The sequence below is a fragment of the Delphinapterus leucas genome, chromosome 13, assembly GCF_059928025.1.
Source record: "Delphinapterus leucas isolate spDelLeu-1000000601 "Yukka" chromosome 13, BTC_Dleu_Yukka2, whole genome shotgun sequence".
Taxonomy (NCBI): Eukaryota; Metazoa; Chordata; class Mammalia; order Artiodactyla; family Monodontidae; genus Delphinapterus; species Delphinapterus leucas.
The window spans coordinates 78,723,116-79,011,473 of record NC_143141.1 but is presented as its reverse complement, the minus strand read 5'-3'; the positions used below and the strand labels follow the sequence as shown (position 1 = coordinate 79,011,473).

At 44.9% G+C, this 288,358-nt stretch overlaps 3 protein-coding genes and 3 pseudogenes across 9 annotated transcripts; 2 read left to right on the top strand and 4 right to left on the bottom strand.

Annotated features, from left to right (window-relative positions):
* Positions 1-19,711: 19,711 nt before the first annotated feature.
* HS1BP3 (HCLS1 binding protein 3) lies at positions 19,712-53,966 on the bottom strand. 5 transcript variants are annotated; one of them, XM_089923397.1, is made up of 8 exons: positions 52,491-53,316; positions 51,817-51,939; positions 48,983-49,148; positions 41,700-41,907; positions 39,309-39,525; positions 27,530-27,693; positions 25,970-26,105; positions 19,712-21,965 (listed from the first exon to the last, which is right to left on the bottom strand). In XM_089923397.1, the coding sequence occupies exons 2-8, from the start codon at positions 51,837-51,839 to the stop codon at positions 21,701-21,703; spliced, it is 1,179 nt and encodes a 392-aa protein (XP_089779523.1). In that variant the 5' UTR covers positions 51,840-51,939; positions 52,491-53,316; the 3' UTR covers positions 19,712-21,700. The 5 variants fall into 5 exon arrangements, 4 of the variants coding, with proteins under 4 accessions (XP_089779523.1, XP_022430070.2, XP_089779524.1 ...); XR_002644614.3 differs by lacking the exons at positions 51,817-51,939; positions 52,491-53,316 and adding exons at positions 24,790-25,055; positions 53,858-53,966 and having other exon boundaries at positions 21,855-21,965; XM_022574362.3 differs by lacking the exons at positions 51,817-51,939; positions 52,491-53,316 and adding an exon at positions 53,858-53,966.
* A 17,339-nt stretch (positions 53,967-71,305) lies between these two features.
* On the top strand, positions 71,306-76,072 carry GDF7 (growth differentiation factor 7). Its single transcript, XM_022574361.3, has 2 exons — positions 71,306-71,696; positions 74,439-76,072. Exons 1-2 carry the CDS (start codon positions 71,306-71,308, stop codon positions 75,395-75,397), a joined length of 1,350 nt encoding a protein of 449 aa, XP_022430069.1. The 3' UTR covers positions 75,398-76,072.
* A 12,681-nt stretch (positions 76,073-88,753) lies between these two features.
* On the bottom strand, positions 88,754-183,046 carry LDAH (lipid droplet associated hydrolase). Of its 2 annotated transcripts, XM_022574359.2 has the most exons (7): positions 182,957-183,046; positions 171,418-171,573; positions 161,654-161,797; positions 149,664-149,833; positions 117,965-118,199; positions 105,280-105,362; positions 88,754-92,113 (listed from the first exon to the last, which is right to left on the bottom strand). In XM_022574359.2, the coding sequence occupies exons 2-7, from the start codon at positions 171,569-171,571 to the stop codon at positions 91,922-91,924; spliced, it is 978 nt and encodes a 325-aa protein (XP_022430067.1). In that variant the 5' UTR covers positions 171,572-171,573; positions 182,957-183,046; the 3' UTR covers positions 88,754-91,921. The 2 variants fall into 2 exon arrangements, with proteins under 2 accessions (XP_022430067.1, XP_089779521.1); XM_089923395.1 differs by lacking the exon at positions 161,654-161,797.
* On the bottom strand, positions 120,803-122,246 carry LOC149747801 (nuclear pore complex protein Nup88 pseudogene; annotated as a pseudogene).
* Positions 120,926-123,866, bottom strand: LOC149747800 (nuclear pore complex protein Nup88 pseudogene; annotated as a pseudogene).
* LOC149747799 (N-acetylneuraminylgalactosylglucosyl-glucoside beta-1,4-N- acetylgalactosaminyltransferase 2 pseudogene) lies at positions 177,516-284,347 on the top strand (annotated as a pseudogene). Its single transcript, XR_016395510.1, has 3 exons — positions 177,516-183,549; positions 194,894-194,983; positions 255,632-284,347. The product of XR_016395510.1 is annotated as an N-acetylneuraminylgalactosylglucosyl-glucoside beta-1,4-N- acetylgalactosaminyltransferase 2 pseudogene (transcript).
* Positions 284,348-288,358: the final 4,011 nt, after the last annotated feature.

Genomic DNA, 288,358 nt, shown 5'->3' with positions numbered 1-288,358 from the left:
AAAAGATAGCCCACCAAATGAAAGAAACTATTTGCAACTCATTAGCAAGGGACTTGTATCTAGAATATATAAAGAACTCTTAGGACTCAATAATAAAAAATATAAAACCCAATAAAAATGGGCAAAAGGTCTGAATAGACATTTATTGAAAGAAGATATAAAATGGCCAATAAGCACATGAAAAGATGCTTGGTATCACTAGTTATCAGGGAAATACAAGCCAAAACTATAATGAGATATCACTTCATATTCATGAGGATGGCTGTAGTCAAAAAGACAGATATTAACAAGTTTTGGGGAGGCTGTGGAGAAAGCAGAAACTTCATACACTGCTGGCAAGATTGTGAAATGGTGCATCTACTTTGGAAAACAGACTGGCAGTTTCTCAAGAAGTTAAACATAGAATTACCTTATGATCCAGCAATTCTACTCCTAGGTATACACCCAAGAAAAATAAAAGCATGTCTGTACAAAAACTTGTGCATGAATCTTCATAGAAACATTATTCAGAATAGCCAAAAGGTAGAAACAGCCCAAAAGTCCATTAACTGATGAAGAGATGAACTGTGATATAACCATACAATGGAATATTATTTGGCCATTAAAAGGAATGAAGTAGCATGATACATGCTACAACACAGATGAGTTCTGAAAACATTATGCTAGTGGGAAGAAGCAAGTAACAAAAAGCCATATATTTGTATTCCAATGATATTAAATGCCCAGAATGGGCAAATATAGACAGAAAATAGCTTAATGATTGCTTAGGGCTGGAGGGGCTGTGGGGATTGGACTGTGATAGCTAAGGGCTATGGGGTTTCTTAGGTGCTGACAATGTTATGAAACAGATTGTGGGGGTGGATGAGCCACTCTGTGAATGTAATGAAAAGCACTCAACTGTACACCTTAAATGGGTGAATTAGGCAGCGTGTGAATTATTTCTCAATAAAGCTGTTTAAAAAAAACTGCGGAGTCGCCGTGCTTGGTCCACTCAGTAGACTGAGTATTAACAGGAACCAGGTCTACGTGGCAGCACAGAGATGGGTTCAAACTCCAGCTCAGCCACTTCCCAGCCATGCGACCTCCTCAGACAGATAGCCTCGTCTCCCTAAAATGGAGACAGTGGTTATGTGATGTACGGTGGGCTTGTGCTGGGTGGAAGGGTGCTGGCAACTCAGTAGTAACTGAATATATTGCTCCCCAGAGGGCCCTCCAAGGCCCCCGGCCTCAGAAGGTGCTAAACTTCCTAAATGAGTGGGACTTGCAGTCTCTTAATGACAATTGACTGCCATTGGCTTTGCTGATGTTTAGATGTTTAAATAATTCACCAGACTTTACAGTTCCGAGAAACTCAGGGAGCATGCTGGAAGGCAGGAGTGTAGCTGGGGCTGGCCCAGAGTGGGACTGGGTCTTGTTGTCTCGGGGATGGCCTGAGAGGAGCTGTCACTGGTACCCCCAGTGGTCATGTAACGGCTTGACTCTCAGCTGAGGAATCAATAGCTTTTCAGTCTATACCCTGCACCCTGCTTCTCTCAGCTTGTGTACAAGCCACGCTACTTTTAAACAATCCCCAGAGTCAGCCCTGGATCTGCAGTTCTTAGTCATAAAATCACAGAAAGTCAGTTCCAGGCCCCCTCACGTTCAAGACATGGAGACTGAGGCACAGAGACGTGCAGGCCAGGCTGCAGGGCCTCGCCATCTCAATTCTCTGGAGGATTCAGAAGCATTTACTGAGCCCCTCCAGTGTGCTACACTCTGCGCCACGGTTCACGTGCATCCCCTCACTTAATCCCAGCAACACACTTATGAGGTAGATATTATTTCTCCCTTTTACACAGGGAGTAAGGTCAAGGTCACGCAGAGAGTAAGCAAGCTGGATTCAAACCCAGTTTGTCTGATGCCAAAGCCCATGCTCGTTCTCCTGGAATGAGTCCCCCAATTTCTCCACTTCAGAAGTGGAGCAGGTCACAGAGAACAGGGGTCTCCTCCACCCCCATCCCCTAAGAGGGACTCTGCTCCCAGACTCCGGATTGTCAGGACATTCTTGGGCGCCGCCTGGTTGTGCTGCCTGCTCTCCTGCCCCCCTCACTTTTGCTCATTTCCCTCTCCAAACGCTGGATTCTCTGCAGCTCAGCCACCTCCGGTTTGACCCTCTCTAAACATGAGCTTGGGAGCTTCTACTTAAACTCCTGTGGGAGAAAAGGAGAAAGAATTATGGATGCTCCCAGTTGTAAGCCTTGAGTCTATCTCTCAGGATGCATTTTGTTGCCAAAGAAAATGAAACAGATGTCTTGGCAATAGTTTCAAATGTTTCCTGCCAAACCAGGGGAGAGCTTGTCTTCAGTTTAGATGCAGCCATGAAAGAGAAGTCGCAGCCCTTATCATTCCCAGGAAACATGCAAACACACACGGGCTTCTTCAACCTGGGAGGCCTGCACTCCCAGCAGCCTCTCTCAACCCGATTCAGCATCAGCTGTGGAAGCATCCTGCCTTGCATCCTCCACCGCCCCCCAGGTTTCACATCACCCCCTGTTCCCAATCATCCGGTGACTCCTGGGCCTCTTGGCCTGACAGGGCAAGGCCACCTTCCTCGCTGGGCTTGTTCCCCATCATGTCCTAGATACACTTGTGCGTGTGTGTGTGTATGTGTGTGTGTGTGTGTGTGTGTGTGTTGTAAAATACACACGATGTAAAATTTACCATTTTAAAGTGTACAATTCTGTGGCATTTCATACATTCACAACGTTGTGTAATCATTACCAGCATCTACTTTCAGAAGGTTTCATCACCCCGAAAGGAAAGCCCATACTCATTAAGTAGTGATTCTCTATTCCCCCTGTCCCCAGCCCCTGGCAGCCTCAAATCTGCTTTCTGTCTCTTTGAATTTGCCTGTTCTGGGTATAGAACATACATGGTACCATATAACATGTGGTCTTTTGTGTCCGGTTTCTTCTGCTCAGCTTAATGTTTTCAAGGGTCTTCCATCCTGGAGCATGTATCAGTATTTCATGTGCTGAGACTTTATGGCTGAATAATATTCAATTGTGTGGATATACACACAGTGTATATTTTGGTTTTCATTCAACAGTTGATGGACACTTGGGTTGTTTTCTATCTTTTAGCTATTGTGAATGGTGCCACTCTGAACATGCTTGTACAAGTTTTGTTTGAAAATCTGTTTTCAATATGGGGGGCATAAAACTAGGAGTAGAATTGCTGGATCTTAGGCTAATTCTACGTTTTAACTTCTTAGAACAACCAAACTTTTTTTGACAGCAGGGCACCATTTTACATTCCCACCAACGGTTTATGATGGTTCAAATTTCTCCATATCTTCATCAACACTTGTTATATTCCAATTTTTAAAAAAATTATAGCCATACTAGTGAGTATGAAATGGTATGTCATTGTGGCTCTGCTTTGCATTTTCCGGCTGGCTAATGACATGGAGCATATTTTCATGCACTTGGCCATTTGTACATCTTTTTTGGAGAAATGCTTATTGAAGTCCTTTGTGAGTTTTAAAATTGAGTTATTTTATTTTTGAGTTGTAAAATTTCTATATATAACCTGGATACTAGACCATTATCAGATAGATAGTTGGCAAATACTTTCTACCATTCTCTGAGTTGACTTTTTACTCTCTCTCTTTTTTTTTTTTTGCGGTACGCGGGCCTCTCACTGTTGTGGCCTCTCCTGTTGGGGACGCACAGGCTCAGCGGCCATGGCTCACGGGCCCAGCTGCTCCACAGCATGTGGGATCTTCCCGGACCGGGGCACGAACCCGTGACCCCTGCATCGGCAGGCGGACTCTCAACCACTGCGCCACCAGGGAAGCCCAACTTTTTACTCTCTTGATGGTATCCTTTGAAGCACAAATGTTTTAAATTTTGATGAAGTTCAATTTATTTTTTCTTTTGCTGCTTGTGCTTTTGGTGGCATATCTAAGAATCCATGACCAAATCCAAGGTCATGAAGATCAATCCCTACATCTTTTTCCAAGAGTTTTACAGATTTAGCTCGTATATTTAGGATTTTGATCCATTTTGAGTTAATTTTTGTACATGGTGTGAGGTAGGGTCCAACATCATGCATTTGCATGTGGATAGCCTCTCTGGCACCATTTGTTGAAAGGACTGTTCTTTCTAAATTGAATGGTCTTGGCACCCTTATCAAAAACCAAATGACCATAGATATATGGGTTTATTTCTTGTCTCTCGGTCCATTCCATTGATCTATATGTCTATTTTTGTCCCAGTACCATACTATTTTGATTATTGTAGCTTTGCAGTAAGTTTTGAAATCAGGGAGTGTGAGTCCTCCAACGTTGTTCTTATTTTTCAAAATTGCATTAGCTATTCAGGGTCCCTTGGAATTCCATATGAATTTTAGGGTTAGTGTTTCCATTTTTATAAAAACAATCATTGAATCTGTAAACCAATTTGGTGAGTATTACCATCTTAACAATATTGTCTAATCCATGGACATGGGACATTTTTCCATTTATTATTTCCATCTTCTCTTATTTTTTTCAGCAATGTCTTATAGTTTTTGTGTATAAGTCTTGCACTTCCTTGGTTAAATTTATTTCAAAGCATTTTATTGTTTTCGATGTTATCATCTACGGAATTATTTTCTTAATTTCCTTTTCAGATTGTATATAGAAATACAACTGATTTTTGTATGTTAATCTTTTATCTTTCAACTTTGCTGAATTCATTTTTTAGCTATGATAGTTTTTTTTGGTGGATTCTTTAGGCTATTTTATATATAAGATCATGTCATCTGCAAATATAGTTTTACTGCTTCTTTTCCAATTTGGATTTGCTTTATTTCTTTTTCTTGCCTAATTGTTCTGGCTAGAACTTCCAGGACAAGGCTGAAAAGAAGTAGTGCAAGTGAGCATCCTGTCTTGTTCCTGACTTAGCGGGAAGCTTTCAGTCTTTCACCAAGTGCTCTCTTGACTCTCATTGGCTCATCTGCCCACTCTGTTCAGGGTGTCTGACTCCTTGCCCTCACCCACTCTGCTGCCCCAAGGGAAACCACTCTTCAGCCTTTGTCACATCCTCCAATTCCCACCTCTGCCCTCTGCAAAACAGTGAATTTCCCCATCCTTCAAATCAAGAGTTTTTTGAGGAGTTCTCTGAATCTCACCCATGTGGCCCCAAATAGTCAATGTCTCTCCTCCTTGGCCTTCTCCCTCAGTCTTGACCATGAAGGAGACAGGAATAAACCTCATAAATGCTGGGGTCTTGAAAAGCACCTGTTTTCCAAGAGCCTGAGAGGTCGGGCTTGAAAAGAGCTATGTCTGGGCCTGCCTTGTCACAGGAAAAATAGATCACCAATTCCTGCTGGCCCAATTGGCAGGAGCCCAGAGAGAACCGATTGCCATCCAAGAGGCACAGGTGTTCCAGGGCACCTGTTCCATAGCAGGTAGAGCCTGCCAACTTGGCATGGAAACCCTTGTTTGTGGGTTGGACCCTTTGCTCTCTTAGCTGAAGGGGAAACCTGTCAGTGCCCACCCTGATGCCCATGCCCATGAGGCCAAGCACCTCTGTAAAGACAATAGCTTGAGCCACAAAAAAACATGCTTGGAACATAAATCCAGAGACAGAAGCCAGGCAAGCCCAGGATCATGAGCTCCTTTGGCTAAGGTGAGGTCATATCCTCATGGGAGCTCTCAGCCTCTCTGAGACCAGGCTAGAGGCGGCTGGGGACCCTCAACCACAACTGACATTGAACAATTCCCAGGAGAACTGCACAAAACCATCGTGACAGTGGGAGTTTTACAATCCCCCCTCAGGGTCAAGTGCATCCAGAGTAAATAGGGATACAGAATCCTGAAAAACATAATTTATACTTTCAAAATTATATATATATATATACATATATACATATATATATATGTTCCACAAATAGAATAAATATTTTAAAATATCTGTTGAACATTTAAAATTTGGTTATATCCTAGATGCCAAGGAAGATTTTTAAATTACAGAAATAGCAGTCATTTAGATTCCCATTCTCAGATCATAATGAAATAAGACTAGAAATGAATCACAAAGAGATTGGAAACTTGGAAACAAGTTTCTAAAACTTGGAAACAAAAGCACAAACATACCAACACTACTAGTATGTAGAATAGTTTTTCAGTTTTAAACAGGAAATAAAACTACAAATTTAACTTCTTGAAAATTAACTAAAATGAGAACATTATGTGATAAAATCTATGGGAGGGGGCCAAAACTCTTCTAGAGGAAATTCTGTAGCTTAAGTGTTTTTAAAATTAACAACTAAAAGGAAAATAAATTAAAAATGTGATTTAAAAAAACTAAAAGGAGAAATGGATAAAGTTAAAATAGAAATGAATGAATTAGATGGAAAAAATAGTAAAATAGATCTTTAAAACCCAAAACTGGTTCTTTGAAAAGATGAAGAGGATAAATTTCTGATGAATATAGCCAATTAAAAAAAGAGAGAGAAAAACCCTAGAAATGAAAATTAGACTATAACCACAAACATGATGATAACTTTTAAAGTTATAAGAGAGTATGTTATGTATTTGAAATCTGGATGGGGTAGACAATTTTCTAGAAAAATATAAAGGATCAAAACTAATTTGAGGGGGCGGAGTCAATATGGCAGTGTGGGAAGACATGGAATTAGCGTCTCCCCACAACTAGGGCACCTGCTGGACACTGATGGGGAACCCCAACGCCCAAGTAGACGGGAAGAACCCCCAAGCAAACTGGTAAGACGTGGGGGGACTAAGTGGGGAGGAGAAGTGGAGGCTGGACAAGACCAGCGCCCTTGAGGGGTGGCTGAGAGGGGGAGGGGTTCCCACACCTGGAGGGACCCTCGTGGTCTTGGATCAGGGGTGAGCTGGCCCAGCAATTCCCCTGTCCATTCAGCCAAGGAAGTCTGCCCGGCTCTCCAGCCTAGGCCCTCAGAGGTCCCCTCTGGGCTGGGTTGGTCCTGGGGGCATAGGAGGGAGGCCAGGAGAGACCAGCGGGAGGGGTCCTCCAGGATGGGAGGAGCAGGAGAGGAGTGGAGGGGGCTTGCCACACCCACTAAGGCCTAGGGAGCCTGCTGGGCACCCAGATGGGGTCCCCCACCCTCTGATACCAGAGGCTGGAGGAACGCTTGGGCCCCTGCTGTTCTGTTGAGCCTAAGCCCCACCCTGCAACACCCCCCATCCAGGGCCTTTTCCAGCCCTGTGGGTTCTAAGTACAGGCCCCGCTCAGCTCACCACCCAAACCTCGCCCCTGCTTAGGCCCCGCCCTCCACAGCCAAGGCTTTTTCCACTTTTTTTTTCCCTCTTCCTCTTCTTTACTATTGTGGTTCTGTTTTACCTTCTGGTTGTTATTTCATCAATATTTTTATCTTTATATATTTTTAACATATCTGTTAGTTTCCTAGTCTAATTTTATTTTCTTACTTTGTTATTTTTCTCCTTTTTTTTTTATTGGCCCCCCAACATGGCTTGTGGGATCTTGGTTCATGAGCCGGTGGTGGGGCCAAAGCTCTTGCGGTGGGAGCTCCAAGTCGGAACCACTGGACTAACAGAGATCCTCAGACCCCAGGGAATATTCATCGGAGTGAGGTCTCCTGGAGGTCTTCATCTCAGCACCAACCAAAAGATACAGACTGTCTGAATGGATACAAAAACAAGACCCATATATATGCTATCTACAAGAGACCCACTTAAGACCTAGGGACACATACAGACTGAAAGTGAAGGGATGGAAAAAGATATTCCACGTAAATGGAAATCAGAAGAAAGCTGGAGCAATACTCATATCAGATAAAATAGAGTTTAAAATAAATACTGCTACAAGAGATAAGGAAGGGCACTACATAATGATCAAGGGATCAATCCAAGGAGATATAACAATTATAAATGTTTATACACCCAACATAGGAGCACCTCAATACATAAAATCATAAAGATCAGAGCAGAAATAAATGAAATAGAAACAAAGAAAACAATAGCAAAGACCAATAAAGCTAAAAGCTGGTTCTTTGAGAAGATAAACAAAACTGATAAACCCTTAGCCAGACTCATCAAGAAAAAAAGGGAGAGGACACAAATCAATAAAATTAGAAATGAAAAAAGAGAAATCACAACTGACGCAGCAGAAATACAAAGGATCATCAGAGACTACTACAAACAACTATATGCTGATAAAATGGACAACCACAAAGAAATGGACAAATTCTTGGAAAGGTACAATTTTCCAAGACTGAACCAGGAAGAATTAGAAAATATAAACAGACCTATCACAAGTAATGAAATTGAAACTGTAATTAAAAATTTACCAATAAACAAAAGTCCAGGACCAGATGGCGAATTCTATGAAACATTTAGAGAAGAGCTAACGCCGATCCTCCGCAAACTCTTCCAAAAAATTGCAGAGGGAGGAACACTCCCAAATTCATTCTACAAAGCCACTATCACCCTGATACCAAAGCCAGAAAAAGATATCACAAAAAAAGAAAATTATAGACCAGTATCACTGATAAACATAGATGCAAAAATCCTGAACAAAATACTAGCAAACAGAATTCAACAGCATATTAAAAGGATTATACACCATGATCAAGTGGGATTTACCCCAGGGATGCTAGGATTCTTGAATGCACAAATCAATCAATGTGATACACCATATTAACAAATTAATGAATAAAAACCATATGATCATCTCAATAGATGCAGAAAAAGCTTTTGACAAAATTCAACACCCATTTATAATAAAAACTCTCCAGAAAATGGGCATAGAGGGAACTATTTCAACATAATAAAGGTCTTATATGACAAACCCACAGCAAACATCATACTCGATCATGAAAAACTGAAAGCATTTCCACTAAGATCAGGAATATGACAAGGATGTCCACTCTTGCCACTCTTATTCAACATAGTTTTGGAAGTCCACAGCAATCAGAGAAGAAAAAGAAATAAAAGGAATTCAAATTGGAAAAGAAGAAGTGAAACTGTCACTGTTTGCAGATGACATGATACTATACATAGAAAATCCTAAGGAAACCACCAGAAAACTACTAGAACTAATCAGTGAATTTGGTAAGGTTGCAGGATACAAAATTAATGCACGGAGATCTCTGGTATTCCTATACACTAGCAATGAAAAATCAGAAAGAGAAATTAAGGAAACAATCCCATTTACCATCGCAACATAAAGAATAAAATACCTAGGAATAAACCTACCTAAGGAGGCAAAAGACTTGTACTCAGAAAACTATAAAACACTGATGAAAGAAATCAAAGATGACATAAACAGATGGAGAAATATACCACGTTCTTGGATTGGAAGAATCAATATTGTGAAAATGAATATACTACCCAAAGCAATCTACAGATTCAGTGCAATCCCTATCAAACTACCAGTGACATTCTTCACAGAATTAGAACAAAAAATTTTGTAATTCATATGGAAACACAAAAGAGCCTGAATAGCCAAAGCAATCTTGAGAAAGAAAAATGGAGCTGGAGCAATCAGGCTCCCTGACTTCAAATTATACTACAAAGCTACAGCAATCAAGACAGTATGGTACTGGCACAAAAACAGAAATATAGATCAATGGTAAAGGATAGAAAGCCCAGAGATAATCCACGCACATATGATCATCTAATTTACAACAAAGGAGGCAAGAACATACAGTGGAGAAAAGACGGCCTCTTCAGTAAGTGGTGCTGGGAAAACTGGACAGCTACATGTAAAAGAATGAAGTTAGAACAATCCCTAACACCATGCACAAAAATAAAGTCAAAATGGATTAGAGACCTAAATGTAAGACTAGACACTATAAAACTCTTAGAGGAAAACATAGGAAAAACACTCTTTGACATAAACCACAGCAAGATCTTTTTTGACCCACCTCCTAGAGAAATGGAAATAAAAACAAAAATAAACAAATGGAACATAATGAAACTTCAAAGTTTTTGCACAGCAAAGGAAACCATAAACAAGACGAAAAGACAACCCTCAGAATGGGTGAAAATATTTGCAAATGAAACAATGGACTAAGGATTAATCTCCAAAATATACAAACAGCTCATGGAGCTTAATATCAAAAAAACAAACAATTCAATTAAAAAATGGGCAGAAGACCTAAATAGACAATTCACCAACGAAGACATATGGATGGCCAAGAGGCACAGGAAAAGATGCTCAACATCACTAATTATTAGAGAAATGCAAATCAAAATTACAATGAGGCCTTTCTTACCTCACACCGGTCAGAATGGCCATTATCAAAAAAATCTAGAAACATTAAATGCTGGAAAGGGTGTGCTGAAAAGGGAATCCTCCTGCACTGTTGGTGGGAATGTAAGTTGATACAGCCACTATGGAGAACAGTATGGAGGTTCCTTAAAAAACTAAAAATAGAATTACCATATTACCCAGCAATCCCACTACTGGGCATATACCCTGAGAAAATCATAATTCAAAAACAGTCCTGTACCACAATGTTCACTGCAGCACTATTTACAATAGCCAGGACATGGAAGCAACCTAAGTGTCCATCCACAGATGCATGGATAAAGAAGATGTGGCACATATACACAATGGAATATTACTCAGTCATAAAAAGAAAGGAAGTTGAGTTATTTGTAGTGAGGTGGATGGACCTAGAGTCTGTCATACAGAGTGAAGTAAGTCAGAAAGAGAAAAACAAATACCGTATGCTAACACCTATATATGGAATCTAAAAACAAAAAAAAAAGGTACTGATGAACCTAGTGGCAGGGCAGGAATAAAGACGCAGACATAGAGAATGGACTTGAGGACACGGGGAGGGGGAAGGGTAAGCTGGGACTAAGTGAGAAAGTGGCATGGACATATATACACTACCAAATGTAAAACCGATAGCTGCACAGGGAGATCAGCTTGGGGCTTTGCGATGACCTAGAGGGGTGGGATAGGGAGGGTGGGAGGGAGGCTCAAGAGGGAGGGGATATGGGGATATATGTATGCATATGGCTGATTCACTTTGTTCTACAACAGAAACTAACAAAGTATTGTGAAGCAATTATACTCCAATAAAGATCTATTAAAACATAATTAACTTAAAAAAATTACAAAAACCTGTGCAGATGAATATTCATAGAAGAAACAGAAATAATTATCAATGAGCTAAGTCCCTCCAAAGACCAGGCCCAGGAAGGATTACCTTTGAGTGGCAGGTGAAGATGAAGCCCCCGAGGGGGGGGAGGAGGGGGAGGGGCAGGCTGGGGGAGCTGGCTGGAGAGCTTGTCTCCCAGCTCTGTCTTTATTATGGCTGGTCTGCTGTCCTGTTCTCCACATGAGCCTGGAGCCCCAGTTCTTGGATTCAGGCTCTGGGATCCCTCCTCTTCCCTCCCTAAACTTGGAACCCTTGAACCTCAGGTTGAAGGGGGTCCGCCTCAAGCCCAGCCCAAAGGCACCAATGTCAAGAAAAAAGTTACTTCAAGAATAGGGAGGTGAATCAGCAGGACTGCTTCTCATTTATTAGCACTAATAACGCTTTAGGCTTAGATTAAGAAGAAATGAGGTGCCGTGTGTAAAGCTCCTAGCAGGTAACCATGCAGGGTGTCTACTCTTATGTCACCATGGGACAACACAGAACAACTCCCCCATCTCTGATCAAAGCCTGCAGCCGGATGAGCCCCTGCCCCACACCAGGACCCCGATCTGCTGCTCTAACAGGGTTGCGTGAGCAGTCTTCCGCTCTCTAGCCCCTGAGAACCCTGCAACAGCACTTCCTTATTCCCAGTAAGCAAGGATCTGTGCACTTTCCAACCCAAAGGGAGAGCTGGTGGACAGCTTTGGCAGCACTGAGACTTCAAAGCTGCTCCAGGGGTCCAGGTGGACCATTGGGTCTCCTCCCAGGAAGGCTCGTTCTCTTCAGAGCCCTTGTATCCCAAGCCCCTGGAGCTTGATGAGGCCTTTGGGAGCACCCTGGGTGTGTTTTCCTGATCCTGAGGCCCTCAGCCTTGTTCCACGAGGGAAGGGAAGAGGGAATCCATGGATCTGTGGAGGCCATCTCACCTACCCCCAAAAGGTACCACCTTGCAATAAGTCCTCTGCATCTGCCTGCCCAGGACAACACAAGGCAACTACAGGAAAGAAAAAGGAAAGTTGGAAATCATGCAGTGGAGGAGAGAGAAGTTTTCGATGAACCAAGGCCAGTCAATGCCTGGGGTTTCCAGGACTTGAGGATTTGGACCTTTCATTTCCCCAGAGGACTCGGGGGCAGGTCCTCCTTTTCATCAGATGCCCCCTGCTCCTTCCCTCCATTTTGCCCATCTGCTGGACCAGAAACTCCTTCCACCACCAAATGTTTGCTGAGCCCCAGCTGGAGCCCAGGGCACCTGACGGCTATGCGGGGAGCTCACTGAAAATAGGGCATGGTCTGGTGAGGCAGGGCTGGCCTTCTGGTGTGCTGAGTATCTTCTGGGCTAAGGAACTTCCTCACTGTGGCTCCTTTTTAAAAAATAGATTTTATGTTTATCTGTTATAAAAGCAGCAAAGAGTAAAATTGAACAGAAAATGCAGAGTCCCATGTACCTGCTGTCCGCGAACACTCCCAGCTTCCCCCACGATCAACATCCTCCACCAGAAAGCGCATTTGTTATAACTGATGAACATACACTGATACATCATTGTTATCCAAAGTCCATAGTTTACATCAGGGTTCACTCTTGGTGTTGCACATTCCATGGGTTTGGACAAATGTATGATGACATGTATCCACATTATAGAATCATACACAGTATTTTTACTGCCCTAAAAATCTTCTCTGCTCCACTTACTCATTCCCTACCTCCCAGCCCCTGGCAACCAGTGATCCTTTTACTGTCTCTGTAGTTTTACCTTTTCCAGAATTTCATAAAGTTAGTATCATAGAATAAGCCATCTTTTCAGGCTGGCTTCCTTTACTTAGCAACATGCATTTAAGGGCATGTTATGTTTTTTTTCGTGGCTTGATAGCTCATATATTTTTAGTGCTGAATAATATTCCATTGTCTGGATGTACCATTGTTTATTCATCCATTCATATACTGAGGGACATCTTGGTTGCTTCCCAGTTTTGGAAATTATGAATAAAGCTGCTATAAACACCTCTGTGCAGGTTTTTGTGTGGACGTAAGTTTTCAACTCATTTTGGTAAATACTAAGGAGCATGATTGCTGAATTGAATGGTAGAAGTATATTTACTTTTGTACTGTGGTTCCTTTTTCAACAGCTTTATTTACGTAGAATTTACAATAAAATCTCCCCATTTTAAGGGTACAGTTCAATGAGTGTTTTTTATAGTCATACTCAAATTTTAGAATATTTCTGTCACCTCAGAAAGTCTCCTCATGTCTCCTTGGCGTCACTCTTCCCTCTCCCCTACCCAGCCCCAGCCCCTGGCAACCGTTGATCTGCTATAGTTTTGCCTTTGCTAGAATTTCATATAAATGGACTCATACAGTATGTAGTAACCATGTTTTGAGATCCATCTGTGTCATTATATCTACGAGTAGTCTCCTCCCCATTTGCTGAGTACTGTTGCACCGTATGGATGTAACTGCTGGTCTATCCGTTGCCTAGTTGATGGATATTTGGGTTGTTTCCTTTGGCTGGGAGTGAGGGCTGTTTTGAATAACGCTGCTATGAACATTTGTGTATAAGCCTTTGTGGGCGTGGCTTCTTTTCAAAGCGGGTGCTGGACACCCTCTGCCCCACTGCGGCCCGGAGTGAACAGGGGATGATGAGAAGTTGGAGTAGGCCCAAGGCGGAAAGAGGAAGGGGCATGAGTGCTGAGGCACCTCAGTCAGTCCAGTCAGGCCACAAGGCTGCCAGAAAACTCTCCTTGACCTTCCCTTCCCAGCTCCGCCCCACCAGTTGCTCTGAACAAAAGGTCAGGGGGCAGGAGAGGGAAGCCAGTGGTGTTTATTTCCTTGTCTCCATGGTGCTGGGAGAGCTGCACCAGGTCTGGAGTGTGGGGGGCTGCTGGGATGAGCTCCCTGGGGCCACAGCCCCACTGGTGTTATTAGGAATATTCATCAGAATGACATCTTTTTCAGCAGCTCGTTTCCGGCCATTTCCATCTTCCTTAACCTTCCATGGCCCATCCAGATCTAGGACCCTGGTCACCTCCCTGGGGCCCCAGACACCAGGCCCCTCAGCGCCAGGGCCCTTTAGTGGGTCTCCGATGGTTTTGCATGTGTCATCTCTCGTGATCCCCACCCCGTGAGGCAGCAGGAGCAGGCTGTGCTCGCTCTCTCTGCACACCTCCGCTCAGAGAGGCCGAGAGGTTGACATAGAGTGACCCACCCTCACACGTGAGCCCCCCGGCGGCTTCCCTTTCTACCCAAAGGTCTGGTTCTCAGTCTTAGATCAAGAGAGGAATCCTAGAATTCCTTACAGCACAATAAACAACTAACAACTCAATGGAATTTTGATTATTCACATATAATGTGTACCAGGTACTGATCAAAGAACTTTACAAATATTAATTAATTTTCTCCCTATAACTACCCTAATGAAGCAGGTACAATTATTACCCTCATTTTATAGGTGAGGAAACTGAGGCACAGAGAGAGTAAGTAACTGGCCTGGAGCCACACAGCGAGGAGGCTGGAGAGCCAGGGGTTGGCCCACCCTTCCAGCTGCTGCCCAAGGATTTTTTATTTGTTTGTTTCATTTTCCAGTCATTAATTTTCTTAACAGTTTTATTGGGGTAGAATTTAATGGTATAATTTAAAATTCACCCACGTAAAGTGTACAATTAAGTGATTTCAGTAAATTTACAGAATTGTGCAACTATTACAACAAACCAATTTTAGAACAGTTCCCCATCCCCTCCCCAGCCCCAAAAAAGATCCTTTGTGTCCATTGGCCACTGTGTCAACCTCCAACCAAAGGCAACTGCTAATCTACTTTCTGTCTCTGTAGATTTGTCTTCTGGAAATTTCATATGAATAGAATTATGCAATATGTGGTCTTCTGAGTCTGGCTTCTTTCACTCAGTGTAATGTTTTTGAGGTTGACCCGTGTTGTAGCATGTGTCAGCACGTCGTCCCTTTTTGTTGCTGTATAATATTCCATTGTGTGCCTATTCCACATTTTATTTATCCAGTCACTAGCTGATGGACTTTGTGGGTGTTTCCACTTTTGGGCCATGGCGAATAAAGCTGCTGTATTTGTGTACAAGTCTTTGTGTGGACATGTTTCCCTTTCTCTTTGGGTACATTCCTAGGGGGGGAGATGCTGGGTTGTATTGTAAATCTATGTTCAGCTTTTTAAAAAACTGCCAAGCCTTTTACGCAAGGTGCTGCAGCATTTTCCATTCCCATGCCTGTGGCTTATATTATACAGAGAGTGAGGCCAGGGTTCCAATCCTAGGGCCACCCATACAACCAGACCGAGCCTAACTACAGCCCTCAACTGTCTGGTCAGTGGAAGGAAGCCCTCAGACCAGCACTGGGTTGAGCTGAGCCTCTGCTGCTCGGGATGGTCCGAGAGACAGGTAGACAAGAAGTTAGCTGTGCTACTTTCTACTCTAAAAATTGCCCTCTGGGACCGAGAGCACTTCTTAGCGGGAAATGAGCCGAGTGGCTATTAAACCAAAAGAAAAAACAGAAACACACGAACGGAGAAGCCAAGAGCAATCTTGCCAAGGGAAGAAAACCAACTTGAGAAGGCCGAGGCCTTGGGACACCCCCTCGGGCGCCTGGGAGTTGGCCCACAGGTCTCCCTCTCTGGAAGCCTCTTCCATCTTCCTCAGGGGCTCAGAGAAAGGATGGTGGGTGTCAGGGGGAGGGCAGGCACCTGGGAAAGCCATCAGGCCACTCCTGAGCCAGGGCTCCGAGCAGGAGGCAATGTGGGCCCCCAGAAAGACCTCTAGAGCCCTGCAACCCTCCAGGGAGGGAGTCACAGCCCCCTGTCAGCCAGGACGGCTCTGAGCCCTGCTGAATCTCCATCTTGTGCTACGTGTTGCTCTAAAGAGTCATTCTTACTAAGATTTGAAGTGAAGCGGTTTGGGCATTTCTGGGGGCAGCTGCAAATGACAGGAATCTAACCCTGGCACCGGGTAAGTGTCCAACAAAGGTACCTCCCTCCCAGCTCCCTCCCCGACCTGTCCCCTCCTCAGACAGGGTGTGGGGATGACAGGGTATTGCTGAAATACAAGCCCAAGGGGACACCACAGAGGCCATGGCGTGGACAGGACAGAATGGGACGCTGCCTGCCTCAGCTTACTCGTGAATCTCATCCACTCAGAACACGGGTAATCAGACCTATTTGGAGCCTACCATTGCCCTGGGGAAGGGTGTATAATGGCCCAGAGGTGTCAGGCCCTGGGGCTCCACCAGTCACATACTCGGTGTGTCCTGCTCCCGCCACTGGACACAAGCAATGTACAAAGTCCCGGGAGTGTTGTTAGCGGTGGGGTGATTTTCCCAAATTTTGTATGATAACAAGGCCCCAAGACCACGTGGTACCAGATGGCACCCAATAAGCCCGGAAGCTGATACAGGAGATATGAAAGTCATCACTTCTGCACTCAAGTAGCTCAGCCTCAGACCCTGAGGCACTGAACTGGGTGGAACAGTGTCCCCCCAAAATTCTTATCCACATGGAACCTGTGAATGGGACCTTATTTGGAAATAGGGTCTTTGCAGATGTAATTAAGGGAAAATGAGGTAATACTGGATTTGGGTGGTCCTAATCTAAGGACTGGTTTACTTCCAAGAACAGGGAAATTTGGACACAGAGGAGATGACTGTGTGAAGACAGAGGCAGAGGCTGCAGTGAAGCAGCTACAAGCCAAGGAACTCTCAGGATTGCCAGCAAGCACCAGAAGCTGGAAGGAGCAAGGGAGGATTCGCCCCAGAGCCTTCAGAGCGAACGCGGCCCTGCCAACATCTTGATTTTAGACTTCTGGCCTCCGGAAATGGGAATAAATTCCTGCTGTTCAAAGCCACCCAGTTTGTGGTACTTGCTACAGCTGCCTTAGGAAATTAACACAGTGACTAAGAGCTGGGGTGACCTTGCATGTAACACTGCATTGCTGGGGGGGGGGCAGAGGGGGAGGGGGAGAGAGGGCTGCGTGGGAGGAGGTGCTTTTCCTAGTTGTGTCTGCTGCTTGGGCAGGAGGCCCAAAGAACAGAACAGAACCTACAGTTCAGCGTGGCTCACGGTAGACCCGGCTTTGATGACTCATGTGTTATCATCTTTGTGTCCTCCATCGTGCCTAGAACAGGTACTGCACCCAGAGGTGCTCAGGAAACATTCATCGGCCAGGCTGGCCTGGTCTCTCTTGCTCTGTTTCTCTTGAGCACCAGAGCTGTGCCGCCTACGCAGTCCTTGCCACCCGCTGCTCTGCCCTGTATTGTTCATGCACTTTTCTTGTTCCTTGTATGCACTTATTCATCAAACTGATTGATGCCCAAGCACGATGGGGAGCTTCTAGACCAGAAGGGCTGACCTGCATTTTTCACTACGCCTCACCCACCTGATTCCCCATGTTCCACATGTCATGGTGCCTGCACACAGTAGGTGCCATTAAATGCTTAGTGTTTTCAGATGCGTTCGGCATGTGAGGAAACAGACAGGATTGGCTGGCTGGGCTGGAGAAAGCTACCCCAGCTTTACTCAAAAAGGAATTTAGAGGCTGCTGCTACTTGCCAAATTAGCAGAGAAGCATCGGCACCTCTGAAAGTTGTCAACAGGGATTCCTGCTTACTGAGGCCATGCGCTGAGCCCATGATCCCCGCTCCAGGAGTGCGGCTTTATCCTGAGTGTGACCTGAGAAATGAAATCCCTCAGCTCTCACCGGCGGCCAGCGCCGTGTTAAACCAGAACCAGAGGTTCAGCCATGAGAGGGATGAGCATCTGTGCTACAGGTTGTACGCACCATGCTGCACACCTGGGTCCCCTTCATCATGTCGTACGTAGCACAATACCTGGAAGTCAATGTCAGTGCCCGGGGCTGTGGGCGAGGCTGGGCGGAAGCTGGCAGTGCCTTCTGACCAGCCATCCTCAGCCTGCCCCATCTCACTAGTGTGCAGCTTGTCCTGGGCAGGGGTCCCTCTGGGATGAACTGTAGTGACCAGCCCAAGGAAAGTCCTTCAGGCACGAATAGGACATTACAGCCTACCTGGCCCTTCACATGAACCCAGGGAAGTCTCTTCACTCGGCACTGCAGGGTGAGGGGACATCGGATAGCCCAGCTGGACCGGAACCTAGATCCCTCCAGGCCCACGGAGCCTGGTCCTTTGGTCGGCTACCCCCAACCGTGAGGCCTCAAGGGAATTGTTTAAGTGATGAGGGTTTGCACTGAATGGCACCATCCACAACTTGACACTGAAAGATCATCCACTCAAAAGGGCTCTGAGTGTCGACCACGCCTGCTCTGGGTGGCCTTCAACCCACACAAAGACCCGGCAGCACTGGGGGGTGCCTGCTGCCCAGCCAGGGCCACCATCCAAGTGCCGTGTTGGTGGCTCTTCTCCCTTCTCCCGTCCGCAGGATATGCTCACCTGGGCAGCTGGTGAGCCGAACGTGACCTTCCACGCCGGGTCTCCCCAGAGACAAAGGAAAGCCTACCACCACACGGACTGTATCGGCACCAAGCTGGCAGCTGGGCATGACGGCCGTAGGGCCCCCAAATCACCTGGACCCCTGCTGCCTCATCCGCGTCTGCTGTGAGGGCTCAAGCCTCGGGGCAGCCCCAGAGCGCACAGAGGCAGGCTGGGCTCCAGACTTGTGGCACTGATACGGTCACGGGACACCAGAGTGTGGAAGGGTGGGTTCCCCCAGCGGAGCTCGCCTCCCGGCCTGGCTGGGACAGACACTAGGATGGGGACTTTCCAGGAGAAGTGGCTGGAGTTCCCGGCTTCCTGAGAGGAAAAATGGGGGATGGGAGCGGGGCCCCCAGAGCAGCCGGCACATCCTGTCCACGGGGCTCACACAGCTGCAAAACAAACAAACGCTGCCCCCAGTGAAGCTCACTTTCCTCCCACAGCAAACTCTCCGCTGCAGGCCTGTGGGCTGCGTGGTCCTTCTCAGAACGATCCGACTGCTTGTCCTTGGGAGCCAAGACCCCCATCTGAGCTTAGCTGCGAGCTCCAAAGCCGAGTGGTGAGGGAGGCCGGCGTGGGCTTGCAGACTGCCCTGCACGGGGCTCCCGGGGACCCATTTCTAGTGCTCTGGGGGATGTCGGCTTGCAGAGTTGTCTGCTAAGAACCTCTGGGTCCCGGGCAGGAAGCAGCATCTCAGAATCTGACCCTGGCAGGAGAGTGGAGGCTAGGACAGGTTTGGAAGCAGATGGACGGGTTTATTCGGCGGGGCTGTCTTGTGTCAAAGCTGAAAGGACTTCAAGGCCAGTTCAAGCCTAGACCAGTCCCTACCCTGAGGAGACAGAGGTGAGGTCTGGAGAAGGGAAAAGTCCTCTTTCCAAACAGGTCCTGGCTGAGCAGTTATTAACGGATGACCCCACCAGGCCGGGGCCTCTGGCCCCTCTGCCTCAGTTCACACAGTGGAATCCTCCCTCTGCCCTCGCCCTGCCCCATCCAGCAGCAGCCTGCGACGCCTGGCATACCCCAGGTCCTTCGAGGGAAGCGTCCCTTGTTGAGCCCCATCAGCCCGGGGCTGTAAAGACAGTGCCCCACACCCATCAGCCCGGGGTCAGAAAAGGTCGCCACTAACAAATGCGGGAATGAGCCACCGACACGGACTTTATTGGATGACTGGAGGTCACAGATTGGCTGGTGTGTCACAGACCTGCGGCGCCGGGGAGCATCAGTATCTCTGCTGAGGTGTCCGAGCGCCAGGCCGCCAGGGAGGAGGCCGGGCTAGCAGTGGGCGAAGCCACACCGCAGTGGCAGCTTCCGCCTGTGGCCCCCCCACGGGCACCTGCCAGCTGCACCCTCTCCCCTATGTCGCATGCTGGGGGCGGGAGGGAGCGGCCCAGAGGAGAGAACAGGGAGGAGAGAGAGGCCACGGCAGCCCATCGCCTCACCACCTGCTCCTTCCTTCGGAGGCCTTCCTGCAGTCGGCAAGAGCGCGGACCCCAGAGTGGCGTGCGGGTGTGAAGGCCTGGCGGCGAAAGAGAAGCGGGGCGGCTTGTGCTGGGGGCTGAGGCTGTCCCGGAGCCAGCTCCGGGCCCCAGGGAGGCTGCCCTCGGGGCCCAGATAAGGCAGAGGGGGAGGAGGAACTAGGCTCTCAGTCCCCGGAGCCACCTACTTCCTCTCACACTGGCACCAGTGGAGGGGAAGGGGGACGTGAGAAGCGGGACAAACCGGACTGAGCGCTCCCACCTGCCCTGCAGGTCCTGGCACGGGGCAGCGGGTGCTAGAGACTCTGAGGGCAGCCAACACCGGCCTGGCTCCGGCAGAATCCCTGAGGGATCAGGGTGGCTCCTGGCCCCGATGGGGAACGGCCTGGGGTCCTCATCCCAAATCCTCCTTCCAATCCTCTCTGTCCAGCAGCACAACCCAAGGGACAACAGCGGTTGCATTTTCTTAAAAACCTGTGTTTCCTTAAAAACTAATTCTGAACATGAAGACTGTATCAAAAACAACAACAACGAAAGAGGCATTCTTTGCTGCATTAAACATGCACCACGCTCAGACCCTGTGCCGGGGCAAGGCGTCGGGGAGAAGCCTAAGGCACTGGCCCTGCCCGGCACAGGGCTCCTTCTCCCGGGAAGGAGGCTCCCACTGGGGGAAGGCCAGTGAGCAAATCCAGACCCTGAGGACAGGGAAGGCCTGGCAGCACCCACCGCTGGACAGACGGGGCCCTTCAAGTAGCGGCCGAAGAGCATCCAGCCCAGGCCTGCCGTGAGAAGGATGGGCACCTCAGCCACAGGCGTCCCTGAAGGATGCAGGGACACCTGTGCTCAAAGCTGTAACGGTGGACATTGGCCCTATGGCCAGAGGCCCAAGGAGGCCGTGGTCTGGCCAGGCCTTCCCTAGGAAAGGAAGAGAGAGGAAGACATGGGGATTGTCAGGCCATCTACACACCAGTCACATACTCGGTGTGTCCGCTGGACAGGGCTGGGCCTGACGTCTCCCTTGAGCTCCGACACTTGGGAAGGCACCGTGCTTAGCACCTGGTAACCGGAGGTGGCTGGGCCACCCCACCTAGCCAGGCTCTCCTGGGCACCCACTCAGCATCCCTCTACTGGGGACCCTGCCAGGGCCTGCAAGCCTCCAGGAGTCATGGTGACTAGAGATTCCCACCCAAACCCCAGGTTGGCCAAGCCCTCCCTCCCGTGCTGGGGCTGGCAGAGCCGGTGGGCACGTGCTGGGGCTGGCAGAGCCAGTGGGCACAAGTGGGCACAAAGTTTCCCGCCCCGAGTGGAGCCTCCCTGGCCCCCCGCGCTCCCAGTCTCATGACATCCTGGGGACTGGGCTCCTGGTTGGCAAGGCATCCCCACAGGCTCTCCCCTCCACATCCACGTGGCTGAGACAACTTAGGCTCCACTTCCTATAGTGACCTTGCTCTCTGCATCTTGCAGGATTCCATGAACCCACAGGGCTGAGGAAAAGGAAAAAGGCAGTACAGGGGTCCTATGACCCGGCTTCCACCCTCCCTCTCTTGGGAATAGAGGTTCTGGCCCTACAGGTCCAAGTCTGCACCTCACTACGTGCCCCTCCACAGGAGAGAGGCTGCTGGCTCAGGAAGAGCACAGGGCTTGGGGGCGGTCAGAAGAGGCTGGGGGCAGCCTGGCCAGGCGCGTCGTGGTCCCGGATGTACTGTAAGATGTCCGTCTCGTCCATGGCTTGGATCTGCTGCTGCTGCTTCTGCTGCCTGGCCACAGCCTCAGATGAACCCGCCCTGGGGGGAACAGCTGGTTTTCTGAGTAGCGCTGGCTTAGCTGCCACTGGAGGCTTGGGCTTGGGCTGGGGCTGAAGCTGGGGTTTGGACTCAGCCCCCAGGTTCAGAATCTGGTCCAAGTCCTCTTCGACTCTAGAGAACCAGAGGGAGAAGCCCTGAGCACAATCTCCTGCAAAAGGGACAAGGTGCCCCCTGCCAAGGCAGGCACCCCTGCAGGGCACTGGGCTCGGTCCCCCCGCCTCCCAGACTCGCCCTTCCACCCATCCGCCCCCGGGGAGGAACTGAGGGGCAGGACTCTCCTTCCCTGCAACCCCGCAGCCCAGCGCGAGCAGAGCCGGCCCCTTGGCAGCCTCTGCAGGACTGCTTTTCGGGTGACCCCACTCCAGACAAGCTGGCTCCTTTAGGTGACTTTTCCTTCAACCCTTCAAGAAATAACAGTAACAGCTGTCACATACGGAGCTCCTGCTCTGGGCCACGCACTTTAGACCCATTCTCTTTTGCTATCCTCAACAACCCTTGGGGAGGTACAGCGCAATCTTCACCCTGCAGATGCGGACGCTCAAGTCCTAGGAGGCCGAGCCACCTGCCTGAGGTGAAAGCATGTGGCCGGCCTGAGTTGGAACCAGTAAGTCTGACTTGGGATGCTGGGCTCTCATCCAGGCCAAGTTCAGCCAGAGAAAGAATGAATGAGGGGCTCTAAGCCATCGTGGGGTGGGGTCTGCCGGCCCACAGTGTCCCCTGGTGGGCCACCCGGGTGTCCGTTAGACACGGCCCACCGAGGGCTGAAGCCAGCCTCGGCCATCAGCCACCAAGACTCCGCCACGCCCCGGACCTGACAGCCTGTTGGTGCAACTGAAGGCCGCAGCAGTGCGACGGTCACTCAGGACCAGCCCAAGTCCTGAACAGCAGGAAAGAAAGGCAGCCCCGCTCTGCCCTCTGCCCGAGGGAGCTCTTGCTGCCAGCTCCTTGTGCAAGGACTCAACTCCTGCAGACCAGATGCACAGCGAAAAGACCCGTTCAACCCATCCCCCAACCCGCCCACCCAATTAACGTTGGGCTGGGTACCTACCACGGCCGGCCTTCTCCGCATCCATTAATTCATTGAGTAATCACAAGACACTGTGTGGTAGCAGATGTTAGCTCCATTTTACAGATGTGAAAACTGGGGCACAGAAAGATGAAGGGCCTGGCCTGGGGCCCACAGCTAGCTGGGGACAGGGGAAGGAGGGCAGAGGCACTGCAGGCAGAAGACCGGGGGGCCTCGCGCAGGCCACTTGGCCTCTCCAAGCTTTGGTTTCCCATCTGCCAAATGGGAAGAGCGGCATCACCCCACAGGGTTACAACCCCGTGTACAGAGACTCGCAGTGCGGCAGGCGGAGTGCGGTTCCCTCCCTCATCCTGCTACTCCTTCGGTGGCCTCAGCCCACCCCACCTGCCTGGTCCTCCGTCTCCCTATCTGGGAACGGGCTCCAGCTCAGACAGCAGCACGGCTGAGTAAAGGCAGGAGCAGAGGGGAGGCACCTCTGGCCAGAACAACTCCCGGCACCACAAGGCCTGGCAGAGGTCTACATGAGGGTGGAGGTGCCCTTCCCGGGAAGGGCTGCCTGCCACGTAGCAGCTACTGAAGGGGCAGTGGGTCACCCTGCCTGCTTCCTGGGTCAGCCTCCTGTGATGCGGCATAGGCCCCAAGGGGAGAATTCAGAGCCTCCCACAGATGGCAGAGAAGTGAGCAAAAGATGTCCCTCCAAACCCGGAGGGACTGGCCCAAGCCAGGCCTTGAAAGAGTGAGTTCCAGGCAATCCCAGGAGGCATCACCCTGGGACAGGCTCCTCCTGGCAAGTTCAGCTCAGCTGTGTCCCCGCTCCCTCCAAGTGCTGCCCTTCCTCGAGCCCCCTTGGGGCAGGTGCTGGCTTGTCCTGCATCCTCCACTGGAGGCTGGGTACCCAGGAAAAGCTCTGGGGGACTGAATTATCCTCAAACAGGGGCCCTTAGGGAAATAAAGCAGCAGCTAAAAGCTTGTGTCGGAGTTCAGGATTTATACTGCTTGGCAAAGCAATGACTCTTTGGAGCGAATCAGGAGCTGGATTTGCTCTGAGGCAGAAGGTGGGGCAGTCACACCCGGGATACAGGTGGCCACAGAGCATCTCTTGCCAAGCACCCTATTTCCAACTGGGCTCCCTGAGTCACGGGTAAAAACAGGTCGCACTGACACAAGGTCCAGCTCCCCTCCCTTCCAGGCCCTGCAGGTGTGAGGTCAACCACTGAGGCCACTCCTCTTCCCCAGGTCTCTGCAGAACTTGACTAAAGACCAAAACTGGGGCCCCAGAGCAAGAGGGAACGGGGGTTTCTCAGCCTCCAAACCCAGCTCAAGTGCCCCTCCATGCTGCCTCAGGATGGGATTGCAGATGCCAGTGGTGGAATGAAGGGGTGATGAAAGCACTGATGGATGGATGAATATTAGAAAGTTTATCATAAGGAAGCCCGGTTACCACCTGCATAGTCCCAGGACACACACAAAGAAAAATAAAATATGGTTCCTGCTCTCAAGAGGGTAATTCTTTCTTTACCAGATGTCTGGCAGAGCAAAGGCAGGGTCACAGGACTCACATTCTCTAAGGCAGTGACTCCCAGAGAGCCCTGTGGGACGTAGGAGGCCTTACAAAGGAAAGGGTCCCAGGGACCAACCGGAACGTGAAATGCTGCGTTGGCATCGCCCTTGAGCCACGCGTGCCCACACACTAAAGGCTTGGAAAGTCCTGCTTAACCCGGCCATCTGGCCACAGAAAGCGTTTGAAGGTAACACCTTTCAGACCCCCCAAACCGGCGTTCCGCAGAACATGGGCTGGAAAGTGCCAGTGTAATGGATTTAATATAAACGATGCCCAAAGGTCCCACTGGGTCTGCCCCGCTAGGACATGCTGAGTCCTGGCAACGACAGAGGCTCCCCGGGGCTGACCTGCTTCCCTGGGCCTCAGTGTCACCCCGAAGCACATAACAACAGTCCCAGCTTCTCCCAGGGAGTACTGCTGCCTGGGTGTCAGCGGTGAGGACACAGGATGAGCGTGAACAGCTGCCAGGGGCCACGGGGAGATGTAATGACAAGGAGCCGTCGCTGTGACTCAGGCTCGGCGGGCACTCGGAAGGCTAACAGCCCGCGGTTGCTAACGAGGGGGGGTGGTGACAGCCTCCCGGGATCGCATGTCCAGCGCCACGTAACTCTTCCTGGAAAGAGAGAGCTCAGAGTCCCGTAGACGGCCAGGCTCGGCCGGCCTCCTGGGGACATAGATGATGCAATGCAGAGACGCACAGTGCCCAGCGTGCTGAGGAAGCAGTGGCATGAGCAGAAGCCCAGGGAGAGCCTGCCGACCCTGGGGTGGGAGGCGGAGCTGCCAGCCTCTCCTCCTCCAAGCGCTCAGAGTCCTGGAAGGGTGGGACGACGGGACACAGGCAGGCTGACCTGGGTTCCAATCCCCGCCTGTCACCTGGGAGCTGGGGGCCTTGGGCCAGTTACCTCTCCCACCCTCCATTTTCTGTAAAAAGGAGAAAATAGCACCTACGTGGAGGGTGAGGGTGGGAGGCGGTGCTGCTGTGAGGATTAAATAAGATAACATGTAAAGAGCCCAGCATACTGCTTGACACACGGCACACACCTCGTGGCGGTCAGGTGTGCACATGTTCTGTCAATCGACCTCCACATAACAGGCTAAGCCTCGCTCTCCCCTCCATAAGGCCTGCCGATGGGTGCCTGCCACTGCCCAGAACATCTGCACTTTGCCCCCCCAACGTGCGCCGTGTGCTACCAAGTCAGTTTTATATATCTGTTCCCAAACCTGTTGATGCCAGTTATACTTGCTCGTGCAATTACATAATTTATTCTTTATATACACTATTTGTATACATGAAGTCCTGTCTTTCTAGAATCTGATGAGCTGCTGACAGCCCCCCACCCAACCCTTGCATCGCACCCCATATGCTGCCTCCTGGTCAGCTCCCACCCACAGGCTCCTGTCTCTGATGGGTCGGGATTCCCTCCCTCGGAGCCCAAGGATGGTGAAGTGCCCCCACACTGGATGGGTCCCTGGCTCTGTCCAGGCCACTCTCAGACCTGGTAAAGCAGCACTGGGGACAGATGGTACCTGAACAGCTCCTCGGAGGCCTCCCTGCAGCCTGGGCGGGACGTGGGTCCTCCACCCCCGTGGGCAGCTGGCAGCAGTAAGGGGTCACCCAGGGGGACGGCTCCGCCAAGGTCAGGATCGTCAAACAGCTTCAGGGCTGCGGAGGAGGCAGCAGCAGAGGGGTCAGAAGAAGTCCTAGCCTGTGCTCGGCTGCCTGCGGGGTGCAGGGTGGAGAGAGTCTGGCCCAACCTCCTGGCACAGCCAGGAGAGAGGAAGCAATATTGTCACTTCAGTCTGCAAGGCAGATTGCGGAAGTACCAGAGGAATGGGGCCACGTGGGGCAAGAGACATGTGCTCACGGGGGCCTGCAGCCCTGGCCCCCGCCTCCATCCACGCTGGGCCAGAGCCACCTGATGGCACCCCTCCCGGTTTCAAGTCCTTGCGGCCTCCCCACTGCTTTTAGGAGGAAACAGCCTCTTCAGCTCACACCCCGGGCTCCCCATGGACCCGGCCAGTGGGATCTCTTAGCTCAGCCCCCAGGGCTGCACCCCAGTCTTCCTACAAGCGCTCACTGAGCGCCAACCACCGGCCCGGGGCTGCCAGCTCTGGGATGCAGTGGTGAGCAGACACGGCTCTGACCACAGCCTCTGCCTTCGAGGAGCCGGGGTCTACTCCCCACCCTCTCCCCCATCTCCGCTGCTCAACGCTGCCCTTCGTGAAAGGTAACTGCAGCTTCTTCGCCTGGAATGTGCTTTGTCAGCAGCCCCGGCAAACTCCGCTGACCTTTCAGGATCCAGCTCAGGTACAGTTCCTCCACCTGACCCTCACCCAGGAAGCCTTCCCTGGGGTCCCCACAGGCACGGACGTCCTGCTAAGACCTGTTACAGGCCCAGGCTAGCCTCTAATGGTCAGGAGATGTCCTGTCTCCCTCAGGGAGGCCCTGAGGCCAGAACTGTGATTCACTCACCCAGGTGTTCTCGGCCCCAGCACAGTGCCGGGCCGTCAGTGGGCGCCTGGAGCAGGCTGAATTAATGGGTGACATCAGTTCCCTATCCTGGATGCAAACGCGGGCGGGGATAGGAAGGGTCAGAACAGGCACGAGTGTGGAAGTCCCAAGGCTGCTCAGCTTCCCTGTTCCAGCTCTGCACTGGACCCTCCCTCGGGGTCTCTGCAGGGGACACAGAGCCTCTTGTTAGACTCCAAGTCATGCAGAGCCCCAGCAGGCCGGAGGCAGGCCAGCGTCCACTCTCCACCTGGTGCCCACATCTGGCTGCAGAGGTAACAAAGGTACTTCTACACCAGTCACAACCCACACTTTTCAAAGCAGCAAAGAAAACTACTCTTTGCTTCTGAGGGATGATTAGAATAAACATACAGCCCTGGAACGTTCCAGGCTATGGGGACACAAGGTGTGAGACTAGATTTCTCCAGCAGAAAATCTCTCCACTGACTGCATCTGCATCGTGTTAACACATGAGCCGTCCTGCTCGTGTGTGGTGGGCCCAAAGCCACTCGCAGAGCTTGGCTGGGTCACCCGGGAGACACCGAGAGTGAAAGGAACACCCCCGGGGCTCTACTTACAGTCCCTGGGGGGCGCGTCCTCTGTGGGGCTCCGGGGAGAGGGCTTCCCGCCCGGGCCAAAGAGCCCCTCGTCGGGGTCCGCCTCCTCATCAAAGATGGAGAGACAGGGCGAGGGTTTGGGCTTCACGGCCACTTCCTCCGGGCGTTTCTTGGGCTTCTTGGAGCTGGGGAATCACAGACAGAATTCGAGGTTAGCACCTCTCACAAGAGCCCTGCCGGCCAGCCACACAGGCACTGGGCAGGCTTGAGCTTGTGTCTCATAGGAGCTTTCCAAGGAGCGACAGTGAGCTGGGGACACGCTGCTACATAAGCAGCCCAGCCTTGAGCCCAGGGAATGGCTGCTGTGGGGTATGTGGCAGGCAGGAGGCTGTCTGGACTACACAACTGATTGCAGATGACTCCAGCCCTGAAGGGCCAGCAGGACAGGCCACAGGCCGTGCCCTCCTTCCGGAGCTGCGAGGCCACACCACCTCAGCACCCCGGGGGCCAGGCTCATCACAGAGCCACTGACAGCCACTCGGACACAGGGATGGATGCACGTGAGGCTGCACACCTCAGGGCCTGGACCCAGGGGAGAACAGAAGGCAGCCTTGGTCAATGCTCCCTTGTTTCCACCCACACATCCCCCCTTCCCTTGAGCGGTCTAACCTCTGTCGTTCCAGAAAACACTTCAGTCCCACTGAGCCAACATCACCTCCTTCGGGAAACCCCTCTGGCTACTCAGAGCCCCAGTCGCCTCTGCACCCCTCGGGTCCCTTTGCGTCTCATTCATCGACTGGCCAAGGTCCTGCTTTGGGCCAGACACTGCTGTGGGAAACCAGGAGGGGACTCGAGGAAGCTTCGGGCCCCAGGAGGGCTTTATTTCCCAATCCGGGTGGTGGTTACACAGCGGACATGTCAGCCTTCAGGGAGCTGAAGACTGCAGATCGACACACGTCACTGGAAGGTATGGCGCCAGGAAATAAACAAACTTGGTTTTATTTTAACAAGGTGATCTGAGCCCTGCTGGTGGTGCCTAAATTAGCCATTTTAAGCTTCCTACAAACAACAGAAATAAGCTTCTAACTGGAAGTGGGGTTTCCGTGCGCCTGTCTGCCTGGAGGGCCGTTCCACTGGACCGAGGTCACCAGCTGAGCCCATGCGGGCGATACTATGAAGTCAAACTGCGCTGATACCACCGTAAACAACGCACAGATTACCAGCAGCAGATAAACATAGCAGCAGGGCGGCCCTGGGTGTAGGAGGCCAGGGCGCTCAGAGGTGGCTGTTCCCACGGTCTGGATTCAGATGTCTGCTAGAATTTCAGTCTCCCGGTGGAGGTGGGGAGAAGCTAGGAAAGGTGAGGCTGCACCTGCTGGAAGGCCGCGGGACCAACACTTCTCGGCGCTCAGGGCCGAGGTCCCAGCGGGAAGATCTCTCTCAGCAGACGAGGAAACGGTGGTTCAAGAAGCTGGGTGTCTGCTCAAGGTCACACGGCAGGCAGGGCCAGGGACTCAGTGGCCACACCCCAGTCCCTGCACTTTTCTCCATCTCGGGCACAAGCCAGATGGGCTCAGGCCACAGGCCACCAGGGCCACACCTCCGCTGTGGTGCCATCCCCAGGCCCTGCCTGCGGTGCTGGACAAGGTGAAGGGAGCCTGGGCTTCTCCAGAAACTTCATCTGCGCTTCCTCACACGTCTTAAGGAGTCAGGGTGTCCTGCTCTTCCTGGGATGTCTTCCCCTTCTGCCTCACAGAGCAGGCAGAGCCAGCGCCGCTCTAATGACCCCTAGTAAGCGGGTACCGACGTGGCCCTGGCCTTCGGGGCAGGCCAGCTGGAGATGGCCATAGCCAGCCGAGACCCACTGAATGAGAACCCCAGCGGCAGGCCCCGGGAGCTGCTTGTGTCCCTGTGGACTCTGATGACCAGCCGTGTTTGGGAGCCACTGGACCAGCCAGGGGCCTGAGGGCTCTGTCCCACGGCTGTCCCTCAATTACCCGTCGCAGCCGCCCTTTGCTTGGCTGTGCTTCTGCACCCGGCAGGGGCTGCAGCAGTGAAGGGCGGGGAGCCCCCAGCCAATGTCCGCAGGTCTACCCTGCTTGGACTGGAACCGGCAGCTCTGAAACCACCCGTGGGGAAGGCACACACACATCCTCCCCAGCAGACTGGCCCCCTGGGGCAGGGGCTGGGGGCTTCCCACCGACCAGAAATCAGAGGGAGCACAGAGAGAAGGGAGGGTCTGAAGAACAAAGGAAGTGAACGGACAGACGTGATTAATTATCTCTGGAGGAGCCAGGCAGAGATTTCAATGATTTCCCTTCTTGCACCTACTTCTGGTTCCGAGAGCACAAATTAGGCCTGGCTTTCCTGCTATGTGAGTTTTCCTCTCAAATCCGATGAATGTTCCTGTTTTTCTCCCTGGAGACATTTTTTATCTTCTGTCTCGAACTGAAATAGAGCGACTCTACAGCCCATGGGGCTGCTCAGTCAGGCACCATCTGAACCCCACCCCGTTCCTCCCGGGCCATCCTCCGTCTCCCCGACTACCCCCGACCCGTCTCCAGGGGAGACAAAGAAGAAGAAGAAACATGGAGCTTTGATGGCTGAAAGCCCCAGGGCCCTGTCCTGGTTTAGCCCCAAATTCTGGGGACTCAGCAGTGTGCCTGGTCCAGAGCAGACACTCAATAAATATTAGACGAAAGAACAGATGGATGGAGGGGTGGCGCAAGGATGGACAGACAGACAGACGGATGGGGGGAAAGGGAGTGAAGAGAGAGGGGCGGCCAGCATCATCTCAGACAGAGGCCTTCCACCCCACGGCTCCTCCTCCAGGGATCTCGCAGGCACCCCAGCTGGTCTCTCCAGTAGCCCCTCGGCCCTCCCATAAGAAAAGCTCATCCTTTCACTCGGAGTGAATTCTATGTGCCAGCGCTTGGGAAGTACCTCCCATGGGCAAGAACCTGTGCTGGGTGATGAGGGCACAGAGGTGAGGAAAACCTGGCACTGTCCCCAGAAGCTCACAGCCGAGCAGGGTCACAGACATACACCCGTCATCACCACACAGGGCACTCATTCCGTGATAGCCGGAGCCCCAAGGAAGGAGCCAACCCAGCCCGAGGGCTTCCCAGGGGAGGTGGTGTAGAGGTGGGCAGTGACCTGTGGGGCTGAGGGCAGAAGACTGACACAGGCAGAGAGACCTTCAATCTGTGAGGGGCTGCGGGACTGGGCACCACCGGGAACCCAGTGCCCCGTGGAAGCTTTGCTCCTGGTCCCTGGAGGAACGACCAGGGCCCGGACTGGGGAAAATGAGAGCAGGGAGGCCGTCAGAAGGCAAAGTGCTGATAAATGTGGACTGCTGAAGTGACCCGTGGGCAGAAGGGACAAGTTTAGGATGGTGCCAGATTCTGACTCAGGGACAGGACAGGCATTTCAATGTCAGGTGAGTCACTCAGACTCCAAGCCCGTTCCCTCCCCTCCCTCACACATCGTGTGAACGTGGACTCAGACTGCACACACGGCTACGGTCCTGGCGCCCCCTCTGTCCCCCCTCAGCTCATTTCCACCCGCATCCACCCGGGTGCCCGCAGGACACACCACCCAGTTCTGCTGTGCCCGCCACCAGAACACCCTCTGCACGGAGCCATAAAGGATGCCCCCCCTTCTCCCTTCTCCAAAGGAAGGCTGGTACGATCAGACTCCTGTCACCAGGGATGGGGCAACTGAGCATCAAACAGTGGGGTCTGCAAGGGACGGAACCGCAGCTGCCGACCTTGTGCGGGTTCCCGCACAGCACGGGTTGCAGGAGGTCGGGGGTGGGGGGCGGTGGGGGGAGGTCCCTGGACGGGTACAGGCACATGGAACCGTGCTCCTGCAGTGCACACGCGTGTGCACACACAGACGTCAGCTTTCCTGCTGTGTGTGCCTGATAGAAGACAGATGTCCAGGCCAGGCCACATCCTGCAGGCGGGCAGGGAGCGCGCATGAGTGACAGGCGGCAGGTGCCACAGCTGACAGCTCTGATAGGCCAAGGAGCGGCCCTGCTCCACGGGGCTCAGGCGGCTCTGGTGACAGGGACTGACACGAGAACGTCCTCCCCTCCGGCCACCCAGGGGGCTTGTGTCAGTGTTCCCGGATGCACCTGCCCCTGTGACAGATCCCCGACGGGGACCAAGGGCCCAGGTCCTGAGTGCACTTGAGTTGCAGAGGCATCTCCTAGACTGACCAGAAGACGGTGGATCCTTCTGAAGCCAAGACTCACAGACAACATGACTGTTACCTTCAGAGCCAGGGTGATACTAAATCAGACACGGAAATCAACTCTTTTCCAAGCGTGTAATGTTCCTGCTTCAAAATACAGCACTTTTTAATCTTAAATTCACTTATTTTTTTTTTCCCATTAGCGAAAATTCTCGGAGTGCCAGTAAATGAACTTGTGACGTTCATTCCAGGACAATGTGATTTGCAGCAGCGCTAGGCAACGGGCTTCCGCCGCGACCCGGTCACAGGAGTCGCGCCAATCACGGAGGACAGGCATTCACCCTGTGGGCCCACACCAGCCTCGCTGGGCCAGGGGATTCAGGGAAGCACCGGAGGAAGGGTGAGCAGGGTTGGGAAAGCTGTGCTCCAGGCAGAGAGAAGACACCTGTGAAAACGCTGAGCTGGGAAGGGCTTGGTATGTTCAAGTGCCCAACAACTGGACGGCAGGTGCATGGAGGGAGGAGGGGGAGGGTCTGAGGGGAAGTCGGGCCACATCCCGCAGGGCCGGGCATGGGGGCATTATGACCGGTCTGAGGGAGGACCCCCTGGAGGGGGATGCAGGAGAACCTGTGTACGACCCCAGGCCAGTCATTTCACCCTCTGAGTGTCTCCTTATCTGTTCAGTGGGAATAAGGAATGATCTGGAAGGTGCAAAGTGGAGCCTGTAGGCTGCTGGGCAAAGCAGAGGCCTGTGATCACAGGCGCTGCTTGAGGATGTCTAGCTCACATTGTGTTTCGTCCCAACTGCCTCCATTCTGGGCTCTACAAAGTAAACCGGCCAGTCCAGGTAGCTGCCCTGGATGCCCATCATTTGCTCCTTTCCCACAAGTCACAGTCTCAGCGGCCCCAGCCTGACTCTCCAGGCCGCTGGGCACCCACCGCCCCACGAGGGACCAGGACCTCAGGGACCTCTCTCTCTTCTCAGCTTGTGGGGGATGACATTTCTCCTCCTCTGCACAGGGGCGGCCAAACGCTGCCCCTCACCTAACCACGGCAGCAGCACCAAGAAACCAGGGCGGCCCGGCTGAAGGGGCTCCGCCACCCCCGGCTTGAAAGCAAAACTCCCAACCCTGATCACACCCACAGCGGCCCCGACAGACCGTATGAACAAACAGGCAACCGCCAGGCCAGATATAAACAGAACCCACAACCTGCAGCCACCGGCCCAGGAAGCCACACCGCAGTCTCTGCAGCTATGGCCCCAGTGGCCGGGCCTTGATCGGTAACTGCCAGCCTCCCTCGTCTACACCCTGCTTCCCGCTTATTAGGCCCAGCGACAGAGGCAACTATGCTCCCCAAGCGAACACGCAGGCTGCAGGCCGCCCCACTTCTGGTTAGGACTCTGGCTTTCGCATGCCAATAGTCTGCAGTCAAGCAGACCCGAGCCTTCCCCTTCTGCCACCAGAAATCTTTCCCGCTCCCCGCCTGCCTTTGAGTCTCTGCCCAAACGCAGGTGATGGTGGCTGAGCCCCCTGCTATGGCCCGCTCTGAATAAGTGGCCTTTGCGTGTTCTCATCTGGGCGGTCCTCGTTTATTCCCATACCCACAACGGTACTCCGAACGCTGACGTGACCAGTGGACACTGGTGGTCCTTGAGGCGAAGAACGCCCATCCCCTACATCACCCGCCATGGAGAGCAAATGGACCGGGGCTGTGAAGTGGGCACCCGGCACAGGTGGGCGTCTCGGTCTGGGGGTGATGGGGTAAGTCCTGGACCAGTAGTCAAGAGGACGCAGCTCCTGCTTGGACCACGCCCCAGACCGTGTGATCTTGGAGAGGCTCCTCAATTATAACCACAAAGACGCTGGAGGTGAGGCAAAGGCCCTTGTGTGCACAACACACGAGGCTGATATCTGCATGACAACAGGAAATGGAAAAGCTGCCTTTTCCATTTCAATTGTGTACTTTAAACACCCAAGGGCTTTTTCAGAGCAAAGTAAACCTGAAATAGTGTTAACATCATACAAAGGAAATTTCCTGTACTTCATCCCGTTTTACCCTTACAATCACTGGGCCTGGACTTTAATTTACAAAGAGAGAAACTGTGGCTTTTGAGAAGTTCAGCAACCCACCCAGGGCCCACCGGCTGCTAAGTGGCAGAGCCGGGACTTGAACCTGGGACAGTCAGCCGCTAGCCCTGCTCTGGGGTGACCACACATCTTAGGCTTTCCTGCTTTTCCATCCAGTGGCCTCCAAACCACGCTCAGGGGCCCTGGCCTTCTGCAAAGCTGCCCAGGGCCGCCACCGAGATGGGCTGAGGCTGAGGGGCAGAGATCCAGTCCCCACTCCTGTCCCAACCCGGCCAACTTTACTTCTGTCTGTTTTATATATCAGGGTCCTGTATGAGATTTCTCTAGAGCCAAAGCGTCTTGCTACTCAGTTAGAAAAGTGGAAGGCACTGTTCCATGTGTTTGTCCCTGACACTTCTATTCACTCAGGACAGACTCTGTGCACTGCCGTGGACGGGGAAACCCATGCCTGTAGGGGGTGCTGTGGTCACCCCTAACGGTAGCTGATGCTGCAATCACCGTGACGGCTCTAGGGTGAGACGAGGGGGCCCAGCGTGCCCCCTGCACGCTCCTTGTTTGGACCCAGGACGGGCCGAGGCTAAGTGCTGTGCGTGGAGGTACAGCGCGAGGCCGCCAGCCCTGGCTCACAGCCCCGAGAGCGATCAGGAAGAACGGCCCTCCAGCAGGAGAGCAGAGAGGGAGACCCGAGAGACAGTGGTGGGCCGGGGGCTGAGAATAACAGGAAAGGCCTCCCTGAGCCCGCCTACTGGAACCCCTGTGAGTGGCAGAGCCTGGCGGCTGGTGGGCCTGCTCTCTGCATCACTGTCCTCCTGCTTCTCCAAGGCTTCTGCTCAGCTCGGTTTGGGGGCTCCTCAAACGTGAATTTGCCTGCGGAGCGCGCCAAAAGCTCGTTAAAACACAGGTTCTTGGGCCCCATCCAGGTTCGAGGGAGCCTGAGGTAGAATCTGCATTTCTAACCAGCTCCAGGTGGTGCAGAATTCCCAGCCGGGCTCTGCTATCCTAGGCGGGGGCTGGAACCTAAAGGGGCCGTAAGCCCAAAAGGGACAGCCGGGATACTTAGCAAGAGGCGTCCGAGGAGGAGCAGCTCCTGGGGCCCCTCGTGAGGTGGGGTGAGGCCAAGCTGTCCCTACAGAGCTCCTGTCCTTGGGGGTCGCCTCGCTTCTCCATCTTGGAGATGGTGGTGAGGCGATGGCTGGCCTCACTGTGGTCATCATTTCACACTACGCAGGTGTATCGCATCATCACGTCGCGCACCCTAACCTTACACACGCCACATGTCAATTTCACCTCAATAAAGCCGGGGGGAAAATAAGTAAATCTTGGGTTAGTAGATCTGGGGGCACCTGGCAGCGTGCCGGAAGTCTTCAGAACCACAGAATGATCCCAGAGTAGCAGTTCCATCCAAATAGAGGAAGCAAGATATTTTTATACTAAAACACATACGGTTATTTTATGAAAGATATAGCAAAACCTGTATAAATATTTATGACAAAACACATGATTCATGTTCCAAAGAAACGTCCAGCTTCACCACTTGAGGCCACGGCACAGGGCCCCGGGTGCTGGCTCCCCCTCCTTTGAGCAGACAGCAGGAAGCCCAGTCTTACAGGAAAGCATGATCCTGCAGGAGCCAGCCTGTCCCTTGGGAAGCTGAGGGTCCTCAGGGACCTGGGGCCTGGAGGCTGGGGAGCTCCCTGGACACTGGGGGAAGAGGAGGGGCAGCGGGCCTTGTGGATGGGCAGGGTTTGGAAAAGCAGGGAGGACTTCCCAACACAGGGGAATTAAGTCCTTAAAGACCCCTTCACTGGAGAGGCACAACCAAGACCCCCAGCAGAAGCTTTTAGGACCTTGCTCTGGGTCAGGTGACTGGGGGGAAAGCTCAACGGAATAAACACTCCATACATGAACAAGTTCTTTCATTGCCTGTAATAGCAAAAACCTATGGAAAACACCACAGTGTCCCCCAGCGGGGGCCTGGGAATGCCATTTACAGCACATCAGCCTGATGGGCTAGCACCAAGTTAAGAATGTACAAGTCTCTTTACTGATCCGGAAAGACCCAGTATGTAAGCTGAAAAAAAGCAAATTATGGAATGGCGCACATAACGCAGTTCCATTTTGGTAGTAAAACATGAATATCCAAAAGTGTATACCTTTCAGGATGAAAGGGCTTTTAATGGTGTTTTCAATATTTCTACACTAATCATACATTACTTGAGTTACAATTTAAAATGTTCCTTGCAGAGTATTTCCAGCAGAAGGCAAAACTATTATGGGAGAACTACACTTTTCTCAGGACTGTGAAGTCTCTAAAATAGAAAGTTAAACATGAAAACTGTGTTCCACATGGAAACCGATCGTGAGGACATTAAGTGCAAGAGCGGAGTGTAAAAAGGCATGTGTACTATGTCTGCAGTTACATGGCCTGGCCGGGACAGGGACACACAAAAATTCCGAAAAGAGGAGCGTGGCAGCGAGGGATTTGGAGGCGGTGAGGGCTTTGTCTATCCTGAGGCACTTTCTAAGCGTGCAGCAGTGCGTCCTTCCCTAATCAAAACCAGGTTTTACAGACAAAGGAAAGCCAGGCTTTGTGCCGTGGCCCCCACCCGTCCAGCAGCCCCACAGTGGAGAAACAGCGCCCCGGCGCGGCCAAGGCAGGAAGGGCCAGCGCCTGCCGCCTGGAAACGTGGCCGCTTGGGGAAGGCCGGCATCCGGTCCAGATGGGCGCTCAGGGAGGTGGGGGGCTGGGAGAGCAAGGATGCCGCAGCCGCAGCCGCAGCCGCAGAGGAACTGAGGGCACAGGATGGAGAAATATGCACGCCAAGCATAAGTCTCCTGCAAAGAACAGAGTGTTCCTCACCAGAGGGTCGGGTAGGCAGCCTTGTACAAAGAAGTCAACAGGCCCACCTGGGTGTCCCAGGAGAGGCCAAGGGGACACCCTCACTTCAAGGCAGGGCCCTGCCACACACAAGGCACTGGCCAAGTCCCCGCGCAACTCTGTCCTCAATTTTCCCATCTCTGAAGGGGGTATAATCCTAGGGCCCTGCCTGCCTCCCAGTCTGCTGGGAGACTGGAATCCGGGGACAGGGCAGGGAGGTGACACCAAGTCCTGACTCTGCCATCTGGGGCTGGATGAATTTGGATGAGCTACTTGACTCCAAATGTCAGCTTCCTCACACACAGAACGAGCCCGATGCCAGAACCCGCTCCCTAGGGCACCATTTCCCAAACCAGACCCACAGTGGATCTGGAAAGCAATTTGGTTGAGTCATGACCTTTAAAAAAAAAAAGAAATAGAATAGAAAATATCTATTCATGTAAATGCTAATCGGTTCCTGGCATTTAATAAACTCTCAAAAATGTTAGTTGTTATTATTCCCAGCGGAGACAACAGCACTGACTATTGTCACATCGGTATTAAAAGAAAGACTGGCAGAAGGTCAAAAGCCTCCGGGATCCCTTTTAGGTGCTCAGCTCTCCTCGGATTCAGAAAGGAGGTCCCCGAGTGCAGAGCTGGGGATGGTGCTGGGGCGCAGGGGGTCCCCAGACAGCCAGCACCTCACCTAACCATCTGCTACTGGAGTAAGCAGGGAATTAAAGGCGGCCCTTGCCAACCCCAAAGAGCGTTTTCCTACCCAAAAAAGGAGCTGCTTTGCTAAGCACGTCCTTTAGCCAGAGGCTGGCACAAACCACGCAAGCCCATAGCAGTCTGGCAGCAAGTAACATGTGGTTACTCAGAATAACAGAGAGGCTGAGTTCAAACAAATACAGCCCAACAAGGCCCTCGGGTCGCACAAGGCTGATAAGGAGCGGCTATTACGAACTTCTCCCGACATAACCTCGCAGTCACTCCCACAGGCCGCTGACCCCCTCCTAGGACAAGGCCAGTGGGGGTGGGAGGTGCTGTAAGGGCCTGACACCTGGCACCAAGGAGCTGCAGGACCTCCGGCTCCGGCCCCCGTCTCCCCGAGCGCCTGGGATCTTTCCCAAGTCTGACTCCTCGTCCCCTCCAGGCTGGTCTCACGGTGACCCTGCAGCCACATGTCCTCACGTGCCCACCCTCACACACCCCACTAGGAGAGGAAGGCCTGCGGGTGGTGGGCAGTGCTCTCTGGACTGTATTTTTCATGCTGTTTAAGTTGAACTTGTCCCTGCCTGATTTCTCTTTGGCTCTAATTTCTTTCTGGAACAGGACCTGCGAGACAGGCAGAGAGAATGTCACTCTGGGTCTGTGGTCTGTCCACCTCTGCAGAGGTGGTGGGGCAGAAAGATGGGGCCATGACGTCTAACTCACTTAATTTTCATGAGAGCCGCAAAAGATGGGTGCTATCATTATCCTGCTTTCCTTGCAGAAAACTGAAGGAAAGGGTTAAATTGCCGGGATTCTGGTCCAGGGAGTCTGGCTCTGCAGTCCAGGACAGGACCCTGAGCTCGGTTTGAACCCCAGTACCATTAGCCACCAAGCCGTGCCTCGGGCAAGGCACCTGGCCTCTGCAGACGTCAGTTTCTTTAATCTGTCAAATGGCATAGTAACAGCTGTTTGCGGGGCAGGATGCCAATGAGACACAGTAGACGAAGTGCAAAGTACAATGCCAGGCGCGTATTAGGTGCTCAAAATCAGCAGTTCCCACCTTGTTTCTTGCTCATTTGGGCCAAGAAGTGAGGGTTCTGGGAGGCGGGCTGAGTCTGTCGGGCTCCCCCTCATCTCCTTCTGGTCGGGAGGTCCTGCCCAACGCCTCAGCCTGTGCCCATCGGAGGGGCCTGGGGAGCCTGGGGTCTGGCTCTCCGGTCTCATCTAGCCTGCAGCCCCTCCCCCAGCTCAGGGTGCTCCCCCAATGGGGGCTCAGGAGCAGCTCACTGATTGGCTAAAGGCAGGCAGAGGGACAGGAAAGGAGAAGGAACAGGAAGGTGACAGAATCAGGACACCAAGGGGCCATCAAGACCACAGCTAGTTGCCTCTTCTTCTCCAGTGTACGTGTGTGTGTACGTGTGTGTGCAAGTGTGCGCGTGTAAAGGGGACACAGTCTACCCTGGGGCTCACTCTACCTCCTTCCATCACAGTCAGCAGCTTAGGGGTCACCAGTCCCCCCAAGCCTTACAACCACCTTGGGGAGGCAGGGCCAAGGTACACAGCAGCTGTCCCAGGGCAGCGGGACACGGCCCAGGGAGCTCCAGTCACGTATCACAAGTCACAGGCTGTCAGCGACGAGCTGGACTGAGAACCCAGGCCTCCTGGGCTGCTGAACTACCAGGGGTGGGGGCAGCCCTGCCTGGTCTCAGTGCAGAACTGGGGGGCGGGGGGCCACCCTGTGATCAGGGAGGGGCAGGAGATACCTGGGCTGAGCCCCAAAGACCCAGGTGATGTTGGGATGAGCAGAGAGCCAGTTCCCTGAGTACCAGGCCCTTAGGGGCAATAACCCGGGGATACCGGTTTTCTCAGACTCCCAGGAGGGAGGGAGGAGCCTGGAGAAAGCCAGACCAGACGGGGGGCCCAACCAGAAGAGGAGACGTACCGCATGATGCCCAGAGGGTCCAGGGCCTCCTCTGCCTCGTCCTCTGAGGACTTCCCTGCATCCTGGCCCTTCTGGTCCAGCGTGGGGAGACCCTCACCCTCCACTCGGTCCTGCTGGAAGAAGTCGAAAGCATCCCCGTCGTCCCCGCCTTGGCTGTCTGTGTCCAGGACAGAGAAATCTCTGCTGCTGAGATCCGCAGTCCCGGGGGATCTGGTACCTGTGGAGGGAGACAGAGAGGGCGCCTGACACCCACCGCCGGGGGGACGCGAGGAGGCACTTCCCGGCGCGCAAGCTCCAGTGCCAGCACCCGAGGCTGGGGGCTTCCTGCAGCATCCTGGGACCAAGATGGTGGGTCTGGATGGGGGTGGCAAAGCCTGGGGTGGAGCAGTTACAAGCGGGAGCCTCAGAAGACAGAGGGAGCAGTTCCTGAACCTCTGCAGCCCAGGGCCTGTTGGGACAACAGGCTACAGTCCACGGGCTGATGGCAGAAGCCAGCCAGTGTACGTGGGTTCCCACAGAACACTTCCAGAAACGTTTTGCAGTTGCGGAGCCCATCGGGGAGCTCTGCCAACCACGGTTGGAGACCTGCTCCGAGGGTCTGGGTGATAAGACTAGGAACTCAGTGACTGCTCAGCGAGCACATGGAAGATTCGAGAACGCACTGTGATGGCTTCACTACGAACTGGCTTACATAAGCGCTTCTCAAAGTGTAGTCCATAGGCGGGTGTCCACAACAAGGTAACTACAGAAAGGCGGAGCCAGCATCCAGAAACTTCCATAGTACCTTGGAATGCTGCTTGTGACAGACTGGGAATAAAAAAGTTAGTCCTTCCCCACAATGGTTTGAGAAGCGTGGGTTTAGACTACTTGTTTATCTCTATCTAAATAGTTCATTGAATAGTATATTTTTGAAAGCAGTTACTTACAAAGTATATGACCCTGTGGGTAAAGAAGTCACCTATATGCCCCAGAGTGCCTGGCACATAGAATGTGTATGTATACTGACACAGTATGTAGAACTAAGTGATAATGATTATGTTGCATTATATTATGCTGTGTTATTTTATTAGGACAAATGTAAAAATCCCATTCAAAATCTCATGAACTGTCAATTTCATGGAATAAGCATCATGTAATAAAAAGTTTTACAGGTACAGATTCATTTAAATATTGCAAAAATCCCACGTGAGAGATCCTATCTGTTCCTCCATTTTACAGATAAGGAAACTGAGGCACGGAGAGGCTAGGAAAGTCAGACCATCCTATCCTGCTTCCCTGTAACAGAGAGGGCCAGGAGATGGGGAGTTTCTTCCAGCTACGGATAGGCTGGGGCCCCCTTCCTACAGTCAACGCAGACCCAGAGAGATGCAAAGGGCGGAGGGCTGTGACCTCAGTAAACAGGAGGGCCGGAGAGACCCCAGCCCGAAGACCCTTGTGGGGGGCATGGGAAAGGAGAGAAGAAAACTGGTGCCGCAGTCTTACCAGGCTCGGCTTTCCGTGCATTCACCCATTCCACTTTTATTTCCCCACCTTGTTTTTTTTCAAAATTGGTTTATTTCCTGTTAATTTTCTTCTGAAAAATTCCCATCTGTCTTGGGAAATTAGGAGATTCACGGTACTCGGGAAAAGAGTTAAATGGGGTGAGTGCCCCGCACCCCCGGATGGGAGCCCTCCCCACGCTCCCCCTGCCCCGGGGTGTTGGTGCAGGACGGGGACGCGCCCGCAGCGTTCTGAGTCCAGTAGGTGTGAGTGGGGGTGAGACGTTAGCCATCGCTTCTACAGCGCCTCCTGTGTGGCGAGCTCTGCACATGTGACTCTCACCAGCACCTGTTAACCGGGCGACTCCCATCCGACAGACAGGACTAGCGGGAAGACAGGAGCCCGCGGGACCTGGACTGCAAGTGCTCGAGGTTCCCATCACTGGGTGGGAGGGGCTGCCTGGAGCCACGCTCCAAACCTCTCGGTGAGAGGTACCAGCTGAGTGAGGTGTCCCCAGGGACCAGGGCACCAGCCTGGCTGTGGAAGCACAGCCTTCTCCGGACTTTGCAGGCCCCCAGGCCTGGCTGGTGGGAGGCAGAGGCGTGTGTACGGGTGGGGGGAGCTCTGGAGGGGGCTGGCTAGGCGGGGAGTGGCTGGGCTCAGACTACGGAGAAGGGCCCTGGATGAGCCCCATCCAGCACCAGATGGTCAGTCCTCCAGGGCTGGGTCCCAGGCCTCTTCCACCCACCACCCTGGCCCAAGCACGGCAGTAAGGCCCATGGGCCTCAACAGCCTGGCTGAAGCTTCTGGGCTGCAGGGGGTATGTGGACGCCCCTCCCGCCAAGCCAGGGCAGGGAGGCCTAGTTCTGGGCCAGCAGAGACCTCAGGAATTTGAGACAGAGCCTCCCGTACCTAAGAATTCTAGCAGCTCAGGGCTGCCTGCCAACTCAGCATCCTTCGAGACGCAGCGCAGGATCTCATCGAACATGGCTCTCCTCTCCCGGATGTCACACTCCCCAACAAAGAGCACCTTCCTGGGGAGCGGGGGAAGGCTGGCCGCTGGGTAACGACTGCTGAGTTTCTGGTAAAACTCCTCGATGTCACTGTACTTTCTGGAGACCTGGAATGAGAGGAGCACATGGTTTCCTGAGTGAAGAGGGGAAGGAGAGAAGGCCGCTCCTCCGGCCCCAACAGAGGTCCCGAGGGCGCCGGGCTCTTGGGAGAGTTCTCCCCTAGGACCGGCCCCAGGAAGCTGTGCCTCCCTCCGGACCCTCCGCCCAGCTCCCTGCCTCAGGCTCCACTTCCTAAGCCTCCTGGTCAACGCTGGGTGCTAATCCTGAAAGTCCTAGCGGCCCAAAGGAAAGATGCAATCGTGGCAGGTTCCAGGCACCATCACAGGTCTGGGTAGAGACACTTGACACAGAGACCTGGCCTGCAGGTGACCGTGACTCATAGCTCCATTCTGGGCCTTCAGTGCATTAGCAGGGTGACCTCATGGTCTGGCCCCTGTTAGGTCATCTTCCTGCAACAATGGGTCAGCGTCTTGCAGGGTCATTATCCCGTGAACTAGCAGCTGCCCCTGACAAGGCCACACCTTACAGTGCTCAGGTGGTGGAGAACCAGACACTGCAAAGCTGGTTTCTGGCCCTGGTGCCAGCCAGGAGCCCACTGCACACCAGGACCTTGGGGAAGCTGGCCAGATGTTCCGCTGGAAGGTGGTCCTCGGCCGTCAGAGTCATCCTGGGGTACCTGGCTTCCTGCAGAGCTGAGGGCTGCCTGCTACAGCCTCTCCATCCTTCCCCAGAACCCCCGCCGCAGCTTAGGGCTCGTCCACTCACTGTCAAGCTCTTGCTGTGCGTTTACTCTGTATGAGCACTCAGTGTGGTCTCTGCCCCCGAGGCTCCAGGCCTCCAGTTAAGGGAGCAGCGGTAGCACAGCGGGTCGATGCCATCACTGTGGTCTGTATAAGCCAACACAGGCGCTCAGAGAAGAGTCACTCACTCCACGCCACGCCCCACCTACAGCCCAGCGTCCTCCCTTGTCTTAGACTCCTCTGTGCTCTCCCCACAGGTTTGGCCAGTCTCCCTAACTCCTCCGTGGGAGCATCGATTATGAAGACAGATATTCCCACTTCTCCCAAGCCAGGGCCATGCACACAGCACACCAATGAAGCACTGGTGTAGCTGATGGGCTGTGAGGCGTCTGCATGCGTTCAGACAAGGGACACCTGGCAGTCCCATCGCACAGCTCTGCTGGAGCATGCAGCAGCATCCTCAGAGCCCCCAGCCCGTGAGGGTTCCAGATGCTGGCAGGTGGCTGGGGCACTGGGGGACTTCAGGAACCCCCCCTGGGGAGTTATCTGGGACAGGGGACTGTGGCCTGCAGTTGTCAACACAGAGCCTTGCTCGGGAGCTTTCCTGAGAACAGCTCTCAAGGAAAGGTAAGAGCGTCCTTTTACAAAAGTGACGCAGGCTCCCAACTCCTAGTGGTCCCAAGAACCCGAGACTCCACCAGGTGGGGGCGGAGCGCCCTCTGCTGGCCTCACTGCTCCATGCAGGCCTGGCCACCAGACCCACCAGGATCCGGCTTCTGGGAGCTGTGGGTCTCCAGGGCACTGGCAGTATAGGCAGCCGGGGAGCTTTAAGTCTTGGGTGCCACCGCACGCAAGGCCCACATTCAGTGTTCCAAAGCACGGGCTTCTACTCCTTTTGAGGAGTAGAAAGCAAAATGCTCATTAGTTTTTTAAAGCTAAATCGTGAAACTTCAAAGAAAGTTCAGGTGTGGGGTTACACCCCTAGACCTCACAGGGAGTCAACGCGTTCTTTGCCTTCGCAGGTGGTTCAGAATGTTTGGGAAGAACCTCCACGCACAGGCACCTGTGCACCTTACCCGCAGGGCAAGGCAAGGGGGTCACTGGTCAGGAGAAAGCGGCACTGGTGTGACACATGGAGGTGTCAAAGAAGTTCCCACACACCCTCGCTCATAAGGCCAGCCAGCACCTTATCAAGGGCCCCTGAGTGCTGCCTCTCTGTCTCGCCCACAGACTTGGGTCTCAGATATTTTCCTCTTTGCTCCTGTCCCTGAAAAACATGGGTGCGTTGAGCTCCATCTGGGTCAAGTCAGATTACCAGGAGCTGCAAATCACCCAGTAGAACAAAGAAGACCCAGAACCATCACCTGCCATTACATTACACCTTGGTTCTCAACAAGAGTCCGTCCAAGAAGCAAACGAAAAACATCACACTCTGTTAGACACTTTCCAGGATGTGCTGAATGTCTCTTAACGAAAGAACTGTGCCATAAACTTTGATCACTTAGAAGCTGGTGTCTCCAAACTGGAAAAGGATATTTGTCATGCAATAAATATAAAGAATATATAAAGAATTCCTATACATAGTAAGAAAAAGACAGCCAATGGTTCAGAAGGAATTCCACAGAAGAAACAATGTTTCACAAACATTTGAGAAGATATTCAATCGCATTAGTAATCAAGGAAATGCGGGCTAACACCTACCAATCCAAGATTCACAAAATCAAAATGTCAGACAACACCAAGTATAAATGAGCATAGGAAACAGGGGCATTACACTGTCTGCGAGCTGGTAGTGACCTCTGGAAAACAGATGGCCTTGTTTGATGAAGTTAAAAGTATGCATGGCCATATGGATCTTTTGCCTAAAACATTATGCTTTTTCTTAATCTTACTAAAAATATCTTTTCTTTTCTTTCTGAATTCTCTCTTCCTTTAACTACAACATTGACTTGTTCATTTCAATTTTAAATCCATCCTTCTTATTCACTTCCGATAACGGGATTTGACTTTCTCTTTTTTAATGGGGATTTATTATCTCATCCAGCTGATCTTAAACACTTTAGTATCAAGATCCCATTAAAAATTTATTGAGGACCCCAAAGAACTTTTGTTTATGTGAGCTGTAGTTACTGCTACTTCCCATATTAGAAATTATAACAGAAATTTAAACACAAAGAAAAAAAGAATCTTGTGTCTCTTCTGGTAGGTCCCCAGGCCTGTGTAACTCGCTCCTTGCCTTTCTGTCTTGGCTGCCAGGAGACGCAGAACAAACCAGCCGGTTGCTCTGCTCTGACCCGCAGGACCCTCGCTCATTTTAACTTTCTCTCACAATCCCGTGGCCCGTCTCTCCTGGGCACGTCTCCAGACCTTTTCACAAGAAGCCAAAGGTAAATACTAAACGAGTGAGTTTGTGGTCTTGCCCCTTCCTGAAATTCTCAAGCCCCTGAGCCCCCTCTCTTCCCTCGGCCTCGGCTTCTTCTCCCTGACTGTCCCGAGGTGCTAGCGTCCCCAGGCCTTCCTCCTCAGCCAGAACCTCCACGCCCACATCCACTCTCTGGGCAACTTCATCTGCTCCCAGCCTTTCAGCATCACCTGCAAGCTGATGCCTCCCAAAGCAGCCCCTTGGGCCTGACCCCGCCCTGAGGCCCCGAGTTCCAGCCTCATGTATCCATCAGGCAAACACTTCACACTGGAAACGTCCTCCTTCCACCTGCCCCTCCCTCCACTGGAGCCCTTTATCTCAGAGGGTAGAAAAAATCAGCCAGTTAATTATGTGCATGTCACCTTGGAAATACTTTCAACTCTCTCCCTCCCTCCTGTACCACCCACGGCTGGGCTGGCCTGCCCCCAGCCCCAGGCGTTACTCTACCAGCCTCCTCACTGAGCTCCCTGTCCTCTGCCCTGTTCCTTCCAATCCAACTCCACTCTCCACCAGACAGGCAGTGAGAGACAACAGGACCATGTCATTCCACTGCTTAAAGCTCCTGCTTGACGGCCAGACAGGTCAGGCCCCCTGCACGCCCTCTATGACCTGGACGTTGCCCGCTATCACCCTCCTCTTCTCCCACTTCATCCAGGACGATACTCAGCTGCTCACAGCTCCCCACATGATACTCAGGTCAGGCCCCCTGCACGCCCTCTATGACCTGGACGTTGCCCGCTATCACCCTCCTCTTCTCCCACTTCATCCAGGACGATACTCAGCTGCTCACAGCTCCCCACATGATACTCTTGTTTCTAGCCTCTGTGCCTTTGCTCAGGCTGTGCCTTCTGCCTGGGGCACCCTTCTCCCCTTGCGCTGTTCTTAGCTCCCTCTGCTCGTTAAATTGTTGTGGTTTTTTTTTCTATTGCAGTGACACTGATTTATAACATTATACAAGTTGCACGTGTACAACATTACATTTCTACTTCTGTATATGCTATGGTGTGCTTACCTCCAAAGGTTTAGTTTCTATCCATCACCATACAGTTGATCCCCTCTACCCATTTCACCCTCCCCTCTGCCCCTTCCCCTCTGGCAACCGCTACTCTGTTCTCTGTATCTACGTGGTTTTGTTTGGTTTGTTCACGTTCTGTTTTTTATTTTTTATATTCCACACATGAGTGAATTCATACAGTATTTGTCTTTCTCTGTCTGACTTGATAGGATACCCTCGAGGTCCATCTGTGTTGCTGCAAATGGCAAGATTTCATCTTTTTATGGCTGAGTAGTATTCCATTGTATATAAGGACCACAACTTCTTTATCCGTTCATCCACTGATGGGCACTTAGGTTGTTTCCATGTCTTGGCTATTGTAAACAGTGCTGCCGTGAACATAGGAGTGCATGTATCTTTTCAAATTAGTGTTTTTGTATCTTTGGATAAATACCCAGAAGTGAAATTGCTGGATGATCTGGCAGCTCTATTTTTATTTATTTATTATTTTTTAGCCACGCCATGCGGCTTGTGGGACCTTAGTTCCCCAACCAGGGATTGAACCCGGGCCCTTGGCAGTGAAAGCGTGCAGTCCTAACCACTGGGCCGCCAGGGAATTCCCTATTTTTAATTTTTTAAGGACTCTCCATACTATTTTCCATAGTGGCTGCACCAATTTACATTCCCACTAACAGTGTTGGAGGGGGTTCCCTTTTCTCCACACCCTCATCAACATTTGTCATTTCTTACCTTTTTGATAATTGCTATCCTAACAGGAGTGAAGCAATAGCTAACTCTGGCATTTCCCTAATAATTAGTGATGTTGAGCATCTTTTCATGTGCCTATTGGCCATCTGTATGTCTTCTTTGTAAAAATGTCTATTCAGCTCCTCTGCCCATTTTTAACTTGGATTGTTTGGGTTTTTGTTGTTGAATTCTATGAGTCCTTTACATATTTTGGATACTATTAAAATGTGTAATATGGGATATATGAGTTTTATCTTCTCCTATTCGGAAGCTTGTTGTTTTGCTTTGTTGATGGCTCTCTTTGCTGTGAAGAAGCTTTTTAGTTTGCTGTAGTCCCATTTGATTATTTTTGCTTTTTGTTTTCCGTGCCTGAGGAGACATATACAGAAAGATATTGCTAAGACTGGTGCCAAAGCTAATGCTGCCTATGTTTTCTTCTGAGAGTTTATGGTTTGGGTCTTACATTCAAGTCTTTAACTCATTTTGAGTTGATTTTTATGTATGGTGTGAGATAGCGGTCTACTTTCATTTTTTGCATGTGGCTGTTCAGTTTACCCAAAACCATCTATTGAAGAGACTATCCTTTCTTCATTGTATGTTCTCTGCTCCTTTTGTCATAAATTAATTGTCCATTTGTATGGATTTATTTCTGGGCTCTCAATTCTGTTCCATTGATCTATGTATTTGTTTTTCTGTCAACACCATGATGTTTTGATTACTACAGCTTTGTAATACAGTTTGAAATCAGGGAGTGTGATACCTCCAGCTTTGTTCTTTTTTCCCAAGGAAAAACATTTCTTGGACTATTCAGGGTCTTTTGTGGTTCCATATAAATTTTAGATTTTTTGGTTCTATTTCTGTGAAAAATGTCCTTGGGATTTTGGTAGAGATTGCATTGAATCTGTTGATTGCTTTAGGTAATATGGACATTTTAACAATGTTAATTTTCCCAATCCATGAGCATGGAATATCTTTCCATTTGTTTGTGTCTTCTTCAATTTCTTTCAACAATGTCTTATAGTTTTCAGTGTACTTGGTTAAATTTATTCCTGGGCATTTGTTGTTGCTGTGGTGGCTGTAAATGGGATTGTTTTCTTAACTCTCTTTCTGCTCACTCATTGTCAGCACACAGAAACACAACTGACTTTTTTAAAAAATAAACTTATTTATCTATTTATTTTTGGCTGCGTTGGGTCTTCGTTGCTGCACGTGGGCTTTCTCTAGTTGCGGTGAGCGGGGGCTACTCTTCGTTGCAGTGCATGGGCTTCTCACTGTGGTGGCTTCTCTTGTTGCAGGGCATGGGCTCTAGGCGCGTGGGCTTCAGTAGTTGTGGCATGCGGGCTCAGTAGTTGTGGCACGTGGGCTCAGTAGTTGTGGCTCATGGACTCAGTAGTTGTGGCTCACAGGCTCAGTAGTTGTGGCTCACGGGCTCAGTAGTTGTGGCTCGCAGGCTCTAGAGCACAGGCTCAGTAGTTGTGGCTCACGGGATTAGTTGCTCCGCGGCATGTGGTATCTTCCCAGACCAGGGCTTGAACCCGTGTCCCCTGCATTGGCAGGCGGATTCTTAACCACTGCGCCACCAGGGAAGTCCACAACAGATTTTTGTGTGTTGATTTTGTGCCCTGCAACTTTACTGTATTCATTTATTATTTCCAATAGTTTTTGGTGGCATCTTTAGGGTTTTCTATATATAAAATCATGTCATTCACAAACAGTGAAAGCTTTACTTTTTTCTTTTCCAATTTGCATGCCTTTTATTTCTTTTTCTTCCCTAACTGCTGTGGCTAGGACTTCCAATACTATGTTGTTTCACTGGCTGTAGACTGAAGGGGAGTGAGAAAGGGAGGGTCTCATCCGCAGTAATGCTGATGTCTCCACCTGCTCTTCAAAACCCAGCTCAGCCCTGACCTCTTCCGAGACATCTTCCAGAACCCTTTCCCTAGGATGGGTTAGGTGCCCCTTCTCTACACTACCACAGTCCTCCCCTCCCCTTGGACTCCTGTCTCTTTACAGGTCTGTCTCCCCACAGACTGTAAGCATCTGGCTCACCGGTGTCCTTACCGCCAAAACGCTCTGGCACTGTCAGGCCGAGTGAGCGTTGGCTAGAGCACTGCTCGCACCCCGATGCTACTTGCACCCTGGTGGCAGGTGTGTCTGCCCAGCTGGAACCCCGGACCCTGGGCACCCTCGGGAGCATCCTGGCGGAGCCCCCAGCTCACCAAGAACTGGACGACATCCTCAGGCCTGTGCTTGGCCGACTTGAATGCAGCCAGCCGGGTTACCACCAGGATCTGGTACTCCACATGCCCTGACATCATCTTGCCCCGTACCTCCTGGTGCTGGGGCACGGTTAGGTCCAGGCCTGTGTGGACATTCTGAACTCGCCTGCCAAAGGGAAAGAAGGCAAAAGAAGCTCAGGTTCAAGTCAGCAGGCTTCTTGAGTGAAATGCAGGCCAGACCTCAGGTGGCCCAGCAGGCCTGGGTGCAAGGCTGCTCCACTGGCCGTTCTCTGTGGTCCCGGCTACCCACCCCACCACAGCCCAGCCCTTCATAAAGCCTGGCTTCCCAGGCCCCAAGCCTGGGCCCTGCCTTTGGGTCACTCAGGAACAATGGGCTCTCACCAGCAGGAAAACAGGTGACAGCGGAGAAGGTGGGACTCATGGAAAATCACAAACAGCTATAGTGTCTGACACAAACCCAGCACAAGAGCTCCTGCGGGGTTTGTGGGGATGGCATTCCAGGGCTTCTATTCAAACCAAGGGAAGTGCCTGGCTTTGGGCACACAATGCAGGAATGAAACCCCACCAGGAATCCGGAGAGAGAAACGCATCTCTTCAGCTAACCAGAGAGCAGCAGAGCCGCTACAGAACCTGCCCAGCCAGGGGAAGATGGAAAGGGCACTGGATACCAGGCCATCATTTGCCCTGGGGCCTCTGCAAGGCACTGATAAGGCCTGCTCTACGAGGCTTTGAGAGGATACTCGGCAAAACATTACAGCTCTTGGAGGATTTTTAAATGCTATACAAATGTAATGAATCACACGATGAGCAAAGAAGTTATGAAATGTTTCCTCCGAGGTGAGAAAAAAGGTTAAATGTATTCCTCATTCTATGTAAGGGTATAATGGAGACCCATGCACACAAACATACATCACACAAGCACCTATGACAGGACATGCCCAGCATACAGTTATCAGGGTCGAGACCTACTATGTGCCGGGGGGCGGGACTTTCAGAAGATAGGAAAGGGGAGGGCCCGAGGGGTGGGGCTACTGGTGCTAAGACTGTGTCTGGGGCAAGGCCCTTTCCCTCTCTGCAACTACATCCCAATCCATCAGATGACTCCCTGCCCCCAGCACTCCTTCCACACAGACTCCTCCCCTTTCCACACCAAGCATGTGCACTGTCACCATGATGCCATTTGTCACCAACTGGGAGGACAGCCCACCACGTAGCCACATACTACTAAGCATTCAAACCCTTACACACACAAACATATCCACAGGGTGTAAGGTATGCGAAAACGAGCATGAATCACTTAGAAAGGCCCGGGCGAACCTGCCTTCAGGCAGGTGTTGAATGAACCCAACATATGGGCGAGACGGAAAAACACCAATCAGCCCTCTTTCCCTTTTGCCGGTAACCAAATGAGCGTCCCTGGCCCTGCACCAGGTACAGACCTGCTGGCGCTGCGCGCCGTGTTACTGTTAGGAGCGCAGGAGAGCGGAGGGGACTGAGGTTGAAGTGGCCGCGCTACCACGGGCTCTGTTCTAAGCACCTGCCTGTCTGAGACACTCCCGCCTCCCTCAACCTTACCGAGGGTCACTACCGCTCAGACCCACTTAAAGTCAGAGAAACAGACACAAAAGGCGAGTCACCTGTGCTTGGGCTCAGCAGGTCAGAGGTGGAGCCAGGGTTCACTCCAGGCTGCCGCCCCCCTCCCCGCTGACTGGCACCTCCCATCAGTCCAGCTTGCTCCTCCAGGACCTGCCTCCGTGACCCCTCCCCCTTTCCACTGTCCCCTCCCCCACCGTCCTGTCGCGCCGCCCCACTGCTGGGATCACACCCTTGGCCTCAGCTCCCCTGGCCTCAGCTCCCCTGCCCTCGCCCCTAAACCCTCCAGTTCTCCGCGTCCCTTGCACCTGTGTCCGGCAGCTGCACGTCACTGGGATAAACGCACAGACGTGCTGACTGGTCCCACCTGAAATTCACGGCCACAACCTGCAAGCTCCAGCGTGGGGCCTGGCAACCCCACCTTGGTCTCGACCTGGGGTTCTCAAAGTGTGGCCCCTGCAGCATCAGCATCACCTGGGAACTTGTGAGAGTGGCAGATCCAAGGTGCTGAATCAATCTCCATGTTAACAAGTCACCTGAGCCTAACCCACGCTCTCTCCCACTCCCCTAGGCCCCCAAGGAAACTTTTCCTGTAAAGGGCCAGAGAGTAAATATTTTAGGCTTTGCAGGCCGTAGGGTCTCCATTACAACTACTCAACTCAGCCACTGTAGAGCGGAAGCAGCTGAACACAGTACATAAGCTTTATTACAAAAGTTAAGTGGTGGGCAGGACTGACACAAGTAAGTGGTGGGCGCATGGCTGTAGTTTGTCCACCTATGCCCCAGACCAAACTTCTCAAACTGTAAAGTGCATCCAAGTTGCCTGGAGAGCTTGTCAATGTGCACATTCTCATCCAGCAGGTTGGCGGCAGGGCCTGGGAATCTGCATTTCTAACAGCTGTCATGTGATGCTGATACTGGTCTAGGTGGTTAAACCCTAAGGTTAATTCTCCCTCTCCTCTTACTCCAGCGGCACCTGACAGTCCCTCTCTGCTCCTTGAAGCTCTGTCTTCATTGCTCCCGGGACCCCCACCCTCTCTCCGTTCTCCGCCCTCCCTGGCCACTCCTGCTCCGCTTCCCTGGATGGTCCTCCGTTCCTCTTTCTGCTCCAGACTCTCCCCTCAAGGCCACACTCCTTCTCCCAGCTGCCTGCCCGACATCTCCGCTTGGCTGTCAACAAGCTTCTTCATGAACGTGTCCAGACAAATGGTGATTCTCACCTTCCTAAACCTGCTCCATCCATAGTCTCCCGACTCGGTCCATTGCAACCTCCCTCTTTCAGGAACTCAGGGCAAGTCTTGCAGTCAATCTTGACTCCTCTTTCCTGTTCTCGCGACCCACATCTAATCATCAAGGTGTACCGTCAAAATACAGCCAGAACCCAAACATTTCGCAACCCCTCTGCCACCATCAGCTCTCACGTGGATCACTGCCAGAACGGTCTCCTTGCTGCACCCTGCTCACCTACGTTCTGCTCAACACAGCGGCCAAATGACCTTTGTGAAATCCAAGCCAGGTCCCACCTCGCCCAGAGCCTCACCTCAGCCTGGGAGGCCTGTCCTGACTGTCCCCTGCCTCCAAGCCCCCAGCTCCGCACCACATCACCTAATGCTCTCCTCGGCTCACGGCACTCCAGCCACCCTGGCCTCCTCGCTGGTGCCCAAGCACCTCTCTGCCCCAGGACATTGGCTCCTGCTGTCCCCTCTGCCTGGTACACTCTTTCTCAAGATTTCTCTTGCGTTTGTCAGGAGTCTGCCCAACTGCCACTCTCTGTCAGAAAGACGCTCCTGGGCTGCACCATATAAAACAGCACTCACTCCTCCTAGCACCCTATTTCCCTACCACTTTATTTTCCTTCATACCATTTATCATCCCTGACACACCATATATTTACCTATTGTCCGTCGGCCGCAGGAAAGCTCACGAGAGGGACTTTGTGTTGTTCACTACTGTATCCTAGAACCACTCTCCTGGCCTTCACCACCAGCACCTGCATCTGTTAAGGAGCCCTGCCCAGGTGTGGCAGTGAGGGAAGCCACCCACGCCCTTCCCAGGCTCCCAGCACCAAGGTCACACCCCCACTGGTCTGCTGCTGGCGGCCCTGCTCACACCTGCCAACCTCAAAGCTCCTTTTTGCAGGAAATGACACTGAGGCTCAGGGAGAGGAGGTGATTCGTGCGGCCCTGGGGAAACCTCTTCTGCCAGCGAGGACACGACCAGCAACCATGCAGAGGCCGAGCAGGCTCTGATATCAGGGTTCACTTAAAGAATCATACATACTTTTCTAGACCTGAAGCCACAGGGATGTTCAGATTACTGCTGGAAAAATAACATTCATTTATGTAAGAGATTGATGTCTTAGCCCAAGATTCTGGGTAGGGGGAACAAGGGCAGAGTGTATGAAAATACTTGAAGTGAGTCACTTGACAGATGTTAGAAAGGGGGAAAGAATAAAACCATGACCATCCCAGCCTTTCCAGGATCCGTCTTGCACTGGGTCCCCCAGGCCTGGGTCAGGGTGGGGTGGGTCACCCTGCATCCTCTGTCTCCAGGGACCCTCCACAGGCCTGGGCGGTAACTGCACTTTTCCTGAGCTACCTGTTTGAGCAGCTGCCCCTCTTCTCTCCCTTCACCTCATTAACCACTCCTCCTGCAGGAGGGGGGCCTCATGCACCCCCTCAGAAGCCGGGGTTACCTCCTGCCCTGTGTTCCCATGGCAACCTGAACCCACTACCCCCCATTCAGCATCTGTCTCCCGAGGGTCTGCGTTCATCCCCGTTTCCCCTGAAGGGCCGAGCCTTGACGGATTCACCCCGTCCCCAGTGCCGTGCCCGGGGCCTGGCGCACGGTGAGCGCGGACAGGATGCATAACTAGATCTTCGAAGAGAAAGGAAGACAGGTGGACAGGAAAGCGGGGAGGAGAGCCCTCCCTTTGCCTGCTGGCCGGGACCAGCCAGTCCAGGCCTTCCACTGGGTTTTGGGTGAGTTCGTTACCCTCTAGGGACCTCAGTTTCCCCATCTGTAAAACCGAGGGGGGGGAGCGGGGGGAGGGACTCGCCGCCGCCCGCCTCTTCCGCTGGGCGGTGGAGGGGCCGAGCCCAGGTCAACGGCCGGCGCGATGGGGACGCCGGGGGGCGGGCGAGATCGTCGGGACCGGCCGCCTCCGCCGGCTCCTCCGCCCCGGGCGCGTCGGGCCGCGGCTCCCGGGCACCCGACTCCACGTTGCCCGAGACGCAGCGCCGGGCGCGGGGTCTGGCTCACCTGGAGGTGACGAGCACTGCCGGGGACTGCATGACGGCGAAGCTCCGGGCGGGGCGCGCGGTCACGAGACCCGCGGGCGCCGGCGTCGCCGCGTTCCGGGCCCTGGCCCGCCGCCTAGTGGCCACCGCGCTCGGCCGGAAGCGGCCGCGCGTTTCCAGGCCTTTCTGGAACTCTGGGCGGAGACTCGGGGCTGAGAGTCCTGCGCGGGCTCGTCGCTGCTGGAGGCCCCGTCGGAGCTGAGCGCGTCCCCCGCGCCCGAGTGTCCTGAGCCATCCAGAGGTTTGGGTCTGATGTCCCAGCGTTATCAGTGACCGCGCCCGTTTCACTCTTAGGAGTGCCCAGAGTGTCCCGGTTCAGACACTCCTGAAATTATTTGGTTCTCCTTCCTTGGGGAGAATGCCGGGGAAACAACGCAGCGGTGCTCACGGCCCCCGGGATGCTCGGAGAGAGGTTAGGAGAGTCCAGAAAACAAGATAAATCAGACCCCTCTGTGGAACGAGGGGTGGTGATCCAAAGAAGCATCAGCCTGACCCCTGAGGCCTTCCAGTGGCTTTTCTGTAAAATGGCCTACAGGGCCTTCCCAACAAAAGCTTCTGAGAACTCTGTGTCTTTCTTCTCCCTCACTAAGGAAATGTTGTTCTGACACTTGTTAAAACAGTAAGGAGGACTTTATTCAAGACTGTGGCAACAGGGCTCAAGACTGATGCAACGGGGAGAGAGTTCAGGCTCAACCCTGAATACAGCAGACACCGGGGGCGATAGCCACGGAGTAGGGAGGGGCCGACAAGGGTAGGGGGATTCTTGCTGAAAGCAGGCCAAGGGCTTAGACATCAAAGGGCGGGGATGAGGAACTTGATCAGAGACCAAGGGTGATCAGATATCAAGGGTGGGAATCCTCTCTAAACTGACTTAGCAGGATTCTTGCTAAGACTGGGCAGGGACCAAGGTCAAAGGCCTAGCTGAGAAGAGGGCTCAGAGGAGCCTGAAGTTTGGTCAAGGAGAAGGTCTTTGTTGCCCAAAGTTTCCGTCTCAGAGAGCTGCAAAAACCCTCTCCCCCGCTGTGCGTGCAGACCCGAATCTCCAGGTACCCACTCCTCCTTTCCTCTGCCCCTAATGACACCCGCTGCCCATGCTGCTTCTGGCCCTCTGGCAAGAGGAGGTGGGGCTTATGCTTGACTGAATTTTCCCAAAAATCCAGCCCCTTGCCCCACCTGCACCGCCCTGGAAATCTGATCAACCAATGTCCCAGCTCTTTGCAACTACCTGTAAAACACTTAGCTCTGGGCTTCCCTGGTGGCGCAGTGGTTGAGAGTCCGCATGCCGATGCAGGGGACACGGGCTTGTGCCCCGGTCCGGGAAGATCCCACATACCGCGGAGCGGCTGGGCCCGTGAGCCATGGCCGCTGAGCGTTTGTGCCTGGAGCCTGTGCTCGCAACAGGAGAGGCCACAGCAGTGAGAGGCCCGCGTACCACAAAAAAAAAACCCCAAAAAACCCCACTTAGCTCCGCCTGGCCCATAGTGACATTTAATCAGTGCGAATGTTTGTGTTGCTCTAATGTTTAGCAACTAAAAAGACAGGTCTGTCTGCTCTGCTTCTGCTACTAGTCAGACTCCATCACAAAACTACTCTCCTGGCTCCCTCATGGACTTTCCATTCATTCATTCATTCAATTGTTCGTTCATTCATTCAACATTATCTACTGGGCTGGACCTGTGTTCTGGGCCCTGTGGAGGCTCTGGAGCCGCTTAGTGACTAGGACGCTGCAGCCCTGTGCTCCCACGGTGCGCCCAAGGACCTGCTCCCTCAGCTTCCCCTTTCCGAGCCTCTCTTCAGGGTCTTCGGGGAGCCACTGCCTCTGATGGCTGCCTTTGGGTCCACAGCTGGGGCCAGAGCAGTGAGGTCAAGTGGCCAGTTTCCCTCAGAGAAGCCTTGGGGTAGAGGTGCGCCGGACATAATAGACCCTCTCATCAGAGATTCAACTGTCCATGGGGTGAGAAATGGAGGTTGTATCACCTGCCACAGTGGCCCAGAAAGAGAAAAGCTCAGTCTGGAAACAGGGCCAGGAGAAAAGTGCAAATCGCCACAGGTATTCTGTGCTCTGTCCATGAGAGCCCCACTGACAGAGAATAGATGAAGCTGGGCTTAGCGGCATCAGATGCGCGATGGGGTAATGTGCACCGTGTTTCCTACAGGAGGGGCAGCACGGTGTCCCTGTGGGCCTCGGCTTCCCAACCACCGCCCCACCAGCATCGTTATTATCTGTATTTGACTCATTTTCATGAAGAAATCCTACAGTGAAAAGTTTTGAAAAATGAATCACTTTCCCCACTTTATCTCTGTTTTTTTTTTTTTTTTTTTGCGGTGTGCAGGCCTCTCACTGTTGTGGCCTCTCCCGTTGCAGAGCACAGGCTCCGGACGCCCAGGCTCAGCGGCCATGGCTCACGGGCCCAGCCGCTCTGTGGCATGTGGGATCCTCCCGGACCGGGGCACGAACCCGTGTCCCCTGCATCGGCAGGCGGACTCTCAACCACTGCGCCACCAGGAAGTCCTCCACTTTATCTCTTGAATAGATATATATGTTCATATGCTTGAATAGCTCGTTTCCAATTTGTTTGTAGACAAGATGAGCAATAATGAACAGAAGGATGAGTGAGTGAAAGGGCTGCGGGAACACCCAGTCTGCTGTCTGCTCTGCCTGCCCACCTGCCCGTCTGTCTGTCTGCAGGGCAGAGTTTGAGGTAGCAGACGGCCCCCGTGTCTAGTTTAAATTGACATGCCCCACTTCAAAGCAGGCAGAAAGGGTGTGAGCCTCGGCACCCCAGGAGTCTGGCGCAGCTCAGCCGTTGGGAAGGGCCAGCCGGTCAAGCGGTCACCACCGCACAGACACTTGTGGACCATACACCCTGTGCTGGGCGCTGAGAGTACAGTGAACGAGGCGCGGTCGCTGCCCTCAGCGAGCTTCTTTGCCCTTAGACTTGGGGTGGGATAGGGGTCAGAGAGGACACTCGAAAGGAGCCAGAGTCCAAGGTTAACCTGAAGAGATGAGAAGGAATAGGATGGGGTAGAAGGAACATCATCTATGAAGTCCTGGCGACAAGAAGAAACGGAATTCAGGGAACAAGTTGGGGAGGGAGCTCAAGGGGGAGGACAGGCGTAGAGACTCACGTGTGCCAGGCTGAGGGCTTCACGCTGACCCTGAGGCCAACTCGAGGCCACCGCCGGACTGCGAACATCGGAGCGGCCCGACCAGCTCTGCTGCCGACATCGGTTTGGAACACGTGATGCTGGAGGTGGGAAGGTGAGCAGAACTGCAGAGCAATCCAGACTGGGGACAGTGGTGGCATGAATTGGGGTGAGGGCCCCCCAGGCGGAGAACAGGGCACAGATGACACAGAGACTTAGGAAGTGGAACTGGACAAGACAGAATCGAGTGCACATGCGTGGGAGGAGTCGAGACGCTGCTTCAGTTCGGCTCCTGGGAGTAGCCGGACAATGGTCCATTCTCTGGGGCAGGGCACCTGGAGGAGGGACACGTTCTGGGTGGGATGATGAGTTCTGTGTTGGACAGCTGGTGTTTGAGGGTGTGGGGACATTGAGGTGACTGTGGCTCTGGCCCCCGGGAGGCAGGCCTGGCTGGAGACCCTGATGCGGGGGTCACAAAGCTATTGGAGCTGAGAGTAAGGCTGAGCCTGAGGAGAAGACAGCCCAGGAAGGTGCAGAGAAGCACACGTGTTCCAGGGCAAGCACAGGTCGGGGCTGCGAAGAAGGGGACTCTGCGTCACCGCTGGGGCTGGTGGCACGTTGGTCACCCATGACTTGCAGACAAACGAGCCTCACCCCTGGCACCAGGGTTCCCGAGTGCGTGCCACAGGGGGACTTGGCACACCTGGTGCCTGCCGAGAATCCCACTGGTTCCCCTTGAAAGAGTGACCCCGTCCCCTAGAGCAATCCCATTTTCTGCCTCATTCCTTCCGCCCATACGCACTCGATTCCGTCTCATCCAGTTCAAGCTCCTTAGTCTCTCCCTCACCTGTGCGCTCTTCTCCAGCTGGGGGGCCCCCACCCTGATTCGTGCCACCATTGTCCCCAGTCTGGATTGTCCTGCAGTTCTGCTCACCTTCCCACCTCCAGCATCACATGTTCCTCTACTGAGACAATCCCATTTTCTGTCCCACGTGCCCCTGTGTGGCTCCAGCGGATAATTGTATACAATGCATGGAATGTGGAATCTAAATCTGATATGTTCTGCTTCCTGCCTGACTCAAGGAGCCCCTTCCATGGCTGAAGCCACAGTAACGCAAACCACATTCCCCGCTGCCCTGGGAGGAACGCTCCGGGCCTCAGTCATCCCCCAGGGAAGTCGCTGGACCTCAGGTGTCAGAGACACCACAGCCCACAGGGAGACTGATCTGAGCCCTGGTCCTGCCACACACCAACGTTGTCCTGGTTTCTGGTGGGGTGGGTCTTCTGGGGACCTGCTGATTCGTCTCTGTCCTCTGTAGTGATGCTCTAGTGCTCCAGGGGGCTGAGCACCCCAAATCTAGCAAGACCACCACCTCATTTGTCACTCAACAAATGCTCCTGGGCACAGCTCTGGGCCTGTGACCTCTCCAGGCCCTGGGGATGCAGAAGGCCTCCCTGGCGGGGCTCACATACCACTCAGGACAGTTGGAGATGTCCAAACGAGTACAGGCCCAGGGTGCATGGAGAAGGGCATAATATAACCAACTCAGCCAGGGGTTGAGGCATACAGGGGTTCTTCCAGGAGGAGGTGGTGCCAGACTCAGGGCATGAAAAAGTGGGTGCTGTCTCTTTGAGCCTTGGTTTTCTCATTGGTGAAATGGGCGTGATGGAAATCTTTAATTCACAGCACTGCTGTGAGTTAAATGAGATAAAATGTGACTGAAATGAGAGGAAATTCAGACACTGTAGATGAGCTACCCAAAAGCCATTCACAGCCCCTTCCCCTTTGCCTTACTACCATAGAGGCGAGACAGTTAAAGCACTCATGCTCCCAGCCTCCCTTGCGGTTAGAAGGTGCCATGTGACATAATTCTGGCCATACACACAAAAGTTCCTGCAGAGGTTTCACCTTGCTAGGAGAAAGCTCTTTGTACCTTTCCTATCTTCTGCCTAGAAAGGAGATGCAATGCTGGAGAGACAGCAGCCATCTTGTGACAATGAGACACAAACGTGAAACTGGGGCCTACACGTGGAGGATGGAGAAGGCTGAGGACCTGATGGCACGTGAGCTACCGTAGCAGCCCTAGACCTTCTTGTGTGAGTACTCATACCACTCTAAGTAGGGTTTTCTGCAATGGATCCCTTATTGGTACAGAGTCATGAAGTACTTACATGGGGCCTGACCTAAAAACTGTTCAATATGGGGTAGGGATGATTGAGAAGGAGGAAAAGAAGAAGTAACGTATGTTCTAGGTGGCGGTGCAAAGCCAGGGTGTCTTCAGAGAACCACCGTGTGGTTGGGGAGCTGGGGAGAAGCGAGTAGGGAGGGGTTCCCTCCCGTGTGGGGAGGGAAGTGTGTGGGAGACGAGCCCACACAAAACTCTTTTGTGTACCGCTCAAAAGAGTTTACATTTATCCTGAAGCAGAGGGTGGACTCACAGAATAAACAAAAGGGCGAGAGTATTTCAGGGGGACTGGGCTGTGATGAGCCATGTCTGCCTAGGAAGATGACAGCAGAGTCAGGGAGGGCCCAGGAGCGGACTGGAGGTGAGTAGGTGAGGACAGTGAATGTGGCACCCTCTTCCAGAAGCTTTTTTTTTTTTTTTTAATATATTGTTTTATTTTCACAATCACTTAAAATATTTTATTAAAGCAACAAAGCAACTGAGCCAAAAATGTTTATTAAAGGGGACAACATATAGTAATATAGTTAAGGCAATTGACAAAGTTTTGGCATTAAATCTCGAGAAAAGAAATACAAATTATCCCAGTAGACTTCGGAATCTATTTCATTAGTCCAACTAGGTTTTTTTTTCTTTTTAAATCTTTATTTATTTAGTGGCTGCCCCACGTCTTTAGCTGTGGCATGCAGGCCGTTCAGATGCGGCACGTATGTGTGATCTAGTTCCCTGACTAGGGATGGAACCGGGGCCCACCTGCAATGAGTGCATAGTCTTAACCACTGGGCCACCAGGGAAGTCCCTCCAGATAGTTCTAATACAATGTTTCAATAGCACCGGATAACGCACCTCAGATAAGGCACAATCTTCACCATTCAGAAGCTCAATTCTGAAGCAGAGGAGGCAAGCCTAGGATTTTCTAGAACTATTATACAGAGATAATGCATGCTTGTTGCTGAAAAACTAGAAAATATGGATAGTAAAACATAAAATAGGGCTTCCCTGGTGGTGCAGTGGTTGAGAGTCTGCCTGCCAATGCAGGGGACACAGGTTCGTGCCCCGGTCCGGGAAGGTCCCACATGCCGCAGAGCGGCTGGGCCCGTGAGCCATGGCCGCTGAGCCTGCGCATCCGGAGCCTGTGCTCCGCAACGGGAGAGGCCACAACAGTGAGAGGCCCGCGTACCGCAAAAAAAAAAAAAAAAAAAAAACATAAAATAAAATAAAAAGCACCTCTCATTTGATACCAGACGTAACAATTATTAATGTTTTTGTTGTTCTTGCCTTCCTGACATTTTTTCTATTCCTATGTATAAGAAATTAGCTTTTTTTTTGGCTACATTGGGTCTTCGTTGCGGTGCGCGGGTTTCTCATTGCGGTGGCTTCTCTTGTTGCAGAGCACAGGCTCTAGGCACATGGGCTTCAGTAGTTGTGGCGTGAGGTCTCCGCAGTTGTGGCTCACGGCCTCTGGCGCGTAGGCTCAGTAGTTGTGGTGCATGGGTTTTGTTGCTTCGCGGCGTGTGGGATCTTCCCAGACCAGGGATCGAACCCGTGTCCCCTGCATTGGCAGGCGGATTCGTAACCACTCCACCACCAGGGAAGTCCCTAGCTTTTCTTTTAAATGATACATAATCTTACTGGCTATACTGTTTTGTAAATTGCTTTTTCATTTACTACCCTGTAAACATCTTTCCATGTTAAATTTCCTCCCAAACCATCATTTTAAATGATTACTTAGAATACTGTGTGCAAATGTACCATAACTTACTTGGCCAGTCCTTAAGCTACGATGGAAAGGTGATGTGTGGGTGGTGGGAGATGGCTGGGTGAGCTTTGAAATGCTGGCTGATGTTTGAGCCAAATACATGAGGGGGAAGTTTGGAGGGAAAGTGCTAGAGTGTCAGAAAACACTTTGGTGAGTCTCTGTGTACTTTGTTGAGGGAGGGAGGGTCTCGGGAGATTGGAAGAAAAGAAATGAGACCCAGAGTTTAATATCTGTGTTATGAAATAAAAGAAATTTGGGGGGAGTTATCTACCTGAGCTCTGGGAGAGATGAATGGGGGGCCCCCAGCCACGTGGAGAAGGCACGTTCTGCTCTGTAACCCAAACCCTCACAAGCCACCATGCACACCAGTCTTGGGGAAATGATCTTTGTAATAAGGGAAGGAAATGGCACCAGGTGTGGGATGCAGAGTTCACAGCACCACAGTTCCAAAAAGTGACAAGTCAGCAGCAATTAGGAAGAAGCATGGATTGAAAGGTGACTGTGGAAGCACAGGCTCCAGGGAATCCTCAGGAATTCCCACTGCCTGGTCACAGCAAATCCAGCCTTTTTGTTTGGATATTATGGGAAAGAGGACCGCAGAAGGCTGAGAACTTGGGCACACAGGGTTGCAAAATTTATTCCATGGCTTTGACATCTACCACCAAACTGTCCCAGAAAGGCTGGATGCAGTGTGCCTCCCAAACGCTTTCCAGCCCTGGATTCATTTTCTTAAATCCTCTCGACTTTGTTAAGTGAAAAATGATAGTTCTTGTTTTAGAAGTACATTTATTTGATTACTAGTGAGGTTAAATACATTTTCACCAGTTTATTGGTCTTAGAATGTTTCTAACTCTCCTGTTTATTTCCTTTGCACATTTAAAAAAGCTATTATTCTTGTTGATTTGTAAGGATGCTTTATATATTAAAGGTACTAACACTTTGTGATATTACCCCTTATTTATTTTTTAATATTTTCCCCCTAAGTGTTTATTTTGAAAAAGTTTCAGATTCACAGCAGAGTGGAAGCGTTCCTACTACATCCGCACACCCTTCACCTAACTTGGGCTCTATCTGAAATGGAACCAGCAGGAAGGTCACCTGGACGTAGTGGAGGTAGGGGGCTGGGTGGAGGGAGCTGAGTGTGATGCAAACACAGCAGAGGCCCCAGCCTATTGCAGGGGGAGCTGGGCTGAGACGAGGGGACGGACCGTTATACTCCGGACATCGGACATCGACCAGTCTCGGATGTGGGCCATCCCAGGAGGGGCCCGACCTTGGATAAGGCAGCTCTCTTCAGCCAAGATGAGCCCCAGGAAGGACTGAGCAGAGACCTGCCAGTACTCTCAGCAGCAGGGAGAGTGGGATGAGCACTTCAGTCGTGGAGAGGGGAGTGGGCTGCATGTCTCAGATGCACTGCAGACTTGTTAACATTGCCATGTTTGCTTCATCCTTTCTCTCTCTCTCTGTCTCTGTGTTTTTCCTGAAACATTTAAGAGTTGGCTGTAGACATCATGATGCTTCATTCTATTGATAAATACTTCAGCGTGTAATTTCTTAGAACCTGAACATTCTTCTTCATAACCACAATGCCGTAGGCAGGAAATTTGACATTGACACTATACTATTACCTAACATACAATCATATTCCAACTTGCTCAGTTGTCCCAATAGTGTCTTTTATTCACAACCGCTTTCCCCTCCCTCCGCTGCCCATCAAGAATTGGATGGAGGGCTGTGCATTGTATTTAATTGTCATGTTCCTTTAGTCTCTTTGATTCTAACAGTTCCTGGGCTTCTCCATCATCCATGACGCTGCCATCTTTGAGGGGCCCACACCAATGGTTAGGATGCTCCTGGGTTGGGATGTGTCTAATTAATTTCATGGTTTGATGCAGGTTACCATCTGGCAGGAGCACTATGCTGGTGACCCCATCAGGTGACACGTGATGTCAACGTCCCCATGATTGGTGATGTTGAGTTGGGTCAGTTGGTCAAGGTCCATTCTGTTTTTAGAGTTTTTTTACATGCAGGTTTTAAGATTTTTATGTAGTTCCAACCGTGGACATTTCTCTTGGTGGTTGTTTTTACAATGAAATTATACTTAGAAAAGTGTTCCTTACCCCAGACTGTATAAATATTCACATATTTCCTCCAAATATGTTTTCTCCAATCAATTCCTTGATTCACTAGGAATTAATTTTGGTTTATGTCAAGAGACAAGGGTCATTTTCTTTTTTCTCAAAATACTTAGTTAGTATCATTACCCAGTATCATTCATTAGTAAGTTTTATTGAATACATCATCCTTTCCTCCATTGGAATTGTCACCATTATTGTATTATAAATATTTACAAACATCGTCATTTGCTTCCGGACTCCCTATCCTGTTGTCCTGATCTGTCAATTCCACTTCAAGCGCTACATGGGAATTCGTTTATATTGAAATCTGATAATGAAGCTCTCCAAGGAGGATTAATTGTTTCATGATGTAAAAATGTGAATCTGTTTTTAGACAGAGCAGAAAGAAGTGAGAGAGATCCCTGAGATGGTAAGAGGGCTGGGATACAGAGCGTGGGTGGAAGGACAGTGACAGACACAGTGACACCTGGACAGACACACGTCCACCAGTGTGGCTGGACCATTTGCGTGGGTAGCTGAGAGTCTGCTCCTTGCTCTCTCTACTCTGCCCTCCTTGTATTACAGCATTCAATATTGCGGGCATCTTTCTGTTGCACAGAAAGATGCCCGCAATCTAGCTCATTCTTGTGATAGGGGAAAACCAATCCACGTGAGGGTGTATCATATTTTATTTTGTCATTACCCTATTCAATGCCATTTTGGTCATTTCCAGTTTTCACTATTACCTCAATTTTAAAAATCCTTGTATGTTTATCTTCACTTGTGTGAGTATACCTGTAACAAATTAAATTTCTACAACTGAAAGTGCTGAATCAAAGGATTTCCTTCTTTAAAATATTGCTGCTGTCACAGTGCTCTTGGAAAAATCTCTCTGAACTTATATTCCCACCAAGGGTATGTAGAATGCCCACTTGTTTCTCCTCTCACCGATAATGGATTTTACATTCTTCAGTTTTACTGACCCGAGAAGTAAAGGAAAATGGCACCCCACTATTCTTTTAATTTGCAGTGATTTGCTGGCGACTTTTGGGATTTTGATTTTGTCACCCTATGTTTTTCTAACTCTTTCAGATTTGTGCCCCCAGCAGTCAGGATAAGCACTTTGATCAGAGTTCTCCAACTCTTTATCCAAGCCAGGAAAAAACGTCTGGGAGGACAGAACCCAGCTGGGGCTCTGCCCTAAATTAAGGTATTACTTAGAGGTGGATCAGCTACCTAGGCATGTGGGAAGCACACGGGGGTTGCTGTGGCTTAAGGCCAAGTCCCCAGTTTTGTAGGTAGCCTCACCCTTTGCAGGGCAGCCTCAGAGACTAGCCCCCTGAAGAGCTTACAGATGCCTTTGCCATGTGGGCCAGAAGACCTGAGACAGGCCACCCAACTTGGTGACACCAGGTCCCTGGCTCAGCCCCGTCATGCTCCTGCCCGACACTCTGCTGTTGGAACCATGAGACATTTTGGTCCCAATGTCCTCATCCTCTGGGGCGTCTGCAAAGTCTCACATCCTGGACTGGGGGACACAACTTCTGGGTCCTCCAACTCTGCTCCTGACGTCTGTTAGCACCTATCTTCCCAGGCAAAGAGGACAGTTTGGTTCCCTACTCATTGTGTGTCTAGAACAGAAACCCTGGGCTCCTATCTGACCAAGATTGGAGGACTGGTCATTCCGAATCACTGCACATTCTAAGAATTGCCAGTTTTTATTCCAAAAGGAGTTTGTTTTGTTTTAATCTTATGTGTCCACAAAGGTCTCCAAGAAAAATCTAATGGAGACACAACTTCAGACTAGTGATACTCATAGAGGGGAAATGCCTCAAAGACAGTGGCCGTACAGAGGAGACTGGATGGACAGGTTAGATTAGCCTTCCACCTGGTTAAACCAGGGCTTACTTAATTAGAAAACTGTAAAAGCCACCATTTATTGAGCCAGGCACTATGGTAAGGACTTTACCTACTTTGTTTCCTTTATTCTTAGGCACACCTGACAGGTAGGAATCCCTGTCTCCATTTAAAGATGGAGGTTGACTGGTTAATTAACTTAATCAAGGTCACAAACCTGGTGCACTGCAAAGGTAGATTGGAAGCCAGGTCTTTATCATGACCCCATATTCTAGTTTCTTTCCTGACCTCAGCGGAGGTGTGTCATCCTTGTCCCCTCAACTCCCAGGATACCTTAGAGCTCCCGGTAAGCTGGTTCAACTGCAGGGTGCGGGTGCGGGGGTTCCTGAGTCTTCTCCCAGGCTGGCCTGGTCTGTAAATCCGAGCAGGAGGGAGTTCAGCCACACTGTGATGCTGTTATACCCAGTGACCAGCAGATGGCAGTATCCGCCAGCCTGCGGCCATTTGTCCCAAACCCAAGGAAGGGCTCTGAGAGGTCCCCCGTGAAACTTCTGGAAAAGAAGCTATCTCACTCCCTTCTTCTCGGTCCCTTCCCCTCCCCACTCAAAGGTAGGCCAAGCCAGTGGCCGGGGGCCAGGCTGCAGCCAACCCTGGTGTGGATGCCAGAGCTATTGCCCTGGGTAACCTGGGGGGAGGCAGCCCTCCACTGAGCATGGGAAATGCTTCTGAGCCTGAGGAAGCCCAGACCCAGACATCAGATGGGACTGAGCCAGAACCCTGATGGGATCTCCCCATACCCACAGCTGCATGCCTGGTCTTTCTGGGGGAGATGGCTGCAGCCCACGTCTGGCTGAATGGAGAACAACAGCACCAGATGTGCTGGTAGGTGGCTCCCTCTGAAGTCTGTTGTCACCATCTTCCCTCCCCCACCCTCCCAGGGACACCTTCTTGGGGCAGAGCCACAGGCTAACCCTGCCTCCTCACCTCTAACCCTCTCCAGCTCTGAATCACAACAGCCATGGTAGGTCCACACTGCGGGCAGGTTCCTGGTTAGGTCCGTGGCACTGGGTCCCATCCTCACATGCTCTCCACCTCTCACAGGTGGACCCTCGGTGGACATTTGATTGTCAACCTCACTGTGCCTTTAGGGATCGAAAGCCAGGAAGGGCCAAGGGACTTGCGGTCCAAGGATAGAGGCCAGATTTGAATTCTGGCCTCTTGACTCTCGGGAACCATCAACATCATAGCCAGGGGGCATCTGTTTTACCTTCCACAATAGTGCTGGGCTGCAGGGACCCAGACCCCTAACAATGGACAGGGTGGAGGCTGAGCCCTCATCCATCCTCTTCCTCACCTCCAGGGTACCCAGGGCAGAGCTGGGAAGAGACCTTCTGAGCTGCACAGAGAGCAAAGGCACAGGATCACAGAGGGGGCCCATCATCCCTGGTGGCTGTGATGCCAAATGACAGGGTACTGATCCCTTTCCCTCCTTGGGGGCTTGGATGCCCTATGTGGGCAATGCAAGGTGTAGAGCAGGGCATCTCTAAGGAAACTTCTGATGCTCTTGTCATCAGACGTGGGGCCTCGTGCCTGGTGTGGCAGGAGGCACTGGCTCTAGACTGAGCAGGCTGCAGCGGGGTTGGGGTTGGTTTCCAATTTCCACTGGTTCAAGCTGGGAGAATCCAAGACTAGCTTCCTAAGTGGCATCAAGCCAGTGTGCCAGCTCATGTTCCCAGGTGGCGTGTGACCTTACATCAGCAGAGGTGCCTTTGAGAGGTGTGGTGGCTCTCATGGGTCTCATGTGCAGACTTCCCCACCTTCAGAGCTATCAGAAGGCTGCCTGGGATTGGGCGGGAGTTCCCATCTCTTCAGGTATGCAAACACAGCCTGCGTAGCACTTTGTGATGAATCAGGCATAACATGAAAAGTAGGTCCAAATAATCCAAAATATTCCTTCAGATCCTTGGATTCTAGGACCTGAGTCAGAAACCTGGTGGTCAGAGAAACCAAACAGCTTCTGCAAAGGACGGATGAGCGGCAAAGTGCTCTCTGAGGGAAGGATCTGGGGATGAGAATGTGGGGACAGCTCCTGCCCACCCCAGTCAAGAAACACCCCGCCCCCAACCAGGCTGCTTTTCCCCTCCTCCCCCTGTTGGAGCCAGTCTCATCTCCCCTGTCTGAGGAGCTAACAGCTGAAGTCTGGCGCTCTTGGGAGACTGGGGGGTGGTGGTCTTCAGACTGATAAAGAACAGAAGTTGGAACTCCAGCCCCAGTTTTCTCCCAGCCTTCTCTAAACTTCCTGCACCGGCCCCTGAGCCTCATTCCCAGCTGCACAATGACTTCTGGGGCAACACAGAGCAATAGGAATCTACCTTCAAAGTGCACTTTGCAGCAGGTAGGATACAACTTCTGGGTCTTCAGGCTGGGAACACTAGCTCCCTCCTGCCTGGCCCACCTACCAAAGGCTCCCCGTGTCCCCCCAGGAGGAAGCCCCAAGCGAGCCTGGGCCAGCCTGACACTATGGCCCCAAAAGGCCACCTGCTCACCAGAAGGGCTCAGCTTCACAGAGTCAGGGATAGAGGGCTGGGAACTCCTGGTCTCAAGTTCCTCTGCACTCAGGGAGGGTGCTGCCTGCACTCCAGACTGATGCTCAGTCATGGGTCCCAGGGAAGCTCTGGACAGGGCATCCAGAGTCCTGGTCAAGTCAAGCCCTCACTGTGGGCCTGACTCGCTAGGCCATCGTGTCACATCATGTAAACTTAGCCATTGGACCATGTGCTCCTACTAGCGCATCCTACTCTGAGCTCCGTGGCTTTTCCAGTCACGGCAGGCCTTGGTGCTGGTGATGACAGAGTGTGTTCAGTGGCGGGTGTTGTGAGCTCCCAGCTGATGCCAGAGGCAGGAAGGAGTCCCTAAGACGATGCTTTCATAAACCTCACCTGGACCTGAGAGTTCTTTTTCTGCCAAGAATTTTCCAAAGAGCTTGCAAGGAAAGCCAGGACCCTCTGCCTCTCCACTGGAGTTGGGGAGAGTGTTGCAGGTCCAGCCCCCCACAATCTCACCTCCCCTCTGGGCAGCCAGAGGTAACCCTTTGCCCAGCCAAGTGTTGCTGACTGCAGGCTCTGCCACTCACTAGGTGACCTGGGAAAGGGGTTAAATTTCTTTGCGACTCAACTTTCTTTGTCAATAAAATGGGAATAATAATACCTACCTCACAGGACACAGCAGTGGTGAGAATGAAGTGACATGAGTTACGTTAAGCAGTTGGCAGGACCCCTGGCACTTGGAGAAGAACCATCATTATTTGGTTAACAGTGACCATTATTAATAGTTATCATCATTATTTGAGAGGAAGGAAAGGGGGCCAGACATGGCCCAAGCTTCCCTCCCTCCCTCCCCTTCAGTGTGGCTGGTCAAAAAGGCCCCCCATCCCCCTTTCCCATCACTTTACTTTGAACCACCTAACAGTGCACTGTACATTCACACGCATTTATGGATTTATGTGTTTCCTGTCTCTTCTGCCCTTACAAAAGCTCCATGCGTTTGTCCTGTGCGTTGCTGAATCCACAACACATGGAAGGCTGCTCACGGTATTTACTGGAAAGAAGGAACGAATAGAGGGATGGATAAACAATGAATGAATGTATTATTGCCTCACTTTACAGACCAAGAAACACAGGTGACAGCAGCTAAGGCCTGGCTCAAGCGCACGAAGCTGGTGGGTGTTGGCTCAAGCAGCAGCATCCCACACCCCTTCCCCCAGCAGTCTCCTCCAGAGCCTTCCAGTGCCTAGAAGCTACTTCTCTCTTTGGCCATCATCTCCCTGGGGACCCAGAACAGACTAACAGATGCAGGGCGACTGAGCCTCCTCTGTGCCAGCCTGTTATCCTGGACACACACCACCCTCCTGAAGTGAGAATCTCCCCATTTTATAGAAGAGGAAATTCAGTCTCAAAGAAGCTTAATGGCCTGCTCCCACAGGGACAGCAAGAGCACATGGCCCCCAACCCGTCCCTAATTCCTAAGTCCCAAGGTGACCTCAAGGTGGAGGTATCATGTAATTAACAAACGTTTATTTGGCACCTGCTCTACCAAGCCTGGGCCGGGACCCTTGCATTTTCTCCCTCACACAGCTGGAGAAGTCGAAGCCCAGATGATGCAAGGGACTGGTTGTTAAGAGCAAAGCCATGACCAGAACCAGGGCTACTTGACCCCAGCTCAGGGCTCCTAGGGTGTTTGTGCAAATCACAGACGAGATGACGTGCAAAACTTCCGAAGACTGTGCGTGGCTGAAGGAGGAAAGGAGGCCAAGAAAGACAGCAGGGACGCAGCACCGGCATAAGCGGAGAGACCGGTGGCTGGGCGGCCACTATTTTGACTGACCAGTGTCTCTAGGGGGCGGCTCTGCCAGACATCCTGCGTGGGTTCGTGCAGGGCCGCTCTGTACCGGGACCACGCAGAGAGGGAGACCCGTGACCACGACCTTGTCGGGGCTCTCTGCCCTCGGTCCCGAAGGCAAGGTGGGTTAATGCAGCTCCGGTCATCCCAGCCTCCCACCATTCTTCCTGCCCAGACATTCCCTCGCGAACCTCAGGCCTTTTTCCTCCACCCCCCTGATCCACCTGGGGTCCGAGAGTTACGACCTTTTGCCAGGCCTCTCCTGCTCCCATACGACCCCGAGAGGTGTGTGGCCCAAATTCCCCAGCTGAGCGGGCGCTGCATCTCCGCGGTGGTCGGCAGGGCGACGACTGAGGAGCTCGCTTGGGACGAAGCAGCGGGTGTTGGGGAGCTCAGAAGCCTGGGGCCGCAGTCGGCCCAGGAGCTCCCCGGGCCGGGCGTCTTCCGTGGGTCAGAGTGCGGGGCAGCCGGGCTAGAGAGGGACTCACGCGGCTTTGGGTCCGGTGGTGTCGGGCTGACGCTGATCGCCCACTCAAAGTAACCGTGACGCACTACCCCCGCCTAGATTTCCAGTTCGGTAGCAAATATAATTTTAAAATAAAAAGACGCGCCTGCCCTGCTACGGGGATACGTCCGGCTCCAGCCGTCAGGCTCCAGCCCTCCGTCCGGCTACAGCCCTCCATCCGCGCAACAGCGGATTGTCCATCCGCTGGGCTTTCCCGCATTCGAGGGATGTCCGGGCTGCTGGTGGAGCTAAGCCGACACCCGCCGACGACCACCCTCCCTGGCGCGTCTTCCTGAGATGTGGCCTCCCGGGGACCTACCCCTGCGGGCTGCGGACCCAAGTGCCAAGCTGCCCGCGCGACTGCGGTCCCGGACGCCCCCTCCATCCAACCCCCGCCCTGAGGGAGAACCGAGGCCCGGGAAGGAAGTACGGAGGTGCCACCCCGAGGCTCTTCACCGCCCGCCCTCCCGGCTCTGCCCGCGCCCCAACATACCCGGTAGCCCGTTTCTGTTAGCCGGGCCCCTGGGAGGCGGGCGGAAGGTCCTCACTTTCGATGCACAGACGAACTCGGGGAGCCGCTCCCGCTCGGGGGTCCCCTCATCACCCTGGGGCTGCCTTCGTAGTTCCTGAGCTCCTTTAAGATCCTGGCTCCCGTCTAAGCGCGTGTTCCGCGCCCAAACCTTTGATTTTCGACCGTCGGTCCTTGTCCCGCTGTCCTTCCGGCCTGCCCTTACAGCCGCTAGCCCTCTCTTCCCTACGGGTCTCCTCCCCGGCTCCGGCCTCCCGCTCCGATCTTTGGAAGCTGTGCCAGGGTGGGGAACCGCAGAACCGGTGATCAAAAACGCGCTTTTGTGTCAACCCTGCGCGCCCTGGTGGCCTCTCTGTGCGCGGTGGCCACGGGATCGTGGCACTGACAGGCGAGGCCGAGCCCCTCCGCGGCCGCACTTCTGGCGTCTCGGGCCCCTGCAGTACTGGAGCGGGCGGGGGGCGGGTGCTTCTCCGCAGGGGAGTAGGGAAGACGCTGGGCGGGTACGCACGATATGTCGGAGCCTCTGACTCCCGAGGGCGCATTTGGCCCGGGCGCAGCGAGGGCGGAGGGGGTCAGTTTGCCCTGGGAGAGCGAGGCGGGGCCCCGGTTTGTGGTGGGAGCCTCCGGCCGGTGACACTCGCCTAGCGAGAGTGGGGGCGAAGCGCTTCGGCTGGGGGAGGAGGCTCCGGCCCTGGGCTCAGCGTTAGGCCGGAGTAGGGGGCGCGGCGCTGCCGCTCGAGTGTTCAGCAGGGGGCGCTGCTCCGGGCGTTGGGTGGGGGTGGGGTGGGAGAGGAGGGGGGGCCGCAGCTTGCTGCGCACACTTCCCCCATTATTAAACACTATGTTCAAAAGGCGCCGGGGGACTTCCCGAAGCCACGGAGCCCGCGCCGCTCGCCCGCCTGGCCCTCGGAGCCCATGGACCTGAGCGCGGCCGCCGCGCTGTGCCTCTGGCTGCTGAGCGCTTGCCGCCCCCGCGACGGGCTCGAAGCGGCCGCCGTGCTGCGAGCGGCGGGGGCAGGGCCGACCGGGAGTCCGGGGGGCGGCGGCGGCGGCGGGAGGACCCTCGCCGCGACTGCGGGCGCCTCTGCTGCCCCGGCCGCCGCGGCTCCCGGGCCCCGCGCCGCGCGCCGCGCCGCGGGCTCCGGCTTCAGGAACGGCTCGGTGGTGCCGCACCAATTCATGATGTCGCTTTACCGGAGCCTGGCCGGGAGGGCTCCGGCCGGGGCAGCCGCCGCCTCCACCTCGGGTTCTGGCCACCACAGCCGCGCGGACACAATCACCGGCTTCGCAGACCAGGCGACCCAAGGTACTCACACCTCCACTGCGCTAGTCCATCCTGTCGGGTCCTAGGCTGAGGTCACCGCCGGAGCCTTGTCCCGGCACCATTCCATTCGGGGGGCCTTGGTCCCCACACATACCAGCCTCAGGTGTTAGAAAGTTCGCTGAGGCCCACGCACCCGAACCCGCAGCGCCTGGACTGTGGCTAGAGCCGCGGCAGCTTGCGGGGCCCGGCCCCGGAGGGCTGAGCCCGTCCCTCTGCCGGGCTGCCCGGGCCCTGCCGGCCGGCGGGTCCCCTCGAGGAGGCAGGCTGTTTTGGAGATCCGGAGAAGCAAGGAGGGGGTCCGGCCCAGAGGGACTGCACAGTGGTGGTGGCGGCGGCTGCTTCGTTGCTCTGCAGTTCCCAGTCTTGCGGGGGGCCGTACAAACTGGGGGAAATGAGGGGAATGCGGGACACAGCAGGCATCAGACTAAAGTAAATGGTTCTGGAGAGGCTGGTGGCATCACCAGGTATGGGGAGGGCCCTTCTAAGCAGGCTGCGTCTGGGTAGAGGTGTGTAGCTATGGGTGCCTGCCTTGTGCTGGGCCCCTGGGGGAGCCAGAGGTGAAGGACTCCGGTTGTGTAGAGAGGAGAGGAGGGCCAGCGACGCTGCAGGAATGCAGGCCTCTCTGGGACCAAGTACCCCACCTTACTCCGCCCTGAGCCCTCCAAAGGTAGCACTTAGGTGAGACTGTGGTGGTTGGTGAGTGTCATCTGGATTTTATTAATCTCTATTGAAGCCATTAAAACAGACAGATAGGGAAAATTTAACTAATTTCAGGAGGAAATGCAAGTAATTTTGGCCTTAATTCTATCCAGCCAGAGACCCAGAATGGAAGGCAGAAAGGAAAGAAAGGCAAATAGGGCCGGAAAGTTAAGTGCTGCTGCAATCCAGGTCCTGCCTGGGAGCCATTGGGGGTTGTATATGCCCGACCCTAGCCTGGGAAAGCAGGTAGAGGCGGGGCAGATATCAAATCTCTCGCCCCCTCCAACATACATATAACGTCTACACAGACTGCTTTATTTGGGATACAGGGGCATCCTGGGCCCAAGTGGCCTTATAGTCTGGTGGGAACTTTCAAGCATTCTCCGAGGGCCTGGCATGCATCCTGGATGGGATGCTAGGGTACTCATAGGGAGCCCAGGTCCTGGTGTACAGAGCCAGGGAAGGCCCCAGTCCTAATTCTGCAGAGTGGGCTCCCAGCTGTGGGAGAGGTGAGATGTGCAGCTTGTAGAGGCACCAGATGTTCTTTCTTAGGTCGAGTTAGGCCTTCAGTGGCCTCAGCCTGGGCTAAATCCTTTCCTGGGGAGCTCTGCTTGGCTGGCAAGGCTAGTAAGGCCGCCTCTCCTTCCTCTCTCTGGAGGGAGAGGATGCAGTGGCAGCATCTCAAAGCTGAGAGAGGCTGCAGGAGAAACTCAGAGGAAGTGTGGCAGCGAGCAAGCCCTTGGGAGAAAGCACGGGGGAGGGGTGGGGAGCACTTGCCCAGTGCCTCTCCTGCTTCCCTCTCCACCCTGAGCCTCAGCTCGGAGCAGGGCTGCCTGAGGTCACCGCAGCACCCAGACTTCAGACCCCAGGAGTCGATGGCATGGCATCTGTGGTTGGTGAGCAAATCTCCAATAGTGGGGGGAGTGTGCACAGTCTCTTCGCGTTTGGGGCAAAACGAAACCATATGACCTTCTTCAAAGAGAGCTCCTTATCTGCTGCTTGGTGGAATTTCAACTCTTTTTCCTTTCTGAGCCCCAAAAGAAAAAAGTGCCCACAACCAGAAGTAAAATCCCAAAGCCCGAGTTGAGTCATAACGGAGGGAAAGAATAAGTCTGCGAGGGGACCAGAGAGTACTGGCGGGGAGACCTCACTCGGTTCGCTGCCCTCACTGCAGCAAGGCAGTCGCGGATGCCTCAAACCCTTCCCAGAAGGTTGCTTGCGCTCCTTTGCCGCCTTTCCCCTTCGTCGGAGGTGGCGGAAACACTGGGAGAAGCTAAGCCTGGAGTTCCCCATCGCGACCAGGGGCTGAGCCGCCCCTAATCTGGGCCTCAGTTCCCCTTCAGCAAAGCGAGGAGGCTGGAGGCACTAAAGGGTCTCTGCAGCCCTGAGGGCGCGTTCCCCTTCTAGACGAGCCCCCGCCTGCATGGGAGATCGTGGCCGGCTGGAATGTCCAGGCTGGGCTGGGGAAGAGAGGTAGCAGAAGCAGTTTACAGGGGACAAGAATTTTCCGTTTTCGCACAACCGGGACTCCGAGGCTCTCTTGGCGGCTAAGCAGGGCCATAACCAGCAGTCCCCTTACCGCGGCCGGCCTGGCCTCCAGGTCTTGAAGAGGCGCACGACCTCTGATGCGCCCACCGGGCCTTCTTAATGCCAGCGGCTGAAAATCTGGCCTCCGACCTCGTCTTCGAAAACCCATGGCTCTGGGGCAGGCAGTGGACTGTAGTGGCCTTAAGTCTTGGTCTCGGGTGAGGGGTGCGTTCAGTTGATGTCCGTGGGTTGTCGGAAATCGTTTGGCTCGATGAACGAAAACCCAGATCCAGATAATCTGAACCTAAGGCTCCCTTTCTTCCGGACCAGGCTGGCGGCTTTCCGGCTGGAGCCGAGACGCCCGGGCAGGCGCCGGCTCCATCGAGCCTTGTTCTCACGTCCAGGGTAGTTGCTATTTGCAGTTAGGAGGCCCCGCGGCCAGGCGTGCCGGCTTCGCTCTCACACCGCTCTTTCTCTGTCTCTGCCCGTCCCCGGCAGACGAATCGGCAGTGGAGACCGGCCTGAACTTCCTGTTCGACGTGTCCAGCCTTCCCGACGCCGATGAGGTGGTGGGCGCGGAGCTGCGTGTGCTGCGTCGCGAGTCTCCGGAGCGGGGCCCCGGCAGCGCGACTCCCCCGTTGCTGCTGCTGTCCACGTGCCCCAGCGCCGCGCGCGCGCCGCGCTTGCTGCATTCCCGGGCCACCGAGCCCCTGGACACCGCGCGCTGGGAGGTGTTCGACGTGGCGGACGCCTTGCGGCGCCACCGCCGGGAGCCGCGCGCCACCCGCGCGTTCTGCCTCTTGCTGCGCGGAGTGGCGGGTCCCGCGCCGGTCTCGCTGGCACTGCGGCTGCTGGGCTTCGACTCGCGGGGCGGAGGCGGAGCGGCGGCGGAGGAGCGCGCGCTGCTGGTCGTTTCCTCCCGCACGCAGAGGAAGGAGAGCCTGTTCCGAGAGATCCGCGCCCAGGCCCGCGCGCTCGGGGCCGCACTGGCAGCGGAGCCGCCGCCGGATCAGGGACCTGGCATGGGCTTGCCGACGGTGGTCATCGGCGGCCGCAGGCGGCGGCGGACGGCGTTGGCCGGGACTCGGGCAGCGCAGGGCAGCGGCGGGGGCGAGGGCCGGAGCCACGGGCGCAGGGGCCGGAGCCGCTGTAGCCGCAAGCCCCTGCACGTGGACTTCAAGGAGCTGGGCTGGGACGACTGGATCATCGCGCCGCTGGACTACGAAGCGTACCACTGCGAGGGCGTTTGCGACTTCCCGCTGCGCTCGCACCTTGAGCCCACCAACCACGCCATCATTCAGACACTGCTCAACTCCATGGCGCCGGATGCAGCGCCGGCCTCCTGCTGCGTGCCCGCGCGCCTCAGCCCCATCAGTATCCTCTACATCGACGCCGCCAACAACGTGGTCTACAAGCAATACGAGGACATGGTGGTGGAGGCGTGCGGCTGCAGGTAGCATGCGGGCCAGGCCGGGCCAGGGAGGGGGCAGCCGCGCCACCAAGGACTCCCCGCTGAGAGCAGCTTCGGGCCGAGCCTGTCACCTAGCGTGGCTGCGTGTCGGAGTCTGGCCCGGCGGCCGCACGAAGGAGGAAGAGCGCACGTTCACACACCAACACTCACACCCACACACTTAGTCACTCATGCGCACGTTTACGGTGGAAGCATCCGAAAGCCCCGGGAAGAGATGACCTTGACGCTACCGAATGTCACAGTCATGTGTATTTTGCAAACAGATCACCATTGCGCCCACCGCCCCCTTTTGGGGAGAGGATGGCTTTGCATTGCTGTTACAGTAACCGGCACCAAATCGGGTAGAAACGGGTTAGGGAATTGGGGGCTTCAGCATGGGGGAGCTAAAGGGATACTTGAGTCTCATTTCACCCCTTTTTGTTTCCGGCTGAGTGTGGGGCACGGCCCGCTGGGGGGCAGAGTTCCCGGTGTTGCACCTGAGACCTACGGAAGGGCTGTAATGCCCTTTCCGAAGGCTTGCGTTGCATCGGGGCCATTTATTCTGGGGAGGAACCGCTGCAAAAGGCCTTATCTTTTTCCTCGAACTTTCAAAATCTAACATTCTCCCAGTTTTGAAAAGGAACATTTGTCGGAAAGACTGCATTGTGGAGCTTCCCAGATCTCTGCAACGGCCAGCACCACCTTTTTTAAAAAATACAAATTCCAATTGGGAATGATCTAGAAAGTGGAAAGAAAATTTTCGGAGGGGGGAGGTGAGATGGGGGAGAGGTTTTAAAGCGCCAGTCTGACCTGACATGTCATCGGGTCGGGGGTGCGCGGCATCTGTCAGTTTCTGCAGCTCCTAAGCTGGGTAGCCCGCGGTGTCCGCAGTGCCTTGGGGGCGCACAGGAGGAAGCTAGTGCAATGTCTGGGGATGGGGAAAGGGGGCGCTATGGCTTTCCCTAGAGACCTGCCAGGAGGTTTTCCTAAGGAGCTGGGAGGAGGCTTCTAGGGTTTGAAAGAGGCCCGGAAGTGTCCTAGGGCGAACTCCTGCAGAGGACTGGGCCTTGTCTGCCGGGTAGGCACAGCCACCTCCAAATGGTGCCCTCGAGTGGCCAACACGTGCTTGTGCTTAGCTATCAAGGCTGTGTCGGCTTTGACGAGCTTTCACTGTATTGTTGCTGTGGTTTTTGGCAGTGCGATGGTAACGGGAAGCGAAGCCACACAAAAGTGCTTTTGTGAGATTTCAACTCCCCACAACCCAGTGGTTCAGAGCAGGAGGCAGGTCGGCCCCTCCCCTACTTGCTCCGTGGACGGGCATCTGCAGCTCGGCTGCTGTGGCCCCTCTAGAAGGGTGGCGGTATGGGGGCCGGAGGTGGAAGCCTACCCCCCAGTCTCTGTATTTTGCTCCCAGGATTCTTGCTGATGGTGGGAGTGTCTGTCCATGTAAAAGGGAGGTCGAACATGCCAGACTTCGTGGTCCTGTTTGGTTCATTTCCGCCTGGGAGTCCTCTGTGGCCCGTGTAAATGGTTGGGAGAGGGAAGAGAAACAAGTTGGATTCCACCTGTCTGGGGCTCCGAGGGCTTCCTTGAGAAACCCTGCAGCCCTCCTGGGTCCTCCCGTTTACGGCTGTGCTGGGCTTTCTCCTTTAGGGTCCCCAAGAGGCATTCATCTTGCCCTTCTTGTCTTGGATGCTAAGGTCCAAGATAATTTATACAAATTTTAATTCTCAGTGATTACACTCTTAAGAGAGAAAGAGAAAGTTGAAAGATTTAGATACAGCTAATTTATTTAAGGGTCCCACCTGAGTCCTTTTTATCCTTTAAAGTTCCCCCAAAGGAGGAGAAATCACACTTACAATGTGAATTTATATGCTGTGGCTATGTGAGTAGCTATACATAACCTGAAAATGCAACAGTCTCTTCAGGTTAAAACGAACAAATAACACAATCCCAAAGTGGCTTCCATCCGATTTCAATGACTGGGCAAACATTTACGAATTTTGTCAGGGAAGCCGCACTCTCCTTTTCTAAACTATGATTTCAATAATAATTGCATGGTGATTGCTCTGATACCTGTCATAATGAAGAATTTTTTAAATGGCACTAAAGCATTAAAAGATGTGGTATTAGAAGTTTTAGAAAGGGAGCTGAAAAACTATAGCTAAATATTATTTTGGAGAAATTCTAGGATATATAATATCTTTGGACAAAAGCAAACATTTGATACTTTCTTAGTGACTAGGAAAAACAATTTGGGAGGAAGAAATGTCTTGATTTAGCCTGAGCTTTTTATGGCGGGAAAAAAATGTTCATTTTCTGTTGACTTGCTTCTCCCAAGGGGCGTTGTAAATGACGGCGGAAGGGGGGCATCTCCCTGCACCCCTGGATGGGGAACGCTGTCCTTGGTCAGTGACGGTTCCTTCGATGGCCCCTTATGCCCTCAGTGTGTTATCACATAAAAGGAATGCCTCCTAGATCTCCTCCAGAGCTGCATGTAACCACCAGGGACCACCGTGGCCCATCTCAGGCTTCTGGCGTCTCAGAGTAAAAAGCAGGTGAATGGAGGGGACGGTGTGCTGCACTTTGTAAAAAAGACAGCAAAAGGGCCATCACGTGTGGAGGCAGACAGGTTTTTGCTGCAGAGCTGTGGTTTGAGTAGCTTTGTCAAGATGTGGAGAAGCGTGTTCCGCCCGCACAGTTGGTAGTGCCGTGTACCGTCTGTCTGTCTTCTAGACAGCAGGGGGCAGGGCCGAATCACCCAGCTGGAATCTCCCATCCCCATGGGTGAGAGAGCTGGCTGTTGACAGTCAGGGATGGAGTGTGTCAGGACTGCGAGCGAAGGTGGCTCTCCCCATCTCACCTGTGGTCACCAACGTATTCCTCTCAAAGTAAATCACATTTTCCATTTTGCTGGGGGAGAATCTTGTACTGCTAGTTGAGATCGTTCAACCTACTCTTCCTGCTAGAGAGGCAGGTTTGGCATCCCTGGATGGGGAGCACAGGGCAGGCCAGCTGGGGCCCTCAGGGGGTTGGTGCCAGGTGTGTCAAACACCCAGGCAGTCTGGTCACTGCTGCTTGAAGCCAGACTTCCGCACCAAGGGCGACCCTTGCCCTGGCAGGTGGCAGTGCCCACCGATGCCGCAATGCTTGTCTGGCTGAATTCTGGCTTTCCAGTCGGGGGGCTGGGTCCTCCGGAGAGGGTGGCAGGCTTTGGCAGCTTAGCTTGGGGAAGCGGGCTTGAGCTGTGCCATTCATCGTGTACACGCTCCCCTTCGCCCTCCTGTCCTGGCATTTTACTGCTAACATGGCACGGGAGGGAGAAGAGGAGTGGATTGTGTGATTGGCGAGTCCCCCGTCAAACCCCAGTGCGATGACTTCCCCCTTGACAGCTCTCGGAGGTGTCGGCCAGAGTAGAAACCTCGCTTCTACCAGTGCTCAAGGGAGTACCGAGCACCTTGTGGATGTGATCCCAGTGTAATTCAAACCCTACAAGTCACTTACCCTGAGCTGATCTCAACTTCATTCAAACTCAAAGCAGAAAATAGCTATGGACTGTAGACGGATCTTCTTAAAGCAGGGAGAGGAACTGAATGCTTTTCAAGAGCAGCTTGTGCACAGAGAGTCAGACTCTTCCCTTCTTGAATGTGCTCTCCAGAAAATCCAGTGAGAGGAAGAGAAAGCACTGCAGCCATCTCTGGGCCACAAATGATTCTCAGGACACAGAACCTCCTGCAGGTCCAGAAAGCAGGGCTGGCTCAGTGGGCTGTGGGCCAGAGGGCTTTTGGGGGATGCCGGGTGGGCTGGGAGGCTCTGGAAGGCAGCAGTTAGAAGGGGCCAGGGGCCGGCATCGTCCTCTCAGGGAGGGCCTGGCCTGGGCAGGGAGGAGTCAGCGGCTGAGTGAACCCAACAGCTAGAGGACAGTGGGAATGGGAGGCAGCTAGACCCCTCTGAGGGGCTGTGGGTGGCGCTGGCGGCCGAGCCCACCATGGCCTCCTCACGCCCAGGACTGAACTGCCCCACCCAGCACGGCTGCCGCAGGAAGCCCGCTCCACAAGGCATCTCTGCAGAAGCCACCGCCCTGCTCAGAGCTTCAACTTCTGCTCCTATAAAATGAGGAGCGCTCAGGTCCCGTGGTTCTGGGATTCTCCTTTGTCCCCAGAGCCCACTCACGTCATTCAAAGGCAGAGCAGATGTGACTTTCTGGAGAAGGTTCCCTCAGAGCCAGTCCCAGAGCCGCTCTCACAAGTGCTGCAGCTTTTGCCTGTGTGTGTGTGTGTGTGTGTGTGTGTTCATTACACTCTTAGCCTTTGCTAGTGCTTCCTGGATGGTGCTTTGATTTCCCCCTGGGGCAAGGCAGGCGCGGGGGGGGGGGCACGATCTTGGGGGGGGGCGGGTTGGTTAGGGCTCAGCTCACCAAAGTCACGACCTTTCTCACGTTGTGTCCCAGCTGAGGGGCGCTGCCAGCGCTGCTTGAGTTCTGCCTGGACTCACACGGGGTGGGTAGAGCCGCACTCGGTCTTGGGCAGGCGCCCATGCTAATGGTGCCTCTGTGGGAGCAGAGGAGATAAGAGGCTGTGCCTTGTTGGCGAGCCGGACTGTCCCAGAGTCCCTGGATGAGGCAAGCCAGCCCGTCTGAGGATGAACTGCTCCGCCAGGCCCCCACCCGCCCCTCAGCTACCTCCCTGTCATGCCCGTGTCCGACCCAGCTGCCGGGGCTGCGACCCAGGGCCAGGTACCAGAGAGCTACTCTTTCTCTTCTTTTCTAGGCCCTGGAAAATGGTGGCAGAGTTAAACACTAAGGAACACTAGAAAGGAGGAGGCAAAAAGATGTTACTTCTAATTTTTCAGATAGCTCGGCCTTCGGTACCTGGAGCCTTCCGGGCCTTTACTGGAGCAGGCTTCTTCCTCCCTTTGTGTTGTCCTGGACTTTAATCTGTGCCCAGAGCTGAAAACTGCACGAACAGTTAACTTGCAAAGAGGCGTTAGGCGAGAGAAGCCTGTTCTTTCCAGGAGGGCCACCATCGCAGCCTTGCAGAGAGCCACCTGCCTGGACGCAACTGCAGGGAGAGGGGTGGAAGTCAGCCTAGTCAGTCAGCTGGGGTGATCGAGGATTTGACCTTTGCGGCACGGGCTGGTCACTCATTCAGGGCTGCTGTCTGCTCGGGCCGTTTGTGCACCCGGAGCTCAGCCTCTTCCCACCTGCCCCGCAACTGCCGGCACCCTGGGTGCCCCGGGCCTGGGGCTTAGCCGTAGGCAGTGTTCGTGTTGGGGCTTCATGGCAGCAGCAGCGGCTACAGCAGAGCCATCCAGGCCTCCCAGGGTGGAACCGAAGGGTGTGAGGTCGTTGAAAAATTAGTTGACATTTCAAGTCATGCCTACAGTTGTTGAAAAGTACAAATGCATCCCCAGAGCAGCGCAAGCAGTGAGTGGTGGTCCGCTTTTTTGCCTGTGCAGACCTTCCGGGAGCGGTCCTGCAGGCCCCTTCTAGTACATTCTAGTGTATACCGTGTGTGCCGTGCTGGCAGAAGAAAGGACTGGCTTCTCTCACACGCACCCCCCTCCAACGTTAGGGGCTGCAGTGTTCGCAGACGCTCCCTGAGAGGTGTTTCTGCGGGCAGGTAAGTGTGTGAGCAGGGCAGCTTAGCCCGCCAGTGTACGAAACACAGTTTTCACTCTTTTTTCCTGATGAACTTCCTCCTGCTAGTTTAGGGCAGTGCAGAAATTTTTATCTTCTAAGTCAGTAATGAGATGTGAAATAAATTGTCTAAAAAACACGGAGAAGCTTCTGATGGTCAAGTCCCAGGCACCTTTAGGCCTGGTGGCACAGATCTTCTGGGACCCGGCCAGCCGTGTAGCTTTTGCATTTCTTTTTCACTGTCTTTTAAGATGCAGGCAAGCAGGAGTGTGGTGGCGCTGTGATTGGAGATCTGGCCGGGCGGGGGTGGGCCAGCGGCTGTCTCCTTTGCAGCCACTTCTTTTCGTCTCTGTGCTGTTCCACCTGACCAGCGGTTATTGCATCTAGAGGCGGGGCGAGGTGTCTGCTCCCAGCCTGGACTCTGCTCAGAAACTTGGCTGCCAGAATCTAGAACCTCAGCTAAGCCTTCTGGGGCTGAGGTGTGCTCGTGGCTGACAGGGACCAGACCCCCACCCTGCCAGGCTTATTCACAGGAGTCCTGCTGAATTAGAGGTAAACACAAACCCGTCGGGAGCACACAGGCTGAACCCCCCTTGAGCACGTTCCCTGGGCCGCAGGATGGGGAAGGGCAGCCTCTAGCTGGTGGTTCAGTGCAGCTGCACACAACTTGTGCCTGTTGTACATTCTTTCTGATTAGCTTGCTTTCTCTCAGACCTCTCACCCCTGAACGGCCCTCACCCGGATTTTTCAGTGGGGTGAGTGGGTCTGAAAAGCACTGACAAGGTGTGTCGAAGGCCTTTCCTTGTCTGCATGTTTATCTCTGAGTGACTGAAGGCTGCCAAGGGCAGAAAAAGATGCACGTATCCCCGTGGCTCAGGGCAACAGCAGCTTGGCTTGAGGTGAGCAGGCTGGCTTGAGGAAGGGGTGCACGCACGAGTCGGGCTTATTTCTTTGCAACTTATATTTCCGGGTCGGGACCTGTCAGAGTCAGAGCAAAGTCAGCCATTCAGCATTCTGTTTAGAAAGTGATGATACAGTTCAGGGAGAAAGCAAGCTCGTGATAAAATGTGTTTTCTGGCTGGGAAGTACTCAAGTTCCAAGCCAGGAACAGAGGCTCTGGAAAGGGGAACTTCTCGGTCACGCTCCACCTGGATCAATCATGGATTGAGTACGAGCATCCTTAGAGTAATTGTTTTGTTTTTGGTGTTTCACTTTATGCTGTAGTGCGAACAGCTTTTATGTTCTTTACAACAAAGAATCATAATCGAGTCACTTTAGGTCTTTTAGCTGCAAATATTTCACCCCAAATGAAAAGTTAATGATTTTTTACAAGGATTTTTTTTTACGATTTTTACTTGTCCTTTAGCAGATGACAATAGGGGATTCTGAAAAGTTTGGATAGAATTTTTTTTTTTAATATATGAAGAAGCAGTTCTTCTCACCGTGAAGGCTTCTGCAGAAGTCCTGCACCAACTTACCTGCGGTGCTGTTTAAGCGGGCCCTGGGTGGACAGCGGCATCTGACGTGATGGGCACCCTGCCCCTTGACAAACACACACACTCCAAACTCCAATACTGTGATTTTACGGAAATGGGCAAAACTCGAAGTGACGGTGATGCCATCACAGCTCAATGACACGCCATTCCCTCAGCAGCTGAAGACAAAATTAATTATTTGGGGGGAGGGATAGAAGTCCCTTTCATTTTGCAATGACAGTGTTTCTCAGCTTGGCTTGGGAGTAAGGTGGGAAAGGGGGAGAGGTTTTTAAACTCATTTAACACAAGCTGGAATCTCCTTTGTCACCTGTTTTCCAGCTCTGGTTCGGCCAGGGCAGAACTCTGAGGCTTGGGGGCTGGAGATCGGGCCAGCTCCCTGCTGCCCTGCTTGGCCACTTGGGCAGTGCAAGCTGACGTCGTGAACGCTGCCCCCGTGCCCAGGCCGGCCAGAAGGGAACTCTTCGAGGGCAGGTGCAAATCCACTGTGTATATGTATGCTCAAATTTAAATAGATGTACATAATGAAATGTAAATGAACTGTAAAACAACCGTCTCTATTTTTCTGGACAATGATATAGCAGTATATATTTGTTAAACATGCTTGTGTACTCTTCATTAACCATTTTAATATTTTGTACAGATAAGTTGATTAAATATTTTATTGATAAAACTGCTCCTGACTGGTCTTTAAAGAACTACTTTTTGAGATCCGGCCTTCCCACGTTAAGAACAGCCAGCCAGCCACTGAGGCGTTAGGAGCGACTGCATTGAAACAGGGGTTCCGGGCCCATGAGTCTTTAAGCTAACCACTCCCCCTTGAAATACCTCAGGCTCTAAGTCCAGGAGGACGGGGGCCCCAGGCATGGGGCTGCTGCTTCCTGGGTCTTTGTGACTGGTGTGACACTGCATAGGACGCTGTGCAGCCCCATACCGTATGAAGACACTGCATGGGAAGGTAGAAGAATCCAGCTTGGGTTCGGGGGAGAAGAGGCCAAAATGCAGCGGAAAACATTTTCTCTTTGGAAAACGAGCGCTGGCGTTTGTAATGAGTGATCGTTGCCATTCCAAGCGCAGTGAGAGTGGAAAGGTTTTCTGTTTTCAGACGTATCAAGCTGCTGCAGGATCTAGAAAGCCTGAGCACTCCCACTCTGGAGGCTGCACAGTTGTGCCTTTGAATTCCAGTGGCAGAAGCCCAACTGCAGCAGTGTCCTCTGCGAGGCCAATTACATATTCTAGGGAAACCAACAAAGTCCTACAGCGAATTTGGCAGGATACCTTTGCTCAGTATTCTTCTGGACAAGTACAAAGATCTGTGCTGTGTGATGCTGTCTTGGCTCCTTCAGCATCTCTCCTAGACCAGGCAAGAGAGGACCGACCACACAGCCTTCCACTGCTGCCCTGGCTCTCACACCTGTTTCCTATAGTTGAAGGAGAAAGCTATTTCATCTGTTCCTAAGTATTTCTGGGAGAGGATAAGTGATGGAACAGCAGTTGTGGGAAGATGACAAGGACTTGCCCTCACTAATGACTTGTTACCAGGATCACCTCCTCTGGGATATGGATCAGGCCAGTGTGACACACCTTTTTGCAGAGCGATGGCAGCACACGTCCGCTGTAATCCAGTGTTCCTGCAGGGTGTTAATGCCTGTCCCCTTGGTCATGTGTCCTGCTCTGGTGAAAGGTAAATCAAGAAAGTCTGCTCCCTTTTTGCTTCTTACTTTCATTACTACCAAATAAAGGAGTCTCTTTCTTTGGAATAAAAATGCACCTTGTAACTAACTCACTTGGCAGGTTGCTGTAAACGTATAAGCTTTATGACTCTGCATGCATCTTGTAACTAACTCACTTGGCAGGTTGCTGTAAACGTAAAAGCTTTATGACTCTGCCATTGAAAAGCGTACAGTCTTACATTGCTTTGCTTTAACGATCCTTGGTCAGTTCTTCATTTTCTTATTTTTCACTCTCCACTTGACCTACCCTGGAATTCTGTGGTTGGAGGAGTACACTTTCAGTTGAGAAGGGCTAGTTACAAGGAGAAAGGAAAGTCAGGGGTGGCACTTAAAATTTTATCCTATTTCCCGAACACTGATGCGAGACGGTCTATACGCCCTGCAAAGACTGATGCTAAAAGGAGGTGAAGATTGACTTCTCCGCTCCCCCGGCCCTGGTGTGCCCTGGAACGCCCGCTCTCTGCTCACTCCAAGGCAGGTCAAAGCAAAGATGCCACCAAGTGCTGCCCTGCTGAGGGCAGAGCTGCCTGACCTGGTTACGGACGCCTTGTGCTCCTGTATCCCTGGGAAGCTCTTCTGCTCAGAAGGAACAGTGATCTGGGGAGAAACTCATCCGTTGTGATGTGTCACCAGTGTGCAGCCACCGACCGTGAGGCTGGGGGCATCTGCTGAGCCCTAATCGCATGCAGGTGCATGGCCCTGCAGCCGCGGCCAGCGGGAGGAAGCCCAGATGTTCTGCAAAGCCCGATGAGAGTGGGTTTGCAGAGGTGGGATCCTGGTTCCTCTGTGAGGGAGGGAGGCCCTGCAGGTGCACCGCACTCCTGGCTGTCATGGACGCCCAGTCACAGGGTCACATTCCCATCCCCGGGAAGAGGAATTTTCCCATAGACTCACCCAGCAAGGAAGTCTGTCCCAGTGTGGGGAGGTCAGCACAGCCCCTCTGCCAGAGTGTCTGAGGAATGCGATAGAAAATGAAAACGCTCTGCTGTCCCGGAGCGGGCTCTCGTGTATTGTTGCTGTAATTCCCACTTGGGGTGTTACACAGGGTTAGTGCTCAACAAGTAATAACCGCACACTTGGTAGTTGCTAATACCCAAACTCCAGAGGTTTTCTAATCATAGAAGAATGGAAGTAACAGTTGCAGCCGGACGGGCTGAAGAATGGGCCGCGACGTGCCGTGGCCTTGCTAGTGCCAGATAGTGAAAAGTCCCTGTCCTGGAATCTGTCTGACCCAACTGTGCAGAGCAAGACTGAGGAAATGCTTAAGGGATAAAATAGCAAGTCCATGACATACGTCCAGTTACATATTCAGTTTTGAGGGACAAGAGGTCCCAGCGATGTGATTCCCTGCTAGTCTGACTGACTGAGGGAACTGTATTTCTGGAGAGGTTGCCTATTAGGCAACCTATGCTATGTTGCTGCCTATGGCAGCAACTTTTATTAATTTAGGAAACAATATTTATTGACTATTCTGTGTGACAGCCCTATTCTATAAGCCCTGAGAACGGAGAGGTGACTAAGATACAAGTCCCATCTCCTAGGACTCTCTTTTTAAGGGCAGGAAGGAGTGTTGATAGTGGGGCAGGGAGGATAAAAATCTAATTCCTGAAATAATGGCAAGTACTTCAATAGAGACATGACCAGGGGACTGTGAGGGTTCAGACGGAGGGAGGGAGGGGGAGAGATAGAGAGAGACAGACAGAGAGACAGAGAGAGACAGAGAAACAGAGAGACAGAGAGAGAGACAGAGAAACAGAGAGACAGAGAAACAGAGAGACAGAGAGGACAGAGAGACAGAGACAGAGAGACAGAGAAACAGAGAGACAGAGAGAGAGACAGAGAGGACAGAGAGACAGAGACAGAGAGAGAGACAGAGAAACAGAGACAGAGAGACAGAGGACAGAGAGACAGAGAGAGAGAGAGACAGAGAGACAGAGAGGACAGAGAGAGACAGAGAGGACAGAGAGAGAGAGAGAGAGAGAGAGACACACACAGAGAGGACAGAGACAGAGAGGACAGAGAGACAGAGACAGACAGAGACAGAGAGACAGAGAGAGGACAGAGAGAGACAGAGAGGACAGAGAGACAGAGAAGACAGAGAGACAGAGAGACACAGAGACAGAGAGAGACACAGAGGACAGAGACAGAGAGAGAGGACAGAGACAGAGAGAGACAGAAACAGAGAGGACAGAGAGACAGAGAGGAGAGAGAGAGAGAGAGAGACACAGAGAGGACAGAGACAGAGAGGACAGACAGAGACAGAGAGACAGAGAGAGGACAGAGAGAGACAGAGAGGACAGAGAGACACAGAGACAGAGAGAGACACAGAGGACAGAGACAGAGAGAGAGGACAGAGACAGAGAGAGACAGAAACAGAGAGACAGAGAGGACAGAGAGAGACAGAGAGGACAGAGAGAGAGAGAGAGAGAGAGAGACACAGAGAGGACAGAGACAGAGAGGACAGAGAGACAGAGACAGACAGAGACAGAGACACAGAGAGAGGACAGAGAGAGACAGAGAGGACAGAGAGACAGAGAGACACAGAGACAGACAGAGACAGAGAGGACAGAGACAGAGAGAGAGGACAGAGACACAGAGACAGAGACAGAGAGGACAGAGACAGAGAGAGAGGACAGAGACAGAGAGAGACAGAGAGAGAGAGACAGAGAAACAGAAAGAGAGAGAGAGAGGACAGAGAGAGACAGAGAGAGAGGACAGAGAGACAGAGAGAGAGGACAGAGAGACAGAGAGGACAGAGAGACAGAGAGAAACAGAGACAGAGGACAGAGAGAGACAGAGACAGAGAGGACAGAGAGAGAGAGAGACAGAAAGAGACAGAGAGAGAGACAGAGAGAGAGGAGGGGGGGAGAGAGAGAGAGGCCACTCTGTGGGGCAGAAGCGGTTGTATTTTGGGGAGAGGTCGAGGCACGGGCACTCTCAAAGCTGGAGCGGTTGATCCCAAAGGTTCAGGGCACAGCACAAGTTTGGAGGAACAGAGGGAAGTAAGCGCGTCTGGAGCATCCGGTGGCCGTAGCAAAGCTGCCGAGACCGGAACGCAGGACTCAGCCCCCGCTCTGACCCGCACAGGCCACTGCCTGATATGCACCCCGCACCCCAAAGCCGCATCTGTTGTATCCTCTGTTGTTCCCAGCCCTCTCCTCTTCCCTTCCGCTGACAACCTGGCCTTCGCCGGCCCTCGCGTGACCCCTTCCCCAAGCCTCCACTCCTCTGGCCGCCTGCCCGCTGTCCCCTTCAGGAGGCAGCACGGTGCGTGGGAAGGGGTGAAGCTGTGTCACTGGGGCAGAGCCCAGCTGTCACTCAGTAGCTGTGAGGTCTTGAGCACGTCACCTGCCTGGCACCCTCGTGGTAACTAACACACGACTGAGGCCTGAATGAGACGCTGTGAAAGTGCAGGGTGAGCAGCACGTTCTTTCTCTGGACTTGTTCTCTTCTCTTCCGAACCCACCCAAGTTCCACCTGTCCTCCTGGCACCAGGAGCAGCCCTGCCACACCCTCCCTCCAGCAGTTTTCTCTTCACAGAACTGTGGCAACCCGGAGCCTTCTCCGGCCCTCACCGTTTTGCTCTGGAGATGCCTTCAGCCTGCTGGAGAGGACAGACCCATGTCCCCCATTGGCTCCCCACGTGGGCCAATGTGATCACTCACCTACACCTCCAGGGCACAGAGGCAGGAATCTCAGCCCCTTCGGAACGGAAATCTTTCCTGTCCTCGGCACTCCTACAGGAGAGCTTCAGCCTTAAGTCCTCAGAGATGTACTAGTTCACAGAGCACACTCAGGCCCAGGCACTGCCCGCTCCTTAAGCCCCACCCAGCAAGGAAAGGAGAAGCCCAAGGACATCTCTTCTTTCTGGCAAGAGGGGGCCAGGAACAAAGATGATGCCTCGTGTTATTTAAGAAACACTTTGCTTCCTACATCTTTTCAAAGGACTATAAGCTCCTTGAGGGGATGTTTGGGTGTCCTGGGCTGTGTGTGGGAGGCCTGCAATGGCCTGGGGTCAGAAAGCTGTGTCGGGTGAGCGAGTGGCCTCCTCCTTCACCAACATGAACCAGAAACGCTGAGACGATTAGAATCAAATTTCACGCTGGGTGAAACACTGCAGAAGCTGCGATATCGAGGAGTCCTCCATTGCACCAAAGAGAAGACAGTGTAGAAGACAAGTCTGCTATCCTTCTCCTTTAGGTACCATTTAATAGAGCATCTACCAGGCAGGGAGCTAAATACTATATGCAAGACCTCGTTTGACCCCATTAAAGACAAACAAAAACCCTTCCGAAGTCCAAAAGCTAACACAAGTACTTTTGTAGATGAGGGCCAGTAGGGGAGTGAAGGAGAGGGCTCAGGGAGGTTAAGCCTCTGAACATAACAAACCTGATAAATGACAGATCCAGGATTTGAACCCCAGTCTTCATTTACTTCCTAGAAGAAGTAATTAGCTTTCTGGAAAAGAAGCAATAAGAGACAGATGCAGAAGGAGAGTGTGTTTTTTTTAAAAATAATTATTCGTATACATTTCAAAATCATCTCAAACTTACAAAAATGTTGCAAGAACAAAGAACTTTTTTTTCTCTGAACCATTTGAGAGTAAATTGACATAATGCCCCACGGCTCCCTGACACTTGTGTGTCTTCAGTACAAATAAGGACATTTTCCTACTTGTCCACAATACAACCAGTGAAATCAGAAAATTAACATTGGTCTCTTATTCCCAGCTAATCTTCAGATCCCATTCAATGAAGTTTTGCAAACTGTCCCAACAGTTTTTTTTAATAACAAAAACATCTAATCCAGAATCAGGTATTATATTAAGTTGTTGTGTCTCCTCACGTCTGGAATTAAATTTAATATAATGTAGGAAAACGAAAAATCAAGCCTTTGGAGGTCACTGGCTCTCCAAGGGTTGAGTGGTGAGAGGGCTGCTGCCTTGGACACCTGGCCATGAAAAGCCACAGGGGCTGCCTCTGGAGATTCTCCTCCATGGTCCAGAGCAGACTGGGAACAACTGGTCATGATTTCCAGTTTAGGCTTTTCACTCAGCCCTAGATAACCCCAGATGAAGTTATTAAACCTTTGACAAGGGCCATTCAAGTGGCTGACCGCGATATACAGGCAGAAATGCTTCTGGAAAATGGATTTCATCCACTGCTTACCAACTTTAGTCTTTTATTTTTTTATTATGATGATGTTTAATAATAATTATTATTAATATAGCCAGTCTTTATTGAGAAGATACTCTTGGTCAGGCATTGTGCTAAATGCTTTCATTTAATCATCCCATTGAATTCTTCAACAATATGAGGTACATATTATTATTAATCCTATCTTATAAATGAGGACATTGAGGCATGGAGAAATTAGATGAAGTTGTCTAAAATCACACAGACAGTAAGGCCTCCAGAGTTCACATACCCTATCACCTCATACATATGCACGGAAACATTTTTGCTTAATTCCTAATGAAATAAAATGAACTTCAATCTCCTGAAATCTGATTCTTCCTTCTCTACAAGAAGCACTGAGAAAGTGGCTTTTCAATTTAACAGAGAGACTCTGACCCGAGTCTAACTCAGGATGCTAGGATTGTACCCCTCCTCCTCCAACACACAGAGATCAGGCCAGGCAAGGTCAGAAAGTGGGGGTAAAACACTTATTTTGAAAATTCATTTGGTGCTTAGATGATAAACAGGAAATTTACTTTATCATTTTACTTCTTATCATTTTTTAAGCTCTGGTAACCTTTGGTTTATCAGACATAATTTCATACACGTGGACTCCTGAAATAGGAAGTGATGTTGTAAGGTCACGCTAAAAGGAAAGCTGGGCGTGTTACTCTTCATTCCAGCAGCATGATGTACCCAGTACTTGCTTAGTACTACTGAGCATCTCCTGTATGCAAGGCACTTCAAGCCATGAGACCCAGCTCCTAACATCAGATTTCTAGAAGGCCTCCCTACACAGTTGCCAATAAGGACTCTGTATGGAGCTTTGCGCCAGCGGCTTAGGCATCTACCGGCTCCTTTCCAGGGCCAAGAGCACTGCTTGCCTGGAGCGTGGCTCCTCCCCTCTGAGAAGTCATTTGCTCTGACATGGCAGCCACGGCAAAGGGTCATAACTCATACAGCGCTCACCACTGGGCTGGCACATATCAGAGGTGAATCTTTCATCAGGGGGCTTTAGGTTTTGAGAAGAAGGACAACATCCCATTGTCCTTAAGGAATGGGACACCGTGAGGGATTTCCTCTAGGAGAAAATGGAATGTTTCTATCTATCATCAACCATCTCTGCAGTCAGCGGGACTTACTGGCTCCTAAGGTCCCAGAATTGAGTCAATTTAGGGAAGGAAGCAATATTGTTAGCCTGCTCTAGGCCAGAGAACAAGTTTCTTCTTTACTGGACCTCAAGGTGCCAAGAGAGGGCGAATTCACTTAACTTAATGGGTTGTTTAGGTTCATCAGTAAAACAATTTCTTTCCAACTAACAAAACTAATGGAGAAATCACTTATGGTAATTTTCTATTCAGCAATTTAAAGATGCCCTTTCAAAAATTACTTACTAGAAGATTTTCAGAAGAAAAGAATCATAATGTAGCTAACAATCTATCCACAATGCCTTTATAGTACTTGGTTCATTGCTGGTCCTCAGTGGAGTTTGACTGAAAAATATCACAGAAGGGGCAGTTGCATGTGGCAGGTACAAGGCTGATCTAGGACAGCCTAGGGCCTCCCCACCTTGGCTCTGGAGAACAGGAGCCTGCTAGCTGTCTGTGGAGGAAGGCAGAATTGGGATCCTTCAATAACTCTTATTAGTTGTTAGTTGACCAGAGGAATGACTAACGAGCCTTATTTGCTGACTACTGCAGGCAGATCGGGAAGTCACACTCCTCGGGAAAGGAGACAAGCAGTGCTTCCCCCGCCATTGGCTCTGCTGGGGCTTGTGCCACTGGCGGCCAGACAGAAGGCTGACTTGGTGGTTTGAGACATGCTGCAAGGTAGTAACAGGTGGCCTGTGCAGGCTGTCCTGATATCCAGTCTGATTCTGATGATCTCAGCCAAGACCTGTGCAAAGTTAGTCTGGGCTGATCTTCACCTTCTGTCCTTAAGAGAGACCCAGGTCCACTGCCAAGATCCACTGCTCATCACTTCCTGCTACTGGACTTGAGTGTATCCTTCTCATGATCTCACATGCTTCACAAAGCTGACTACACACTTAACATTCAGCGGTCTCTTACATTTTCTAGTAGGTCTTTCATAATTTTCTCTAGGGGAGCCTATTCTACATTGTAACTCAATTAAAATCAACTAAATTTAGATTTCCTTTTGTCTGAAAGGATCTTGCCTACCAAAATAAACTGTATGGTGCCACTGGGCATCTCGTGCAAACATAAGAGACTTTGTTTAGATCACTGTGTTCCCTGAGTCTTGGAAAATGTGTTGTTAATCCTATGGAATATTGATCAACTGTGTCTATTTCAGTCTGTAGCATGGGGAGCTGGGAGCTGATAGTTTTTAAGCCAAGAGGGTCTCACTGTTTTTCTCTTCTAATATCCAACATTAAAATTAAACATTTACCTACTAAGTATACTACTTACTACTAAGTACACCTACTGCCTTTATGTACTAGCTGTCAGTGCTTGCTCCTTGTGTCAGTATTCATATTTTGGACAGATCATCCTTTAGCCAGTCAGCTACCATATCTGCCATTTCCTGGTAAAAATAGAGGATAAAATCATGAGGTATTTTTTTCTCACAGAGTCGAATATCTCCTTCTGGAAAATCTTTCTTCATGTCTTCATAGTACTCTTTTGGACACCAACCATCTATAGTACCATAGTAAAATGTAAGCTAGAAGACAAGACAAAAACATTTATTAGAAAACACTTCCCCTCCCAACACGGATATGACACCAGCAACCTGTAATGCTTTGAAAACAGCCCCTGCACCTAGCCCTATAAGCGAGTCCCAAGGCTCCCTCCGGAGAGTGGCTCTCAAGGCAGTGAGCTTTCATGGTTTATGGGAGCGAACCTTGGCATCTGATGGAAAGAAACTCATGTAGGGAGAGCCTGGTGTGATACATCACCCATGATTCACTGAAAGGACTCGCCAGCAAAGTTGTGTATGTTGAGGTTGAGATGGACACTGGAGAGATGGCTGATGAGGGCAAGGAAGAGTTACTGAGACATAATCACTAACTAGTAACCATTCATTATACACTTAATAGTTTTCATACAGCCACATGTAGGCATATGGGACATGTTTGTTGGATGTATGCAAAGATGAATCAGATGGACTCTGCTTCTTAATGTAGCAGATGAAGTGTTATCAGAACTCCGAGTGTCTATGACATTTCTAGGAAGAGGCTCCAGGTAGCAGGAGAGTGTGCTGATTCAGTGGGGAGGTGTCACAATCATACTTCAGGTGACAGCAAGCAGGCTGGATGGAGACAGAGCTTCCTTTGAGGCATCACTAAGACGCTTATTGACTATTGATCTGTACCAATCCCTGATACACATACACACACACATGTTCATGCATACGCATATGTATATACACATACAAATGTGTACATATGCACACATATGTGTACATATGTATGGGCACATAAGCATATATACACCACCTATGTATACATAAATATGTATATATGTGTATTTGTGTGTATATACACATATACATCTATAAGCGTATACACACACACATCTTTATCTCTACGTCTAGCTCTAAGCTGCTGTTCTTCACTGAAAAACTATGTTCTACTTCTGTATTTCTGACAAAAAAAAAAAAGGCAACAAAGGTGAAATCCTATTCAGAAGGGTACATACTGGTAATTTCTACCAAAACCCCCCCAAAACTAAATTTTAAGGCCCCTCTGACATCTGTTATCACTGAAAACAAAGAGTTATGCCGTAAGTGGCTAGTTATCGTCACCTGTAGTTTCCATAACACACCGAATTTGTTCACTCATTCAAACACTTAATCATTAATCTATTCAGCAAATACTTCCTGAGCATCTACTCTGTATTAGGGACTGGAAAACAGATAATAAGACAGTCTCTGGGGGAGGGAACTGGAGGCACCACGTTCACAAGACAATTAGCCCAGATAAGGGCATCTGGTGGGAACCAGTGGGCAGGAAAGGTTCCCTAGAGCACTGATGTCCAAGTTGAGTCTTCAAGTTGGGGGAGCACACTGTGGGGAGTATACCAAGCAAATAAAAAGTATGAAGGAGCATGGCACGCTTGGGAATTGGAAGTAATTTAAAATGGCTGGGCTTCCCTGGTGGTGCAGTGCTTAAGAATCCGCCTGCCAATGCAGGGGACACAGGTTCGAGCCCTGGTCTGGGAAGATCCCACATGCCGTGGAGCAACTAATCCCGTGCGCCACAACTACTGAGCCCACACGCCATAACTACTGAAGGCTGCACGGCTAGAGCCCGTGCTCCACAACAAGAGAAGCCACCGCAATGAGAAGCCCGTGCACCACAACCAAGAGTAGCCCTCACTCGCCGCAACTAGAGAAAGCCCGCGCACAGCAACGAAGACCCAACACAGCCAAAAATAAATAAATTAATTAATTAAAAAAAAAAAAGGCTGGAATATGGGAGATAAGTCTGGAGAGCTGGCGGAGAGAGATGAAGTCGTGAACAGCCTCTGTGCCCCAATAAGGAGGTTGTACCTTGTTCTGAAGTCCACAGGAGCTAACAAAAGACTTCACACAATGAAGTGATGTGATTAAGTCTGTATGGTAGGAAACTAACTCCAGCTGCAGTGACGAAGAGATTGGAGGGGATCAAGCAGAGGCGGGAGGAGGATATGGGAAATACGTGTTATTGCCCACTGGATAATTTTCTACTTGGATCATTAAATCCATTATCTGAATACGGACAGGTGAGATCACTCTTATAAAAATACCAACTTTTATTACAGTAATGTTATGATGTAACCAACATTTAAAGAGATGGTTAATTAAAAAACACTTTAAAGAGGGGAATATTTAATGTAGTACTCCAGAGAGTCAATTACTGACAAATAAACTTTGAGTTGTAGACTTATTCCAAAACACTTCATAGGGATTTTTCTGGCTTTCACCGGGGCTTTGGTTTTGAAAGCTGCAAAGGATCTGTGGCTCACAGATTTTTCACTGAATTTCCTCTTCCTACTCTCCTGTTTTTGTCACTACAACCATTTCTGGGCATGCCAAAGGTCCCAAGCCACACTTCATCTTGCTAGGGCTCTCAGCAGTGTATGAAGCTCCTTTTGATTCCTGGAGAACAGGAGAGCCTGGCAGTTGCCTGGTTCCTTCTTCCTGGTGCCGGTCTCTCTATAGCTCTAAAATGCTGCAACCTCACAACCAGTGGGTGACTATTCTGGCCAGTTGTGGAAAAAATAAATTTCTCAGAATTTCTCAGCAACCACCCTGCCACAGCTTCCCCTTGCAATACTGCTGGGAGTACAAGCTGTCTGCAGGCATTAATGATCTACCAATAGGGCTAATAACTTTAGATTCTCTCTAAACCACTCCCTACTCTTAGCACCAAGAATCCTTTAAATTATATCTAGGAAATAGCATCTGGAACAGTCATTATGCACAGCTGTTCAACACTTCCTCAGAGTATGAAACAGTGTTGAGAAATCTAGAAATGCGAAATTCAGACTTGGGCTCGTGTCCATCAGGTCTGTTCCTCTGCTCCACTGCACTCTTGCCCGAAGACACTGGGACACTGAGAAGGGTACTGTGGGAGTCCTCACACCAGTACAAGCTACGGTGGTGAGGTCTTATGAAAAACCCTAATACAAAAGGGTCAACTAGAAGGAAAGCAAGGCAGGAAAGACCTCCCCCAATGAAGTCGCTTTGACAAGGAGGAAAGCATCACTGTGGCACCTGCTGTTACTTTCCGCCTAACTCTTCAAAGACGATTTCTATGGAGCGTTTCCTTTTCAGTGAGGCAATTACAACGGAACCGTCTCCATTGAGAAATCCAGCTTGATGAGGCTTAGCACTGGGGAAGCGCCATTCCTCCCCTCATGCATGAAGGTATCAGACAGTTGAGCAGGAGTAATAAATATGGATTACAGGAACCCACCCCTACCTTCAGGTATCAAGAGACAGGTCCTGTCCAAGTAGTTATGGGACACGCGCTGCCCAAGGCATATGCTAGGAACCTCAACACAAAGTGACGTCAGTGTTCAAGACGGCATAACAATGAGGATCATAGATTTCCCATATGTTCATCTGATTTTACCTCTCAATCCTCCATACTGTAATCATTTTGAGGGGGCTGTATTTGGTTACATTTCTAAGTGATAGTGGGGTAAGGTCTTTTTGTTTTGTTTTGTATTGTTTATTTAAGTTCTTCTTCAGAAGAAGGGCTCTGTAAGAAAATCTTGGCTTACAAGTCAAACACGTGGTTATTTCTATTGCCTTTACATACACTGGCTCAAGATACTTCCTGATCCCTACAGATTATAAGTCACAGGCAGTAGATCCGAACAGAGGACTCTGCACCTGTAACCTGAAACAGGAAACTGGAAAAGTATGGGGTGTGTGGTGGTAGTGGTGGGGGAGGGGGAAGGACAGGTGAGGTATAAAGAAAGAAATAATCGGACACCAAAGCGTAGTGGTGAAGAGTGTACACTACTACTATGTCGATATGTAAAAATGATTCACAACAAATAACGATGACCTGATGAAAACAGAATGATTTGCCAGGCTCTATGCTAAGTTTTGTGTTCACTGAGTCCTTATAATAATATTCTGAGGAAGGTATTTTATTCCTGTTTTACAGAAAAGGAAACTTAGGCTTAGAGAGACTAACTTGCTTAAGTTGTAACAATTAGTGAATATAACCCAGTGAAAAACTGAGTTATAAATCCAGAGATGGCATTCCTAATCAGTACCTTTTACTACTATTTACAATTAAGAATAAACTGAACCATGGTATGAAAACACAAACCTGAAGACTGAGAGGTCTTAAACTGGTTATGAAAACTACCTGCATGTGACAATCACCGACACACACAAAGTTGATGTATACAGTTCTGGGGTGCTGCATGCCACAGGGGTGATGCAAATACTGGAATTGTTAACCAAGAATCTCAGGCTATCAGAAGGATGTTTAAATCAAATGTTTACAAGAAAATAAATTATTTCCTATAGCTTATTTCTCCTTGGCACTTGCTTTGATATGCATGAGAGTTGATAAAGAGTATACCTTATTGAGATGGAAATTATTCTATTTCCAAATTGTTATGTTAAGTAATCGTTTCTCTATTAAACACAACGCTTAATTTTCTCAATTCTAGGTTGTGACTGCCCAGGATTTTGCTTTTCTCTGTGTACCTTCTACAGTAAGGTGGAATTATGGTTACTGTGATAACCATAGTTATCACAGATAGTCTCTGTGCTCACAGATATGTTTTCCTTTAACTCTTCAGTTGCCCCTAAGGATACATGTCCCTGTTAAAATGTCCCTGCAAATTGCTGCAGCTTGCCCCCACAGAGCAGCCACAGTTGTCTTTTCCAATGGCTTTTTTTTTTTTTACCTTTTTGCTCCTGAAACTGCAGATTCCCAGCATTTCCACCCAAAATGACTCTAAACCTATCTCCCATCTGGCACCGGTTAAGTGGTTGAAATTCAGAAGTAAGACAGCTCTGCCCTGGAGAAGCTCCAGAGTAGCGAAGAACTCAGGCATGTACAAGTTGGCCCTTAAACACAACAGGCAGAGAGAGGTACGAACAAAGTACTGTAGGAGCCAGAAGCAGGAAAACCTGACTTCTGCCCTGATTGATGCAACAAAGCTTTGTTTTAGTATTCATTGAGTTGCTGGCTTTTATGCATTAGTAATAGATGATTTATTTTAAGAACAAAAGACATATTAGAAACCACCTTATGATACAAGTTTATATATTTGATTTAGCTAATAACTAACAAAAATCACTTCCAGTGATATATTAACATCTTAAAATATTAAACATGAAAAAAGCCACACACAGAAGTCTCTATCTGGTGATAATAAATATTATTCAGCTATAAAAGAAGAAGGAAATCCTGCCATTTGCGACAACATGAATGGACCCTGAAGGTATTTTATGCTAAGTGAAGTCAAACAAATAAAGACAAATATTGTATGATCTCACTTACATGTGGAATCTAAAACAAAAAACCGAATTCACAGAAACAGAGAACAGACTGGTGGTTACTAGTGGCAGGGGGTAGGGGGTGGAGGAAACGGGTGAAGGTGGTGAAAAGGTATAAACTTCCAGTTATAAGATAAATAAGTTCTGGGGATGTAATATACAGCATGGTGACTATAGTTAACACTATACTGTAATATTTGAAAGTCGTTAAGAGAGTAGACATTAAAAGTTCTCATCACAAGAAAAAAAACTGTAATTAAGTGAGGTGATGTTCATTAAACTTGTGATAATCACTGGGCAATATATACATGTATTAAATCATTATGTTGTACACTTTAAACTAATACAATGTTGTGTGTCAATTCTATCTCAATAAAACTGGAAAAAAATCTCTATCTGAATTACTTCTTTCTATTCAGTAGCTGACTAGGACTACAGGCATCATAGGAATTGCTGGACAAGAGCAACAGGCTGCTGCTTCTACCCTCCCCGCGAAGTCAGACACTTAAGCCTCGACCCTGCAACCTTAAAGGAAACCTATTCTGTAACATAAGCATCTCCTTTCAGTTATTTGAAAATCCCAGCCCTCTCAGGAACAGAGAGGTAGCAGTCACAAAGCTTTAACAGTTCACTGCAGCCTTTCTGGGCAACCATTTTTAAGAACTTGAACAACTGCTGAAGAAAGGGAGATAGTTTAGAAAATTCATTTTCCAATTTACCTTGTTTCCTTTCTTTCTTTTATCTAGAACTGGCTCAATTCCCATTCTTAAAAAAATGAGAATTAGGGCTTCCCTGGTGGTGCAGTGGTTAAGAATCCACCTGCCAATGCAGGGGACATGGGTTCGATCCCTGGTCCAGGAAGATCCCACATGCTGCAGAGCAACTAAGCCTGTGTGCCACAACTACTGAGCCTGCGCTCCAGAGCCCGTGAGCCACAACTAATGAGGTCTGCGCACCTATAGCCTGTGCTCCGCAAAAAGAGAAGCCACTGCAATGAGAAGCCTGTGCACCGCAAGGAGAAGTAGTCCTCGCTCACCGCAACTAGAGAAAGCCTGTGTGCAGCAATGAAGACCCAAGGCAGCCAAAAATAAAATAAATAAAATAAATTTATTTTTTAAAAAAGGGAACTAAAATCCCTTAAAATTAAAAAAAGTGGCTGAGGACAGAGGTGAACACACAATCCTTCACAAGCACTGAGCCCTGCTCCCCCTGAAGGCATCTAGGGGAGCAGTGGGAATTGGGTGCAAAAGGAGTAGGAAGTCCAAGCGGGTTAGGGACTGGGCTACTCTCCAGTAGCTGGAACAATCATGCATCAAAAGCGCTGCAAAGTGGGGCTCCCTTCTTTCTGCACGATCCAAGTGTAAAGGGCCAGAACCTGTTCATTCCCAAACGTAAGTCACTGCTCCTTCCAGAGTAACTAGCTTCGTCTCTTTGTTACCTGGGTCTGGAGTGAGAAGCTGACCCAAGGCATCTATCTTCCTCTGGTGAGGCAGCAGAGTATGAGGCACTGGGAGCAAATTTATCCTCCTGTGCTTCTGTTTCTCCCTGGTTATATGCCTCAGGAAACTGGCAGACGTGCTGGGAAGGGTCTTGCTTAACTAACTTAGAGAAATGGCCAATTCCAGCTCATCTGAATTCTCCGTACTGGACCCAAGTCCTGGTAAAGTTTAAGTACTACTGTGTCTTCCTTCACTGCTGTTCCTATACAACATCTCCCTTAGGCATTTTATGGGAAGCAGTGGCCAGAATGGGACTGGGGCATTCCAGGGTCACTTGGCTACATATTTAATATTACCCAAATCTTTCATTATAGAATGAAAATATCTGAAGGGGTGCGCAGGGGGAGGAAAAGATAGGCAAAGTCTTTTTAAAGTACTCAGAGGCATATCTAGGATATAACTAACTTTGTAATAATAAACTTTTATTGAATGCTTAGTACATGGCCAGACACTCTTGCAAGGTCTTTATATGAATTGCATATAGCATTATAGTTTTGGAACAACTGCATGAGAATAGATAGTATTATTAAACCATTTTATTGATGAAGAAAGGAGACACAGTGAGGTCAAGTAAATTAACCAGGGTCACATAAGTAAGCAAATGGTGGAGCTGGAGTTTGAAGCTCATGCTGTACCTGTGAAGATTCTGCTCCCCGATCACGCTCCACTAGAAAACTCAAGGGTATGCTGACACAAATGAGTGCCTAAAATGAAGCTCTCAAGGTCAAAATGATTGAGATACAAACAAACCTATCTATTTCCAGGATGATTATGATATTCTGAACAGGCTTCAAATTAAACAGGCAGAACTAACACAATCAGTTTCAGACCGAGGTTGGCGGAAAGGCAGTCTTGGTTAGCTGGTCCAGAGAGCACATCCTATGCTCCACTAAGCGGGACGTGTGCATGTCCGAAGGATTTGCATGCCCAGATCTGCAAACAACTGTGCAAGGTTTGTTTGTTCCCAAAGGCAACATGCGCCTCTGGGCTCAGGCGGGCTAAGCAGGATGGGGAGAGCCGTAGCAGAGGGGTCCCTGTTCCTGAGGACACCCTGCCCCTTTCCCAACCACACTGTTGGCCCCAGGCTGGCCCTCTGGGGGCAGGGGCAGCACCACTTTGCAGGAAGTCCTTCCACCGCTGCCTACCTTCATCAGAAAGCAGCGTCTCATGTGCTCTCGCTGGGAACAATTTCAGACCCCTATTGACTGATAGTGATGTTCAGATTTGGTCTGGCAGTAGCACACACCAGCTGTTTCCATAAGCCTAGGCCAAGGATGGTCACGGCAGTTTAGAATTTCCCTCCTAAGTGAGTTTTAAATGAAAACTTCAAGTTTCTAAACCAAACACTAATTCACTTTTCTTTGAATGAGACTATATCCCCTTATAGCTGAGAACAATGACAGAATGGGAATGCTGACCTCCTATTTGCCTCAGACACACCAGGTGCCTCCTAATGCAGAGCATACCCCAGCGGCTCCCAGAAGGACTGGGACCGGGGTGGTGAAAATGTACAGTTGATTCTCTTACTTTGGTTTATTCCATCCTGGTTCTCATTCCCGTCCCTCCCCCACTCCATTTCCGTCTTATTCATTAGTTCCTCTCCTTCCTCCCAACCTTTAAATGTGTTCCCCAAGGGTCAACCTTTAGATATATTCTCTCCTTATACTACATACTTCCTTGGGTTACTATTTCCATGCTCATGACTCCAAATATATCCTCATCATTCCCAAATCAAAATTCAGCCCAGATTCCTCTTCTAGGCTTCACACCCATATATCCAGCTACCTGCCAGACATGTGTCCCCCGGATGTCCCACAGGTATCTCAAACAAAAGTACCAAAATGAACTACTTTCTCAACCAGCTCCCACAACTTGCTGGCACTTCTTCTCCCATATTCCCTATCTTGTTACAAAATCCAAATACAGAGAAATAATCTTATACTCCATCTCCATTCTCTCATATCCTATGAGTACTAAGTGTCTTTGACTCTACTTCCTAAATCTTTCCAAATTCTACCCCTTCTTTATCCCCAATTCCACTGCCTTAGTTCTTATAAAAGTCTTCTAAGCAGTTTTCCCACTTCAAATTTCATTCTTTACCAACATTCTGATACACATTTCCCCCCAAATAATCCCTCTCATTGGTTAATCTAGCCACATTCCTAGGACTAACTGATATGAACTGGCACCTCTGAACTGGTTGTTCACAGACGGCACATGTTCTGATGGGTCAGTGGTTATGTCATATGGTTGTCAAACATTCTGAGTATCACCCTGATTATTACCCCCTTCCTTAAATCCTTCAGTGGTTCCCTAACAACTCAAAATAGTCTCTTTAGTGTAGCATATCATGTTGTTCTCAGGCCAGTGACCAAACCACAGTACCATACTCCCTAACCTTTACTAGTGCCTCAAAGCAACTTCTTCACCTGGGATCTACAGGTCCATGCAGTTTCATGGGTAGATGCAGTGGCAGTTGAGGGGAGCGGAGTAATGTAAACTTGGATGGGAAAAAGAATATATCATTTTTTTTGCTAACCTCTAACAATAATTTAGTATTTCCTTCAATTATGAACACAGGCAACAAACCACAGAAATACCTATATTTTGTCATCTATAAAATTACTGAAATTTTCAAATTACAGTAAAATTGTTTTAAGTAACTAAAAGTTTATGCATATCATTACATATTTACAATAGTAATTCTGACTGCTATTATATCTCATTATTTAGTTTGTTAATAAAGATGCACAAATTATATATCACAAATTTGATTTTAATATATTTTGATAACTATACTTCAATATAATTTTTTTTTTTGGTAATCTCATGTATTTATTTCATGCACTTAAAAAAACTATTCTGAGAAGGAGTCCACACACGACACAGCTGGAGAGATCCACAGCACAAAAAAGGCTTAGAATCTGTAACAGCTTTCCTGTCCATTCATCTAGTATACATCTATTGATTGTTCACCAGGTATCATGCATTGTGCTATGCCACAGGGATACCAAGATGAGAAAAACCTTCAAGGTGGGTGAGAGGGGAAAACCGACTGTTTAAATACTGTGTGATAAATGCAACATTATAACTTTACATATGGAGCCATGGGAGCCGAGGGGAGGGACTTCTAACCAAAACCAGGAGCTGGGGAAGCCCTCTTAAAGATGACAGTGGAGGGCTTCCCTGGTGGCGCAGTGGTTGAGAGTCCACCTGCCAATGCAGGGGACACGGGTTCGTGCCCCGGTCCGGGAAGATCCCACATGCCGCGGAGCAGCTAGGCCCGTGAGCCATGGCCGCTGAGCCTGCGCATCCGGAGCCTGTGCTCCGCAACGGGAGAGGCCACAACAGTGAGAGGCCTGCGTACCGCCAAAGGAAAAAAAAAAAAGATGACAGTGGAGCCAAGTCTTAAAGGACAGGCAGAATTTAGTCAGGTGAAGAAAGAACACAACCTATGATGCCACAGGCCCTACTATATTCTTTTGGAAACAACTGAGTCTGACATATTTGCTTCAGGAAAGGGAAGTAACCTCATGTAGTGCTGCAGCAGTGTCTGACACTGTCTGTAAAGTCTCTAGACCTTGGAAAGAAGGAAGGGAGACAATCAGCTCCGGAGATTTTTCAGAGTTAAAAAGGCACATTTCCCTCAAGAAGATATAAAGTTCTCTTCATGTGGAAATTCAGTGGTAAAAAATTTGAATTTAGAACCGAAGTCTGCTGATTATGATATAATAGTTTTCTAGAGGACGAGAAAGAATCCAAAAGCCATCCACATGTGGTAGTAGAATGACTGTTTTTAGACTAAATCTCCTGTGGCTTCCTGACTGGATGGCACAAAGATACATTTTCCAGAACTGTTTTAAAAGTTGAATAATAGATATATTTAACGATTTCTGCAACGAAATGTGTGGCTCAAAACATCTTTACAATGGACAGTCCTGGAGAGGCACAAAGTTTCTGAATGCTTATATTTGGGCAGAAATGAGACAGAGTATCCTTGACTAGAATATTTAAAGTAGGGATATGTCTAGTCTTGGGAACTGATTTTCAAGTCTGACTAATTATCAGGGTTGTTTGGAATGCAGGGGAAAATGCCCACTATTTTGCTAGAACTATGTGCCCTTTTAAGTTTCCTTACTTTCTCAAGCAGACTGAGACATATGTTGATTCAACTTTTACCAATATTAAATTACAGCATGTTTCCTTTTTTTTTCATTACAGAAACAAAAAAATTGCAATAAACTTCTTGTCTTTCTATACCTCGTTTCACTTAGGAATTGGAATTGTATTATTCTAGTGGAGAGTTCAAACTTAGCTGGTAGAAAGGACATGCAATTAATCGCAGGTCGTTGTGCATCATTAAACTAAACAATGCCTTGCTTTCCCAAACTCCACAAGCACATGTCATGTTATCTTAAAAACAAAATAAAACCATTCCCTGTAGTTGGAAAAGTTTAGTCCTGTGACCGTGTGTTAATATTAACCTTGAAATGCCTGCCATCTACCATTATACCCCCATATTTCTCCCACAGAAGTGTCAGTAAAGTACGGTCCTGACCATGAGCAGCCCTCTATCTGGGAATGATTACACTTGCATATGGATTTAACTTAGGACAGGAATAAGTTAGCACCTTCCTTTGACCTCCTTCTGAGCACAACATACAAACAGAATCCAGGAATGATGAGTACTTTACAGCAGCTGGCTTCCACAGGTGGTAAGACAGGCTTTGACACATGACGGGTCTAGTCATTCAGCAAGTGTGAATTTTGGAAATGAGCATCTGCCAGTCTTACTATTAACTGGGAACTGAGTTGTTTTTATGAACTTCCAGCCTTGAGAACTTAAGCACAGCTTTGAAACAAATTCACTTATAATTTAACTAAAAAATAAAATACTGTTTTTCTTGCATTTTCACGTACGTCAATGAGTAGAAACAGTTGAAATCCCTGGAAAGAGGGTCCTTATGAGGCCCCAACCTCCCCCATTCAGCTAATGAGGGTTTCCTCTGTCTTCAAAATTTCAATCTCTGGCCAGTTGCTATTTTAGAAATATGATGACCACTATGGCCATAAGACAAACACAGACTGGCACTTTCAAAAGTCCTCTCTGGGTGAAGCTACGATAGATCGATATTCTAAAAATATTGTTTTAAGAACATATACATTTCTTGCTTTAAGATAATTGTATTGGAGGTTATAGAAATATGAATTAACACTATAGGCAAGTTTAAGTCAAATGTCTCAAGGTTTATGAAGAGATTCTAAACCCAGCAGGATATCTAAGATTTTACTTGCAGATTGTAGGTTCCTGGGCCCTGTAAGAGTTGGTCACTCAGTGGGGCTCGTTTCATTGCATCCAGCAGATGTCATGGTTCAGCACTGGACTGCAAAGCTCTATATTAGCACAGTCCAACAGAAATACAAAGGCACACTGGTAATTTAAAAACTTCTAATAACTGCATTTTAAAAAGTATAAAGGAATGAATGAAATTTCTTTTAATAATATATATTATTTACCCCCACGTATCTAAAATATTATCATTTCAACAGGTAATCAATATAAAAGTATTAATGAACTATTTTACTTATCTTTTTGGTACTAAGTTTCTGAAATCCAATGTGTATTTTACACTCACGGCACATCTCAATTCAGAGTAGCCACAAATAATCACATGTGGCTAGTGGTTACCGTGTTAGATGGTACAGCTCTATCCTATTCAGCTGTACAGACAGACAGCTGTATGGACAGACAGACAAATGATGCCATGGGAGTACCAGGGCCACCTTAATTCTAGGGTGCTTAGACATATTCTAAACCACGGCCCCTCACAGTTTCAGAAACTGTGCTTCCAAATACGCCTGTGTTAAGATTCTAGCACTTACAGCAGCAACTCAAAAATGCTAAATACTTCAATTGTTGCCTTTCTGCACCTGCTTGTATAGAAAACTCGCCTTGATGTCAGCTGGGCATTCCTACTCCAATGCATTGGAGAATAAGAGAGACGGGCTCACTGGATCATCAGATCATAGGCATGTTAGTTCTTTTCCAATGTTTCACTTATATTTTAATATAACTCATTTCTTCCATAAATATTATTGAGAGTCTTTTCAGTACAAAGCTCTAGAGAGAAGTATCGATCCTAAAAATAAACCCAACAAAAACGGGTGGCAAAACATATTTAAGAAACTATGTAGTCAGCTTTACTTACTTTCTATGCAACTTTCAAGGACTGCCTTAATGTTAGCTAGAAGTAGAACTTGATCTGAAATTTACAAACCCTTGAGGTCTTACAGATTCTAAGCAACTCTAGCCTTTCATCCTCAGTAAGTATTTCTGCCCATCTACTTACCTCCTTGTAGCACTAAAGTGATTACCTTAGATAAATGTTCCTTTATGGTTTCGTTGTCTCTCTTCACCACCTCCATCATTTCTTGGCTCCCAAGGTAGGCAGCATTAACTACATTAAAAAAAAAAAAAGGCAAACAGTTAGAATATATAGAACAAACACAAATGTCAAATTAATTGTAGTATATTCCTGCTTTACTCTTTTCTTTTGCCAAATGCTATGTGATGTGAGACATTAGTGAGGCCGAGAGAGGCATGTGAGTCAGCAACATGCACTGTCTCTGGAAACAAGAGCATGCCCTGTGGAAGAATCTCTCTCACCCTCACCTGGCTTTCTCAATAGCAACGTTAGCAGTATGATGGCCTAATGTCAGATACCACAGCAGATGTGTGTAATCATACCTGATCAAGGCATTTTTATGATTTAAGATTAGAATCACAAATTTTGACAGATAAATCATGTATACCAGGGAAACCACACATAGTTATGAACATGAAACCATCTCGATAATTTTTTAAAAAGGACACAACTAAAAAGAATGTTTATTTTAAAACAGGTTTAAGTGATCTTTAGGAGTTGCTTATGAGGGTTAGTTCTATTATACTGACTGTGGAATGAGCAGAGTGACCCTCATTTTCGAGATGTCAAATAACTGAGAAAAAGGAAGAACGCCAGAGATAACATGAATTTATGTGATTTTCTGGTACTGCTACACAAATTTCCATTTGATTCTTTGTGCCTTGAATTCTACTTTGATTGGTGTTATTATTGTTACTTTGCTTTCTTTTTGGCATCATCTGCCTATTTGTCTTTTATTTTTAGTCTTTTGTCATAAGTTATGTCTCTTGAAATCATAAGTAGATTTCTTTAAAAACAGAATTTAAGTCTCTCTCTCTTAAATAAAGGGACTTAACATACTCACGTATACTGATATAAAATATATTTGGTCTGACTCCAGTCAGTAGGCAGAATAAAGTAAATAATAAAGTTCACAGCAGGAATTAATGAAATAGAGACCAGAAAAACAATTGAGAAACTAAATGAAACTAAAATTAAGTTCAATAACTGATAAATCTTTAGGCAGACTGATCAGGAAAAAAATGTGAGAAGACATAAAACATTACCAGTATCAGGAAAGAGAAATGACAACCCTTCAGATAATACAGACATCAAAAGGATAATCAAGTAATTTTGTGGACAACTTCATGTCACGAAATTCAATAACTTAGATGAAACAGCCAGTCTGCCCAAAGACACAAATTTGAAGCTTACTTAACAATAAATAGATAACCTCAATCGTCTTATATCTATTAAAGAAATTAAATTTGTAATTTAAAGCCTCTGCACAAAGAAAACTCAAGAGCAAGATGAATTCATTGGTCCACTCTACCAAACATTTAAGGAAGAAATAATATTGATTTTAAATAAATTCTTCCACAAATGACTACACATATATAGATATTTAATTTTTGACAAAGGTCGCATTTTAGAGCAGCAGAAAACAGGTGGTCTGTGGTAGGCAGAATTCCCAGATGACACAAATACTCCTTGCCCTTTACAATCCCTCCCTTCTGAGTGTGGGTGAAACCTGTGAGTATGATGACATATTACTCCCATGACTAGGTTACGTTATAAAGTTGAGACGACTTTAAGGGAGATTATCCCAGTGGACCTACCCTGACCACACGAGTCCTTCAAAATTTGAGTTCTCTCTGGCTAGTGGCAGAAGAAGTCACAGATTCAAAGCACTAGAAGGATTAAATGCACCACTGTTGGTTTGAAAATGGAGCTCATGTGAAAAGGACCTGAAAGTGACCTCCAGGAGCTGAGAGGGACCCCTGGCTGACAGCCAGCAGGAAGATGGGGACTGCAGTCAAAAAGCCACATGAACTGGATTCTGCCAACAACCTGAATGAGCTCAGAAGTGGACTGTGGGATATGCAGGGGTATAAAAGAGGCTTCTGAGAGCCAGGCAATGGTGATCCTTGAGCTGGGAGGGAGTTATATGGGAGCTTGCTTTCTGATAATTCATGGAGGTAAACATTTACATCTTAAGCACTTTTCTGTAGTGTTATTCTTGAATTGGAAAAAATATAAACATTCAAAAAACTTGTAAGGAATCTTACATTTCTAAAAGTAAATTTTTCATCGGGGAATGTACCTCACCTCACCTTTATTCTTATTCTTGTTTTTCCTAGTAGTTTCCCATCTAAGTGTACTTTTTTGTTGTTTTTAGAAAGTGGAATACCAGTTTCATTTCCAGTAATTGCTCCAAGGAAGCAATTATCTTTTTCTATCCTCAAAAATGCTCATAGGGCTTCCCTGGCGGCACAGTGGTTGAGAGTCTGCCTGCCGATGCAGGGGACACGGGTTCGTGCCCTGGCCCGGGAAGATCCCACATGCTGCGCAACGGCTGGGCCCGTGAGCCATGGCCGCTGAGCCTGTGCGTCCAGCGGCTGTGCTCCGCAACGGGAGAGGCCACAACAGTGAGAGGCCCGCGTACCGCAAAAAAAAAAAAAAGCTCGTAACACAGCACAGTGGCCAAAAACAATAATACTAAATAGAAGTGTAATTTCCTAAGGGGAAAACACATTTCTCCTGGCAATGACTATCAACAGCATTCCTGGAAACCCAGCAGAATTCAGTTTCAAGCACCACAGTGAAGGAAATATCTAGTAGCAGGAGTAATGGAAACAAAACACGAAGGGAAGAGAATGGTTTAGAAGAATGGTACTTATTTACTTTTATTTCCTTAAAAATCTAAATACAGGTGTAATAAAAACCTTACTGAGTCTAATGTTCTATTTTATTTGCTACCGTCATCTTCTGAAATCTGCTTAGCGTTTAAAGATCACTACAGGACATCAACTCCCAGTGGAGTGGCTGAGGAACGAAATGAGTGAGGGCTAAAGTTGGAAGACCAATAGGACATTCATCTCCCAGGCTAAATGGTACCACTAAATTCTCCAAGTACACATAATCTACAATAGAAGGCTGCCTTCTGTTTAACTCAATCACCTATCTTGATGCCATTTTGTCTGTCTGGAAAATTCCCAACTCATCTTCAAGTCCAAATTCATTTGTTTTCTCCCTTACTTATCTAGATAGAACTAATTTCTCCTTTTCTTGGTACCATTCCTGACCTGTATCTGTATTTATAACAGTCGTAAGTGTGATATGTTAAAATTCTTCACATTCATCTCCCCTACCATGCTATATAAATATATATATATATATATATATATATATATAAATATAGCAGCAGCTATATTTCATTTATTATTCTCTCCAGTGATTATGCAAGTGCTTGGTTCATGGCAGCTGTGAGTTAAGGGCTGTTAAATAAAATAAATGGGAAGGGACTCGGCCAGTGTTTTCCTTTTTTGCGGGGGTAGGAGGGAAACAGGTCAGGAGGAAAAACCTGCTGTCTTCCTTGAAGTGGTGCAAGAGCTGACATCACAAGAGAAGCCAGAACACTGACATGGTAAGCCAAGCTGGCGGATACTGGTATAAAACTGGGACAAATCATTGCAGGCAAGAGTGGCAATCTAAGAGCTTCTGTTGAGACTGGCCCCAGACTAGGCCACATAAAGCACTGGCCATAGCAGTGAGGGAAAATGCAGAGGGAAGAAAAACCACAATTAATGATACAATAGGAGGTTTGGGGGAGATGTACGAACAGTTTTCTGAAGTAGAACTTGGGGGTTGGAAGCCAAGTTGTCCTGCTGTTTTGGTGGTATGTGATCCAGTGCCATTAGCACAGTTTCACAGTAGAATGCCCCAGTTTGTTCAGTTTTGCCTTTATATTGGGGAGGGAGGATTGATGGTGCTGAAGCAAAGGGAATTACTTGAACTGGGCACAGTTTAATTAGGGCAGGTGAAATTTGGAGGTAGGAAATCTCCCATGCATGGGTGTGTACACTGCAGTGTAAAATGTGATTGTTACTCCTGGTCTGTTCTGACCAAGATATTATTTCTAGTCACTTTAATATTCTTTAAAATGGCTGTTAGGTTCTGTATGTCCAAAGTATGCCATAAGGTTTAGAAGAAAAAAAACAGTCTCTTAAAAAAATGCTCCTTACAAGATTTGCTGGATTAGAAAAAGGGTTTGGTATATTTACCTCCATGATGGGAGGGTGGCTGAGGACAGAAGCCACTAGTAAGCACACAAATAGAGGTAAACAGCAAAAAGTTTTCATTTAAATTCTCTTTAAAATAATAAGGGTACTACTAATAATCACGGGAACCAAGACAGGCTCTCCTGTGGATAGGTGCATCTAGACGTGCTTCCAAGAGGGACTCCCATAAATAAACTGCAGACCCCAGTCTGAGGTGGTCTTGTCAGGGCTCGTGAAGCCCAAAGACATTCTGGAGGGGGCATGGATGTGGTGGACTTTAGTTATGGTGAAGAGGATGGAGTTAACTGTCTAGGTTACTAGTTAACTAGTATGGATGGAGTTACTAGCTAGGTGTTTGGTAGGTCCATGGAAGATGGGTAGGTAGGTAGGGTCCAAGACCATCTTGAAGTAGGGATGTAGTAAATACTAGTACCTACCCAAAAGCCAATAAAAACCCCCTCATTTCCTTGACTAGAGACATGGGAAAGTCAAAACATATGGCTTTTCCACATCCCTTATAGCTAGGGATATGGCCTAGTGTTGGCTACTAGAGGCAATGTAGAGGCAAGGTTCCTGGGGGAGGACTTCTCTTCCTACATAAGCCAAAGCCTCATCAGGAATAAGCCTCTGCTTTTGCCCCATTTTCCTTAATTCCATCTGAATGTCAGACATGAGGCCTAGAGTAACAGAAGTCATCATGTGATCATGAGATGACGAGCATGAGGAAAAATGTGCTGAGGACAAAGAGTGGAAATCCAGAAAGAACCACATCCTTGATGGCACTGTTGAGATACTATTTATCTCTGGACTCTCCCCTTTATATTTCTTGGTGCATGAGAAAAATATCAATAGATCCCTATCTGTTTAGGCCACTGTAATTTAGTTTTCTGTTATCTATAGCCAAATTCAGTCTTAGCTAATAAAAGCAAATAAAAATGGGGTCTCTCGATTTTCTGGGTGTTTTTGGTTAACAGGGGTTGATGTTGTTGTCAACTTCCTATCAGATTCTGGTACTTGAGTAGGGGAGGAGGGTGGCATCAATCTTTATCTATACATACTAGATCCTCCCTATAGGAGGGAAGAGGTAGGAGCTGACTGCAAAAAAGCCGTTCCAAGGATAGCCCCTCCTAGCACATCTTCTAACTGGTCCTGAGGCTGGCAAGATGTTACCAAATGTAGAGGAGTTAGGTGTGAGCCAAGCAGGGCTGCATGGTAGCAAAATTCTTGGGGCTGAGGACAGACTGTGAAACTGGATAGTCCTGGAGATGTGAGTATCCCACGCTCCAGCAGAGTTCTGTCCAGAGCTGCTCAGGCAAAGTTAAGGCTAGGCAATCAAGAAGCATAAACCAGGAGAGTTTGTCAGAAGTTAAGCAGGATTACACATGCTCAGAAACCCAGATGAAGTCTTACAAGGGCCAGTTCTTTGGTAGGTCTTTATTTTTTTCCCCCGATCATTTTCTACAGTTTCTATGTGTGCCAATTGTGGCTTTTAACAATGTGAAAACCAGATCTAAAAAAGTAATTCTCCCATTCTAAAATTTCTGTGTAATTTGGAGTAATGTTTACTATTCACATGTTTCTCCATAAGCCAAGACTTTCGTTATTATAACCATTGATTTAGTCTGCAAAGTCTTATCTATGTGATATTGAGTTTACCAAAGTGAAACACACAACTCAAGGTGTATGATTTTTTAAAAAATAATACAACTTTTAGAGTGGCAGATAATTTAAAGATATATATATATATATAAATTTCTATAGAAAAAAATAATAAAACCTTCACTGAGTCATTTACTTCTAAACCAGAGATGATATTCTAGTACTGTATCTAATCACCTTTTGCCCTAAATCCTGATACTGACCACACACACACAAAATCTTTTCCTTCATTGCTGAATTTTAGGCTAAACCTCCATGAATAACTAAAGCTGAAGTTGGCTTTTATAAATGGATTTTCCTAAGCTACACACATAAATGAGAGAATAGGTAACATGGCAGTCTGGTTTTGTCTTATTCAAAATATTATTCTGGGATTAAGTCAAAAATATGCTGAGAAGAAATTTGTGATTTTTTAGTGAAGCTTATGTGTCAGTTCATTGAATAGTTCTGTTCATTTCATATCACTGTATATGTTTTTAAAAGTTATTTCCATATTGATTAAGGAAAGGAAAGATTATGAAAGTGTCTTTTACAAGAATGTATGCAACAGAAGTAACGTAATCTACCAGGAATGCCCTTTGTCTGCACTATGTTTTTCTAGTTAGGTAACTGAAAGGAATTAAAACATCAATTTGGCCTAACAAAAAGACCCTAGAATATTTTTTAACATTAATTATCTTGACCTGTGATACTGCTAAGCTAAAATATATTTGCTTTTAGCTTTGATCAGAAAATCCAATTCAGCTGTCTCCCTCAAAAATTTATTTCTCATGAAACAGAAGAACATCTATTCTAAAGAAAATATGTAGTAGCAAATATTCCAGATTTAAAATTAACAAAAAAACCATATATTTTCTTTAAAAATAACATTCAAAACAATCTAGTTATATCAATTGATCTAATGAACACTGTGGTAAAGTTTATAAAGTATCCTAATTGAATTAGGGCTACTCTATCCTGAATGCTGGATAGGAAAGGATGTTTTACTCAGTCTGCTGAAGAAGGCTAATATATAGCATCTCAGCCTATAAGAAGCACCATTTTTGCCAAAAGGACAACAGCATTTGAAATACTTGAATAATTTGGTTCCTTGAATTTTTCAGACCTTACTACAATAAAAAAATATGTGTATAAACTAAAGGATACAGAAAATCAGTTTCTATCCAGATAGGTCAGGATTTATTATCCACTACTTGGACTGGCAAACTTCCTCCATTTGTTTCCATAAGATTTCTACTGAAGCACAGACATTACATAATGTGAAAACACCCCATGTCCTCCTAAAAGTCAAACTGGTACGCTAAAGGTCATTGTCTGGATGACAGTCAAGCCACAGAGAAGCAGGTCTGGAGGAGGAAGGTCCGGACGGCATAGATTTGACCACTGAAAATGATCTCAGACCTGGTATTCCTTTCCCCTAATGACCCCTCTCTTTGTGTAACATGAAAATCATGTCACCAACTCAAGTGACTGGTTTGAGTATCGATTACCCTTCACCATTCATGGGGTATAAGCTCGGGAGGAGTGCACTAATCATCCACAAGGGCCAGGGTCTTATCTGATGAGTATCAGTCCCTCTCCGCAGGGCCGTCTTGCATTTGTCATAAGCAAGGGAACAGGAATCACTAGAGGCATGGCCAGGGCAAGCCTGGGTAAAGGCAGGTTCTGTGGTAGCTGTTGCAAGAGGAGGCAGGGGACGACACGGGACCCAAAGGGGAGAGGTATAAAGAGGCCGGCTAGGATGACTGCAATGCTTGCTTAAGGGTTAGCCTACGGTCACTACTAGGAGACTGAACTAAGTTCCCATGCAGGGAATAAACCAAGAACACAAAGCAGCAAGAAGACAGGTAATTCTTGCCTCCTTTCTCTTTACCCAAGGTTACACAGACAGGGTGGGTAATGGGGAAACAAAAGAGACTACTGAAGTACTAGTTACTTGGATATCAGAAAGGCAGGTCCAGAAGGAAGAAAAGAGAAAATCAGAGAAGGAAAGGATGTCAGAAACATAAGGGCTGTGCTCCAAAAGTTTGTTTGCAAGTTGGTTGTTTGGAACAGAGATAAAGCAATGTGGCTGAGTGTTTAGTCTGGTCTAAAAGTCTATTTTGCACACAGTATAACTCTACTATGAGAAAGAAACCCCAGGGTTCCCCAAGCAACAATGCAGCTGGAAGGCTCTGGTTGCCTTGAGTCAGGGAGGGGAATGTGTCCTATGTCCAAACTGTCTTGCTCCTTGATTGATGCCTGCACTTGCAGCTCCAGGAAGACTCAGTAAGAGGTCAATCATTGCAGCTGAAAGGAAGATTCCTTTCTCTCAAGTGCAGCCTATGGAGCCTACTTCTTCAAGAGGGTGTTTACAATTCTGTTGTAGAAAAATTGAAAAAAAATCTTTATATAAGTACCCATTTTAATGAAAAAACATTAAACACGTCATATGTCATATGTGATGTGTTACATAGTCACTAAATATATATAGAAAAACAAATAAAACTTTCTTATATCCCATGTGCTGATTTGGGTTTAGAAAATATTTCCCTATCTAATGCCTATCAGAAACCCAGATGTTTTGGGTGGAGTGTTCTATAAATGTCTATTAAATCCTGTTGGTTGATACTGTTGCTAATTTATGTATATCCTTGCTAATTTTTTCTGTTATATTATTTGACTGATTGTTGAGAGAGGGGTGTTTAAGCGTCCACCTATAATTGTGCATTTGTCCATTACTCCTTTCAGTTCTATCAGTTTTTGCTTCATATATTTTGCCGCTCACTTGTTTCATGCATACACATTTAGAATTGCTATGACTCCTTGGTAAATTGAACCTTTTATTGTTATTATTATGTATTGTCACTCTATGGTCCTGGTAATTTTCTTTGCTATGAAGTTCACTTTATCTGATATTAATATAGTCATTACTAGTTCCTTTTGATTAATGTTTGCATGATGTATCTTTTCCCATTCTTTTACTTTCAGTCTACCTATACGATTATATTTTAACCAAGTTTTCTGAAGACAGTATATACTTAGGTTCTGTTTTTTAATCCACTTTGTCAATCTTTATCTTTTAATTGGTATATTTTGACCATTTACATTTAATGTAATTATTGGTATGTTAGAGCCTGTATGCCATTTTATTATCTGTTTTCTGATGGTTGTCTGTTTTCTATTTCTCTGTGTTCTTTCTCTGGCCTTCCTATATTGTTTAATAAATGTTTTAGAATTCTATTTTGATTTACCTATAGTGTTTTGGAGTATGTCTATTTTTATAGATTTTAAAGTGGTCATTCTAGGTATTACATTAGATATGTAACTTAATACAGTTTACTGGTGTTGACATTTTACCAGTTCAAGTGAAGTACAGAAGTATATTACTTCCCTTTATGTTATTTTACCCTCCCCTATTTATAATATAATTGCCTTAAATACTTCTATATACACTTAGATCATATCAATGTTATAATTTTTGCTTCAACTGTTAAACATAATTTAGAAATCTCAAGAGGAGAAGGAAAAATGTAATTACCCACATCTTTTCTTTCTGTTCTTTCCTTTCTAAATGTTTCAAGATTCCTTCTTTGATCATTTATTTTCAGTTTAGAGAACTTCCTATAGCTATTCTTTTAGGATAGGTCTGATAGTTACAAATTCCTTTAGTTTTTCTTCATTGGAGAGTGTCTTAATTTTCTCTTCCTTCCTGAAGCACATTTTTGCTGGATATAGAATTCTGTATTGATGGTTCTGTTCTATTTACACTTGAAATATATGCCATTTCTTTTGGCCTCTATAGATTCTGAAGAGAAAGTAGTTGTCACTCAAATAGATTTTCCTCTATAAATATGTATCATTTCTCTCTGGCTGCTTTCAAGATATTTTCCTTATTTTCGTTTTCGAATGTTTATGTGTCTTGGTGTGGATTTCTTTGGGTTTACTTATTTGGAGTTCATTTAGCTTCTTGAATTTTGTAGGTTTATGTCTTTTACCAAATTTGGGAAGTTCCTATTTTTATTGTTATATCTTTATGTTCCCTGGTTCTTTCCTCTGTCCCCTCCATTTTATTGTTGAGCTCAAACACTGAGTTTTTAATTTGGCTATTATATTTTTCAGTTCTAAAATTTCCATTCAGTTTTTCTTTAAATCTTCTCTTTCCTGAGACTTTCTATTTTTTCATTTTTTCCAACATGTTTATTAATTGCTCATTGAAGTATTTTATAATGACTGCTTTAAAATCTTTGTCAGAAAATTCTAATATCTCTGTCATTTGGTATTGGCATTCATTATCTTCTTCCATTCAAATTGAGATTTTCTGGGTTTTTGGTATGACAAGCGATTTTTAACTAAAACAAGGACAATGGGATTGTATTATGATACTCCTGATCTTATTTAAACTTTCTATTTTAGGTGGGGCTTTTTTGTTTTTTTTTCCCTGACACTTCTTCAGCAAGGGAAGTGGGGAAGGAGAAGTGCCACCTCACTACTGCCAGGTGAGGCAGAAATCCAGGTTCTCCATTTGGTTTCTATTGACAACCAAGGGGTGGAGGGGCTCCTCATTATTGCTGGGCATGGGTAGGAATTCTGACTCCCCACTAGGCTTCCATTATTACCATCCCAGCCAGGAGAGGCAGGATTGCCTTATTGCTTTTCCCATATGATCCCCACTGATCTCATAGGAGTGGTGGTGGTAGTGGCCTCATTACTGCTGGGCAGTGGTGAAAGTCCTGCTTCTCCAACCAGCCTCTTCTGGACACCACGCTAGTGAGGAAGGAGAGGTGTGCCTCATTACTGTTGGGTGTGGGGTAAAGTCCAGGCCTCCCACTTGGCCTTGGCTGATTTGGGTAGGGATAAGGCCACGGTTTTTACTATGGTGCATGGCTAGATTAGGGCAGTCATTATCCAAAAGTTTCTTTTAGAAAGGCTGTCATTTTCCTGGTCCTCTGGCTACAGAGTGCAGGTTTTTTTCAGGGCTTTTTAAAAATCCACACCCATTGGTATTTCTGGGTCACTGGCTCCAAGTCTAGGATACATGTGGTAAAAAGAAAACCCAGGGAACTTACCACTGTGTTGCTCTGTGGGTCCCAAGGTCCCTACATAGTCTGCTTTCTTCTCCACCTTTCAGCGTCTTATATTTGTTTTACATATAATATGCAGGATTTTTAGCACTTAGTAGGAGAAACAGGGAGATGAATACATCTATTTCATCTTCCTGGAAGCAGAAGTCCTTGGAGGAAAATGGATTCCTTAACTAGAGAATGCTTTTTTAAAATCCTTTCTAAGGGTAAAAAGAAAAAGATTAAAGAAGGGAAAAAAAAACCCTTGTAAACTGTAATGACTTACTGAAGTATACGTGGAGTAGTTTTATATATGTTTGCCAGAATTTCAAGTGATTTCCATTTGATCTCAATTTCCAAATGTGTCCAGTCTAACTCTTGATTTGATCAATGACTGAGAACCAGAGAGGGGAAGGGACTAAATTGAGGCCACAGAGGGAGTCTGAGGCAAAACCAAAATGAGAGTTGAGGGTTTCTGCCTTGTTGTCAGTGCCATTTTCACTTACTAGGCCATTTCTTTCTCTTCTATGAGGGAAAAATAAGGGGCTGGACCAGAAGGTCTTCAAGGGACATCTCCAACTTCAATGTTTCGTGATTTTTATGACTGTCCTGAGCCTTGCTTCCCTACTCCCTATCTCATCTTCTGCTGCTACTATGCTAAGCCTATAACAAAGAATGAGAGTTGGGGAGAGCATAAAAATCCACAAATACAGAAAATATATTGAACTTTGTATTTGTGATGACTTCTTCTTGCTACATATTTAGAAAAACACCTCCCATACAATCTGTAGCTGTACAATTCTAAAGGTAGGGCTGTGACTTGTTTCTGGATTCACTATGCACATGATCTCATGGCACTCGATGTAGGTGAGCATGGTAAACTTTACTCAGGAGTCCTGCTTTTATGACTGAAAGGAGCAAAGAGACAATAATAGCAGCAGCTATGGTAAAAGGAAGTTTAACACAGTGGCATATTGCTGGAGTTTGAACACTACCCACTAGTTGTGTGACTTCGGGCAAATCACGTAACTTCTCTGAACCTCAGTATCTTTATCTGTAAAATGGGGACAATAATAATACCTAAACGTTATTAGTTCTTCTGAGGACTACAGGTTAAAGCTTAGAACAGCAGCTATTAGCTGCTGCTGCTGCAACTGTTGTTATATCATTCACTGGAGGCTTATTATAAATAAAATACTAGATAGACACTTTGCATATATTATCACATTTAATCCTATAATAATCTTTTGAGGTATGGGATATTATTATCCCATTTTATGGATTAAGAAAGTAGCATATTTTATTATTAAAATCATTTGTAAATATATAAATTAGTATTAACTAAACAGATAAATTACATTTAAAAACAGCCAAGAAGTAAAGTAGCAAAAACATTCCCTGGCACATTCAGAAACCATAATCAGTAACGCATCCAGTGTTACATTACCATGACTATTATTTATTATTAGTTTTATAACTCAAACTTCTCCAAAAACTTTTAAAGAGCAAAGTAAAATCATAGCCTGTTCACTCTATGGGAATATTAGGCCTGATTTCCTTGGACTGATTTTTGCAAAGTTCACACACTGAGCTTAACAGGGCACACCCTGGATTCCTGTAAGGACTCCATATATACTCGATACAGAAGAATTCTTTCTCATCATCCTGTAGCTAGAGTGGAGAATCAGAAGGATAAGGTTTAAAATTAAAGCTTGATGAGGCTTTTCTGTCATTTAGAATACCCCCCACTATTTTCTTTTTATTTCTAGTTTTAAACTTTTGGGAGAAACATACAACAAATAATTCCTTGCTTGATACTCATCCACTGTCTGAGATTATTCTCTTAACACTTTCTGATACAAGAATAAACATATACATTTTAAAATGTGCTTACTGAGGCAGAACGGTTCCAACATATTCAGAAACGAAAATTCACTCTGTAGGTTCATCCTTCGAAGGAGCATTCTGATCACCAAGGATTTGATTTTCTCAGGCCACGGTTTAAGTAGTAAGTAGCCAGGAACATAGAAAGCATATCGAAACCAGCACAAAAGTGGAGTGGCGAGCTTGCCTCTGGGTGACTCAGACATTCGCTCAATTGTTGGAAAGAGCAGAAAAGAGCGAATTACCTACAATAAAAAAAAAAAACACACACTTTGATGAGAAGTTTTCTTAAGGAATAAGTCATTGCTTTATTGTTTCTTCTATATAGTATCTACAAAGGACTGGGTTTTATAATATGGCTAACAATCTATTCAGACTGAGAAGAAGTACCATCCACTGCCTTCTCAGCCCTCAACCAACCTGGGTAGGATATAAGGATGTCCCTTAAGTTGCTGGGGTTAATTTTCAGGGTGAGGAGGAAATCAGATTCCTAGATAAGTTATTGATTGTGACAGCAACTCACAATCCCTTTGAAGGATTGCTGAAAGTAGAAATGAATGTACCATTTCAGTAGTTATACCAACTTGACTGACTAATGATGCCAAAAGAGAATAAAGCTACATAAAAGACTCCATTTCTAGTCAGAATTTCTTTTATTGATTATATTTGGAGATAGTTCACTTTTGAAAAGCTCCTCTATTCCTTAATCTTACCAGCCAAAGATAATCTTTCATAGGACCAAATATACTTTTAGCAACTGATTCAACCTCAATAAAGTGTAGGCCAGGGACAAAGGAAGCTGGGAATTTCTACCTATGTGGGAAAATGTTTAAGGACAAAAATATCATTTCAACTCAATTCATCAGAATATCATGAAATATATTTTAATAATACACCAGACGAAAAGAGCATCGCTAAAACATTTAAAATTTACCATTATTTACCATATTAATATTAAAAAATTAATATATAAAAATAATTTATATGGGATCAGAAAAGTCAAAATAGTTAAGTATAATCCATATTAATAATAGGATAACATAAATGGAACATAAATGGAACAGCTCATCAATGTTAGCAGATTGTTGAACAGGAAATGAGAATGGACTTTAAAAAAAACCCTTTTTTTTTACTTTAAAAAAAACTTTAAAAAACTTTTTTTACTTAAAAAAAAACCTTTTAAATTGTTAAGTATAACATACAGAAAAGCATATGAAACATAAATGTTCAATTTAACAAATAATTTATAAAATGAACAGCTGTGTGGGTCAAGAAAGAAGACATTGCCAGCATGGCATCTTCCCATCACAACCCCTTCCTCTGCTCACATCTTAGGTAATCTCTATACTGATTTTCTTACTTTTCTTTATATCAATACTTATCATTCCTTAATACTATAATCACTTCCTTATTTTGCTTTATATTAATGCTTATCATGCTGCTATAGACTGAACTGTGTCACCCCCAAATTGATATGATGAAGCCCTAACTCCCAAGGTGACTGCATGTAGAGAGAGGTAATTCCGGTTATATAAGGTCATAAGAGTGGGGCCCTAATGGATAGGATTAGTATCCTTATAAGGACAGACACCTGAGAGCTTACTCTCATCCCAAGAACACACAGAGAAGAGGTCTGGCGAACACACAGACAGAAGGTGGCCATCTACAAGCCAGGAAGAAGTTTCACTGGAAACTGACCATGCTGGCATGCTGATCTTGGACTTCCAATCTCCAGAACTGTGAGAAAATAAATGTCAGTTGTTTAAGCCACCCAGTCTATGGCATTTTGTTATGGCAGTTCGAGCAGACTAATACCTATCCCTTAATATCATAGTTAATTTTTGTCTGTTAATGAACTTTATATAAATGTAATCATGCAGTATGTTTTTGTATTTTACTTGCTTCACTCAACATTGTTTATAACATCCAACCATGCTGATACATGTAGCAATAGCTCACTATCTTTGCTATACAGTTTTCCACTGTAAGAACATAACACAATTTATTTTACTGACAGATATTTGTGTTGTTATTACAACTATGCTGTTATAATATTTTTACACACATCTCTTGTGCATGTGTGCATGTATTTCTGTTGACTATATCACCTCAAAGTAGAAATATGGGGTCATATGGTTGCACACGTGCAGCTTTAATAGGTAGTTCCAAAATTTTTTTGAATTTCTGAATTTTATTTTATCTGTTTTTTTATACATCAGGTTCTTATTAGTTATCCATTTTATACATATTAGTGTATATATGTCAATCCCAATTTCCTAATAGTTTTTCAAAGTACTTATACCAATTTACATACAGAAAAGCATATAAAACATACATGAGGGTTCATATTGTTACATTTCCTCACATTTGGTACTGGCAAACTTTGTAATTATAATTGACTAACCTGGTGTTTAGAGGTATTTCATTGTGGCTCTAATTTGTGTTTCTCTGATGACTGATAAGGCTTTTATATGCTTTTTGGACATTTTCTATATATCCTTTGCAAATGTCTTATTTAAGTCTCACATTTTTCTATTAGACTGTCTTATTTTTTATTGATTTGTAGAAGTTGCTTTTTATTTTAGATACCAGTCCTTTGTCATGTTGCAGTTCTTGGCTTGCCTGTTCAACCCTTCTTCTTTTTTTTTTTCTTAATGGAGATAAGTTCTTAAGTTTGATGCAGATGAATTTAACAGTCTTTTCTCTTACAGTTATTGTTCTTTGTCTGTGGTTTAAGAAATTCTAGAAGATATTTTTTCATGCTACCTCTTATCTGTTCTACAATGTGGATTTAAGCCTTGGGCTGTGTTTAACTTCAGCTGTGAGTCTGTTCCTTTGATTTCAGGCATCAGTGATTTGCCACTTCCCTTATATATTTACATTCTTCCTCCTGGATGAACTTGATGCACTTTTCCTGGTAGGACCCGACAGTAAAGGTGGGGTTTTGTGGACTCAGTCTCTTTTTCACCTTCCACTGTTGACAGTCCTTTTTCATAGTAACCTATTTGATGGCACTGACCAAATGTTAAAGTTGATCAGGTAACACCTGTCATTGTGCCTCCATGTCTGTCTCACTAATAGAGAACAGGGATTTGAGGGTGAAAACTGTGGAGGACTCTTCTTTCTAATCATGGTAACTTCTTGTTCTTCCTTGGTCCTATCTATCAGCTAAGTGCTTAGCCATTTCCTGCAGACCTTTCCTTTTCTCTCAACAATATCTGAGATATTTTAGTTGTTTATTTTTGGTCACAGTAATTTGATCTCTACTAGATCTCCTCCTCTGTCACGTAAGTAGGGTACTGTTCCCCGTGGCCTTGGTGTTCTCTGGGAGCAGGGAGGCACAGACTTTTCAGATGATTTTAAAATGCTGGGTCGGTAACAACACACGGCAAAGTGCTCATAATGTGCTTTTTGAGTGAACGCTGAGTTTCACCCAGAAGGTGGGAGTTTCTGCCACCTTGGCATCTTCTCAAGCACAAAGCAGAGGAGATGCTGCATGGACTGTGCTTAATAAAGGCCTTTGGGGCCTTTATGGGGCATTCATGGGCACTTGTGATGCAGATCACTGTGGGCTCCAGAATGTCAGGGGTGATCCAGAATCTTCCAGTCAGAGCCAGCTGCTTGCATTACAATGGGTTTATACAAAAGTTATATATAAAGATTCACACAAAGGTTACAGGATCTCTGGGAAGTCTGACTGGACAAGAAAAGTCAGTTAAAGGAATCATTCTCCCTGGATGCCAATTTCAGTGTGAACTCTAACTCAATGCATTTGTCTTGGTTTTTTTTTACTTTTATTTTTATTTTATTTTTGGCTGCGTTGGGTCTTCTTTCCTGCGCACGGGCTTTCTCTAGTTGCGGTGAGAGGGGGTTACTCTTTGTTGTAGTGCGTGGGCTTCTCATCGTGGTGGCTTCTCTTGTTGCGAAGCACGGGCTCTAGGCACGTGGGCTTCACTAGTTGCAGCATGGGGGCTCAGTAGTCGTGGCAGGCAGGCCCTAGAGCACGCAGGCTTCAGTACTTGTGGCTCATGGGCTCTAGAGCGCAGGCTCAGTAGTTTTGATGCACGGGCTTAGTTGCTCCGTGGCACATGGGATCTTCCCGGACCAGGGATCGAACCCACGTCCCCTGCATTGGCAGGTGGATTCTTAACCACTGCACCACGAGGGAAGTCCCTAACTGAATGCATTTGAACACAAACACAGGAGGAATGAAATCAGCTTCGGGATCCTGGGACTTTTGATACTTGGTCACCTTCTTCTTCCCCTTCCAGCATAACACAGGGACACAGCATTCCTGATTCATCAGTGATGCCTATGGTGTTGAGGACACAGGATAAGCAGAGTATGTAGCGTGAGCATCCTAACTGTAGTTACCCTCAGTCCTGGAAAGCATAAGTAAAGAAACTGATCGCTTCCTGATGTCTCCAGGGTTCTTGAACAGGTCTCTGTATTCTCATATTCCATATACAGTGGGTATGCTACTGCTTCACCTTTGCCTTTTCTGTCCAAAGATATTCTTCAGGACTGCACCCAATGGCTCAAAGTCAAATAGGGCTGCTGTCTCTCTTAGAGATATGGAATATATCCTTCAGACTGGCAAAAAGTAAGAAATCTAACAATACCAAGTACTAATGATGTGGATCAGCAAGAACTCTTAAACAATATGGCATTAATTATTAGCCTTTCTTCTTCTGTTTTCGAAAGTATGATCCCTTTGGTGGGTGTCTGGAGCTCACACAGAAAGTAAATTTTATCATATCATCTAATGTTAGCAGTTTAATCCAGGGATCTGGCATTTCACTTGGATACCAAACAGCACGCTTTAAGACTCTGAAGGGTAGAAACAATAAAAAATCTTTTAGCAACTGGAGTGGTACTACAATTAACCACTGACTTTTATACCTTCAAATTCAGATTTCTTCCCCTATCTCTTGACGTAATTCTAATATCATGAGTCCTTTAACTCCTGTAAGTGCTACCAATGTTCTATTGGACTTAAGTCTTGAGAGATTTCAAACAGGGGTGGATTTGTATAAAGCAATCTTTGGTATTGAGAGAGGCAGGGTTTCTCACTGCCCTGCTGAGGCCTCCCAGCTGAAGGGCTAAGAAGCAGCTCCCTTCCCCACCCCACAGGAAGAGTTCTCCCTCGATGCTGAAGAGCAGGTTTCTTGTTAGCAGCTGCAGTGGCAGCAAAGACAATGATGAAGAAACTGACTTCTCAGCCTCAGCTGGGCTCTCGTTTGTCACTCCCACCTGGAGCTATAGGAACACGATGCGGTAAGAAAGCCAGGTTGGCCGCAGTTCACAGTCACTGCAGGCTCCTTGGCAGCCAATGTTCTTCAATAATATCTCTAAAAGCTCGACGGCTTAGTCTTTCACTTTTTGGTTCATAATCTACCTGAAACTGATTTTTATGTGTGGTGTGAAATATGGGTCTAATTTCATTTTTTTCCATATGGAAACTCAACTGTTCCAGCACTATTAACTGCAAAGACTGCCCTTCTGCTTTTCTGCAGTGACATTTCTGTTGTAAATCCTGTGTATATGTGAACAGGTCCTTTCCAGGGTTCTATAATCTGTCCTACTGGCCTTCTCTTCTAACTCTGTGCCACGAGCACACGTCTTATTTACTAAAGCTTTATATATTGATATTTGGTAGAGTAACTTAAACCCTATTTTCTTGTTCTTCAAAAATGCCTTGAGTATTTTTGGCTCTCTGCATTGGATACGGATATGAGTTTTAAATGGATAAAACCCATATATGGATACTGAGTTTTATAAAATACCTTTTCTGTCCCTATTGAAATGATCGTATGATTTTTCTCCTTTCATTTATTAATGTGGTAAACTATCAATTGATTTTCTAATGTGAAACTAACTTTCTATTTTTGGGATAGACCCACCTGGGTCATGATACATCCTTCTCATGTTACTATATTACTATATTTGGTTTCCTAATACTTTGTGTAGGACTTTTGCATGTTGATAAGTAAGCCTGGCCTATAATTTGCTTTTCTTATATTATTTATTCCAGGTTTGCATATAAGGTTTTGTTAGTTTGAGAAAACAGAGTTGGAGACTATGGTTTCCTTTCCCATTATTCAGAGGATTTTGTAATATAATAGAATGATTTATTCTCTGAATATTTGATAGAACTCACCAGTGAAGCCTAAAGTTTGTTTGTTTTGTTTTGTTTTGTTTTGTTTTCATTTTGCCACACCACACAGCTTATGGGGTCTTAGTTCCCTGACCAGGGATTGAACCCAGGCCACAGCAGTGACAGCGCCGAGTCCTAACCACTGGACCACCAAGGGAAATCTCTAGAGTTTTATTTTTAGAAGGATTTGACTACTGATTGATTCAATTTCTTTAAAGGCTTAGGACCATTCAGGCTTTCTATTTCTCCTTGAGAATCTGTTTTGATGTTATCTTTTTCTAGGGATTTATCCATTTCATTTAAACTTCTAAATTTATTGACATGAAGTTATTTATAATATCCTGCTATTATACTTCAATCTCTGGACCACCAGTAGTGATATTACCTCTTTTATTCTGTTATTGACTATTAGTACCTGATAGAGTAAACCTTTTATAATTATGAAGGAACTCTCTTCATCTCTAGTAATGTTTTTCCCTTAGGGCTTATTTTGTTTAATGTTAACATAGCTATACCAGCTTTCTTTTGGTTAGAATTTGCAAGATATACCCTTCCCACCCTTCTACTGTCTACCTTTCTATAGCCTTATATTTAGAAGATAGTTGGATTATTATCTCTATCTAATCTGACAGTCTATGTCTTTTAACTAACATGACTAATACGTTTACTACATTTTCACTTAAAAAATACCAATATTTTGGAGTTAAATCTAAAATCTTATTTTGTGCTTTCTAGTTTTTGTATCTCCTTACCCCATTTTGTCTTCTTTCTTACCATGTTTTGCATGAGAAAGGTATAAGTAATAAAAACATAAGTGACAGTAAATACTAAATAAAGAATTGAGTAAATGATATAACAATGAATAAAATGTGTATGTTAGTAAGTCACAATAAATGATTAATAATTTAAAAATAATTATATGACAATCTAAGGAATGAATAATTATAAAAATAAGTAATTAAGAGATGTATAATACTAGTAAATCTCAAGTCCTATGGTGGGGTAGGAAAGAAATAAGATAATGAAAAAAGACCAGGAATTGCTGGAAGTGGTGGTGTAGCTCTAAATAGGGTGTTTACAGAAGGCTTCAGTGAAAGGTGACATTTGTGCAAAGGCAGTTACAGAGCGGGCTGATGATATTTGGGAAAAGAGCTTTTCTGGGAGAGGGAGGAGCAAGTGCAAAGGCCATAAAACAGAACGTAATTTGGTGTTTGAGTAAAAAGCAAGAAGTACAGTTGGAGCCGAGTATGTGAGAGGACAGCAGCTCAGGCTGCAGCAGCTGTGATCACAGGGGCAGCAGACAATGGACTGTCCAATAGGCCTCTGGTTTTCACTCTGAGTAACTGAAAAGCCTTTGAAGGGTTTTGAAAACAGGGGTGATATGTCTGACTTCCATCTTAATAGGATCACTCTGGTTATTGTATTGTTAATACTGTCCTAGAAGTACTATATCAATGAAATTTGACAAGATTTAAAAAAAAGTAAGAGTTAGAAATATTGGGAAGGTAAAATTACCATTATTTTCAGCTTATGTTTTAAACATTAATAAAATCTCATATATAAAAATAATAGCTAAATACCACTGTAAAAAGAAATGTACTACACTTATATAAAGAAAACTTTAAAATCCAAAGGGACATTTGTTCTTCCATTGCAAAAGAGATATAAATTCTCCCACAAAGTTAATCAATTCAGTTCATTCAATACCAATTAAAATACTAAAAAATGATCTTTATTTTGAAATTTGACAAATTATATTAATGTTCATCTGGAAAATGAAAGGCACTAAACCTAGAAATTCTGAAAAAGAAGAGAAAGAGGGGAGATTAGCTCTATTAAACATTACACATATTATGAAGCTACAGTAGTTAAAACTGTATGATCAGAAAAGGATCACACAGCTCAACAGAACAAAAAAGAGTCTAGAAACAGACCTGAACATATATGAGAATTAAGTTTATGATAAAGGTATCAGTGGAGAAAAAAAAAAAAAAGAGTTGTTCAATAAATGCAGTTGGGAAAACTGGAAAACAGAATTATTTAGAAGAGCAAAAGACTGGAGATGAATGTCCATAATTAGGACTGGTTACATAAATTATGATATATCCACTTAATGGAATACTATGCTATAATGAACATTAGGCAGATTCGCATGTGCTGACAATGAGGGTGTCCAAATTCTGTTTCTTTTTGGAAACCAAATAGTTGGAATTATGAATAAAAGGGAATTAGCAAGCTTCAAAGAAGACATTCTAAGCCTTGGGGCTCATATGTTCTCTGAACTTTTTATTCTGAAAGGGCAAAGGTAATTTTGCTCATTTTCAGGTTCTTCAACTATATCCTATAAGTGATACCTGGAAAATTAGATGTCACTGAATAATGCAGTCTCCACTGACTAGAATTTAACTATTCAACTCTCAAACCTTCTGCATTTATAATGGCACCAGAGATGATAAGAGAAAATATTCATAACTAGGACTCTTAGGTGTTACAAATTCTTCAGGAAAGTAAAACTAAATTATGTTCTATTGTACTCTGCTTATAAAAGCAGGAGAATATGCTAAAACACATTACAAACACTTAAAAGGGGAAAGTTCGAAAGAAAAAGTTTTGTTTTTTGTCTTTTTTTTTCCTGGCCAATCCACAGTTAACCAGAACAATCAACTAATGAAAATAATCTGTTTTCCAAGAAGTCTGGTAATTGAGGTCGGTGTGGTAACTCATTGCTCATTTTAGTTTCAAGTTTATTCACTTCAAAATAACGGGCTTCCTTGTGATTATTAAAATGTCCTAAAGGATTAAATGGTTAATACAGTTACTGTCATACTAAAAAATGTACCATACAGATTCCATACTAGTTATGTAACCCACAGTATCTAAGGAACTTCAGGCTGATCAAATCAGTTGGCAGAAAGAGGAAACAATCCATTACTTTGTATAAACGATCCATTACTGTGACCTGTGTTAAACAAAACTGCATGCAAGGAAAAACTCTAAAAATACACGAGGAACTACAGGGTTACATTTGGTTGATCTATATCAATAATAAATTGAGAATTAAAGTGCACTCTGAAATCATGGGAACGTACTGAAACAATAAGGAAGTTCTAACGTGTACTCTGAAGGCATCATTGCCTCTCAATAATATAAGAAAACCAAAGGTTGTTTATCACAACTAATAGTTGATGAAACTGGTTTTCCTCTCTTGCCTTTGGAGAGCAACAGTTATTACCTGTTGGGTGAAACTTATACTTTTCCAAGATACCATAACAATAATTTCAGTGAAATTTATAGTCCAAATATGATAGGTTAAAGAACAGTAATAAAAATTTCTTTTATTCATATAGACACCTACTGGCAAAAAAATCACTGAGGTCAAGGAAGTATACCCAATTTTATAACACAGCTGTGCAGAAAAAGTTTCCAAGTCTGTGTACATGACAAAACGTTTTCTTACGTTACTGTCTCATTAAAGCAAGAACTTCTAGGCTGGCCAATTCATTCTACTCTAAGGAAACATTTTTATATATTTCACATTCTCATTTGAAATCTGAGTCGCTTTTGATAATGAAGCACAACCATGTTTTCTTGACTAGTATGGGAAAGCAAATATACACAGTGGGACTTTTTATACAGGGTACGTTTGGGGAATTGGAGACAGTATTTTGATGTTTATTTTTCCTGAATTTATTATTATTATTAATCATTTTCCAGAAAGGAAGTTAGGAAACAATTTGAAGTATAGCCATAAAGAAGGAGTATGATGTTCAGGTGTGGTTTTTGTACAACCTGTTTCATTAAATAGGCACTTTATTTTTAAACAGAGTAAAATCTAAAAAATATCTTCAATACACTTATACTGTTCAGATAGCTTACTTTTCTGGGGTGCAGCAATTATGCCTATATGTTATGACTAAATGAAGCCATGATAAACAGTACTTCAACATCTTTGAAAGAATGGCATCACTGCTACTTTCCCTATTTGCTTATCAGCTGAGCCCACCTGCTGCAGTAATGGCAGGATACTTCCCTACTATAACAAGCTGAAAACAAGAAAACACAGCAAATAGTTTTTCCTTTCGTATGACTGCCAACATTGTTAAGACATGTCAGAGAACATGCAATATAAACCAGGCAGCCTTCAAAGATAAAGCTGTTGGTAGTCAAAACGCAGACCTAGGAATAATCCTAGTTTAGTTTATCTCTTCTCCCCAAAAGGCCATGTTTTCCTCTCTTTAGGATGAGACTATTCAGCTTATTTAATCATATGTATTCAGTTTATAAACTGCAAATTCCATTCTATTTTAATGATCAAGAGCTTGCTTTTTGAGATCTTCTATTCTGTCTTAACAATTTCATACATTAGTAAGACAGGAATATGCCCCACAGTAGGGAACTGCTTAGAATAACAGTAGTAATGATAGCTTACTATCTTCTAGGAACTAGGCTGATGTACTTTATATACATAATCTCACTTAATATGCATAACAACCTCATCAAGTAAATGTCTTCATTCTATAGATGAGAAAAGTGAGGTTTAGCTACTAAGTGATAAAGACGAAGTATGGACCCAAGGAGGGTAACTTCAGAGCCCATGCCATTAACCATTAATTACACTGTATACTTGCAGACAAAAGAATTTCTTAATAATTATTATTGTTTGGTGACATACTTGCAAACAAAAGAATTTCGTAATAATTATTGTTTGGTGACATAATTCCCTGTGGTTTAAACAACTGCTACCATTATTGTTAGAGATAGGCCAATATTTCAATATTTACAAGTGTTTCAAATCATTCAGCTTCAGAAATAACGTTAAATCCTAAGAAGGAAAATCCTTCAAAATTGATACTGAAAAAAAATTATGCCACTTCAATATGTTTTGCTGAAGATAGATGGCATTCATGAAACTGACCACTTTTACCATTTCCCATTCATGTGAATTATACTCAGATCTTCTGGGGCTGAGATTTTTCTACACTTTAATTACCTGAATGTAAAAAAAAAAAAGCCATTTCATACATGCCAGGGTTGTTAATTACAAGGAACGCTGCATATCTGCAGAGGTATCTACATATGATTATAGTTAAATATTTGAAACATAGCTTCAAAATCTTCCTATAACCCGTTCTTCTCAAGCTTCTGTCATTTTATACACTTCAGATTTATTTTATTTTGAAAGCAAAATGCTCTCCTCAGCTTAAAATCTCTTGTAATCTACTTCCTTTTGAGTCTTTCAGATTCAGAATCACTAAGAACTCCAACAGAAAATTAAGGAAGCTCAAGCTGCTCTGGAGTACAGCAATCTACTGCAGAGCAACTGTTATTCCGCATCGAACAGTGTTTTCCAGGCAGCCTCAGAATTCAGCGAATGGTGACAATAACAAACCCATCCTCACGTCTACAGCTCTGATATTCTCATGTAGCTACTATGGCCTTCGGCAACATCAGCTTTCTCTTGGTTAATAATGGCAAAGCTACACAGAATCTGAAAGGATAGCTTTGCTGATCAAAAAACTGTTATTTGGCAATTCCTTAGACTTGGAGCTGGAATACTCTGTGTGAGTCAGGAAGCGAGAAACATGAATTATTTGACAATGGGGTTGGGACTTTTCTAAGTTAGAAACTCCAGTCTTTAAAAGCTTAAGCCACTTGAGAGGGAAGAGTCGTTCATTGGGTTTACTGATTGTTAGTTTGTTCATTTGTTCATTCATTAAAGATATATTGGCACCTACGATACACCAGATGCTGTGGTGACTGCTGGAGACAAAATGGTGAAAGAGCCTCTGCTTTTAGAGAACTTAAAGTCGAATGGGAGAGGTATCTACAGTAACGCACGATAAGTACCATGCTAAGGGAAATAAAGAGTACCACAGAAACATATAAAATGGCCTCTTATTCATCGTGGTGTATGTCAGCTACAAATTGGCACTTGCCATCTACCTCTACACGGATTAAACCATGTGCTGCTGCAGCTGCTGGCCTTCAACGCCCCCTGAAAGGAGCTCAGGGTGGAGAGCAGGAATGAGGTGCTCTGTGCTCCGGGAAGAACTGGCAGGACAGGTCCGCAGACAGTCAGGTATTTTCAGGAGCTGATTTTATGAGCCCAATTCTTGTATCTCCTCAAATCTAGAAAAGCACTAAAATCCTTCATGGTGACGTATGCTCCTGTTAACTAGCAGTAACCTTCACGAGACTAGCAGAAACCTTCTGCAAAAAATATGTGCCTGATTGCATGTACTCCCCCGTCACCAAAATCACATGTATACTGACCTTCCCCCCTACCTCTTTGGAGCAGTTCCTCAGAGCTATCTGAGATGCTGTTTCCCGGACTATAGTCCTCATTTTGCCCCCAATAAAACTTAACTCACAACTCTCATGTTCCGCAATTTTTTTAAGTTGGCACCTAGGAACCTTTGAAAAGGGCCATGGAAAGAGAAACTGTTTGACAAACATTCACTGAATATCTACATAAGCAAAGTGCTGATGACAGACCTCAGGGTTATCCAGGGAAATCAGTAAAAAAGATTCTTCCCTGTTTAACTTTGCTGAAAGACACTGTGAAATGTATATGCTTCAGTTCCACACACTAAAATACCACTTTCATACCTGTACGAAGACCAGGCAAAGTTATCCATCACAGGGCTTCAGACTAGGGAGAGTGAGACAATGAAAGGGCCCATGGCAGAGACACACACTGGGTGCAGGCCAAAGCACCAGACAATGAGGGATTTCTGCCACAGAAGCTGTCCCAGTAAACACTCCTAGCTTCTCAGAAGTCAAAAGGAAGGCACAAAGTACGGCAAAGTATGTCCCATTTTATCTGACAGCAGGCAAATCCAACACTTAGGGAAGCTAAGACCCGTGAGATACAGATTAAAACTTGGGGAAAAAAGCAGTTAACTCACAACAAAAAGTTAGGCCCAAATAATTGAAGAAAGTCCATAAACCCTAATACCAGCTATGATAATGAAACAGGTAAGAATCTGTCCTCCTTTCAATTCAGGAAAAAATAAAGATGTATCAGAGATGTACATATCTTAACATATCTTTTCCCTCACAGGTCTCTGAAGGGGGTGCTTCCTCTCCCACTGTCACCCACACACACCAGCTCCCTGAGGGTAGCAACCCTCCTGGCGCTGCTATGATAACTCCTAGGCTTAGCCAAACACTGCACTCGCTCCTGAGTCTTACCTCTGCCTCACTGGGATTCTGAGGCCTCAGCTTCTACAGAGCTCAGAGAGTGGCCAAATGCCCCTGGGGAGGCCCTACCTTCCCTAACAGGATTGGCCTGCATTCCCGAGAGCCTTTAAACATCTCTGCCAACTGTTACGCTGCACTTGACATACAAATATGATAGTCACTAATTTATCAACTAAAAATGTCCCATGGTATCTGAAAATACTGTATGATGAAAATGGGAATCATATACTCTGTTACCAGTTCAAATTTTAGCCACCAACTAAAAACATTCATTCAGCTCAAAGGACCATGATATACTTAACTTACTCTCAAGTAGTTCAGAAAGAAATATTATATATATATACATTTATATATACACATATATATATATACACACACACATATATATATTATTTATATGTATGTGTACACACACACACACACACATGCACACTTACTCTCCCTAGCCCCCTTCATATATATGTATGAGAGAGACAGAGAGCAGCAGGGGGCAGAAGAGGGAGAGCAAATAACAGGTAAAATGAGGTAAAATATTAACAACAGTCAATTGGGATCAAGTGTATATGGTGTTCTATGTACTATTCTTATTCTTGCAACTCTTCTGTAAGTTTTAAATTATTTCCACATAAAGTATTAAAAAATAAAGTACAGTCCACCACTGCCCTCTATCCCCCAGCCATGGCACTTCTAATCCCCGCCTCATGCTCCACTTTTTATCAAGGCAGTCTCACCTTTGAACGTATTAATTTTTATGTTTATTACCATCTCCCCTTAGCAGACTATGACCTCTGAAAGGTCAGGGCTTTTTTCCTGTTTTGATCATGGGTGCCTTCAAGTCCATACCAGGTGCTCAGTGACAGTGCAAGGACACAGCAAACTGAATAAATGAAAGTCAGGCTAAGGGGCAGGGTCTCCATGTTGACTGCTTCATCCAGTACCCCCAAGCAGCTCCTCCTCCGGAGCTGCACCTCGGGAATGGAGGTTTATTGTGTACAGAAGTTGAAGGCATAGGGAATGGCTGGGGAAAAGGGCCATCAATGGAAAGGAGGATTAAGTGAAAGCCCAACATGAATGCTGACACTCTCACAAGCAAACACCTGCCTCTTATGGTTCACTTAGATGATGCTGCTCTCAGGCAGAAGATCTGAAGATTTTAGGGGGAGAAACTGAATGGCTCTAGAGAAAAAACATACTAATAGTGACACTGGGAAAAAACACGAAAAAAGAAAGTCAGGACCCCTGTCCCATGACCCTGCGGTGAAGCTGCCTAGCTGACAAGGCCCACTCCCCCACACAAACGTCCTAGGATTTCCAATGCTTCATTCCTAAATGTGAATAGATAAAAAGGAATGTTAGACATCTGAGAAACCTTCTATTCTAGATCAACATAAGCAAAACGTGAAAAAGAAAATTCAGAATGAATAGAGACAGCGCAAGAATACAGCAAAACGCCCAAAATTTGCTTTCCTCAGAGAGAGAGAGGGAGAGAGAAATACCCATGAATAAAAAGGACTGTACAAAAAGGGAACAAGGAAAAAGAAATTATCTTAGAAACTGTTTGTATGAAGGCTTGAAATAAAAAGTTTAATTAGATGAATTCCAAGATAAGGCTGGGGAAAATATCCATTTCTCAGCGTATAGAACTTTAAAGGAGAAGATAAAGATGAACAACGGAAAATGAAATAAATCAAGAGAATCTTTTCTGGAGGTTTAACACATGAATAATCAGAAAACAAGCAGAAAAAAATACGAGAAAAGTTTTCAGTATGTAAGGATGCCAGTTTCCAGATTAAAAAGGATAAACAGTCCAAGGAGTATCACCACAAAATATAATGGAGATAAAGTGAAGATTCCAAAACTGTCCAGAGAAAAAACAGGGCACATAAAGAACAAAAAACTCGAAATGGAATACTTCTCAGGGCAAAGCCTGAAGAACTGGAAGCTAGGCAGCAGTGGTAATGGTGGCCATGGGGAGTGGGCGTGGCAGGCTAGCCTACTGCAGAGCCATCTGCCTGCCAAGAACAATTAGAAAAGCTGGAAAAAGCATTTTTTTTAAGTCTCTTTGGAAGCATCAAAGGCAGAGGAGATTTGAAGGGCCAAAATTCTAGAGAAAAAGGGAACTTTGAGAGGTGTGCTGAAACAGTTCTTCTCAGTTATTTACCAATTTGCAAGCAATGGCTATAAGGCCAAGAAGCTGAACAGTTTCTGAAAATCTTCTGTGGCTCAAGGGTCAAAACTAGGGCGTTTGGTGCCCATTAAAGAGAAGGCACCTGGGCTCTCCGTGGGAACTACTAAAGGGTTACCCCTTAGAAGCAGTGATGAACCAGGCCTCACAAAGATAGTTTTGATTCAGTCCAATTCCTTATCACATTAAAGTGATGGATCCTCACTATAACTGCTAGTCAAAAGCAAAGGTAAACCCTCTCTGGAGGAAGACAGAAGCCTCATATTGTCTTAATAATTTTTCATATATAATGTCAGGTATTCAATTTAAAAGGAACCTTACCAAGCAGTGATGGTTTATTTTCATTGTCAACTTGACTGGGCCATGGGATTAGCAGATACTTGGTCACAAGTTATTCTGGGTGTGTCTGAGAGGATGTTTTGGATGAGATTAACATTGAATCAGTAGACCTAGTAAAGAAGATTGTCCTCCCCAGTGTTAGTGCGCCTCATCCAATCAGTTGAAGGTCTGAATAAAACAGAAAGGTTGAGTAAGAGAGAATTCCTTCTGCTGACTGTCTTTGAGCTGGGACACTGTTTTTTTTACCCTGCCTTTGGACTCCAACGGAAATACTGACTCTTCCTGGGTCTCGAGTTGGCCTGCTTTTGGACTAGAACTTACACCATCGACTCTCCTGGGTCTCCAGTTTACTGACTACAGATCTTGCCTTTGTCAGCCTCCATAACTGTGTTACCAATTCCTTATAGTTAGTCACTTTCTATGTATACACACATCCTATTGGTTCTGTTTCTCTGGAGAACCCTGACTAATATACAAACATACTGAGGGACAAGGCAACATGACCAAAAAACAAAGAAGGAAAAAGCAGAAAAGAAATGTAACTACAAGAGGCTTAGACACTAGAATTATCAGTTATGATTTTCATTAATTTTTATTTCAAATATGTCACCTCTGAATTTTATTTTTTAAGAGTAAAATTGTACTTCAAAAAATTGTTGACAGTACAAAGGAGAATAAAGTCAGACATGAACTTCAAAATAACTGTGATTAATACGATCAAGAAATTAAATGACAAGGGCTTCCCTGGTGGCGCAGTGGTTAAGAGTCTGCCTGCAATGCAGAGGACACAGGTTCGAGCCCTGCTCCAGGAGGATCCCACATGTCGCGGAGCAGCTTAGCCTGTGGGCCACAGCTACTGAGCCTGAGCTCTAGAGCCCGCAAGCCAGAACTACTGATCCCGCGTGCCAGAACTACTGAAGCCCGTGCGCCTAGAGCCCGTGCTCCGCAACAAGAGAAGCCACTGCAGTGAGAAGCCCACGCACCACAGCAGAGTAGCCCCCGCTCGCTGCAACTAGAGAAAGCCCATGCACAGCAACGAAGATGCAACGCAGCCAAAAATTAATTAATTAATTAAAAAAAGAAATTAAATGATGAGATGTAGAATTTTAGGAAATGGTTAACTATAATAATAATAAAATGGAAATTCTATAAGCAAAAAATAGAATGAGTGAAATTGAGAATTCAACAGATGGGTTTAAAAGGAGTTTATACATAGCTGAAGTGAGGGTTAGTGAACTGGAAAATAGGACAGAATAACCAGATTGAAGCAGGGAGAGAAAAAAGAGTTATTGTGTGAAAGTTACACCTTAATTTTAAAAAAGAAAAGCTCAGGGCTTCCCTGGTAGCGCAGTGGTTGAGAGTCCACCTGCCGATGCAGGGGACACGGGTTCGTGCCCTGGTCCGGGAAGATCCCACATGCCGTGGAGTGGCTGGGCCCGTGAGCCACGGCCGCTGAGCCTGCGCGTCCAGAGTCTGTGCTCCGCAACGGGAGAGGCCACAACAGTGAGAGGCCCGCGTACCACAAAAAAAAAAAGCTCAGAGATCTAATAGGGAGAATCAAATAAATATGCAATGCCTGTAATACAAGGCAGAATTTTGAGAAAAAGGGTTATAAAGGAAGGACAGTAAAAACTGGGAAGAGTCAGGAAAGAGTTCACACAGAAGTTTGCACTGAGATGACTTGAAAAGGTGGATAGACGCCATCTGTTAGGTGGTGGTAGGAAAAACAGAAAGGAAGTGGACGACAAGAAATAATAATATTTAGGAGGAGTACTAGGTATGTACAGGGCAGGTGTAGGGACTACGACCAAAGGGGACAAGTTGAGGCCATCTCCCTCAGAGGACCTTGAGGAGAGCTCCCCTGGCACCCAGATAATCAGAATCGTCCCTAAGATTTTATGAAATCACTTCTGAATCGCTATCAATCAACATTTGTGTAATATTACTTAAGTCCTAGAACCTTTCTCCTCTGCAATAGGAACAAGAGACTCCTCAGCACTTTTCTGAAGGTAGTATGTTAAGAAAGAGGAAAAGCCTGAATCTCTAACACTCAGTTTGGCTTATACAGAAGTTCCCACAACTATACTGGTGAGGAGATAAAATTATTTGTTGAAATGGGAGTTTCTGGACTGTCTACAGACTTCATTCATGCATGTTTTCTCTGGTCTCTGTATGACTGATAATGGGAAATGATTTATTGTCTGGTTTCCTTAGGAACAGGTTGTCAGAAATGATGCTGGCTTCAGTCTTTATCTGTTTGTCAATATACCTCCCTGATACCTGATAATCTGGCTTCTTCCCAACCAAATACAATTGGTCTGAACTGGCTCGGAATGTAAGGTCTCAAAGCAACCACATTTCATTCTTGTGAAGCATCTTTCATTTAGTGCCTGCTAGGCTTTTTCCACTTCAGGGAATTTTTTGTGGCCTACATTGCATATTGTTCACAGATTTTCCATACTAGCAAGAAGGGAGGGTAAAACAGCCTCATGCACACAGGGTAACCATGTTAGAAAGTCTTTTCCTTCCTTAAAGATCATATTCATAGTTCTCATCTCCACAAACTGATAGGCCTGAAAAGAATCTTCTGGCTGGAATCAACAATAGCCACAAAAAAACAATTTCACAGAATTCTGCTCATCTGCTCTATGTTATCCCTTTTCTGACTGCTATGCTCCGTCCACTGAGGCTCTGTGAATCTGCTCTTCTGTGAACATCCAGTTCATTGGCTTAACAAGGTCTAAATGTAGCAAGGCACAAGCTATATTTTTCAGACCTGTATCCATCCAACTGCCAGGGTATTCACAAATACAACATCTCAGCCTTAGCATGGGCCACTCACTCACTCACACCCCAGACCCTCTTGAAGTCCTAGCCATTATGAAACTTGGTAGTCCAATGAGATCTGAATAAGGTCTGCTTCACCCTAGCAGTAGGATGAATGATGATGCTAATCCCAACCTGTGGGGTTTTATTGTTTGTTTTATTGGGTTTTTTTTTTGCGTTACACGGGCCTCTCACTGTTGTGGTCTCTCCCGTTGTGGAGCACAGGCTCCGGACGCGCAGGCTCAGCGGCCATGGCTCACGGGCCCAGCCGCTCCGCGGCATGTGGGATCTTCCCGGACTGGGACATGAACCTGTGTCCCTGCATCGGCAGGCGGACTCTCAATCCCTGCGCCACCAGGGAAGCCCCCACCTGTGGTTTTGTTATCACATTCAAATAACGATCGTGAGGCAGGCTATCAAAATATATACCTAACGACAACCCAAATTATTTTGTGAAGGGGGGGAAGGCAGGGTTTATAAAAAATTGCAAGGAAGGGGAAAAGCCTCGCTAATTGAGTAGAGTAGGATGAGTTAAAAGGCTAGGATGGCTGCTACTGCCAAAGATGCTGCTACAGACCAAGGGCCACTGCTGGTCTCAGGGGTGGGTTTTCCTGCAGAGAAACCGTGAAGCTGACATTACATTACCCTTTTACTTTCCCCTTGTGATTGTTGTCTCTTGCTGTGTAACAAGTTACTGAAAACTTTATCTCTCCTGAACCAACTTTCTGTTATGAAGTCATAAAATCAAACTGCTTTTTAAAAAAGGAAAGAAAATACATAACCATTAAATCATTATAAAAATATATACCATTAAAAGAAATTTTAAGGACAAAAAATAAATAGAAAAAAATCACTCCAAAACTCACCACTCAAACATAACCACTGTATTCATTTTGGTCATTTTATTTTCAAGCTTTTAAATGTATGTTTTCTTTGACATATAGTTGTACTCTATATTCTTTTTATATTTTAACATCCTTAATATTCTACAATTAACTTTCACGTATTACAATGTCTTTTGAAAATATAATTTTAATAGTTGCAAATTCCATATTCAAACTTTCCTTTAGAGTTGGACATTAGGATGTTTACAATTTTTTGATACAATAAATAATGTGTGTACACAAATGTGTTCTTTATTTTTGAGATTAGTTTCTTAATATAGATTCCAAAGAAAAGAATTAGTAGGTTCAGGGCTTCCCTGGTGGCGCAGTGGTTGAGAGTCCGCCTGCCGATGCAGGGGACACGGGTTCGTGCCCTGGTCCGGGAGGATCGCACATGCCGCGGAGCGGCTGGGTCCGTGAGCCACGGCCGCTGAGCCTGCGCTTCCGGAGCCTGTGCTCCGCAACGGGAGAGGCCACAACAGTGAGAGGCCCGCGTACCGCAAAAAAAAAAAAAAAAAGAAAAAGAAAAGAAATCCCAGCACAGCCCCTTATTAGTTGTCTACTTGAACAAGTTACTTCTGTCCTTCTAAGTCTCAGTTTCCTCATGCATAAAATGGGAAAAGAATAACCCCCTTCAAGAGCTGTTGAAAGAATAAGGTCCTTAAATTATAATTATAGTAATATAATAATTATAGTAAAAGAGTTAATAATAATTTAACCTTTAATTATGCTAGATATCTATAAGGGAATTAAGTATCTCAAATACACCCTAATAAATAATAGTGCAAGAACATCCCACATTTTCCTTTTTTTCTTATTAAATAAAAACAAAATTGAAAGGGGTATTGCATTATCCTCTCTGGTCTAAGCATGAAAACTCAAGGAGCAAATTAATTACTTTTAAAATCATGAACTCTTACATCAAATTTCTTTGTAACAAATTATTCTCAGACCCACTGGTACCTTTCTTTAAACAATTTCACATTCTGTTTTAATAGGTTACTTGTTGTTTTATAAAAGCAATTCGTGGTAAGTATGTTATGTCTCTCTGGACACTACAGCAATCCTCAAAGGCACATTTACTTTTTTTTACTGCTTTTCCTACCTTCCTGAAATTTACAAAAACATTAACTTTTATAATTGGAAAGAAAAGCCTCTAATTTAAAGAAAGATCTCACAAACCAATTGTCAAAAGACATTCTGGGGACTAAGAAAATCTGAATATGAACTGTATTAGACAATATCAAAGAATTACCATTAATTTTGCTGGGTGTGATAACGACATGGTAGTTATATAAGAAAAAGTCCTTTTTAAAGATGCACAATGAAGTTTTTAAGGGTGAAATATTATGAGGGCTGTAATTTACTTGAAAGTATTTGAGGAAAAAAAAATGAGGTAAAGATAAAATATTAGTAGCTATGTTAATCTAGATAATGGGTGACTGGAGATACATTAAACAATTTTTTTTTGTTTGAAACTTTTCATAATAAAAATTTTAAATGATCAATTAAAAAAGATATCTCTTTTTCCTTTCCATTGATATTAGCTTAGATAGCTATATTCATGCTTCTGTCAAGATGGGTTGCAACTGAAGACATAAACCTTAAACTGCTTAAACACCTCTCCCAGGCTACACCTAAACTTCACTCTTACAAGCTGGGGCACCAGTGATCAGCCAGAAGTCCACTTCTGTCATCAGGAGAATATTCTTAAAATTTGTTACAATGCCACATACACAACTACTTCAGTGCCTAAACACAAAAATACTGACACTGGAGTTTGCTGGAACGCAGAGGGCCCCTACGAAACTTAAGATTAAGAACTTGCCCATAAAAGAGCAGGGCTTAAATCAGCTTCCACTGACAGACCTCTGCTACCTTGCTGCTTAAATCTTGGATCTTAAGACTTCAGAGAAATGAGAATGAAATATATGGTCCCATCCCAGGCCTGAATTATGGAAATGAGAAAATATGTCTTGGTAGTGCTGTTTCCCTATAGCAACATCTTTACTCAAGGGGGCTCACTGTGCTTGTGGTAAGGTCATAGGTGCAAAGAGCTAGAATACATGAAATATAGAAAAGAAGATCTTTCTTTTAGAGTACTTGATAAGTATTCCTCCTGCTTCCAAGGAATGATATGAGAAGACAGAGATGACATGTATGGAAAGACCGAGGACAGATTTAATTGTCCATAACATCTCAGAATATTCTACGTTCCAAGCTTTTGGAAAAAGTTCTAGTTCTCGAACTACAGCATGCATCAGAATCACCTAGAGTACACTGACTGGTGAGTCTCAGCCCTAGAGTTTGATTCTTAAGTCTGGGTGGGGTCCAATAATTTGTGTTTCTAACAAGATCCCAGGTGATGCTGATACTGGTTTGAGAGCTACTGGCTCAGATATATGAATCAAATACCTTATGTCATCAAGTATACTCTACTCACAACTACTCCTGGGCCAGGAAGAGGTGGTGATAAAATATGTTTAGGCAGTTAATGTAAGGCTTTCTCTGGCTAGTAGCCACTTAACATCATTTGTCCTACCTGTCCCTTTAAACACATCTCACTAACTCCCAATATTTACTGAACCTTTGAGAGCATGGGGGGAATTTTCCATATCTAACAGTCTATCACGGATACACATATATTAAAATGGCTCAATATTTAAATCTGAAAAGTGTTCAGAAATTCTCAGATGAAATGCATTAGATAAAGTACTAAGTATTAACATGCATGAAGAACGTTCTATTATAAACCACTGTTTTCATTTTCTTGCAGCTTTCCAAAAAATTAGCCCTTTGTGGTGAAACTTTCCATGCTTGGTTTCAGCCCAAAGGTGATTTTTTTTTTTTTTTGCAAAGTTTGAGAAAAATATATTAAATAGTTTTTGAGTTATGAAAAATGAAAAAGCCCACACAATTTTTCCACTTTCAAAGCAATTTCAGGATCTTTCTTTAATATGCAGATAACTAAAAAATGGCTGAAGTTGAAAAGTTGAAACTTTCCATGTGTCTAGTTTTCAATAAGGTAGTCTGTGGGTAATTCAGAAAAGATAATGTGTTTGTGTGTACACATAAACAGATAACATATATATAAATAAATGCATAAGTGATTAGAAAAATAGCATTTCATCATATTCAGTACAAACTTTCCTCAGAATAGGGAATTTGTTGTTTTCTGAAATGAAGAGTCTTTCACAAACCAGAGTAGTTGTCAACTGCCTGACCCCTGTGGTTTTCACACACTGGGGGTCACTAATGGGTTATGCAGACACAACTGTAGACTGTTGTGCACTGTGTTTGCAGAATCTTCCAGTTCCCTTCACATTCTAATCTTCCTTCTGCCCCAGCTCAATTCTAGGATTCTGATTCACTGTCTTCCGAGTTTAATTTCTGCCCTTGGTCCATACCTCACTACCAGCTCCCTTGATCTTCTATGCTCCAGACACTCAAGACATGTTCTCGTTTCTCCCAATTCTGTCTGACCTCCCCCGAAAGCATTCACTCATAACTGCTAAAACCCTCCTTGTGTATCTGAAGACCTCAGTTCTTAAAGAAATAACAGTAGAAACCTTAAGTTTAGGTTAAATAGGTTTTGATGGTTTGTTGAAGTAACTTGCTCTAATTATTTATAATCGTAACCTTCGTAACTAACTCACCTGAAGGCTGATGATGGAAAAGTTAGAGAACAGAATAGAGGGTCCTAGTTCTGCCGTTTACTTAGCTAACTGACATATGGATAAGACACATAACTCCTTGGAACTTCGGTCTCATCTGTAAAATGGGAAAAAATTAGGTTGTTAAATAACCTTGTTACATATGAACATGTTTTATAAATTTCAAATGCATGTATAACTGTTAGTAATGACAATAACCTCAATTTTTAACTGTTTCAGGTTTCTGGGCTCAAATGAAAAACCAAGTATAAGACACCAAAACACCTTTGCAAGGATGTGAAGATTAAGAAAACTCCAATTTTCCTGGTTTTCAAGTGTGCAGGCTTAAAGGACAAAGAGAAGGAAATGTGCTCCGATAAACATTTCTATTTCTTTTTCATTTTCAGCATCTCTCTCTCTGCATGGGTTATTCCCCCCAGCGTATGCTAAATTCTCTCCCACTTACAGGGAAAAGATGTTCCCTTGACCAGCTTCTTCCTTAAGTTATCTTCTTGTCTTCTCCCCTTCACTGGCCAATTCCTGGATCACCTAACTTCCTGCAAGCTCCTTCTCCCATTATTTCACTAAAAATGTTCTCTTCCAGGCCATTAATGGCCTTCCGATCACCAATACCTGTTGGCAGACCTGGTTATGTGACTTGCTGTGTCCAATGCAGTATGAGGAGTGACAAATGTCACTTCTTCCAGGCAGAGGTTTTAAAATGCTGCATGTAGTTCACTACTTCCTTTTTATTCTCTGCCACGAGACTGGAATATTCCAGATAGAAGCTATTCCATCAATCTGGATTCTGGAATAAGAGTGCATGGAGAGAACTACACAAGGACAGCCTACCCTTAAAGGACTTATATCATGAGTGATAAACAAACCTTTGTCGTTAAAAGCCACAGACACTGTGTTACCATGGCACAGTCTACCGCATCTTGACTAATCCACTAGTTGCAACCCACTGAAGTGAATTCAGGACCCACCAATAGAGTGCAGCCAACAGCATGGAAAATTATTATACCTTTTGCCTTTTTCTCTGCTTCCTCCTCTGCATCCTCCTTTCCACCAAATAAAGTCACTCCCCTAATATACATCTATGACCTGTTTCTTTTCTCTCTTAACAATTTCCCTGGGCAAATCCCATACACTGTCTTCATTATTTCTCATTTGGACTAGCAAACTTGCCTATCACTTGGTTGTTCACTTTTTACTCTATACTCTCTCTCCATTTTATTTTCCTTTTTTTTTTTTTTTTACGGTACGCGGGCCTCTCACTGTTGTGGCCTCTCCCGTTGCGGAGCACAGGCTCCGGACGCGCAGGCTCAGCGGCCATGGCTCACGGACGTAGCCGCTCCGTGGCATGTGGGATCTTCCCGGACCAGGCCACGAACCCGTGTCCCCGGCATCGGCAGGCGGACTCTCAACCACTGCGCCACCAGGGAAGCCCTTATTTTCCTTTTCAATGAGACATTAATTTACCCAATGAATGACTATTATTATCACAGATCCTTCAGTGGCTCCTTGCTGTCCAGAAAACAGAGTGCAAACTCTCTTGCCTTTCCACTCTATCAGCCGAGGTTCTGCTATCCCACTGCTCCCTTCACACACACTGTGCTGCATCAAAATCCGACCACCCACTGCTCTCTTCATGTGCCCAGTGGTAAAGCCCATTTCTCCTCTCTTCATACATTTCCTACTGCTTAGAAGGCATAGCAACCCCCACCCCCCAAAAAAACCCCATCAAATTCTGCTTATAAATACTTCTAAATACTGACTCATCCTTCTTCTGTTCAAATACCAGCTCTTTAATGATGCTTTTTTTGATCTTCCCAGTTAGAAGCCATCTCTCTTTTTAAAACACTCAGAGCCTCACGGTACTTCCTCATTTTGCCTTTGGCTTCTTATCAATTAATCTAGGGACAGGACTCTGACAACAGTTACTCTGACAAATGAATTATCTCCTATTCTCTCCCCTCACCTCCAGATTATCTTGATTGTTGAACACAACTTAGTGATGTCATATAAATGTTTCTCACAAGCATGTCTAACTTTGCAGATACGCAGGTTCATCAGAATAGTGTAAGTACACCACAGGCTCAATGATCTCATTACTTCCAGAATATTTGAATCTATTTTTTTCCTAATTTAGATGAGATGTACTCCTGACTCAACACATACATGATCGAACATACTATTTTGACTCTTTCGGTAAAGTTTTTCAAGCTTCTCGGCTATACTTGTGGTGTGTTTTGAGTCTCTAAAATTCTGAGTATGTACAACACCACTGAGGATCCCAAAAGAAACAAAAGAAAGTTTTTTTTTTTTATTGCTCTGAACAATAACAAAATCCATTTACTTAATTTTGTCAATTTTACTCTCATATCTTCATTTAAGACGTGTTCATTTTTACTTGAGACAAAATTCTAACACGGTTATCTGTTTTCTCTATCTGCAGCAAATTAGTAGCAACAAAGTGTAAGTAGGGAAGAGAAATGTCACCTAACACTAGGAGAGGAGATGGAAAAACTATAAAATAAACAGACATGAGAATTCTTTTTAACGAAGCACTATCACCTAAGAAATTTCAGGACATAGGCAAAATCCCTTTAATTGTATTTTACCGTAGTATAGTAACAGTATCAAAATGATGTCCTTGAATCATTAGGGAAAAATTCTTCCATAATCAAACTACATTGTCGAAGAAGGCAGATAAGTAAAAAATATATTTTAGACAAATTTTTACCCAACTGGATAAAATAGTCTGGGGCTTAAAGGAGTCAGTTTAAGTAATCTGGAAATTTCATTTAGGGAGAAGATATTTTTGCCAACCAGACAGACAAAGGAAGGTCTATGTTATTGTGCATCTTCCCGAAGGAAGTCCAAATAACATAAAAAATTAAGTTTTGAAGGATCTGATACCCCTGGAAGGGGAGGAAGTATTATCATTAAATGCCATATAAATTCTTAGAGGAAAATAATAGTTAAGTTACTTGAATTTCACTTCATGACTTAGTGCAGTGCTCAGTTAGGAACCGAGGGCTTTCACAACTACTGAAGCCCGTGCTCCGCAACGGAAGAAGCCACCGCGGTGAGAAGCCCGTGCACCACAACGAAGAGTGGCCCCCACTCGCCACAACTAGAGACGGCCCGCGTGCAGCAACGAAGACCCAACGCAGCCTAAAGTAAATAAATTTATTAAAAAAAAAAAAAGAATTGAGGGTTTCAACTCCCAACCTTGAACTTTATGCAATTTATTGGCAAAATCAGATGGCACATTTTAAACATATAGAGGATTGATGTTGAAGGAAAGAAGATTCTAGATAGTGGGGGTAAGATGATTACTTTTTTATTCCCATGTCACCCCATCTGCCCCCAACTGCTAGAACAGTATTCATGGGGTCTCCTACTCCTTGAGCTGCAATGTAATGAGTCATGTGGAGCTAGGTGTGAACACTCCAGGAACACGCCATACTATCTGGAGTCTCTGCCATCATCCAAAGGTTGAGAGAACCATCAGATATCTTTGTAGACTGTCTTTATATCCACAGCTAACATAACCATACCCCACCCCTAGATTAAGACAGAGCCTTGGCTGGATCCTGGCAAGGCACTTTTCTCTCAGTTTCTACCTATAAAATTAAAGATGGGACTAGACTGTCTCTAAAAATCCTATGAATCTGAAATTGTGTTTATTATTTTAAGTCATGACAGTACTATTTAACAATCTTCCGATTATCTATTTTCTTAAGTTTCTTTTTTAAGTTCTTTATTCTGGACATTACTGTCAAAATATATGAAGACTTTCTATAATTCTATGTACCAAATTTGCTTAAAGAAACAAACAAAATTTTTAACACCAGATTTTTAAGAGTCAATTATTTTCTTCAGAATATGAAAAAATAGGTCAGGCATTATGTCTAAAATACGCAGTAAGTCTCTTAAAATAATTTTAAGACCAAAGTTTCCTATAATTAGTTACAAAAATATTATAAAGAATTAAACCAAAATAAAACCAAATAAACCAGCTACTAAACTACACATATGTCCTTAAAATCTTATAGGAGTCAAATATTCCAGTAAAAATAACAGAGAGATGGAAACACAAGTTTCTTATTATCACACTTCATATGTCGTAAAACATAACAGCTAACTTATTTTTGGCAAAATGATTAGGGATTGCAACACTCTGGCTAATACAAACTTATTTGATTGTCAAATGCATCTTAAATGGAGTATGTCATGCTAACTTCAGGCATGCAGGCACTGTGCCATCTTAGAGTAGCCCAGAGACACTGAAATTTCAACACTTCAGCAGGGGTCACACCACCAATATTAACTGGGCCAGGTGTTTAAGCTGGGCGGAGGGGGGGGGCGGGCGGCGTGGACTTCAATAATGTAGTTAACTGAAACCAGATAAAGCTTTTGAATAATAAAAAAACATACAGATGTTCACCCTCCTCCCCGGGTAACCTTTGTGGACAATTTATTATATGTGTTATTTTCTAGAGTACACCCTTTTTAAGAAAACACACTTTCTCATGTCTCTCTGAAAACTCTATAATCACAGTATGACTTACGTCTTCACAATTAGACTAGGTTAAGCTCATGTTTCATCTGCCTTTTTCCTTTTCACCACTATTCCTGCAAGGGTAAGAACACCTGAAAGCAGAGCCTTAATTAGAAAGTTATAGAGCTGAGGAAGCTATAAGAAGCTACATTAACCTTAAGGTGCATTGTACTTCCTTCCCAACAGACGCTGTGAATGCGAGCCAAAAAAGAGAGATGGGTTCAAAACAAATGTGTTGAACAACTGTTTTCAAGTATGCGTAAGAGAAATTATACATTACATGCAGAATGGATGTGGAGCAAACAAACAAAAACCAAAAGGAAAGATCTCTGATTAAGTTAACAAACTGAAGGACTCAAATGGTTACTTTCTTCCCTATGTTTAGAGTAGTGTATTTGTCAGGGTTCTCAAGAGAAACAGACTATATATACGGATATAGATAAAAGAACACTTACTATAGTAATTGGCTCACACAATTATAGAGGCCAAGAAGTCCCACACAACATGCCATCTGCAAGATGGGAACCAGGAAAGCCAGTTGTATAATTCAGTCCGAGTTCGAAGACCTGAGAACCAGGGGAACAGATGATGCCGAAGGCTTGAGAACCTGGAACTCCACTGTCAGAGGGCATGAAAAGATGGCTGACTCAGCTCAAGAAGAGAGAAAGAATTTGCCCTTCCTGGGACTTTTTGTTCTATTTGGACCGTCAACAGATTGGATGATGCCCGCCCACAATGGTGAGGGCGGATCTTTTTTACTCAGTCCAATTCAAATGCTAATTTCCTCCAGAAAAGTACTCACAGACACACTTAGAAATGTTTTACCAGCTATCTGAGTATCCCTTAGCCCAATCAACTTGACATGTAAAATGAACCATCACAAATAATAATGTTATTATTATTTCAAACATGCAAGTACTCTTTTTAAAACACCTGGAACAACTAATAGCCAAAAATTATATGTCATATCAGTTTGCAACATTTTATTTGACAGGACCAAGTTACTTCCTACACCAGGAAATAAATTCAGTATTTTAACTTATACGTTGATATATACCTGTATATCTACATGCTTGATGGTACATCACACAAGTGAAGTCCTAACTGTAGTAGTGGTGCGGTAGGCAGCCTCTGACATGGCCCTCAGTGATCCTCACCTTCTAATATTCATGCTCTAGTGTAATCCCCTCCCCTTTAGTTTGGGCTGGAGCCAGTGATTTGTTTCTAACAAAGAGAATACTGTAAAAGTAATGAGATATCATTTCTGTAATTGGGTTACAGTCTGTGACTTCCATCTTGCCAGCAGACTCTTTCTCTGGCTCTCCTCCCAGACTTGCTCTCATGGGGCGAGTTAGAAAGGACCACATTCTAAGGAACTGAGGGTGGCCTCCACCCAACTGCCAGTGATGAACCAAGGCCCTCCTCCGTCCAACAACCCTTGAGGGAGTGAATTGAGGCAGATCCTCCGCAATTCAGATCTTCACATGAGACCACAGCCCTGAAAGACACTTTGATTACGGTCTTGTGAGATACCCTGAACCACAGAATCTAGCTAAGTTGTGACCAGTCCCAGGTCCACAGAAACTGTGAGAGAATAAATGTGTATTGTTTTATGTTGTTAAGTTTTGAGGTAACTTGTTACACAGCTGTAGATTACTAACACAGTAGTTAACCTAATTACTGAGCCAGTGCTTTCAGTCATTTCCATTATAATAATAATAGCTAATACTTATATGGAACTTTTAAGTTCTAGGCACCATTCTTAATTCTTTATATAATTCCTCAAAAAAATCCTTTGAAGAACATATTACTATCCCCCTTTTACAGATGAGGAAACAAAGGTACAGAGACTCAATAACTTGCCCAAGGTCACCAAGACAAAATATGACAGCAAGTATCTGAACGTAGGTGTCTTGTTTCTAGAGTGAGGACTTGTGGCAACTGTGCAAAGAGAACCGCTAAGGGCTAAGACTGGACACTATGAAAACAGTAACCTCATAACGTGGTACCAGAGGAGCTTTACAGGCACAACAGAGATTAGAAGCCATGCAAAATGCTAAAAGGAAAGCCCGTTTTCTTATTAAGATGCCTTATCTAGGGGGAAAAAAACCAGAGTAGAAGCAATAATATAGTGAATGGAATGCAATCTAGAATTTATTGAATTCACACTTAGAAATGAAAAATATACTTTCTGATACCCAATGTAAGAAATTAACAGCCTCCATTTGGTATTAAAAACCACACCCAAGGAGGCTATAGTTGTACTTTTCCCAAAGGCAATTAATTATAAGTAAGAAGTAAGTGTGTCAAGCTGGCGGGGAAAGAAGCAAATTCCTTGTGAGCTCCAAGACTCCACTGAAGATATGTTACCACATGGAGTGAGAAAAGTCAATATCCCATGATAGGGAGATTCCAGGAAGGAATCACTTCCTATCTTGTATTCAGATTACCAGGTTAAATAGCACTCCTTCATGATCTCACACACCCTCTATTTACATAAGAAGTAGGTATCACACCTATGGGTTAGTCTGTGTCCTCCCTTAGACTTCAGGCTCTCTTACCTCAAAGACTATTTTATTCACTGGGATGTCTTCAAAACACAGCACAAGGCCTGATACATGGCAAGTGCTTAATATAAGTTTGTTGAATGAAGAAATAATTTATGCTGTGAATCACATTCATTTAATGGGTCACTTCAATGGTATATGTCAGTGAAAGTATGAGGTTTTGTTTTGTTTTGAAGTGTTGTATAGTTCACTAGCTTTCCTGGCACTTCAAATAGGTCTTTTTTTTTTTTTTTTTGCGGTACACGGGCCTCTCACTGTTGCGGCCTCTCCCGTTGCAGAGCACAGGCTCCAGACGCGCAGGCTCAGCGGCCATGGCTCACAGGCCCAGCCACTCCACGGCATGTGGGATCTTCCCAGACCGGAGCACGAACCCGTGTCTCCTGCATCGGCAGGCGGACTCTCAACCACTGCACCACCAGGGAAGCCCCTTAAATAGGTCTTTATATCTCCAGTGTCTCACTTAATATCTGGCACATAGTGGCACCCAGTAAGTATTTGTGAATGAATGAATGAATGAATAAATGAGTGTCTCAAAAAGGCTGCCAAGCTATAGAACAGATAAGGATTCAGACTTATGACTAAAGATTTAATGTTCCTTAAGAATAACTGTTTGCCTATCAACAATGGTGATAATAATAATTTTTCTTCCTTTTGAGAGGAGGCATGAATATTTGCATAATACTCTCCCTAGACAAGATTATTGCCTCAGCCCTAGTTGGTGACTGCTTTTAAATATTCCTTTACAGGGACTTCCCTGCTGGCCCAGTGGTTGAGAATCCATCTTGCAATGCAGGGGACGCTGGTTTGATCCCTAATCAGGGAGCTAAGAGCCCACATGCTGCGGAGCAAATAAGCCCACGTGCCACAACTAGAGAGAAGCCTGCACACCGCAACGAAGAGCCTGCGTGCTGCAACTAAGACCCAATACAGCCAAAAAATAAACATTAAAAAAAGAAATATTCCTTTACCAAAGACAGCAAGTTGTATGTAACTTAAGAACTCCAGATAACCCTAGATTAAAAAGCATTTGTTCAAATAAAATACTGTAAATTAACTATACTTCAATTTAAAAAGAAGAGGCATTTATTCAGAAAATTCCTACCTCCTTCAGCGTTATTTTTTGAAACATTATGGGAAATGTATGAATATACACTCACACAGGCCCACAGTAATATAGAGATAAGGATAAAGGCAGCTAACAAGTATCCCTCTCTGTGTTTTATTTATCAATTCAATACGAGACAAAAAAGCAAAGGAAATCTGAGAGGATTTGTGCGAGTGCACAAGCAAGCACCGACAGTCACCTCCTGAGGCGTACTTACTGGGAGCTCAGGGGCATGCTTCAGAACCTGAAGGGAGAAGTAGCAGCCTATGGAATGGCCAATGACCACAAGTTTCATTTCCTTTGGCACATGAGTTCTCAGGAAAGCTAGTTTGTGTTCTACTTGACCACGGAGTCCATAGATGTCCTTAATTTCTTGAGCATTTGGATCTAAAATAAAAAAATATAAGTTATGTTTTCATTCAATAAGTGAAAGCAATCACTTCAGTGGGGAAAATATCTAAAAAAAACACAAACCAATAATAATAGCAGTTGCTATCATTTATTGAAAGCCTACCATGTGCAAGCCACAGTGTTGGCACTTTATTTAAATTATATCTTCACAACAACCCTGGAAAGGAAGTATTCCTATCTTCATTTTATAGATGAAAATCCCAAAGCTCACGGACGTTAGGTGATAGATTGGCAGTTACAAACCTGTTAAGTGCGACAGGTGAGATTCAAACCCAGGTGTCTGTCCTCAAAGCACATGAACTCTCAACTATTCCATCAACTACTACAGTTTAGGCCACTGGTTCTCAAACTTGAGTATGCATCAGAATTCTCTGTAAGGCTTGGTGAAACACTCATTGCTAGGCCTCACCATCAGAGCCTCTGATCCAGTGGGTCTGGGCTGGAGCCTGAAAATTTACATTTCTAAGTTTCCAGAAGATGCTGATATTGCTGGTCCCAGGACCACACATTGAGAACCACTGGTTAGGCTAGGTTACATGATTAATATATAACCAAGAAAACCCATGACACTGCTTCATTATTTTAGATAATCTTTGTTTAAAGAAGTCAAGACTGAAAGGCATAAGTAGAAATGTTTTAAACTGTTCCTTTTAACCAGCACAGTCCTGACCTGAAATATCCTTTCTTCCTTTCACAAATGAACGTCTTTAAGATTCTTCAAGATCTACTCAAAACTTTATCTAGCTAATCTTCAAGAAAAATGAATGAGCCTTCCTCTGTGTTTAACTAGTATTCACTTCTTATTATAGCACTTTATCATATTTGTATAACTGTCTGTTTCCTCCCTGAGACTGCGAGCTCCTTGAAGGCAAGGTCCATCTTTCATTTCTGTGTCCTCTGTGACTAGCACCCAGTAAATATTATTGTTGAATGAAAATATGAAATGACTAGACAATCTGAGGATGCTGCCAGCTCCAATATTCTATGAGCAGAGAAAACTTCAATAGGCTTTCCCTATGAACATATATACAACCCCAATGACAGGATGTAATACTTCAAGGTATCACAAGGTAGTCAATTGCCTTCAAGGTACTGACGCAAACTATAACAAAGGTACCCAAAACTCATTAGGAAGAACTGCTCTTCAGTTTTACCTGTACATGCTGGTTTTTCTTCCTCCAGTGCTCAGCTCCCCCTTGTTAATCTGGCTAACTCCTCTTTATCCTTCAAAGTCTCAACAAGTGTTACCTCCTCTGAGAAGCCTTTTTATGATTCAGTAGATGAGGAGTAAAGTGGCCTTCCTTTCAGCTTCCACCACATCCCATATTTATCCCACCACACTACTCCTAATTTACTTCTGTACTTCCTGTCTTGCTTATCTCTTTCTCCAATGCCTGGCACACAGTTATTGAAGTGCTTTTTATTGAATTAATGAGGCTTAGTTCCCCATTTCACTGGTAACTACTGAAACAGGAGATTTCCCAGGTGAGACATGTTCTGCTTTAACCCTTCTTCCCAGGTCAGCCTAGAATTCATTCTCTATGTAACAAGGAAGTTCCCCATAAAACAGAATTGGGAAGAGACAGAATCTGGAAACTTGATTTTCGTAGGGCCTCCGATGGCTCGAAATCCAAGCTTGTATTTATTTAATATTCTATTTAAGTTTGAGTTGTTCATATTCCACTACTGTCATATATCTTCTCTGATCACTCTACCCAGGAGTGATCGTATTGTTCTGATACCCCAAATACCTATAATATTTGCAACCCAAGTTCTTTATTTTTCAAAATATACAGCTTTTGAAAATGCTGAAGTCTTCCTTTCATTGGGACAGTATGGTGTAGTACAAAGATCAAGGGCGTTGGAGACAAGATAAGCCTGGTTCTAACTCCCAGCTAAGCACCTTACTATGTGACTCCGTGCAAATACTTTAACCTCTGGCTTCAGTCTCCTCATATATAAAACAGAGATAGTAATTCTAGCCTCCGAGGAATGTTGCTTGCGTAACACTTTAAAGCACATAGGAAGTGTCTGGCATAAGCTATTTGAGAAATGAAACTTATGACTGCTATCATTTCAATTCCTGTCATTTAAGGCCTCCCTCAAATACACATTTTTAGAGCAAAGAGAAAGAAAATGAGCTAAATACAATAAACATTTAGAAACTTCATTGATTCTAGAAATAAGGCCCTAAAACATATTTCAGATGAACTTTAATGACCATTATAATTCAAATCATTATCGAAGTGAATATTTCAGAGGTAAGTCTGGCTTTACCTCTGGGAATTGCTCAGTAGATTTCCAAGATAAACACACTACTTAGTGTTTTCTGAAGTAAATGAGATTAATGGGGAAAGTACTTTCTATAAATAAATAATCAATGATAGAAAATTTCAATGTGCTCTCTAGATATTATTTTACTAGCAAAAACTAAAAGCTAAAAGAATATCTATATACTGGACTGTATACTCTATACTTTCTCTCCTATTATGATTTTAATATACTCTGAAAAAAATTCTAGGAATCATTTACTTACTCTCCATAAAAATATTGTAAAAAATTCACATTCAATTGTATCAAAATCAGAGTGATAATATGGAAATGATTTATACCGTTCTTTTTATAGGGAAAATGTACTCCAAGTTACGATCAACTAAGTATATTTGGAAAGTAAACTGTTTCTAAACTGAAAACTGCCTGAATTGATAGATGGCAATCCAATTCACCAATTCTTTACCAATATATGGTCCTGAATATAGTACTGACAATTGCCTTTTAGAACCCGAGCCTGTTTCTTAGACCCATCTCAATGGAATTCACTTCATAGATCATTTACTGATTCTGGAGTTTATTTCAAAAGGTATGTATAATCTGTTCCTAAGTAGTTCTTTGAGGAGTTAAGTAATATCAGTACTTCGCATTTACTTTTCATCTAGTTGTTCAAACTGATTGATCCAGTTATTAAAATTCTGTCAATTCTGGATCAAAATATCATGCATCCCTTATAGCTTCAGGAGACAGGTAAATCTGATAACTATTATTTTCTTCCATTTCTCATGAACTAAATTGACCACTCTGACAGAAAACAGTGACTAATTGGCCCATGATAATATTGAAAACTCAGATATAAATACAATATACTCCCTTGTCTTCAAGGAGCTCACAGTCTAATAAGAGGAAACAGAAGTAGATAAAAACATTATTATAAAACACTGAAGTAAGTATAGCTCAAGCATCTCCTTGAGAAAATAAGAGGGTTTTATTGGGTCAAAATAGAAAGGTAATGCCCCTTTGAATTCATAAAAAGTACTATGCCTTTCTCCAAATGAACCAAGAGAGATACCTGGAAAATACTATTTACTACATGCACATTACTATAACTGTGTAATTTTAACTACACATTTGAATACTATCACAATGGTCTAAATTTAACAACACATTTTAACAACACATCCACATATATGTTTATCTAGATACACACTGAATATAAATGCATAAGTTTTACTATATATTGTCACACAAACAGTATTTACAAGTCGCCAACGACCACAGAGCTAACAAGACCAAAGATTAGTGCTACATGAGCCTTCTGCTAGGACTGAGTCTGCACACAGAAACTCTCTAAATCTTACACCAGAATTTTCTCAACTAGTGAAGTCTTCCATCCTGCTCCCATCATTACTCCAAAGCTATACCTTAATAATTTTAATTAAACAACTTACATGTGGAGATTAAAAGGCTAAAAATAGCACTTCATATTTTAAAGAATGCTTTGAGCAAGATGAATATACAGTTTACTCTTTAGGTCAAGCTTTAAAAAACACACAAAACAATATCATGTATTGTTTAGCATTACATATACATAACTAAAAAAGAGAAATGAAATTTACTCTAAATTCATGATACTAGAACATAAAGGCATAAAAGTGTGAGGTGTAATTTTGGACACTGCGATGAGTACTGTGCCTGTTTGTGGTTATAAGAGAGATGGAACAAATAAGGTTAGAAAGGAAGGCTGAGACTAGATCAAGTAGGACCCTGAACATCACTAAGGGATCTGGACTCCACTGTGTGAGCAGTGAGAAGATGCCCAAGGGTCTCAAAGGGAGGGACAACGATCCGGTCTGTGTTATAGGACACCAGCTACAATGCTTTTCTCCCTCCTCTGGTCTGCTGCTTATTTCTGTCTTCCCTGAGAATCTAACAGTTTGCTCGATTCTTAACTCTTCTTCTTGCTCTACCCTTTGGTTTTCTGCTTCTTCCCACCTACTGAGAGACTTACTTGTTTATTTCTAGTGACTGAGAGCCCTGAGACTTGACTAACTGTCCCTGCCTCGGGAGAATCTAGTCGTTCCTTGTAGCCTCCATGTTCTTCTGCCAGAGTCCTGGAAAGAGAAAGCCCTACTGTTTTTTCTCTTTCTTTCAGTTTTGGGTACTAGAGTGGGAGTGGTTTAATGATTCTCGGGATAAACATGATGCAAATTCATCATTAGTTGAAAGACTACGTAACTTTTTTAGGTAATGTTTTACCAGTTGAAACTAAACCACTATGATTTCTAGCTTTTCTGTTACACGTTTGGAACAAATGACAAAATAGTTGATAATGAATCTGCCATCAAGTAAGCTGACTCCATAGTAAATCAAAGCCAGAAAGAGTTTATACTTCTAATTCCTCAAATTTTCTTTTCACACTTTTTTTTTCCTGAGTCACCTCCTTCTGACACTGGTGAACATCTGTTCTCCCAATTATACCCAATTTATGATTGTGATAATGTGGTGCAACTAGAATATTATGTCCAACTGCTCATAATTTTAACATGCGCTAATATGAAGCAAAACGTACTTTCAACATTTGATGTGTGGTTATAGCTTACGTCTTTTCTCTCAATGATTACGTATTTTTCACACCATATTTTGCATGTCAGAAAACCTGTACTTTAGAACAATAATCTTGGATGATGAATAATATATCTGTCCTGCCTATCCATTTCAGTCTACTGTAGCATGCATTTATAAACATAACCTTCAATTTGTAAAACAGATGAAGGCAGAACTGTTCTGGTTCAATCGGGGGGACTAGTGAAGCTCAGAGCCCCATGTGCCCTTTATAGAACTTTTGGGCTACTCACAACACAGATGCAAAGTCACTAAAAGGCAGCATTTTCATTTCTTTGTATACCTCTGTAGCACCACACATAATAATCTAGTAGGTTGTCGATAAATCCTTGATGATGGATGAGTTGCCCTTTCACCCCCCTCTAGAAACCACAGCTTCCTATGGCCCTGTGGTGGCCCTTTGGGCTAATGCCTCTAGGTGGCACTGTTCTCATTAGCAGCAAAGGGCCCGGGCTCTAATTACTAAGTCATTAACTCGACAGCCCACAAGCAGCCTAAGCAATAAGCATACTCAAAAGACAGGTACAAATAATATGTCAATTTAAAACAAGAATTAAAGACATTTCTCAGAAATTCAGACACAACAGATACTTTCTGCTGGTTTTCCCCACCAGTGTTTACTGGCGAAGATCTATGGCAGGGCTTCTGAAAATGTGGTACCAGGACCAGCAGCATCAGTATTACTTAAGAACTTGTTAGAAATGCAAATTCTCAGGTCCTACCCCACTTGTAGTGAATCAACAACTCAGGAGGTAGCATCCAGTAATTTGTGTTTCAATAAATCCTCCAGGTGATTCTGATGCCGGCCAAAGTTTGAGAACCCCTGATGTAGGGTTACTCTGAGTCTATTTTCAACTTTCAAAGTTGCTACTCATGTTCTGCTCAACGTTTGTTTTGTCTTCAAGTACGACTTAAGGGCTTACTGTGATAACTGAGTTGGATGTTGCTTTCATTAGGTAATTCAATATATAGCTTCTATTATGATGACCTTTCTCACTGAGGTAAGAATATAGGAATAAGACATTTTAGCTAATCATCACTAAGTTTGAACACCATGAAAGGAGAGGTATTATCCTTCATGAGTACTATGAGGTATTTCCACTATTTCCTAGCTTCTCCTGTCCTTGGTTATCTCTTCTCTTGCCAGAGTTAAGATAACAGGCCAGAAAAACTGGTAGCTTTTCGAGATTTAGCATGTTAAACAAGTCTGTTTTCTAAGAATTCTTTTAACACCTCTGTTTTCCAATACCACATAAGATAGCCAAAGCACATTCTAAGCAGACGTACAAATTTCCTGACAGGAAAAACTGTGGTATTAAAACCCCCAAATTTCTTTGGGTATATATGAAGAAATAACTCAATAAATATGTACCTTTTAAACTATTTCAAGGTAAAGCAAGTATATACTATACATTTGATTCACATTCAGCCACATTTCTGTGACAGCTGTTGAAATAGATGTTTTTAATCAAGGCAATAAAATCTGTATATTCGGTTTCACTTCACAAAATCTCTCACTGCTAGGTAATCAATACTTGCCTTTCAAAGCATACCCTAGTCTTTAAGAGAAGTGTAAAAGGCTCGAAAGTAAACTGCATTCACAGAGGAACACAACACACATACACGTAAACAGATAGAAAAAGACACTATAAAAAGAGGCACTTTGAGGTATTTAGGCAAGATTTTGCCATGAGTTGCATAGTTTCATCTACACTCCATTTATCCTGTCCCCTTTACAAGTCATAGCAGGAAAAGGGTGACAGACCAGGTACAATCCGTGACCGTGGAAGGGCTAATCACTAGCACTTTGCACCAGCCACCTGAGATGACCTACCACAGGACTAGAGCACTGACCTCAGGATCACAAGTGCTGGCTTCCTGTCCGCGTCCTACCACTCACCAGCACAAGGTCATTTAGCCCTTTTGGGCCTTACTTTCCTTCCTTGAAAAATAAGGGTTCAAGATGGAATTTAATGTAAATACTTTTGTTTTTTAGGTTGATTTTTTAAATTAAAATATAGTTGATTTACAAAATTATATTAGTTTCAGGTACAACATAGTGATTCAACATTTATATAATAGATTATACTCCATTTAAAAGTATTATAAAATATTGGCTACATTCCTCATGCTGTACAGTATATTCCTGTATCTTATTTATTTTATATACAGTGGTTTGTACCTCTTAATCCTCTGCCTCTGTGTTGCCCCTCCCCCATTCCACTTCCCACTGGTAAGCACTAGTTTGTTTTCTATATCCATGAGTCTGTTTCTGTTTTGTTATATTCATTCATTTTACTTTCTGGATTCCACATATAAGTGATAACATACAGTACTTGTCTTTCTCTGTCTGACTTATTTCACGAAGCATAATACACTCCAGGTCGATTCATGTTGCTGCAAATGGCAACATTTCATTCTTTTTATGGACGAGTAAAACACTGTGTGTGTGTGTATACACACACACACATCACATCTTCTTTATCCATTCATCTGCTGAAGGAAACTTAGGTTGCTTCCATTACCTTGGCTATTGTAAACAGTGCTGCTATGAACACTGGGATGCATATCTCTTTTCTAATTAGTGTTTTCACTTTCTTTGGTTATATACCCAGGCGTGTAATTGCTGGATCATATGGTAGATACTTTTAGCTCTAAGATCCTATAATTCTTTTTCTTTCTTTAAAACCTTTTTTTAATAGTGGAAATTTTGAAACATACACAAAAGTCCAGAGAACAGTATAATAGACCCCCATGTACCCATGGTCCAGCTTCAAAAATTATTTTCCTTTTTCTTTCCAGCTTTACTGAAGTATGACTCCAAAGAAAATCTGTATATATTTAGGTTGTACAACACGATTGTTTTTAAAGGTGTACAAGGTGATGACTTAATATACATATACACTGTGAAATTACTACCACTGTCAGGTTGAGTAACACATTCATCACCTCACATACTGAGTGTTAAGTGCCTGACATTAAGCTTTTGATTGATGAGACATCCACTTTGAATAAACATATTGCCAGCTGTAATGACCCAGCTACTAGCAAAACAACCAGATAAGGAATTAGGCCACCCCCACCCATGAAGGCTTTCCCTTTCAGAAAGCTTTGGGTAACCTAAATAACTGCTCAAGTGACCTTTTCTCCAAGACTTGTTAACTTCTGTCTTTTTTGAGAATAGCCATCCTAACAGGTGTGAGGTGATAATATCATCGTGGTCTTGATTTGCATTTCCTTGATGACTGATGACGTTGAGCATTTTCCATATACCAGTTGGCTATCTGCATGTCTTCTCTGGAAAAATCTGCCCATTTTAAAAATCAGGCTATTAAGTGTTTTTGCTATTGAGTTGTATTAGTTCCTTATATATATTGGAAATTCTCCTTAACAGATATATGGTTTGCAAATATTTTCTCCCATTTTATAGGCTGCCTTTTCATTTGGTTGCCTGTTTCCTTTGCTGTACAGACGCTTTTTAGTTTGATACAGTCCCAACTGTTTATTTTTGCCTTTGTTACTTGTGCTTTTGGTGTCATATCCAAAAAAATCATTGCCAAGACCAATGTCAAGGAGTTTTTCTCCTATGTTTTCTTCTAGGAGTTTAATGGTTTCAGGTCTTAAATTTAAGTATTTAATCCATTTTGAGTTAATTTTTGTGTATGGTGTAAGATAAGGGTTCAATTTCATTCTTTTGCGTGTGGATATCCAGTTTTCCCAATACCATTTATTGAAGATACTATCCTTTCCGCATTGTGTATTCTTGGTGCCCTTGTCAAAGATTATCTGACCCTATATTTGTGGGTTTATTTCTGGGCTCTCTATTCTGATCCACTGGTCTGTTTTTATGCCACTACCATACAGTTTTGATTACTAGCTTTGTAATGTAGTTTGAAATCAGGAAGTGTGATAACTTCATCTTTGAACCTTAACTTCAATCTTCTTCCTCAAGATTATTTTGGCTATTTGATATATTTTGTGGCTCCATACAAATTTTAGGACTTTTTTTCTATTTCTGTGAAAAATTGCAGCTGTAATTTTTGTAGGAATTTATATAGGGATTGCACTTAATCTGTAAATTTATAATTCTAAATAGAAGATAATTAGGGAAATAAAAAAGATAAAGTAGGTGAAAGTGGTAGTAGAAGAAATCTGAGCAACTAAAGAGCTGAAACAAAGTCTGGATGATCCTGCTTATCAAGGGCCTGATCATTGAGAGTGGAAACTGTTTTAACAGAGAGGAGGAGATTAGCCAAGACAAAGGTAATCTTATATGCGATGCCTTAAAAAGAAAGACACAGGAAGTCTGGGTGGTGAGATAACCTAATAATAAACAATGTAAGTGCAACAGATTTGCTTTAAGCACAGAGGTATTTTTCCGTTAAGTGCTAGCAAAGAGGCAGATTCACAGCAGGTACTCAAAAAAGATTAAACTGAGTAAATGGAATTAGGAAAAAAGAAAGCTTAAATTCCATTCTCAAGAGTTGGCATCTGATGTTAAAGTCAATCTAAAATTAACACAGGATTCTGGAACCAGAACTAACATTTCAGGAAGCTGATATATACCACGATATGTGAGAATTAAGAGATCAAGAGCCAGGGAGTTGTGATGTTCACAGTGAGATGACACATGAATAGTTTGAGCTATGGCTTCAGGAGGGAAAAGAAAAGAGAACCAAATCCCATGCTAACTACAGAACCAAAGAGTATCTATCTACTCTGTATGGACAGGGTGATTTCATTTCTTAAATTCTGTAATAACTACATTGTGTCCTGACCATATGTATCAGTTAACAGCCAAAAATAGGACATGGATAAAAATAGGAATCACCTCTCAATTGTCACCCACTTCTTCAAATAAAAAAATTATTACAATTTAGCTTGCCTGCAGATGTTCATGAATGTGGAAGGAGCTGCCACTTAGAACAGAAACTTTTCCTTTGCTACTCAACAGGATTGAGGCTTCAAAGGGCCTGCTTCTAACAACTGTAAGGTAATACTTCTGAGGATGGACCAAAGGGAAGTTAATAAAACTTGAACAAATATTTAGCAAAAATGTTTTAAGAGATAATTTGTATGTTCTACTATTGCTCAGGTACAATGTCATATGTATATGCTGACCTATACCTGTGATCAGATTTAAAATGTTAATACATAACATTCCCATTCATGATTATATGGACTGAATATTTGTGTCCCCTAAAATTCTTACGTTGAACAACCCCCCTGCCCCCACTGTGATGGTATTTGGAGATGGGGACTTTGGGAGGTAATTAGGGTTAGAGGAGGTCATGAGGGTGGGGCCCTCACGAAGGGATTAGTGCCCTTATAAGAAGAGACACCAGAGAGTTTGCTGGCTTGCACTCCTTCTCGCTCTATCATGCTCCCTCCCTCTCCCTCTCTCTCTCCCTCTCTCTCTCTGTCATGTGAGGACTAAAAGAGAAGGCAGCCACCTCAAAGCCAGGGAGAGGGTTCTCATCAGAACACAATTATGATGAAACTCTAATTTTGGACTTATAGTCTTCAGACTATGAGAAAATTAATTCCTGCTATTTAAGTTACCTAGTTTATGGGTTTTGTTATGGGAGTCTGAATTAATACAATGATAAAAAGTATAATGTAAATATTAAAATTATTAAAAACCTCCAGTATTTTTTTGTGTGTGTGTGGTACACGGGCCTCTCACTGTTGTGGCCTCTCCCGTTGCGGACACCAGGCTCTGGACGCGCAGGCTCAGCGGCCATGGCTCACGGGCCTAGCCGCTCCATGGCATGTGGGATCTTCCCGGACCGGGGCACGAACTCGTGTCCCCTGCATCGGCAGGTGGACTCTCAACCACTGCGCCACCAGGGAAGCCCTCCAGTATTTTTTTATTAACAGATTTTATTTTTTAGAATGGTTTTAGAGTTGCAGAAAATTTGAACACATTAGTCCAGAAAGTTCCCATATCACCTACCTCTTTCTCCCTCCCTACCCACACATGGTTTTCCCTATCATTAGATGCTCAATAAGTACAAGAAGATGCTCATACCATAGGAGAGGCATACCAGAACCAGGGGCAAACTAGGCAATGAAGCCATAGCCACCTCTCTCCCACCTCAGATTAACAAAGAGGAACCCTTAGGGAATGCCCACACAGAAATTATGGTTTTTTTTCCTCTCATCTCACTTTTTTTTTAGAAGAGTGAACATGCTAGAATACTCATGAATTAGAAGCAGGTAATTTGCAACTCTGTGGTACTACTTCCTCCATTTAAAGGCTTCCAGAAATTTACCATGTAAAGTCTTAGTTCTCCCTTCAGCTTTCAAGGTTCCTCCCAATCTGACCCTGCCTAGCACTCAAGTACCTACTGAATCTCTCTTCCTGCTATGCTAATCCTTCTGCCTATTATACAGAAGGCACCCACCTCCACCCCTCAATTCCAAATTCTACTCAGCTGTTAAAACTCTTTTACTCTCTCCTTTGTTTACTCCTTAAGTATCCACATGATCAGCAGGCCAGAGTTTATCACTTAATCACTCTCTAAAGATGAGAATGAGAGCTTCTTTAGAGTAGGAACCGTGGCTAAGGACCACGTTGTCTTATACTACTTCAATGTTCCTCTTAATACAACCCTGGAACTATAGTACATGATCGATAAACATATAGTTGGTTACTAGTAGGTAAATACAGATGGCAAGTCCTAGGCAAACTGTTTGATCTGCCCAAACTTTTAAAGAAAATTACCTGCAGAATAATTAAAATGACCCCCCAAATCCTAAAATTACCAGAATGTGGCATCATGGGCCCAATGCCACAAGTGGAGGTTTCCACTGGTATAACTCTTAACCTTAACAGGCTTTCCAGAAATATGAACACCCACTCACTGTAAAGGAAAGCAGATGTTAACAAACACATACCATCTGAGGTTGTAAGAATCTTCTTGTCTTTGGGGGCCAAGGCATGCCCAGCATGACTGATAACCCAAACTGGAAAGCGTCTTTTTGTTGAAGAATACAAAGCCTTTGCAAAAGGCACATAAAAGGCAGAAAAACCTGGGTTACCTAAGAAAAGAAGCAGACTTTTAGATTAACCAAAGCAATAAACTCACATAAGACAATGTGCTGACTGAAAAAGAAAGATCTATTTCTCCTTATACTTCCCTAAATGTTACTATACAAACGTAGTAACATTTACCCATACAACTCAATTTTAATATCCTTTATACCTTAAGTCTGGGAATTATCATTTAGAAAATTTCTGCTCCTGCTTTGTTCTCCAACTGCTTCAAATAAATTCTTCCTCCATGTTCCTCATCTTAATAAGTGGAAGCACCAATCATAAATCAAATACTCAAGTCCTAACAGCAGGAGTCATTCTTGGTTCCTTCCTGTTCTTCACATCCAATTCATCAATAAGTCCTGTCAACTCTGCTTCCAAAATACATCTCAACTTTGTCCAATTCTCTCCATTAGTGTTATCACTTCCCACTGGGTTTCCCACAACAGCCTCCTAACAGGTCTTCTATCTACTCTTGTCCCCTGGGAATCCATTCTTCAGGGTACCCAGAGAGATATCTCCAAACCTCAAACTGAATCACAGCAGTACCCTACTTAAACACCTTCCAGTCGTTTCACATTGTCTAAAATCATTAATACTGCCTGTCAGCCCCTTCAAGATTTGACTATGATCAGTTACAAAGCTGCACAAAAACCAATCAGTGTCAGAATCATTCACAAAGAAAACTTTACGGAATCTACTAACTGTTTTCTGGTCATTTATCACAAGTACTTATATTGTAGAGATGTATAGTTTGATCTTTGGGGGAAAAGACCACCAACTAATACATGTAGATTTTTCTTGTGTATGTACAGAAGGTATTTTTGAGGTGGGTTTGCTATAAAGAGACAGAATGAATAAGTGATCTTTTTTAAAAACAGTCAATCTGACACATCTTTGGGGGAAAAGAGTGAACTGGTGTTTTCATCTTACAATCATCATCTGTTTAACACCTTCATAAATACTAGTCCATTTCATTCAATATCTATCTCTCCAATCAATTTATCTATTTCTTCATGCTGCTAGGTTTTCTCCTCTTTGCAATTACATGACAGGGTTTTGCTGTACTGATGTAACCTCTGCCATCCTTGTCAAATTTTACTGATTTCTTCTTCATTGTCTATATCTTTTAGTTTCCTAGATAAGCAATGTAGCAAAGTGGTTAAGGGCATAGACTCTGGAGCTAGACTGCCTGGGATGGTTTTCTTACCTTGCCACTTACCAACTGTGTGACCTTTGGCAAGTTATTTAACCTCTCAGGCTTTGGTTTCCTTGTCCATAAAATGAGGATAATAATCATACTACCTCATGTGAGAACTAAGTGAACTAATGTATGTAAAATACTTAAACATTGCTCAATACACTGCTTGCTGTATAAATGTTAGCTATTCAAACTTGTCATCAGTGTCTAGCCATGATGGTAATATATGAAGGCCTTATCACCCCTATCGTTACTTTGCTTCTGTTGCATTCTGACCTAGTGACTCAAGTTCCAAATTCCTTTTTGTGATGGTGCTAGTGTCATCTTTGTTAAATAGGTGAAGACTTCCTCAAATACAGTAATGTGTTCTTTGGTCAGCTGATTAATTGTCTGCTGTGCAGCTAGAGGAGAAAGAAGGGAAACAGGGTGTGTATCAGCACAGAGTTACTGTAATATCAATGGTGGATGTGATGACACTGTTTCATGTTTTATATTTAAATCTTCAGTATGGTTGGAATATTCTTGAGTGTAAAGTACAAAGCAGTAATCCAGCTTCTTTTCAAGTGAATAGCCAAGTGTCCCAAGAGCATTTATTATATTACCCATTCTTTCTGCATGGATTTGAAATGTCTTCTGATCCAATACTGAATTCTTACATTTGTTTGCTAATTCTGATTCCAAATAATTCCACTTATTTTTTCCTTTTCTTCTCTGCCAGCATCATACTGTCTTGATTACTACATTGTGGTTTTTTGTTTGTTTGTTTGTTTTTTAATGTTTCAGTAACTGGTAGGTCCTTAGAATTATTTTCGACAGTTTCAATTTTTAAAAATTTCTTTGGAATTCTGATTGAAATTTTATCTCATTTATACATAAGTTTAGAAATATTTGATATTTTCCACATTACTGAGTATAACCTTTTAGGAATGTGTCATGTCTCATACTCAAATATTTTATGTCTCTCAGTAAAGATTTAGAAGTTTTCTTCATAGGACTAGAAAATAATACACTTTTAAGTACTATAACCTATTACATGCCAGGCAGTATTTAAGTGTTTTACATATATTAACTCATTTAGTCCTCACATGAGGTAGTACTATTATTATATCCATTTTATGGGTGAGGAAACTAAGGTAGAGAGGTTAAATAACTTGCCAAAGGTGTTACCAGTGTTATCATACAAATGATAAGTGCTCAATAAATATCTGAAGACTGAAAGAACATAAAAAGTAAATAATACTGAATTTTAAAAAGAACATAAAATTACCTAGTCTAGGATCTTCTGCATACCTTGTTTTAGTTAATCTTACAACAGCGCTATAAAGTAGCTGACATTATCACCAAGGATAATGAGTGGACAGCCATTATTATTATTACTATCATTACTACTATCATTGCTATTATTACTACAATTATTATTACATTTTAAATTTTTTAAGTTGAATAGATTTAACATGTAGCATTCTGTAAGTTTAGGATGTAGAGAGTGTTAAACTGGTTTAACTTTAAGGAGAATCCAAAGATAACAACTACATGATTTAGACACAATAGTTGCAATGACAGGATACATAAAACCAGAATGAATGAGTACTAGATAATGGAACTGCTAAAAAACAACTTTTTCTCTCTATCTCCAGGTTTAAGTCTGAGTTCTTTCCCTTAATGACTGTAAGATCTTAAGCAAATCCCCTTAAACTTTCTGATTTACTATTTTATCACCATGAAGTAAATGATAATGCCAACTACTCCATGTCCATTTATTCCATTCAGTACTATAGCTTCTTTTGTATACAGTAAGTCCCCTATCTATGAACCTTCAAGTTGCGAACTTTCAAAGATGCGAACGTGTCCCTGTATGCCAGCTGTTGTACTGCATTACTGTATATTTCAAGGTACTGTACTGTAAGATTAAAACTGTTTTCTTTTTTGTGTGTTTGTTTTTTATGTATTATTTGTGTGAAAAGTATTATAAACCTATTACAGTTTAGTACCATATAGCCAACTGTGTTAGTTGGGTATCTAGGCTAACTTTGTTGGACTTAAAAACAAATTGGACTTAATGAACGTGCTCTCAGAACAGAACTCGTTCGTATGTAGGGGACTTACTGTATTCTTTTAGTTATTTTTTTGTAATTTATATTCTAGTAGGAGAATATATACACATAACTAAGTAGGTAAATAAGATAGTTCAAGAGTGTGATAATTTCTATGAAGGAGATAAACAGTATCATATGATAGAGAAGGGACAAGATTAGGATGGCCTGAGAAAAATGTCTGAGGAGGTGGCATTTAGCTATAACTCAAAAGATGAGAAGAAATCCACCATGTAAAGATTTGAGGGAGAAGAATACTAGGATGGAAGAATAGGTGCAAAGGCCCTCAAGTAATAAAGAGCTTGGCTCCTGAAGAGAGTCTACATTGGCCAGTAACATGGAGATCCAACTTATAACAGAGACAGAGGTAGAAAATATAATGCAAAACAGTTAAATGTCATTGCATACTTCACTGCTTAAATGCTATGGCTTATGTTACACTTTATGAACCATGAACTAAACTTCCTGGTTAGGAGATCACAGAGAAAATTAAAAGGGTCTTGTTTATACAACTAAAATCAGATATATATGTATGTATATATATATCTACCTCCAGGTGTAAAGATGTTCAAAAGCATTCCGATACAGAAATGCAAGTTATACATTTTATCAAAGGATATCAAAAGGTGTTATAAACACATGGTTGAACATACACATAGTGAAATGCCTAAGCAACGTATAACAGAGGCTGTGGTGATCATCTCTAGACCCTGACTGCCAATAAACCCTTAACTACTTAACAATGCAATCGTAGACTTATGCCTTCTAGTTAATCTTGTATGGGACTAAACTTCCATATATCAAGTTAATGTGACATGGCATCTACAGAAGGTTGTCATGTGGACAGAACTTTGGGCTTCTCCATGGAGCCTTGTCTGCTCCATCTCCAATCACTGTACTCACAATACAAGACATGCCACATGATTCCACGATCCCCATATGACCACTTGAGAATTATAATGATTCAATATGTTCTATAGTGAGTTCTCATACTGCCTCCCTTTGCTTATTTCACTACTTAAAGGAAGTCCAAGGATGCTATTAGCAGAAATTCTACAACAAAAGTTCATTGGAAAAGATGAAACTAAATTAAAAGCTCCTCAATCTGTGGCTTCCAATAAATAATTCCTCATTATCATTACTAACTTAAAAGTGATGAACTAATTTTGCTATGTGTATAAGCAAAGTGATTTAAAATACTACAAGCAGCTCATGCAGCTCAATATCAAAAAAACAAACAACCCAATCCAAAAATGGGCAGAAGACCTAAATAGACATTTCTCCAAAGAAGATACACAGATAGCTAACAAACACATGAAAGGATGCTCAACATCTCTAATCATTAGAGAAATAAAAATAAAAACTACAGTGAGGAATCACGTCACACTGGTCAGAATGGCCATCATCAAAAAATCTAGAAACAGTAAATGCTGGAGAGGGTGTGGAGAGAAGGGAACCCTCCTGCACTGTTGGTGGGAATGTAAATTGATACAGCCACTATGGAGAACAGTATGGAGGTTCCTTAGAAAACTAAAAATAGAACTACCATACCACCCAGCAATCCCACTACTGAGCATATACACTGAGAAAAACATAATTCAAAGAGTCATGTACCACAATGTTCACTGCAGCTCTATTTACAATAGCCAGGACATGGAAGCAACCTAAGTGTCCATCCACAGATGAATGGATGAACAAGATGTGGCACATATATACAACGGAATATTACTCAGCCCTAAAAAGAAACGAAATTGAGTTATTTGTAGTGAAGTGGATGGACCTAGAATCTGTCATACAGAGTGAAGTCAGAAAAAGAAAAATACTGCATGCTAACACATATATATGCAATCTAAAAAAAAAAAATGTTTACGAAGAACCTAGGGACAGGACAGGAATAAAGACACAGATGTAGAGAATGGACTTGAGGACATGGGGAGGGAGAAGGGTAAGCTGGGACGAAGTGAGAGAGTGGCATGGACTTATATATACTACCAAATGTAAAACAGATAGCTAGTTGGAAGCAGCTGCATAACAGGGAGATCAGCTTGGTGCTTTGTGACCACCTAGAGGGGTGGGAGAGGGAGGGTGAGAGGGAGACGAAAGAGGGAGGAGATATGGGGATTAGCTGATTCACTTTGTTATAAAGCAGAAACTAACACACCATTGTAAAGCAATTATACTCCAATAAAGATGTTAAAAAGAAAAAGTGATTTAAAATAAAATGTTACGTCAGTCTATCAGAGATGGACTAAACATCAGGTCTATAGTGCTTTAACAATCTTTGAAATACTGTCATCCTAATTTTCCCCACAATATAAAAGTACTAGCTCCCCAAATAAAATACAATTTTGAATTCCACAAACTAAAGAGCAGCAAGAGCCTACAGCTTGCACAAAGCCCACAGAAAGGGGCCAAGGGCAGCAAGGAGAATAGAAGGGCAAACATAAAAGAACACCAGGAAACAAAATGATCTGAAAATGTCAAAGCCACTATAAAACAATGACACTATTAAAAAACAAGTGTTTGGGCTTCCCTGGTGGCGCAGTGGTTGAGAGTCCACCTGCCGATGCAGGGGACACGGGTTCGTGCCCCGGTCCGGAAAGATCCCACATGCCACGGAGCGGCTGGGCCCATGAGCCATGGCCGCTGAGCCTGCGCGTCCAGAGCCTGGTGTCCGCAACGGGAGAGGCCACAACAGTGAGAGGCCTGCGTACCGCAAAAAAAAAGCAAAAACAAAAAAGTGTTTTAAACTTCCCTTTCTCCTCAGTGTCTTCAATGAATACTCCTTCTATCTCTTCATCATATCTTAAACTTGGCTCTCCGCTATGATAGACTCTCTTCCTTTCAAGGCCCTGCAGAAGAGACCTCACTATTCTCTAACACTTCATATACCTCAAGGAGAGCAAAGGCTTTTGCAACACACCACTCCTAGCACCTAATACCAATGAGTGAGTGAAAACACCTCTGACTGGGGAAGTATAGAGTGGGCTGTTTGCTCCACTTACAGTTCATCCTACTGTTAAGAAGCTCTCCTCCTCTAAGATTGAAGCCATCTGCTTCCATCTATCAACTTTCTAGTCATTCTCACACATTCCCTGAAAACCTTGACCCTTTAAATGTCAGTTTCACTTGCCATTCCATAAGTTAGGTGATTTCAAAATCTGGGAGGCCTGACTGAGCCAACACCTTTGTCCCATAATTCATTACCTCGATCAAATTCAAAGAACTTCACCTATATCCAATTTAAGCAACGAATTCCAGTAGCCACAGCCTGGATCAGTGGTGTGCATATCAAAATCCACTAGAGGGCTTCTTAAAACCCAGATGCCCCACCCCCAGAGTTTCTGGTTCACAAGATCTGGGATAGGGTCCCCAAACTTGCATTTGTAACAAGTTCTTAGGTGATGCTGCTGATCCTGACAACAACTTTAACAATGACAGGCCTATGTCTTTTCATTACCCAGAAATCGTTTACATCCAAAGCATCCTAACTCTGATAGCCCTTCTCCAGCTCAATCTTTGACCCTTTTAGACTTCACTCCCAATATACCTGCTATTTCATCACAGCCCTGCTCAAAATCTATCTACTTGTTTTTGGTCAATAATTCCTTTCATCCTGCATATCTGCTATTTTCAATGCTGACCAATTTCCTTAAGGCCCCAATCCACCCTCTGCCATCCTTACTCTCCACAGATCACCTCAACTCTTAACTAACAGAGAAAACAGAGGTCAGGAGGCAGGAACTACTTTATTTCCTCTGACACACCTTCACACTTCTCCATTTCAGTAACCAACGTCACCTCCATTCTAGCCTCAGAAAGATATTCCTTCTCCAGTCCAAGATAATGTTTCTAATTATTTTCTCAATCCCACACTCTACCATTGCCTCCAAATCTCTGCTTCATCTAATAGCACTTGTCATGCCTATAATTTCAAACTCTCCCTCACTATTGGCAGAGCATATGTTTTTTTAAAAAAAATAAATTTATTTATTTATTTTTGGCTGCGTTGGGTCTTCGTTGCTGCGCAAGGGCTTTCTCTAGTTGTGGTGAGCGGGGGCTACTCTTCATTGCGGTGCACGAGTTTCTCATTGTGGTGGCTTCTCTTGTTGCAGAGCACAGGCTCTAGGCACGTGGGCTTCAGTAGTTGTGGCACGCGGGCTCAGTAGTTGTGGCACACAGGCTTAGTTGCTCTGCGGCATGTGGGATCTTCCTGGACCAAGGATCGAACCTGTGTCCCCTGCACTGGCAGGTGGATTCTTAACCACTGTGCCACCAGGGAAGTCCCTGTATTTTTAATTTTAATAGATGCTGACAGACTGCTTTCCAGAAAGACTGTTACATCATGGCAGAACACTGGAAGTTTATTTTCAGAACAGGTTAAACCAAAGAGAGATTCTGGATCAGAAGTCTTAGCCCAGTTGAGAACAAAAGCACTATACTGCGAAAGCACTATACTGAGAAGAAACACTGAAACTCCAACCTCCTCTCCCTCGTTCAGCTCTGAACATTAGCAGACAGGCTTCCATTCCTCAAATAGGATACTTGGAAGATTCCTTCCTGGAAAACTGAACAATCCAAGAAACAGCTACAGATACTGAAAGCTGGAAATCCTCCAATGAAATGCTAGGTCCCTACCCAATCACCTTAAGGTGAGGATTACCTAAGGTAACCAACCACTCCGTTTTGCCTATCCTGTTGTCATGGTTTTAGTACCGAAAGTCATGTGTCCTGGAACACCCCTCAGACTAGGATGGCTGGTCACCCTAGGCATACCTGTGGACAAGCCCCACCCCTGAATACAAGCTTCCAATAAATTTTTTACATCTTCCTCTTCAAAATGAAAGGGTAGTCAAGGATTATCAAACATTTGAGGAAAAACAAACACTAATAGAAACAGAAAAAGGAATGCAGCAAAAACTCTAACAATGCAGGAAGCCAAAAAAAAAGATAATGCACCCACAAAACACATGAAACAGAAGACTATAAAAAAGAAAGAACACAGAGCTCTGAGAATTGAAGTTAAGTTTCTGGCTTAAAAAGGTCCACCAAAATCCAATGTATGAAAAACAGCCATACCAAGGTGCCTGACTATAAAATTTCAGAATCTTAGAACAAAGAAAAGATCTAAAATATTGTTTTGCTGGCGGAGGGGGGGAGCTTCACATACAAAAGATAAAAAAATCAGAATAATATCAAGACTTCTCAAAAACAGTCTGAACCCTGGAAAACAATGAACATGCCCTCCAAATTCTAAGGAAACCAATCTCCAACCTAGAACTCTAAGACATTTTCTGACATGCTAGAACTGTGAAAGATTACTTCCCATGCACCTCTTCTCAGGAAGCTCCTAGAAGGTATGCTCCACCAAAAACAAGGGAATAAACCCAGAAAAAAAAAAATACGGGATCCAGGAAACAAGGAATCCAACCAGGAGAAAAGTGAAAGGAGTCCCCAGGATGGCCTGTGTAAGAAGCCTAGAGAGCAACCAGTCTAGGCTGGAGCCGAAGAACACAGAGTTCTGGGAGGGACAGCCCCCAAAAAACAAACCAAAACAAAACAGAAACCCTATTACTCAAAAAATGAGAAGTTTTTTTCACTTCTGGAGAATAATTTTAGGATAAATTACCAATTGAAACATAGAAAACTAAGCAAATAAAAGGCACAACCATTAATCCAGGGAAAACAAACAAAAATGTACAAGAAAAGAAATCATAATACCCCATAGGCCTAGCTGTGTACATGAGATGATATAATATGATACATATTAACAGTTTCATTTTCAACCTTTAGGCTGATATATATATATATATATATACACACACACACACATATATTTTTCAAGCTCATATTTTTAAAAACTGCTTCAAATACCTACAATCAAGCATCTCCCCCTAACATTCTATTGATACTGATCCAGCATAAATCACAAATGACCCAGTTGACAAATCCCAGAATAAATAAATGTTCTACCATAATCTTATAATCATCTTGAAATGAGACAGTAAAAATTATTTTAAAAACTATCAAAAAATATTATTTGATAAAGTTCTAATTATTCTAAATATTGTTAAGAAATTTTAAAAAGCAGATTATAAAACTACTTATGGTATACATTGTGATTTAAAAAATGTATATAATATATATACTATTAATGCATAGATGACAAAGAAAACGTCCAGCCACTAAAGTATCAAGGGTGGTTGTTATCAATGGTTTGAGTGATTATATTTCCTTCTATAAGGATTTTTATATTTATCAAATTCTCTTAAAATCAGAAATAGTTACAAGTATCTGTATACAGTCTTCTCATCCAGATTTTTAAACTTACCAGGAATAATGAAAATAAGCAGTTTAGGCCTGTTGGCAATTTGATCGCTAGTGAGGTCAGTCCAGGGCCCACACTTTAGAACCTGGGTTTCAATTCCACAACATAGAATGAATTCCTCGTGCACAGGAATTTCTTCCTTGATTTCTGAGTCCATTTCTAAATAAGGGGAGAAGAACAATAATGAAGAGTCACTAAAATATAAAACTTTTGAGCCAAAGACAATATTCGAGAATAAAAAAGACAAAACTCAATATACCTAGAAGGAAATGTCACAAAGAGATATGAGAGATATATGACTATTCAGCTATTCTAGATCACAGGATTGAAAAAAAAATTAAACCACAAGAGAAGAGAGAAAGAGGGGCATGTCTTTGGTGAAATTAAAGACTACAGAGGAGTGTGAATCAAAACAAAAATCCCACCACTCTCCTCTCCAGTCTAAACTGACAATATCCATGGCTAACTTCCACTTGCCCTCTGCTGGAATTCTTGTATAGCTATATGCTCTACCAGTGAGAGAAGTCCCCCTACCTTCACCTGGTGAAGTCTGGTGAAAAAATACAGAGGCTATGGCTGCCCTTGTACTCTCTCAGATAGAACTGTAAAGAGGGACAGTGAACTCCTTGATGAGCTCTGAGTTTTCTCCTCTATTAATCTTCTCATCCCAAATTCTGTAAGTATATTTTTATACATTATTAAAGCATTATATTATTAAATTATGAAATGGATAGGTGGAAGAAAACAGAATATGAGATAACATCATGAACAATTTTCTGAATAATCAATATATGTGCAAAAATGCAGTCCCAAATTATTTATATTACCCCTCCACCTCTGCCTTCCCTGTGTCTATCAATACGACCATGTCCCAAACTTTCATTGTTCTTTCTATCCTCCTCTTCAGCTATCCTCCTTTCATTCAGAGCCCTCTAGAGTCTAGATTATAAGTACCCTTAAAGCTTTTTCTCCTCTTTCCACTTTATGCCAAGCTTGTACTCTGGTCTATCTTGTCCCTGCATTTCCTCAGTGTCTTCAAGCTTTTCTGCTCCTATACCTTTGCTAATGGTTTTAGCTTTGCTAATACTCTGCCACCACTTCTGGAATGCTTTCCCCCTTGTGCAACTTATCAATTTATTGCCTCCAAATTCATCCTTCATTGCCTTCTCTGGAAAAATGGATCTGGGTCTTTTAAATATTTTTCCTCTGCCAACTGATATGATGTTAACCTTGAAGAGTGTGCTGAAAGAGAGACACTGCAGGAAGAAGGATTTCTCCCCTGGTTTCAATGTACCCTCTCAGAAGATTTCTGGAGCACTTGTCCCCTCACCCCCGTGCTCAGGCTGTGAGGTCTCTCTAGAGCAGTGACTTCCAACCAGAGACAATTTTGCTCCCAGAAGACATATGGCAATAAATAAAAATAGTTTTCAATGTCACAACTTGGTATCAGGGGAGGTGTTACTACGAGCATCTAGTGAGTAGAGGCCAGGGATGCTGCTAAGCATCCTACACTGCACAGGACAGTGCCCGCAACAAAGAATCACTAGCCCAAAAGGTCAATAGTGCCAAGGTTGGAAAAATATCTGGAATGAAAAATTTTCACTTAAAAAGTGGGGACTCCTTTCAAAATTATATTAAAAATACACTGACTGACCAAATAAATAAAAGTATCATCTCACCTTTTCTTGTGGATTGATTTTTAGTTCACTTATAAATGTCACTGTAGCCCAATCTTTGAAACTATCACAAAATACAGTATATTTATAAATGTCTTATGACATTTGTAAAGTGTTAGAAACAATATTAGATTTAACTGTTATACACAGTATTAAATTAGAGCACTGACAGAGAGAACACTGGCTAAATTTAAGATCTGCACCACAAGAGAATCCAAAGTTATTAACTGTATTCAACTTATAAATACTTAACTTCAAAGTAAATGACATCTTAGGAGTTTGATTAGCCACAAAGTTAATGAGAATGCAAGTAGATATGAAACTTAAACAGTCTATGAAAATTAGAAAACAAAAAAGCAACAACTCTAAACCACTTCAAGTAAAATACAGCTGAGAAACACTGAATTAATGTACGTATTTGTAAAGCATCTTTTTATTTTACTTCACTCTTATGTTTCTGAATCTCACACAGCCAAATAAAAAAAGTACAGAAAAGCTTTACTTTCTTCCTTACCTAAGAATCCAAGGTAATTCAATGCTGCCAACAGTGGGCAGGTTAAGACAGGACAATGTGTTCTAATATATATTATTAAAGGCTGATGGCCCCACCTTCAGCCACCACCTACAAGCAATTTTAATGATCAGTTTTGATAAGCAGCAAGACTTAGGCTGGATAAAAACCATGTGTACAGTGTAGATATAATCTGTACAACTTAGGCAATCCTTACTCAGCTAAGCATAGGTGTTCATCTGCTTATATTAATGGGTTTCTAACTTTATTTAGTAAAAGAATTTTTTTCCAATTAAATCTTATACAAACCTAGACAATACACAAAACTGAAAAGCAGCATTTGACCACTATAAATGAGTCCCTCACTCAGCTTTAGCATCCAAGTAATGTCTGCATTTTATTTTGGCTACCCAGAATTCTACTTTATCCATCATGTAAGAACTGCACATGATAAAAAAATTTTTTAAAGAACTCGTTGCAATGTCCAGGTAGCCTTCAATGAAGCTATATTACATTTGAAAAAGAGATAGTAAGATACTTTTCTTTCAAAGTTAAAGCACAAACAAAATCTAAAAATAACTTTTATTATTTATCATGTATATAAGGCAGATAAGAAGCTGCTGAAACTTCTTCAAATGACAAAAATTTTATATATATTATTATCAAATATAAGTTGTGACCCGTGTTACTGTCCCACAGTTACACAAAGCAGAGCGTACACTCTGCATGTATCTGCACTTTGGCAATTAATTAGTGGTATTCCTGGGCATAGTACTAAACCTACTTGTAAAGTATTTAGTGACTAGATAAGTGAGCATTAAATTTTTAAAGGCCCAGGGAAGAGATACAAAATTTGTAATTGTTATCAAAACACAATATAAGAAGTATAAATACATACAAAATTGGCAGCGGAAGCTTTATTCCAAGTTCTTTTTTTTTTTTTTAATTAGGCTGGTAGCAAACTTTGACATGCTGATGATCTCTGTAGTATATTAAATGTTTGGTATATAATAGAAGTGAGTCTAGGAGTTGTTTTAAATTAGAGAGGCTTTTTTAGTTTAAAATGTACATTAGGGCTTTCCTGGTGGCACAGTGGTTGAGAGTCCGCCTGCCGATGCAGGAGACACAGGTTCGTGCCCCGGTCTGGGAAGATCCCACATGCCGCGGAGCGGCTGGGCCCGTGAGCCATGGCCGCTGAGCCTGCGCGTCCGGAGCCTGTGCTCCGCAACGGGAGAGGCCACAACAGTGAGAGGCCCGCGTACCGCAAAAAAAAAAAAAAAAAAAAAGTACATTAAAATTAAGTTTGATCCTGAAGTGGGTAGGAAGGTGGGCGAAATAGGTGAAGGGGATTAAGAGGTACAAACCTCCAGTTATATAATAAATAAGTCACAGGGATGTAATATGCAGCATAAGAAATATGGTCAATAATATTGTAACAACATTGTATGGGACATAAGTAAAAAGAGAAATAGACAAATCCACAAGCATAGTGAAAGATTCTAACACACCTCTTAGAATGATAGAATGAGCACAGAAAAAAAATCAACAAAAATATATAAATTTTGATTGACATAATTAATATTTATGTTAACATAATCAACATAACTGACATATATAGAACTCTACACCAAATAAGTGCAAAATGCATATCCTTTTCAAGTGTACATGGAACATTTACCAAAACTGACCACATACTTGGCCATACAGCAAGACTCAACAAATTTCAAAGAACTGAAATAATATAGAGGATGTTCTCTAACCACAGTGGAATTAAGCCAAAAATAAATAACAAAAATAAGAAAATCTGCCAATTTTTGGAAACTAAGCAATATACTTCTAAATAACTGATGAGGGAAAGAAGAAATCACAATGCAATTTAGAATAGAATAATGAAACAAATAATGAAAATATGATATATCAAAATGTATAGGATACAGACAAAGGCATGAATGCAAGAAAATTTAAAGTCTTAAAATGCTTTCTAAAATATTTTCTAAAATAGTAGGAAAAAAAGGCTGGAAATCAAGGATCTAACTATCTATCTTAAGGAGTTAGAAAAACTAAATGAATCCAAATAAATAAAATAGAAAAAGTAAAATAACAAAAAATAGAAATTAATGGGATAGGAAAAGAAAGTTTACATTTGAAAAGATTAACAAAGCCAAAAGTTTGCTCTTTGAAAAGACCTATAAATAAATAAACAAATCCCTGAGAAGACACATCAAGGAAAAGGGCACAAATAACCAATATAAGAAGTGAAGAGAAGATATCACTCCAGATTTTATGGACATTAAAAAGATAATAAAAGAATACTATGAGGGACTTTATGCCAATAAATTTGATGTGGGCAAATTCTGAAACAAACACAAAAAGGCTAGAAACATCTTTATAGTCCTATATCCAGCAGACATTGAATTCGTAACTCCTAGTCCAGATGAGAGTCAACATTTAAGGAAGAAATAATACCAATCTTACAGAGTTGGCCAGAGAACAGAAAAAGAGTGCCCATTTATCAACTCATTTTATGAGGCCAGTAAACCTTGGTAAAATACCTGACAAGGGCATTATAAGAAAGGAAACATATGGGACAACCTCTCTCAGAAACATAGATGCAAAACTCTATTCAAAATATTAGGAGACCAAATTCAGTGATACATAAAGGGTATACACGACAACCAAATTGTGTATAGATCAGAAATGCAAGGTTGTTTAAACATTCAAAATGTAATCAATGTAACACATTAGTAGAATAAAGGAGAAAGATATATAATCATCTCAATCAACAGAAAATACACTTGATAAAATACAATACAGTCATGAAAAACTCTTAAAAAAGAAGAAATAGAGGGATTATCTTTTACAGAATCTAAGAATCTATAAAAAACCTACAGCAAAAACAACAACAACAAAACCTACAGTAGATATTTTACTAAGGGTGAAATACTAAAGGCACCTCTGAGTTTGACATCAAGACAAGGAAGTCTGCTGTCAACACTTCTATTCTACAGTGTACTTGAGGTCTCTACCAATGTAATAAGACACAGAAGAGAAATAAATATATATAGATTGGATTGGAAGAAAGATAGCTGTCATTAGTCACAAACACCAAGATTATATACATTATATGGGTGTTCTAGTTATGCCTGCTGCATTATTCCAAAACTTGGTGGCTTAAAACAACCATTTTATTATACTCATGGATTCTGTGGGTCAGGAATTAGGAAAGGGCATAGCAAGAATAGCCTATCTCTAATCTGTAATATCTGGGGCCTTAGCTGAGGAGACTTTTTACTGTGGGCGGCAGGGGGCGGGGGAATGCACCATTATGTTTATTAGAAGTTGGATTTCAATGTGTGCTCTAGACAGATTACAGAATAAATACCCACAACTTGAGAAAAGGAAGTCCACAATTCATACAAAGTGCTCACTACAGAAAGTTGCTGTGTCAAAATCCAGGCAAGGACCACACTCAGGGCAGCCCCTCCTCTCCCACTGCCCTCAACAAGGGCTGTACTATGGTTTTTAATTTTATTATTTCTTTTACTTATCTTTATTATTATTATTATTTGCTTCTCCTGTGGTCACTGGTGGGTGTGATATGTTCACTGGGGGCAAGAGTCTTCTGGAAGTGACAGTCCTCTGGAAGTGAGAGTCCTCTGGAAGTATCTTTATTCACAAGTCTGATGACTGATGCTGCTTTCAGATAGGTTGCTGGCCAGGAATATCTATACATGTCCACTCTGTATGGTCTCTCCACATGGACTATTTTGGGCTTGTTCACAGCATGAGAACTGGGTTCCAAGAGCAATTGTCTCAAGAGGAACAGACTGAAACTGCATCACCTTTTAAGACCTAGTCTCAGAAGTCACACAGCATTACTTGCATGTTAGCCACAAGCTCACCCATAGGCAAGGGGAGCAAAATGGACCTCTCTAAATAAGGGAAGTATCATATCATATGAATAGTATGTGGTATGGGAGTTATTGTTGTGGCCAACTTTGGAAAACACAATCTGTCAAAATAGGTTAAACAAAGATTTTAGTTCTGCAGACCCTTCCAAATTATATTATTAAGAAGATTGTGAAAGACAGAGAAAACACAAGATTTCACTAGAGTTTGGAAGCTATCAAAATAACCTAAGCAAGAAATAAGGGCAAGAGTGGGAAAGGAGTGAATGAGAGACTAAAGTCTTGGTAATAATTCTGTAAGGGAATCCAGGGAAGGGAAAGTGACAAAGATGACTTGGATTCTGATGCTAAAGATGAGGGGAATGGAAACACTACAATCCTATCATCAATAAACAGTACCATTATTTTTAATTCTTGTAGTCTTTGGGTATAAAATATCTCACTCTTTAATTTGTATTTCTCTGACTACTAGTATATTTGAACATCTTTTCATGTTTGCTGGCCTTCTGGACTTTCTTTTCGGTGAATTGTCTATTCATATCCTTTGCCTGACTTCCAAGTGGGTTATTTATCATTTTCTTATTGGTTTGTGAGACAACTTTGTATATTGCTGATACTAACCCTTTTCTGGACTCCTATATTTAACATGTAGCTTCCTAGATGTTTACTGTAATTTTTATTATTCTAGTTTTTACATTTTAACTTTTAAGCCATCTACATAAGAATTCAATTTTGTTTTTCTTACAATAGAGAGCTACTTGTGCTAATCCTATTTAATTTTAAAAAATCATCTTTTCCCCACTTTTTCACATATTAAATTTTCATACTTACTGGGAAATACGTTCTTAATCACAGTGCTATAATGTCAACGAATCTGGCAATTGGGTCCATGGTTAATTTTTAATTATTTGGTAAGGGTAGAAATCGAACCAATAAAACCAAGAATCAACATTACCTAAATCTGAAGTATGGCCAGTGAAAGTTACCTGTTGTACTTAAAATCGTCAGTGTTATTCAAGGGAAAAAGGGGGAACGAAGGGAGCTTTCTGAATCTGGAACTATGTCACAAAACTCCTTTAAAAGTTTTAGTAAGCAAATGTAAATTTTTCATTTCATTTTTGCTTCTTGGTTTCTTTTTTCTAGAATTCCAAAATTCCCACTCCACCTGCTAGTGGGATACTACAATTTGCCATTTACCAAGGTCTAAATTTCCTTCTTCATTTCCTTCCCCATTTCCCTTTTATTAGGTTTCTAATAAGAAATTGACTGAAACAAGGAGAGAAAAATTACATGTGTTCACTTTTCTTCTGCTAATTAAAGCAATAATTCTGCTGAGAAGATTAAAATCTTGAGTAAGATGATTAGTTTATATGCACAAATAATCCACAGCTATCATTAATTTTGCTCAGAAATTACATGGATATTCAAAGTAATTCTCCTTAAACAATAAAATACTTTATAAAAGAACCAAATGTAATTATAGAATTGAAAAGTATAATACATTTCTAAAAACTTAGTGGATGGGTTCACTAGTAGAGTTAAATTGACAGAACAGGATCTGTGAACTTGTAGACACATCAATAGAATTTACTAAATCTAAACAAGACAAAAACAGACTTTTAAAAAAATGAGCAGGATCTCAGGGACTGGTAGGAAACTAACAAATGGCCCAACGTTTGTATAACCAGAGTCCCAGGGAAATAGAAGAAAGAGTATGGGGCTGAAAATGTTATAAAAAACAATTGATAAAAACCTCTTTAATTTGGCAAAACACATAAAACCTACAGGTTCAAGAAGCTGAGTTAACCCCAAATAGGATAAAACCAAAGAAATACAATACAAAGCATATCATAGTCAAACTTGAGAAAACTAAAAACAAAGAAAAAAATCTAAAAAGCAGCCAGAGAGAAATGACATATTACCTACAGGTGAACAATAATTTGAATGTTAGCAGATTTCTCATCAGAAACCAAGGAGGCTAGGAAGAAGTGGCAAACGTTTTTCAAGTGCTGAAGGAAAGTAACTCTCAACCCCAAATTCCTTACCAGAAAAAACTATCCTTACTATCCATCAAGAATGAAGGAGAAATAAAGATATTCTCAAATGAAGAAAAACTAAAGGAATTTGTCACTAACGTATCTACCTCTCAAGTAAGATCTCTTAAAGGAAGTTCTCCAAACAGAAAGGAATAAGTGAATAAGGTTTAACTTCAGATAAAAAAGAACAATGGAATAGGTAAAAGCAGTGGTAAATATAATGGATTATGTTTCTCATCATTAGCTTCTTCAATAGTATTTCATGGTTGAAGCAAAAGTTTAATGTGGTATTCAGTGTATGTAGAGGAAATCTGATAATTATATTTAAAAAATGGAAAGGGTAAAAAGATGTAAATGTAAGTCAGTTTTCTACACTTCACTTAAGGCAGTAAAAGGTCAATACAAAAGTAGGCTGTGTGATGTTATGTATATATACTGTCATATCTAGGGCAACCATGAAAAAAAGAAGTATACTAAGAGATATACTCAAGAATGTAAATAAGTCAAATAAAATTCTAAAAAGCATTTAAGTAACCTACAAGGAGGCAAGAAAAGAGAAACAGAAAAATGATAACAGAGGAAACCAACAACAACAATAAATAATAAAATGCCTGAATTAAGCCTTAACATACCAATGATTATTTTAAATACAAATGGTCTAATTATACTGGTTAAAAGGCAGAGACTGGTAGAATGGATTTAAAAAGAAACATGACCTAACTATATGTTGCCTAAAAGAAACTCACTTCAAACATAATGACATTGGTAGGTTGCAAATAAAAGAATGGAAAAAGATATATCACGCTAATATTATTATTTTTAAAAAGCAACAATGGCTATGCAACTATCAGATAAAGTAGACTTTAAAGCAAAGAAAATTACTGAACAAGGAGGGACATTTCATAATGATAAGATTAATCCACCAAGAAGACATCCTAAATATATATGCACTGAACAACAGACATTCAAAATACATAAATCAAATACCAATAGAGCTAAATGGAGAAACAGAAAATTCCACAATTATAGTTGGAAACTTCTAGCAATGGAAACATCTACTAGACAGACAATCAATAATATATGGAAGAGCCTAACAATACCATCAACCAACAGGATATAATTGACATGCAATTGACATCCAACAACAGCAGAATACACATTCAAGTGCCCATGGAACATTCACCAAGATACACCTCATCATGAGCCATAAAACAAACGTAAATTTAAAAGAACTAAAATCATACAGCTTATGTTTCTGACCATTGTGGAATAAAACTAGAAATCAGTAACAGAAAAGACAACAGGTAAATCTCCAAATATTTGGAAACCAAAGAGCACACTTCTAAATAATCCATGGGTCAAACAGGAAGTTGCAAAGGAAATTTTAAGAATACACAGAACTCAATGAAAATGAAAAGACAATACACCAAAATTTGTGAGATGCAACAAAAGCAATGCTGAGAGGGAAATTTATAGCACTATATGCTAGCATTAGAAACAAGAAAAGGTCTCAAATTAATAATCAAGAAACTAGAAAAAAGAATAGCAGAATAAACCTAAAGCAAGCAGAAGAAAATGATGGAGCAAAAATCAATAAAACTGAAAACAGAAAAATTAAAGAGCTAGTTCTTTGAAAAAGATCAATAAAATCAATAAACCACCACTGAAAAATAGAGAAGATGCAAATCACTAACATCAGGAATGAAACAGGGGTTATCACTAAAGACCCTACAGAATACTATTGCCCTGATACCAAAACTGGACAAAGACAGTACAAAAAAAGAAAACTACACGGGAATTTCCTGGCAGTCCAGTGGTTAGGACTTGGCACTTTCACTGCCTGTGCCTGGTTCCATCCCTGGTCCCTGGTCGGGGAACTAAGATCTCATAAGCCATGCGGTGTGGCCAAAAAACAAACAAACAAAGAAACAAACCAAATAAACCCCCAAAACACAACTACACACCAATACCTCTCATATCTATACCTTAACAAAATATTAACAAATAGAATCTAGCAATGTATAAGAAGAATTATGTGGGATCTATTCCATGTATACTCAACATTCAAAAATCAGTCAGTGTAGTCCACCATATCAAGATGCTAAAGAAAAAACATATGATCACATGAATTAACTAAATGCACACCCTATGACACAATAATTGTACTATTGGGCATTTTTCCTAGAGAAATGAAAACATATTCACAGAAAAACCTTCAAGCAAAGATTCACAGCAGTTCTATTTGTAACAGCCCATAACTGGATACTACGCAAATGTCCTTCAACAAGTGAATGGTAAAACCAACTGTGGTACAACCATACCATAGAATACTACTCAGCGATAAAAAGGAACAAACTATTGACACACTCAACAACTTGGATGCATCTTAAAGGAATTATGCAACCTGTCTCGTGTAGAAAAATAAAAAAAAACCAAGGGTGACAGTTTACAGTAAGGCCTATGTGTGGATGAAAAGCAGCATGAGCACTAGGTGTCTGCTGCAAAGAACTTCAACAGAGCTGTGAAAGTCAGTGTACGGGTCATTCTTTAAGAGTTGATGTTTACTAAGTGCTTATTACACATAAAGCACTGTTCCAAGTGTTGTATGAATTATCTCAGTTAATAAAATAATCTTATCAAGTGGCTACTAATGTACCCCATTTTATACATGAGAAAAAATGAGACAGACTATTTCTGAAAAATACCATGATGCATGGCACTCGGTAGAGGCAACAAGGCCCGCAATTGTTTCCCCAAAATGCTGCACTCCAAATTCAAGGGAGCAAGCGCCGTTTTGACCTTGGCGCCACGGAGAAATATTACAGCAGCTAGAGTGAACCTCAAATAACTGGCTAGGGGAGTGTCAAGTTCAGAAATTGGTGCAAGAGTCAGTTCTCAAGGATACCTGGTGTAACAAATTTGGGAGAGGCGTGGGGGAGGAAGTTGATCCTGATGAGAAACTCGATTCCAAACCAAAAGAGCCCGTTAATGGACAAGGTTGGAAACTGAGACCCAGGGAGGGAAGAGAGTGACTTGCCCAGGGCTACAGGCTTGGTTGGTACAAGAACTCAGACCTTTAGAGTCCCCGGCCCAGACTCTAGTCACTTCTAGTCATTTCTGCCCTGCCAGTCGCCCAACGTCCTGGACCTTACCCCCCGAGAGAGGCCGCCATAAGACTCTCCACAGGCGGGCTACAGTTAGCAGTACAAACGGTACGTTCCCGCTGGGCAAGCAGCCAAAGGGGCTCCCGGCCAAAGTGGGCCCGAACCCCCGAGCGGTCGCAGCCGTCTGGCTAAGGACAGCACGGGCTCTCCGAGGAGCCATAGAGAGGAAGGGTTCCAGCTCCCGCGTGCCTGCCCGGCCGTCCTTTCTCCTACAAAGTCACCCCGAGCGTGGGAGGCAAGTCCTCACCTGTCAGCCTAGAAGGCAGCTGGCTCTACCGTGGCCGTCTCGGTTAGGCGTCACCGGGACCGGAAGTCCCGCCTCCCTCTGACGTCACAGCCGCCGCGCCGCGCCGCGCCGCGCACCGCTCGCCGCTCCCGGGAACTGGGTCCTTCAGCACATGTGGTGTGGTGGGGTTTGGGAGGTTCTTGACCCTGGGTTGGGACCTGTGGCCCAGATCCAGCGAGACCGCTGGGAAGCTGTCGCTATGCTGAAACTTTATCTTCCCTTTCATATGAATTTCATCCGCCTCTTATTTTAGTCATCCTTGATACACTTCAGCTTCCCTTTCTCCATTTCTCCCCCATGCCCATGTTTCCCTTCCTACGTTACTGGTTGCATCTCTTCCCTTCCTTTCCCCACATTCACAGGCAAGTTGGTTCTCAGTTGCCCTGTTTATTAGCATTAATATGCCCGGCCTCTGCTACTCGGCCCTTTAGCAAAATGCTGAAAATGCCGATTCCAGAGGTATTTCGAGCTTACCACATACGAACTCCATGAAGACAAAGGTCATATATATCATCTTGCGACTGTTGGCATCTTCAGCACCTGGCACCTAATAGGTGAGCGGCATATATCTGTTCAAAAATGCAATAGAGAAAACAAAGTAGTTTTATAGCCAGGGGTAGAAGCAGACAAGTAAACTGGCAAATCAGTAATCTCCCCCACACATAGAGGAGAAGACTTGATCCTTTTTCATTCAACATCTCAGTGATAGGCACCACCTTCCAACCAGTTGTTGGAAGTTGACTGGTACCTCTTCATTACCTTCCCTGCTTTCACTTTACTTCCTAAATATAATAGTCAACCCAATGAGTTTAGAAGATGCTACTCACTGTGCTAAGAGCTTCTCATGAATCAACTCATTTTTAATCCTCACAGCAACCCCAATGAAGTCAGTATTAACGTGTGACCATAGCGTCTGGAAACATAGACAAATGCACAAAATAAGTGAATGATTACATTGCAGTGACATTACATGGTATGTTCAAGGTGTTGTCCCTCGTTACTAATGCACAGCTCAATGTGTGCAAAATTCCGATGAGTGTGGTTCAAATGCAGCCGTTCTTTCAATTCTTGCATATGCATTTATGGTGCATTGCTCAAGTGATTTCTGTCTCTGATTTCATTAAATAAGGCTGTGCCAGGAAAGTTAACCAAAGGGGTTCCATTTTTTTTTTAATCTATCTTTCCAGACCTTTGGCCAGTCTGTGTTATTATCCCCATATTATTTTCTGTTCAAATAGTTTCTACTTTCTACCTTATAGGCACTTATTAGGATTGCACTTCCCTTATAGTTCAGGGGTGGGGAGTGGAGGAAGGGAGGGACCAAGGGGATGTGAGTAATTCTGGCCAATGAGTTGTGAGGAAAATGCTGTGTCACTTCCAGCTGAGCAGTTGATTTCTTGTGTGAGATGCTCCAAAACTTCACTTTTTCCTTTGGTGCGGTGATGGCAACATTTGAATGATGTCTGTCCCAAGAGCCTGTGTCCTGCAGTAGCTGCTGCTACATAAAGCCTATTGACCATCCTGTGATGAATACTTTGGAGAAAGAAAGAAACCTCTGTTGTTACTTTTGGTGTTCTTACAATGTAGCCTGTCCTAATTGATACACAGGGACAGCCACACAGAGAGGATCTTTTTTCTCAGGCTCTTGATTTTAATTCTAAATACTCAGGGGAGACTTTCTGATTGCCTCATCTTGGGTCTGGTTGTCAGCAGTTGTCCAATCATCAGTAACAAGCACTAGGGGTAATATTGTACCTTGTAGACAGGGACCCTCTGCTACAGTTAAGGGGATTTTAGTGAGCAGGCAAACATTCCACAAAGGTGTCTACTACAAGCAGACATGGTTATAAAATTAGACCATTATATACTGCTTTAAAAACAATAAATGAAATTGAAACAGTTTCACCTTTTACAAGAATTTTAGACTCTCATTACTCATTCAATGTTTATTGACTACCTATTACATTCCAAACACTCTTCCAGGCACAGAGGACTCATAGGCAACCCAGAGAGAAAAACACTTGCTCTCACCAAAACCCAAAATAAACAAATTAAATACATTGACATATAGTGACAGTGGAAGAGGAGCTAAAAGGCAGGGTAAAAGAGAGTGAGGAGTGCATTCATTACCTACTGCTGCTTAACAAATTACCCCAAAACATAGCAGCTTAAAACATTTATTATCTTGCACAGTTTCTGAGGGTCAGGAATCCCGGAGAGCCTACCTGGAGCTCAAAGTCTTTGAGGTTTCAGCCAAGCTGGTTGGTCAGGGCTGCAGATATTTCGAAGCTCCACTGAGGCTGGAAAATCCAGCACTAAGCTCAGTCACATGATTGTTAGTCAGCCACTGTTCCTCACTGGCTACTCCAGGGGCATCTGGGGACTCATTATAAAAGCATTCAGGGGCTGACTCCACATTTCATTAATCTAGCAGTGTCCACAAAGAGATGCAGTGCAGGGTCTTCTGACTGTTTAACTTCATGACTGCATGGCAAGGAATAATTTATGGAAAGAAAGCTTCAAAAAGTAAATTTAGGTTTATGTAGAATAATTATTCTAATTATGGAACTCTAAGGAATGTATATTACTAGAAGGAGAGACTTTTGTCAAATGAGAGTAATGGCTAATATTTCCTGAACATTTACTGTGCCAAGTTTTGTGCTGAATGCTTTACATAGGTCTAGAAGGGAAAGAGAAGTTTGAGGACAGAGTTCAGAATGATGGTCTCAGATAAATGGTCCCCTCTTTGCCCAAACCATATGGATTCATGTCTGAGTCCTAGCAAGAGAAGGATTATGGCAGGAAGCAGAAAGAAGAAATTTCCCACAAAATCTCTGAGAGATTTTGGCACCCCAAGGCAATGCAGCTCAGGAACCACTGTGACTGAGTACCAAGGAAACCTGCCTTCTGTTGAGCAGGGAAGCTGTGCAGTGTCCCGTGGACAGGGGATGATTTAAGGAGACTGTCAACCACATGTAGCACTTACAGGGAAGAAGTTGCAGGGGAGGCAGTGTCTCAGCCGCCTGCCATTTCATGGGCAACATCATTGAAGAGGAAGAGGAAAAAAATAAAAAGTTCGCATTTCTGATATGGCCCAGATCAACTATGCAGGGATCTTTAAAAACAGCTCCTAGAAACTGCCACAGCTGTTGGGGACACTTTAGCAGAGGTAAGAGAGTAGTTGGGGACACTTTGCAGAAGTGATTGAGGGCCCACAATAGCAATGAGAGTGAGACAGAGTGGTAGGTAACACTTAGATCTTTATGATAGGAAAGAATATTTCTTTTGTGTATGTGTGTGTGTGATGAGAACTTTTTAAGATTCATTCTCAACAACTTTCAAATATGCAATACAATATTATCGACTATAGTCACCATGCTGTACATTACATCCCCACAACTTATTTATTTGATAATTGGAAGTTTGTACCTCTTGATCCCCTTCACCCATTTCACCTACCCCCAAACTCCCTCCCCTCTGGCAACTACCCATCTGTTCTCTGTATCTACGAGTGTGGTTTCGTTTTGTTTCGAAAAACAGGAAAGAATATTTCTGGTGGATGTTATGAGAATGTTAGAAGGCCCTGTACTTATTAATAAAGTATGTTCCCATCTTATTATTTCATTACACAGAAAGTTGAAACTCTTAGTTTAGACACCCTTTGAATTAAGATATGTAGATTGAATATTATATAAAAAGGAACAAGAGAAAGAAAAAGAAGAGCAAGGAAATAAGAGAAAAAAATATTTATTTCTAAGTGTAGAAGACAACTAAGATTTATCTTCAATATATATTCTAGAGAGAGTATCAGTGAATTTTGAATTTTTGGTTGTAATAGTGAATTGGTTCTAATAGTGAATTTTCTCATTTGTAAATCTTTAAGTGTAAATAATTCTAAATGCTTGTAAAAATGCCATTGCTCCATGCAGCCTCCTTACGATGGCTCTGGTGTACCCTGAGATCTACATAAATGTTTTTTTTCAAACATTTTAGGTCAAGAAGTCCACATAATGATTCTCTTAAACATAAATTTAAAATCAGTAGCTAAAAGTCGACAAAACCACATTTAACCCCCATATTATAGTTATACTGTTCCTCCTGACCAAGAGATAGCTGGTCCTAAAAGCCAGCACCCTTGAACTGTGAGACTTGGAGTGTCTCACTATAGGACTGTTCACTGACAGCATTGCCTTCGTAGAGGCACTTGGCTAATAAAAAGAATGAACTAAAAAATATCTGGCAAACATCAACATTTAGATGTTCAGGCCATCAAAAATAATACATATATATATATACATATATATGTGTATATATGAAAGAGACTAGAATAATATTTTTATTTTAAGACTTTCAAGGTCATTCACCACATGTTATATAACTGCAACTCCAAATGTTTTACTGTTATCCATTGATATGATCAATTAGTCCCCCTCAATGAAACCATACCATAAAGAAGCTTTTAGTGGCAGAGCACGGTACGTTAAGGATAAGAAAAATATGGGAAATGTAGTTCAACTATCTCTATAAATTAAAAACAAAGTAGAGATTGGGACTAGCTACAGATGAATATCCACTTAGAGGATAGTATGTTCCCATTTTATTGGATTCCTCAGGAACTAATTGCTCTTTTCAACAAGGTTTTTGTGGGCTAATTATACTGCTACAGAACTTTTACACATCGTTCCTTCTGATTTTTTAATGGAAACTTTATATTCCCCAGTAAAATAAATATGGAGTTTTTCATAAATCAAAATGTCTATCTGTATTATCCATGTGTTCAACCGTCATAGACTGAGTAATGGCCCTCCAAAGATGTCCTTGTCCTAATCCATGGAATCTGTAAGTATTCTGCATTACATGACAAAAAGTGCTTTGCAGATATGGTTAAAATGTGTTATGGATCTTGAGATGGGGAGAGTAGCCTGGATTATCCAGGTGGGACCAATGTAATCACAAGGGTTCATATAAGAGGGAAACAGGAAGACCAGAGTCACAGAAGCTATGTGACACTGGAAGCTGAAGGAGAGAAGAAAATGTGATGGTGAAAGCACTAATCATAGTCAGAGAGAGATCGGAAGATGCTATGCTGCTGGCTTGAAGATGGAGGAAGGGGCCACAAACCAAGGAATGCAGGCAGCCAATAGCTGGAAAAAGCAAGGAAATGGATTCTCCCCTAAGCCTTCCAGAAGGAACACAGGCCCGCCACCACCTTGATGTTAGCCCAGTGAAGTTGATTTTGAAGTTCTTACCTCCAGAACTGTAATATAATACATTTTAAGCCAATAAATTTGTGGTAATTTGTTTCAGCAGCAATAGGAAACTAATATACCAACTAAATAAAGACTTAGACATTTCTGTTTTGTAAACAAGTGAAAAATATTAGCCAGGTAGAATTCAGTCTTCAGAGTACAGGCTGTTCCCCAAATCCTAAGACTTCTCTTCTTCCAAACGTGACGGAAGCCCGTTTCTCTTTCATTGTTCCTCCGTTCTGCTATTTGCTGAATAAGTGCTACATCATTTTATATAAGAGACTTGAGCATCTGCGTATTTTGGAATTGGTGGTGCCGGAATCCTGGAACCAATCCCCTGTGGGTACCAAGGGATGACTGTATTCCTGTTTCATGTGACTTCTGATAAGTGTTTAATCTTGATAGAGAGAAAGCTAATTGACTAATATATGTTTTCCTCTAATGTTTGGGTTTCTTTTGGCTTAGCCATGTGTATTAGTTTTTAAGTTTATAGCTTAAAAATTCATTATGTTGTGTCCTTAAAAACTGCAAAGGAATTCTATTCTCAGTCCAAACCAACCAGACTAACATATTTGTTTCACACTCTCAGTAGCAACCTTAATGAGGCCCAGGCCTATGATTTAGCTCTCTGTGAATTATCCAATAGAGATATTGTTCTCCACAATGCTGGGTACCACACAACAGAGGAACTAAAATGTCTCCTATTCTCTTGTTCTGTTATTATGGTTTCTCTGTTCAACTTCTGCTCTCTTCGATTTAGATCCTTTTAAAAGAGTCTCATGCTTTCCTATCTTTTCATAGTCTAGTTCCTGAAAACTAAAAAGTAGTCGTGTCATTAGCACAGAGTACATTTTCATTTATGGTCTTCTTTAGAATTCCTTACTGAAATTGATAGCGTTAAACAAAAAAAATTTTTTAATGTTGAATTTCTGACATTATTAAGCATCTTAACTTTTAGTTTAAGCATCATTCATTTTTGTAACATTTCAGAGAGGTCAGAGAACCACATTCATTTTCCTTTTCTCTCGCTTTTTTTTGGATCTTTTCTTCCCAGATGGTAAAATTGAGATATGGACCACAAAGAGTATCTCTGGGGACTGAGTGGATGCCCGAACTTTTGGCTGCCCACATCTGGCCTTCTCCCAATGCTTGGGGAAATGTTCCACATGATAAATTTTATAACATCCTGAGCATTGTGCTGGGCTTGGTTCAAGGTAACTCCTTCTAGCTGAGGAAATGAGAGTATCTTACATAAAACTGTCCTGATATTATAGACAAGCTCATTATCAAGTGCCACATTGAATAGCATGCTTTTAAGAGTTAGAAGAGGGGGAATTCACTGAACTACAAATTGGGTAAGAAGAGCTTTTGACTGAAAGGAGTTCTTGAGTCCTGCCTTGAAAGATAGCTACTATTTGCATAAAGGAGAAAAAAAATGGCATTCTAGATGAGGAGATTGATTTAACAAAATATAATAGTCTAAATTAAATGGTCTAAGTGGCATGATCCTGTGGAGAAAAGTTGACTCTAGTCTCAACTTTGCACAATCAAACTTAATAATGCTTTTTTGTACATCTTTATTGGAGTATAATTGCTTTACAATGGTGTGTTAGTTTCTGCTTTATAACAAAGTGAATCAGCTATACGTATACATATATCCCCATATCTCCTCCCTCTTGCATCTCCCTCCCACCCTCCCTATCCCACCCCTCTAGGTGGTCACAAAGCAACGAACTGATCTCCCTGTGCTATGCGGCTGCTTCCCACTAGCTATCTATTTTACATTTGGTAGTGTATATAGGTCCATGCCACTCTGTCACTTCGTCCCAGCTTACCCTTCCCCCTCCCTGTGACCTCAAGTCCACTCTCTACATCTGCATCTTTATTCCTGTCCTGCCCCTAGGTTCTTCAGAACCATGTTTTTCTTTTTTTCTTAGATTCCATATATACGTGTTAGCTTACGGTATTTGTTTTTCTCTTTCTGACTTACTTCACTCTGTATGACAGACTCTAGGTCCATCCACCTCACTACAAATAACTCCGTTTTGTTTCTTTTTATGGCTGAGTAATATTCCATTGTATATATATGTGCCACATCTTCTTTATCCATTCATCTGTTGATGGACATTTAGGTTGCTTCCATGTCCTGGCTATTGTAAATAGAGCTGCAATGAACATTGTGGTACATGACTCTTTTTGAATTATGGTTTTCTCAGGGTATATGCCCAGTAGTGGGATTGCTGGGTGGTATGGTAGTTCTATTTTTAGTTTTTTAAGGAACCTCCATACTGTTCTCCATAGTGGCTGTATCAATTTACATTCCCACCAACAGGGCCAGACGGTTCCTTTTTCTCCACACCCTCTTCAGCATTTATTGTTTGTAGATTTTTTGATGATGGCTATTCTGACCGGTGTGAGGTGATACCTCATTGTAGTTTTGATTTACATTTCTCTAATGATTAGTGACTTTGAGCATCCTTTCATGTGTTTGTTGGCTATCTGTATATCTTCTTTGGAGAAATGTCTACTTAGGTCTTCTTCCCACTTTTTGATTGGGTTGTTTGTTTTTGTGATATTGAGCTGCATGAGCTGCTTGTAAATTTGGAGATTAATCCTTTGTCAGTTGCTTCATTTGCAAATATTTTCTCCCATTCTGAGGGTTGTCTTTTCGTCTTATTTATGTTTTCCTTTGCTGTGCAAAAGCTTTTAATTTTCATTAGGTCCCATTTGTTTATTTTTGTTTTTGTTTCCATTTCTCTAGGAGGTGGCTCAAAAAGGATCTTGCTGTGATTTATGCCATAGGGTGTTCTGCCTATGTTTTCCTCTAAGAGTTTGATAGTGTCTGGCCTTACATTTAGGTCTTTAATCCACTTTGAGTTTATTTTTGTGTATGGTGTTACGGAGTGTTCTAATTTCATTCTTTTACATGTACCTGTCCAGTTTTCCCAGCACCACTTATTGAAGAGGCTGTCTTTTCTCCATTGTATATTCTTGCCTCCTTTATCAAAAATAAGGTGACCATATGTGTGTGGGTTTACCTCTGGGCTTTCTATCCTTTTCCATTGATATATATTTCTGGTTTTTGTGCCAGTACCATACTGTCTTGATTACTGTAGCTTTGTAGTATAGTCTGAAGTCAGGGAGCCTGATTCCTCCAGCTCCGTTTTTCTTTTTTTTTTTTTAATTTATTTATTTTATTTATTTATGGCTGTGTTGGGTCTTCGTTGCTGTGTGTGAGGTTTGTCTAGTTGCGGTGAGCAGGGGCTAATCTTCGTTGCAGTGCGCGGGCTTCTCGTTGTGGTTGGCTTCTCTTGTTGCCAAGCATGGGCTCTAGGCACAGGGGCTTCAGTAGTTGTGGCTCGCGGGCTCTAGAGCACAGGCTCAGTAGTTGTGGCGCACAGGTTTAGTTGCCCCGCGGCATGTGGGATCTTCCCGGATCAGGGCTCGAACCCGGGTCCCCTGCATCGGCATGCGAACTCTCAACCACTGCGCCACCAGGGAAGCCCCCAGCTCCGTTTTTCTTTTTCAAGATTGCTTTGGCTATTTGGGATCTTTTGTGTTTCCATACAAACTGTGAAATTTTTAGTTCTAGTTCTGTGAAAAATGCCATTGGCAGTTTGATAGGGATTGCGTTGAATCTGTAGATTACTTTGGGTAGTAGAGTCATTTTCACAATGTTGTTTCTTCCAATCCAAGAACATGGTATATCTCTCCATCTGTTTGTATCATCTTTATTTTCTTTCATCAGCATCTTATAGTTTTCTGCATACAGGTCTTTTGTCTCCTTAGGTAGGTTTATTCCTAGGTATTTTATTCTTTTTGTTGTAATGGTAAGTGGGAGTGTTTCCTTAATTTCTCTTTCAGATTTTTCATTCTTAGCGTATAGGAATGCAAGAGATTTCTGTGAATTAATTTTGTATCCTGCTACTTTACCGAATTCATTGATTAGCTCTAGTAGTTTTCTGGTGGCATCTTTAGGATTCTCTATGTATAGTATCATGTCATCTACAAACAGTGACAGCTTTACTTCTTCTTTTCTGATTTGGATTCCTTTTATTTCTTTTTCTTCTCTGATTGCTGTGGCTAAAGCTTCCAAAACTATGTTGAATAATAGTGGTGAGAGTGGACAACCTTGTCTTGTTCCTGATCTTAGAGGAAAAGTTTCCAGTTTTTCACCATTGAGAACGATGTTGGCTGTGGGTTTGTCATATATGGCCTTTATTACGTCAAGGTAAGTTCCCTCTATGCCTACTTTCTGGAGGGTTTTTATCATAAATGGGTGTTGAATTTTGTCAAAAGCTTTTTATGCATCTATTGAGATGATCATGTGGTTTTTCTCCTTCAATTTGTTAATATGGTTTATCACATTGATTGATTTCCATATACTGAAGAATCCTTGCATTCCTGGGATAAAGCCCACTTGATCATGGTGGATGATCCTTTTAATGTGCTGTTGGATTCTGTTTGCTAGTATTTTGTTGAGGATTTTTGCATCTATGTTCATCAGTGATATTGGCCTGTAGTTTTCTTTCTTTGTGACATCTTTGTCTGGTTTTGGTATCAGGGTGATGGTGGCCTCGTAGAATGAGTTTGAGAAGGATAGGTGTTAGCTCTTCTCTAAATGTTTGATAGAATTTGCCTGTGAAGCCATCTGGTCCTGGGCTTTTGTTTGTTGGAAGATTTTTAATCACAGTCTCAATTTCAGTGCTTGTGATTGGTCTGTTAATATTTTCTCTTTCTTCCTGGTTCAGTCTCAGAAGGTTGTGCTTTTCTAAGAATTTGTCTGTTTCTTCCAGGTTGTCCATTTTATTGGCATATAGTTGCTTGTATTAATCTCTCATGATCCTTTGTACTTCTGCAGTGTCAGTTGTTACTTCTCCTTTTTCATTTCTAATTCTGTTGATTTGAGTCCTCTTCCTTTTTTCCTTGATGTGTCTGGCTAATGGTTTATCAATTTTGTTTTTCTTCTCAAAGAACCAGCTTTTAGTTTTATTGATCTTTGCTATTGTTTCCTTCATTTCTTTTTCATTTATTTCTGATCTGATCTTTATGATTTCTTTCCTTCTGCTAACTGTGGGGTTTTTTAAATCTTCTTTCTCTAATTGCTTTAGGTGTAAGGTTAGGTTGTTTATTTGAGATGTTTCTTGTTTCTTGAGGTAGGATTGTATTGCTATAAACTTCCCTCTTAGAACTGCTTTTGCTGCATCCCATAGGTTTGGGTTTTCGTGTTTTCATTGTCATTTGTTTCTAGGTATTTTTTGATTTCCCCTTTGATTTCTTCAGTGATCTCTTGGTTATTTAGTAGTGTATTGTTTAACCTCCATGTGTTTGTATTTTTTATAGTTTTTTTTTCCTGTAATTGATATCTAGTCTCATAGCGTTGTGGTCAGAAAAGATACTTGATACGATTTCAACTTTCTTAAATTTACCAAGGCTTGATTTGTGACCCAAGATATGCTCTCTCCTGGAGAATAAGACGAATAATGCTTTTACCTCAAATATTTTCACTAAGGTTGTTCACAGCTTCGACTGAAGAATTGCCCTGTGCTCCTTCATGTCCATTTCAACATACTTTCCAAACCTTCGTGAGCTTACATATCTCACGTCCTCTGCCTGGAATGCTATTCTCTTCCCCAGTAACCCTACCCCATTAGCCCAGAAAATTCCTACACAGCTTTCAACACTCAAATATCACTGTCCTTACTTTCCTAGGCAGAATTAGACTACTTGGCTTTCAAGATACCTTAAACATATCTGTAGTCTTACATTTATTACCTCTACAGTATGTTCACACAACTATTTGTTGTTGCTGTTTATTTGTTTTGATGGAACATTTAAAAGCAAATTCCAGACACTATATTTTAACCTTAAATACTTCAGTATGAATCTTTAACAGATAAGGAGTTTCAAAGAAAGAGCAACAATACCACTATTACACTGCACAAAATTAGCAATAGCTCTTTAATGTTTTTAAATATCCATCTCATGTTCAATTTCTCTAAAATAGATCTAGCTGACTGTGTCCTCATGGTTCCAATCTGGGGCTTCTAGGACAACAGTAAGTGTTTGTATTTTACCACTGGAGTATATTAATGTTGTCATTTGCTCTCATTGCAGAGCCTCTGATGATCTGTTTTAGACAGTGTAGCAAGGACAAAATTTAAAATGGAAAATAAAATGTAGATAAAATAAAGTTTTAGCTTTGAGCATGAATCATAGCATGGCCTTGGATTTATTAAGTAATGTACTCTTAAGCAAGTTGATAGCCTTCTGGAGGCAAAATCTGTCTTGTCCATCAGTGGTTCTAGAAGGACATCCAAAGAGCAGTTATTGGTAGAATAGCCTCCTGAGGCTGGGAGCAATACTCTCCTAATGGGTCTCTCTCTTGATGGATATAGACCATAGGCTAATGGTCAAACCAAATGAATTTTTAAAAAACCAACAAAACCAACAAGCTGGAATATAATTTTCACTCGCAATGTTTCTTTTCAAAATGAAGGACCTCAATTAGTTTAACAGTCCTGGCCTCTCTCAAGCCCCTCTGCACTCTGCCAAGGGAAAGTGGAGTGACTTGCCTGATAATGTAACTTTTGGAAGAATAAACTATTCATGCTTAACTCATTTCTGTTTTCTTTCTTCTTCTCCCTAGCATCCCATAGGGAGTAGGAGGTCTTTGCTCTTCCATGATATAACCTAAGCAACTCTCCACCCCTGTAGAAGATTGCCTCTGACTGAGTGGGTAAGTCTGTTTAATTCTGGGGTTCACTTTGCAAGCCCTTTTGATATGCATGCTAGCTATGGGCCCTAATATAGCCTTTATCAGAAATCGAGATGATACTTAGGCCTCCAGGTGTTCTGTAAGCATAAAGAAGACTAGGGTCTTATTTCTCAGTTTTTTCAGAATCTAGATGAAGGGTACTATTTTGGGGGTCTTGTCAAAAATATAAATAATAATAAAATGGTATGTTAATATGCTGCTATATTCTATTGGCTAATATTTTACGTAGAATCATACATTGATACTCTTTTTTTTTTTTTTTTTTTGCGGTACGTGGGCCTCTCACTGTTGTGGCCTCTCCCGTTGCGGAGCACAGGCTCCGAACGTGCAGGCTCAGCGGCCATGGCTCACGGGCCCAGCTGCTCCGCGGCATGTGGGATCTTCCCGGCCTGGGGCACGGATCCGTGTCCCCTGCATCAGCAGGCGGACTCTCAACCACTGTGCCACCAGGGAAGCCCCACTGATATTCTTAAGTGGGATTAATTTGTGGCTTTTAGGGGTTTTGTTACCAGTATTACACTAGTTTTATAAAAAGAATTTAGAAGTTTTCTTTCTTTTTATTTTCTGTGCTCTGGAACAATTTAAATAGTATTGGAACTATCAATAATTTATATTTTCTCTAAAAATCACCCTTTTAATTCAGGCTCTCATATTTATTTGCTTAGAGTTGAGCAAAGTAGTCACTTATGAATCTTTCAGTTTTCTCTGTGTTTGTGGTTATTCCATCATCATTTTCAACTTTTGTACTTTTGTGCTATCTCATTTCCCCACTTGATCAGATGACCTAATGGTTTGTGTTTATATATTTCTACGGGTTTTTTTTGGAAGAAGCAACTCTTGGATTTATGTAATAGTTTTATGTTTTTTCTTTTCAAATTCATTATTGAATACTTTTTATGATTCTTCCCTTCTGCTTTCCTTGACATTCCTTTTTTCCTACCTTGAGACTTGTTTGTAAATATAAAGTTTCCAGCTATGAATTTTCTTCTGAGCTTTGCTTTGCTTCTATGCCGTATTTCTGATGTACTGATGGGTAAAGTCATTTGATAAGCAGCCAGATTTGCCCAGTTGAGAGATCTGCTGTCCTGTGAAGAAGAGAGCTGAACAGTCCATTGTTTGGATAAACATGTTTCCAGGAAGTCTCTTAAGCAATAAAGTTATACCCAATAATTTTCTGCCCTTCCCACTGAGAGATTGTATTTTGTGTCCCATTGGTATCAAACTTGTGGCTTGTTTTGGACAATGAAATGTTAACAGATGGTCCATTGAGGGCTTCTACCCTTATGGGATTCTGTCATTCCTCTTATCTCTCTGCCCCAAGATCAGTATGTCCCAGATTGGGGTTGTTCATTTATCCAGGGTCCCAGAATGAGGAAGACATGGAATAGAGGTGGAAGCAACCAGTGAAGGATGTGTAATGGGAGAGAGAACTAAATCTTTGTTGTTGTAAACTGCTGAGATTTCTGAGTTTTTTTGTTATTGCATCATCAGCTGGCAAAACTGTCTGACACAGCATATATTGAATATATTTACGTATATATATTCTTTTATATGTACCTTTATATACTATATTATATATACATATAATAGATCGTGCATACTCAAATATGGCATAATAACATCTTTTGAACAAATAATGTATAAGTATATTTTATGGAACTTAAGATGTAATTTTTGCTAATTAAATTTTATCAAAATTTATAGTTGTGTCTTTGCTTTTATGACACATTTGTGGTCATAGTCATGATTTGTTTGATGCCAAGCCTTTGGTCAAAAAAGTTCCTCCATTACAGGTTTGTTTCTTTGAGAAAATCCCATTGCTCTATACCCATCAGCTTTGGGACATGGTTATAGAAATTCACTAATATGAAAAAGGACACTGCCTGTACTTTTTGCAGTTTTTAAATTCTCATTTTATTACTCCTTAAAACCAGTGGAAATGACCTGTAATCATAGCGATATAATATATCTTTAGAAATGATCTCTCTTATAGAAGGAAAAAAATGGTCTTCTATAACCATCAGCTATATAAACAGTATGGGATATGAAGATAGTTTAAAAAATTCTAAACAGGGAAAAGAAAATACTCTATTTTTTTCTTGGAAACATAGTTAAGAAGTCAGGCAATATTTAAAGATTCCAAAATATGCATCTTATTTTTAACATAATAAATTAAGAGTTGTGCCTTTGATTTAGCAAGTGCTTATATAATTTTTTCAGATATTGTAATGTCTTATAGAATATTAAATATTTATTGATAGATCTAAGCAAAAATGTAAGATGTCAAAAATATTTGAATATAATGTTTTTGGTTCAGTGCCCCCTGCCTTACATTGTCATTATTTTACCTGGCAAAGCTGGCATAAGTGAGAATTTGGTTAATTGTCTAATTTTGTTCTTATAAACCCCATTTCTCTATATGTTAGTACAAATCTGAGTTTTAGTATGCTAATCTCTGAGTAATCAAATATGCCTAGGAAAAAATAATCTGCAGGGGAACTGCAACTACAGACCATATGATTTGCATTATTAGTACTTTCCATGTAATAATTCTACACATTGTTATCATTAGCAACACTATTTCAATCATGAATATCACCAAGTTCAGAAGAAATCATTTCTGAATTGTCTCTATTAGACCATGATCAAGAGGAAAAAATACAAGACCTAGTTTTCCTTTAGTGTTGTATCTGACATTTTTAAATAGACTCATTTTCTGTGGTTTCATGTAACCTATTACATTTGTCACTGAATGGCAAGGAGGCCTGTCTCTCATTAGCACTTCCGCTGGTACTTGAGAAAAATATCCTGGAAGAAAAAAGATTCAATTTCCCCCCCCGGATTTGGAGGCATTTGATTTTTTGGAGAATTTCAGTGAATATCATCTCTAATTTTAGTTGAATACCCCTTACCATATGATGTTACAAGATATAACTAACATACTATCCGCCTAGAAATATGTTTCTCTTTGATCCTAAAAATGGCTTTTGATTAAAAAATTGGCTCTCCATTATGTTAAGAGTGAGATAGGATTTAAGTGGTGGTGGGGGAGACTGATCTATAAAAGACAGAACAAAAGAATAGATCAGAATTAAGTGTTACTTTTTTATACATCTCTTAATTTTTTCCCTCCTTTATGTTCATCTAAGCCCCAGGATTCCCTGTAAACTTCTGCAGATTTGGAATGTGTTTATGTTGGGTTTGTCTGTAGTGTGTTGCATGTGTGTGTGTGTGTTGCATGTGTGTGTGTGTGTCTTTGGAAGGAAGTCTTGGAAAGTGTTTGTTTTTGTTTTTTTTGCGGTACGCGGGCCTCTCACTGTTGTGGCCTCTCCCGTTGCGGAGCACAGGCTCCGGACGCGCAGGCTCAGCGGCCATGGCTCACGGGCCCAGCCGCTCCGCGGCATGAGGGATCTTCCCGGACCGGGGCACGAACCCGTGTCCCCTGCATCGGCTGGCAGACTCTCAACCACTGCGCCACCAGGGAAGCCCTTGGAAAATGTTTTTAGCCCAGTTGTTTGCCTTGCTCCTCCTTCCTTTTTCTCCCAGCACTAGAGATGTTCTTAACATCTCTTAGTGACTCTATTGGGGTGAACCATTTAGGATGTGACAGAATTCCCCTTGCACCACTCATTAATGGACATATCCTAACGTGAGTGCCGAATGATCTTTGAGTTGTGAACATTAGACTGTGTCACTCCCATGCTTAATATTGCTTCTTGGTTCCCTCTTACCTAAAAGCTGAAACCCAGGGCTTCCATGGTGGCGCAGTGGTTGAGAATCTACCTGCTAATGCAGGGGACATGAGTTCGAGCCCTGGTCTGGGAGGATCCCACATGCCACGGAGCAGCTAGGCCCGTGAGCCACAACTACTGAGCCTGCGCGTCTGGAGCCTGTGCTGTGCAGCAAGAGAGGCTGTGATAGTGAGAGGCCCGCGCACAACGATGACGAGTGGCCCCCGCTTGCCACAGCTAGAGAAAGCCCTCGCACAGAAACGAAGACCCAACACAGCAAAAATAAATAAAGAAATCAATAAACTCCCAACCCCAACATCTAAAAAAAACACTTAAAAAAAAAAAAGCTGAAACCCGCACTCTATCGAGCATAATAAGGTCTTCACAATCTGGTACAAATCATCCATTCTGACCTCATCTCCACCCTCCAGGAGTCTCCAGGAGTCTAAACTTTCTAGAGTTTCCCTACAAGCTATATTCTGATCCCTTTGTCTTTGCACATCCTATTTGTGTGGCCTGGGATGTTCTTCACCAACTGGGGAAGCTAATTAATTCCTTTTGTTCCTTTTCTTTTAACTCAAATTCTAAACCGTTTCAGTGAAGCCTTTCCTACCCTGCCTCAGGCATCCTACAGAGTTCCGAGTGTATTTTGTACACACCTGCTGAAGTAAAGATGGCTAATTTACAGCCAATCCAATATCCCTTCTCTCCTCTTCCATTCATAAGAGATTCCTGATTTTATTTGGAGTGGCAGTGTGCCCAATTCCTAAACTCCTTTTGGCCAGGTGATCAATCTCTGGCCAATGAAATACAAGTAGATGGTGAGTGGGACTTCTAAGAAATCCTCTCAAAAGGCAAAAACTGGAACTGGCCTTTTATATCTTTACATACTGCCTGAAATGTGGATGTATTGGCTGGAGCTCCAGCATTCATCTTGGACCACAAGGCTCCCTTGAAGAAATACCGTGTGTTAGAGATGGTGGGGCAGAAAGAAGGAGAAATCTAAGATTGACACTGTGAGGTTGCCTTAACAGCCTTGGACTATGTACCTCTGAACTCTTCACATGAGAGATAGAGGTTTATTTATGGTGTTTTAACCTGGCCCTCTTTAGGTTTTCTGTTACGTGTACCAACTCTAATCTGGACTGATACATCTGCCTTACAGCAATTACCAAAGTGTATAATATTGGTCTATTTTCATATATATCTTTTCTGTGTTATTTCCCAGTAGGAGAGCTGGGGTTACTGTGTTGTGTCCTAATAGAAGGATCAAACGGAATCCCACCAGAGCGTGACTCTTGAATTCATGGTGGTGGTGAGGGTGAGGTCTTCCAAAAGGTCATTCATTTCTTTTGTGCATTTTTTTTTACCATCTGTCACTATACAAAGATATTACATAATTATTGACTATATTCCCCCACACTGTACATTTCATACTGTGACTCATTTGTGACTGGAAGTTTATACCTCTTTCTCTTCTCCCACACCCCCTCCCTTCTGGCAACCACCAGTCTGTACTTTGTATCTATGACTGTTTCTATTTAGTTATGTTTGTTCCTTTGTTTTGTTTTCTAGATTCCACATATAAGTGAAATCACAAAGTATTTGTCTTCCTCTGTCTGACTTATTTCACTTAGTGCAATACCCTCTAGGTCCATCCACGTTGTCTCAAATGGCAAGATGTAATTCTCTTTTTTATAACTGAGTAGTATTCCATTGTAAGTATGTACTCCATCTTCTTTATCCATTCATTTATTTATGGGCATTTAGATTGCTTCCATATCTTGGTTACTGTAAATAATGCTGCAATGGACATAGAGGTACATATAGCTTTTCAAATTAGTGTTTTTGTTTTCTTTGGATTAATAACCAGGAGTAGAATTGCTGGATCATATGGTAGTTCTTTTTTTTTTTTTTTAAAGACTTTTTTCCCTTTTTAAAAAAATCAATTAATTAATTAATTTTTTTTGGCTGTGTTGGTTCTTCGTTGCTGTGCATGGGCTTTCTCTAGTTGTGGCAAGCGGAGGCTACTCTTCGTTGTGGTGCACAGTCTTCTCATTGCGGTGGCTTCTCTTGTTGCAGACCACAGGTGCTAGGCACGTGGGCTACAGTCATTGTGGCACACAGACTCAGTAGTTTTGGCTCACAAGCTCTAGAGCGCAGGCTCAGTAGTTGTGGCACACGGGCTTAGTTGCTCTGTGGCATGTGGGATCTTCCTGGATCAGGGATCGAACCCATGTCCCCTGCATTGGCAGATGGATTCTTAACCATTGTGCCACCAGGGATGTCCCCATATGGTAGTTCTATTTTTAACTTTTTGAGGAATCTCCATACTGTTTTCCATAGTGGCTGAACAATTTACATTCCCACAAACAGTGCCTGAGGGCTCCCTTTTCTCCACATACTCACCAACACTTGTTATTTGTTGTCTTTTTGATAATAGCCATTCTGACAGGTGTGAACTGATATCTCGTTGTGGTTTTGATTTGCATTTCCTTGATGATTAGTAATGTTGAGCATCTTTTCATGTGCCTATTGGCCATCTGTATGTCTTCTTTGAAAAAATGTCTATTCAAGTCCTCTGCCCATTTTTAAATCAAGTTGGTTGTTTTTCTTTTAATGTTGAGTGTATGAGTTCTTTGTATATTTTTGCTATTAACCCCTTATCAGATACATCATTTGAGAATATCTTCTTCCATTCAGTAGGCAGCCTTTTTCATTTTGTTGATAGTTTCCTTCACTGTGCAAAAGCTTTTTAGTTTGATATAGTCCCATTTGTTTATTTTTGCTTTTGTTTCCCTTGCCTGAGGAGACGTATCCAAAAAAATTTTGCTATGACCAATGTCAAACAGTATACTGCCTATGCTTTCTTCTAGACGTTTTATGGTTTCAGGTCTCAAAAGACCATTCTTGGTTTCTGTCATATAGATGAGAGGCCAGAACCACTGTAAGGGGGAACTCAGTGGATAAAAGAAATAACTGAGCCTTTCTCACCCTCTCTGAGCCTGAACAATGAGGAGTCTAGGTTTCTATAAGGACAGCTTCAGGTGAGGAGTGTTCAAGTTTGCCTTTTTAGCCCTGGAGGCCCATGAGGATGTAGACTGAGTGGGACCCCTGCAGCAGATCACAAAGTGAGCATGAGTAAGTCATAGCTTATGAGTCAATTTATTCTAGATGTGTGCTACTCTCTGTGTGTATTTCCATTTTAAATGTTTGAGGTGCATCTAAGCATTATTCAGGAGACCAAGGCAAGGGCCTGTGTCCATCTTGGGCATGAGGATATGCAGAGTCCTTCTGAAGTCAGCATGATGGTAACTACAAAAGTCAACCAGGGACTTTAAGAGTAAGGGAGAACTCAGGAGAAAAGAGTGAGTGGGGGAAGACACCCTTTTCCCCAAGGGTGCCTACTTTCAATGCAAGATCCTTCGTTAAGGAATATGGAATTTCTCTTCAATTACAAACATGTATGATGTTAGTTCTAGAAGGGCACATAGAGGTCATTTAGCCCAACCCTCTCATTTTACAGATGACCCACAGAGGTTACATGAACTCACCTATGTCAGTGGCAGAGCCCATTCAATATTCTTTCCACTATGCAATATCGATACCAGGTTATCGAACAAATCAATTTTCAATGAAATAAAACATTTAAAAGTTGTGTATTTATGCATTTTTGAGAAGAAATTCACAGTTTTTTAAAATCAAATTTTCCAGAGCATCCATGAGCCATAGCATAAATAATAAGTTTTGGCAGGTTGACAGTTTTCATCACAACTTCTTCACCAGCTTTCCAAGCTCTTGTGAATGAGATTCCAACACGTTAAGTCCCTCCCACCCCCCAACTCCATTTACCAACTGATTTTCTCCTGAAAAAAGTAGCTTTTATTCTCACAGAAATCTTCTTCCTTTGATGTCTCACCTTACTTTTACTTATGGCTTTAACAGGAAAATACCTTTCCTACAGTAGGTGCTCAATTCAGAGGTATATGGATTTTCTGTATCCGATTCTACCTGCATAGAGATGGAAGTTTGTTTCTATCACCATTGATTGTATTGCAAGGTCCACGGCACTTCAGTCAGTTACATTTTCCTTTGTTCTTCACAAGTGTTTTCTCAGTTCAAATGACGATTTGAACTCAGGAGTTCTCTCATCCAGTATGTTTTCTGACCTATGTTGACTCTGAATATTATATTCACCTCCAAAGTAATTTTTTCCTTTATTTTTATGTGATATTTTATACATCATGCTTCCTTTACTTGGACAAAGTAGTTAACAAAATATAATTTCAAAACATTAACATCTTTGAATGAATGAATGAATAAACAGCATTGTGAAAGAGAAGCATTGACTCTGAGTGCAGCTGTGGATGGTGTAAGCTATGTCGCCAGTCATCTTGGCTGGGTCACTGGTGTCTCAAATCCACTCCATGCTTTTGAGACAATGTTTGTGGTATGATGCTGTTGAAATAGTACCTGATTCAGTTTTGTTCCTATTGTGTCCTTCTGGCCCTTCTCTCAGCCAGTCAAATGGGCACTCCACATTCCCTGCATCAGGGTAGGAAAGGCACAGCAGAAGACAGAAAGAAAGCCATCCTTGTTTTTGTGTTTCAAAACTCTAAGCCTCAGTGAAAGGGGAGAAACTCAAGTGACTGGACTATAGATTGGAAGACTTTTTGATAAGAGGAAGCTTGGGGACATTCTTTAGGCTGGGAGGGTTGCGAGAGAAAGGGGAAGATACAACCAATTAGGGGAGAGCTTGGTGGAACTGGGATGGACCATGGGGAAAGGAAGACAGATGGCATCTGGAGACCATTCCATGTCCCGCTTGAGCAAGCAGCTAAAGTATTCACTACCCATGAGCCATAAAGGAGTTAGACCAGTGTCCACAGGCTGTCTCTCCTTTTGAGCATCCCCTGGGTTGAGGAGCTTTACTACTTGCCCTTGGGTTTAGCTGCCTAATAAGAAACTCCCTAGCGGTGGTCAACTTGCCACTCATGACCCCTCAGCAGGAGGAGTTATGACCTTCTTTTCAGAGCTTTTGATTGGAATGTACCCAACCACTCTGTATGGGACTACCTCTTACTTGGTGTCCTAGGACATCCATAATCCTCCTGAAGGAAGGCAGTATCCTGGTGCGTGAGACCAAAGACTTGTGCCTTAGGTTTAGTTTGAACTGATCAGAATCAGCTCAAGACCTCCACCACATCTTGGCCTGTGGTATAGCACTCCTCTGTTGTCTGGCTGAGTTGGGAAGCTTTTAGGGAGTTGCAAATAGGAGTCTGGGTTGTTTGCAAGGTCTTAGTGACAGTCCTAGAAGCAGCGCATTGAAAGTCAAGATGGCACCTCTGTCCACCCACTGTGTTTTATTGGGGCATCAGCTTTAATTTGCCCTTCCTCTTTTTCCATTTTGTGGCCTTGGCTGATCTAACTACAGACCACCCCTGCTTTCTTTTTCCCTATTATACTTCTCTGTGGAGTGTTGCTTACATGGGGATCATCAGGAAACATTGTCCCAGACATGGAAATGGGCAAAAGAGATTGATGTATGTCCTTTCAGTGTAGTGCTGGATATTGTCTAGTGTACACTTGGGGGTTGCCTAATTGAAAACAGGTGTGCTTCTTTCACTGGTTTTCTATGGGCCTTCTATAGGGGTAGAAGGTAATTTATAAAAAACTGATTGTAGTACATATGATTATTGTCCTTAGCAATGCAAATGAATTTTGTCTGGTAGAGGTAAAATTGATTTCTCTCGGTAAAAAAGAGAAGCCTAGGGTTTCCCTGGTGGCGCAGTGGTTGAGAGTCCGCCTGCCGATGCAGGGGACACAGGTTCGTGCCCCGGTCTGGGAAGATCCCACGTGCCACGGAGCAGCTGGGCCCGTGAGCCATGGCCGCTGAGCCTGCACGTCCGGAGCCTGTGCTCCGCAACGGGAGAGGCCACAACAGTGAGAGGCCCGCGTACCGCAAAAAAAAAAAAAAAGAGAAGCCTAAACATTAATATCTTGTTGGGCTTAAGAATATTAATCAGTTTTACATCTATTAGGTAATCGATTTCAGGATTCCAAAGATATTTCAGAAATATAAATTCAATATATATGTATGTATATATATATACATATATATGGACATATATATATTCAAATTCTCCTTTAAGCTAGTCTTAATATCTTACTGTTTCTCTTACTAATTAATAGCCTGAGTAAAATAAAATATCGAATAAAATCTTTGACTTGTGTTCATTTTGTATTTGCAAGTTAAAAGTCATTTTAACTTTTTGAAATTATATTTTAAGTGGATAACTTCTTAAGATGAGGCGGACTTCTTGAGGTGATTTTCTGACATTTTTCCTCCTTGTTTACTTTATACTTTTAAAATGTTGCTTTCTGTTCTAGAACACAAAATTTTTTCCATTGCTCTAAGTGGTCATAACTTTAGATGTAAACGGAGAGGAATGTGGTTGATTGCTGCAAGTACTAATTTTTCTTAATCATTGGACACTTTTTGTTCAATAAAATGTCTTTACCCTTGTTGGCTTAGTCTTGTAGGACAAGATGTACTTATAAACCTAATCAAGCATCTTACCCGGATTCATATGTACAAAGAGGCTGGACATCAGCGATGTTGATGGAACTAGCGTTATTATGAGAGCAAACACAAACCAACATTTCCTTCTAATGATTCATGGCTGAGCTGAGCACCATAAACCACATTAGACTTCTTATCAGAATGGGATAAAACAAGGATCACCCAGTATAGAAAAATAGTTTATAAGCAAAGTATTAGAGATTATGAGCATTGGAATGACCAGGACATGAGGAAAGATTTTACTGATTGGGCAGATTATGAAGAGGAGCACTGGAAGAGAAGATAAGTGAAGGTCTTTGAAATTTATCCTACAGGAAAGTGAGGAGATTCTGGTAATTCTTGAGGAGGGGAATGGAATTCTAAACATAAATGACTTAAGAAGAATAACACGGCAGTCATGTGTCACAAGGATTGGATTTGGAGGTTGCTGGCTGAGGTGGGTAGGGGAGAATTAAAGATAGCCTTGAGAACATCCTAGATGGAAAGTGAAAGAAGAATGTAGGGGATTTTTTCAAAGGTTTAATGGCCTTTGGACGAGAGAATGAAAAAGAGTGATATTGAAAATGACTTCAGAATTTTGAACTTGGAATGAATGATGACATTGAAAGGGAGGACAGACAAAATTTCTGTTTTCTGAATTTTTTCAGTATAAGGCAGATCTGACAATATAATAATTTATATTCTGTGATTTTCTTTGCTTTTTAAATTTTGAAGCATTTCCCCCGATTTGTCTCATCTGATAGTCACAACAGTCTGTGAGGCAGGCATAGTAATTGCCATGTTCCAACTGTTACTCTTACAGAAGAAGAAGCTGAAGCTCAGAGATGTTAAGGGATTAAATGATTTATTCAAACTTCAGGGAGGTGGCCCAACTTTGATTGTGTTTTTGATCAAATAAGTGAGTAAAATGATGTACAAGCATCATAGGAATTCAGGATAATGGGTGACTGTCCAGTTAGAGAAAGAAGAGGTTGGTCTTGTAGATATGGTCAAATTCTCTTCTAGATGTGAGATATGGGTATCATGGATGTGAAATAGTTGGGAAGTAAGGGCCCAGGTATCTGGAACTTGACTCTCTAGTGCTAATCCAAATTGGAGGTAGAGTTTTACCCAGTAAAAACAGATATATTGCAAGATATCACGTATTGATCACTCTCTACCTAGATTTCTGGAAATATTCTGGTCTATAACATAAAGAGTACCCCTCCTTTTCCTTCAAGGAGGAGAAACTGATTTGATTAAACAAGAGGAGGGATGGGGTCAGCATACGACTTGAAGGTGGAGAGATAAGAGAGAGCTGTGGAAAGGCCTCCCTGAAGCAAGACACTCCTCCATCCACCATAGGATTTTTGCAAGGTGGGAAGAGAAGCTCTTGTCATGTCCATCCCTTGTCGGGTATGTTCCAGAAACAGTTTTGGAACAGCACTGAATGTTCTCATCTCCCCATTCTCCATAGGTCAGGGATAAGTGGAAGTACTGAAGGTTGTAGAAGTACTGATTAACCCTCACCTCTGTTTTCATCTCTGGATACTGGTCATTAGTGTCAAAGCCTTAAAGCACGTGTGCCTGTTATCAAGACTATACCTTGTCTTCCTCCCATACTTCATGAGGTTCTGATAAAGAATCCTGCTGCTTGGGTTAGTTCCTATATGGCATTGAATGGATTTTTCAAATCTGTTCTGTCGTCAAATGAATGTACACCCCCAGAGTTGCAATTTAGGTACTTAGCATCAGTGCCAATCAATGGTAAATTTTGGCAGCAAAGAGCATGTACTTCTGTCATTTCCAGTGAAGCTGTACATAATAAAGCGTCAAGGCCTCTCCAGGGCCCAGAAGAAAAGCGCTGGAATCCTGAGCTCTGAGCCTTTGATGTGTGTGATGGCTAATTTTATGTCAACTTGACTGAACCATGGTGCCCAGATATTTGGTGAAACAATATTGTGGATGTTTCTGTGAAGGTGTTTTTTGGATGAGATTCACATTTAAGTTGGTGGATTTTAAGTAAAGCAGATTACGTTCCATAACATAGGTGGGCCTCATCCAGTTAGTTGAAAGCTTTAATAAAACAAAGACTGATCTCTCCCAAGCAAGAAGCAATTTTGATAGAAGTTTGCCTTTGGACTCGGAATACAGCTTTTCTCTGGGTCTCCATGCTGGCCTACCCTGCAGATTCTGGACTTGCGAAGCTTCAAAAGTCATATGAGCCAGTTCCTTAAAATCTCAGTCTCTCTCTCTCTCTCTCTCTCTCTCTCTCTCTCTCTCTCTTTCTCTCTCTCTCTCTCTCTCTCTATCTCTCTATTTTTCCCCCCTAGTTTTCTAGTTATCTTATTGTTACATAACAAACAACCCTGAAACTTAGTGGCACAACTGGGATGGCTCAACTATGGGGTGGAATCAAGATCCACTCTTAAGATAGCTCTCACACAACCACACAGCTAGCAAGTTGGTACCAGCTGTTGTCTGGGAGCTTAGCCAGCGCTGTTGGCCAGCAGCCCCTGTTCCTCTTAATGTGGCCCCTCCACAGGCTGCTTGGGCTTGCTCATAGCATGGGACTATATTCTAAGTGCAAACGACCCAAGAGAGAAACCAGGCATCTGTACCTCATTTTATGACCTAGCCTTGGAAGTCACATAGCATCATACCTGCCATAATCATAAAGTCACCCAGATTTAAGGGTGAGAAATTCTAGGGTTGCCAGATAAAATATGAGATGCTCGGTTAACTTTGAATTTCAGATAAATCACATTTTTTTTTTTTAGTATTAAGTATGTCACATGCAATATTTGGGTTACACACTAAAAATTATTTGGGCTTCCTGTATTTTTCCTTCTTAAATCTGGCAACCCTGTTATTGACCTCCTCTGTTAATGGGAGAAGACTCAAAGTCACATTGTAAACAGATCATGTGGAATGACAGTATTATTGTGCCATATTTGGAAAATACCCTCTTCCCCAGTCTGCCTTATGACTACAACAGTTTCCATCCCTCACATGTGCAAAATAAACTCATTCCTTATCCCCAAGACCACCAAGTGTCATCCATTTAAGAATTAACCTGCAGCCCAGGATCTTATCATCTTGATCAGGTCCAAGTGCAGATGAGGCTTCTCGGTGGGGTACCATTCCTCAGGTACAACTCCTTGAATCTCACTCCTTTTTTTTCCTTTTCCTTTCTTTCTTTCTTTTTTTTTTGCAAAGTGATTCAGATATATATATGTGTGTGTGTATGTGTATATATATATATATATATATAATTTTTTCAGATTCTTTTCCATTAGAGGTTATTATGAGATATTAAATATAGTTCCCTGTGTTATAAGTAGGTCCTTGCTGTTTATCTATTTTCTGTATAGTAGTGTGTATCTGTTAGTCCCAAACTCCTAATTTATCCCTCTCCCCACTTTCGCCCTTTGGTAACCATAAGTTTGTTTTCTATGTCTGTGAGTCTATTTCTGTTTTGTAAATAAGTTCATTTGTATCATTTTTTAAGATTCCACATATAAGCGATATATGATATTTGTCTTTTTCTGTCTGACTTATTTCACTTAGTATGATAATCTCTGGGTCCATCCATGTCAGAGTTTCATTCCTTTTAATCCGAAGACTCTGAAGAGAAGAGACAAGTTTTCTGTTCCTTACACATTCAACATACAGGAGTGAAACCCTCCCATTCAAAAACAGGAAACAGGAGAGTACACAGCACTTACCTGTCTGGGGCTATTCTGAAATTCAGCTAGGGGATATTGCAGGTTCCTTGCTTAGGGCTCAGTCCTATGCCTGGGATCGTTCTCCAGGGATCTTTGCTCTCTGGGCTCTTGGTTCTGCCCCGTGAGTCCCCTTTCCTTTTCCATAAGAAATGACGTGTGGTTGAAGCTGAGGAGTTCTCTAAGGCTCTTTCCTGTCCGTAGCAGTTTGGGAATACAAAGACTTCTTTTCATTATCTCTGTTGTTTTCAGTCTAAGTTGATAAAATACTTTTGAAAATACTGTTGTAAGCTTTTTGTGCATCAACTTACAATCCTCTCCATTAGACAAAAGTCACAGTCACAAATCTCCCTGTGAGACTGCAACGGGACAAGACCCATAAGATTCTTAGAAGGCCTATTGTTCTGTTTTTCGTTTTGTTGTTTGTTTGTCTTTACATCCTTTAAAAAAGTTTTTATTTGAAAATACTTTCAAACTTACAAAAAGTTACAAAAAACAAAACAAAATAGTACAAGGCATACTCTGTACATCCTTTACCCAGATTTGCTTGTTGTATTTGTTTCCTGCGATTTCCGTAACAAATTACCACAAACTGGGTGGCTTAAAACAACAGAAATTTATTTTCTTATAGTTCTGGAGGCTCAGTGTCCAAAATCAAGGTGTCGACAGGGTCATAGTCTTTCTGAAAGCTCTAGGGGAGAATCTGTTTCATGCTCTCTTAGCTTCTGGTGTTGCCAGCAATCCCTGGCATTCCTTGGCTTATAGAAGCATCACTCCAATCTCTTCCTACTTCATTATGTAGCCTTCTCTCTGTGTATGTCTGTCTCTGTGTTCCTTCTTGTCTTTTAAGAACACTAGCCATATTGGATTAAGAGCCCACCCTATTCTAGTATGACCTCATCTTAATTCAATTACATCTGTAAGAACCCTATTTCCAAATAAGGTTCTGAGGTTCTGGGAAGGACATGAATTCTTGGGGGACACGATCAACCCAGTACACCTGTTGTTAATGTTTCACCCCATTGGGTTTACCATTTGCACTCTCACTCTCTTTCCTCTTCTCCTTCTTTCTCTCTCTTTTCATTCTCTCTCTATATATAATAGTTATTTCCTGAATCATTACATTTCATGCACCATGGCCCTTTTACTGCTATGTACTTTAGTGTATTTCCTAAGAAATGCCATCTCTTACCCAATAGAATAAACATTTGTTATTGGATTCCCTTCATTGCTTTAGGGCCCATATGCTTTAGGGCCATTTGAGATCTCTTTTTGTGAATTGTCTGTGTTTTGCCCATTTTTCTAAGGATTTTTGGTCTTTTTTCTCCCAAATTTTGAAAGTTCTTTAAAATTAGATATATTAACCTTCTGTCTGTGATAACCTGTCAAATATTTTCTTCCAGTTTTATTGCCTCTGGATTTTGAATTACAGTTAGAATGTCTTTTACTACATTGAAGTTAAAGCAGAACTCACCCACATTTCTTCTAGTAGTTGTGTGGTTTCATTTAGCTGACTTTGGTATTCATTTAATTCCCAAGTTTTTTCTTCTTCTGAAGATTCCTGACCTTTTTTTCATGTCAGTTATTCATTTTAAAGAAGTACTTAAAATATTTTATCCAGCAATTTTACTGGTGTTTATCAGGAGGGTCATTCAGAGGATTGTGCCTACCATGCTGCTAGACATAGAAGTCAGCTAATCTCTGCCCTGCAGCCCTTAAAGAAGACAACATGGTTTTGCTACACAGTTCCTAAACCCAGAGTCTTACAACACGTCAGTCCTTTTGGTAATTTGCTTTTGGCTAATCGTACTATTTCCTTCCAAAGGCGTGTTTTGTTGAAAAAGAAAATGGTGCATGTTAACTTTTTCTAAAGGTTTCTATGTGTATTTGTTTGAATACAATAAAATATAGATTACTTGGTTGAATATATTTTTAAAGGAAAAACCTTAAATAAAAGCGAGCTTAATTTGAAAATATGGTGCTTGAATTCTATACATGATCAGCAAATACTTGTACAATTCAAATTTTCCTCAATATATAAGCCCAAACAGAAGCATACTATTTAATATTAGAGATATTTGTTTAACAGAGAAATGAAATTCAAATAATATTCTTAATAAGTTAGAAATAGTTTAATACTTCTTATCAATACACAATTGCACTTCATTAGGAGATCACTAGCCATTAGGAGGCACCCATACTGTTTTCTCTGTGATCTAGAGTTGACAATGCATAATAGCCTATGTTTATTGTATATGTGGCTCTTTTATAGCCAAAAAAGTGCTAGGACTTAACCTAGTAGCATTTCCATTTGCTAGCAATATTATAGATGAAAAGAAAACTCAGATTTTTGGAAAATTCCTCTTTCTAGTCTGATTACATGTACCTGGACCTGATCTAGTGCAATTGTTGTTCCTGGCACTTGGAGCTTTTGAATTCAACTCCACAGACATTGCTCTGAGCAGTTCTATACGTAAGTGAAAAATATTTTACACAGTCTCCATCCAAGAAAAGCTTAATTTTCTATCAGCTGATTTTTGGGTCTCCTACCCTCCAAACTTCATCGTAAGTTCTCTTATGTTCTTGGTTTGGTAAAAAGTTTCAGATGAGCTGTTGGCTAAAAGAGAAATCTGCTAGGATTTTTACCAGACCTAACATAATCTCCACTGCCAAAGACACATTTTGAAAATCATTGTAAATTTTAAAGTTTATTTATTTATTTATTTATTTTGGCTGTGTTGGGTCTTCGTTGCTGTGCGTGGGCTTTCTCTAGTTGCAGTGAGCGGGGGCTACTCTTCGTTGTGGTGCGCAGGCTTCTCATTGCAGTGACTTCCCTTGTGGAGCATGGGCTCTGGAGCGCAGGCTCAGTAGCTGTGGCACACGGGCTTAGTTGCTCCGCGGCACGTGGGATCTTCCCGGACCAGGGCTCGAACCCGTGTCCCCGGCATTGGCAGGTGGATTCTCAACCACTGCGCCACCCGGGAAGCCCCCAAAAATCATTGTAAATTTTAATGATGAAGTGTGGAAATCTGAAAAGAAGCTTTCTTTAAAAAAATGGAAAAATTTCCCATAAAATCTTCCCCAAATTCACAATCTATAATGTATGCTCTCCTTAATTTCCTCTTTTACTCACTTCCTAGTTCCCAGCAGCTGCATGGTCTCTGCAGCTAGCACTCTTCAGTGTTTGCCTAATCAGTATTTGTGGACTGAAAGAACAATCCAACAGTAGTAGACAGTATATGAAGACATGTCAGCAAATCTCTTAGATCTGAAACGGTTTAAATGATGGCCTGATACTGTATAATTTAAAATGATTTTATTTATTTATTTATTTAAATTTATTTATTTTTGGCTGTGTTGGGTCTTCGTTGCTGCTCATGGGCTTTCTCTAGTTGCAGCGAGCGGGGGCTACTCTTCGTTGCAGTATGCGGGCTTCTCATTGCAGTGGCTTCTCTTGTCGTGGAGCACAAGCTCTAGAGTGCAGGCTCAGTAGTTGTGGCGCACGGGCTTAGTTGCTCCGCGGCATGTGGGATCTTCCCGGACTAGGGGTTGAACCCGTGTTCCCTGCATTGGCAGATGGATTCTTAACCACTGTGCCACCAGGGAAGTCCTAAAATGATTTTAATGTGGAATCATAACCATTAAAATCTTTAGTTCTCAGATGAGAAAGTTATTGTCTTCAGGGTTGGTTATAAATATTACAGGAAGCACATGCAGCGAATTATTATTAAATTCTAAAAATGTGAACTACTTGAGAGCCAAAGTTATGGATGATATCAAAGGAAAGTAAGTATATCAAACCTACATGATGCTTGATGTGAAATATCTATGGAAAATTTGAAACTCCTTTTCTTTGCTCTAGCTCGTTGTGGGTTTTAGACTGCATTCACAGACATGGTTCTTGTCTGAGGCTCACAACAGTCTTGTGAGGCAAGCGATCCAGAAAGTTTCTGTCACCCTTTTGAGGGATAAGGAATCTGAACATTAGAAGGGTTAATTGACCTTCTATGATTTCCGGCAGTATTGGCAGGGTCCAAGCTAACATAGAGACCTCTGGACTCTTCATTGTGTTGCTTCTGTTATAACATCAAGAGAAAGTAAAAATTAAAGCAGAAGAAGAAAGGAAAAGGAAAACAAGTTCAATTCCATAGGTTGTTACAAATAGTAGGTTTATAATAAAAATATGTGTAAATGTAATAAATTTAGTGAACATTGGGATGGACTCCCTGGCCTGGGGAGGCAGGGGAGAATGTCTTGATTTAAAAAAAATTCACATATAAGGTGAAAATAAGATTTTTGGAATAATAAAGCTCTTAGGAGGAGTAAATGGTGACATTGGCTCTACAGATTAGGTAGGTTGGTTTTTATCTCTTACTAGAGATCCTTAGAATATCTGCCCATATGCTGTGAAATCGCCCATCCTTTCAGATTTTGTGGGAATTTTTCTAGAGGAGGCACCTTTCATCCTAACTAACTCTACACCAAGTGGATTGATAGCCGTGCTCTGGATAGCCATCTGCTTGCCCGGAAATCCCAGAAACCTCCTGTTGGAACTTTAGTTGTAGGCCAGGGGAAAGAAGATGCTGAGAGTAAAGGAAGGCATAGATGGCATTCAGAAGGCACACGCCTGGCTGTCATTGTTGTTTGAAAATTTCTTGATGCAGAACCTCACCTAACACCTTCATCTGCTGTAGCATAGAAGTCACTTTCCAAGGCCCAGATCGAGCAATGCATTTTTATTCTCTGAGAGTAAATTAACAGGTAGAAGAAGATTCCCAGGGCTGCAAATGACAACCCTTTACATGGCTTCTGTCTCTTGCCAGACATGCTACGGCATGTGCATCTTAAACTGTAGAATAAAATCCTCCATTCTTATTTCTTGGCTCTTAAGATTACTGTAGAAATTCAGTCTCTAGTTCATTTGGTTACATATGTGCAAAATGCCTAACACATGTGTGAAAAGGCAGTTAAATACAACAGCAATTAAGTCAGCATTTAAAAAAATGGTTTTGGATGGTTAAAACTCTTGATTCTGATGAGGTGGTTAAACCATACTCCAAGATACAATCTAAGGGGTCGTATTAGGCCATAAAAGCTCTTTGCAAATCCCACTTGAATTTCATAGCATGATGGTCTATCTGTGTTAACAGAGTTGTTAAGATGTAAATTACTAAGGGTAAATCCTGATGAAAGGAGCTATGCCAATTGAGGTTAAGAGAGCTTTGAGATTTCCCAGTAGCTGAGGCTGGGGCTCCGGCTGGGGCTGAGCTGAGGCCAGCGTTAATACATAAAGCAAACGCTTCTTAGAATACAGAAGGGGCTTTCGGGAGTTAAGTGTAAACCTAATAATGATTAGAAGAAATCTTATTCATGATAAATTAAGGCTTGTAAGTACAAATTAGATCAAACCATTGAGCTACTTTCTTGAGCAGCCTCATTCTTATATCTCCCAGCGACAAGTCTGCACCCTCCATGCCTTCTGCTGACTGCAAAAGCAATCATGTATACAGGTAGGTCTGGAACCTATTCTAATGGTTCAACCTATATGCAAATGTCAGTCTTCAAAATCCAGCCCTCCTGAGGCCCCTATGTGGCAGACAAGAGGATAGAAAGGAAGGCACCTTGGCATAAAGCTGTCTGTTCAGGCATCTTTCCAGGCCCTAATCCAATGTCCACACTAGCCGCCAGAAGGGTCCTCCCAAAACACAAATCCAGTCATGTCACACTCATTTAGATCCCTTCTGGGGAACTGCACCAGCTTCATCCCCCACCTTTTCAAGCAGCTCACACTCAGGCCCTTTCGTGTCTCATCATCTTTGCTTATGTGGCCCCTTCTGCCTGGAAAAAACAATAACCAAACCCCTCCAAAACCTATTTAGTTTTCATGGCTTTATTTTTGTATCTTTTCTTTTGTGAAGACTTCCATGATCTTTCACCTTTATCTCTGCTTTTAAGACAGAGTTAGGCTCGTTGTTCTGTGTGTGCCCACAGAATACAGATTCAGTGCTTACTTACAGATTATATTATGATTGAATATTCATGCACATGCATACATATGAATGAGTGCACACACATTTGAACTGTATGAATGCTGAGCATACAGTGGGCTGAGCCATATCTTCTTCCTATATGTTGTACAGTGCCAGCTCTTAGAAACTGATGAATTAATTAATAAAATGAACACGTGCAACAGTCCCAGAAGAACCACCAGGTTTCTGGTTATCTGAGAGTTGTCTTTACAGAAGAGAATGTTAAGAGTGTCCCAAGTTCACTTGGATGCTAACTAGACTTACTGTGGAGATTATTTTACAGTACATGCAAATATCAATCATTGTGTTGTACACCTGAAACTAATATAATATTATGTTGATTATACCTCAATAAAAAAAATTACTCCTAAAAAAAAGTGTTCCAAGTTCAAAAGAGTTTCGTTTTGCCCTGACTCCTTAAGTAAATATTAAACACAAAAATGTTGAGGGTAGGGGAAAGTCAACGAGAAGGCACAGGAGTTGCAGACACTACAAAAACTGAGGTCACTGTAAAGCCAGACTCTGAAGCTTTGTAAAGTTTTGCATGACATCATTTCATTCTCTTAAAGGAGAAACCACAAGTAAAGCCAGTATCTCGGTAGATAGCTGATGCCCAACAAAGGTAAGGTTCCGTTTCTGTCCCATCTCTCTTCATTCCTCTGATGAAGTGCAGTCTACCTGCTCCCTAAATTCAGTCATTTCATTGCTCAACAAATGTTTATTGAGTATCTGCTCTTTTGCCAGGACTTTGCCAGGCTCTAGAGATACAATGGGGATAATGGTAGGTGCAATGATACCTTCACAAAAGCATGCTGGCCAGCAAACATTGATGTTCTCCAAAGATCCTTCCTGCCCTCTGTTCCCTTCTATACATTCTTCTTGGAAGACATAATTTATTTTGGTAGTTTCATCTGTGCTCTAAACACTGATGATTCCATCCCTATCTCAAATCTCCCTCCTGAGGTCCAGATTTGTATATACAATGCCAATTAGCCATCCCCACTTGGATGTCTCTTAAGCACCTCGCGTGCAACATGCCCATGGCTTACCCCATCATCTCCTTCCCAATGCCTAGTTTTTTTTATGATCCCACTGAATGTCATCACCAGCCCCTCATACTCCAAATCCTGGAATCATCAACTTCAGTGAGTATTTGTTGGGTGCCTCCCTTGAACATTGCACCGGGAGAATATTTTGGTGTACACTGTCTAATCTCTGGCTTTCTTCTTCTTCATACCAGCCTCTTACCCCTACTCCACCTTATCCATCCTGACTTCAATCTGATCAGTTTGATGGCTACAAAGTTTCTTTTCCCCCGTGAAGCGGGGGTCCTAATTAAAGTTTCAAAACCTCTTACTTTTATCATTGGAGTCCATCCAGAATAAAGTCCATGCCCAGCTTGTCATCTAAAGTTCTACATGATCTGGCTCTGACCCAGTTATATAGCTCACCTCCTTCTCTGCCCTTCCCCAGAGTCTTGCTCTCCAGCAACACCGATTGACTCTTTTTTTAATAGGTCCTTCTCTACCATGGTGTCTTGCTGGAGATGGGTCCATTTCCTTGGATGGCCTCTCTCCTATTCTATACTTTTTGAAATCCTACCCAGGCTTAAAGGCCCCTATCTTTCCAGTTTTCTGGTATTTTCTTAGATTGTAGTAATCTCTGCCTCTCCTGCACTTCCAGAGAGCTTGCTTTGTATTATGGTGGTCACGGCCACCCCAGGAGAGCTTAGTGTGAAGTGCTAGAGGGGGCAGGCTCTATCTAGAGTCAGTCTGTCTGGTTCCTCTTCTAATTTAAAATAGGACAGTACATCATTGAGCATAACCCCATGATTTCAAATGATTATGCCCTGAATCTATGGATGGAGAACATCCCAAACCAATGCACCTTCAGGAGCTTTGCTGCTTGATTTAGTTAAAAAGGAAAAAGTTGTTTGTAACACGTAAATGTCCTGTGAAAACAAAACAAAGCAAAAAATTTGGACTAAGTATGGTCAGATCACTGTGGGAGTTTAAAGAGAAAGGGCAGGGAGTGTATAACTAGGTTAAGGCAGTTTAGCCAGAGAGAGTAATAAAATGAGATGACTAAAGCAGTGATAACATCAAGGCAGGTGGCTAAATAATTGTCACATTTTTTGTTAGGATGCATTAGGTAATCATCCGATTTTGCCACAGCTGGTGTGAAATAGAGTAACTCGCTCATGATTGCTGTGGAGAAACACAATGGCATGGAGGCAGTTGTGGCCATAGGTAGTGTTATATCTTTATCACAAATCAGAGGAAGGTGAATCCAGGGTAAAATTCAACAGGCTGCAAAAGCATAGAAAGCATAATTTGGACCAAAACAACAACAATAAAAACTTTACATTTTTCTCAATTATATTTTACCTTTTGAATTACATGGAAAATCACTTCAAAACTTTGATTTTCTAGTAAAGCAATGCTGCATGCCAAGAATACTGACATTTGAAGTTTATATAATAGGAAATAAAGATACCAGCTAAAATAGGGGCGCCATTGAAACAGGAAACGCTTCTCACCTGAGGATGCTGTATTGTTTGATTATGATGGCACATGATACCTGCTCTGTGAAGGTGTCCCTACCTCCCCTGCCACCGTGCCCAGGTGCTCTCTCCCTCCTCTGGGCTCCCACCACCTTGTGGGCATGTATCAATTACAGTATTTTGCAGACCTTATTTAATTGTGTTTTTTTTGTTCCCCTCTAGACTGAGGGCTCCTTAGGGATTTTCAGGCAATTTCTTAAATGTTTTTGTATTTTACCCAACAATAAAATTCTAAGTTTTGTTTTGCCTTTTTTATAATTACCCTTACTTTGGGACTTCCCTAGTGGTGCAGTGGATAAGACTCCGCACCCCCAAGGCAGGCGGCCTGGGTTTGATCCCTGGAACTAGATCTAGTTCGAACAGGGAACTAGATCCCACACGCATGCCACAACTAGGAGTTCGCACACCACAACTGAGGAGCCCGCCTGCCGCAACTAAGACCCAGTGCAACCAAATTAATTAATTAATTAAAAAAATAATTACCCTTACTTAGTGAGGCAAGAGGGCAGAGTGAGAACTCAGAAGAAGAATGTGAGCCATTTCAACTGGAGTCCTCCCCGGCCAGGAAGGAGTGAAAGGAAATACAGATAGCAAACACATGAAAGCTCACTGGGCCTTTATGAAGGGGCAAGCATCTGCTGGGGATTGTTCTGAGGAAGGAAGATGCTGACAGCACAATTCTGTCAGGGTTTAACAAGGAAGAGCTGTTCAGGACCCCAAACTGCATCAAACCATACAGCTCCAAGGGCCAGAGACAGGAGCAGGGCCCTCCCCTAAGATGAGTCCAGGATTCCGCTTCTGGGTCACTGGGCTAGCTGCCTTTTGGTGTCGGCAGAAGAGCGGCTGCGCTTGTAGGGAGGAGCCTGGGTGTACTGCGAGGGCTGTTCTCCCCCACCCCTCGCCAACCCCTCCACACAGGTATCTCTCTGCAGAAGAGACCGGGCTTAGTGTCTGCAGCCCCATGTTTCATGCAAGCACCACCAGCAGCCAGCTGGGTCACCTGGAGCTCTGAGCACGTTTCCGCATCTTCCTACTGGGCATTAGAAATCCCTCGCTCTCTCAGTCTTTAGAGAGGAGACCTGAGAGCCAATGAGGTGAAGGATGAGAAAGCACTTTGTTCTAACATGTCTGATACCCCCTATTAGCCCTCACCCCATGAGCCAAAGCAAAGCGCTTTGTGAAAAGGCAGCTCTGCGTGGAAGGAGCCAGACATTAATTATCAGCCATTAACTTCTTGACTCTTTCCTGAGTGACCTTATCCGAGAATGGGGTTCAAGGGGAAAGACTGAAAGACACGAGTCCTGTGGTAGGGATGCCAGGTGGGGCAGGCTTGTCAGGCAGCCAGGATAAAGATTCCACTGGTTGTCTGCAGGAGGAGTGAGGAAAGACAGAAGAGACACTGGGGAGCATGGTGTTGGAGAGAGACGGAAAGGAACTGAAAACCCTCCCCTGCCTGGGTTGGTCCCTGGGCTGACCTTGGCCTGGAAGGGAGTAGATTGAGCCAGAGACCTCGCCTGACCTGGGAGCCTTGCCCAGGCAATGCGCTGGGAGCAGGGACAAAACCTGAGGCAATAATGGCCTATCTTTCCAATGAGAGCAAGAGTCAAGCTCTCAGAGAGTTGGTGGAGAGATTTACTGTGCCAGAGAAGGCAGACAAGCAAAACAGAGCCTCGCCCAAGACTTCAGGCTGACAAAATGAGCACAGGAACGTGGATTTCTTTCTGAAATAGGAGCTTGGCTATAAATGGCTAAACACATGAAAGGAAATGGACTGTACAGGGAAGACTGTTCCCTTCAAGATGCGTGTTAGTCTTCAGACTACACCCCATTTTTACCTCCCTAAACAAGTGACCCTTCAAATGGGGTTTCTTGGTCTCAGCAACTATTGACATTTGGGGCCAGAGAGTCCTTCCTCGTGAGGGACTATCCTATGCATTGTAGGTTATTTAGCAGCATCCCTGGCTTCTACCCAGTAGCACCCTTTCCGCAGCGTGACAATAAAAAAATGTTTCCGGACACTTCCAGAAATGCCATGAGGGTAACAAAATCTCCCCTGTCTGAGAACCACTGGCTTAAATGTTCTAAAGGACATTCCTTTGTTACTTTGTTCAGCTATTTCCCGATCTCAACGTTTGTTTTTTTCATCACTGGACTAAGTTTATATATCCTGCTTTACATAATTAATTAATTTGTTCATTTATTCGACCAAGTTCCCTCCTCAGTAAAGTGGCAATGGTAATAAGAAATGACATTTTGGAAGTTCAAATGAGACAGTGTTTAAGCAAATGTTAGATCAACCATGTCTTATTTAACTAATTAGCACATTTGCAAAATTATTAAAAGGAGTAGTATAGAGTGCTTAATTGAAGCGCTGAGTTTGGAGTCAGAAAACCTGTAGTCTGGCCTCTGCCCACACGTGTGGGCCGTGGCAGCTCAACCCTCTAAAGCCTTAAATCCAAATGGGTGTAATGTGAACATGTGTAGCACACCTACACAGGTATTGTCATTTTCTTTTTCCACTTTACAAAGCTAGAAGCACACAGTAAAAAGTTTCCGCTAGGAAGCTTTCTATGGAATAGTTTGTCTCAGTCTCAATAGTAATCCCACATTAACTGCATTAAACACAGGTGGGGCTAATTTGTGTGAGGAAACCTGGAGAGACACGTAGGTATGAAAAGACAAAGAAAGATGTAAGACAGAGGCAAGAAATTTCAAAAGGGATCAGTGTGATAAATCATGTGTGAATGACTGCATACATGTTTATTAGAAACATGAAAATAAGACAGAAATACCTTCAGCAAGTGACTGAAACAACACAATTAGAAAAATACAAAACTTCACAAGAGGTTAAAACTGACTTACTTCATAGAAAATGCTCTAAATGTTCAACGTAAAAAAAAGCAGGTGAATGTATCATATGGTACGTAGACACCTGAACAAGTTAACTATATGCAAATTGCTTTTAGAAGGATTGATTTTAGGACAATTGGCTTTAGTCAAATTGGTTTCTTAGAAAACTGCACTGCTCTGGTGATTCTGGCATCAGATGGTCAGTTTTTGAAGTAAAAAGGAAAAAAAAATTAGGCAGATACATGAAAAGTAAAATGGGGCAGTGTTAAAGGCCAGGTTTCTGCCCAAATGCTACATCCCTGAAGGCCTAGCCATTGACAGAGAGGAGACACGGCCAAGGGTGACCCTCAGTGGAGGTCCCTTAGCGGAGAAGCCTTCCCAATCAGCCTCTCCGCCCCTTGCCCTACTTTATTTCTCCTCGAGGTGCTCATCCCGTCCTGAGTTAGGTATTTATTTGTCTATTTACTTGATTGTCTTCTGCACCCCTCCCCCCAAGCAACACACACACACACACACACACACACACACACACACACACACACAAATATAAACTCTTTAGACACTACTGCCTTCTCCAGGGCTTATCCTTCTTTCGCCTTCAGAACTCTTAGGTGCTGAGTATTGTTTACTTGTTTACTTGGCATTAGCTCCTGGGCCACTTACACCCTGATCCCTGATCCTTACAACAGCTCTGCCAGGCAGGGATCACATCACATCTTCAAAAAACTCACAGATTTAGTAGGATGGATTAAACACATTCACAATAAATCTTTTTTTTTTTTTTTAACATGAAGAATCTGATGTTCAGAGAGGTTCAGAACCTAAGATCATACAGCTAATAATGAGCCTCACTGGTATTTAAAGCAAGGTTTTTAACTAAAATCTTTATAAAATGCCATAGTGCCCCAAAGGAGCAATAGCATCCGTCAGAGAAGGCCTGTCTTTCTGTTCTAAAATGTCCTTGAACTTCCAGAAGCATTCCTTGTGAACTTTAGGTCTTTTCCATGCTTATGTGCAGAACAGAGCTCTGGGAGGCCCATGGAAGGTCAGCTGGTTGACCTGGCCAAGGAGGAAGACAACTGCCCAGGTCCCCAGCCCTGGGCTCCAGAACCTTTTAGAGATAATGCTAGATATTCCAATAGAAAGATAATGTGAGCCATAGTTAATTAAGAAATTTCTTGTAGCCACATTAAAAAAAGGAAAAAAAAAACAGGTAAAATTAATTTTAATGGTATATTTTATTTAGCCCAGTATATCCAAAGTATTATCATTTCAACATGCAATCAGTATAAAAACTAGTAATGATATGTTTTATGTAACTCTTATGTTAAATTAATTAAAATAAACTAAAATTTAATATGTGTAGCTGATTCACTTTGTTATAAAGCAGAAACTAACGCACCATTGTAAAGCAATTATACTCCAATAGAGATGTTTAAAAATAAAATAAAATAAAATTCAGTTCCTCAGTTGCTCCAGCCACATTTTAAGAGCTCCGTAGAGGATGGTAATGGAAAGCACAGTGCTAGAGAAACATTTGCTGCTGGTGGCAGTTAGGAGGAATTCCTTTGTGAGTCTCTGTGTGTAATATCTCATTAAGTATTTCAGAGCCTCTCCAGCTTGGCAGCTCACATGCTTACACGGTGGCTCAGTTTCCCAGAAAACAGGGCAGAAGCTGAATGCCTTTCATAGCCTAGCCCTGAAAGACACATTGTGTCTCTTCTGCTATATTCTCTTGCTGTCTATAAAGTTTTATTGGTACATAGCCATGTTCATTTGTTTACATATTGCCTATGGCTGCTTTTGTACTACAATGGCAGAGTTGAGTAGTTACAGTGCAAAACCTAAAATATTTACTGTCTAGCTCTCGACAGGAAAAATTTGCTGACCCTGGTTGTAGAATAGCACAATTTTGGATGGCATGGTGTGCTACGGACTCCCAGTTTTTAAATAGCAAAGTTAAGATGCTGGTACCTTCTTGTCTTGGAAATATCCTCAAAGCAACAAAGAGAACAGAAATCAGACATATAAACTCCATCTTTACCAAAAAGGGAAACATCTATAACCTTAATCACAATCTATGAGGAAATACAGTGGAGACCAAACAGGCGAAAGGAGAAACCAAGAGATTATACTTGTGTCTTGGACATCACAGAGAAAGCTGGAAGAACACAGTTCTCCAAAGTGGATGGCCCATCCTGAAGGGCAAAATTGACAATTCCTTACCTGGAACAATGGCACTATCATAAGTAGAGTTTTGACAGCAAGGATAGTCAGGGATGACGGAGCTGTATCACTGGGACCCTGGCATATTGTAAGACGAGAGGAGCAGAGAGCCGCTGTACTGAGAGCAGCACCCCCAAGCCCCTGTTGGCTGGGAAAAAGTAGAAGCTAAAAACCTACTCCCACAACTCTTCATTCCTTTGGAGGTGTGTTAGTCTCCTAATGTTGCCATAACAAATTTCTACCATCTTGGCGACTTAAAACAACAGAAATTCATTCTATCACAATTCTAGAGGCCAGAAGTTTCAAAGCCAGGTGTTGTCAGGGCCACACTGTCTCTGAAGTCTCCAGGGGAGAATCCTTCCTTGCCTCTTCCAGCTTCTGGTGGTCCTGGCATTCCTTGGCTTGTCATAATTCTAGTCTCTGCCTCCATCTCTACATGACTTTCTTCCCTGTGCCTCCAAGTCTGTATGTTCCAAATTTTCCTCCCCTTTCTTTAGTAAGGACACCAATTAGTGGATTTAGGGCCCTAGTTCAGACTCATATCATGTCAAGAGCCTTAACTTAATTAGATTTGCAAAGACCCTATTTCCAAATTCATAATACTAGGGGTTAGGACTTGGACATATCTTTTGTAGGGGACACAATGCAACCCACTACTGAAGATGTGGTGGTTTTAAAACATGGCCCCAGAGCTTCCCTGGTGGTGCAGTGGTTAAGAATCTGCCTGCCAATGCAGGAGACACAGCCAAGGAGGAAGACAACTCTATGAATTTGTCTGTTCTTGAGATTTCATATAAGTGTAGTCATACAATACTTTTTTGTGTGTGTCTGACTAATTTTAGTTAGCATAATGTTTTCAAGGTTCATCCACATTTTAGCATGTATCAGAACTTCATTTTTCATGGCTGAACAATATTCTTTTGTATATGTATCACATTTTGTTTATCCATTCATTTGTTGATGAACATGGGTTATTTCCACATTTTGGCTATTGTAAATAATGATGAACATTGGCGTACAAGTATCTGTTTGAGTCCCTGTTTTCAATTATTTTAGGTATATACCTATGAGTGGAATTGTTGGATCAATATGGTAATTCTATGTTTAGTTATTTTGAGGAACCACCAAACTGTTTTCCAGAGTGGCTGTGCTATTTTACATTCCCACCAGCAATGCACAAGGGTTCCAGTTTCTCAACACCCTCACCAACGTGTTTTTGTTTGTTTGGTTTTTTGTTTTAATTATAGCAATCCTACTAGGTGTGAGGTGGTGTCTCTTTGTGATTTTGATTTTCATTTCCTTAATGACTAGTGATGTTAAAGATCTTTTCATGTGCTCATTGGCCATTCGTATATCTTCTTTGGAGAAATATCTAAGTCCTATGCCCATTTTAAGTTGGGTTGTTTGTCTTTTTGTTATTGAGTTATAGGAGTTATTTACATATTCTGGATATTAAACCCTTATCAGATATATGATTTGCAAACATTTTCTCCCATTCTGTCGGTTGCCTTTTCATTCTGTTGATTGTATCCTTTGATGCACAAAAGTTCTTAATTTTAATGAAGTTCAGTTTCCTTTTTTTCTTTTGTTGCCTTTGTGAATGTTGGTTTTAGAATGACTATTTGTTGATGTTAGGTAAGCAGAGTGGGTTTTGCTGAACATTTAGATCTTTGATCATGACTAGACTAGACTAGAAAAACTTGTTTATGGAGCTATTTATGGATCCACAGCACATTTACTCTGGATGGCTGAGGAGTCTGGAACAGAGCAGATGTCACCTTTGTCTCATCAAGGAATGTTCTTTGGGACCAGTATTCTTTCAATGAGTCCCAACTGGCCTTCATTATCGAATGCTGACCCAATTATGGGGGAAAATTATCTCCAGTCTGTTTTAAATCCTCTTTGAGATTCCCTCTTATCCTGAACTTCTTACCTTCTCAGAGATACCTAAGCACATAGAGAATGAACAAGGGCTAGTTTCTGTTTTACTCTTCACCAGTTAAATTAATCTTCTAAGTACCTTATCAGTTTAAATTAAAACTGTTTTCTTGTATCATCAAGAGGACATCATCTGCATTGTATAACCAGTGAAGTCTTTTCTTTTTTGTTGTTTTTCAGTGATGTCTTTTCAACGGAATTAGCCTCATTATTCTAATGCCTATAAGATACATAATCTCATTAGTTTTATGGTTGCTTTTTCTTCTGAAAGATAACCTTTGTGTTTCTTTTATTTTTCAATTTCTGAAGTGTACAAAAAGTATGGGCAGTAATGGATGGCAGTTGTGTGCATCTGTGTGCATTCAGATAAAAGCATTTTGACTCTATGGATGCAGGTGGATTCTCCAAGTACACCAGAAATACAGAAAGTCATCTTTGCCCTTTCTGAACTTCAAATATAATTTTTTTGCCACATCTAGGAAGCAAAAACACACTTGCAAAGTACATCCGAGAACCTATGGAAATATTTTGGGGGCCAATTCCAGATATGCTTTCTTTCAGAGTAGATTTAATTTGTGGAAACTGATGGTATAATGACAACTGGTATAAAAGTTTGAAGACAGATTTGACATGAGTCTCATGATTTCACTACACTCATATTCTCATACAGTGATATCCACGTGGAAGAAGTGGTCTGAAAGAGCAGACTTGGAAAATATTTAAATAAGCCATTAGTCCTGCCAACTCAACACTAGGGCATCTTGACCGCACATTTGGAAGTACAAGAAACAAGTCATAAACCTCTGAACTCTGGGAATGATTACATCTGGCATGAGAAGATGCAAGGCGGGGCCCTTCAAGCCAGCCACAGCTGATCTTCAGGGTGTGTTTCCAGCCTCTTTGGGAGGGTAAATGGAGCCAAGGAGCCTGCCCAGCCATTTATCAACAGGAAGGGAAGGTCAAGGTGACAAGAAAGGGTAACAGATAACGGGACAGAGTGGGCACAGGAGTAAAACACTGCCAAGGACTGCTTTGTGCAAGGTGGAGTGTGATGAAGCAGAAGGAAAGAGGAGGAATAGAGCTTTTCTTCCTAGAGCCACCCAGCTAAGAATGAATGCGGGTGTGAATAACTGGAGCTGGGCTTCCAGAAATTCTCTTCTATAATTCAGTAGTTCTCCATCTTTACTGTGTTTCAGAACAACCTGAAGATCTTGTTAAAATACAGATTCTGGTAAAGCTGGTCTGACGTGGGACCGAGGTTCTCCATTTCTAACAAACTTCCAGGTGATGCGACCCTGCTAGATCCCCTTTGAGCAGCAAGGCTGTAAATTGAAGACAAGGTAGAAAAAGAATTAAGAAGGAAATGAGGGAGGGCTGGAGGGTCATAAACCCCCATACTTTCCCTGCAGGTCATGCCATGGGACCACTTCCAGAGGAGGTCCTTTGGATTCTTGGGCAACTGAATTTCCTCCGTAGGGTCCATGAGGGAGTTCCCTCTTGTGAGAATTGTAGCGTTTTATTGTTCTTGAATCTGTGTGACAAGGGTGACAGAATGTTGGAGTAGTGAAATCCTTGAAGCAGAGACATTGGCATTCCAAGGAAAGGCTGGAACAGAAGAAGCCACATGAAATCTAAGTGTATAAGTGAACATATGTAAGACATCCCAGGGAATGCCTAGAAGCATATTTTTGGGGTGAACCTGATAAGAGAGAAATATGTGACCCTCTGAGGAACCACGTGTGTGTGGCTCAGAAGAGTCAGCTTTGGGTTGCCTGCCTCAACAAGTCACAGAGAGTGTAGCATCCATCTGCCTTTTTCCCCCTCTAAGGTGGCTGCGAGAGTATCTGAAAGCCAGACTTTCTATTTTTCCTTCTAAAACATATATATATATATATATATATATATGTGTGTGTGTGTATATATATATATATATATATATATATATATATTTATTGCTGTACGCGGGCCTCTCACTGTTGTGGCCTCTCCCGTTGCGGAGCGCAGGCTCAGCGGCCATGGCTCACGGGCCTAGCCGCTCCGCGGCATGTGGGATCTTCCCGGACCGGGGCACGAACCCGTGTCCCCTGCATCGGCAGGCGGACTCTCAACCACTGCGCCACCAGAGAAGCCCTGAATAGTCTTTTTAAAAAATAACAAACATTTATTACTTTCCCCAAGGCAGTTTGTAAAACATTTGGGAGACAATGTAGGAGGCCCACTAGGTAGAATTAAAAGGCTTCTTTCTTTCCTTTTTTTGTTTTTTTGAAGTATAGTTGATTTACGATGTTGTGTTAGTTTCTGGTATACAGCAAAGTGATTCAGATATATATATTCTTTTTCAGATTCTTTTCCATTATACATTATTACATGTATTGAATATAATTCCCTAATTCTCTGTGCTCTACAGTAGGATCTTGGTGTTTATTTTATATACAGTAATGTGTATCTGTTAATCTCAACCTCCTAATTTATCTCTTTTCCCCCCTTTCCCCTTTGGTAACCATAAGTTTGTTTTCTATGTCTGTGGGTCTATTTCTGTTTTGTAAATAAGTTCATTTGTATCATTTTTCTAGATCCCACATATAAGTGATATCATATGATATTTATCTTTCTCTTTCTGACTTGCGTCACTTAGTATGGTAATCTCCAGGTCCATCCATGTTGCTGCAAATGGCATTATTTCATTCTTTCTCATGGCTAATATTCCATTATATATATGATATTATATATGATATATATATTTTATATATATAATTTTAGACATATATGTATACCACATATTCTTTGTCCTTTCATCTGTTTTTGGACACTTAGGTTGCTTCTATGTCTTGGCTGTTGTAAATAGTGCTGCTATGAACATTGGAGTTCATGCATCTTTTCAAATTAGAGTTTTAGTCTTTTCCAGATATATGCCCAGGAGTGGGATTGCTAGATCATGCGGTAGCTCTATTTTTAGTCTCTTAAGGAAGCTCCATACTGTTCTCCATAGTAGCTGCAACACTTTATAGTCCCTCCAGCAGTGCAGGAGGGCTCCCTTTTCTCCACACCCTCTCCAGCATTCATTATTTGTAGACCTTTTGATGATGGCCATTCTGACTGGTGTGAGGTGATACCTCATTGTAGTTTTGATTTGCATTCCTCTAATAATTAGCGATGTTGAGCATCTGTTCATGTGCCTTTTGGCCATTTGTATGTCTTCTTTGGAGAAGTATCTGTTTAGGTGTTCAGCCCATTTTTTGATTGGCGCTTTTTTTTTTTAATATTTAGCTGTATGAGCTGTTTGTATATTTTGGAAATTAAGCCCTTGTCTGTCACGTCATTTGCAAATATTTTCTCCCATTCCATAGGTTGTCTTTTCGTTTTGTTTATGGTTTCCTTTGCTGTGCAAAGGCTTATATGTTTGATTAGGTCAAAAGTCTTCTTTCTTGAACTAAAGTTTCTCTCCTATTCTTGACCAGGTCTCTTGTTTTGAGCCCCAGAGAATATGGCAGGGGAAAACAGCAGCATTCTTTCCCAACAAGGCCCAGTAAAGCCCACATGTTGAGCTGCCTGGAGAGTTTGCATTTTCTGACAGCAAGATGGAAGCTCTTTGGAGTCCATTTTGAGGCCATTCTGGCCCAAACCTCACTGAAAAGTATGATTGTTCAGAAACTGCAGCACAGTTGTGAATGGCGCCAGATTCTTATTGTACACACTTGCACTCTTAAGGTGGTGTAGAGGTGGGTGGTGGTAGCCCTACTTAGTTATGTGTTAATTCTGTACAAAGCAAAAACTGTAATTGAGATAAAAATCAGAAACATAAATCCCATCTTACAACATTTGTGACATCCCATATAATTAATGGACAAAAGTGAAAACTTAAATTGCACTCATAAAATGAAAATAGTTATTGAAATAAACTTTACTCCCCCCATTTAATAGGAATCATTAGGCTTTTATTTTACATGGAAAAGGGGGATCAAAGGCATTAAAGACCCATTATTTAAAGTCAAAACAATGTTTTATTGGGTTTTCATGAATTAAAATAGATCAAGGTCCTTTCAAAGTTCAGAAACAAAAGTGAATAAATTTAGGAAGAGGATGTAGCACAGAAGAGAAGAAAGTTAGTATCTTAGAAGTTCTATACTTAAAATAATAGTTCTTTGCCCCTCCTCCAACTCTTGTATTTGATAGAAAAACAGAGATGAATCGTTTTCATTAGCTAAGTATATTCTAAGTTTCTATTAGCTAAATGGAAATCTTATTTTAGTCCCTGGTGGAATGATTTAAGCTAGTATTCTTTACGTGGCTCTGCATATAAATATCTCACTTCAGAATTTTAACCAAGATCCAAATCAAACGAAATTAGTTAATTTCATCTTTCAGTAAAAAGACATATTTCAACTAACACAGGTGTACTCTTTGGAAAGAAGCCAGCTAGAAAACGCTTGAAACTGACTGCCGAGAGAAATTCCCAGAATTTACTGAAGACCATAGGTTACAGTCTTAATTACTTAAAGAGCAATTTATTCAAATAGCCGGGAGGGGTTTAATCTCAGCTGAAAATATTTGGGTAGGTTCCATTTTAGTTTCACTTTATTCTAGAATCTAAATCTTGTGGGGTTTTTTTCCTTCCCAAAGTACCATATTGCTTTCTGGGTCATGCCAATAAATACAAAGTTCTTATTAGTTGAAATAGGGGCAAACAAGAAATACTCACTCACTGTCTAGATACTCTTGATCCACGTGTCTGAAGTACTTAGGACAAATGATACCCACGCCTCTTTGTTCTGCAAATAGAGCTGAAAATCTCCAAAGATTAGATTTTCTTGCATAGCTTCCAATAATAATACTTGATTACACAAGGAATTGATGTAATAATAGTTTCAGATCATAATAATGCTTAGCTCTGAAGCATTTGTCATCTTCAAAGTGTTTTAACTATTTAATCCTCATAAAACCCCTGTGAAGTCAGCTAGCAGTACATTATTCTCACTTCATAGTCTTGAACTCAAACCACTGAAGCGTGTTTGCTTCCTCCTATATCACTTGGCTCCAGCTGAGTTGGATGAACTGTGAAAAATGTTTCCTTCATCATTTCCTTTTGTCTCACATAAACCGTGAAGCTAGCAGAGAGCTGCTCTGTTTTTATTTCTCTTTCTTTTTAACATTATAAACATTAGCTCAGTTATCTTAATGTCACAAAAATATCTGGTGAGTACCTTCTATAATACAAGTGAAACAACTCCAGGACCTCTGCCTTCTAATTCAAGAACACTAGGTTTGGGAATGTCCTTATAAGTTATTATGGAAAGTCCCTTTGCCTGAAAGTTAGTCTAGATAGAAGAGGAAACTTGAGGATTTAAATGCATTTAAACCTCATCCAGATTAAAGTGTTTTGTATTTTAAACAAAATAGTCCAGATTTAAGAGGATAATATGTAAATACTTTTAATAAAACTGGGTTATAACCTGGTTTTTACTATCAATTTGGGAAAAGGATAATAGAATGCAATCGTTGCATAAAGCCTGCTACTCTTGACTGTGAGTTTAAAGCTCTAGTTAAGGTTTGGTTTAGAGAATTCCGAGGAATAGTTCCTCTATCAGCCAGGATGCAATAGGTTTTAATGTGATAACAAATTAATTGAAACATCCCAGTGGCTGAACACAGCAAATATTTACCCCTCGTGTTACCTGTCCATCGTGAGTCAGCAAAAGGAAGGGCGGGAGAGGGGGCTGTGCTCCTCGGATCCAGCTGATGCTCCACCATCTTGTAGCTACATCGTTTGAACATTCCTCATTCAACAATGCAAAAGAAGAGAGAAGCATAGAGAAATCACATCTGCTCTTCTATCATTAGGTCTGAAGTGACAAGTATCTTTTTTTTTTTTTTTTTTTTGCGGTACGCGGGCCTCTCACTGCCGTGGCCTCTCCCGTTGCGGAACACAGGCTCCGGACGCGCAGGCTCAGCGGCCATGGCTCACGGGCCTAGCAGCTCCGCGGCATGTGGGATCTTCCCGGACCGGGGCACGAACCCGTGTCCGCAACCCGTGTCCCCTGCATCGGCAGGCAGACTCTCAACCACTGCGCCACTAGGGAAGCCCACAAGTATCATTTTTGACCAGAGTCCATTGGCCAGAAGTACTAGGCTAGAAGGAAAGAAAATGGACCATGTGGTGAGCATTATTGCCCCTGCCACAGTTACTACATGATTTTGTAATATTTTATATACACATGATATTTTATATAGAAATTTAATATATCATAATTTATATACATAAAGCATATTATGTATATAATATAGTATTTTATATATATGTAGTGCATGCACATTGCATGTATATTGATCTTATTTTACTTAGATTTGTTATGGAAAATTGAAGTGCAAAGTAAATATGTGTCTTTCCCATCTAATTTCCTTGACCATTTCAGAGGGGTAATCCATTGGGAAAACCATTTGCCCCAGTAGAAAATACAAAGAATAGTAAAGAACTCGTTCTAATGGCTGCATTGTGGAACACTTTGCCTCCATCACTGTGAGCCTATTGAATAGAGATGCTTATCTCATGTTCTTTCCATATTCAACCAAAACCCACATTGTAATACTGTGCGACACAGATAGTTCTGACTATGGAGTTTAAATGGAAGTGATGCTGGTGAAGAAGGGTAATATGCTGTGCCTCAATCATTCATCACGTTCAATTCAATTGAGAGACAGCCCAGGAATCATTAATACTCCGATGAGGCATACCTTTCACAAGCTCTGAGTCCCACATAGAGGGATAGTGTGTTAAAACAATAACCTAAACATTATTTAAAGGTGGTGAGGAAAAGGGGAGTAGTGAGATCTATTTTCGAGTTATTTTAAGATTGGTAAACCACTGTAAGGAAGCACGACTGAACACCTATAGATGTTAACTGGTCTTTGCCTGTTTTTTGAGTTCACTCTAATTTTTAAGGTGTGTCTGACATTTTGCTCCAGAAAAAATAATTAAATGCAAGAAATCCAGATGGCTAAGTAGAATGACCACATTTATTAAGGGTTTACTATATGCCAGATATATTATTGCATGTTTATAACATTATCTTCTTTAATATAGATCCCACAATGAATATATGAAGTATTAGATCCATTTTATTGATGAAGAAATTAAGATCCAAACACTTTAAATAAACTTGCTCAAAGTCCAAAGGCTGTAAAGTGCAGAAATATATATATTTATTAACCAAATGGGTGAAAGGGTCTGGTCTGATATGATGGAGTCTGATTAGACTTGCCCCCTTCCTTACCACTTCTCAGAATTGCGAGGCTCCTTCACGTGCATATGCTTAAGGAGTCTGGATGACTCTCCTAAATCAGCCTAACAGGCTCAGATCTCACAGCAGCTGGAGAAAATCCAAATTAGAGGCTAGATATTTTCCAAAGACGTAGCTCTTAGTCTTTTCTTCATTCTTAGCATCTTCATATAATTTCTCTTCATTTTTAATGTATAGCTTGTATTTTTTTCTGTTTGCCACTTCTTCCTTCTGATCTTACACTTCTACACCTTCCATATAAGAGCCCTCCGTCTCATTCCTGAATCTGTTTTTCTTGTAAGAGATCAATTTCGATTCCTTATTAAGATGTCACAATGACATCCAGCTACTCCCAGATGTGGCTAGTCTTCTTGTCAATCCCCCAAAGCGTGTCTCCTTCCCACAGCAGCAGCAAGTGCACCCACGAGGCCAATAGCTTCTTTGAAAATAATGTTCTCTGGCCTCTGGTTTCTGCCTGGATCCTAACCTTAGGAAACTGAGCCTGGAGGGCAAGCCTCTATCTGTATACCAAAGGAGCTTGACTTCCACCCTGTTCATTTCTGCAGACTTCCTTATTCCAGCTCACCTCCTAAGCACATCCAGTAGGAACACACATCTCCTAAGATAACCAGGGAATGCTGACTACCCCAGGAGCCATCCTGTAGGAGCATGTAAGAGAGGACTGCGAGTGAAATAAACCTGCTTTGGAACCAGGGCATCCTGGATTAGAAGCCCAGCTCCAGGGCCAATCATCATAGCTTCTGAAAAGCTGAAGTTGAAAGCAGTCTCAAACTGTCCTCTGAAGTCTGCTATAAGCTCAAAGGAATTTGCCCATGAGAAGTCTGGCAAGTCTTTGAACTCTGTAGGCAAGGCTGTATCCTGTTCCCAGCTCCCAGCTCACTGCCCACCACCACACCCTTAGCTCTCGCTGTCAGAGACGATCTCATTCCCAGTGTGAAAACCATCTCTAAGGAGCGCCAAAGATAAATCTCTTCCGGGGTCTGATGCTTTAAGTCGCTGCGTGTGTGGATTCAGTAAATATGTTTCACTGAATGAATGACTGTTTCTCACAGGGAATTGTTCCATGAAGAGGGACCTGCAGTGTAGGAGGCCTTGCGGGGCCTCTGAGAGCCAAGGGAGAATAGGGGATTGGGCAGAAGTGTCCAGACCGTTTACTCAACCCCAGGGCTCCAGCCACAAGGCACATTGGATCTGCCAGGGAGCCCCAGAAATGCTGCCCTAATTCCACAAGGAGAAACCCTGGAATGGGACATTTATGTTCCTTTTCCCAAGGGCTTATTCCTGCAGGTAAAACCCTGACCATGACGATGGCTCTTGCTCCCTTGGGTTTCCTCCCCTTTTGCTCCTATCTTGGGCTATAGCACAGATGTCCGCAGGCTGAGGAACAGAGGTGACCTTGAGCGAGGCCGGCCTCCTCCCCAATGCTAGGCCCTATGCCTTCCCTCATTGCAGCCCCTGAGCTTCTTGCTCTTTCTTCTTGGGTTTTCTGGCCCTCAGAGTCCTGCTGGGGGTCTGGGGTTTGAGCCACGTTCATACATGCTGGAAGCAGAGGTTAGGATCCCACGGTTGCAGGTCTGAAGAGCTTTAATTAGAGGCTCCTCCAGACCACCCGCCTGCCACTCTCTCCAAGCCCCTATCGTCTGTATCCCAGAAGGGTCCTCGTCACTGTGGGTGGCAAACCACAGCAGGACGCCTGAAGGTAGTCAAGTGGGCCTGAGACGGCCCTCAGACCTCAGCTGGTTTTAATCCTATAAAACTGAAACTTAATATACAAGGCAGGCAAGATAAAAAATGCTTTTGTGCTGCATCAGTGTTCCATGTTGGACTCCAAATCCCATTGGGTTGAATTCAACTACAATAATGATAATGGTAACAGTAATAATACCCATCACAACAACCACATGATGATAAAAGCAGGAACCAAAGGGAGAATCCTGACACTTGTCTGGCACTGCCTGGTGCGTGTTCATTGTCTTGGTTTGATTAAACATGTAGCCCAAGTAATGGGGCTCAGTGGCTATGGGTCCTCCTGGTCCCAGTGGCTCTGCTGCAGGCGTGGCCAACCTGGCATCATCCTCAGGCCTGCGTCTGGTCACCCAAAGCCTAGCCTGGGAGTCCAGTTGTAATTCTGTCACCTTCTCCCCAGCTAGGTTGGCCTGGAGGTTCTTGGAGGCCCTGGCCTAAAGGGCTGAGAGGCATTTGTCAATGTTTCTTCCTGAGGAGACTCTGGCAGTTGGGGTCAGGGCAACCAATTCACAGCCGAGAGCAAGGGACCAAGAGTGGACAGAAGACTCACCAGAAAGAGCGCTTCCTCGTTTCCTCTTGTTACGTGATAAACTCACGTATCTCTAGGGAGCACCCTCCCCAGCCCCACAGCGGCAGCCCTGAGATCCTCGGCCTCACAGTGGCCTCCTAGGAGCCCAGGCTACCTCCCCTCCTCTCCTCAGAGCCGGCATCTCCCCTCCTCCTCTCTGGTTTCACAGAACGAGGCGAGTCCTCTTCTTTCCAAGGCCAGTCACTCTAATTTGCCCTTGACTTTGTTTTCCCCACTTGTCCACCTTTTGGGCTGTCAAGTCTCCTGTCATGTATTTTTAGCAGCTCCTTCCACTTGGCCTATGAACATGCTCGTCAGTCCCGTGTTAAAACAAAACAGAAATTCATGACCTCGCATCTCTTCCATCTCCATCCTTTCTCCTTTCCTTATCATCCATTTATACCCCCTCTTTTTTGCTGGGTTTTTTGAGGTAAAATATGCATAACATAAAATTTACCATTTTAAGCTTTTTGAGTATATAAATCAGGAGCATTAAGTAAATTCCCATTGTTGTGCAACCATCACCACCATCATTCTCTCTCTGAGTCGCTGTAACCCGGCTGCCGCCTACACCACTGCATGAAAACTGCGCTTGCTGAGCTCATGAACAGCCTCCTAACTGCTAAATCCAGGGGATACACAAGCAGGGTTGTCTAACTGACCTCTTGCAGGTGTGTGACGGTGGTACCATAGCTTCCTTTTGGAATGGCTGCTGCCTTTCACGCCTCTCATTCCCTCCAGCTGTCTGGCCACATCCACTCTCCACAATGCAGTCTTCTTCCTCTGCTTCAGATATCAGTTTCTTGGGGATCCATCTGCAGTCCTCTGTGCTTCACCCCACATGTCAGTTATCTTTCGTGCTTTGGTCGGACACTGGACACTCCTGTATGGAGCGAAGGGCACAACTGGACACTCCTGTATGGAGGCGGAATATCCTAAGCTCAAGGCCTATTGCAGCTGAGAGAGGATCCAGAGAATAGTATGCATCCAACACCCCCGATCTCCTAAAGAAGCTTCTCCAGTATCCATAACGTAAAAGCTGCAGGTAACTGAAGTGTGTCTGGTTGGTAGAGGAATGGGGCAAGTTGGGAGACTTGCTCAGTGACAACACAGGCCGGAGATAAGTTGATTTTGAAGTTCTTATGAAGCCAAGAAGAAATTCCCCAACCAACTACAGGCTAAACAGATGGCCCGCACATGGGGGAAAATATACTGTCCTCGCATCCTTGTACCATCCTCAAAACTTCCTGATTCCTATAAGTAGGGCCTCGGTTCCCCAGCTGCCAGCCTTATAATCCACTGTTTAAGAAACAGCAGGAAGGAATCACTGTGTTCAGGGAAGCGCAGTGTGAAAATGAGGGCTTTCAACACCCCAGAGGGAAGAGAAAAGAGGTCTAAGGACAGGCATGGGCAGGAGGAGGGCTGGTGGAAGGTCCATAGGGACCCATATCCTTCTTTTCTAAATTGAACATTGACATTAACACAGCCATACAATGACCAGAAATACACAGGCCCAGTCACACAATGGGTGCTTGGAGCTCTTTATAGAATACGATGAGCCCGGAAGAGTCCTTCTCTGAGACTAGCTGACTCAGGGCTTGGTGATTGCAGACCAGCAAAACCCACCCACCCAGTGCCAGAACACCGTGGCTACAATCAGCCCTAGCAGTAACTGCTGGCATCTTAGGAAAGGATTTCTGAAAGTTTAGTATGGGTATAATTATAAACTGTTGTATGACCTGGTCCCTTGAGGAATAGGAAAATCAAAACCCCTGGAAATGATTGATGATTCTCTGGAGAATTCCTGCTCATCTTTCAAGACTCAACTTATCTGTACCCCTCTTTATGAGGTCTTCCAATCCCACACAGAATGAATTTTACAGTCCTTCCTCTGTGCTCCTTTTGTATGCCTTTCTGCCATATAATTTCTTTCCATGTGTCATAATCATCTATTATGCCTCATCCATTGGACTACATGGTCCCTGAGGGCAGTCCATCCATTTCTGATGCCTACCATTGTTCCTGGCATATAGAAAGTCCTCAGGAAAATTTGGAGAAGTGAATGAATAGTGATGAATGAATGAATAAAGATTTGAAGTGACTGGTTCTCAGGGCCAGACTGGGAAATCATTCCTTAATGATGGACGCACATGGCTGTGTGTGTGTGACGCCTAAGATGGTTAAGGAACATCAGAATCATGCCAACCAAGAGGACATGGGGATGTGTAACCAGGAACTCAGAGGAGCACACATTATCAGGATGACATGACATGCTGGGTAATCCCTGGATGACAACCTCTTTCCAGTGTACGGCCCCCATACACTGGAGCATTTAGCTGGTCAGGCCAACTTGTGCTTGTTTTGTTCTGTGGAGTTCTGAATAATTTTACTACTTCCCCCCTACCCCAAAAGACTGATTGACTTAAGGAGAGTGTCTCTGATAAAAGTATCCTTATAACCTAACGAATTCAATACAAAACATTTAGAAAATGATTGCAGATCTGGTCAATGAATATGGTAGGTGTTGGTTCACTTATCCTGAGTCAGCTCCTTACCTGGTCTGAGCTAGAGCCCAGGATTGCCAATGTAACATCCTCTTCACTGTACCAAAGGGTCAGTGTTGGCCCATGGATGGAACAAACATTAGTCCTTTCAATTTTTATCAGGTTGGGTTTTTTTGTTTTGTTTTGTTTTTGTTTAAGAGAAGGCTTCAGCAAAGGGGAGAAGGCATTCAAGTTGTGTGAGTGTTGGGGCAGAATGAGAAAAATGCAAAGTCTCTACTGAAGTGAAACCCTATCGTACTGGCTCTGAGAGTTGAAGGTTTGTCCTGGAGCAGGGGAGGAAATAGAGCCCGGCTCCCTCAAGCCTGGTGGGCTGCTTAGCACCCCAGGTTGGAAGATCTAGGGCTGGGATATCCTCCCTCTTTTGCATTAGTTCATTAGGCTGTTGACAAATAAACACATGGAAACAATCCATAGCCGGGAACTGATTACATTTTCCTTCAAAGGCATGGCAGGCCCTGTGTCTTCTGTGAGAAATTATCTTAACCGCTCATCGACATCTAACCCACCCTCACATTTTCCGAAATGTCTTAGTCATGCTTTTCAGAGGGTTTGATTGTTGTTCTGTTCCTTCTACAGGACTTTGCACAGTGTTCACCTTGCTCTTCTCTCCATCCTGGAGCCACTCAAGGCAGGGTAACCGCGGAGCTGACCTCCAGAATCATCATCCTTACAGTGGAAGCTGCCCGCCCCACTGTGGTGGCCCATTGAGTAACCCCACAAGCCAGGAGCCATTTCTGCGGAGGCAGAGTTAGTTCTCTTTGCTCAGTTATGTGTGCAAAACCAGAACCTTCTCAATCAGACTTTAAACACTTAGGGTATCAGTACTTCTGTATCATCCATCCTCCCTAACAGTCTGCAGGCTATACAGTGGGTCCCAGTCTATGCCTTTTCATTCACTGATTGAGCATCTAGCATCCTCAGTGGGGTATAATGAACTAATTTCTCTCGTGTGCATCTAGAATGGTACTGGTTATGTACCATCCTTGGAAGAAAGGCAGAATGGTCACTATGATGGTATTTTGTGTTCTCTGGTTCAGATGATTTCAGAACACTTCTGAGGTTGAACAGTTCATTCTCGTAGTGCCAACAGCAACCTAGAATCAGGTTAACTTGGCAGCTTGCACAGCAATTTTCCACTGGGTCATTGTGAGCGGGGGCAGGAGGTGGTTCTTGGAGGTGTGTCATTCCATGTGTGTTTATGCAGGCTTTTCTTCGAGCGAGCAAACCGCCTCAGCCTGACAGCCTGTTTACGCACAGGCCTCCTGATCCACTGTGCACAAGTTAAAATGTCCAATGTGGAAAGTATTATAACAGCTATGCAACCACCTTTGATTAGAAGCAGCTTTTGCTTCAGATATGATCGGGATTACCAGAAAATTGGGCATGTGCAGGGGCTGGCTTAACAACTTTATTTTTTCTCTGCTCTTGTTTATCATTTTTTTAACCTTGGGAGGTGAATTCTAAGGTTCTGTGTTCCCTGTAGAGTGTCCCATGGCATTTACATGGAGGAGCACAGATATACAGACACATGAAAACCATTTAGAGTAGCAAGTAAGCTTTGGAGCATGGAACTGTTTGAATGTTTCATTCTCAAGCTTTGGCTCATTACCTGAGAGGTGGGGATCTCTTCAACAAAAACAACAAACCAAAGCTAACCAAGTACTCAGGTAGCCAGTGTCTGATGGCCTTGGCATTCTGTGTTTGGAGTTCCTTAACTACCCAGGATTACTGAGTGTGGAGTCATGCCCTCCTGCAGGTTCCCTTGTAATCTTATCTGAAGTACGACATGCTTTTGCAATGAAAAGTAGCCAGGATCCCACTACCTGTCATGCAGTTTGTGTGAGGCGTAACACCGCTTGGCTGAGGGGCCTGTTGGGCTGGAATGCAGCCCTGCTTGTGTTTGCCAAGGCCCTGCTCCTGTGTCAGCCCAGAGGATGGGACATCTTTTTTGGAATTTGTTAGCTCTGGGCTGCTTTTGCCCAGAAGCACTGCACAGTGTGTCTGCCATGCCCCTCACTGTGCCTGGTGTTCCCAGCACCCTTGGCCTCCTGACGTCTCTCAAGTTCTCTACTCCCACCCAAGTAGAGAAGACCAGGGTGGAGGAATTTCTCCCCTAATGCCATTCTCCACAAGCCACTCGTCTCCCTTAGTCATTTTCAGCTTCTTAAGTACTATTCCTCCCCACGGATACGCACATAGCCAGGATTGTCTTGCACATCCACACCCTATAGGAATGTGATATATAGTATGACAACATTGTGTGACCTTAACTTATGTGGGGTTTTTTCTCCCCATAGTTACATATTTTGGCCTTCCCTCTCCACTCAGCCAATTTAAACATCAGGCTGTTCTGTGGAAAGGGATGGGAAAAATAGGAAGCGGAGAAAATGAAGAGTTATCTTGACATGTTTCTAGAAGCTGATACTCTTAGGGGAGTAGTGAGGATTCTGTGTGCAGACAAGTTGGGACAGACATCCCAAATGAGTGCTGAGATCCCCACTCCTGCTTTCTTTAGAAAGGGTCCCCTGGGGTGAAGGGTGGCCTAAGATTCTCCTGCCCCAACATGGCATAAAATGAGTTGTGTGCCCTCAAAGGTGGCACAGGAAAGCTAAGGGAATAGTCAGACCTAAAGCACCTCATGCCTGGAATGAGGGATGTTCTGCTGGAGACTCGTGTGGGCTGGAAACTGACAACCAGATGGGTGAAGGGCACCTCAGCAATGCCTGCATGGCATGTGACCTCCCACCCGGCCCCTTAGCACTGTGGAAGCTTCCCAGGATATAGACACAGTCCTGAGAAAGCAGAGGTATTTGAGTTTACACTTCTGCCACCCCAGCGCAGTGGGACTCAAGCATGAAGTTATAGAAAAGCAGGTGAATTGCACACCCCAACAGTGAGCAGGGACACAAACCTGCTATAGCATCCGTATAAGTAAGATCCTCTCCCCACCCTTTCTCCCGCCTCACAGTACCCCATCTCTCTGTCCTCCTTACACTGATTCTGTCATGTACCCACATTCCGTCAGGGAAACCAATGAATGCCATGGGGCTGCTGCAGTGGGGTGTCGCTTGAGGGGCTGCAAAGCTGAGCCCAGATGTTACTGGATGAAAAATGAGTTTGAGGAAACATCTGTGTGCGTCAGCTGAGCTTAGGTCTCCTCCCACACCCTCACCATGCGGCCAGAGTGAGATGCGGGCTCGTGTTTGAACATCGTTCTGGGCCCCTGCTATCTCAGGCAGCCCTCCACGGAGATTCCAGCCCTGTCTCTGCAGTCTGGACAAGAAGGCTTCTTAGCTGCCTGGCATCCAGATCCGGTTCTCCGACTTCTGAGTGAGGTCCTCACAGCACAGCAGGCTTCTTGGCCAGCAGGGCTGGTACGTCCAAGGTGTGACAGGATGTGCAGAAGTGAGCTCTGGGCTGGAGGCAGGCCACCATCTGTGACATCTGGGTCCTGCTCTGGCAGTGGCTTGAAGAGTGACCAGAGCTCTTTCCCAGACTCCTCTGAGTCCCTGCTTCCTCCTTGGGAAATGAGGAGATTGGTCTAAAAATAATCTGTAAGGTGCTTCCAGCTCTTCAATGTCTGTAGCTGACAATCTGATATTCCCCCTTTCCCTGATCTGGGCAGCAGGACCTAGTGGAGATCCTGTCCCTTTGTATGCCTGGCCTTTTAGGGTTCCCTTGTGGGAACCCTATTTCAGATATTTCGTATAAGTGGAATCATATAATATTTGTCCTTTAGTGTCTGGCTAGTTTAACTTAGTGTAATGTTTGCAAGGTCCACCCACATTGTAGCATGTATCAGAACCTCTTTCCTTTGTATGGCTGAATAATATTTCCATGTACCACATTTTGTTTATCTATTCGTCTGTTTGTGGATAATTGAGTTGTTTCCACCTTTTTGGCTATTGTGAAGATGCTGCAATGAACACTAGTGTACGAGTATCTTTGGTCAAGTTCCTTAAACTCTCTGTCTCTGTTTCATCACCTGTAAAATGGGCATCAGGGGGTAGCTTCCTGCTAGGCTTATGATGAGGATTAAAGGAGATGATGCATGTTTAGCAATGAGTATGATGACTAGCACAGGCTGGGCTCAACAAATGGACACATTAGTCTGAGGAAATTGGATTTGTTTTGCAATAATTCTAGTTTTTCAGGAGCTTACCTGCTATGTAAGTGAGAAAAAAACTCTATTCCTGGCTTGATGATAGATGAGCATTTCAGCAGATGCTAGCACTGGCTGTGCTGTCCTAGTGACACCTGGCTTGCCAAAACAAGAGCATTCTTCTGTCCCTTCAGTTGCAGACAGGTGTGCTTTCTATGGTTGTAGTGGAAGGATTCCATGTTTTCCTCTCCGATTTACCTCAGAGCCTCTGATTCTAATGGGGCTTTGACACTTTGGTGCTGATTCTTTTTACCCAAGGTAACTATTCCAAACAGTTACTGTTTTCATGACACCCTTAACGACTCCTTCCTTTATTACTTTAAGTATATGACCTCCTTTTTTTAGGGAAATCAGGCTGTGAGTCATGATCTATTCCATCTCCCTGCGCTTGACTCTTACAAAACCTCTGCGCCCACCCCGACTGGCTGCACGGGTTGAAGCCATCACCTCTACCTGCCCTCTGCATCGCACCCTTTCCCGAGCACAATTGTGATTCTTCTTTCTTTCCCTCTCTGTTGGTTCTTTTTTCTAAGTCTATACACATGCCCATTTCTCCTATTTTAAACAAACAAAACTCCACAAAAATAAACAACAACCCTAAAGCCCTCTTTTTACCTTCTGACTGCTTTAATTAGCATCTCCTTTCTGGCTTCTCATTCGAATGTTTCCAAGGATTACTAATCCCCTCCATTTCTTCACTTCACTAAAGAATTTCTTCGCTACAGAATTTCTTTATCTACAGCAGTCTGACTTCTACCCATAAGGTCACAATTAACATTCTAATTTCCAAAACCAACCAACAGCATTTAGTCCTTATCTTACTGGACTTTTTTGCTGCATTTGACACTGTTCCTCACACCTTCATTCTTGAGGCTCTGTTTCATTCATGATACCTCATTCCCTTGGTTGTCCTGGGACCTCTTTGCTTTTCTCTTCTTAAATCTCCCTTATGAGCCCAGCTTACTCAATTCTTTTGTTTCCTAGAGTTTTGTCTCAGGCTGCCTTCTCTTCTGACAATAAATACACATTCTGGACACCCTTATCCACTCCCATAGTTTTGGCTACCACCTACACTGATGGGTTTTTGGTCTCCTGCCCATACTTCTCTGAGCTTTAGACTTCAATTGCCTACTGGACATATCTACTTAGATGGGCACCTTGGTATCAACATAAGCAAACCTTCATTATCTTATCCCCAAAATCACTTTCTTTTATCAGTTGATGGAGATCCTGTTCCTTTCTCGCTGGAAATAGGAACTGGCAAGTCATCTTCAATTCCTCCTAAAATGGTTCTGAGGCTCTGTTTCTCTGTGCATGTGCGTGTGTGAGGGAGTTTCTCACAAAGCGTCAAGTCATTCTCCGGACACCAGCTGGGTGTCCTATAATTCAACTCTATTCTGACTCTATCTACCCAGAGATAGCATCAGATTCCACAGGTTGACGGCTCAGTCCTACAAGACTGCTTCCCGACCCCTTCCCCCTCTTACATCAGATGCCAGTGGCAAACCCAGTTTATCACCTGTGCTTCTGACCTACTGGCTATAAATCAGAGGTTCCCATGACCCCCTCCCCCAGTTCGATTAATTTACTAGAGTGGCTCATGGAATGCAGAGCAACATTTTCCTTACTAGATTACTGATTTATTATAAAAGGATATAATTCAGGAACAGCCAGATGGTGTACATTCAGGGGCATTAATTACATTCGCATTGTTGTGCAACTATCACTACTGTCCATCTCCAGAAATCTTTACATATTGCAAAACTAGAGCTTTGTACCCATTGATAAATCAATTAAATAAGGAGGTCATTAGCCTGAGGCGGCTTTAATGCCTTAAGTAGCCTATGTTGGCAAACCCAAACCTAAGCCTGTATTACCTCAAGGTTAGGAAATCAAAACCTAAGGACAACCAATCCAAACAGTCAACTAGACTTTCTCAAATAAATCAGCCACTTCAGCTATAGCCAATCAAATAATTTCCTTGCCTTCCATCTCTTCTCTTTACACATCTTTCCCTTAGCTCTTAACCAGGGTTTTGGTACTGCCTAATTTGTATTGTTTTCTACTCAAATAAACTCTTAAACTTTTTAATCTGCCTCAGTTTATCTTTTAACACCATTAATCAGTAACGCCCCACTCCTCCCTCCTCCCAGCCCTGGCAACCACCATTCTACTTTCTGCCTCTATGAATTTATCTACTCTAGGTACGTCGCATAAATGAAATCATACAGCAGTTGACCTTGGGTTCCAATATCTCCACATCCCCACCAACACTTGTTTTTGTTTTGTTTTGGGTTTTTTAAATATAGTCATGGGTGTGAGGTGGTATCTCATTGTGGTTTTTGATCAGCATTTCCCTAATGATTAGTGAGCATTTTTCCTTGCGTTTATTGGCCACTTATATGTCTTCTTTGGCGAAATGTCTACTCAAGTCCTTTGCCCTTTTAAAAATTGGGTTGTTTGAAAACAATTTATTTTTAAAAATACAAATCTGACCATATCTTTTCTGCTTGAACTTTCCTTTGTTTCCCACTGTCTAACAGAAACCTAGCTGAAATCACCTCTTTCCTTGCCCTCCGTTGGCTCCTTGGAGCCTGTATTTTCTGTCTGCATAACCTCATCCTTTATGACCCAGGCCCACCTCACTCATCACTTCCAATGGGAACTCATTTTCATATATCCAAATTGGGTTACATAATTTTCCCAGAGCTTGCTTTGATTTTAGATTTATTCTTTTGTATCATAAGTAGCTACTTTCTTTATCACACTGTGAGCTTCCTGGGGGGAGGTCTGTATCTTATCCCTTTTCCCAACATTCAACTGAGAATCTGCTATGTAATAGAGGCTCAATAGATTTGAAGAATAAGTAAATGACATGACAAAATTCCTTTAGGGTAGCCCTTCACAAACATTTTGGTCTCAGGAGCCCTTTACACATTTCAAAATTATTGTGGCCCCCAAAGACTTTTACTTATGTGGGTTTTCGCTATCAATATTCACCGTATTAGAAATTAAAACTAAAAACGATGAATTCACTAAAAATACTAATCATAAACAAATTACATGTTAAAAAATAGCATATTTTAATGAGAAATAACTATTTTCCAAAACAATAAATGAGAAGCGGGGCATTGTTTTACATTTTTGCAAATGCTTTTAAAATATGGCTGTACAGGGCTTCCCTGGCAGTGCAGTGGTCAAGACGCCGCACTTCCATTGCAGGGGGAGCGGGTTTGATCCCCGGTCGGGGAAGTTCTTCATGCCGCAAGGTGCGGCCAAAAAAAGAAGAAAAGTTCACCCCCCTCCTGGGACTTCCCTAGCGGTCAAGTGGTTAAGACTTCGCCTTCCAATGCAGGGGGTGCGGGTTCGATCCTTGGTCAGGGAGCTAAGATCCCACATGCCTCAGGGCCCAAAAACCAAAACATAAAACAGAAGCAATATTGTAACAAATTCAATAAAGACTTTAAAAATGGTCCACATCAAAAAACTCTTTAAGAAAAATATGGCTTTATAGAAGACTGTTCAGCTCTCATATCTGTTTCTACATTCAGACTGTTGAGATATATTATTCTGGTTGAATTAATGAAGAAAATTCAACTTTGCATGACATATAGCTGGAAAAGGGAGGAGTATTTTAATAGCTTTTTCAGATAATTGTGGATCTTCTTCAGTGATTCTACACCAAAACTCAGCCAGTGGTGGTTTTTTAAGTGCTAGTTACCCCATGGAATCTGAAATCACATTAACGAATTTTTGTACTCGGTTACACTATATCCTTGGTCTATCTTGCTCTTTAAATAGAAACTTTACACATGCACAATTTTATAACACACTATATCGGTCATTTTGAAAACATTGGTTTACTGCGTTATACCAATCTTCCAAATGTTTGACTGTGGCATTTCATTACACAATATCAAAAATCACATTCATTAATATCACCACTCATCTCCCTAGAAAGGTGTTTAAGTATTGGAAAGCCGTCAAGTTCCTAATGGCAGACACCAGTTTTCCAAATGTCTCATTTTCATTTAAAAGCTTGCATCCTATCATTGGCAACAAAAAAAAAACTTGAAATGACAGGCTTATTTTATTCATTTTCAAAAAAAATATCTTGCCAAGTACCCAAGTCTGAGTAACTAGAGTCAGTTTTTCTGTCAAGTAAAATTGATGCTCTATGAAAAAAAAACAAAAAACAAAAAATGACTTATTCAGCTTGCAATTCAAACACAGTACAAGTGTTTTTTCTTGAGCCAACCACGGTACTTTAGGACACGGCAGATGTGCTAGGTGACTACGTCCCATTTCATCACATGGAAGATTGAAAGGACCAGCTTTAATAAAATTAATAATTTTTACTGCTTATTCAAGAATATTTTTAATATCTTTTATTTAATCCAGTATACCCACAATATTATTTCAACATTTAATCAATATGAAATAATTACTGAGAAATTTTACATTCTTTTCTTGTGCCAAGTCTTTGACATCTGGTGTGTATTTTACACTCACAGCTCTTCTCAATTCAGACTAGACACAAATGTGCAAAAAGCCACTAAGTCTACTGGATTAGACAACACAGAAGTAGATCTTTCATGAACATTCTTAATCAAAGCTGTTGTTTTTTTCCTGTGAGTGTGTGTAGGTGAAGAATACAATGACCGCTAGCACGTTTCAGTACCACTGCCTGCGTTCATGCTAAGGTACCAGCGGTTTTACGCACCATTGCTATTGCCCTGTCAAGACAAAATGTCAACACAGAAGAAGGCAAAGATTATCTTGGCATCATTATGAAGGTTGTCTTGAAAGCCCCTGGGAACTCCAGGGCTCCATGGACCACACTATGGGAATTGTTGGGCTAGAATTAAGTAGGCTCAGACTCTGATGCCTTGGTTTTCGCATTTTGCTGCCTATGTGGGAAAAACAATCCGGAGCTGTATACTCCAAGAATAATGTACACATCGCTTCATTTTGGACACATCTAAGTCTGAGTTATGTCCATGACCTTGCAGAAAAAATATTAATGAAGTCACTTCCAGAGAGAGCCTTGAGAGTTGATTTCAAAGCCGGTTTTGTTTTATGGAGTAAAACACGTCCATTGAGGGGAAACACCACAGAGCTGGTCGGTGGCTCAGGAAGCAGCTATTAGCGTTGCAAGAGCTTCCACATTAAAGCTGAGAGCAGGGCAAATGTTTGTCAGCCCCAGTGCAGGTGAGATCAGCGTATAACAAGTGGGTCAGTGGAAGGTGTCCTCTGAGGGAAATGTGGAAGGGGCAGGGTGGCAGCAGTCTGCTAAGAGCTGGAGTGGGCGACCTCCGGCTCCCGTCTGAATCAACAGCAGACCTGTCCTTCCCTCAGTCTCCATGAGGAGTCAACATGGGGGAGGTTGTGGTTATGGCCTCTGTGGCGCTTGTCCAGGGCTTCAGGCTTCCAGGTTCTTTTTTTTCATCTGTTATCTCATCTGATTTTTCACTCAGTTGGGAGAGATAAGCAAGACAAACCTTATTCTCATTTGTCACAAGATAGAGGCCCGAAAGAGGTGTGCCTTGTCCAAGGCCATGTAGGGAGTCTCCTAGTGACTTTCCCAAGGCCACCGCTGTGTGTGGGGGACTGGAATTTAGACTTCTTCCAGATTTCAGGTCTCTGAAGGCTCTCTCCACTCTCCCCACTATGGCAGGTGTGGATGCTCTGAGGGATCCTTAGGCCACTATAGTGTGTGTGTGTGTGTGTGTGTGTGTGTGAGAGAGAGAGAGAGAGAGAGAGAGAGAGAGAGAGAGAGAGAGATTGAGAGAGGAGACTGTTACTCTTCATGTCTGCACAGAAAGACTTCTTCTGGGGCCTTGGAGGGCTTTCCAGCCCAGGCTACTCCTTGGCTACTCCTTGGGTGGAAACAGGGGCTCTTTATCTCTGGCTGGGGGCTTCCCTTGATAGAAAAGCAGGCTTTGACTGGGAGACCTTTGATCTGTGGGTGCAGCTGGCTTGAAGTTGTTTTCCTGCTGGATTTCAGACACGAGGTATGACGGCTCAGAGCATGCAGGGACTTCCCGGCAGATTCCAGCTCCTTTGGTTATCACCCTCCACACACTAAGGATACAGGTCTGGGAAGCATCTGCAAGTGGCCGATCTCATCCTGTCCCTATAGAGGTTTCCCAACAGTCCTGACATCTAGACGCTTCATGATTACAGCCTGCCTCATTATATTTTATTAGGTGTCCAGGTCTTCACATTGCTCCCTGTAGACTCCAGGAGGTAACTTTAAAATTTTTCCTGGGGAAAGTGTCTGAGTGACAGAGAGACAAGTTTTTGACATGCTGCGGCCCTCAGCCGACTGCCTGTGTGCCCCGCTCTGCTCACACACAGAGCAGCCGGCCTCGCCGCACAATCGCCTTAGCTCAGCCATTAAACCCTGTTTGAAGTTTTATTTCCCTCTATTCTTGCTATCTCAGTGGGCAATCGCTCCCAGGACATTTTGTAACAAATAGCATTTTCTGTTCTGCTGAGAGCACAGACCCCTGGCCTGCAGCCTGGTTATATTTGAGAGCCTAGCCCATCCTTTCCCCCCAATCTGAACCTCATTCTTTCTTGTTCCTTGTTGTTTTTTTAAAAAATATTATTTTTTCCCCCTGAGGGCCTCAAGTGTACAGAATTGAGGTATACGTATGCCCCAGTTCATGTCACACTAACGTCAAGGCCTGTCTTGTTTTGTTTTACTTTCCCCCCACCATCTCTATCCCATCCTCTCTCTCTACTGGAACCCACTTGTATTGTAAGGCCTGAAATGCCATTTGCTTCTTGGACATCTCTGAGCCTCACAGGGCCCCAAAGGCCTCGCTATGAGCTCCCAGCTCTCACCAGATATGCCCCTACCCAAAGGGAAATGTTCCCCTCTGCTAGTTCTCCTGTCAGCCGGATCAGCCGCCTCCCACACGGTCCTCGACCTAACGGGTTTCACCTCCCTGCCAGGCTGTGGAATTATTCAGGCGAGCCAATCACACCTTCCTTGGGCACAGGGAGCGCACACCTTCCTGTTACCAGAAAGCCTGCCTTGCACAGTCCTTTCTGGTTCTCTCTGCTCCCAAGTACAGCCCCGTGGGCCCCTGTGACTGTGAGTGTATGTGACTGATAAACTGTCAGTCTCACCTGTTCAGTGTCGGGGGAGTCCCTTTCTCACCAACAAACTGAATAGTAGTTGGTGAGGATGGTACTCCAGGGCTGAAGAGATTGGGGGTTCCTTGGACACAGAAGAGCAGGGGCCTGAACCTGTACTTACTGGGAGCCTGGGTCATCAATGACATTCTCAGAAGTCCTCCTGAATACCTACTGTGTGCTTTCGGGCTGCATGGGGAGGAGGCTTCCTGCCACCGCCGTCACTCTAGCTCAACACCCCTCCCTCAATTAACTACTCTAACCATGTCCCGCTAGCCCCCGCCTGCTCTGGGTTCTCCCGTACACCTGTTCTTTACACTGAATCCCGAGTAGTCTTTATTTCTTGAAGGCAAATCCAGACATATCCCTTGAATTTTCAAAAGCCCCTCACTTTTACTAGTATTTTGGTCATCCAGGGAGGATAATTGGCTGGGGGTCCTTTTAGTTTTATATGATGGATAAAAATATAAATGTTCCTCACCAAAAAAAAAAAGAAATTTGTATATAGTTTAATTGTTTAGAATGGTGAGCTTTTAGGTGTAAACATTCAAAAAACTTGAAAAGGAATTCTTTTCATATTACTAAGACTGTTTTTGGATTATACTAATCTGAAATGGTTACATTCATTGTTTTACATGGGTTTTTTAAAAATTTAATTTAATTTTCTATTCAGCAAGTTCTTATTAGTTATCTATTTTATACATATCAGTGTATACATGTCAATCCCAATCTCCCACTTCATCACACCACCCCCCCACCCCCCCTTCCCCCTTCATTGTTTTACATGTTTAATGTCCACCAAGCTGAACCTGAATTTTTTTTTTAATCTGCCAAGAATAAAAGTGAGAGGTTAAAAAAAAAAAAGCAGCTCCTTATTCCCTTTTAGCATAAAGTCCCTTTATTGATCAGCACACAAGACCCTCCCTGAAATGGCCCCAAACTCTCATCCCAGGTCCCGCAATCCTCACATCTACCCTTTGTCTCTCCTCTATCCCCAGAAGAGCCTAGGGCGTCCACACCCCCATGCATTTGCTCCAGGGGATTCCTTTGCCTTGAATTCCTTCCCATTCTTTCCTTAGGAGGCAATCCCTCTGTCACGTTTCCCTGATTCCTAGTGGCTCCTCCCACTGGGTTTTCCAAACAGGTGGGGCTTGAAATCCAAATTAAGCAATTAACCAGGCGAAGTAAAGAGAAAGCAGAGAGGGGTATCCCAGGTGGAGGCAATTGCCTGGGCAAAAGCCTGGGGTGGGAGGGGGTGTGAAGGATTCGTGCAGTAGCAGGAGGTAGGTCAGGAGGGCTGGAGAGAAGAGTGGCTGTGGTGGATGTGTCGGGGGGACCAGCGTGGCCAGGAAAGAGATCAAAGAGATAGGCGTGGACTTGGTCGAAGTGGGACTCTGGCGACAACAGTGCTGGGAGAGGTGGGGGGAGCCTCCTGAGGGGTTAAGCAGGCAGTAGCCCGCCAGCTCGTGACTGGGTTTCATCAGCCCATCCCGTGGCTCTGCTCAGCTGCTTACCCAGCTGGGGCCTCTCTCCTGCGTCCTGCACCCCAGTGAGCTCCCACTCGTCACTGGCGAGGGGAACCAGCCGTCCTCAGCTCCTGGGAGCTGAAGGCATCGCTCCAAGGGTCCTGGGACTTCTGGCTCAAGGATAGCTGAACACAGGTAAAGGCTGGACTCACGCCTGAGGCTTCAGACTGTGTTAAAGTTGCGCCTCACCTGAGTGGTGTGGTTTCTGGGGGATTGAGGGGGGGGATTGGGCGTGGAAGCCCCATGGCCAGGGGAAGTTCAACAGTGAAGCTGAGGCCCAGCTGCCTTTTGTGTTTCTACCAAAGGCACTGTTTGCCTCAAATGGCTTTGGAACCTCAGGCCCTAACCTGGAGGATATAGGTGCCACCAGGAAGGAGAACAAGGGGACAGGGCCCAGTCTGAGCCAGAGAGCCCTGTGAGGGCAGAGCTTGTGCTGCAGGGGCCTCACAGAAGCTTGTGTTTTCATTACTAAGCAACTTAGGAGGAGTGAGTTTGGGGAAAGAAAGACGGTGGGTAATAAGTCTGTAATAATGGCTGCCATGTGGAGGGAAGGCAATGTTACCCAGCTAAGAACTAGAAAACATGGTTTATATTTTCAACAGTTGGAGAAAGAAATGAAAACTGAATATTTGCTGCACCTGTGAAAACATATTTGATCATGATGGCAAGTCCAGCATTCTTAGTGCAGGATTCATATTTCATAACTCGTGTTCAAACAAGAAAAATGATTATAATGTTAAGTATTTCCTGAGTTTATTTTGATGGATGACAGAATAAGTACTGTATCTTTCACTCATTAAAATACAGATTGGTGTAATTTAATAAATGAACTTAATACACAGATGTTCCAGGCTGTTTTAGCAGGGTGTATATTAATCAACTTCTTTCTATATGATCCTCTTTTATATTTTTTAAAGAAACTTGCAGGAGCCAAGAATTTATTAGATTTGCATGCTCTAGGACGAGTATCCGATGTCAGGTACATGCAGGAGTGGATTAAGATGAAACGGAGCCAGAGTCTGCAGACTGGCCAGACCCCCTCAAGGGTCGTCCCCGGCTAGCTCCCAGGGTCCTCTCAGAGCCCCAGGCCTGTGCCAGGTCCTAGGTGTTTGCTGAGTTTGCTGGCTGCTGCCACGGCCTCCGGGCCACTCAGAGGTGCCTCCGGAGACCCAGGTGGAAGGTGGTGGCCTTGGAAATCTTGGTGGCCCAGGCTGGACAGTGGCTCTGCCCGGCACAGGGGCTTCAGCTCAGGGGAGCCTTGAGGGCCCTTTGCAGCTTCCCTGGCCTCCCCCAGCATTGTCACTCTCCCTTTCCTCACTCTCTCTTGGCAGCACGTTGGGGGCTGTGCTTTCTTCTGTCTGTGCTTGTTTCACGTGAGGGAAGCTTGTCTGGCTGACGCTAAACTCCGGAAGGTAGGGGCTGTGCCTTCTCCAGCCCGCACAATTTGTGCTTAGTGAATCTGGTAGGTTTGTACCGAATCCATGTGTCAGAGAGTCAGAAACCCTGGTTCAGCCATCCTAGAGGGTGCACGGCATCCTAGAGGGTGCACAGCATCCTAGAGGGTGCAGGTTGGGAGGAGGCAGGCACCGTGAGGACACAGTACTAGTTGACCTTTCTGGGAAAGGACAGAGAAAGCATGAGAGCAGAGACTTCACGTCAGCCGCCCTCTCCTCGCCCGTTGCAAATCCTGGTGATACAAGGATGGCGGGAGTTGTGTCTGGCTGGCAGCGGTGGTGGGTGGTGGAGAAGGCGGAGGGGAGGCGTCTGAGACCAGGCACCTCATTTCTGCAGCCCGTTCTGTCCACACAGAGCACTTAGCTGTCTCTCAGAACATCCTGCACGCTCCTGTTCGTTCTGGAACTATAGTGATACTGCTTGGTGTGCCGCGCTGGATAGGAACCCCTGCAGGGCCAGGGGCCACAGCTCATCCATTTCAGCACCTCTCTCCTTATTAGAGTTTAGTCCAGGCCTCCCAGCCCTCCCCACATCGCCCAGGTAGCTACTCACTGCTGGCTGGCTTCTATGCGATACGTGAGACAAGCCAGCCACCCAGAGCACAGGCACTGGCATCCCTCCAGCTCTCCCCAAGGTTGGGTGCTGCCTGGTGGCTGCAGCCTGAGCTGGCTCATTCCCCCTGCAGCCCCTCTGCACCCCTCGGTGGCTCATCAATCACGCGGGCAGGTCCTGTGGGAGGGTAGTGGCTCTGCTGTCACATGCCTGTTTGCAATAAGCTCTGGCCATAATCATTAATCATTCATGGAAGCTGTGGTTAGCGGCCCTCAGTCAAGGGGATGGTTTCAGGTTTTTCAGGCTAAGTGCCTCTCCAGCAAGCTTCCTCCTCAGCCCTTTCATGTCCAGCCATTTGATGTTCTGTGCATGCGGAGCTGGCCACCAGGGCCAGGCTTTGTTCTGGAGGGTTGCTCTGAATGCTTCCCTCAGGGCCAGTGGAAGAGAGTTCTGGGTCCCAGCCCCACGTCTGCACAGGAAATAGAGCTTGGAGGATGAATCTCTCTTGAGCACTTCCTGAACGCCCACTTCTCTGCCAGACCATGGTGATCTGAGAGAAGTTACTCACTCTGCCCTCAGTCCCCCATTTAGGGGCAGAGCTCATGCAAGACAGTTGGCCAGCACGACTGAATTTATTTGGGCTAAGAGGTCTGGAACAGCCCTTTAGTCTATGGGTTTCTCACGAGGGTAGATGCTCAGAGGCTGGGCAGTATGGGGGAGGGAATGGAGGGAATCACAGGTGCAGAGGCCACAGGTAGGGGTAGCTCTGTGTGTGCAGGTTTGCTGGGTGGCCCTACTGTGTGGCCAGAGCTGGTCCTTGAAGGCAGACTGAAGCTTATGGATAATGGTCTGGAAACAGTGGCAACAATAAAAATCTTTTTTTTGTTTTGTTTTGTTTTGCTGGGAGAAATGTGAGAAAGATGAACTTTATGTTTAATCTGAAGGTGACGGTGTTTTCTGCAACTTACTAATATGGTCATCATCAGAGTACCTGAGTTACTTGAAAAGATGCATAATACATTGGCATGGATTAGAACTGGGAGAATCTGGGACTAGAGTTCAGTTGGGTTCAACAAATACTTCTCAGCACCTCCTAGGTGCTAGGGCCTCGGCCACAGGGAGAAGAAATGTCCTATAGATGCACGCTCTACCCAGAGCCGTGCCTAGCATCACAGCTCCGAGGGGAGGAATTCCAGTGTCTGGAGCTACAAGGGCAGGGGCCGGGGGCAGGGGGTTGAAGATGGCCCTGCTGAAACGTGAAGTCGACACAGAGATGCTGCTGAGGCTGATACCCCAGCCTCCATTTCAGTATCTTTCCCAGAAAACGTTTCTCGCGTGTTCAGCCATTGAGACCTTACAGTGAATAAATAAAAGAACTCTGGGGCTTCCCTGGTGGCGTAGTGGTTGAGAGTCCGCCTGCCGATTCAGGGGGCACGGGTTCGTGCCCCGGTTTGGGAAGATCCCACATGCCGCGGAGCGGCTGAGGCCGTGAGCCATGGCCGCTGAGCCTGCGCGTCCAGAGCCTGTGCTCCGCAACGGGAGAGGCCACAGCAGTGAGAGGCCCGCATACCGCAAATAAATAAATAAATAAATTAAATAAATAAAAAGAACTCTGGGTGTTCAGAGTCAAGAGAGATTGCATCTGGTCGAGGGGATAAGGAGTGGCTGCACATAGCAGGTGGGATTTGGCAGAATTCTGGAAGGCCAGGAAAGACTTCCCCAGGGAGAAGTGGGCTAGGAAGAGCTTGCCAGGTAAATGGAGGGGGGACATGAAGGCACAGAGGGTAGTCTGAGTTGCTGGCAGCCAGGGTCCTGTGCCAAGGTGCTGGCAGATTCGGCTGGGAGGGCAGGGTGGTGTCACACAAGATGTTCTCTGCCACCGGAACAGTCATTCTCCTGAAACATTTCTCTCTGTGCTTTTCTCACACTGTCTCTTCTTGGGAAACTTTTCCTCTCTTTGATTCCTGGAGCATTTCTCCTCATCCTTCAAGATCCAGCTCCAAGGCCACCTCCTCCGTGCAGCATTCCCTGACTGCTGTGGCCCGCAGGGATGATCCCTGCCTCTGGAACCCCACGCTGGGGAGCGGGCTGTGCTGTTCGCCACCCACTGGGAGCTTGTTTTGGGGGGCGGGGGGGGGTGACGCAGATCTGAGACCTGCTTCTGCCACTCACTGCCTGGGTATCCACCTCGATTTTCTCATCTGTACGAGGGAAAAAAATATTGCAAAGAGTTTTGAGTAGCAATAAATAGAATAAATCAAATGACGTGTGTAATGCCAGTTACAGAGCCTGGCACAGAGTAGATGCTCAGACAGGGCACGGCTCCTTCCCACTCCCTGACTTCCTTCTATCTCACTGTCAGCCATCTACACACAAGCCTCTGCAACTAGGATGTGAGATCCACGGCGTAGAATCCGAATCTTGCACGGTAACTGGCAATCTGCTTCTGCAGAATTCCTTCCCTGTGGAGAAGGAACCGAGCTCTTCAGGGTGATTTGTAGATTTGGGAATCAAGTTTGTTTGTTTGTTTTTCTTATGAAGGTTCTGATTAAGCCAGAAACTTCCTGAAGTCGTACAATTCCCCTATCCCCAGAGAAGGATTTGAATAAAGTATCCTCTTGCTGGAAGGAAAATTAGAGATAATTAGTCCAGTGGTTTTCAAAATTTGTAAAGGACTGGAACCATTTTTTCAAATGAAATTTTATATGGAACTTGAAGCAGTCAAAGCATTATTTATGAATATATTAATATTTATTATTAATTAATGATTAATTAAATCACAATAAATAAACCGACAAACGTATTTATCGTATAATATCAAGCTTATAACAAATAAAAAAGCACAATGAGATTGTTTTGATCAGTGCAAAAAATTAGAATTTAAGTGTTATGGTGATCCTTGCTGTGTTTTATTTTCAGAATGCAATTCACGTATATATTTTGTTTTCACAGTCTGGGGAAGATCCTAATTGGCAGTGATGGGTGGATCCAAATGATTACTCTTTTGCAGCAGTTTGTCTTGCAGTCTCCATGTCCTTCAGTTAATGGGACAGGTGGTGGAAGGGGAGCTCTGTTTTGAGGCTGCCACAAAACTGAGTTAAACTGGTCACATAAGTTATTGTCTGTTTGCACAGTGTTAAAAATGGCTATCCTTCTTGTTTTAAAATCACACTTTCATCAATGCCTAAAAATATTTTTAAATATAAAATTTTGAAATAAAACATAAAGTAACTTCTGGGGTCTTTAGGGCCCAGAGTGTGTGATGGGAAATTGCTGATTGAATCCACCCCTTTGTATCACAGATGAGTAAACTGAGGCCTGGAATGTGACAAGGTCATGTCAAGGCCACATGGAGGATAGGTGCTGGGCTGCGGTGAGAACTTAGGTCTCTTGCATCTCACCTCTGGGCCTTTTCAACTATATTCTCTATCTATTTTTCCCAATTTGTATTAGTAAAAAAGTGTTTTGTTGTTATTTGTTTTTAAATAAGTTAGATACCCCAACTCTATAGTTTGGTTTATATTCAAGGCCTTCTTATATTCCAGGGACGAGCATGAAACTGCTTACTGGAATTAATAGTACAACCCGGAAATCTCCCTCCATGTCTTCCTGTCTCACCAGGAGAATTCTACCCCGGTGATAGATAATTGAAATGGATTTGGCTAGCCGGCCTATATAGAAATGATGATCCTATGTTTGTTCATCTGTCAGAAAAGTAAAGAGCAAAGCTGGTAATTTGTGTTAACTAAGAGCTTTCATTATAAGAACTCAAGGGAAAGGGTGGGGAACAAAACATTTTGTCGTACAGCTGTCCCGGATCCTGAGGATGATTTGTGTAGTTAAGGAGAAATTCTAATAATGTTGAGCGTATGGAAAAGTTTAAGGCAAAGATGATGGGTCATTTTCCAAGTGTTCGGGTTGAGTATCAAGAGTGTGCAGCTTCCTTTCCCAACTCCTGCTCTTCCTGGCAGGGCGGATCTCACATCGTGCCTCCCACGTGCTGCAGGGGTGACTGCCATGAATTCCCAGCTCACAGAATGCGCCATCCCAGTGGGTCACAACAAGGGTGTGAGTGTCACAGAGGGAACCCAAATTTCCCACTCTTCGCCCAAGAAGGTAAGAAAAAGACTTGCTCTGGAGTGCATTGGATGCTTACTCACAGCTGCTACAGTCTCTTCTTCAACCTCTCACTCCTGACCTCAGTTTCTGTCTGGCAGGTGCTCAGCACCCAATTCCAGGGAGCATTTTAAGGGTGACCCCTCTTATCTTAAGGCAGCCCTCTGTGGGGCTGTTCTTACCTGTAAGGAGACCAGGCTAACGGTCCCGACATTCTTCCCGACACTCTGTCCCGACATTCTTCCTCTGCCTGCCCATCCAAGAAGGCTTGAAACCCTTTCCCAGGAGACAGAGCCTCTTCTGCCCTGGAATTGAGGTTAGGGATGCTAATACCGCAGAAGAGGGAGATAAGGGTCTAATCGTCATGTTGGGGTGAGTGGCCTGCGTTGCCTCTTCCTCAAGAGCAGACATTTCTACAGGGATAGAAAGCGTGAGGGCCCCAAGAGGCTGGGATCCTAGGACAGGATCACAGAGAAGAGAGGAGAGGAAATAACAAAGGGGAGTGTTTGAGATCCTCAGGTGGTCTAGGCCGCCTGACCGGTTTTGCCCCAGGAAAAAGCAGGTGGAGAAAGAGCCCAATCTTGTGGGGCACTTTGAGGTGAGGCTGTTTTCCGCCCCTTGGGACAAGGATAGCCCTAGGTCTGACCATCCTTAACTAATAAAGGTGATGGTTAATTCTTCGACTTGCAACAGTGATCCTCTCTTCATAAAAAGGCTCAGAGCTGAGCTTTCTTAAAGAGTGAATTTCAAATAGGATTTGAGTCACATACAGAGAAAGTGATTTACCTTCACACCTCCAAGAGCACATCTATTATGCAAAGCAGAATTCTAATTGGACCTCGAAAGTAGTTAAACAAAAACAAAGCGATTTTTTCCCCCTTGTTAGAGAGTAAGGCATGACTGCATATAAACCATCTTTGCTGATTCTGAATGGTGTTACATTTGACTCAGATACAGGGACCCAGGGAGGAAGAGGGTGAGAGAAATGTGAACTTATTGGTCTTCAACATGGGGTACCCATGTGGCCTTATTTTTAGCTGGTCCAGTATGGCTAAAGATACAACACAGAGTGATGTACCGCAACCAAACTTAAAAAAAGATGATATCCTTTGAGACCAGCACGTGCATCATCACAGCTGCTGCTTGATCACAGCTGTGGATAAATGAACCCCTCCCCGCCTCGCACAATTTCCTTGGCTAATTAGGAACATCTTCCCTTTATGGCCACATCTCTCAGGCATTTGGAGATGAAGGCAAAGCTAAAAGTCTCTCTTTTTATTGGATTCAAATCTTCTTTGTAATGACATTGTATATGACGTGTTAAAGCAAGCTTGACAAAATAAACAGGGATCAAAATGTTTGCCAGTGAGTCTTTGTTAGAAAGGACTGCTTTTTCTCTTGGAGCCTTGGTTGACCTTCGTGGGTGAGGAGCGGGAACTGTCCCCAGGAAATCTCAAGAACCTCAGAGGAAGCTGTTGACAAGCTTCCAGTGAACTGCATTTTGCTTGTGCTCCGAAGGCAGAGAGTAACAGATGGACTCGGACAAACCTCAGGCAGATGAGTATAATCTTCAAAAGGTAGTTTTCTTTCTTGTTGCTTTTTCGCTGGCGGCGTTACAAGCCCATGCTGCAGTATTTCTGGGCACCATGGTGGAGTCCTGGTCCGATGGCAGTTTTTAAGAAATTATAAAGAGCAGCTAACTGGAGTCAGGAGCTCTGTGTGTCTAGACAAGTCACCTAAGCTGTCAGTGGTTTTCTCGTTTGTAAGGAGGGATGACCAAAAGGCCTACCTGTATCTCTGAGCCGTTATGAAAACTGGATGGGACACTGGAGAATGGGAAACACTTTGAAAGCAACTCAGAGGCTGTGACAACTCAGTGGCAGGAGCTCAGGAGGGCTGTCACACAGAGAGGCAGGTCGAAGAGCCCTGTGGCAGAGCAGGGCTAGATCCAAGGGAGCAAAAGTGAGCGGAGAAGCAGTTGAGTTAACTTCGGAGAGCAACGGTGGTTTCTGTGACTGCCCAGACGTAGCTGTCTTCACGTGGAGCTCTACTCCTCCATCTAGTCCAGGCTTAGAGGCCTCTGGTCAAATGGGAGCAAAGAGCAGCTCTGGAGGCCAACTCAGTGAATTAATCTCAGAGTTTCCTGAGCGTGTGACCAGAGGCAACATCTCCTCCCTCAAATGTGTAAGGCCCTGCCGCACTGAGCAAGAGGTAAGTTGAAGCCTCCATTTCCCTGAAGTCCTCGCCGCCCAGTTCATCTTATGGTGCTGGGGCAGAGGTTGCTGCAAAGTCCACAGTGAGGACAGCAGGGGTGGACTCCAGTAAACAAAGCACAAATGGCAGTAGTTCAGAAAGATGCGTAACTTCTAAAGGTGGCTTGTCTTTTCGTTGGCAATTAACCTGAAGTGAAATTGTGAAAGCTGCTGAATGCCGTGCAGTCTGAGCACCGGACCTTGGGGATCACTTGCCTTCAGTGTCAGACTGGCTTGGCCAGGACTCAGGTTTGTAACCACCGACCTCTCGTGGTCCATCTGAGCAGAGGTAGAGGCCCTGAAACCCAAGTCTGGGCTGACTTCACGGCCATTCATGTTTTTCAGCTCCCTGAAATTGCTGGGCCTGGGATCTAGTTAATGAGGTGGACAGCATCAACCCTTTCCTTCCCTGCCCCGACTCCCAGAAGAATCCAGGACTCTGGTCCAGTTAACTCCCCAACAGAGGTCAGAGCTCTCCAAGGTGCTGATGCTCCAGGCCAACTTCCCCAGAGGGCATATTACACTGCAAATGTGCTTTGAAGCCCACCCAGGTCACCTGGGGGACCTTTCTCTGCCTCCATTCTTGTGACCAGGAGGACCCTCTGATAGAGTTGAGTGGAAGAAGTTGCTGGTTAGGCTGTCTAGATTGGGGTGGGAAGACTGACCAAAGGCTCCAAGCAGACTTGAGAATGTAAATGAGAATGATGCCTCTCCAAGTTGCCTGGAGGAGCCTGGCTCAAAATGCCTTGGAAGCAGCCGCCCTTGAGTCAGATATGTCCACACCAGTATATTTTTTTCTTTTTCTTTCTTTTTTTTTGCGGTATGCGGGCCTCTCACTGTTGTGGCCTCTCCCGTCGCAGAGCACAGGCTCCGGACGCGCAGGCTCAGCAGCCATGGCTCACGGGCCCAGCCGCTCTGTGGCATGTGGGATCTTCCTGGACCGGGCCACGAACCCGCATCCCCTGCATTGACAGGCGGACTCTCAACCACTGCGCCACCAGGGAAGCCCCACACCGGTATGTTATCAGCACCTCTAAGAAATAGAAAAATGCTGCTTTTTAGCAATGCTGCTTTTTAGAGTCTAAACATGAAGGGAGCAACTTGGGGCATCCTCCTGGTAGACTGTGGATGTGACCAGGGAAACCAACAGAGGGCTATTTGAGCAGTTAGGCCAGAGATGAGTGTTGAATTAGGACAGTAACTTTATCACTGGGAAAATCCTAATGGCAACACCAGCAGGCCTTAGTGATTATTGGATAGGGGCCAGCACAGAGAGGAGTTATCCTTGACTCTCAAGTTAATTGCTTGGGAAGGTGGGTAGGTGATAGTGCCATTCACCAGGAGGAGCAGCAGGGTTTCTTCGGAGGTGGGGAATGATAAGTTCGGATTATAAATGTTGAGTGTGAGGTACTAATGGAACTCTTAGACGGATTGTCCAGCAGGAGTTGGGAACACAGTTTTGGAGCTCAGCAGAGAGGTCAGGGCTCGTGATTGAGATCTGGGAATCATTGAAGAAGAGGACATGGTTGAACAGATGGGAGATGGCAGATGAGATCAACCAGGGAAACTGTGTGTAGAGTGAGAGGAGAGGAAGGCAGAGAATAGATCTTGGTGGAATTTCTGCATTTTCTGGGTGTGCTGAGGCTGAGGTGCTGATCAACGAGTCTGCCACAGGGCTCTCATCAACTGCTCCCAGACCACTTCACCACCAGTGTGACATCAGCCCAATCACCTCTCTTCCACTCTCCTCTGAAATATAGATAGATATAAATGTAGATTTAGATTTAGGTGTAGATACATAAAGACCAATTTATTTTAAGGAATTAGTTCCTGTGATTATGGAGGTTGGCAAGTCCAAAAGCTGCAGGCTTGGCCAACAGGCTTGAGACCCAGGGAAGAGTGGATGTTGCAGTTCTGACCCTGAAGCCAGTCTGGAAGCAGAATTCCTTTCTTGGGGGACGTCAATCTTTTTTTCTCTTAAGACCTTCCACTGATGGAACGAGGCCCACCCACATTATGGAGAGAGCGATCTGCCTTACTCAAGGTCTATTGATTGATTGATTGATTTTTTAAACGTCTTTATTGGAGTATAATTGCTTTACAATGGTGTGTTAGTTTCTGCTTTATAACAAAGTGAATCAGCTATACATATATCCCCATATCTCCTCCCTCTTGCGTCTCCCTCCCACCCTCCCTATCCCACCCCTCTAGGGGGTCACAAAGCACTGAGCTGATCAGGTCTACTGATTTAAATGTTCATGCCATCTAAAAGAAATACCCTCACAGCAATCTAGACTAGTGTCTGACTAAACACCTGGGTGCTGTGGTCAAGTTGATACATAAAATTAATCATCTCAAGGTGGGGCACCCCCTGGCAGCCTTGCAGACAGGTTCAGATGAGAGTAAATAAATAATAAAGCATAACCTGTGTCTTCCTCATTGCTTTAATGGCCAATGCCCCCTGCTTCTCTCTCCGCACACGCACACACATGCACGCACACACACACACACACACACACACACACATATGCAGGGTATGGAGGAGTGGGGGTGTTGGTGCCCTTCTCAGGAATTTGTCCACATTTCTATCCAATCACATTTGCTCCTTCCAACCTGATCTTTCCCGATTCTCCACCCTAATTCTCGCGTCAGTCCCACTTTGGACTCTCTTCTTTGTTCTCAACTTGGAGATTCTCCCTCACATTTGATTCTGGTATTTGATCTATTGCACCTTCTAGCAGGTAATGGAAGCTTCAGCCCCCACTGTCCCATCTAGCCGCACAGGTATAAGAAGGTTTTAAGACAAAGAAATTTTCCATTTCCATTTCAAAGTTGGAAAATGTGAGATAGAAAGGAGTTAAATTACTTGCCCCAAAAGTCTTTCAGAGAAAGTCTAGTGCTGCCAACAACGGGGTTTTCTGCATAGCCACACCATTCCCCATCTGTGCCAGAATCCTCGGTGCATTTTTCAAGCTTAGTGTCCAAGACATCTCCAGCCTAATAAGAATAAGGTGCCCTGGGCTGGTTCCCAGCCAGGGTGGGAGTGAGCAAATACGCATTCCTTTGAAGCCGGTTTCAGATTCTGGAATGCTTTCCTGGAAACCACACAGTCTCAGGAGAGATCCATCACCTCCTGATGGTGCCTTAGGTCTAGGTCAAGATGGGCCCTGGACCTCTGAATGAGACAGTGTCTGCCCTGTTTAGCAGCTTCCTGTGTGGTGGCTGCAGGATTTACTCAGAGCTAGCCTAGGCAGATCTGGCTGAAATTCAGTGCGAACTGCCCCACCTCATGTCTCTCCCCATCCTTGTCTCCACTCACGCCCATACTTCCTCCAAAGATTTAGTCCTTGGATATCAGAATAAAAGGCCCAGGTCCCGAGGCACAAGCAGAGAAACTCTTCTTTGGGTATAGACTGAGAAACATTCTCCTGTCCAGGCCCGGGGATCGAGGTGGGCTGCCCGTTGTGTAATGACACCAAGATGTCTTAGGAAGGCAGCTGTGGAGGCAGTCCTGTGAGCACTGGACAAGGAGTCATGGCCCTTGAGACCATGTCCTGATTCTGCTGTTCCCTTCCTGGTGACCTCAGGCGAGTCACAAAGTCAGAAAATGGTAATGCCACGTGCACCCTCGGAAATCATCTTCCCATTTGTTCACTTTAGAGATGGGGAGCCTCTAAGAGGTCACAGCAATGGCTTAAGGTCCCAGACCGAGGTGGTGTCAGAACCAGAAATAAAATGTCCCGACCAATGTACTTCCTATGAGTGTCTCTGTCCCTCCTCAATTTCTCTGGACCACAGATTTTTCTCACATGTCAAACGGGGGCCAGTAACATCTGCCTCTCAGGACAATTTTAAAGATCCAATGCAATCATGGATAGAAAACGGTTCTAAAAAGTGCAGGTGTTGGGTTTTCAGGAGACTCTTGAATCCCAGGAGTGGCACAGGTTACCTTCCCATATCTGATACAGCCCAGCAAGGGTGTAGGTATGAATTCCAGGATGAGGGATGCCAGGGATGATGCCAGCTGATGCTTGTGAATATGTCTGTTAAGATACTGAAATGCTTGTGGTCCCAGTCTCCCTGGGTGCCCTTCTGCCACCTTAGCCCCTCTCCCAGTCATTACTGGACCTCCTCACATTCCGGGAATTAGAGGGTAAACATCTGGCACAGCAGGAGGTCTCTAAGGACCCTGGCTCCGGCCCTACTGCCACTCAGCATCCATTCTGAGCGGTCAGGGTTCATGCCATACCTATATTTTAGTTAACTATTGATATGCAACAAACCACTCTGAGACTTGGTGGCTTAAAAGAACAGTTTATTATTATCTCTCAGAGTTCTGTGGGTTAACCAGGCTCAGCTGCATGGTTTCCCGCTTGGAGCCTCTCATGTGATTGAGGTCAGATGGTGTTGGAGTTGATGTTATCTGAAGGCTCATCTGGGCCGCACATCTAACACAGCTTGTTTCAGTGGCTGGCACTTGGTGGTTGGCCATCAGCTGGGAGCTCAGTGGGGCTGTCCACCCTACTGGGGCACCTACATTTGGCCTCTCCAAATGGCTTGAACTTCTCACAGCAGGGAAGCTGATTTCCAAGAGGGAGTGTCCCGAGAGCCCGCATGCCAAAGGCAGGAAGCCAAACTGGCCTGGTGCCATCTCCACCACATTTGACTCGTCAAAGCCGTCAAGAGCCCTCCTAGGTTCAAGGGGGTGGGAGAGTGCCAAGATCAACTTGCAGAAAAGCATGTGGGTGGCAAAAATTGTTGCATTCATCTTTGGAAAATAGAGTCCGTCCCAGTCACCATGGGAAAAGCTCACCTGGCCAGCACTTGGTCTGTCTGACGTCCCCTTGCCCTTCCTGTAACAGCCCTTTCCCCTTCCCAGGAATGCCTCCATCAGCTCCAGTCGGAGAATCCCCTCCCCTCTCTGGAGCTTGCTCTCCTCTGTTCTCACGTCTCCATCTGAGAAAAGAGCTGCCAGTCCCTCTAGCTCTCACACCAAAGAACTCCACGGGTACTTTTGACTAGATTCGCGTCAACTACAACGTGGTGCCCTGTTTCCTGGCCAAACCAGAGGATGATATTAACCTCAGGAGCCAGTGTGGAATCTCATCCCCTGGGTGTGTGTTGGTGAGGAGGGGGCGTGGCAGGAAGCATTGCTGTCAGTGGTCTTTGGGCAAAGATTGATTCCTGCCAGAGACTCGAGTTCTGAGATGATGACTGAATACAGTGGTGTGTCAGGAATAGGCAATCTGAAACGGCTTTGCCTTCCCCAAGCAGGTCCAAGCCCCGTATGCTTGTCACCCATCCTTACCCCTGCGTGCAGGCTCGTCTCTCTGCACTGAATTCTGGGTGGTATCTGGACAGTTCCTCTTGCTGCTCAGAAAGGCTATGTCCTCATTTTCTGCAGGCCAGGGCAGGGCTCAGCATCACCGTCAACCGCCATTGCTATCTAGAGCATTCCATGTGCCTCATTTCCCTCCCCAGCGTGAAGTGTGGCTGCATCTGCAATCTGGGTCTCTGCCATGGACTTCCTAGCAATTCTCCCCGTCGAAACTTTGCCAAGCTCTCATAGGGAAAAGAATTTGTATGACCTTCCATTCCACTGAAGAAAAAGCAAGTGGCTCTTGGTCTCTCTCCCATCCACCCAACCCCCGATGTGCTTTTTAGCTGAGGGAAAGTCTGTTATTCATAAAGAAAAACAAAGGATGATAAATTATAGGACCTTGTAAAATATATTAACATGAATCCACACTTTCTTCTGGATAGTTGAATTTAGAGTGACATCGGCCAGACTCTGCAGCTTACGCAGGAATGCCAGCCTTCCTCGGTTGTTTTTCATTCTTTCGGTGTGATTTCACAAAGGCCTGGCTAAGTCCGAGGCCTCCGTTGTCTCCTGGCCAGCACGTGTTGTAATCTTGTCCACAGATTCATTACTCTCTGAATTAGGAGCTTCATCAGAATGGTATGTCTCTCTCAGCGTTGTAAATGACAAGTGACCTTCTAACCTAATGTGGCCTCATTAGGTGACAGGAAAGAATTAAACGTCAGGATGCAGGGTGGTAAGGTTTTGATATTTATGAAGGTCAGGTGAAGGGTGAGTAATATAATGGAGTATTCCACTTAAAGTCAGACCAGTGTTCCTGGGAACCACTGTCACGGCTGCTCTTTGACGCTCTAAGAAATGGATTTTCTGTAGACTTTGCTTGTATTGCAAGGTTGTGGACTGTCCAGTGTTTACATGAAGCCACAACTATATTCTAATTATAATTGGAAGACTGGTTGGAAAAATAACTGGAAAATGTCCAGAAATAACTTGTTTCTGACAACTGTCTTAATCTTCCACTCCAACCGATTATTCGTTGGTTAATTGGTGTTTTGCCAAAGCAGAGGTCTCAGGAGACAGGCAGCTTTGCCCATGTGAGAATCCTTGAGATTTGGCTCTGCTGGATTTCCTGTCTTCATAGACCTTGTCTTTATCTCTTCAAGTAAATAGAAGTGTGGTTTTAAAATCCAGGCCCAGTGCAGGTCACTGGCTTGGGGCTACTCAGTGGAATGAGGAAGAGGCTTTGGGTCTGCAGGGAATTGGCATTCTGATTGGCAAGAAGATCTGGAGGCAGTAAGAGCAGGAGAGAGTTGGGGATTAAGGATGCTAAGACTCACTGGGGTGGTCCATTCCAGGTCTAAGAAGTGTGTCCCATTAGGCTCCCAGCACCTTGGGGATTCAGAGAAGAGCCACCATATAGGATTGTGTAGTTTTTGCACAAGAGTACCTAGTCAAAGGGATGATCAGTGGACAAGTTTTAGCCTGTGTCCCATTTACCAAGCTGGTGCTTGGCTGCATCCACCTGGAGCAGGGGCTGGGAAACAATAGCCCGTGGGTCAAATCAGGTCCACTGCCTGTTTTTATAAATAAAAGCATTTTGGAACACAGCTACACTCATTTGTCAGTGTGCTGTCTATGGCTGCTTTTGTGTGACAATGGAGACCTCCTGGCCCACAAAGCCTAAAATATTTACTATCTGGCCCTTGATAGAGAAATTTTGCAGACCACTGATCTGGAGATAGGGGCACCTTTTTCTAATTTGCAAAGTCTCTGTCTGTCTTCCAAGCCAGAATTGCATCTGAAAGATGGGGGCTGGCTTTTTCTAATTTGCACAAAGGTGCCTTGTGAACAAGCAGGCACCTTAGGATCTCTCTCCTAAGGAGGAGATCCCAGTCCTGCCCCTGAGGGTGGGGGCCTTGGGGAGCAGTGCTCACAAGGCCTCACCCCAACCCACGGCAGGCTGCTCGTGACCACACAGTAGAAAAGCCACAGGCTTGATGTGCAGAGAGGCTGTCCGGGGGGCGAAGGACTGGTTGTAGCAGCTCCCAGAGGTAAAACCAATGCTTCCCTCGCTCCTTTTCCAAATAACCGTAAAAGAGAAGGTTTGTTTGGGGGTCTTTGTCGCTGGCCACTCCATAAAGAAATGCAAACTGTCTCACGAGTTATCATCCATCACTTGTTTACACAGCGGGGCTGATTGACACGGTTTATTTTTCTGTGGTTTTTCTTCTAATCTAAAGTGACACATGAACTAGAGAATTCGTGAGTTCCTTCACCTTTTGCAGCCCAGAACCTGCAAGGAAGGTGACTGTTTTCACTTGTGTGAATATTATACGCCCCATCTGCATCTGGTCGCACGCATGTGAAAGATCTTATCAGCTGGGCCTGAGAACCTGCAGGAGCCCTTGTCCTTCCCAGGGCATTGATGCGCAAATCTGGACCAATGATTTGTAGGGCATCAGGCACGATGGGAACTCAGAGTTGTTGTCTTTTGACAACTCTGGAGTCCCTCCATTGATCAGCCCCAGTGAGGTGCACTGACTTTCCCAAGGCTTCGAAGGACCCGAGGGTACCTTCTCTGGTCAACCTCCAGTAGGCAGCATTTGAAGTCCAGGCAGGAGACCCTCGTGGTAGGAAAGAGTGCCCATGGTTGTCCAGATGGCAGGGACCTGGTGGGAATAATCACGTTAATTTCAGCATGCCCTGCACCAGGTCAGTTACAAAGCTCTTCTCATTCATGATCTCATTTACTTCTCCCCACTGTTTTATGAGACTAACGCTTTCTCCCATATTCCATTAGCTGTTATATATAGTTTAGAGATAATCTCAAAATAATCTAGCTAGATGGGATGGAATGATAAATACAATGGTCTACACAAGTTGAAGGGATGATACTATGGGTGCTTTTTACTTTTTTTGGTAAAAAAGAGGAAATAAAACACCTCTGGCTTTGGTAACTGTGAAACAACCTATTTTTAAAAAGCTGACTACACAAAATCAGAACAGGAATGGCCTGGCTACAGAGAGGTCATGAGGACAGACCTGGGGGCCCATGGTGGGGGGAACTTGAATCAGGGATAAGGAGACTGCCGTAGATGGGTGCCACAGGAGGCTGCCTTGCGTGGGACACAAGAGTCCAGAGCTGCTAGTTGCCCCTCCCTGGAGGAGAGAGATAATAAGATGGGCAGGATCCTGAACCCCCAGAGCAGAGGGGGCCACTTCCAGGGGCTGCAGCCACTCTTGCCAGACCCCAGAGAGATACTTTCCTCTCTTCCCTGCTTCCTGGCCTTGTGCCACCGGCCTGTTGCCCACACCCTCTTGGAGGTTGTGGGAGCCCTAGAACTTGGCCTGGGTGTGTCATGCAGGATGTACACGATCCCAAGATTTGTTTGGAGCCAAGTTGCCCGGTGCCCCCCATACCCACGCTCACACATGCCTACACATATGCTCATGGTATTATTCACACTGTATTGGCTGCAGAGTCTTTTGTGGGAGGGCGGCTGGCTCTGTTTCAATGAACAGTTTCTTCATAAATAGGATGCGTCAAGTAGCTGTACTTGGCAAGTGAATGAAATCCTGCAAAGTAAGTTGGGGAGTAGTTATACTCTTAAGACACGCTGGGCTGGATGTGCTTTCATATGTGCGTGTGCGTGTGTGTGTGCATGTGCATGTGTGTGTGTGCGTGTGTGTGTGTGTGTATGAGACATTTTGACTGAATGAGGCAGGCTTTGAGGCCTGGGAGAGGATAGGAACACTGGGACGTTTTGTGGAAGCCACCTCTTGTTCTATGAGTCCCAGCTTTGGGAAAGGCTCTTATTTATTTGGGAGGTTTGACTGGGTTCTCACCCTGTTCAGTGGCAGCAGATGAACCTGATGGTCTGTAAAGGTCTGTCCTGCTCGGCAGTAGAGAACAACCAAAGTCCCTTACATTCAAGTTGTCTGTGAAATGCACACTCAGCTCCGGTTGGAAGCAATTCTGGAAGGAAGCTTTGTCTTTGCAAGGCCAGTGGTTGATGAGTCCTCTGAACAGTCCTTCCCTGTATGCCTCTCCCTCTCCCTGGGAGTTGGCTGAATCATTTGACTTTGGTGGAGGCCACCTAGGGCTCCCGAGCACCAGAGCTGCAGTTTCCGGAGTCCAAGAGCCAGGATTGTAGTTCTGTTGCTGCTGCTTTTTCCCCTTCTTCTTCTTCTTCTTCTTCTTCGGCTGCACTGTACGGTTTGTGGGATCTTAGTTCCCTGACCAGGGATTGAACCCAGGCCCTCGGGAAAGCGCAAGGAGTCCTAACCACTGGACTGCCAGGGAATTCCCTCCATTGCTTCTAATAAGGAAAGAGCCCAGCCTGTGGGTTGTCTCAGCTGGAAGAAGGTGCCTCCTAGGATTCACTTCCCTGAAGTCAGAGCCCAGCATTCTAAGGGTCCTAGGCAGTGCTGGGGGGGCAGGGGTGAGCCCCTGGTGTGTGGCGGGAGAGATCAAAACAGACTCCAGCCCTTCCGAGGGGCCAGAAGTGTTTTGTTTTGTTTTTTTAACATCTTTATTGGAGTATAATTGCTTTACAATGGTGTGTTAGTTTCTGCTTTATAACAAAGTGAATCAGTTATACATATACATATGTTCCCATATCTCTTCCCGCTTGTTTCTTAAGCACTGGAGTTCTGCGCTGTGATTAGCCTAGCCGTGGAAAGCACAGATGCTCACACGTACCAAGTCTTTTTCTGAGTCAGACAGTTTTATACAGTGAGTGTGCCCATTTATCCCTGTGCAAGTACACTGCTGACTGACAAGTAGGGTCCCCCCGCCCCATTCCCATTCCTCAAGCGCTGCCTCTTCCACCTCCCTCCCTCCCCAGGCCTCTTCTTTAGGGAGTCTTCCCTGGTCATCCCAAGTCAGAGCCCTCACCCTCCGGTAGTCCAGAGTATCCTTGGTCTTTGCCAGGAGTGCCTGACAGGGTGAAGGCCAGCACGGGAAATAGCCCAGCTTTGCTTCCAGACTTTTCCTATAGAAGGTCTTCTCTCTCCTAAGGAACTGTAATCTGTAAGCTTGACCAGTTTTGGGGAAAAAAGGACTTAGACCCAGGAGCTTAACCAGGTAGATGGGGTTGATGGAAGTGAGGTCATGTGTGATCGGGACACCTTATCAGGAGGGTCACACTGACTTTGCCCAGCAAGTGCCCAAAGTATGGTGTGATCCAGGCCCCAAATGCTTGGTGGATGGGTCTCTGCTCTTCCCAATGTCCCAGGACCTTCTGTCTTGCCATGGGTGTAATGGAAAGTTTTAGGTCCCAGGGCTACATCTTTGTTAAAATCATTAGTATTTCAAAGAGATTATTTATGCCAACAGCTGTTCATCTTTTCCCTTAAATGACCTGAGGCCTTGACCACAGTCGCTTTTACCCTGACTTCCTTTGGCCTCTGAGAAGTGGAGGGCAGGCAAGGGTTTCCTGACACTCAGAGGGCCTTTGAGAACCAATTACACAGCAAGGAGGTGAGGGGTTCATAGAGAGTTTGGTAGGGGATCGGGCATTTGTCTCTCCAAAGACCACATGAATGACTTTTATTATCTGATACTTGGGCTGCATTTTCTTGCACTATTGGGCATCACCAAACATTCCTGGGAGCGAGGGCAAGACAAATATCAGTCTCTTGCCATTTGGTATAAAGTTTTTTCCTTCTTTCTTTGGTTTCAGTGTCTGCTGCCTCTTATAATTCCTGGGTAATCAAAAGGCATCTGACTGATAAAAAATATTTCTCTCTGGGCTTCCCTGGTGGCGCAGTGGTTGAGAGTCCGCCTGCCGATGCAGGGGACACGGATTCGTGCCGCGGAGCGGCTGGGCCCGTGAGCCATGGCCGCTGGGCCTGCGCGTCCGGGGCCTGCGCTCCGCAACGGGAGAGGCCACAGCAGTGAGAGGCCCGTGTACAGCAAAAAAAAAAAAAAATTCTCTCTGTAGCCCAGAAGCAGGAGTTCAGAGACAGTCTTTGCCAAGAGTACAATGGCCGCATGGTGGCTGGCATGTGTGGCAAGGGCTTAGTGGTCTTGCTGGCAGAGGAACCCATTAGTCGAAGGAAGATGGAAAAGACTTAACTTGGCCAACCCTCGTTTGGATTCTCAGTCAGAGCATGGGAGAGCACAGGACATACTGCGTGGGAAAAGTATGATTTTGGGGGACTAAGCATGGTCCTTAAATCTCTCAAAGGGAAGAAGGAGAGGAAATAGGCTGTGTGGCCCGGAGGATAGGCGTAGGACTTGCAAGACGGGAGTTGTGTAGAGAGGTAGATCTGACACCAACAGAAGGCAGAACTTTCTAATCGTTGCCTCCAGTTCTGGGGAAAGACAGCAGAAGCTGGAGGAATACTCATCCCTGATGTTGCTAAGAGTGTTCCTATGATGCGTAAGACGTAAGAAGCCAAAAGTGCAAAAGACCGTACGATCTGGTGGTCCTTAATAAAATTACACACACACCAAGAAAACCTGATTAAAGACCTGACCTTTTAAAACATAACGATATTGCTCACGTTTAGTGCAAAAATAATGAAGCAGGAGGAAGGAGGAAAGAATGGTACAAATTTAGAAATTTACGAGGCATTTGATTATCATGTATCTTGTAAAAGAAGTGATGATTCTTCATCCAAGATTAGAGTAATACTGGCAATCTTGGTCAGTACTTTATCTTCTTCTTCAGCTCAAGGGTGAATAGCTCCTACTTGAACAAAGTCAAGCCACCCCTGATGTCTTGAAGGGAAGGGTCCACAGGATAGGTCCCTCTGGGAGATGAGGATGGCTGTCTCAGTTTCCATCTGTACCTCCATCCACACATAGCCCGTTCCCAATGCATGTAATGGCAGCCAGGCCAAAGAAGGCTCCCAAGTGCCTCGCTGCATGGCAAACCTCAAAGGCCTGCCTGGTGTCCTCCATCACCCCCGACCCCTCCCTCACCATGTGTCTCCTCATCTCTGGGATAATGCTAGCTGCTGGGTTGCTGTCCCACCCTTCTGCTGCTACACAAAGGGCACACTGAGGCAACTCGACAATAAAAGCAACTTGAAGGGAGACCAGCTGTACTTATAAATAAACATCCCAAGCACATTAGTCTGCTGAAGGTTTTTATGAGGGGAAGCATAAAATTTCAAATAAAGGGCTAATGGGAAATATGTCCAAAATGTTGGAACTGGTGATGCTCTACAGTAGGGAACTGCCCAGATAGAGCCATAAAACAAAATGTAACTAACAGCTGATTCAGTTTTAAAACCTCAGCCCTCTCACTCCCACACCTGAGTTGTATATTTTATCTGAAGGGCTGTTTCATGTTCCAGAATCAGCTCTGTTTGCAAGCGAGCTGTCACAATTTTATGGCCTCGACTTTAAAGAGTAGGACATTTCTTTCCTGGAGAAGAAGGCTAATAGGAGGTAAAATGCAGGGATTATGGGCTCTCCCACAAATCCAGGCTAGCAGATGCGCCTCTTTTCTGTAATCAAAATGAATGTTTTCTTTGGACCCAGCTAGGAAGGCCCCTTAAAACATCTCGGGAACAGGAGACATGCACCAGGCCAGATAACAGATTGGAAGCAGACGGTGAGGAAAGCAGGTGCCTAGCCCTTTGGAGTACCTGCTCCTTTCCCCCTTCAGGACAGGTAATTTTTAAAAATGACAAGGTGATTTTCTTTTTTTAAGTGAAAAATGGGAGATGGCATATGGTTAGCATTGCTCCCTGCCCTGCCCTTCACCTCCGCTAACGATCTGCTTTCTTCCCCCGGCTGGGGCTATGAGGAGCTCTGTTTTGCATTCTTTTCCTTCTTAACTTTGTACCAGGCCATTCGAGTCTGCAGGAGAGGACACCCCACAAATAAGAGCCTTCGGAGTGGTGGAAAGAGCTTGGATTGGGGAATTAGAATGGGCTCAGATCCCTATTCTGCCACTTACCCGCTTTGTTGGAGCTCAGGCAAGTCTCTTATTTTCCATTTTTCTCATTGGGAATAAAAGGAAAAAACCCACCACCATCACAGGTGCATTGCGTGGTGGCCCCAGTGAAAGCTCCTTTTGGGGCAGAGTCTGACTGCCAAGGGTCAGAGTTAACTGTTGATCATGAACAAATCCTTTCCCCTCTCTGAGCTTCAGTTTTCTCATCTGTAAAATGGGAATAATAACCCCTCACTGGGTTGTTAAGAGGATTAAAGGAAATTTGCACAGGAAGTGCTTAGCAGAGTGCCTGCCACGTGGTAGGCAGTCAGTCTTGACCATCATTGCTCTTGTTGAAGCAGAGTTTAGGTCGTTTGGCATACAGTCTGACTCACCCACACACGACATGGTTTAAGTTCAGTAAAGGCAAAACCAGGCACTCCGTACCCTGCTCCCCTTGCTCGTGATGGAGCCCTTGTTTGATTAGTTTCAACCATCTCTGGCCTTTGGCTGCCTCTCACTCTCGGGCCAGCCCGTACACTTTGGGCTCATCATATGAGCTTTGTTTACCAAGATGGGTGACACTGCATACTGTCCTAGGATTTGACTCGGACACCCCTTGGGCTGTTTCAGCTGCCTTAGACAGGGCCTCCTATGTTAGCTCTAATCCCTGCATCCCACATACCAGCTCTGCACTGCTCTGCTTCCCTCAGGTGGGTGACCTCAACCCCCCCATGAGAAGAATAAATGCCTAAAGTTGGGCAGGAGTTAGTGCATCCTGTATCTTTCCCCTCCATTCCTACATGGTGGGCCAAACACTACTTTCATCACCTGCGCTACTCACTCCAGTTTGACAGCAACACAGAGCAAAAGAAACACAAGCAAAATAAACAGACTTGCTAACAGCAATGGGAAGAATGGCAGCACCGAAGATCATGCCGACGGTGTAAGTTTATGACCCACTCCCAGCATATTCCCTTGGCGGGTCACTCCTCCTCTAGGCTGAAATCGACTCATCTCACCCTCCTTGCCCACACTGCCTGCTTCATTGCTACCTCCTGTGGCTCTTTAGTTTTCTTGATTTTTTTTGTTGTTGTTGCCGTCTCCCAAGTGAGACTGAATTTATGGAGGATGGATACCATGGTCTAAACCTCCTTGTTCCCTGTATCTCCCATCACAGAGCAGAACCTTAATGAAGACTAAAGTAAGGGAGCCCAGGCCACGTGGAAAGGCCATACTGGGGGCGTTCAACTGAGGTCCCAGTTTCCTCCCTTAAGGGAGGAAGCCTCAGAGACTTCTCCTGCCCCAGCCACTGCCTGCCCACAACGGCGTGAGGGACCTGGATGAGAACCATGTAGCGGAGCCCATTCAACTCCTCGACCCATGAGAAATAATAATAATAAGGGATCGTTGTTTAATGCCATTGGGTTGAGGTGGCTTGTTGAGCATTAATAGATACTTACATCACTGATCACTTAAATAGCTCTTTTGGCTATTTGTATGGTTATGAGAGCCATAAGCCATGCCCTTTGGAGAGGCCTCAAGTGCCACCACCATGGTGGTGGGCAGTGGCTCCAGGCTGTAGCAGCAGCATCCTGCCCAACCTGCATGCCGGACCTCAGGATTGCCAGAGACCTTGGACTATGGAATTCTTCTGGCTGGCCACCTTGCCTGGGGGGGTGTTGGCTGCCTGGCCCCTGAGGAGCGACCTACCCTTCCTTCTCCAGCAGAGCTGGGAAGATATCCAGGGCCAGCTGTGTGCTTTGGAAAGCTACTTCTCTAGTTCCTCAGCTCTCTCCCCTGTGCAGGAGTATATGATTAACCTCTAGTTTTACATCCTGGAACTCCAAGTACCATATAAGGTTCAATATTTTTCAGATGCAAGTTCTTTATTTGGCTTTTTGCAAATGAATACAACAACAAAATGCGAACATGCAGGTCCTCAGGGGGTGAATCTAGGAACCACAAGAGTAAAGGGGTTTCTAGTTACCCTCTGGCTTGTGCTCAAAGCCCTCACTGCGTGAGGGCTGAAGAACGGGTGTGAAGGCTCAGATTATGCAGTGGTCTGGGAATGGAGACTTGGAAGATAGGACTGAGGTTCCCCAGAATTATAATACATGCCGTTAGCTAGCAAGCAGGTGGTCAGACAGAAAGGAAGGCCAGGGAAGGCTGCCATGAAGTTGTGCGATAAGCATGGTGCACTCTTTCAAGGTGTGTTTTCAGCAACTATGCTCAGCTGTCAGCTCTGCTATGGACTGAATGTGTGTGGCCCCACCCCTCCAAATTCATGATGTGAAGCCCTAATCGCCAATGTGATAGTATTTGTAGTTGGGGGATAGTTAGGTTTAGATGAGGTCATGTGGGTGGAGCCCCCATGATGGATTAGTGCCTTTACAAGAAGAAGAGACCAGAGCCCTCTCTGCCATGGGAGGACACAGCAAGAAGGTGGCTGTCTGCAAATCAGAAAGAGGGCCCTCCCCAGACACTGAATCTGTTGGGACTTTGATCTTGAACTTCCCAGCCTCCAGAACTGTGAGAAATGTTTGTTGCTTAAGCCACCCAGTTTACAGTATTTTGTTATAGCAGCCTGAGCTGACTTAAGCCAAGCCCTAAAACCCTACTTTTAACTTTGTCTCATGGGCCCAGGTGAACCTAAGAGAACATCTCCTCCAGCCTGATCTGCTCACAGGTGGAAGCCCTCGTGACTTGGGGACTTGCTCAAGGTCACAGAGCTGTGTGGAGAATGCCCTCCACATCGTGAGCATCCTACCACAGCAAAGCCTTGGCTTTCAAGTCAGAAAGACATTGGCTTTTACTGGTCACTGTGTCCATCTACACTGAAGAAAATAGAGAACAGAGTCAATTATCCAGCTAATCCACCAAGCAAACCCCATTGATAAAAGAGGGAATTTCTTGACAGGGATTGGTTCTCTATAGGGATTGGAAATCCCTGGATGTATGCTCAGGATTCCAGGGCACTTTGTAGGAATACAACCAGAGACGTAGATAATCACGCCCCTGTGTAACAGAGTCCAGTTCTCTTGTAGCTTTTGAATTCACAACAAGCCCAATTTCAATGGCTTTGCAGACAGAATACTTAAGTTCAAGTTCTGACTCTAATACTTTGAGCTGTTTGATCTTAGATAAGCTACTTAACCTCTCTGTGCCTCAGTTTTCTTACCTGTAAAATAAATAATAGTAGCGCCTCCCTCATGGGATTGTTGTAAGGATTTTTATTTCACACTCTATCTTAGAGAAGTTCCTGGTTGTTAATTGCAATGCTATTTGTCATTATTTTTATCTGAAACTTAATTTTCATTGTAACTAGCCATGGGGAGCTTATAGCCCACAAGGTTACACAATGGTGTGTTTTGTGTTGACAGCATGTTGTTTAATAAAAATTTGAATTTGTATGCTTGATGGGTACCTGCTCTCCACCTTGTCACAGTCTCCACCACTCACATTTCAGACATTTTTGTTACCAGCCGGGTCCCTGTAGACCCTAGGGTTTATAACCTATGGTCTATTAGGAAGGTTAATTACACAGATTAGGACAGAGCATTCATGGGTGTAAGGGTCTCTGGTAAGGGAGCTGAGGTTTGAAGTCAGTGAAGGCATTTTTGGAGTGCACCACAGTAGCGGTCAGCCACATTCCCTCTTCTCCTGCTGCTGCACCCACGCGTGTGGTGGAAATGACGGAAGCCAGGAGACTTTGAAGCAGTGACTGCCCAGAACACTTGTGTGCACCAAGTCCTAGTCTGAAGGCTGGAAAAGACCAATGTCCCAGTTCAAACAGAGGGGCAGGAGGGGTGCCCTCTTCCCTAAGAAAAGGTCAGCCTTTCTGTTTTATTCGGGCCTTCAACTGATTGGATGAGGCCCACCTGCATTAGGGAGGGCAGTCTGCTTTACTCAGTTTACTGATTCAAATGTTAATCTCATCCAGAGACACCCTCACAGACACACCCAGAATGACATCTGGCCAAATATCAGGTACACTGTGGCCCAGTCAAGTTGACACATAAAGTCAACTGTCACACATACCCTCATGGATGCACCCCTGCTTTGCAGCTGTACGGTCTGGCCTTGTGGGCAGTGCATGCTGTGTGGCTTCTTCAGCAGCAGCCCTGATCCCTTGGCAGTGTTGGATATTCCTGCTCCTGACGGGGGCCGTGCATTGTGATGCCTGCCCTTTGGGGGCAGTCTTTAGCTCCAGGAGTGGAGCTCTGTGACAGAGGCTTCCCACTGATGAATGGCCCACAGTGAACAGTTTCTCTTTGCTGTGGTTTCCTCACAGGATGTTTTTCTCCAGATTCTAGTGGGATGGAAGGGCTATTTCAACAGCTGTCACAGGGGCTGGGGAGCAAAGAGTCAGGAGGCTGTGGCTTAAAGGTCCTTTGTCTTCATTCGCAGCTCTGAAGCAGGTGCTCTGAACAGCAGGGCATGCATTTTCCTGTCCTCAGACATGTCTGCCTCTACCGTAAGAGTTTAGCAGACCCAGCCTTTTAGTTCATGAGGTGTGTCCTTATCTCTGATCCCTCTTTTACACTTAGCTCTTCTGTGTGTGTTTGTTTTGGCCTCTGGCTACTCGAAACCCACTATCTTGATGGCCCACAAGGCCTGTCACCTCCCCCAAGAGCCTCAGCTCCAAAAGCAGCCTCTTTCCAAACCTACCACATCATGACAGCAGCTCCCCACTAGGTGAAAGTCATCCATTAAGGAAAATTCACATTAAGTAGGAAGAGACAGATAGCCTACCTTACTCATCCTATGGGCCCTTATCATCGTACAATGACGCAGTGAAAAGTGGGTCTCCTACTCATCTTATCCCCCATCTTGCAGTTTGTCTAAAGGAACCAGTTTCTTAGGTGAACTTCTAGGAGGAGTCTATGCATATCTAAGCACATATATTATTTTCTTTAAGGACCTGGTAGCATTCTGTACAAAATATTTTGTATCTTTATTTCATATTACTTTCCTTGGAGATCATTTCATATTAGTACATACAGAACTACCTAAATATATTTATAGCTCTATATTATTATATTGCATTGATGTACTTTGATTTATTAGTCCTCTATTGATGTACATGTGGGTTGGTTTCAATCTTTTGCATTTACAAAAACAATACTGCCATGAATATCACATATCTCAAATCTGTAGGATAAATAACTGGAAGTGCATTTGCTGGGTCAAAGGTAATTGCCTTTTGAATTTTGATTCCTATTGCCTAACTGTCCTCCATAAAAGCTATGCCATCTCCCCAGCAATGTCTGAGGGTGTTGATTCCCCACATTTGCACCAACACAACGTGGTGACAAATTTTTTGACTTTTGCCAGTTTGATTAAGCACAGAGTGATATTTCATGGTAGCTGTAATTTGGATTTTTATATTGTGAGTGAGGTTTTGCATCTTTCACATATGTTTGTACGCGTATCTGAATTTCCTTTTCCATGCATGGTCTGTTCACATCTTCTCCCATTTTTCTATTGTACTATTTCTCTCCTTCTACTGACTTATTCGAATTTATTGGAAGTGGGGGGGGGATGATTTCCCTTCTCCATGCTTTATATTTCCAAGTGAAAGGACATCTGTAAATGTAAATCTTGTCCTCTTTCTGACCCCCTCCCCCCTCACTCACTTCAGCTGTGGGGAAGAGAAGTAAATTATCTGATTGGTAAGTTTGGGAGGAGGAAGTGGACAGGACTTGCCTCCCTCTTCCTGCTCTTTGGGATCTGCCTGCTTGCAGAACACAGGTGCTCCTGGTGGCCCCTGGCTCTGCAGTCAACTTAGCAACAGAGGCCCTGCGCTTGCCAGGTGAGGCCTGCAAGTTTCCACAGCTGCCTGTGATCTGGGGGCAGACATGCTTCATCCCAGGGTCTGGCATTAGGAGGCCCATTGTTTGCATACCTAAAGTATGTCCTTCAAAAGCTCTGTGAGTAATAAAGCTGGTTTTGGGGTCCTCATTTGCCTATTCCTGTGCCTATTACAAGTTGGTTTGGAATTTTGGTAGGAAAAGGGACACTAGTTATTAGATCTCTCAAACTCCAAAGGAGCTTTTTAAGTCTCAAGGAAATTAATCTTTTACCTGTGATATAAGTTCCAAATATTTTCTTCTAGGTTTTCATTTATCTTTGCTTTTGCTGTTTGGTGTTCTTCTTAATATGGAAATCTAGTCAAAGTTGTCGATCTCCTATTTTATGGATATCGAGGTTTTGTGACATGCCTGAAAAGGCATTTCCCCCGAGGGATTATAAAATATATTTTCCTGAGTTTCCTTCACCTGCTTTTGTTTTTCACGTTTAATCCTTGTGAGGTCCTTCCTGGGGTGGCAGGCTACTGGGAGCCTGGACTGACTCTGAGAGAATGGGTCTTTGGGAGGTGGCAAAAGGAGGAGGCCCAAGGGAACATCCAGCTCCATGTATGTGCTTGAGGTCAGCACTGTGTGGTGTGCGCAGTTATGGATCAGACAGAGGTCTCTAGAGCAGCCTGAGCACTTCAGCAGCCATGGCGGGAACGAGGAAGAGCCCCAGTAGACTCCAACTGGGGCCCAGAAAGGGAAGGGGCTTTCTTAGCTCACTCCGTGAGTTGGGTGGCGGCAGGATTAGCTCTCAGGCCTCCTAACCACAGGCTAAGTAAGACCTTGTTTTCTGGACTTGGCGGCCCAAGTCCAGCTTGATTTCAGTTGAACCAGAGAGCTCACGGGACAGAGTGCCCAGGTCCGAGGCTGATGGGCCCACATGTCTCCTGAGGTCTGCTGTACGGTCTGGACCTGGCCGAGCTCTGACTCCTGCTCTGGACGCCAGGTCTGCTGGGATGGCAAGAAAACCAAGGCAGGGCTGCAACCATGGCCTCCAAGAGAAAAGTGGTGATTTGTTTCCTTTCCTTTGGGTAAAATCAACAACAGCCTGCAAACATGGGATCACTTAGAGACCAAAGTCTTCCTGCATCGGGTACTTGTTACTCTGTAAGTTCCTTTCACATGTTATAAAGGAACATGCCTTCGGGGGAGCAGGGCGGGCTGTGTGCTTCTCTCCTCTCAGCCCCTTGTCACTCGACAACCTGAGGACCAGGCTTCTGAACAGCTCAGTGTCGTCCCACCTGTCTACCAGCAGCCCCTCCCTCCTCCCACCAGCACATCCTTGAATGATGAAAAGATCTCTAATGTTTTGCTTTTCATAAGCATAGTTAAACACTGAGAAGTTCTTTGGTCCTTCTCGGATTCTTTTTAGATGAATTAGGGTGAGTCTGGATGAGTGTGAAGATGCCTTATTATAAGTGTTCATGTGCTGTGCGTATGTTTACGTTTTATGTATTAAATCTTGTAATATATCTTCTCCCAGTGATAAGATCAATTCTATGTGGTCTTTGGTGTCGTTTCTTCTTAGCTTTCTTCCCTTCCTGCTCGGAGAGCCCTGAACAGCCTCCACTAGGGCTACCATATACAGTTGTATAGGTTGTGCACTGCACAACTCCAAGGGGTGCCATTGATTTTACAGTCTGTAAGCTGAAAAGCACCACTGGACTTATGGACTATGGCAGCCCTTTCTCCATCCATTGTGCTCATAATTTACACAGGCAGTTCTAATGCCTTTATATAATAAATGACTCATATGCTATATCCCAGAGCCACATGGAAATATTTCTTGGATTACCTGTTCTGGATTATCCATGCTTAACTCTTCCACTAATGTATGTGATCAAGAATTACTCCCACTCTTTTAGTTGAGCTGAATGAAGAGGATAAGGGGAAAATGTCAGATTAAACTGATCCACACTAAGGTGTGAGTGACTAATATGCCACCCAAGCCCTGGATGTATCTGGGAAGGCTATTTCATTTCAGAAAGGGATCTTATTCACTAAAAGCAAGATTTTGGTTGTAAAAATCACAACTAGGTGGGCAGAGGAGGGAAGAACTTATGTCAGGGTGGGAGCAGATTTGAGGGTAGGACCCTTTAAGGCTCTCTCTCTTCTGTCTCTCTAGGACCAATCAACTCAGCAGCCTACAGGCTCGGTAGAGCCTTTCTGCAGAGGGCATTCTCAGTATTTCTTCTCTTCGGCAAATCCGCTAATGTTGTCACCTTCTTATCTCCTGCTACAGCAGCAGAAAAGGCCTGAGAATTGTTCATGACTCTGACTGCTGGGAGTTGCAGATACGACTTAAAGTCAGCCAATCATATGCACCCATTCAGAGCCAGAGCAAGGGCTGTCAAGGAGCAGGTGCACTTAGACTTCTCTCTGGCTGAGGGGGAGGTGCTCGGGGTTGAGGTTCAGGGCCCTGTGGTGGCAGAACTGAGACGAGAGCATCCAGCCGCATGGTGGCCCGGTCTGGCACACCCTGACTGGCCATGCTCAGTTCCAGCCTGTTTCCTGATTCTGATTCTCCAGAGTTCCTATGGATTCTGTAAGCTCTCTGACATCCATCCCCCACATCCCAGGCCTGCTTACCAGAGTCGGGTTCTGTTGTATGCACCATGAATACTGAGAGAAATCCCCTCTGCTCACAAAGTCCTGAGGTCTTTTTTATTTTAATAAATTTATTTATTTTTTATTTTTGGCTGCGTTGGGTCTTCGTTGCTGTGTGCGGGCTTCCTCTAGTTGCGGCGAGCGGGGTCTACTCTTTGTTGCAGTGCGCGGGCTTATTGCGGTGGCTTCTCTTGTGGAGCACGGGCTCTAGGTGTGTGGCCTTCAGTAGTTGTGGCACGCGGGCTCAGTAGTTGTGGCTCACAGGCTTAGTTGCTTCGCGGCATGTGGGATCTTCTCAGACCAGGGCTCGAACCCGTATCCCCTGAATTGGCAGGCAGATTCTTAACCACTGTGCCACCAGGAAAGTCCCAGTCCTAAGGTCCTATTGAAGTCAGGGTGATTCTCTCTGGCGAGCAGTGATGTGCTGATGAACTATCTTTCTAGGAAAAAAAAAGTCCCTGATGTGTGGCATTTGGCATTTGCTGATTTCCATGGTATAAATGTTCCCACCACTGTCAGTTTCATAATACCAACCTTTAAACACTTGACTAGCAAGGTTCCTGAATATTTAACAACAGGCTGTCAGGGGGCGGGACGAGCCAGCTTCAGCATAGCACGGCCATCAGAATGTGGCCTTTATGGCCAAAGTTTAGGGTTTGCCAGAATCTGAGTAGGTGGTATATAAGAAGGGCAGTGGTGAGCAGTGGTCAGTCCCCAAACTGGGACAGAGAGCAGAGGCAAGGCCTGGGCTGCTGGCACTCCCTCAGGCCAGGAAGAGCCCCTTTCCTCTACGGGTAGGGGAAGAAACCTTTCTTTGCTTTTAACCTAAACCTTGACTGACTACTAAACTGACTCCTAGGGTTCCAAGGGCTGGACAATTGGCGGGGTGGCTGCCCAGCTCCACCAGCCTGGAATGTGTGAGGCGGCGTGTTTCGGGATGACTTCGTGCGGGTCTCCAGTTTGAAGGACCAGATGCTCCCTTCTGTGAGGTCACCCCGACAGCTTCTCTGGGGACACTGGACACCTTGCTGACATCCCAGACAGTGTGCTGCAGGGCAGAGGCCAGAAGCAGCTGACCACTTCGACCAGTAACCGGAAGCTTTTGAATTTCATACTCCAGCATGTGACGTACACAAGCACAGAGTACCAGCGCTGCAGGGTGGATGTGATGAGTCTGGAGTCCAAGTCCTCAGTGGCCAAGTTTCCAGTGACCATCCGCCTTCCTGTTATGCCCAAGTTATATGACCCTGGACCAGAGAGGAAGCTCAGAGACCTGGTGAGCATTGCCACCAAAACTTTTCTCCATCTCCACAAGCTCATGACCATGCTCCAGAGCATACGTGAGTATTACCCAGACTAGGCCGTGATCGTGGCTGATGACAGCAAGGAGCCCCTGAAAATTAATAACAGCCACGTGGAATATTACACCATGCCTTACGGAAAGGATTGGTTTGCCGGTAGGAACCTGGCCATATCTCAGGTCATCACCAAATACGTCCTCTGGGTGAACGATGACTTTCTCTTCAACGACAAGACCAAGATTGAGGTGCTGGTGGATGTCCTAGAGAAGACGGAACTGGACGTGGTAGGCGTTCAGTGTGCTTGGAAACGTGTTCCAGTTTAAGCTGTTCCTGGAGCACAGTGAGAATGGGGACTGTCTCCACTGGCGGTCAGGATCTTTCCGGCCCCTGGACGGCTTCCCCAGATGTGTGGTGACCAGTGGTGCTGTCAGCTTCTTCCTGGCCCACACAGGATGGCTCCAAAGAGTTGGCTTCAACCCCCGCCTGCAGCGAGTGGCTCACTCAGAGTTCTTTACTGATGGGCTCGGGAGCCTGCTTGTGGTGTCCCGCTCAAATGTGATTGTAGGTCACCAGCCCTGTTCTCCAGTGGTGGACCCAGAGCTGGCAGCCCTGGAGAAGAGCTACAACGTATACTGAACCAACACCAAAGCTTAGGTCTAGTTCAAGCTGGCTCTCCACTACTTCAAGAACCATCTCCAATGTGCCACATAAAGGTTGTCCGGGCATCGGAAAAGCGTTAGGCTGACCGGTTGCAGCTATCTAAAACAGAGGAACTGGTGGATAGGCTATCAAAATTTGAACTCCTGATAAGACGGACAGAGCAGATGGGTCTGGCTCAGGTACTGGAAATAACAATCAAAAGCTAAGGGTCATTAGAAATGGACCAATCACTGATCAGGGCAAGGGAGACTGTATTCATTATTGTTTGTATGAGGTCTTACAATTTATGAAGCATTTGTACATATAGTATCTCACATTATCTCATTTCATCTCACATGAAAGTATATGATGGGTTGGTATCCTCAGTCAAAAAGATGGCCGCTGGGTCTTGAGGGTTATTTGCTGGAAATTATATCACAGATCATCTCCAGCATCACTGTCATTCACAAATTTTTCTGGTCCTACCTTGTGGACTCAAATAACGTGAATAACCCAGGGTCCTTGCCTGGAGAAGGTGGAAGCCTGGTTCAGTTCGGTCCGCTAGTGGAATTGGGTCAGAGGATGAGAGGCGGACCAGGCAGGCGAGGAGGGAGTCAGCTCACCTGGAGCCCGGCACACAGATGGGACGCAGGCAGTTGGAGGGATGAGATCACTGGGGTAGAGTCCACTCACTGCTGGAATAAAGCTTTCCCTGGCATCAGACTCCCTGTCATAAAGACAGATTCCAGAATGCCTGGGATTGAACTCGGACCCTGTGCTGAGGAGCCATGATAAGCAGCGTAAGTGCAGTGGCCAAGCCACTAGATTCCAGGGCCTTGAGATCAGTTGCTGACCGCTTGAGACCCGTGTCATCTACAGAGTGGAGCCATCATGATGAGGCAGGCTCTCTCGGTTATCTTGGGAGTCAGCCGATTCTCTCAGTGCTGCACTGGCTCCGCCTTTTTGTTTCTACTCTCTCCTACTGGAGATGGCCTAGGGTAGTTCAGGATCTCTGAAAATGTGTCTGTGAGATATTAATAAAACTTCATGAAAAGTGAAAAAAACCTGACTACTAAACTACTTCTGTGACTGGGTCAGCTGGGCCTTAGTTTCTCCATACAAAATATGGGGTGGCACTTGCCATGTTAACGTCAGGAAGCGCTTGTGAGAACCAGGTGTTTTGTGTTGTGGGCCAGGATAGTTCAGCTCTGCAAGGACAGCCTAAAACTTCCGGGGTTTTGGCTAAGGGACTGGGTCTCATGGGAGGTTTCTGGCTTTGCATGCTTTGTAGCATCTGCGTGATACATGCCTGGTGTGTGCATCTGTGTCTGTTGTGTATGATGTGGTGAAACTGGGCCCTGGGGACCTCCAGCCCAGTGTGGCTCCAGGCATGTGTCTTGGATTACTGGTGCTCAGCGGGTGAGCAGACGACAGCATCTAGTTTTAGAGAACATGAAGAGGATTTGAATGTTTAATAAGGAAAGGATGGACAAAACATGCTACAAGAAATCCACAAAATGTCACTGGCATCGACAGGCCTGCTCCCTCCAGCTTGTGTTGACAGCATTTGGTAAATATTCTGATTAATCTGTGTCCTCATGTGACCTAGAAATTCACAATTTGAGTTTAAGTTTGTTCCCGGGACTTCACGTGTTGGCCAGTTGCAGAGAGAAACAAAGAGGACCCTACATGATTTCCTGGCCTCACATCAGAAAATGTGGCCTCGTTGGCCTCCAAGAGTCACGGGGCTCTGCATAGCAGCCGACGTTGCACTCCTTGGATGTTCCGAAACACCTGTGCTTTCTGCCCTGCCTCGTCCCAGCCAACCTGACCGTACAGCCTGGAATTAGGTTCGGTGCGAAACTCCAAAGGTCTTGGGCAATGTCACGGCCCTATCCAAGGGCCTGAAGTCCACTCCAGTGCCTGGGCCCTTCTTCTCTCAGAGCCTTCTCTCAACATTGAACTCTGACACATCTGGGGAGATCGGAGGTCTTCAGTAGCAACTTTTTACGTTTACAAACCACATTAATCCAAGACTCTATTTCATAGCAACTGTTTTCCTGAAAAAGGACTGAAGGTTAGCTCACTTTTCCTGGTACCACCAGACGGTTCTGGCACCCATGGCTCAGGCCGCCCCCTGGCATCTAGCAGGTCTTAAGGCTGAATGGGAGTGTGGTGATGCTCAAAGGGTTACTCGACCAGCTGTCACCATTTGGCCCCAAGCAGCTGTGTGAAGCTTGCAGGTCAGGAGTCCTCAGGGCCTGATGCTCCCCCGGCCCCGGGGTGAGGTTGCCCTAGACAGAAGCATAGCGTCAGGCAAAGAACCAGGTGCTGGTATGACGTCAGGTCTCTTTGTCAGCAGAGCCACTCACTTCCTGTTTCACCACCTGCTTGCTTCCACCCTCTTGCTGAGAATTGCAGGCATCTGCATTCTGAAGGGAGCCAGGAGCGGGGGCCCCCTGACCTGTCCCCCTAGTGTGGAAGAAACGGGCAAAATCCCATTGTACATGCAAAGCAGAGAAAGAAAGACTGCTCAAAACACATGTTTTTGGGGACAGGAAATTTGCCCAGTCATTCTCTTTTCCCCATAGAAAATGGGCTACAGCAATAGTCTAGCTATTCACTTAGCCTTGAATTAATCATCCAAAATGACCATCAGTCTGAAGTTAAAACTTTCAAGTCCTAAAATAAAAAAATCCCCTTTCCCCAAAAATAAACATTACAGGTACTCAACCGTAGGCATATGGGATTATAGACTTGGGGAATTGGAAGGAATCTTAGAGTTTATTTTACAGAAGAAGAGACTGTGGTCCAGAGTGGGAGGCTCTTTGTCTGGAGCCAGGATGCAAGGTCAGGATTGGGAGCCCCCAGGACTCTTGCTGCTTCTCAGGAGCGTGGGGACATTGAAATTACCTGGGGCCATAGCTGGGCTTAGTCATGTCAACTTCCATTTGTATGCTGCAGGCGTTTGGTCACAGACTGGGATGAGGTGATGTGAGCCCAAGGGATTGCAATCTTTTTAGATTTCTATGCCACTTGGGACACCCAAAGACGTTGGTTCCATCGTGGCAGGGAAAGCTCATGGTAGTAAGCTGGGTACTTAACTTTTTTCCTCCAAAGAACCAGAGAGAAAATGGGAAGGAAAGGCCCCATAAATTTATGCCATCTGAGCCCTTGGAGATGAACACCAGCAAATGCCAACGACAGGCTGGCCAGGCCAGGAAAGTGTACTGAGTGGGGGCAGGCTGTTCCTCGGATCCGTGATGCTTGGGAATGACCGAGAAAGTCCCGTGAGGGAAGTGGGAAGGGGTTCTCTTCTGCCTCAAGGCCAGACTCACCCCGAGAGCATCAGAACACACGGGTGTTGGGAGGGTGAAGGGAGTGCAGGGCAAGAGGACTTCCCTTGGCCCTGGAGGGCACCTGACATTTTGATGGGTCATTTGACACAGGGACATGTTGTAGTGGCAGAAAAAAATACAGTGTGAAATGCTCTGTTTTTTTTTCTGTTCATTTTTCTTTTTTATTGTAGTTACTAAGTAATGTGGGTAAAAGTGTCCCTCTGCATCCAGGCTCAGGGATAATGAAACTTGTGGCTGAGAAATAGACAGGGGTTTTAGTCACGTATATTACTGGCAAAAACACAAGTAAAAGAAATCCGAATTTTTCTATATGGAGGAGACTGCATCCCCAAATCGCCAATCACAGATTGCTGCATCTGAATTCCCAGCAGCCTCGGAGGTGTCTGGCTGAGAGGCTGCGGCTCGACAGCCTGACTTGGCCTTTTACCACCAGTCTGGGTGCCCAGCACCCCAGAGCTCTCAGTCGCCCTCCTCCGGCCCCTCCCTGCAACCCTGTGCACTCCGCTCCCCCAGAGCTGCCATCAGGGCTCTGCTCCTGCAGGGCTGCATCCTACCCCTGGCTTCTTAGTGGGGATGCAGGCAAAGCCCTGACTTAGGCCAGGCAGAGAGGAGAAAGCCTTTGAACAGGCAGGCCCACCTGTGTCCCTGAGGCCACTGGGTGTGGGCAGGCCCGTCCTTGCTGCTGTCGGGCCCACGGCTCCTCTGCCCGAGTCTGAGACTTGGGTCCCATTTTCCCCAGTTTAGCACTTTTAACTGAACCTTGTGAATTCTTGAGAATGACTGCCTCCAGGGATGTGTCTACACCTCCTGGGCCTCCTGTGAGCTGGAAAATGGAGGCCTTTGTTCCAGAAGGATTGCACTTGCATTCCTGTGATTGCTTTGTTGCCTAGAGCAGCAGGGCCTCAGCTCAGCCTTGAGGTACCAGGAGTGTCCTAGTCATCCTAATATGTGTCCTAGATCTTTGCATCGGGTGTGGCATATACTTGAAGAGGAGAGAGGGGACCAGGGCAGCAGGCCCTAGATGGCTGGTGCTTTCAGACTCCTTGGAGTTCCCTTATCCACATGGAACAGAAAACCTGCCCAGAGACACAGACAATGAGCAGGGCTCTCCAGGTTGAGGAACAAGCAGGCGGGCAGACCAGGGTGCCTGTACACAGTAGGGGCCTAATTTATACTTGTTGAATGGAAGAAGGGATGGTGAGGCAGCAGAGGGGTGCCCCTGGATTCCAGAGAGCTCTGCCCAGACACAGGCTACCCTACCCATGGAGGCCAGGCCTTCTGGTACGTAACCTCACCCAGAGGCTGGTGTTTAACCATCTCTGATGGCCCATCAACCTCAAGGTTTTCAACTCCTATGCATGAGAAACTTAAGATTTGGTCATGTTGCTTTTCTGTTCAAAAATCTTTGCTGGCTCCCCGGTGTTTTCAGTGGTGTCTCCTAGTTATTAAAAATTGGTTTCGGTGATCATGCTTCCCTCTTGAGAATTCACAACACACATTAGCATACTTAAGGGCCCTGAGAGGACCTGCGGGGAAGAAATTGGTTTCCCAAGCTCAACCATGGGACACCAAGGTCTGTCTTTTGTTTGCTTACCATCTATTAGCACACAGCAGGGTACAGGGCATGTTTTGATAACATTAACCAATAACATAAAAGCCAAATGAATTAGGCTTGCACTCAGAAGATTATGGCATCTGGCCTCGACCTAAGGTTCTCCCCATCTCACCACCATGGTGCTCCTCTCTCCTCAGCCCATGCCTCCCCTTCAGACAGGCATGCTGCCTGTCATGGGCTGAATTATGTCTCCCTAAAATTCATGTGTTGAAGTCCTAACCCTCAGGACCTCAGAATCTGATTGTATTTGGAGTATTTAAATTACCTTTAAAGAGGTAGTTAAATTAAAATGAGGCTGCTTGGGTGGGCTCTAAATCCAGTCTGACTGGTGTCCTTATAAGAAGAGGAGATTAGGACATACAGAGAGACAGCAGACACGGTGAGATGAATCACAGGAGGACACAGCAAGGAGGCAGCCGTCTACAAGCCAAGGAGAGAGGCCTCAGAAGAGACCAATCCTGCCAACACCTTGATCCCAGACCTCCAGCCTCTAGAGCCGTGAGAGAGAAGTTTCTGTCATGGAAGCCCCCAGTCTGGGGTTTGTGTGATGGCTCCCCAAGCAGACTCATTCACGGTGCTCCCCACTGCTTCCCAAATGTACCACAATAGGTCAGTGTTCCCAGCCACCATTTGGCTTCTCCACTCTTCCTCCTGGATGCCATTCCCCCATCTCTTTCAGGGCTCTGCCACTGCATTTCTTTTAGCAACAAACAAACAAAACCAAAATAAAATAAAATTCTGCTCGTCTTTAAGGGCCTCACCCAAATGCCTCCCCGCCCAATAAGCTCACCCTGGCCCATTCACGGCAATGAGCCCCTCTCTTCTGTGCTCCCAGGGCTGGTGGAAACTTCCGTTCAGCCTTCCTCTCACTCCGCTTTCTGCTGAAGTGAGTCGAGCATGTCTGTTCCTCCCCCCATATTGTTGGATCTCTGGGAGTAGAAACTTGTCCCATGTCCCCATACCCAGCACTTAACAGGTGTTCCAAGATTATTTTCTGGATGGAACTGAAACCATGTCTCCATATCTGCCAGGTCAAGAGGAAAGTGAGCACCTGCTGTCTGCCTGCCATATTCCTGCTCTTGGATGCTGGGACCACAGCCACAGTCTCTGCTCCATCCCGGGAGGGAGGGGAGGCTGCAGCATCGCAGGTAGGCCTTGAAGGACACATAGGAGCTGAAGTCATGCCTCTGTGGCGCGAAGGAGCGGATGCTACTTTATCTGTTTCCAAATAATTTCATGCCTTTTGACTCATACGCACAGGACCCCAGTGCCTGGCACACAGAAGGGACTCTAACCATGAAGAAGGTGAAGACGGGCCATATGCCAGCACGTCAGGCTCTCGGGCTCTGCTCCCTGGGGAGGTTCCTTCCAGTGACCCCACTGGACCCGGAAGGCCCAGGAGATGGTGCAGCAAGCCAGGACCTTCCTCAGGAAGCCTGGCTGGGGCAGCACGTGTGCCGGACCACCATGCCCAGTCACCGGGCCTCACATGGGGGTTGCCGAGCATGGCAGCAGGGCTCACATCTCCAGGCCCTGCGGTCTTGGGGAGAAAGGCCCTGTGGAAGGAGAGCTTTGACACCCTCCACTCTGATCTGAGCACAGGTTTTTAATTTCCCTGTAATTTGCCCTTTCTCCCTCTCCCCGGCTGGCTTCCCTGTCATTTCATTTCCTGTACTATTCTCATCTTACAGCAGAGGTGAAGAGAGTTGACCTCTCTTTGCCCCAAAGCTGAATAAAAT

Coding starts and splice junctions, on each gene's coding strand:
- HS1BP3 (XM_022574362.3), bottom strand. CDS start 53,889: ATGCAGTCCCCGGCAGTGCTCGTCACCTCCAG. Junction 49,149..53,857: donor GCAGTGCTCGTCACCTCCAG/GTGAGCCAGACC, acceptor TCCCTTTGGCAG/GCGAGTTCAGAATGTCCACA. Junction 41,908..48,982: donor AGGATGTCGTCCAGTTCTTG/GTGAGCTGGGGG, acceptor CTCTCATTCCAG/GTCTCCAGAAAGTACAGTGA.
- GDF7 (XM_022574361.3), top strand. CDS start 71,306: ATGGACCTGAGCGCGGCCGCCGCGCTGTGCCTCTGGCTGCTGAGCGCT. Junction 71,697..74,438: donor CGCAGACCAGGCGACCCAAG/GTACTCACACCT, acceptor CGTCCCCGGCAG/ACGAATCGGCAGTGGAGACC.
- LDAH (XM_022574359.2), bottom strand. CDS start 171,571: ATGGACTCAGAAATCAAGGAAGAAATTCCTGTGCACGAGGAATTCATT. Junction 105,363..117,964: donor GTTGGAACCGTTCTGCCTCA/GTAAGCACATTT, acceptor TTTTTAATGTAG/TTAATGCTGCCTACCTTGGG. Junction 92,114..105,279: donor TAAAGGAACATTTATCTAAG/GTAATCACTTTA, acceptor CTTGTCTTCTAG/CTTACATTTTACTATGGTAC.